We start from the raw sequence: 263,234 nt of genomic DNA, 5'->3' as shown, positions 1-263,234 counted from the left end.
TTAAACGTTGCCTTGTACTCAGAAATGTGCCTTTATTGTACCTTCAAAAGGTAAAATTTATCTGATAAAGAGAAAGAACACTACTAAAGAAAATTATTAAAAAAGTAGTCAAGCAAACAGACAAATATCAAAGGCAAAAGAATTATACGTTAACTATATTTACATTTTATTGCAACGAATTTATTTTCCATTCGAATATACCTTACCACAAAACTTTCAATGAATTAAACACTAAAAAAAACTGTAAATTCCATCAAATTTCGAAACATGTTGAAATTATTGTAATTTGAATGTTCACTTGCGTACAATCGCGAAGAAAATATTTTATGTTAACTAAAACAGACCTACTATCTTATTATTACTTAATGTGGACGTCAAAATGCTGTATAATTTACAACATATGTAATCATTTTAGTTGAACTGAATGTATGAATTTTGGCACAATTCTTTTATGAAACGTAATGTCTATTACCGATTCTAAAGGTGAGTTTTCACTGACAAGATTGTATTACATATTTTTATCAACAGTTCGCTATTGTATACTTACTAATACGAAACATATACAAAGAGTATATAAAATATGCTAATAAAAGTCACAACTCATTGCTTCATCACACATATTATGATTTTAAAACTAACTCTTTTTAATTTTCAAATGTATAAAATATTAGGCACCATATACACTAAAAATACCTTCAGAATGAAATAATGTTTGATAGAAAAAATACTTTATAATATGCAGGAACATTCAATACATATATATTTACTGAGATAAATCTTGTAGTTAAATCATTGCATTAAATAGTTCATATTATTTTGAGAGGCAATTTTAGTGTGATTTGGCCTTAATGTAAAAAAATTGCATTTTAAATTCTACAAAAATATATCTGTAGATTTATTTTCCTGATAGTTATCTATTTGTAGTCTAAAATAGTCTGTTTTAAAAAAATATTTTATTATCCAAAAATTCTATAAATCATGATGAGAATTAAAAAAGTAATACTTCTGCGAAAAATTTCATTGTTTAGTTAAAATTGTTAAATATATACTACTGTATATAATACAGATTGCGTTAGTAAACATATAATGATTTTATATGAAATATCAACACAAAAATTAGTAGAAAACATCTTTACAAATAAAAATAAAATTAAAAATGTCTTCGGAAATGGAATTAATAGAATATTGGAATATAGGAATCAGTCATTACAGAATAATTCTAAAATAGGAAAATAGTATATTCTATAGTATTAGTTTACATTTGGTATTTTAAATGAAATCAAATACTTATTTAGTAACTGACATGAGCAAAACTCATAAGTACAAAAATCACAAAAACACATTGAAAATTAAACTCATTTGACCAACGCCATCTAGTGATACTGAACTAAAATAAAATATTTTAAAGTCTATAATATTACAACATCTTTTGCATTGAAAAGGACCTTCTATAAATATCGATGTTTTAAAATACGAATCGAATTCACATGAAATTTAATATTTTCATGTCAAATTTTTGTTTTCACTTAAAATCATATAAACTCATCAGAAAACTGGTATCTAATAATAATTAATTTAAAAATAACTCAGACAAATCTTATGTTTCTTACAAAGAATTAGGCAAAGGTCACGCAGACATACAACTATTATAGTTTACAAAAAGTATAAAAGACTCGAATCTCGAATCGATGTATCAATATCGATAAAAACGGGCAAAGGTTCTAAAACCATACAGCCAAAAAATTCGTGATTTTTTTTATAAAAATTCAAAAAAAAAATCAAAAAAACTTTTTTTTAAATATGCACTGCATATGTAATTTATAAAAAAATCATTCAATTACAAAATGTAAATGTTAAAAAAAATATTCCCAAATGGGATGTACTTTGTATATAAATTAAATAAAAAAAACATAATAAATGCTTTAAAATGTATCGGATCGTACTGAGCTAAGGATTTCTAATTATTAAATAATAAACTATACAAATGCTATGAATACAACTTTCGTTACAAATTTGGCCGAATAATACTAATAAAAAAAATTAATTTATATTTCATGTGAAAATGATCAGAATTTTCGTTACAAATAACAAATTATTTCTCATTCACCTCAATCATTGACTTAGAATGAAGTAGAAACGTAAAATTATTCCAGCACGAATTAAAACATAACCTATCATATTTCATGTAAACAAAAACGGTTATTGCAACGAAAATTCCAAACGCATAACAAAAAATGCCCTGACTTTTAAATATTTCAAGATCTTGATAAAAAAAAAACAACCTAAAACAAAAACAAAAAATGGCTCAATATTACCGCGCAATCAGCCATTTTATTGACGTAAACAAGATGGCTGACAAGCTAAGCGACAGTTTGATTGCTGCATTCGTTTTGGTGACGGACGGTAGCCTCACACTTTTATAATTGCAGGACTTTTCCGATGTATCGTTGTTCGTTAATTCAGTAAAATTCGGATAAGTCTGTATTTGCACGGGCTGTGGAAAAAAAGAATCATGTAAACAACTTTCCCTTTTATCTCTACGAAAGCAAGCTTGCAAAGAATAAAAATTAATTCCAGATAAACACTACAAGTACTCGTAACAAGAACAACAAATAAAGATGTATTTTATTAGCGGTTAGGATTTCTTTTTTGTCTTTCTTATCTTCTACATTCTTATAAATACAATTGAACCAAAATGAGCGAGAGTCCAATGGACCGCGATTTTTTCTACCTTCTAAGGTTTCTTTCTAACCCAAGTTTCTCGCTTCTAGAAGTATGAGTCTCTCTTATAGAAGGTTTTCGCTTATCCAGCTTTAACTGTACTCACAATTGTTTGTCAGTTAAGAAAATAATCACATATAAACTAATTACACATAAAACACTGTCATTTATTTTCTTAACACAGATTAATAACCTTTTTAAAACATTTCACCATCGTCAATTTCGTGAAACGAAGATTTTCGCCTCAGAAACGTATGTTTAGAAACTTGATATATTTTTATAAATACTCACCGCTCCCCAGGAGTCATCATTCTTCTTGCAGAAGGTCATGTGCATTCCTCTGTAGAGCGTCTTCTCTATCTGCTCGGTGAGCAGTGGCTCCGACCAGGGCATCTCGTTCAAGTGCGCCATGAACGTCTTGTTACCGAACTCGAGTGGCTCCTTTATCACTAATTCCTCTAAAAGAGGAAGACAAATTAAGAAGAGTTAAAACTACTGATGACTTTACGATCACTGCAGAAACAGAAACTCATGTTCAGGGATAACGAAGACAGATTTTTTTAAGTACAACTTTTCTTCCAACTTTTCCAAAAATCTTTGTGACACTTAAACTTAGTTACACTTAAGAGGTTTGTTTCCTATCTTACAAAAAGAGAGTAATATTAGTAAAAACAGGATCTTATGGCTATTTGCTGTTGAATTTTGAAGAATAGTAGAATGTTCTTATCCAACTGTAAAGATAGAGGGCGCTAGTAGCGTGACGCCATTTTGAATTGTGATACACTTACTCATGAATCCAACACCTTGATCGTCACCTTGCATACCGCCTTCTTCTGAATCCTTTCCCTGATCTGAAGGTAGGTTCGGATATTCCACATATCTGAAATTAATATTTTACGTGATTCAATCATAACATAGAACTAACAAAGCCTTCTAGAACAAAGTAAAAAAAAAAAGTAATAAAAAAGTTACAATGTGATCAAATAGTTTACGAGCTAAGAGGGCAGACATACAAAAACTAATATTTTATTAAATACGTATTTTATTTATATAGGTAAGAAATCGTCTTACGATGATGACAGGAAGGTGTTCTCAACTTGTGTCATATCAACGCCGTAGAACTCTCTGACACCGAAGGTTTCAAAGAACTCCTTAGCCGGTGTCATGGAGTAGCAGCCGGCGAGCGGCGTGCGAGGGTAGTACAGCACAAATGATAGGCACATCTCCTGGAATTACAAGAAGAATAATTTTAAAAAAAAAAAGTAGTGGTCATGGTAGTAGTAGGTTAGGTTAGTAGTAGGCCTAGGAAGAGATGGATGCAATCCATGCAATCCACTGAGAAAGGTGACATGATCAAGAAGGGGGTGGCAATGGAGATGACGGCAGACAGATTGATTTGGGCGGCGGAAACCTGGTGCACCGACCCTACGTGGGACAAGGCCAAGGAGATGATGAGTACTGGTCAGGGTAAGAATATGAATCAATAAAGAAAATCTCACTGTTCAAAATCGATCGAACTGTTTGCACAATTGATTAATCAAACACACAAACAGACCTGCGATAAATATTACTAGTATATAATCTGTGATATTAACAACGAATTTTATAAGTTTACAACAGATGGCAGCACAATTTGAACAGTTCATGGTATTTAAGTTATTGTAACTTATCTGCGAAGTGGAGGAAGGTCTCTAGTAACATATAACATGATAACAAACCTGTGTTGCAGAATAACCTCCTAGTATAGGTTTATCTCTTCCGGTGCTGTCGTAAGTACACTCAGTAATCAATGTATCTCCCTTCAAAAACTTCCTGCCGCCGGGAACAATACGAGACTGTTGATAGCGAACGTCATACGAATTTTCCTGTAAAGATTACATCAAATTATTTTATAGACAAAAAATTGTAAATATTGAGCCAGTGTCTGAAAAGAAAACCATTCTTTTTAATTTTTCTCTGTATAAAGCTTTTAGCGTCATCTATCGTACATCAAGTATACATCAATGTTTCTAAAGAGATTCGTTTCTTTAACCTTAACAAGATGGCGGTTCTCACAACATAATAATGAATTATAGCGCCATCTATTTACAGTTATTAATTTTAGATAGTTATATTGCCATATAAAAATAATCTTTACCTCAGACACTTTAGGTAACTCATTGTTGCCTCTGATATGTTTCAATGATATCTTCTTCGCTGTGCCATGCGCGTGCAAGAGAACAGAGACTATGGTTATACCATCATCAGGAATCATCTGAAATTATGTAAAAAAAGAATTTAAAAAAAAATCTGATATTAAATGGGTTCTTGGATTAAATTCCGCAAATAGGTCATTGGTATTTGTTTATGTAAGTCAAGTAAATCTACTGAAGAAGTTAAACGTTGGATATTTTATCCCCTAATTTTAAATCCTTTCTTAGTTATTTAAAAACAGAAATGCTAACTTTCAATGTCTTTAGAGCCAATAGTTTAGACTATTACATGATTAACCAGTTAGTATATAAGTCTGTCAGTTTGTAACTCTGTAATTAAGCCAGTCAGTTCTAATACAGATCTAGTTTACCGTCTTAGTGCATTCAGAGCCGCAGATACCGACGGTGCGGTAGTGGCGTTGCTTGGGCGGTATGACATGCAGCGCGGATACGCCGATACCCGCACCCAGTAGCGCCGCGTCGTGCGCGCGCAGCCGCGGTGTGTAGTGGATACGTATTCCTGAACTGTCTAGAACTGGAATAGAGATATGCTCTAAGAAATCACGCTTTTTTTAGAGTAAATTGTTTGCAGAGGCAAAACTTTATTACAAGAAATACAGAAGTGGAGATGTCTCCCATTTCATATCGATTCCGTTCATTCTTTTGCCGCTATCCATGATTTTAATCTAAATCTTTGATTCATTTTTCTAAAGCATAAATCAAATGAGAAACTAAAGATGCAAAATCTTGACTACAAAGAAAGCCCACCTTATAACATTTACATGCACGTCAGATTATAAAAAATTAACAGTTGCTTCGTCCGAGTGGAATTAAAAAATGCAGTAATAAATATAGCCTATACCACTCGGGGATAGTGTAGCTTCCCAACAGTGAAAGAATTTTATAAATCGGTTCAGTAGTTTCGTAGCCTATTCAGTACGAAAAAACAAAAAATTCCTCTTTAAAATATTTATATAATAGTTTAGACAAACATTTTTAGTAATACATAATTTCATTCAAGCAGCGACATCTACCGATGAGACTAAATTATTCTAACGGTGTCTAAATTAAGTTTATTTGCGTGAATATATATTAAATAACTGAACACGTACCTTCGTGCAGTGCTTGATTATCATAGTGAACTTCAAGCATGTAGAAACTGGCACCTCCGCGCTTGCCAATCGGAATGCCTACGTTTTCGGGAAGGAATTCACCTGGGAATACAAAGTCTAATTTAGATACATGCAAATTTAAACTTTAACATAACTGAATAAAGTTTCAAATTGAGTAATGTGAAGTTTGCGTATAATATTTAATTTGTTAACGCATTTCAACTTCGCGTTAACGTAATTTATTATAGAGTTTGCATTTAGAGTTAATAGATAAATGAATATGAATAAATGAATATAGGATTAGTTAAAGATGTTTAGCGTCTCCCTGGAGATTTGTGTTTATTATTTGAGATATTTCCCACAATTCCAAAACAAATTAAGAGAAGATAGAACCATTATTTTGATTTTAAAATACTTTCAAGAAATAAAAAAAAAACACTCTCAAATGGAGGTTACTTTTATTAAATTAAATAGTCTTAAATTCCATCAGATTGTGTTTAAAACGCAAAAGGTGTTTGCATCACTCGGAGACCAAAACGAAACTTCATAACGATTTTTTTTTAATACTATGGAAAAAGACCTTTACCATTAGATCCCATAGCCCAAGCTGCGACTGGGGTAGCACAGATCGCCCATTCTGACGGTTTGTTAGGTCCATAGTATCCATCACCTTTGGACCATTCGTTCCATGCGTAATCATCCGGGTCTTCTGCACATTCGTAAAGCACCATATGATGTACTGGTGATAGACTGTTCTTCTCTAATACTGGTCTACCGTTCTTTATCGGTCGACTATCTATGATAGGTTCGTAACCAACCATGTGATGTTTCCTAGGTAATTCGGGCGCTTTGAATATTTTACACCAGAACAATGTTGCCATTACGTGAGGTATTTTTAGCTGGAAGAAGAAATACATAATATAAACACTCAAATATTTAACACAATTGTTTGGACAATTTTTTTTAGTATATTTTTACTCGAAATGTAAGCCTTAATTATTAACAAATAAAAAAAAAACCTGTAGGATGTGCAAAAGTTAATTGGCAAATAATTTTCCGTTATTTTAATTATGTACATTTAAACATTGTTTCCATTTCATACTTTACAATATTATTTCTGTTATGTACATTGAAGTTTAAACGTAGGCATCAGATTCAATAAGCATAATTGTTAATTAAAGACAATTTATATGCAGACGTTACAAACTGGACGTGTATTGCTTGAAGATATTTTAACGTACATTATTAATTAGTTATTTATTTTTAACAATACAACTGAATTGAATTGAATAATAATTAAAAGAAACTTTTTAAAAACAAGCTTTTATTATGTTTTTGTTAATTAAAAGAACTAAAAATTTAAATCAAGACAAACTATTCGTTAAGATTCCGCGCAGACGGTTTCGCGGGCGACAGCTACTCTAATTTATAATTTTGAGTTATTATAAAAATTGCCGTTAAAATTTATTTACCGACAAACATCTGACCTGGTCATAAGTGAACATGAATTACAGCGTCAAATTTTCATAACGACCTTATAGGACCACAGCTGTCTTGTCATTTTTGTATGTGTCAGCGTCTACGCCTAAGTAGATTTTAAATATATTGTAACAAAAATAACCGTGATAACGGAGTCTCTCAGGCTTGATAAGATTATCGCATAACACACCGACTTTCCCAAAATGATCAAACTGGTATTGGAATGAGATCTAATAGTCCGATAAAGACAACGTCCCTTCAAGCAATGCTATTAATACTGCCAAAATTAGAAATGACCAGGTTCCTAAACAAACGGTGGCAGCTATATGCGCTTTTGTTTGCGTAAGTTAAGCAATACAAGCGATATCTTAGTCCAAACCAAGATACCGATTAACAGGTATTGCATTTTCTAAGTCACATTTCATATAAGCAACTGCTGCAATTTAAAGAAATATGTAATTTTGAAATTTATATCCATTCTTCTTAGAACTTATTTAGATTTTAATAATCTTGTAACCTAATTTTGGATCTTTAGTCTAGACAGAGAAGCTATCCGAGAACACAATTCAGAAGATAGCACCCCATTTATTAAGGTTTTTTGTTTCATAATAAAGATTTTTTTAACTTTTTGGCATATAAATGTTGTGAAACTTACATCGCGTAATCTAACATCCCACTGCATCAATGAAGCATCATCAGGCTTGGACAATGGTTGCAGGAGTCGCAATGGTCTAGTTCCACTCTGCACATGTTTAGGCAATTGCCCATCTGAGCCGGACGGACCTAACGCCCATAGGATTTGCGTAGTATCCTCCTGTAATGTAATTAATTATTAAGCAATTGTGCGAGAATTGGCGCAAATATTAGGACAAACATTTGAATAGATAATGTCTGAAATGATAAATCGATCTGCAGGTCGAAAAATTGATGCGCCGAACCGACAGTGGGACAAAGAAATGGTGATTTGATTTTCACACGTACGAATCATAAGTTTGTTCAAATATTTGTGATAAAATAGCCAATACTGACACCAATAACAAAGTCCTGTCGATCGCATGTGTCAAGCAGCCTTCGGAACTCGATGGTTGTGTGTGTGTCGTTCTGATAGCCAGATATCAGTTCGTAATTCTGAACGTCGTCAGCTACAGCTCGATCTTCAAACTCTAGCCCGTGGCAGTCCTGCGGATAAACCAATAATAATTAATAATGTAATAAGTACCTATAACTAGGATTATGAGAATCAAGGTCAATGGCATGGCGATACATTGGTGCTCATAGTACAAAAAAATAGTGTTTGTGTGACAGGACTTGTGAACATGTCAAACATCAACTTTAAATACGATAATAATGCTATATTTTCTTGTTAAAATTTGATACTATTTTTTAATATAATATCTTGAACGGAATACTAATGTAAATCGTAATTAACATAGTAAATAATTATTTAAATATATAATTTAGCGCAAAACCTAACATTTTAGATCCGCATGAAAAGTCCAAAGTTGAAATAAACTTGCTTTGTTTTTTTATGTGTGAGATCATTGTAATTAACAGGGTCCGTGACCTCTTGTACAGAATAAAATTAGTTTAAATTAATTTAAAAATGATAAAAATCCTGAATAATATTATTTCACTTGAGAACTCTATTCGTATAATGACCTCCTATATCCTATGTTTTGCAAAGAAGTATAACAAAATAGTCATGACATAAGAATAAGGAACTCTTTTCGAATAAATTGGCGGTTCTGGGTCATCTGCGCGCTGCGCAGTACCCTCCCTCCGCATCTCGCTAAACCTCGGTACTCCTAACATTGTGTTCTGCACAGGGACTCGCGCGAAGTTAAGAGCCGCCAAGATATCTGATAACAGTAGTAGGTACTGTGGGTTTGCTACTTCAATATTTTTTTTATCTACATGTTTTTACTTAGGTTTTAAGGTTTAACACTTTTAAATAAAAATAACTACTTTTTCTGCAATTCACACATATGTGTGAATTTTACACACGAGCTTACCCTTCAAAGAGCGTTCCAAGAAAGGTCCTTGTTCGAAAGCTATTTAATAGATCTTTGTTTACTTCCAAAGCTTGCGATCAAGCTAAAATCACCTTTATGATATTGTGTTAAAGCTCATCATAGACAAATGATAGAAATAATATTGGCATTTGAACCCTTGTACGGGCGGCAGATGATAGCATTACAAAATAAAACGGCAGCTGCTTTGAAGTGCGCAGTAAAGATAATAATAATACTAGTATTATTTCCCGGTTTTTTTTTCTTTTTCGCCAGCAGATGTCGTTTCCGAACGCACGTGCCGCCGTATGCTATAACACCTGGCATTTCGTAATACATGTGTGGTTACATTAACTGAATGCCGGGACAAAGATCGTTAAGACCTTTGTGTTTCTATGTAGGCGGTTGATCGAAAAGTAGAAGTATTTGTTCAACAAAATTTATTCCACTATAAACGTGAGTTTACACTGTCGAAAAAATGTGAAAAACTGTCATCATTCTCACTGTCAAAAAAATAATAGTTGCCAAAGAACGTGTTTGTAGAGGCGGGCGTTTAGATTCTATTCGCGGAGAATTATGTCTCTTCTGTCATTATTTTCTAGAGAGTAAATAGAGTAGTTCTCTATTTTATTGTTTAATTACTTATCCCTACTAATTCAGCTAACTATAAAGGCTTTGACTATACATATCCTAAAATCGAATAAATACAGAGTTCCAATGAACCATGGAGTCGTGAGTCATGCGCGCAACGATTGGGATCCACTGCACCGTGTCATTGCATTTGACACCAGTATGCATGGTCAAATGTACGATAACGTAAACTGACAAACATATATTTATTCCCTTGGCAGATAAATAAATAAAGATATACTGTATTACTATTAAAAATACTGTTAAGCACTGTTTAGTTAAACACGTGTTTTAACCCTTTGACCACCGCCGATATTATTGACGACAACGTGGTGATATGTTTCACAATATACAATGTAAACTCTAACTCAAGGGACTGAGCATTTTTGTCGTTATAGAGAGTTATCGTTATATGGAGTGAACAAAAAACAACCAAATTAACAAGATAACATAACATAAACAATAATACCGATAATAAATATTTACTGTCTACAAATATGGACACATTTCTTCGTAATAGAGAATGGCGTATCGCTATAAAGAGTGTTTCGATATGTGAGTTTTAACGCAAACCAACCAAGTTGGGCTCACTTCAACGTTACAGGGAGTTTATTGGTATAAAGGATAACGTTATAAAAAGTTTACACTGTATATGTATTAACACAGTGCTTTCGGTATAAGTACTTATTTCGCAAGCCTTCGCATAATAATGTTTCAAAGACCATGATTCGTCAAAAATCCACTCCGGACGCTAGTCAAGGTATAAAAGGAAGTGTTTAAGCTGAAATGTATTTGAAACACTGTCTAAGTTTATTATGGTAAGGCCCATATAGTCTGTTACTCTCGATTGAAGGCGTTTTTTCTGGTGCATGATTTTTAAAACATGTTATAGTAGTTTACTAGTTAATTAGAAAGAAATCATTTGTTTTTATAATATCTGTTTTAGGTGATCGTATTAGTGAGTACACAATGTTGCAACATTCACATAAAATATACTGTGACGTCACAGCCATTATCCATAATAATTCAGAATTCAAATTTCGAATTTTATAAAATGTAGAATTTATGAACAATTCGACGCAACTCGACTTTAATGAATGCATTAATAGTTAAACGGATTACTTTGAATTAAATTATTTATTTCTGTTTAACGCTCTAGAATAACTTTAATAACGTATTAAAATTACGGTTAACTAATGAAGTTTAAATACTGTAATATTACTCATATCCTATACATATATGTTATTATAAAATAGTTATAATTTTAAATAACAAATAAATGTTAATACATATACTTGTTTATTTTTGTGTTTAGATGGTCCACTCCTGCTAAAGAATACACCTTGCAACCGTCGCTTTAAATTCTAGTCATATTTCTAATCTACTAAAATTGAACTTCTTACAAGTTCATCTAGTATTATGAAATCATTCGATTTATTAACTATCGGTAAGAAAGCCACATGTCCATAACGACTATCTAGTTATTAAAACATGCTATATAAACAGTAATAACGACTAATTACGACACAATTGCTGTAACATTACGCCGCATGGTTTAGGTATTGATGAAAATTTTATGCATTTCCGTGATCATTAGCCTTGTATTTTACGATTGTGATCAAAAGCTTATGATAGTCGAAGAGATTTCGTATAATACTAGTTAAAAGACGGTACCTACTTTATGTTACCTTTAAGTAAAATTAACTTACAAAACAATGTGCCACATGACATTTAAAGTTTGCAAAATAATTTAACATTATTCATTAAACTCTTTTGACTTTGTATCGTCTTTTTATACCTCATCACTTTTAAAGTCACAACTAAGTAATAGCTTATTTTACAAATCAATAGATAAAAAAATCACAATCTGTCAGTAACATGAGATTGATACGCTTTACATTTCGGCTCAACGGAAGTTGACCAGAAGTGACGTCGGGTACTCGTCGGGTTCGAACCTACAACAATTAAGCTCAGGACGCAGTATAAAGAGGTTTATATAGCGTGGGAACGTTGCTGGCATGCCGTGCTTTAAATCCGCGAGCCGATCCTTGCTAAAGCCTGTTCCATCGAGGATGTTTTGTTGTGTGGCCTGAGTTGTGGGAATCTCGAAAACTTTGTATTCAATATCTATGCATTTTTTGTTGGTTAAAATTGGTCTTGTAGAGGATTAAAAGGTAACACTGTGAGAAAACTAAATTAAAATCGAAAAGAAACACAATTTTGAAAGCTTAGTACAGTGCATAAATTGAAATTTTAATTGACGTCTCATCTTCGTCTAACAGAAAGAAAGAACTGTTATAAAAACACTATAATTCCATAAGGTCCAATTTTAGTTCGACATTTTCATTGGAGTTGATAAGGAGTAAACAGACATAAGGCGACATCAATCAAGGGATTGTGTTGCGGTTTCCTTGCCACTGAGCCACTGAAACCCCTTGAGTGAGTCTTAACTTTAAAACTACTAAGCGACATAGATACATTGTACTATTGTAACATTTATTGAACGTACAACTATACAGTAATGGGTTAAAAAATGTAAAAACGCCGAAACATACAGATCTGCAACCTAGAAGGTTAAGCAGAGATTTAGGGTAACGTTAAAACAGAAAATTGAATGTCTATGTTTATTACAATTTTTAATCGAAATAATGGGTTGAGTACTCGATCGAGTAGTCGGTTGATTATGTTCGAGCAATTAATTGCATGTAAATAATCGTAGGGAGCAAGAGGCTCACTGATTAAGATTAGTTAAAGTTGAAAAATGTTACGCTAATACGATCCTCGAAGAGATGTGTAGAAAGGAAAGTCACTAGCGGTAATTTAGGATAATTTGTAAAAAAAAAAGGTAAATGAAAATGATTAAATAAAAGGCGGAAAGAAACAATTAGCACTCACTAGAAGGAGTATATATTTACAACTGATACGTTATAGAATAAAAAAGAAGAAAAAATTAAAGTGTTCTAAATTTAAAAATATAAAATTATGAGTAAAACGTATATAAAGAGGTCCGTTTGTATCGGCAACATGACAATTGGCACTTATCACTGATCACATATTTAAAATACACGGTAGAGAAATGCGGTGTGCGAAGTTCGCTTGCGTAACGGCGATCTATTGTACAGTCAGCTTCATAAATATAGTGGCAGTCAAGATATCCAAATATATAGGAACACCTAAAGTGATCAATTATATAAGTACAACCAAAGTCATCAAATTAATTGAAGCATCCACTCTGCTCAAAAAGATCGAAGCGTTCACATCGTCATATATATGAGTACATTCAAAGTGCCCATAATTATAGTAACAGACAGAGCGTCAATAGTAACGAAGCATCGAAAGTATGCAAAAATATCGTAACATTAGACAAAATTGAACTCTATCTCTATTCACTTAAGATACACTTTGAAATATACTACTTCTGTTAAATTCATTTGACGCTTTGTATTAACATAATAGGTTGTCTAATAAGTTCGTTCCGATTTTTAATAGGTAGCTTAGAATAGACCCGAATATATTACAATTATTGAAAACATATGACATGTTTAGATAACACATCTATATATATAAAAGAAAGTCGTGTTAGTTACACTATTTATAACTCAAGAACGGCTGAATCGATTTGACTGAAAATTGGTGGGCAGGTAGCTTAGAACGAGGAAACGGACATAGGATAATTTTTACCCCGTTTTCTATTTTTTATTCCGCGCGGACGGAGTCGCGGGTAAAAGCTAGTACATACTAAAAGAGGATAACTTCAGCCATATTTTGACAAATGATAGGACACGATTCGTTCTTTTCTATCAGTTTTATGAAAACTGATTCACTTAATTTTTGCCGAAATACATAAGACGTTTTGCAATAAAATCGAACAAATATAATTTAAAAGACGTATTCCAAAACTTAAGGGCCTTTAAAACTTCCCTTAAAAATGGGCACGAACTTATCGGACAACCCAACATTTTTCTTCTTATTATTATAAAGTTTAAAATTTATAAATTGACGATACATGACAGATACCTAATCTTATCTTATATATATAAAAGAAAGTTGTGTTAGTTACACTGTTTATAACTCAAGATCGGTCAAACTGATTTAGCTGAAAATTGATGGGGAGATAGCTTAGAACTAGGAGACGGACATAGGAACTTTTTATCTTGTGAGCATTTTTTTTATTCCGCGCGGACGAAGTCGCGGGTAAAAGCTAGTAAGTAATATCAAATTTTACTCTGTCACAATATGTGCTAGTTTCAGTGTTTTACTATTTTCGCCGCAGTACGTAAGTTTAATGGTTCGAATCCCAGGCTTACAAGGTTTTTATTTTTCAATATTATCAATCACATATAGAGCTTGTTTTTTTTAATGAAAAGGAAAAATCTGGTAATGTACTTAAAATATGTTTTTTACTAAACAAAAACAATTTTAAATTTTTATTTTTGGGGTATTAAATATTTATATAAAATTAATAACGATTAGGTTCGGCCATCTCGGAATAAAGCGAGTGGGCGGAGAGTGTTTTCACTTGTCATTGCGGTCATTGAAATTGAATTCTACTCGTATATCCATATCCTTGAAATACACTTTGAAAGTATACAAATTGTGTTAAATTAATTGACAATTTGTATCAAAATATTTTTCTCTTACTGTTAGGTATCTTCAGTCCGGTTGCAGTAGAATTTTCCAAGCATAGATTGATTACACGTATTCGATGTCGCCAGTGACATAATCCGCGCGGAATTAAATGACGAAACTTACAATAACAAACGTGAACAATAAAAAATATAATGACGAATCGGTTAAAAAAAGGGACAAGGAATATTGTGGTTCCTTAATTTTTAAAGATGTCGTATTCGACTACTATTGTAACCAATAATTGTTGCGATAAAGTTCAATTTTATATAACGCTTTGATAATAAAATTAAAAACCTTAAAAAATGTAAAAAAAAAGTTTGGGATTCGAATCGCCAAAACTGCGTATTACAGCGAACAGTTAAGCCGTAAGGCCAAACTGGCATATATGGTGACAAATTAAAATTTGATATTGCTTATCTATCTAGTATCTGTCATGCGGGACGTAAACTTGTAGTAAATAGCAAAAAAATGTTTTGATTATAAAATGTCAAATGAATTTAACAGAAGTAGTATATTTCAAAGTGTATCTTAAGTGAATAGAGATAGAGTTCAATTTTGTCTAATGTTACGATATTTTTGCATACTTTCGATGCTTCGTTACTATTGACGCTCTGTCTGTTACTATAATTATGGGCACTTTGAATGTACTCATATATATGACGATGTGAACGCTTCGATCTTTTTGAGCAGAGTGGATGCTTCAATTAATTTGATGACTTTGGTTGTACTTATATAATTGATCACTTTAGGTGTTCCTATATATTTGGATATCTTGACTGCCACTATATTTATGAAGCTGACTGTACAATTTTACAAGTTCAAGCGGAAGCATTAAAATTCCTTCTACGTTCACACAAAAGAATAAGTTTTGAGAAGCCGGCTGGTTCGCGCATGAGAATCGCGAACACAATGCGGCCGATGTACCCGGTCTACGTCAAACGCTTGCCGATTCAGACGCGCGCCTCTTTGTCAAGTGATATGCCTCACAATAAATTTCTTTGATTGTTCGTAGATAGGAATTTCTACACACGTCAACAATGCACACTATATACCTTCCGAGAAATTCTAAGCAATTTTTATGTCTCTGTAACAGTTTTTATGGGACCGAGATTTAGTACACTCCACAAGGAATTAATACTGGAGTTGAGGTTGGACACATTAAAACCACTGACATTAATTAAACATGCGAATTCTTTTGACGTCATTGTATTTTTCTGTTACCAATGAATGTACCAGACCTTATATATACATGTAGACCAGATGAAAAAATACTCTAGCCGATGTTCAGCCAACCTCATTATACCTCGCAATTTAGTATTAAACACACAACGGTCGATTTATTATGTGCTGTTAATCAATGTATTTACTACCATTGCGGGGATAAAACAAATTGTACCTTACCACTTAGAACGTAGAGTTATAGTTTTGTTTGTTATTATAAAAATATATTAATTCTACATGTGTTTTAAGAGATAAACATTAAAGTGCAGGTGTCGGCCCGCATGCACCTTGCGTCGTGAATTACTTACTAATGTTTTGGATTAAGTAACACACTGCGTCTGACATTGTAGGACAAGCTGTCTCGACTTCATATATGTCGACAAAGTCGTATGTCGCATGAAATATAAACGAGATATTCTAACAAAGGTTAAGCTACAAGGCGACTATTGTAGAACAAAATTACCGAATGCCCTTAAGATTACAGTTGAATCTTTATTGCAAATGAAGATTGCGAAGTACAATGGTGTAAAAAAAATGTAGATATTTGCGTATTTTTACTACACTTTTACAGTGAGTTAACTAAATAGAGAATTTAATCTATTCTTAAAGTATTCAGCATTCAGTTTTTAATTTAAATATACTATAGTTACGTATCTATCGAAAAACATATCTTGTCACAACAGACGTTCTATCTTGCATACCCAGCTGATTACTTACAGCAAAGCAATATAGCTTTTATGTGTGAATGCAAACGGTTGAAAATGCTATTGTATTAGGGTCAACCGTTCGAAGCATAGCTACTGATCTTAGATAAACCGAACCGTGGTATGCCAAACCGATCAGTGAAACAAGATAAGGAATGCATGTGTTTGCTTTTTACGATCTCTTCGTGTCAATATTGAAATATAGATGTATAAATATGGTGGTGCAACTTACGTATCATATATAAATATAAATAATACATTTATAGTTTTTCTATGTGTCCAAATTTCGTTGAAGAAAATTTTTCGTAATAATCACCAGCAACTTCGAAATAGCTTTAAGATTAGACAGTAGTTACTTGACAATTAACAAAACTTATTTATAATTGTTTAAAAACACAACACGTTGAAAAATAAATGTAAATTATTTTGACAGATTATTCATTGAAATCTGTGTTCAATATCAAAATTTAAATTTGTCCAAAATTCAATTAAAATTCGAAACGGATCGCACTCGCGTGAAAATTTATTCCAATCAAGCTGTACTACATGCCTAATAAATTGAATACATTATTATTGCTTTTTAAATGTAATTTAAACCTGAACCTACAATTTATTAGTTATTATTTTGTTAATTGCTGCAATGTCCATTGGAGTGAATTCCATGTTTTTGCTGCGAAACACTCTAAAAACGCGCGAAAAATCATAGAGTGCACTAGGCCTAAGTCACCGAATTGTTTTCCAAAATAACGGATGTTTCCAATTGGGCCGATTGATCGGTTGGCCCAACGAGAAATACCTCAATAACTAAGTTACTCCATTTTTCATTGTATAAATTTACGGTCTAAAAATTAATTGTATGTTTTTGTTAACCATGTTGGTTTCCATTCCAAAACCCAGTGTGAACTATATTAAGCGTCAGTATATTGGAGCGTTCAAAAATCTATTGGCTATTCTAGGAGCGCATTCAAATGTTGCTCGTATACCGTCCGCCTGAGACTTATGTCGAGTTCGTTTAAAATGCTGCATCGCTGGAATTTTAAGTGATCCGACCGAAAAAGACGTGACAGGGGTAATGAAGTTCAACCGATATGTCTAGTAGTGCATAAAATTTAAACAGCTTTCTGGAATAAATCCTGGAAATATTTTGTTTCTATACTGTATGAAATTTAATGAAACAAGATACTAACAAATCAAAGAATAAGTTTTAAGCCTACAATGTTTTTGATACTAATGCCCTTTACTACTTCGACCTTTAAATGTGCTACCGGGATTTAGGCTAGGCTCTGCACGTCCCACACTATCGCGGTAATACAGAAATACCAGGCCATTTAGTGTTACAAAACTTAAAGCTTTCGCTTTTAGACACTTTACCTTCTCTTGAATTTTATGGCATAATTATTCTAAAATAGGTATTCTATTAGTGCATATTTGACATCAATTTACAGGTACTGAGACAACTCGAAATATGAGCAAGGATTTTGGATTCAAAAAGAATATGTACTGATACACAGTGTTGCACAAACAACCACAATGAATTATATATACCACATAACAGCGGAATAATTTTAGTTCTTTGATAAAAGATCAAAGACACAATGAATCTTAAAAAAAATATTTTCACGTTACATTTTCGGTTGAGGCTATTAATTTAGAATGACGAATGTCGGCAAAGGAATTTTTCGGGTTATAATAAGCATGATAGGTTGCCGAAGGGTATGAACACAAATTACTCAAACCATCCATCGGTGGTTACAGAATCGATTAATGATTGGTTTTACTTCCTGTAACTAACACAAATTTTTGTTAAGAACTATCAATTTTTTTTATTGCGTATCAAAATTAAAATGATTCACATAATATTTTTATTTCATAATTATGATTGTACATACTAACTTACAAATTAGAACGGCAATAAATATGTTATTTCTTTTTTTGCATCGTTCAATATACGTATACGAGCGTCGGTGGCTCAGGGGCCAAGCACTTGACTTGCAATCTGCAGGTCCTGGGTTCGAATCCCGCCATGTACCAATGTGTTTTTCGATTTTCGATCTACATATTCTACATTTATCCGACGCTCTTACGGTGAAGGAAAACATCGTGATGCAACCTGCACATATCTGAGAAGAATTTCAATGATATGTGTGAAGTCAACCAACCCGCATTTGGCCAGCGTGGTTGACTATTGCCTAGTCACCCCCTAACTTGGGGAAGGCTCCGAGCCCTTCAGTGGGGACGTATAGTGAGCTGATGATGATGATGATGATGATGATGATGATGAATATACGTAGTGATTAATAAAATTTACACAACGATGGACAGTAAACGTTAATCAATAATTCAATAACCCAATGCTCTATATATCTAGATTCATCTATTATGTAACACTTATTTAATCAATAAGCTTACGTAAAATATCTAAGACTTGGTTTATGTTAGGAATTAGTTTACTATAATGAAGATTACTCCCAGACAATAGGTCGTCTTGTCTCCGACGTACACATGTAGCTATTGCCGGCTACTTAATTAAATGGTAGACTGTCGTTAATGATAAAATATAATATTGAAAACTTTCGCAAAACAACACTATACATAATATTAGTATAAGCTGATAAATTATTATAAAGGATTTATAAAGTTACACTTTTGCAAAATCATCTTGCTTATGACTCAAAAAACCATAGTACAATGTGTAAAGCGAACTAACAGGTAACAGAATTTTATAAGCACAATAAAAAAAAAGATTGTGGGTAAAAAATATCATCAGAATGAGTTTATTTTTATAGATTCCGAAGAATTTTCCATCTCCATAAAACAAAAGATAATAATATAAGTTGAATTACTTCTTCTAGACAGTAAATAGTCAAACGTATGTTTCTGAGTACTAATACGACTTGTAAATAGCGAGTGAGTCATTTTACGTGACTGCGAGCATATAATGCGTGCGAAGGGATTTAAAACGACACCGATTAGAATTTATTTGCATGGGAATTTCCAAAACTAATACCGTTTAGTATTCCACTGGCACTCTATGTCTTTAATTGGATCTCCTTTTCCATAGATGTACTTATATACGTTATGTTACGTTACATTTGGCTTTGCCATTTAAAGACTAGGATCAAAAGAAATGACATGTATTTTGTGACACCTACAACAAGCAATTCTCAAACTCAAACTTTTTTGACTACGGAACCCTTTTGTGAAGCGAAGTGTTTGACTTCGACTGGAACGTTAAATTTAATTATTCTAGGCCCAAGAATTTGTAATTGTTTTTTGCGTCCCTCGTCCAGGTTACGGATTTTTCCTCTGGAACGTAATATCCCTACAATATTTGTAATTATAATCAGTACCTATTTGCATGCATGGCTTCGAGAAGTCGCAGGGTTCCGCGGGGCAGACTTTGAGAACGCTTCTCAATTGTAAAGAAGCGTCTTAAACTCTAAGCCTATTTCACTATATTTATTTGATTTTTAATGCATCATCTGCAATAATTCCAAGAAACAATTTCATCAGTCTGAATATAACAAAAACTATAACGAGCAAAATTAAATAAACATACTTCAAAGGGAAAAATATTTTAACCGTGGTGCAATTTTATTAGTTTTACCAATGCTTTCGATGTTGACAAGTTTTTTGAGACATAAAAGAGGACCGCCGATGTAAGTATTTTCCGGTAAAAAGTTTCGCAGCTTTTGTTCGTTTTATTCATTCATTTTAAACTATTTTTGTTAAATACATTGTATACAGAGAAACGATGGAATTTCTCTGTATATATACTTGACCCATTCATGCGATATTAATATTGTTTTTTGTCAAAATATGAACTATGAAATGAAATAACCGAGAAACAGCAAAGTTTCAGCGTTAAGTTCGATGAAGGATTTTTTTTAATTTAAGCCAAAAAATATTACTACAAAATAATGTTTCCGATTCGAAACATGAACCACCAAGTAGTGTGTTGATGATGCTCTACTAGATGATCGCGGGTATGTCGTCCAGTTAGCCTAATTGTCAATAGTAGCACAGTGGCCGGGATCAATTGACCGGAAGTCATACATATGTGTGTATGTGCATAAGGCAATTATTAGTTTAAAGTGATGGACGTTGTCCAGTGGCGATGTGTGGTCCTTCACGCTTCCGTTTAACGCAAATATCCTGGGTAACGTAACGTAGCTATATTTGTATTTTATTATTTTACTAGCTGTCGCCCTTGACTCCGTCCGCGGGGAGTAAAAAAAACTTCATAAGTAGCCTAAGTCTTCTTCCTGACCATGTTCTACATCTGTACCAAAATGCATCAAGATCCGTTGAGCCGTTTTGGACAGACCTTCAAACAAACATCCATCCAGCCATCTAAACATTCGCTTTTACAATATTAGTATGAAGTAAGATAGAACAACCCTATGATTTGGATATAACACCATATTAATGTAGCAATGTAGATTATAATTCTATTAAAAATACGAATAATTGTAGGGTTAATAATAATAATATGACTCATAAATTATGTCAATAATATTTTTGAATCCAAGATAAACAAGAATACAAAGTAGTTTTGCTCCTGAAGTCTTTACATTTAAACAGCGTCTCAGATAAACCATACCAAACGAGTAATCGTATGAGTATGAATAAAGTAAGATGTTTTAGAAGTTTACACTATAGATGTCTATATTTTCGAATGTAAAAAATATACACCGACTTCGGCAGAAAAAAATAAGAATAGATTACTTGAGGGACCAACCGGGAGGTATTGGCCTACATGATCAAACCAACAGAGGATGTAGGCTGCGCCACTTCAAACATTTCTTGTTAATCGAAAAACTATCTCGAAAAACTTCGGTGTATTTCGAAGCCGGTCCAAATAAAAGTATTCTCCGAAATGTTATAAAACGGAATGAGAAAATAAGACGTAGTAATTCTAGTTTAGTTAAAAAATCACATACAACGAAAATCAATTCCGAGTAGAAAAGTCTAGTTTTTAGCAAAAAAAAAAAAACAATTAGAAAGTTGCAATGTTACAAACAAGGGACAAAACAAAGATCGTCTATTTGGACGTTGTCTGTTATAGGGGTTGTTTTCTGACCCCGTTGCTGAGCAATTCTAATGCCCTTCGTACACAAAGCAACGTAAAGCTTCGAAAGCCCTGCAATGTCATAGAGTTTCAGAAAGCGTAAAAGGATTATAGGTCTCCAGCACGCACACTCGTAAGAGGAAATGCTGAATTACTTCCACTTCACGCATTTCTTCCGTGTGGTCAGGGTACTGCATCGGGCGAGCCGGCCTATTCGTGCAAAAGATGTTATTGTGAACTCTACAATTGATAGATACTTAGATAGATATAACTTTAGTTATTTGACGAAGTTCCTTATCGCGCGTTGTGAAAGGGGGCTAGACGGAAAAAATTCTTACGAACAGTTGTCACGACACTTTTTGCTATAGTAAGTATGTTAACGACGAATGAGCGCTACTTCACCATGGCAACGACGTGACAATATATAACGAAAATTCATAGAAATAAAATGTACTTCTTGTGAAGACTTAAGTTTTTTATTCATAGAATAAACATTGGTTCCTTCACTAATTAATTGAAAAGAACTTCGTTCCATCCGGGTGTCCCTTGACACCTCTCAAGTTTTTTTTTTCAATACATTAAATAATCACAAGTAAGGTGTAATTCATGGAGGAATTCAAATTTCTCCTGCAACAAGAGCGAGTGTTATATTAATTTTTTTTAGCAAAATTTTTTGGTATAAATGAAATTGCATAAACACAAAGAAGGATATATAGCAGAAATCGTGAATACGTCGAAGGTATGACGCACGTCGGCAACGTTTAATCCTACGTCGCATTAACAAGGCGGAAATTAAAATGAGTGTCTGTGAATTTTGAAATGGCTCACAAAGGTCGGCACTCGGCACAATGCTTGACTGATAAATGTGTTTTGTAAACCGACAACGACCTGAATGCTAATGTCAAAGTAGAAAAGAATTCTACAAACATATGATAGACAATTTTGCATTTACTAAAAAAACAATTTTTGATTCTGTCTGTCTGTATGTCGGTACGCAAGGCAGCGTTTGTTTCGGGGAATCTCCGAATCGAAGGACCGATTTTAACTGGACTTTGACGGTTTTTTAAATTCTCTGCTGACAAAGTTGGCGACCAAAAGTAAATAGTAAAGTAATAATATAAGTAGTAATAGTAATAGTAATAGTTCATAGCAAAATCTCTGACCCTACAAATTTTTAGTAAATTTTCCTGGCTTAGTTTTCTTTAAGTTAACTCTAAAAAAACTCTACAAATTCCAACAAGCTTTGGTTCTAACAATATAACTACAAACAGTTCGTATATAACAGAGACTAAACTGAGAGAGATGTTGGCTACTATCAAGACAGCAAGACATACCGAACATAAAATAAATAGCTGTAGGAATAGATCAGTATGCAGGCGATGCTATAGAAGTTTAGAGAACGTGGTGCATTCGAAGTACAATACCTACACCGTAAAGCGTTCACACGATAAGCGGACTACATGATGCCTACTTGGTAGCTCGTATTACACTATAGAGCTACGGAAATTATCTAAGCAGTTACCAGAAATACCGCCTCAGCAATACCTTTCTGTTGTACGTTGTAATGTAAACAAGGATTGAAATGTAGACTCTATAATCGTACATTTTTCCAAGGATATTCGTGTCAATATTCTCTGGAAGTCATTCGACATATTCACTTTATAATGCTTATAATAATCTTTAAGTTAACTAATTTGAATTTAATTCATTTTCCGCTTTAATCACTTAACAAGTTATCTTAAAACTCGTAATCTTATGTACCATAATTTCTTTACTTTAATATTGGGTTGATATCAAAAACTTTTTATGTCAGAAAGGTTTTCGTGATAAGATTATACTTGGATGACTTTAGATATTTATAAAATGAACTTAGTACAAACTATAGCAGTCACATTCTAATTTATTTATTGAAAAATATTAGTACACATGTTGTGTTATGTAAATAGTACGAGTATTTATTTTATATTACTTTAATGTTGCTGTATTCTCGTAGGAGACTTAAAATTTCTTAGTTCACGTACACTTAAGAAAAAGACACGACATTGAGTAACCTTTGTGAGATAAAAGTGCTAGACCTAGGCTTTACTTTACACTTAGTTTACACTTAGATTTAAAATGGAAAAAAAAAACTATGCTATCAGGTAATTCCAAAACGGCTAAACATATCTGAGATGAAAAATTAGGAAAGAGATCGATTACTGTTACCGCTCGGACAAAAGTTAGTTATTAAAAAATTACAATAAAGTATAGTTTTTATTAATGTTATTTTTGAATACCTACTTATCAGTAAGTAAAGTATACAATTTGATTTCGTATCATAAAAATCGCATTACGTACATATTGGAGAAATATACCGACGATCGAAAATTTTGAAAGTATTCCGATATCTCGTTTAGATATCCCAAATAGAGTTTTCGAATTTCAAGCTTATCTCACTAATGTAACGTCCTAATATTGTTGCGTACTTTTTATATTTAAACTATGAAGTCTCTTTAACAATATCGGGGTAGACAGATAATGGATTTGATAAAACCCGTATTTAACCGTTTGACCGCCGCCACTTAATATTATGGATGTCAGCGTATCACCAAAACTGCTCCGGTATAAGTACTTTGTTATTTATAGGTATTTGTCAAGATTGCGTTGCGGAAGCATACGCCTAATCATATTTTTAGCCGACTTCAAAAAGAAGGAGGTTATCAATTCGACTGTATTTTTTTTATGTGTGTTACCGCGATGCTCCGCCCCTGGTTCTCCGATTTTGATAAAAATTATTTTTAAAAATCATGACTTCTGGTAATGTCTAATATCAGCGTGCTATAAGAGATGACATATCGACGCTGGAAAGCATAAACGCTGTAACCCTTGAAATCGCGAATATGTTTTTCACACGTTTATAATTTCAACCATTATCAAACGATAATGATTTTATTATAGGATAGCACAAACTACACAACGTTGTTAAATACCGCATGCTTGTAGGCGTATCAGCTCACGAGTTATGATTTTTTGGCTCTCATGTAAAGTTCATACTTTCGGGGTTACAGCGTTTATGCTTTCCAGCGTCGATATGTTAAAGCTAAAATTTAATTGAAACATTGTCTATATTTTTTTGGTTGGGACCTAGACATTTTGCTTAAAACATAGTCTAAGCTAAGAAGTTTTCACGTTCATTCTATTTTTCAATCTTATTAAATATTATAAATGCGAATGTTTAGATGGAAGGTAGATTGATGGATGTTTGTTTGAAGGTATCTCCTGAACGGCTCAACGGATCTTGATGAAATTTTTCATAGATGTAGAGCATAGTCTGGAAGAACACATAGGCTACTAATAAACTTTATTTTTAATTCGCGGGCGCCAGCTAGTATATCATAAATTACGATGTGCGGTCTCATGTCTTTAGACGGTGTTCCAAATCTTCATTTATCGACAAGGATTAATGATAGATTTTGTAATAACACCAGTTACTTAGACTATCATATAATAAAAACTATAAGACTTCGTAATTGCAGATGTCCATGGGCAGTGGTCGCTATTCAGCAAATTCAGGTGACCGCATGCTCGTTTGCCACCTTAAACTGGTTCATAGTTGGATCAGATAACTGCACAAAAAGCTATAGCAATTTTACGGTGTAATTTAAAAGGTATAAAAAAAGAATTATTTTACATTGTTATATTATAAAAAGCTTTTTCTACAGCCAAAACACCTGAATAAAAATACGAACACAGTTTTTTCTCCTTAGCGACAAAATGAGTAGTACATTCACCTCATGGTAAGAGCTCGTCCGCACTATATTGTGCTATTTAGCAAATTGAAATGAAAAATCTCGTACAGCACTTAGTGCATACCTTTGTTCCCCGGTTTCTTCAATTCAAACATTATTTATATTAATTTCTCGTCTCATATATAATTTGGTATCAGTTACGTTATCAAGAAAATATGGAACTCGCCTGTTTTGAAGAGAGAAAACGAGCAGCAGATCCGAAGAAGAGCTGCAGGTGCGTTGGCGGCCTTTTAGAGAAGGCCCTCTCTTATCTTAAAAGACCGTGTAGTACGCCTTATTAATGTGTTACATAAATCATTATTGATACTGCTCTCCTGATCACTCAAATCTCTAGTTCCTTTTAACTAATATTTTCAGGTCACGAGTAAGGTTACTTCAGATCTTTAAACAGGTTGATTGCAAAAACCAGAACAAAATTATATTCACAAGCGATTTTGTCTTTTTTTATTTTTAGAAAAATCCTATGTTGTAAAAAACGAGAATCTCTGCAACGAAGAAGCTGTTAGCGGCGGTCACGGTTCGATGCCTGGGACGTTGACATGCTCGTCGAAAACCGCAAGCCCATTGTTTATGGTGAAAACGTTTTTTCTAACAACAAAGACATTTGTTCCCAACACATAAGTACTAAATTCGTTTGCCTTCAATGCAAAGAAGATTTGCGAGTGACTCGCAAATAGGGACCTTACGTAAGAGTCGTTGTTTTTACACAACTACGTGTATAAAATTACACGTATTACAATAACAGTGACATAACTTGATACTTTTTGAACAAACATTAAACTATAATATCGCAACAGTATTTTAAATTTCTTTTTAGTAACTAATCGCTTATATTGCACTTTTTGCATTCGAAATTTTATTCGTAGGATTGTTAAATCAAAGGAGTTCACCTTACGTATTATACTAAAAAAACTTGCTAAAAAATGTCATTTCGTATAGTCGAGGATCTAAAAAAAATTACAGACTGAACTATTAACTTCCAGGCAATATTTATAAGCCACTTTGTATAAATTGGTGATCAACAACACGCTTACTTATTGAAATTAACATTACATTAAATTTTTAATAAGAAATTATTTACCTAACAAGGAATATTGATAAAAACAATACAAAATGATGCAAGAAAACAACCAAGACAACATAAATACGTTGAAGAAAGATAAAACAATGAACGGAATAACAAAGAAAATGAGTTGGCTGGGAATGGCTGGAAAAACAGCAATTTGAATTCCCAGCAAGTGCAGAAAATTTAAATGCATTTTACGGTGGAGCTTGCGAACTTAAGTTATTCTGAACCAGAAACTTGATCGAATATTTTCAAAGTATAAAATACAAATCTACAAATTTATCACGCCATTACCAAGTTGATACTGATAATCCAAAGCCATATTTAAGAAATAAATGTACTCATTAAACTTGGGTTTAATTATGCTCTTGTTTACAAGTTAAAAGACCTTGACAACTGCGCCACATTGAACCGTGCGATAAAAACAGCAGGTGCTATAAAAACTCACCAAAATTTGAGCGTTGCCATTCCTGTCGTCCACCCAAGCGACCACTAAATCCGCCCCTCTCATGTTACGTCCCGAGTTAAAGCCTAAGCCGACGTAACCACGGGTTCTCGCTTCTAGACGGAACGTGATACTCGAATCTGAATTCACCCATCGTAGTACCGCGTCTCCATTTTCATCGAGCCTCTCCGAATGTGCCCACGTCAAACTCGATTCGTACGATTTCGAATCGAAAACTTCTCGTCGTTGTCGCACTTTGTATTGATCTGTTATACGTCTCGTTTTCGCATTTTTTGTATCGAATTGAAGCAACCTTAGCGCTTGTGTGTTCTGTGTGGGGTTCGGCGGTAGCTCGTTGGACGGAATGATCTGCTTTAATCCGGCCAGTTTAGCATCGCACAGTAAAAAAGCGCTTAACGCTAATAGGAGTCGGAGTTTCATTTTATAAAGCTCTGTTTGTGATCATCACTTTGAAAATATCTGAAAGCAAAAAAAATATAGGTTAATAAAATGAACTTGATTGATTATTTATAGTCAAACATACAACGATAGATCGTTTGAACGTATTTTTTTTTAATGAATTGGTACGGTAAAATATATTTATTGAGGTCTGATAGAAACTTCTTTCATATCAAGTATTGAAAATATTTCTTGAGAATAATGTTTTTAACACAATAACAGAGAAGCTTTCACGTAACAGCTGTAGGTATTTAATCCGTTTTTAGGAAATAATTTAAAATGCATATTCTATTACATACTATATTCAAAAACCAAAAAGTTTAAATTAAAAAGCTTAAAGCTTCAATTATAAATGAAACGACTATATTTCTCGTATAATTATGTAATTAAATTAAAAGCAAAAATAAAATATGCAAAATACATTTTTACATTCGGCTTAACATTAATAAAAAGGCAATGTCAGCGAGACGATTCCGAAAACAGCGAAATATCAGGCGACAAAAAAGTTAAAGCTTTGAATATAAAATAATATAGTCCGTGGGATATAAAAGTGATGCCGTTTCCGGCTATAAAACCTGTATTCTCATAAAAAGGCGCTCAAGATAACGCATAACATGTTAATAACAAAATAATAATAGCTGAAAATTAAATAAAAATAACCACTAAACTTAATAATAATAACTTACGAATGTTGATACAATTTTATACCCAACATCATTAACTAGCAGTCGCCAACGATTCGGTTCGCGCGGAATTAAAAAAAAACTTAATTGGTAGCCTATGTGTTCTACCAAACTGTTCTACATTCATGCCAAATTTCATCGAAATCCCTTCCACCGTTCCGAAGGTACCTTCAAACATCCATCCATCCTAACATTAGTATTTATAATATAAGTAAGGTAACATGATTAAAATAAAAAAAAAAAAAACAGCTTTGCCTGCATCGTATAAAACAACATGATTTATGATTTAGATTTATTATTTAACAACTTATGCTGATATCATAGTTATTTTGCATTTAAATGTCTTGTTATTGTATTAAATTATCTTATTTGTATAACATATTAGCGTATGGCGCCTTGGCGACGAATACCATTTGGTGTAAAAAAAAAACATGCAATATGAGTACGCATAGATTATTTACAAAGAAGCGAAAAACTGCCGTAATCTTGGCAAGTTTATATTGTCACTTTATTATTTCTAGCCATTTGTGAATGTTTTTTATCTTTATTTTGTTTTAAAAAACTTGTGTGAGTAAACTAAATTGTTCATGCACTCTGTTTCCACTGGTATGACTGTGTGACTACTATACAAAATTATAGTCGCGCAGCTAGCTGCTAAGTGGAAATAGGTACGTTATAGTGCTACTAGAGGTTGAAAGGATTATCTAATATATAAAATTCTCGTGTCACAGTTTTCGTCACTGTACTCTTCCGAAACGGCTTGACCGATTCTCATGAAATTTTGTGAGCATATTCAGTAGGTCTGAGAATCGGCCAACATCTATTTTTCTTTCTTTTTATTTAACTGCGCGCGGACGGAGTCGCGGGCGACAGCTAGTAGCAAATAAAATCTGAAATAACTTTGGAGTAATATAAACAGCCAACAATACAGTGTGAAAATGGAGTATATTTCAATATTTTATTCACTAGATCCATTTGATATCCAGATCATACGAAAAAGCTTTGAAATATAAACATCAGAAACATCTTCATAAGCAAAAAGTTTAGAAGCGCCATCTGTTGCCGCGGGCACTTCGTATTGGTGAAAATTTATGACTTACTTTTGCGAATAAATCACTTGTAACGGACTTTACTAATGCAAGACGATAAGTAATACCGGGATTATTCCTAATAGAGTTGAATAAACATGTAGCTCAAAAGCATATGTGTTTAGGATCGACCAATAAAGCGAAGATTTCTAAAGTAAATATCAAGGAATGTATTTATAACCTCATCAATTTAAGATGAAATTAATGAATAAATTTTAAAGCTAATCTCACTTTTCTGATTTAATAAGAAAATTAATTCTCTAAGCAACTATTTAAATCTTAATTTCTTATTATTGATGGTCTGTAATCTGACATGACGTAATATTAAAAATTATACGCTACCCGAAAATGACGAAAACAACTTTATCACATAATAAAAAATAATGAAAATAAAGCATTTTACGTTTTTACCGCATGTGATAAAGTACAGAAACTCTTTGCTACGCGAGAAACATGTAATTTACTCGGTTGCATTACACTAAGTTACGTTAACTGGGAACGTGACTTACGACTACCTACATGTTAGTATGTAGCAGCTTTTCAAGTGCTAAGGACTAAGTTATTTAGTACCTACACTAAGTTACGGAGTTACTTTTCCTTAATTACATTACTTTACTTTTGATGCTCCTGTTAAGCAGTAATATAATTATGAAGATTAATATAAAGGTTCATTTTTTAGCCGACTTCAAAAAGAAGGAGGTTATCAATTCGACTGTATTTTTTTGTATGTGCGTTACCCTGATGCTCCACCCCTGGTGCTCCGATTTTGATAAAAAATATTTTAATCGAAAGGGGTCCCATTTTTTTTATATTAATATAGGTATTTTCGTATTTTTATACAATTCACGAGAAGCATTGCTTTCTTGAAACCTTGTCTTCAGTTGTCTTTCCCAATTTTCGTAAAAAATTGCAATTACTAATTTAGTTTAATTTCAACTTTTTTACTGTAGAAGTGAATTGCTTTTACAGAGGTGTCTTGTTATGAGACGCTAAAATTAGTTAATTCCGCTTCACCTTTAGAGTCACATGCGTTAGCTCTATATTACATTTTTTTCCGTCATTTTAAAACAAATCGTCTCTCGTGTGACCAAATACAGGTCTTGAATTATTGCTTCCGCTTTTAGCAAATTCGATCGGGTCATCGCACCATTGAAGCAGTACGTATTAAGGAATGTCTATTCACAGCGCCAGGATTTATAGAGTAAAAAAAAAGCGGCCAATTGCATTCTCGCCGAGCAAAACAAGATGGTCAGCTCATTATCCACTTATTGGGAGGAAGTCGAAACCACTCCGTCCGGTCTCGTTAAAAACAAACCAAAGAAATGTTTTCGACCTGTCATTGTCGCTTTCTTGTCTACTAATAAGGAAAGAATAAGGTGATAACAAACTGTCAAATTTAAAGTCTACCATGTCACTTCTCCAAGGCCGAGCGTCAAAAAGCCGAGCGTCAAAAAGCCGACACTATTTTCTTCATACCTCGTTTTTCATTAAATAATGAACTTTACCAAACAATTACAAGTGTGACACACACACACAGACACACACACACAACTCAAGCCTGTAAACCCAGAAGGGTAGGCAGAGATCGCGGACCTCCATTTGGTGTGGCCAAATGAACTTCCGCAATCCACTTTCCACCATTTCGGGAGACTGAACGTGACGGACGGAGAGCCGCGTCGCCGTCTTCTTCTCCCGGGAATTCACACATATGTGCGGGTTGCATCAAGATGTTTTCCTTCACCGTATGAACGTCGGATACACACTCACACACACACAATCGATAATAGAAAAGTGTGACAATTTTTAAATAATTGCATTTATTCCCTATGTCGCAATATTGAAATTAAAATCACACACATAAAAAGTTTTGGTGTGAAACCTACATTCGACAGACATCCAAGGTGCTAAATCATTAAAGAAATTACAAATCATTTTTTTTATAAACCAAGAAAAACGGAAACAGAGATGAGGTCTAATTCAACCACAAGACCGTTACGTCGTAAAGCCGACGACCTGTCGTTAAGTTATCACCGCTTCCGGAAACAATAACCATACGTAAGTGATTACTAATACGATAAACCTGATTTGTCATTTAGGTAGTCGTTCGGTTACATTGGAAAACACTATGATTCATTTTTGTGCAAGATAAACTTGTAATCACAGTTGTTCCACCATTTTATCATAACTAACTAAACGTATTTAAATATTTTTATGAAGCAGTTTTGCAGCATTTGTAGATGCAAAGGCTGTTTTAAACAAGGAGGAAAGGACTAAAATAAGTCCAAAATTCCAGATTCTCCGTTAAAAACTCCTTTCTTGTGTCCATCATATGTTGACAACTCCAATAAAATTGGTCAAGATTAGGCTCAAAATTAATTTAAAAATTTTTACCAGTTTGTGCAATCAGTGATGTTTATTATTCGTAACTCAAAACTCACTTCCTCAAAAACAAAACACAAATTGGTGTGCAATTTGCATTCATTTGTCGTTAACACTCCAGTGCGTATCGTCTCGATCGCGTATCGATAAATGCAACGGAACCGGATATAACTTTACGCTTGTATTCGTCACACAATTCATTTCAATTATGTTGCAGTAGCAAGTAACAATTTCTTTAACAAAAAAATAATGCAATATTCGCACTCGAAAGACTTCGTATTTTTTGAATATACAAATTTTTATGACGTTGGCAAAATGTCATAAACAATGATGGCAATAAAGATTATTTAAGGAACAATTTATTTTAAAAATGGACAATTTTTTTCAGTAGACCTGCTTTACAATTTTAAAATTTGTTACATTTTGTTACTTTAACAGTATATTTTGCCTGGAGAAGCTTCACAAAATTTAGAAGTCTACAATATGGATAAATAATTCGTGATAGTTTCTGTTATAGAATTCGTCTATTATATTTGTTAATTCGAAGTAATTCGAACTGGAAGATATTCTATAAGCAGAGCAAGTTTTTCAATAAACACATTACCACCGAGCGTTGGGGAAACTTTAAAGCATGTTTTTACCGAGCAGTCTAAAGCACTCGCCTCAAAACTAAATGAACGGTTGATGGGCTTTACTGCGGAAATGTTTTTGCGCATTTTCAAGTTTGTGTTTAAGTCTCTTCCGTTGTTTCAATAAACAATATCACTCTATGACAGTTTGGTTTCACATAACTACGCTATATTTTTAAAAGAAAAAGTTAAAAAAAAGACTTACACGGTAATATCTAATGCCCATATGATGAAATCAACAGTGCTGATATTTACAAGGAAAATAAAACAATAAGTCTCTATTTATACAGCAACATATTAGAACCCCTCAATATTTGAGTTGTACGGTATAAGGAAACAAAGAAGCTGTAGTAATACGTATAAAATCCATGGCTGGAAGGCATTTATGATATCCAAAAGGATCGTTGATTTAATGGATCGGATCCAGGGTCACAATTGAGTTTAGATCAGAAAAGATTTAGCGTGTTAAGGTCCAACGAAGGGATAAATGCTTTATTGCTGAAACGACCCAACAGTTTCCTTAAACTTATTATTTCGTATGGTTTTTTTATTTATTTATTAGAAGTATTTGTAAGGCAAGTTAAGGCATCATATCACGGTACTATACGGTATAGTACGGTAGGTCCTGCTTGTGTTCTTTCTTTTATATTATAAAAAGTATTTTGTAAAATGTTGATATCTATCAAGCTTTTGATAGCGTCTCAGATTTAAAAGCAATTATTAAAGATATAACCGAAAGAAATATTCTCACGGGGGCATGAACACGAGACTAAAATTTAATTGCTGCTGCAGATTTGATAATAGCCGATTGTAAATTCGTAACTGCGTTATAAATAACCATAACTAAATAAGGATGTAGCGAACGATTATTGACCGAAACGAATATTAAATATGTATTTAAAATAGGAACGTTATTTTATCTCTAAAATAATAAATAAAATGTGTATAAAACTTAATATGCCAAATTAGACTACTGGTATAATTTGATTTGTAAGTTATAATTTTGTTTTCTCGTACAGTGAATTTTGTAAATTCTTAGAGAAATAAAGATCTTAAACCACAACCACATAAATATGATACTGATATAGGTCAATTCTTCGATAAAGAAAAACATCGTGATGCAACCTGCACATATTTGAAAAGAAATACAAAGTTATGTGGGAAGTAAACCAATGCGCAATGCGCGTTGACTATGGCCTAGTCATCCCTGGCTTAGGGTAGGCTCCGAGCCCCTAGGTGGGGACGTATAGCTGATGATGGTTATGATAGGTCAATTTACATTTTATTAAATTCATAACTATCATCATCATCAGAGGTACTTCAGCCGCGGATGGTGAGCCTGGGCCTGGTCTTATTCCAGTACCTAAATTTCTCCATGTTTATCTACTTTCGGCTTTTTGTTTCGAACTCTTGATGAATTTATAACTATGCAGCTTTGTTTATCATTTTCAAATTTATTTAAAATCAGTTATGCAATAGCAAGAAAAATGATAGCACTAAGGGAGTCCCTTACCCTTATTGTAGGTTTCTCAGTTTTTCGGAATAACACTGGCAATTCAACCATTTTTTCCTTTTATTTATTTATCTGTTGATAATATTCAACTTACTATTGAAATATTTATAAGGATCTTAAGAGTTTTTGAATGTAAATTTCGGCGCCAAGGCAATAAAATATCCTAATTTATGACTCAATTCGCTTTAATTTAAGAATATTGTTAATGTCGTGAATTTTTTGAAACAAAATATAGAACTAGAAAAAACCGGCGCTTTAACGAGCGTCTATTCACAGAAGTTATGATAAAAACCATTTATTATAACACTGCTGTGTATATACATGAACATAAACTTAAATATAATAAGTAATATAAATACCTAATAGTATATAGTGATAGTATACCATATATAGTGAGCTGATGATGATGATGATAAAATACCTAATCTAAGAAATAAAAAAAAATTGGTATTGTATGCATATAATTTAACTCTATCAAAGGACATTACTCTTCACAATCGTTCGAGCCATTCAGGCTATCGACGGTTTTCTACTGCCATAAATCGCCCATCCTTCGTAAAGCGAGAGAGATAGATTAGATTTCTTTTTCGGGTATTTCGGTAGTGAAACTGCATGGTAAGGTATAACGCATCTAAAAAGCTCATAGAGCAATATAACTTGTTTGAGTTAATTTTGAACCATAGTTCTCTTGAATACTTAGCAGCTGACATGAGGTTGCAAAAATTCACATATCTTGGTTTGATTCTACTGACCAATGTACTCCAAAATATCCAATAAACTGCAACGTTTGCGTTCGTTGGAAACGGCAGTAACAGTGCGCAATATCGCAAAGTAATGTGCCTCACTTCTAGGAAAATTTATAAATTTACTTTGCAACTGTTAATATTTTTCTTTTAAGTCAGCAAGTTTTAAATTGCTCTGGTTTTAAAAGGATTATGATTTCAACTGATTCTAGATTATAGTGCTAAATAAAATAACTTTCATGGAATTTGTGTCTTTTCTATTCTTAAAAATTTGAAAATCTTAAAAGATTCCCACGTTAATAAAACGTTACATTAGATCAATTAATAAATATCGAGCAAGCAGTTATACATCTAATTGGAGATAATTTGATAAACAAGCATACACATGAACAGGATAGAATAGACAATCGTGATCCATTCGTTTTCGAGCGTACGACTCAAATAATTAACAGCGGCAAGAAAAAATATTTTTAACACCAACACCTGCTGATGCTCGGACAGATGTCGAACTAGTTCGTTGATTTAATCCAAGGTTCATGCGACTATCAATTAATTTAAAACAAGGGCTGTTAAAAAAATGTGCAAAAGCATCTTGAAACACACAAAAAGATAATAATTTGCTATTAAAAATAATAATTTAACCAACCAAAATATTTAAAAAACGGAAACTAAGAGGTCATAAGTCATAGTAACGATAGCTACTAAACATGTTTAATAGTAAAAACCTACTTTTTTATAGCAAAAGTTAGCAAACGATCAAACGGTCATTTGAATTCACCAAAATAGGGAAGTGACCGTTACCACTAGAAATCCGAATTTGCTGACGTGTTGCCTAACATTTAATCGATACTTATCGTAAACTCAGAGCTTTTTATTGTCATTAATTACGCAAGATGATTACCGTGAGAAATCTCCGCAAACAATCAAAGGACAATAAACAATGAGTATAAAATTAATAAAGCTGACAATATCTTGAGACAAAGGCGACCATTATCTGCCCACGCGGAAATAGATGACCCACATCGATCGCTCCCTAACAATGCAAGGCGTTTTATTTCCTAAGAGCTTTATTTATATCAAGGATGCTTCTCCTTTTAAAAAAATAAACTCAACTAGATAAGCAAATTAAACTAAAACATGATAGCTAAAAAAAATTTAAATATCAGCTAGATTTTAATAAGACTCGAAAGAAACAATTAAATTTTAATTTATTGTTTTAATATTGCTTTTCTACAGACTATCGCCAAATAGAAGCAATGGTAGTAAGTTGCAAGTTAAGCAAAGTCTATTGTTAAGATTCAATTATAGCTTACAATTTCCGTGTTATTGTCAACAAAATGCTTAATAACATTATAAAACATAATATTCTATTATCCAGTATTAATACCATAATAATAACATCGTAATTTCATCTAATAATGCAATCTGCAATATTCTCAGATGAAATTTTCTGACTCACGGATAATGACCTATTCAAGATTATTTCGTAAGCTGAGAACGACGGGCGCGGTACTAACACCAGAAATGCCAAACATTTAGAAGCAAGCGCAGAACACTAATGTGGGTATAGAACATTAGCGTATGTGTCGTTAAGGTCTGGTTTAAAATTTCAGAAACTTCGACACAATATAAAACAATAATCTTAATATACTAAAATTTTCTACAAGAATACTTCGACGTATCCTACACTAAGGTTGAAACTAACGATTATAAGAGTAGGAGCCATCAACTTATTAGAACTATATAAAGCACTAAATGGTCATATGAATGAATCTACAATTAACAAAAATCAACAATTTCATATTTTTAGATATCATTCCAACTTCAAATTCAGACGTTGGTCAAGCGATCTGGAAAATTAGAACTCGTTCAGAAACACAATGATAAAAACAAAACTGAAACGCCGCAAAGCCGTTTCGGAACTTTAATTACTTAGCGGAAAAAAATGTAAACGCTTCGAACTTGAAACAGCACGTGCTTTCACGTGAATCGTCGAGTTGTTGCTTTTTATCTCAATTTATTGAAGGCATTTTAAAACAGTTAAGGCTTTACAGCTTGATAATGTTGGATGAAGAAAGACAACGTTAAGGCAAACCGAACCTGAATTAATACTGAACAGAAAATCTCCGCGCTTAAAAAGGTTCTTCCATTGAGGAATCCAGGATAAAAATATTGAAATCTACGTTATAACTAAATAAGATAAACTAATAATAACTGAAGATGAACAACACACTACAGACTCAAAAGGTGTTGTAAAAAAAATTATTATACATCTTCTAGTTAAGTAATTCATAGGTACCTACTAAAAAAGGAGAAAAGGAAAAGTTATATGTATACCCTTTTCTATGTATAAATAAAATACTTCAGATAGATGGGAGATTCAATTTATTCCACTGGACACAATTCACACACAGTAATATTCTTAGCTTGCACAATTTTCGGAGTCAAAAAGCCCCGATTCGACTAAACATCATCTTTTATACTTTTTTCTCCCACCTCCTCAATCCTACCCTCAACATAATTTATTCAGTGTTGCTATTACAATGTCTTAATATTACATTGAAAATATTAGAATTCTTTTAGATTATTTTGTTTATATAATTTTAAATATTGAATTGCTTATCAATAATTACTTAAACCTAACATATGTAACAAAATATAACTTTATATGAATTGTAATTAGACTGTGTTTGGTATATTCAATAATTACTAACAAAATCAATACAATTTGTACTTATATATTTTGCTGTGTATTTTCGCGTGTCAGCTCGTCCACGGGATCATTGTCCTGCCACCTGCGCCGACGTCACATTCTGAATGCTTCTTGCAAATTCGTTATTTAGATCCATGAAGTTGATCGCTGACGGTTGTTTGTTGCTGTTTCCACAGAAATATCTATATGGTTTTAAAACCCATATTCTATATAATTGGCTGATGTTCCAATCAATGTTTTCAATATACTCGAAATGTTTAAATCTATCGGGTCTATCATGTACTTAAAATATTTATTAAATATCAATATATGCCTGAAAAAATGTTACATCTGTCAATAAGGGATCACGTAATAAAACCACGACCTTCAGATGCAGACTTATTTATTTTCACTTTACTTATAGCTACCCTAAGTATACATTTACAAATACCGACAACATCTAATTCCACAAGTGTACCTACTTGTAATGTACTTAATATATTGTTCAAGAGAAAAGAAAAAGATCATTTTAATTTATTTTTCAAATTATTCACAACACTTTTGCGAAACAAAATCACAAGATTATCTCATGAATTTCAATCGGCATGTTTATAAATTTCTAAATCGTACATTATAAATTCAAGTCGCGTTTATTTATCTCTTTTGAAAATTGCTTTTACGATTTTTGTATGAAAATTAAAGGAAACATCATCTTGTGACAACCCTACGTTTAAGGGAGCGTGAGGTTAAACTTTCAAAGTAAAATTTGCATATTTAAATGTATAAAATATGTAAAATCGTTTACACACGCTTGAAACTTCACTTCAAGTTCAGTGCTTGATTATAAATAAAATACACATATATATCAGAATCACAACATGTAAAGACCATACAAAAGTACACAATGTACGAAAAAGGCTCATTATACATTCAATAGTTATCGAAATAAAAAAGCCAAGTTTTTTATTACGTTTTAAACTCTAATCTTTAAAACGTGTAGAGTATACGAAGTTATACTTGTTAATTTTAATGAGAATCTAATTTTAAATTTATACAATTTTGGAACAATGACTAATCATTAATACAATATTGTATTGAAGTTATTTACATAATGAATATAGCTGATTCATAAGTAATTAATTTAGGACGACTTGTGCCTTTCATTCGCTCACAAACATCGACGTGCATTTGCATGAATTCCATTATGAAGCAATCATGTCTCAATTGTTGTAATTTGCCTGTGGATTTCTGCCGTGTCATTGCCTTTGTTCACTAATACATCTGTATTTGATTCATTATCATTTTATAATAAACATGTTGCGTTTAGTAACGATTAATAATAGCATGTGTGAATAACCAACTTTTACGAACCAAACTAACCAACCAATTAGAGTTTGTTCCTAATTAAATTTGGAAACAAACTCTAAATTGTTTCCAAAATTTAATGTAAATTCGTTAAAACAATCAGAGCAGATAAATTTTATTAGTATTAGGTTATAACTAATTATCTTATAATAGATTCATCAGACAAAGAAAAGGCACACACAATAACTATAGAGTTACGAATTAATGTTCCCTTGATAAATTTCTTAAATAAAATTATTCTTTATCAGTATAGATTAATAATAGACAAAAAACAAAATCAAGACAATAAACTTTAACAGCGACATAAAATTATTAAGGTGAGTCCACACAAAAACATTCGCAATAGCACGCTCAAGAGTAGTGTTACGAAAGGCGCCGCGGAGCGTGAACATTCCACCGGCCGCTGAGCATGAGCCACGGCACGGGCAACACAAAAACGTCAACAAAACGTCAACGTAAAACTTCCCCGGCACAGATAATACAGAACTCTCTTCAAACTGCGCACACAACCTTATAACTTTTTTATTAAAAAATGGCTAGAGCGCGAAAAGTTTCGTCACGTTCAACATTTCCAAAGACTAATTCTCTGAGGCACCTTTCATTTAATGTGTGCAAATTTTTTTCTTCAAAACTCATTGGATATTTAGTTTTATACCTTTTTAAATCTGATTGCATATTTTTACGGTTATTTTTTTTTCATAGCTCTTAGCGAAGAAGTCAATATTCAACAATTACGGTAATTCGTAAGAGTCACTTTCAGTGGATAATTAGTGTATTTAACCTTTCTTGGTTACTAATTCCATTTAAATTAACAAGAGAAGGTAATATTTAGTAGTAAGTACCACCGTGGCACAATTATTTGTCAATAAGAAAACATATTCAGCACTTCACAATAATGAAAATTGGAAAGTTATCATAAACATAAGGGAAATTGAAGTACAGTAGAGTTTGCAGCGATTTGAGTCAGTTCCTACATTTAGAGAACAGACGACTAGAACGGAAATGAAATCTTGATTGCCATTATCGTAGTACCGGCTTTTGTCGGCCTTGTGGAAGACATTCATCAATTACAGTTACAGTTTCTACACGCGTAAACTGCTTTAGTTTTAATTTCAACTTGTTTTAAATAGTTACTTCAAGTTAACTCGAATAGCAACTTGAACACAAGGTTTTTATATAGCAAGGGATTTTTCTAAAAGTAAAATTACTAAGACTTTCAGTCATATAGCAAGAGGATATCCTATAAATTATTCCTAACTAAGAAAAACACACAGAAAAACACGAAGATATGTCATCAAACTACCGTACCTACCTTAAACTACAAAGCGAACCGATAATCAAGTTTTTTGGTATAAAATAAAACTCCGAATTAAACAACAAAGGTATAACTGTACCCAAATGCTGACAGCTGTTATGACTGACAGATGTTCGGTCGCATGCCACCACTCCCATTCTTCACGGAGAACTCTAATGGCGGTACAGTCAGCGGTACTGTCAGCTGGTCACAATTATACCAACGCAGTCACTTGTTTCCGATTCGGTGTGCCTGCTATCGTAAATCGTTTATCACCGAGGCAAATAATTCAAAGGGTTAACGCACCGCCGATAGACGTACGCCAGATTCCTTGGAATACTTTCGGCTATAAGTTCGATGACTGAATATTGATTCGTGGTTTATTTCAAAACGACGCGTAAAAATAGAGTTTATGTGTTTTACTTACAATCTCAGTATATACTAGTAGAGATAAATACTATGGAAATAATTCTGAGAGATTTATCTTGTCTACTAACTACCACTAACTACTACTAATTAAAATGTACAGTTATTATATAATTAAATAAAGAAAGGCGACCTATGAAAGCTTTAATGGATGACCATATAATTAGTAATTGGACTTTAACACGACAGAGGTGCACCACTTAATTGTCAACACGAAATCCTTAATCTGCCCGATGGACGCAATTGCGTTTCTTATTTATTTACTTGTAATAAGATTAAATTACATTTTAAAAAGTATATCACAAAATACTTGGATAATAAAAAAAAGCTAAGGAATTTCTCAGGGAAAGTCATTTATAACGAAATACTTTCCAACACCCCGCGGAAAAAGAAATCTTTTAAGAGCTAATTTGTGAATGTACGATTTTTTTTTATTTTCTTTTGTTAAAAGTCGGATCAACTGAACCCAGAAGTCAAACATTTCGGAATGTGATTTCTTTACGAGACTTAATTAAGATTGATTCCTAGTGGTGGTTAAGAAAGAAAATATATTTTTACATATTTTATAATTGTTAAGTAACATAGCAGTATATTATCATAAAATGAAAACAATCTTGAGAGGTGTCAAGGGACACCCGGATGGAACGAAGTTCCTTTCTATTAATTAGTGAAGGAACCAATGTTTATTCTATGCATAAAAAACTTAAGTCTTCACAAGAAGTACATTTTATTTCTATGAATTTTAGTGATATAGCAAAAAGTGTCGTGACAACTTTTCGTAAGAATTTTTTCCGTCTAGCCCCCTTTCACAACGCGCGATAAGGAACTTCGTTCCAATATAAAATATACAATGAAATGAAATAATAATGTATATAAAGTAAAGATTTAGATATTACACAAGACTTGAACATACCCTTAAAAGCTATACAGAAGACAAAAGAAAGCTAAACCAAAAACCGATGAGATATTAGAACAAATATTGCTTGTTGAAAGAGTATTTTAATAGACTTAGTCTAAACTAAATTTATGCGACGATAAAACAAAACACATCTAAATTAAACAAACAAGTTAAACCCAGACAGACAGCAATATACTCGGCCCCGCTGCAAACATGAGTAATGTTACTCGCAAAATACAGCTAAAATATTTTATAAGCAATGCATCATCTTAAATCACAGTATCGAATATGTTTCATATATATGATCTGATGCTCTGTGGTTTATTTTTATAAATCGGCGACTAGTTTTTGTTCGACTCACGAGGTTCGATGTGGCCAGTGAGGTTTCACATCCTTTCTTTTTTTTGCTACACGCCGATCATTCGCTCCACATTATAAATGGATTCGTACATGAGATCTGAAGAATATGCTACTTCCTCTTTATATCTTAAAGATATATTGCCAATTAAATTTTTATACTTTGTGGGAACAAGGAGGCAAAGGAAAATTTATAAAATGCACAAAGACTACAGTTAACATTTTTATATACGTAACAAAAAGATACTGTTAGCTTATTATCTTTTATCCTAAAGGTAAGTAGGAAATGGAAAAAGATAAGAAGGAGTGGCTTTATTTAAGCCGTATTTACGAGATGAAACGCTAAGGTACTTTTAAATAATTCACATACCAATACACGTTAAGTACTATTGAGAGTTTCCACTTGCTAAACATATGTTTAAAAACATACGAATTCTCATTAAAACAAGATAATCAATCAAACCTAGTCATAGAATTAATTTTATATATGTTAGAGCTGATATCTTCTGATATAATTAATACAATTTTTATCTCCATAGAATTCAGAGCATAGAAACTTCCCAAATCGTTTTAGTGATTATTTGCACGCAATATAAGAATTGATTAAGAGAAAAAACCGGCCTTTCAGCTTTCTTAGCAACCTCTGAGGACTGCATTCTATCAGGCAAGACGTTCACTTCTTCAATAAAATGCAACATAAAAAGCGATTTATTTCTTAGAAGATATGTCGGACCGAAGCTATCTGTGTTGCTTCGAAAGTAAAGGAAATTACTTTCGTTTATTTATACACTTAGATAAATTATCTAATTGTTTTATAGAATTTCGTATGACCACTGTATAAAGATATGAATTACTTTTAGGAATGTCGAACGATAAAATTCAATTGGAGTGTTACAATGTTACAAATTATATTACTGGTGCATGATATATATTACACTATATATGAAGCATATATAATAATTCACTATAACTAACTAACAAAATTAGTACTTGATGCAAACTTATAACTAACATCGAACTTTCAAAGTTATATCATACTTTGAAAACTCAACCATATTATTATTTCTGTTATATTGTAGATACTAGCTGTAGCACGCGACTCCTTCCGCGCAAACTTAAAAAAAAACATACTAAGTAATCTATGTTTTCTTCTAGTTCTAGACTATGGACTACATTTACTAAATTTCATCGAGATCCGTTGAGCCGTTCTGGAGATACATTTATACAATCCATACATCTAAACATTCGCATTTATAATATTAGTAAGAAGTAAGATTATTAGGTAGACTTTTACGTTTAAGTTCTGCAAAGACCGCTTAGCTATGTAATACAACGATCAAATTTAAAATGAACATGCTTGCGTTTTGTTGGGTCTCTCAAAACGAAAGCAATATCTAAGCTGTTAATAATATTATAGAAATAACCTAATAAAAAATACTATGACCTTAAAAAGTAGGTTTCTTAGACAAAGTGGAACCTTCAGATTTTGGAACAAGAGAATTTCTTAAAGGTACGAATTTGCAATAATGAAACAAGTCCGTAATAATGACCAACTCACTAATCAATTAACAAAAGGCACTTTTACGATGAAAACGTGAGAAGAATTCAACATCGACCGAGATATAATTGAGGCGTGTGAAGCGTAGAAATTGATCGTAAGACCTCCACAAGTATACAATGATAATGTGTTTGTTCGGAAGATATCTAGCTCTAGTATCAACTGATAGTTTCTTTGTCGGGTTGATTTCTAAAGTGATGATAATGAATTCTCAAGCGAACTTTATGAGACATATAGCAAAATTCTATTTGCGAATCTCTGTTGATTTGAATGGTCGTGTATTTAGTACGTTACCAAGGTTCTCACAATAGCAGAGTACGATTTTGTGTCCCAAAATAAATTAAAACCAACATAACACAATTATAGTTGATACGCGATATTTATCGATATGTGAACTAATATCACACTTACGCTATGGTAATAAAGATTAATATTTATTGACCGTAGTCTTAAGCCGTTGTAACATATCGTAAGGGAAATGATCCATTCATTGTTAGTGCTCCCGTGATATTTATAATTTGTAACATTTGAAATTCTGTCTTATGTGAACGGTGTAAGATTCAAAATGAAGAAATGTAAATTTCGGCAGTTAAGGTTATTAACAGTTCGAAACGGGAACGGACGTTACAAAAAAGGGGCAAGACGGGAACACACCTGTCAGTAGTGTTGCCAGTTTTTGAAGAGGACGGGTGAATGGAGGTCGGAACAATGCCTTGTTTGAATTATAAATTTTTTATAGAGATTTTATTAAGTTATTTTTCGTAAATGCGAATGTTGCCATGATTCCAGTTACTTACGTCAACATTGAAAAAACGAATTCGAACAACAACGAAAAGCGGAAAAAAAATCACAGAAGTGTTAAATCACACGATTTTCTTTAATTGTATTAAGAAATTGATATTTTTTTTCTTAAAAAGATAGTTTGTTACAACTCAGAAAGCTGGAAAGAATATAAATGAAATTCATAAAACACCTGCAAATAATTCCGTCAAATTTTCACAATCTTTTTCTATCGCCACATCAGTGACAAAAAAACAAAAAAGGTAATCTACACACCCACTTAAGTGTATCAAAAATAAACGATAGCAAATAAATAATAATACTAAAAAAGATCGTAAACTAGATTAGCGTCATCACATCACACCTCGTATATCGTTTGTATATAAAATCGGCTCGTTACGTTACATCATAACCAGTCGAGGCGGATCAGTCAACAAACTGCGCCATTCATGCGCCCACGGCGTCGCACGCGCATTCCGTACAAACACTGGACTTTGTTGTACTCTTCCTTGAATTTAGATTTTGTGTTGAACAAGATCCTAAAACACGAGTGCAAAGCTCTTTGGAAATCGTCTACATTTTATCCATAATTTTTTAAAATAATAAATTTTAATTGACGTTCTTTTATATTTATCGAAGAACTTCAAGCACATTCATTGCACAAACAATTAGTAACTAGCTGTTAAAAAATTAAAAAAAATAGTAAAAAAAATTACAACAAACAAACGAAACACTATGCTAATCTTAATTTTCTCACAGCCCTTAAATCTACTGCTACCGCATTTTGTATTCGTGTGTCACGTAGGATAAGCATGAAGCTTACCTAGCTAAAGTTGATAAGAGAATTCTTAATAATGCTGGTAATATCGAAACACATACTCGTATATCAGTATGGGATTGATAATTACCTATATACGGTTAGTACGTAAGGTGTCTGGTTTCATCTCAAAGGATGTTAATATCCAGTTATTCAAGACGGATGGTGGTATGAATTCATTGTCTCTTCATAAATTCTTAATAACTGTGTAGAGGAAAATTGTTTTGACTAAAATAAGATGAATGTGGTCCGTGTTGTTTGCTGAGTTTGTATACGTCAAGCAGGTCATAGCAATTGTATGTGGGTAAAAACTTATTTTTCTTAGATTTGGAAATGAGATGTTTTTTTTTTATTTTTAGCTAAATAGGTCCAGGTATAAAATAATATGTAGATAGCAACGTAACTGTTTTAATTTTTTTAGACATCTTAGTCATGCAATCCTTTTTTAGTTCATACTTTGCTATGTAGGTGGGATTTTCATATGAACAACTTTTTGTTGGCAGCCAAAATATATTTTAACTATTCTAACGAACATTTCTCGAATTTCGAGTATGCACCAAATTAGAGAAATGCAATTATAAACTTTTTCTCTTTGTTTTAGAACATTTCATTGTTATTAATTAAATTGTTATAAAACAAAATCATGAAATATTTAACAAACGATTTGTATTTCAATTAATTTGATGACATAGTAATTTAGATGTTTCATGACATATGTCATACTTCAGCAAATGATACTGAACCTAGTTTAATTTCCAGAACCACCTAAAGTCTTTGACAAAGATTTATGTCAAGTTTTTATTTGGATTTTGGACGTAATAAATAAATTTCTGTCCTGATATCGCTAAAGAATAACTAAAGGACACTGCGCTTTGTTTATATTTCACCATATCATTATACGAGACGAATGAAACAAAACTCAATCCCGTCGAGCCGTCTCGTCAGTGGTAGCGGGGGCTGTCATTAGACGAAATCCCAGCAATCATTCATCATCAAGATCCGAGGAGAGCTTAGACCGCCGCAGGGCACATCGCTCACTGAAGTTTAAAGTATATTTTATGCCAAAACCATTGAACTATCTATACAAAGACGATATTATTCATATTGAGCAAGCGTAATACATTTGTTAATGTTGCCAGCAATTAGTAGAAAATAACCAACATTTGTTTGGAAGCATAATTTCTCGGAAGGAATCCACAACGAAAATAGATGTACTATGATATGGTAGTGATTCTATGCATGGTATCTATGTATATCAATAGACATATGTATCTATAGATATGTATATGTATGATTATAAATACATGCTCATAGTATTTATAATATACTAGCTGTCGCCCGCGTCTCCGTTCGCACGGGATTAAAACTTAATTTGTAGTCTATGTGTTCTTCCAGACTATTTTCTACGTCTATGCCAAATTTCAACGGGATCCGTTCAGTGATTCTGGAGATACCTTCCAACAATATCCATATTTCCATCTATTCATCCATCCATCATTTACCAACGTTCACATTTATAATATTAATAAGATAAGATAGAATATGCCAATTAATTTTAGAACAAAGATAAATTTAATTCAAGTCAGTCTGAATATACAAAAGTGACGTATGACTATTTATTTTACTAGATTCGTAAACATAAAACCCTCTTTATTAATATGTATTGATATTGTAACAGCTTTCAGAAAAGACCGAATACTTAATCTTCACAACAGAATATCATACCTTCATCATTTATTAAACATTATACAGTATGTTGTATATTTCGTAAACCATTTCCCCAGTAATATGAGTAATTTCCAACACGCGAATACATTTCGGCAAAAACCGGTGAACGGTAGCGTTTTGATAAAAAATGGTCTTCTTTTTGTTTGCTCCAAAACATATGTGAAGGATATCCGCTCTTGAGCCACAAGGGGTCATTATATGAGTAGCTAAAAGTAAACGCGACTCGTACAAATTTATAAATAATCAAGTTCAAGTTTTCCCAACGTTTATCTATGGTATTTTGTAGAAAACTTAACTCCAATAAAAAGTATTTTACTTATATGTAACTAGCTTTTACCCGCGACTCCGTCCGCGCGGAATAAAAAATAGAAAACGGGGTAAAAATTATCCTATGTCCGTTTCCTGGTTCAAAGCTACCTGCCCACCAATTTTCAGTCAAATCGATTCAGCCGTTCTTGAGTTATAAATAGTGTAACTAACACGACTTTCTTTTATATATAGATTTTGAATAATTATTACGCTAAACTATTATAAATAGAAAGCCAGATCCTCTACCTCTGATGCTAATATAACAAATAAAATGATCATTTCAAAACATATAAAAATTAGTTCTACTTAAACGTTTTTATTTGAATTGGTAGCCGGTCATAGAGATACGGTCGACCTGTTAATAAGATACTTCCTCCGAAAAAGATTAAAACCCGCACGAGAGAATGAATCGCTCGGATAATTTGAAACTGGATACACAATGGAACAAGTTCCGACGCTCGTAAACTTAATGCTTTCGACTTATATTAACTTTTTAAAACGAAAAGAAATTACGCTCCTAACCAGAATTCGGTCGGACGCCGAATTATGTTACGATAGCCCTTTTTAATTTTCTTTCTCGAGACGGTTAACTATTAAATTAATCCGAGAGTCTGTAACATTTCTGGCTCAAGAATATTTTCTACCTCCTTACATACTACCAGCAAAAAATACTAATTCCTTTTCCATACACAACGACCACAATTAGTATTTTTTAAGATCAACAAGCCGGGAACCCAATTAAATAAGAAAACTTTTTGATAACTTTTAATAAGTACCTACACTTGGTTTTTTTTTCTATTATCGTCAACCCTTGTCGACGCGGCGCCGAAGCCTAATCATCCCCAATGAAAAGGACACAAGAAATGGAAAACGACGTATCTGTCTGTAAAAATGTCATTGCTCATCACCAGTCCATCGGAAGCCTAATTTTAGTCCACATTCCTTTCTCACCCTGTTCAAGGAAACAATGCGAAGGGGAAGTGGATTTGACGGAGGAGGAGACGCACAGGAAGAAGATATATCTTCGGTTTGCAATTGCGGATGTCGATGGGCAGCGGTCGCTTCGCTATTTAGGTGGATTCAGGTGACCGCTTGCTCGTTTGCCACCTTATATAAAAAAAAAAGTTTCACCTGTCGTCAAATTTAATACAATGATATACTTGAGACAAGTCTAAACGAAAGAAATTCGTTATTCATTGTTACCAAATCCAATAACTGACACGATGTCTGTGATCTTTTGTCAACGGGTAATGTAACTAATTAAACAATGCATATGGCTTAATTGACGGGACAAACAAACGATATGGGATCAGTCAAGTTCACGACACGTATGAACCGGTCACGACATGTCTCCGTTTGAAATCAGATGTTAATAAATATACACATGAATCATGCACATGTTCTTTTTCAGAGCAATGTTTAATTGTCAGAATAGGGTTGACACAACATTAACTTTAATCTGAGAACCCCCGAAACTAATTATTATTAAATAGTACGTTTCAAATATTGGGACATAATATAAACATAAAATGAGATATAAAACTTAAATTTTGTTTAAAAAATTTTTTTAAAGTGGCAACCCTAGTAGCAATACATACGATCTAATTACAACATGTTTATACCACGATAGATATATTAATGTCGGAAAAAAAAAACAAATGTCGACTCCAACCGAGCGTAGTGGTCAAGCTTCAAAGGTTTCAGATAGCGTTGTTTTTAGGTTTCCATCCTTCCGTTGAACTAATATATTTATGTATTATAGCTGTATTTGTGTAGTTAAATAATAAAATATTAATTAAAAGAGAATTTTAAAAATTTGCCACATAATTTGTCAAGCAATTTCGTGACAGTTATCGTTCAAGGTCTAGGGCGACTGTTTATATTTTCAAACTCATTTCCAATTCAACCAAGCAGCCATTTAAAAAAACAATTTATTTAATGGCAGTTTCAAAATTCATTCTTATTTATAATAGATTTAGAATCGTAAAATCATTATCGAATTTAAATTAAAACAGTACAATAACACACAAATACTGTTTGTTGTTATAATTTAACTTTCATAGAACTCAGATTAAAACGCTAACAATAATAAAACAAAGTTAATTTATTCCGGGTAGTTAATTCAGCAAAACAAATCTCCACAATGTTCTCGAAATCGGTAACGTTCCTTTTGTTAAGATTGTTGTATAAAATAAAATTAGCGGTTCAATTTTATACCGACGGTTGGGGAAATGTTACAGTCTCATCCTATATCACGTTGGATCGCGTACGATTTCAAAAGGCGGATGGTAAAACTGCGAGACATTCATTATTCTATATAGCTGCAAATTTACCGCAAACGTTTTAATTTCGTGAGAAACACGGCAAAAAAAAAATCATGAATATATTCGAGTTTTAATGGTCGACATACATACATATCAAGCTTGTCTTAACGTTTAAAATTAAAGTGGTTCTCATGATTTAACCATTAGCAAAATGTATTAAATAATAATTAAATTTCTAAATAAAACACTAGAACATTACAAAAAGTGTATGCACCACATTAATTTCATGATAAAATTTTAGTAACTGTCCCCACTTACGAAGTAAGTTTGGACATTTGGATGTTTGTTAAAAGGTATCTCCAAAACGGCTCAACGAATCTCCGTAAAATTTGGCATAGATGTAGAACATAGTCTCTAAAAGTTTCAGAAATATGCTCTATATTTTATATATGTAGGTAACAACACATCCGAGGCCTGTAAAGCTTTTGAAAAGAATGGTAGCAGTCTTTTTCGTGAAACAATTCCCCTTAAGAATTCTAAACTCCCAACCACTCATAAACAATGCAGAGACCTAGTTAACCTCTCGTTCCGATTCCTTTTAAACCGTCATATCCTTGTTACTTAGCACCTCGGCCTCTCCCACGGCGTTTAAAAATATTCATCCATCTAGGAAACGAGCTGTTTGAGCCTTTTTGTTTAAAGAAACAAACTAAAATAAAGTGAAGCAATTAAAGTTCAATGACCGTATTCAATTTTCCAATAATCATTAAAAGACTTTATTAAAGTAATAATTGAATTTACAACTTTTCTACTATTCTTCGTTTTATATCTTGCAACAGGAAACTAATTCATAAAACGTCCGTTTCTAACGTGCGAGATAAAATGACAGACGATGCAATTAAGTTCCTTTGATCATCGGAAGCTCAAGCCTTTGTACGCAATCGAGATATTCATAACCGTCCACTTCTCATCGTGATTATTTATAATTAAGGTCGTTCGAACAAAGGCTGGTTAATTAATGAATAAAATTACAAAAAACAGATTTATATTTAAACGGAACGCAAAAAATGAACACTGTGCAAGTATATTAGAACGGTTTTTGTTATGTAGCAAGAACTTGTGTTTGTTGTTTTCTATTAAAAGAATGATCTTTTCAGTTAGGTTTATCTTAAAAATGTTAAAAAACATTCTACGCCTCTATCTCGTCAATTTTACACATTTACTACTGTGCTTTATAACTCTGCAAAACTTGACCTTTACAAAATGAAGATGTACCATATTACCGATCAATTTCAAAGTTAGTAATAAGCTAATTAATTTATGAAATAAATCTCATACGAGGTACAGTGCAGTGTAAATCATAAGCAACAAAGCAATTGCCGTGATTGATATAACCCGAGCTCGGAGTGAGGTCGGTCAGCTCTTGAACCCATCTCGTCAGCCGCGTCATCGGTCTGCATATGACGTAGTAATTTAATGGAATATTTTGCCTAATGCTAACTTTAGGTTTGCAACACAGACTGCGAAGGATCTGTCGTGGTTTCGAATACAATATACAACAGTTCTTAACCTATAAAAGTTTATTTAAAGAGTTAAAATATTAGAATAAAAAAATACCTTTTAAAAATTATTTTCCTATCTGATAACATAACATAAGGAATAAGCTTATTTCTTACTGCTTGCTATATTTTGGGTAAAAAAGGAATATTACCAATATGAACCCCAATACAGTTGCTCACATTCTAATCGTTAGGCAGACAAAATAACATCGCGATTGTTCATTTGATGGAAAAACTTTTGAGACGAGTCAATAAATCTTCAATCTCTTCAGACAAAACGTTTTTATGTTTGCTCTAATCACCAGAGCACTTTTATGCAAATAATTTCATTTGAATATTTTCTTCAAATTAAATATCGACATTCATTTGATCTTCAAAAAAATATAATCAAGTGTAAATCGTTATCATTTTCTTAATTCTTTTTTTTTTCCTTTAAATAACTAACAAGTACAACTAATCATCTAAATTGATGATTTGAACAAAACGTGTGATTATATTGTGTAAAGTTATGTTAATTAGTGAGAGCAGTTTATGCTCTTTAAAAATAAAAATCACAACAGAAAGTTGAACTAATCTCGGCACGGAAAAGAGGGTAATGTTTATCGCGTGTCTGTGTGTGAATCAATGAATTGGTTACACTCCACATACGGAGATTCTTCTTTTACGTTTAACGACTCGTGAATGGTAAAAAAAGTAAAATCTTTTGATACAATGTCTATCATATTAGTAAATTTAGCTGTCCTGCATAACTATCGACCGATATTCAAGTGTTTTTGCCCTTTGTACAGCACTAAGTTCTTGATAATGTCACCGTGAAACGAAATCGATATGAAACACTTTATTCTTCGTGCTTCGTAAACCGATCTGTTCTTCTAACTTTCCTTATTTGTCATAATCGAATACTTGCTCTGTTAGTAATCAATCATTGGTTAAGGACGAAAGAAAGTTTAAGACTCATTTATTATATCTACACTTGGTTGGTGGCCAGTAAAATTGCTTCCGTCTGATCATAATGGAGATGTTTCGTTTCTATATATGAAGGCAAAAGACGCCAGCAAAATCACGTAGTTTCAAAAACCTTTTTTAAGCTTCAAAGGTTAAATTGAAAGGAACATATAAGGAATCCATTGCTATATTAAGAAATATGTCAATAGTATCAAAATGTTCGCCATTCGACCCAGAAACATTTGAAGATGGATTTCTACACTCAGTAGATGAGGCTACAATGTGTATACGCGTAAATATAAGAAATTACTCACTTCGTAATTCTTGTTTCAACAATCGTAAATTTCACAGAACACACATAACTGCGTGAGTGTATAACTAGGCATCTGAGTCACTCGCTCTGCTATTTAGGTATGCGATGAAAACTAAAAATACAGCGTTTAGATCGACGGGGGTCGAGGCCGAGCCCGCAATGACGGAGTCAACGGCACTGCCGTTAGTGTGGCCATGTCTTTATAGATCTTTCACATGGATCATTGTAATTTTACTAACTAAGCTTCACCTTTTGTAAGAAGATGGTTAACGATAAAAGGCGAAAGAAGACGAATTCGCTGCAACGAATTGTAAGCAGTAAATAAATTACGTCACACTTTAGTGAAGTTAGGCTCTTGAATTAAACTCATCTTTTCCATTATTTTCGACTTATATTACAAAAAAGATAAAAGAATTTGTCACGGCAACGACCAGGTACTTGAAGTTCGCAGGTAGCCGAATTTTATGAATGAAATATTCTTTTACGTTTCTTTTAATGCATATTCTAGAGACAATAATTTATGGAGTTTCTGAGAGTACTCTTTTACAATGTTATTTATCACATCGTAAATACATACTTGAGTTAGCAATGAGGTTTGCGTAGAATCACGTGCTTCGAGTTCGATATCCGAAGGCAGCTTATTTTTACTCTCATTCTATATTCCAGAAAAAAACGTTTACATCTGAACAGGAAGAGTAAAACTAAACTTGCCCAATATGCTAATCAATAATTCTGTTACGTGAATAACCGTCTTTGACAACAAAGGGTCCAAAGAAGGATAACTAAATGAAAAAAAAAACAATATTTCATTTTGCATAAATCTAATCTAAGTTTAATATATTATCTATAATAATTAAAATAATTTATTTTGCCGGAATGTTCTCTTTCTTTTACGTAGTGCAATAAAATTTTTAATCTCGCAAAGAATTAATGTTTTGCGGACTTCGCAATTTGCTGCCAGACTATTTTTTTCCTTTACAGTACAATATATTCACTTCAAGCATCAAACAACTGACAAGCTCGTTAACTTGAGGTAATAGATTCACGTAGGTATGGTTTTTATAAGACAGTTCTATGACTCATGGATTAATAATTGTATGTAGGTATCTTTTAACCACGCTATGAACTGTAAAAAATTAAAAACTAACTTATCTGTTAGATAGATAAATTATTTCATCATTTAAAAGCTTACATTACAAAGCAATTTAGAGCATTCAATTAAACGCCATATTATAAGTCTTCAGGGCGATACCGGATAAGAGAATCACATCTCATATGGGATCTCTTGAGAGATATAACTTTTTTCATCGGATGGGCTGTAAAATAGAAACTCATGGTCACCATAGTCAGCAGGAAGTCAGTATTTAGCTTATCTGGAGGGCGCGACAAGTATCCGAGGCTTGTTTACCTGCTTATTATACTTTTGTTCGAACATAACCGCTATTATTTTCGACCTTCGCACCATTGTGAATTGCGCAAAACTTTTAGCAACTTTTCAAGATATGTTCAACAAACAGGTATGTGCAGCACACAGTATTAATAGTGACTAACTGTTGTTTGCGACTTTGTCTGGATAAATACATTGTCAGGCACACAGAATTAATGTTGTTCTATGTTCCATCTATAAATTAACATGTAGAACATTGTCTAGAAGAACACTAATAAAGTTTTTTTTTTAATTCCGCGCGGACGGGTTCTCGAGGGTTCAAATTACATTGTAATTTATAGCGATTGCTACATACTTACCCCTTTTAGGTATTCTCAGTAATGGCGTGGTAACATCGCGTTAAAGATTCATCTATTCTGTTTTAACTCTTAGATACTGTTACTTTAATTATGTTACCGAATGAAAAACACAGGTGCTGTTAGATTCGCAGGCGTAGCCGACTGAATAATTATTGGTGCTTGTGAGATCTTAGCTCTATAATACAATTAAAGTGCAGCTCATTCGACCATAATCTTCCGCAATAAAAAGTTGATATTGAATGCCTAATTAAATGAGAATAAGAAATTATTAATTAATTCGGAATGTTTATTTAAAGGTATACTACTAAGATGATGCTGTAGATTAACTGTTCTGAGCAAATTGATTGCTTGAATAAGCCTTTACCTCATCCGTTCATCTCTACCGAAAAGTCTCTCACCGTTAAAATAATGCAATTTTAATGTAACGATTATATATCACCTATCAGCATTGGGATTAGTAAAAACATCGATTGAATTCTAAAAATACACAATTGCATAAGTATATCTTTAATAATTATTATCAATAAAATAAAAATTTTGCAACAAAAATGAATAACACTGTTCAAAATTTAAATGGACACAGGATTTAAAGGTAATTCGATCTGTTACAACTGCAAAATTAATAATCTGATGTAGAAATAATAAAATACCTTTAATTCATAACCTAAATAAACCACTAATAAGGTCTAAATATTTGGTGCAATGCTTACCTGTTTTTAATCGTTTTACGATTTACTGAATAAAACACCTTTAATAAAAAGATGAGTAAGTTATAAAATGAGTATGTGTACCTACTGTATTACAAAGGTTTTGTAATTATATGTTCAAGAATAAATCAAAGCCAAAGTCTGACCGGTGGACGAAAAAAACAAACGAAATACTCACTCGCAATCGCAAATTCCTTGCACAAGTTTTTTCACTGAAATGTCACTAATCCTTAAGAATATTCATAAAACGTGTAATACAAAATACAGTACACTAACTTCTAATTGAGCCACTAAACAATTAATTCACTTGTTTATTTACGTGCGTAAATATGACAGTCCATTTGAGGTTATGTCGTACAGCGCATGCGCTAACGCGATCACTCCTTTGGCGGCCAGCGCTCAACTGAACTGACTCGTATCTCGTATTGACGGTGAACGAGTTTTGTAAGCTGGCGGTGAATGATTTTGAATACGGTGGAGGCAGGGGAAGGGACGAATGGAGCAGACCATCAGTGCATATGTGTAAGTGTATAGAGCATGGTAATGAATAATTATTCCAATGGGGTGGCTAAGGTGCAACAAAAAATCAATAGACTTTAAACATGATATTTTACTTGTGCTTTATGAAAGAATATTTGAAATAACTACATATGTACTTATTATTTTTAAATAAATAACAAATAAACCTATGCTTAGGTATGAAGCTACACATACTTCATACTACTTGCATGATTTCAAAATTTGTTTATGTAATGACCTTTAAAGAAATCTATATTCTTATAAGATTTGCTGGTTGTAAATTTATTTTTTGTTAACCTTACAGACCTCTCGTAAAAAAATGGTCGATGTCCAATATTTTATCATCTAAGTTTCCTGTTTGTTGATCTAGAGTTCTTCCTCTTAGTTCTTAAAGCCTAGATTCTAGAAATCAAATTGTGAAGTCGGCTCAACAAAATTATCTAAAGACAAATTTAACTTAACACAGCCAAATTCTATGGAATAAATAGTATTTTCCAGCGAAATAATGAAATTAACAACCCGTTTTACGTTATACAGAGCAGACATCGCTTTTTAAACGTGCAGCTAAATCTGAACACACGAATTCAAGCTTATTACTAAGATTTAAAGTTAAAAATCGCTTGTAGGTACTATAGGTTCGTGTCACTGGAAAGGTGTAGGGGTTGTCTTTTATTTTCAAACAGGATATCCTGGGCAGCAGGGCGCGCCGGTTTCCGAATGTACGCTTCATTACAGTGTCGGTGCTATAAAAAACTCAGCACGTGTGCAAGGCAAGTGGCGATGAAAAAACACCTAAAAGCTGATTCATCTCTAACAAGGCAATAAACATTGTAAGGTTTCTGTATCAATCACTTGAAAAAAGTTTTAGGAAGTGCTTAGACAGTCAGCTGTTTAGAAACAGCTGATAGTTTTTGTAATACAGATGCTGACGTTTAATGACACGCCTCGTGTATTTTCCATACAAATCTACTCTAAGGAGGATCCTATCCTTAGTGGCCATTTAACGTCTCTGAGTGTATAGCTAAAAATGTCTAAGATTTCATTGTTAATTTCCATTCACACAAAAACTGTCCACTAAGGTATAAAACATTGTAATTTAGTTCCGTAGCAAATGGCTCTCATCTCTCAAGAGGGTAAACAAAGCGTTTCTACACCGGTCGAAAAGGTAGTCTCAGAAAAAAGTGCTCAAGCCGTCCACTTGAAACGTAATTATTGCTGCCATAATAGGATTTACAAGTTGTTATCCTTTGTGTTGTCCAAGTATTGTCATAATTATACCATTGTTTTATTATTTGCCGAAAAATTTGGCCTAATATTGCGTTGAAGGAGTTATCGAGATAAAATTTATTATTATTTATTATTATTATATAATTAAATTTATTATATAAATTATTTATTATTATTATTGCTAGATACATTTTAATACAATTACATCTAAATGCATTTTGTTGCCTGTGTCCGTAGCAGTACTGATATATGTGAGAGCTTTCAATCTCTATGATCTCCGTTTAGTGAAGTGTGACGTATCCGACCACTTGGTAGCCACGGAGTTTCTATTCCACCAAAGAGGTTGGACTCTACTGGCCACAAATGTAGTTAAAAAAGACAATGATATTTTTTTTGCAAATTATCCAGACTCTACGTAGCATGTACTATAAAATTATTAAGTAGTGAAGGTTTTTACGCGTGGGATAAAAACCGCAGAATATAAAAACAAAACAATTAAAGTAATAAAAAAGATACATTGGTGGATTTCGTAGCCGCAAATTTTCTGTACATGAAGACAAATGGCCGCTTTTTATCAACATATCAACATTACCGGCACCTACCGGTGAGCAAATGAACTTTCCAAGGCCGGACAAAAGCGTGACGTCACCGTGAATTATGCGAATGGGTTATAATTATAGGAATTTTGAGCAATAAGTATAAATTATTTTAATAAAAACAACATCTTGACGAGGCAAAAGATCTTTTCTGTATACCTACAAACTCACCGATAGGCGATTTTTAAAACTTTTATATAATAACCCCTTTGATAATAATAAAAAATAACCCTCTTAAAGTAAATTAAAATACCAATATACTAAAGGGGTTATCAAGAAAATTTTCGAGACATCTAATCTCTTTTACCTTAATATTCCAAACGTAATAAACATTCTTCAACGTCTGTCATAGACTCAAATTAAGTGATAGAGCGAGTGCCTATTTCCTTTGAGCTATATGTTCAGCACTTCGACTAAGTGAAACTTAATTCAAAATCGATAAATGCAATCTAAGCCGGCCGACTGTGTGCTTTCAGCTAAGCTTCTGAAAGTCCGTTAAGTTTCAGGTACATGTATTTCAGTTAAGTAAGTTCAGGTAATACTGTATTTCAATATGGACTTTGTACTCAAGTCAGAATTAAATGTTGGTCTCATGTTGCATAAGACAATCCACACTGTTGGGTTACTTACGTATCCCCCCTTAATGTGTATTAAATAATTTACACTACCAGACTTTATGGAGCATTGAAGCAGTGACAAGATTTTTTTTCTAAATCAGACCCAGATTAGACGGTTAATGCTGTCTTAAATGAAAAAAAAAAAGTTTGTAGTTTTAGATGAGCGAATCTTTTCCAAGCGTCGATGCCTCTAGTAAATTTTTACCTGGGCTTTTGCCGTCAGCTTTCGGCATCTTACATTGAATGAATTCCTTTGGGGACGGGATGAACGAGATTCCTTGGAAATTGCACATCTATTACTCGAGGGACAATAATGGACAAAGGTTAAAGAGAACTCGTAAAAATGAAATATTTTCCTCTGTCTGTAATTTTATTTAATGTACTCAATGTTTCCTAATTCTGAATCTCATTAAAATTTAAAGGAAAGTATCTCGAAACACCCGGGAAATATCTTTATTTATTTATGTTCTTTGTGTTTCTTTTTCCTTTAAGTAGTTTTTAAAATATTGAACCATTATTAATTCATACAGCGAAATAGAATTAATTCTGCAGCTTTGACCGTGTGTGTCATTTATATATAAAATATGCATGATTTTGCGCAATGAAACTGTTTACTCGTATGATAAATAACCTTTTCATAGAGTTAACCCAAAATAGTATAGAGGCAGTTATAAAGTAATCATAATTTAAACATGTGTTTGTGCTAGCGTTATTTTAAGGCGTGTTGACCATTGTAAGCGAAGCGTAGATTTATATAAACAAACAGGTGTTGTGTATAAATGGACGTAAAGATTTTTAAGCGATGAGTTGTGTTATCATTTCTTAGTAGCGCAGAAGAAGAAAGCGGTTCAAAACTTATTGAAATTATCACAAACAAAAATCATAATTATTCCCTAATCTATTAAATATTTAAAAAAAATGTCACAGTATTACTAGCCGCTTCTGTGTTTTAATATAACGACATCCTTAGCAAACTCAGTGTTGGCACAGGTATTTTAATAATAAATAAGTATTGTACTGTGTTGGGCACTTTTAATAGAATTCATCAAACGAAAAACAAATACGAAAGTGAAGTGAGGGCAGTATGAGTGCTCTATAATTAATTATGAACTGATCCTTTTAGTTTAAGGAAAAATTATGGTCGTGTTCTAAAGAAGTAAGTATTACAATCGACAAAGAGTATTTCCGAGATACATGAGAAAGGAAACGTTGGTAGGCCTAAAAATGATGGCCAAAATGGATTGCCTGAAAGATAGAGAAGTGATTTATAAAGTAGACTACTTAGATGACGGTTGATATAAAGAAGTTTGATATGTACTGTGTCGACTCATGACTCTTATAGTAGGAATATGGGCTTGGACTACATACTTTGAAAATCTTTGCAACAACTTCTAAACTACCAACCATTATAACGGCAAGCTCGATTCCCTGCCATGGCCGAATGACAATCGACAGCAACGACCAATTATACGACGGTCAGAATCAAAACAACTTCTATTTATGAAAAATAAGTCAATCCACCAATTAGTCAAGCCAGTATCAAATTATTTGTATATAAAAGCTAACACTTGTCATATCAGAAACGTGAAGATGCTAGATCATATCTACATTATCTATGCTTACATGTAGCTTCTACAAAGGTAAATACATATTTCACAGTGATGGTATCAGATGTTTACTTGATTTATTAGTAAATAGCTCACTATTATTACTCATTGTGCTATAACATTCAAACTTTCGATTAAACAAATAGACATAGGGTATTAGTAACATTCTTTTTGAGCGTTATTAGCATATCGCTTTTTATTGTGTAAAAGGCATTCAACTCGAATGTCTTACCCGTTCTGACGAATTACTTAATAATATTGCATGAATTTTATATAAAAATCCTGGTAATTTTTAGACAGAGGATTTCATCGTCATTGACATTAATTATAAGAGAGTAGCGAACAACTTACTGTGTTATAAGATGACTAAATATGTTATTTGTAAATTTAATATGTCTGTTTTTAAGATATATAGACACAGCTTTTTTCATAGTTATTTTTTAAGCTCCGCATCCAAAAAAAACCCCAGTTGGCGAATTAAATCGTTGTATTAAAAGGGCCTTGACTATCCTTTAATTTATGAAATGTCTTCGTGAACGGAAGCCGCCCATTAGAAAGATTTAGGGCACGAGAGATGTGGCCCACATCATGGCACACCCGCATGCGTGGAATTTATTTCGGTTCCAAACTGCCATTCAAAATATCTACTTTATTCAACGTAAAACTTTACAATGTACGAACGTATTTGAGACTTATCCCTTGTGAATCTTATTCAGACTTAATATAAAGAGAATGGTAACATACTAATCACGAAATCAGAAGTATTCAAGTAATACATTTTCAAAACTGACTTAACGTCACATCTTTTTTTTGGCAAATTCTTGAGTTCATATATTGTTTAACTGCGACAAATAAGCTTACGAGTGATGGATATCTATGATGAAATGTTTGATCATTTCGCAATGAAATTACTCGCGAGTCCATTCAGTGCTTAGATCGTAAACAGTGCTTTGTTAAATTACATTTCTCACGACGCAAGACACAATGTCGCCACTGTCGGGTGTCCATTATGTTCAATTTACTATTCGGGACCAAGGCAGACACTTATTAATTAGACAGTAAATTTGCCAACATCGCGTATTTTTGCCCAGTTCCTCGTCTTATTAAATAAAATATTTTTATGATAGCACACTAAAACACAAAATCCTCTTTCTGTGCGTCTAATCCTCAGTTTATTAAAGGTAGACAATTCATCTGCAGTTGCAGTGGGCAGCATTCGCTTTGCTATTTCTGCGAATTCAGGTGGCCGTTTGCTAGTTTGCCAGCTCATAATAAACAAAAGAGACACGAACATCGTTAGTAAACTACACTCATACGTCATAAAAGTTTTCTTACATAAGGATATGGGATGTCCTGTAAAATATGTAGAGTGATAGTGACCCTAAGTAATCCACATCAGTCGACTGTGTGTAATCTGAGACGAGGACGGTGACAAATGTCTGAGCTGGCTCTCAGTTCGCTAAGAATAAATATTTTATTGTTTAAATTGGTTTCTCTGTTTAATAGTAAAATACATAAAATGTTTAGAAATGGCTTATTGCTTGGTCATGGATATTGATAAGCAATATTAGATGGTTCGAAAAATTTATGCTTCGGCTGTACTTTTGCCTGTACACAAACTAAACATTAAGGTGAATTTGTACTATTGTCACTTTTTCATCATTATCCTTGAGCTAAAAACTACAAAGATGTATAAATCAATACTCTTTTTTTCAAGTATAGAATTTTAAATATAGGTATTCAATGTATTATTTGCAGTTGTAATAAAACAAAAAAAATGTGTGTGTGTGAACAGTTCCAACATAAATAGAGCCCTACGAGACGGAATGAGTTCCGCGTTCCTTCCTATGCAACTTTTGTAGCGTCTATTTTAGACACAGATTTGAATAATACATTAAACATTTCTTGATTCCATTGCATTATAGAATTAAAAATGAAACGTTTTAAGTCATCTTTTTTGCTAGAAATAAAGTAGAAATGTGAACTTATATATCGCTAAACAAAATAAATGTTGGACATTCCTTTCTCGGAGTATTATAAATAACAAGAATTAAAGGAGACAGCTAACAATTGTGTTTCGTTACTTCGACTTCGTTTAACATCAACAGATAACGCTTTTTTTCCTAAAATTGTTGTTTTCGGAGGTTTTTTTGAACAAGTCCACTTCACTAGGGTCATATTTCATTGAGGTCTTTCCATTTTGTTCTGAAACTTCGCCCATTTTCCTTAGATTATGGGAAAATATATGTATTTTTAGAAGTTAAACCTTTTATAAGAGAATATTGAGAAAGTACTTAATATTGTTCAATATTGTCTAAATCATCATCAACCTACCCTTATCCCTATAAAGGGTCGGCACAGTATGTACTACTCTTCCAAACATCTCTCGTCATATATATCTGAATTCACCCCCTTCTTACGCATATCCTCTTTCACACAATCCATCCATACTTTCTTTGGTCTTCCTCTACCTTTATAGCCATCCACATTCACAATGTTGTCTAAATATTACATACTATTAATTGTACAAATGTGAAAGTTTGTACGGTTATTAGATGGTATCTTCAGACCGGTTCAAAGGATCTCACTGAAATTTGGTATAGATATAACACGTAGTATATAAAAACACGTAGGTAATTATTTTTTTTTTATTTTTGTACGGACGGAGCCGCGGGCGATAGCTAGTTTTTAATTAGTATAAAGTGTTCTTATTTGTGGTTTCTAAGTGACCATACGTAAGTTAGTTAAAAAATTAATACTATCAGGAATTATCTCATCATACTAAGCGCGAATGTAGTCTAAACAAGCCATTATTCAAAGTAACAATGCTCGGAGAATTCTAAAGGTATCACAATAATGATCTCCGCCAAAAGATACTGCTACAAAGACATCCGGTGTCACGCTGAGCAAAGATCCCCAAATTATACTAAAACTGGTCGTTTTATACTCGGTTCATGAAACCATATCCTAAGGCTTAGTGTTGTTAGGAATCATGTCTGAAAAAATGTTCATACATCACACATACATTTTATAAGTAATAAAAGTTATAAATTATAATGCATAGTAGCTATATTACTATTTAGTAAATTAAATTTATTTACGTATCGCCTGGTTCTTTATTCATAGCAATTATATTGTGACATATTTCTAAGGCGCTTTGATGCGCTAATCAGTGTAAGTACTTTGCACTGGTTATTCAGCGACCGAACTCCATTAATCTAATTTAAGAACAGAAATCATTTTCGTTAAGGAAATATTTATACTTTCACTTATTTTCAATTTACAAGAATTTATAAAAACATTGCTCATTTCCGGCAGGCGCTAATAGTAAATACTGGAAAAAATGTTTACTCGAAAGTTCAAAGTCAATTTCCGAATTGGTCTTGAAACTCCCAACTTTACTAATAAAGTCTGTAAAACTTTTATACCTCTGACAGCTGCCAAAGTTAGAGAAATAACAACGAAAGGAATGGATAGTTTATGTGTTTATCTGGGTTCTTGATGTTTGTTAACTGTAGATCTAGGTCAGTGAAGGGTAAAGTATGAAGTTATGTGGTTAATTTTTTTTTTATTATCTCAAAGCATTGTGATAATTATCTTCATTGAGCGAGCTAAACTTGTTAGCAAAATGTATACTTACTTAGTTTACAGTAAGCTATAAAAATACAAAGAGGTGTAACAATAAAGTGAAAGTGAAGATTGTAATAAAATCCTTGCTTTAGGAGCGTCTTGTGATGAATGAAGGATTTCTCCGGCTTCGGATGGCGACAACAAAGTTCGCTGCTTCAGATGCCTCTTGAATACGAAAGAAGCGAAACAAACGGAGAAATCAATAGTTTAGTGTTATGGAGTCGGACTATTTTTTCACATGTCTAGTAGTTTCAACTTTCCTTTAGCAAGCAAGCTAAAGCTAAAGCTTTGTATAATGTCTTGCTACATTATTCACAGGAGCGATACACATGTTGGTGTGCGAGTTTTTTTTAAATCATTTTTGAGTTTCCTTTGCACTTTTCTGATCACAATTACATCGTTGCTGTTAAATAAGCGAATTGATATTGCGGTTAAACTATTCAGAGTTTCGTGTTTCGAAATGCATCGGTGTATTTCATTTCAGCAAACATTTTTTGTGCTTTATAAATTGTGCGAAACGCTAGCTTTGGTTACGTACTGGTTCGTGGCTATTTTTCAAAGCGACTCTAGATGAATATTGCGGTGAATTTTATTGCAGGCGCTTTGTTCAGGAAATTGTTTCGTTTACAAAATTACACATTTTACTACTTTCTATTTAACTATATGTTTACTATTAGCTATACGACTACTTTCTAATTCTAAGGAACAATTTTCAGAAATATAAGAGAGTAGCTGTGTATCTTCAGCGTGTCTTGAAACACTTATACAACATTTTTCCTTTTCTAGTACCACATTAGTTCACATGTCACGAATGCATTATTTATTACCTCCCATATGTTGCAGGTTACGATGTGTGACGTCAACTTGTCTGCAGCGAAGTAGTTTTACCGGACTTTGTGGCCGCAGCAATTTGTTTCATTCCCTGCAGTTTCCTTTGCTTCTTCTTATTACCGTGGAAAATATTTCTTTGGTACTTGCTATTTTCTAGTACGTATACTATAACTTATAATTTATACATATAGATGTATAATATAATAATTATATTTGTTTGGTCTACAATGTCCTAATCATCTTTACAAGGGATAAGTAGATTACGTAGAAACTCTTTAACAAGGAATTTTCTCCTTGATTTTATAAATAGCAAATATTTTTTTTTACTTTTTCCCGAATTGTCAAAGAATGGCCCAGACACGAATCTATCATTTCTGTTGTTGCAGTTTGTAAAACTGCACGAACGTTTATGTTCAATTTATAGACAGTAAAAGGCTTCAATTACTAGCTTTTGTATTCTATGAAACAAGTCGAATAAACGAAGCTTGTCCCTGAACAAGGAGAACACCGGCACGGCATGCTCTTTGTCTCTATAAAAGCACTAATCGACTATTCCAATCATTGCTATTTACGGTAACTGTTTGCTTTCACTAATTCTCTTTGTTCTGAATTGACATAGTTTTAATTTTGTCCACATCTACTCGTATACACGAATTAATAAAGTTGGAGTGTCGACCACGGGTGACCACTAGTTTGTATTATAATTTTAGCATGCAAATGTTTTTAAAATAAAATCACTTTAGTAGACTCGTCAATATTGTGAGTTAAAATTCAGAACTTAATAATCGATGGGTGACAACTATCGAAAAATCGCAATATGAAACAAAAAATAAGAAATATGTCAATAATAACTAAATAAATAAATGCGAAATAAATAAAATAAAATAAAATGTAACGGAACGGAACGGAACGGAACAGAACAGAACAAAATAATAAATATGACACTACAAAACAACATTTCTAATTAATAATTATAAATAAGGTTTATCTTTATATCCTGACATCTTGCAAGTATTACATACAAATGCTAGGCAACTAAGTATTACATTCAGATTAATTTTTTTCTACATGAACCCGTCCTTTGCTTATAAGGGAAAATCAGGTGCTTTTTCGCTTAACCTAATTTCGTTTCGCTATTCTTATTTACATAACTAATCATCTATATATATAAAAGAAAGTCGTGTTAGTTACACCATTTATAACTCAAGAACGGCTGAATCGATTTGACTGAAAATTGGTGGGCAGGTAGCTTAGAACCAGGAAACGGAGATAGGATAATTTTTACCCCGTTTTCCATTTTTTATTCCGCGTGGACGGAGTCGCGGGTAAAAGCTAGTATATTATACAAAGCAAAACTGATTTTCATATCTACCAATTGCTTGAATATTTTATCAGAACTGAACTGAACTGTCAATAACTAAAAGGAATCTTCTCACTTCGAAGTCAATTAAGATTTCTGCGGAAGGTTAGCATTTAAAGTTATTCAAGTCTCACTATTGATCCATGCTACTACAATAAGAAGCTGCGAGCTTGATGGATGAATACACTTCAAAGGGTATTGTCTAAAGCCTTGCGACATTTATAGCTCTATGTTGACGCTTTAATTACTATTATTAAATACATAGAAACGAAGTAGTTTTGTGCTATAAACGTTATTAGATGTAAAAGACTTAAGTAATTATAGACAACGGAAGGAATTATAGGAGAAATGTTTGAGTTTTGAGTTACAAGTGGATTTCCTAAGCAGAAACGTTCAGATTTATATTTAACTAGCTTTTACCCGCGACTCCGTCCGCGCGGAATAAAAATAAATAGAAAACGGGGTAAAAATTATCCTATGTCCGTTTCCTAGTTCTAAGCTACCTGCCCACCAATTTTCAGTCAAATCGATTCAGCCGTTCTTGAGTTATAAATAGTGTAACTAACACGACTTTCTTTTATATATATAGATATCATTATATCTCAGTTTTGTTATCTGATGGTGAATATAAATCTATATGTATAAAAGAAAGTTGTGTTAGTTACACCATTTATAACTCAAGAACGGCTGAATCGATTTGACTGAAAATTGGTGGGCAGGTAGCTTAGAACCAGGAAACGGACATAGGATAATTTTTACCCCGTTTTCTATTTTTCAATTACGCACGGACGGAGTCGCGGGTAAAAGCTAGTTAGATATAAATTAAATGAAAACCTCAAAACTCTTTATCAAAGAAAACAAAAGAATCTAGAGATATATAGGGGTGGTTTCATGATGTACGAAATAAATTGAGTTAAAATGCACAATTGTTTTTATTTTGCAAGCAACTAAGACCCTTTGTACACAAGGTAACGAAAATCGTCGAAACTAATGTTGTATGGTTGGGTCGCGAAAATCGCATTGCGCGTGCTCCGTCACACAACGTTGAACAGGCATAGCGACAACGAGTACATGTTGAAATCGCAGTAACTTTTCTGACAACTATCTTCACAGACAGGTTGCGAGCGACTGTCTTTGGATCACAGATAGAAATGTGGAACATAGTATTGTGAAAATCGCTTAGCGACTTAAATCGCCATATTTCGAAGATTTATGTTGCCTTGTGTACGAAGGGCCTTACTTGCAGCCAAAACCACATTAATTTAATGTCAATCAGCGTCGTTGAGGTATGACAAGATTCAAACTTTATGGAGGCTCGCAATTTTGCACGAGACGCTGCACACAACACAGTGTTAAGTATGAGCGGGATCGTAAAAAAGCAGTAAGCGCTCATTCCTGCCAATGGAACGCTTTCCTACAATATCAGTAGACCCATTTGGCACCCATATAGAGTTCTAATAGATTAGTAGAACATAAAGTTCTAAAATCTTGTAATACCAAAACGCTCGTTAGCGGCGCGTCATTTCCAGGCTAAGTTGATTCAGTTTCTAGAATATTTTATAATACAACTAAATTGATCGTTCAACTTTTATTAAAATATTGACACAATATTTTTTTTAAATTTCGTAGTAGAAAAATAAATATACTAGTACTATTATTTTTTTAATGTATTAATGAGTTTAATAAATCTTCATTCTCCTATAGGTGACATTGTAACTCATTTATAAATAAACTAGCTGTCGCCCGCGACTCCGTTCGCGCGTCATTACAGAAAAAATCTTACTAAATAGCCTATGTGTTCTTCCAATCTATGTTCTATATCTTTGCCAAATTTCATCAAAATCCGTTTAGCCGTTCCTCTAACCTTCTAAGAAACATCCATCCATCCATCTAAACATTCGCATTTATATTATTAGTAAGAAGTAAGATTACAATTTATTTAAATTACGTCTTATCATCATCTCCCTCTCCTTATTCCACTCACATCGATCGTCCATATCGATTTATCTTCCATTATATCAGTCGTCCCTCATTTCTTGATGTTTCATTTTTCACACAATCCATCCATCTCTTCCTAGTCCTACCTCTATCGTTGTACCCCTCTATATTCATAATTAAAGTATACTTATATATACTTTACTATTAAAAAGTATATTATTAATAATTCAATGTATATGCGAGTCAATAAATAACCAGAGCAAGAGAAACATAGGTTAATTAGCTACCCAGTGAAGCGAAAATGTCTTTACCCGGTGAGCTCTTTGTTATTCTAACTAGACTAATGCACTTAATTCCGAGGTAGATTTGCTCGTTCGTTCTAACTTATATTGGCAATTAAAATTGTTTCAGTTTATTTAAGTAATTATTCTATGTTAATGCTTTTAAATTTATTTTTGTAGATAATGAAATGGACACGCACCTTCTGAAGACGTATGGTTTAGGCGAAGAGTTGTTTGGAACAATTCCTGCCGCCGAGTTCCGTCATCGGACGACCCGACAGACCGCCAAGTTCCATCCCCACCACCTCGATGGCTGGCAATCCACAACCGTGCGGTTTTCGCGTAGCTTTCTACCGCGTACCGCCGCGTTGTGGAATGGTCTGTCCTCGGCGGTATTTCCAAACCGCTACGACTTAGGGTCCTTCAAGAAGCGAGCGTATCACCTTCTCAAAGGCCGACAACGCATCTGCGATTCCTCTGGTATTGCAGATGTCCATGGGCGTCGATGAACACCTTGGTATTCCCGTTGCTCGTTTGCCCCCTTCTCTTATGAAAAAAAAAAAAAAAGTTATTTCCCCATGTTAGATTGTTCGTGTATTCGTTCTTTATTTATTTGTTTTCCTTGTTATCTATATCTTAATGACATCCTATCTTTTATCAGATCTTTGCTGAGAACAGGACAAATAACATTATTGTTGATGTTCAATTGTTTGCTTTTGTTTGTCGTTTTTAGTTTTCCGTCCTGAGTATATTTCTGATAGTTTTTGCCTAATGTTGTTACCGCTAAAATTCATTAAAAATGTTTTACTAGGAACCAAAATTAAATCCATACTAGTTACTTGTAGCTATAATCATCTTTGGAAATTTTTAATCGGTCTGTATTATTTTTACAAAAATTATCTTCTGTCAGAACACAGAGTAAAAACTCTAGCTGACATAATGATGTATGATTTAAAGAAACATCCTAGAACTTTACATTGAAGAAATCTAGTATGTACCAAATCGATCTATTCGTTCCGCGATGAAAACAAAGTGCTGAATAAGCGAGGGACTGTTCCCTACACTGCGATCATTTTTCATAACTTTGCGTCGAAGTTAAGAGATCGGTGCCGGAAGAAATTTTTCGAATCTAATCCAAACTTCACGTTATACAAAGGGAAAGTTTTTCATTGATAGATTTTCCTTTTTGTATATTTACATTCATATTTCTAATATCAAAGTTCAATATTAAAATTATCCGCAACATGATCATCATCAGCTCGCAAGAATCTAGTTTTTTGTATTATCTACGCCATACTTTACCTGGCAACACTATGCAGGGAGCTGTTCCGTTACTCCTGCGCCGGCGGCCATTTTACTTTTTCAAGATTACAATATTTGTCAAATAATACTTTATTTTCAACATTTCTACCAAGAGATATATTATCAATATCCTCAATATCTTGTGATCCCTTGCATTCTTAGTTATAAAAAGAAAAATCAAATACATATTTATATAAGAAGAATAAATTGCAGTTTTGCTTATTTACTCGATGAACTAAGTAGCCATTATCATTATGCAATCTACTCAGAAGCAACCACTTAAATATAATTTGTGTGATCAGAACTGCAGCAGGGTAACAGTTTGTTATTTTAATGGCATCTATCGTGTTCGTAATTCAAAGCAGTTTGGTCGTTAGAGCCTAATGGCTTCCGTAATGAACTAGTCACAAACTTAACCCAGGCCCTAATGACCCTGCATCAAATCACGAACTTGGGGGAATTGAGACTCAACTTGGGATTTGGTCCATAAGGAACTTGTAACTTCTAACAGTAAGAGCGTCACAAATCTATGAGTATCAGCAAGCAACTTCAGTGGAATAAAAATATTTCAGATGGTACTTTTTTCATATTAGTTAATTTACCATATTATCGAATGATGTAACACGGCTAATCAGTGAAGTTCATTAATTAGGTTCAGACCAAAAAAATATTCACAGCACACAATTACGCAATTAATTTGCTATTTTTGTTTTTGTTCATCGTAGAGAGGACGGGGCACATATTGCCCGGGAGCGTTGTCATGACGACGGGGGGCGCCAGCGGCGCGCGCCGCCTCCGAGCGCCAGACGTGACCCCGACTCGGCGGAGGACGCTGCGTCTCGTAGCATCATCTCCGACATTTGACGTGACAAAATAGACCTTGTGGCCAGTATGTGGATCTAATCTCAGGCTCCCATTGCGCGAAGTGTGATCGAAAGTGTCCTAGTGTTGTGTGTAGGAGTGCAATCGTGCAATGTTGCAAGGAGGGGGCGATCTGTGACCGGGACACACTGCAGAGTGGAGGGGGAGAGAGGGCGCTCGTACGCTTGATATTATGCCTTTCGAAAAGAGATCAGGTAAGCTTTTCAGCTCCAAATGACATCGCTTCAGGCGGCTTGTGGTTTGAAAGGAATCATGCCCTTACCCTACGTTTTTTCCACTATTCCATGCTGAAAGATGCTGGTAAACATTTTGTATAAGGAATAAAAATCGCGTTATAAAATTTAATTAAAACGTCTTGTTTTAGTGCTCGTAAAATTTTTGTTCCAGCCGTGACCTAGATTTTATTTAATACCTAAGTTAATTCATCAATAACTATGGATACTATGTACACTTAAGCAAGTTAATATTTATCGAATGTTCATAAGTTCTTACGTAATTCATAAGTTATCCGATATTTACCCTTGTGCTTAACGAAATATTTTCCAGAGGTCCCACGGGTCACTCGAGGGTTTTCAACTAACGAGTTACATTCATTTGTACTAAAAAATTCGAAGTCTCCAATTTATATAACTTGAATCGCACTTGTGCAAATGACCTCTGTTAATATGCTAAAGAGCAAAAGTAATGTCTTAGCAAATATCGGAATGAAGTCATACATCACCCTTGAACCGCATCATTTGGCCTCTTCAAAAATACTCTAAGAAAGACTAAATTCTTGGACATAATCAAAATCCTCAGTGAGAAGAAATCAAATTAAGTAAATGAGAATCTATTTACGAAGGTTCTAAAATGCGACGTATAGATCGCTATAGTTTTTGTAGGCTCACTAGACGGACTGAGGATTTGATCAAGGTTGAAGATAGCCAGTGAATGAGTGCTTCTACGGACCTTTGTGACTATTCATGCATAAGATCTGCGTCCAGTAAATATGCGAAAGATACCAAGAAATAAACTAATGAATCTAAATTTCGCAGTCCTGCAATAATTTCGAAGCAATAGTCGTTATGACTCGATACATATAATCTCTTTTACATAGTAGTCTACATATTCGTAGAACCGACTTTGATCAATGTTCCACGATCCCATACATCTCTTCACAGTCAATCCAATCTAATCTTTTACATTTAGCGAGGTTCAAACGTGATAAATTATAACAATGATTTGCGGTCTTTCCTTTTACGATGTACGGAATTTATTTCATAGCAGCATATTGTATACCTGCAAATTCATAAGGCTTTAGTTTGTCTTGTTAATAATTCAAACGTCTACTTGATCTGAAACTTGGTCCGTGCCGTTATGCCGTCAAGTCGACTCGTTACCTGTAAAAGGTGAGCGGTAAAGGGGACAGGATTTAATAATAATCATTTCTACTGATGGCCACTTTTCGTTTCAAATTGTAATTAAATTTTTCTTTTTTCTTTTATCAGTTAGTGGCAGGATTTTAGAACTTAATGGTTATTTAAAAGAGTTTTTATAACCTATTTATTTTTTCTTTAAAATGTTTGATTTTTATTAAATGTTTTATTAAAGGTGTATCAAAAAGATTAAATGTAAATGAAGTAAAAGGAACGATGTTCTGTTTTGAATGTTAACTCTTATCGAACCTCTTTTGTTTTCTAAGCTTAAGTTAATTAACAGTTATCTGATACTTTATTAAAACTAATTACAATAGAATTGAATTTCTATTAAAATTCTTTATCCCCCGGGTTTATCTATTAGGCCTTCATGAATATTTATAACGATTTTAGCATTTTACTTTGGAATCCTTTTAGCGATCCATTCAATTGTAGTTAACTATTTGTAGAACTTAATAATAAGAGAAAAGTATTGTACATACGAGTAGAACTTAACAATTGAGAGCATCGGTGGCTCAGGGGTTAAGCACTTGACTAGCAATCTGCAGGTCCTGGGTTCGAATCCCTCCATGTACCAATGTGTTTTTCGATTCTCGATTTACATATGTATATTTATCCGAAGTTCTTACCGTAAAGGATAAATATCTGAGAAGAAATTCAATGATATGTGTGAAGTCAACCAACCCGCAAAGGGCCAACGTGGTTGACTATGGCCTAGTTACCCCTAACTTGGGGTAGGCTCCGAGCCCCTCAGTGGGGACGTATAGTGAGCTGATGATGTATTGTAGCGAGATCGAGTCACGACAATAAATGACAAGTATGAGTATTGTAGTCATTTACTGTTTCATGGTGCTCTAAATGATGTGAGAGGGGTGTTTCCCGTTGTCCCGATTAAATCCATGGAATCAATTGATTTGGGATGATCATTCCGTCGGGAAACATCCTGAGCAGTGATTTTGACGCTAGAAATAGCAATGGTCAGTTCCAATAGTTCGACAAACTTATCTAACTCAGTAAGTATTTGAGTAAAACTAGAGTAGAATCGCATATTGGCTCGTTTTGTCAATGTAAAAAAATTGCCACCAAAATATTGTGTGACTGTCACTGTTCGATAGCTGTTTTATGTATTGTCTATCAAATAATTTTCTGAACTTTAGTAAATTTCCTATATTTTATGACAAAATTAACAGCTATAAAAGCGCCACATTCAGGGCCAGATAAATTTGTTGCACTATAATAATGACATCATACTAATATTATAAATGCAAATGTTTAGATGGATGGATTTTTGTTTGAAGGTATCTCTAGAACGGCTGTACGGATCTCGATGAAATTTAGCATAGATGTAGAACATAGTCTGGAAGAACACATAGGCTACTAATCGAGTTTTTTTTTATTTCCGCTCGGACGGTGGTAGATAAATAAGAATGTGAATGAAATACAAGGTTTGTTTATATTGCGAAAGTGGATATCAATGTTAGAAGGAACGCCCACGGCGCACATAGATATCGATTAGATTGGCGTCATAATGCAGAAGGGCCACATTAAAATTCCCTGTAGCCGTCAACGCGATTTATGGACATTGATGAAATTATACTAGTATGAAAATATTTTATCCTCCGAATCATTTATACTTTACTGAGTTTTTAAAAGAGTTGTTCTAGGCGTGGAAAAATAGTTAAAGTCCTAAGTGAGAAAGTTTAAATTAATTTACCTTAATTTCTATAGCTTTAGCAAATTACTTGTATTGAGTCTTAAAAGTTTGTTAGTGAAATTTGTTCAAGTGTGATGTTGAAATATTTTGCTTTTAATTTCATTATGAAGACTTTAAGTTACATGGCAGTATTTTATTTAGTAACTTTAGTAAGTTAACAGTGGTAGAAGCCAGCAACAACATCAGTTGCACGAATTGGCCGGCTCGCCCGGTGAAATACCACGACCACACAGAAGACAGGCGTGAAGTGGAAGTAATTCCGCGTTTCGTCTGATGAGTGTGGTGCAGGAGGAGAACTTTAGTCTTCTTTCCCTTCCTACCCTTTTCTTATAAGGAAAGGATGGAAAGGGGAGGTGGATTTGTTGGAGGAGGAGATAAATACTTTCTTTTTGTGCGTCCCCTCTATCGTCGATTGAGGGTAGGCAACGCATCTGCAATTGCGAATGTCTATGGGCAGCGGTCGCTTCACCATTTCGGCGAATTCATGTGACCGCTTGCTCGTTTTCCACCTTGTAATATAAAAAAAATAGTAATGGAAAAACAAAACTTGACGTAGAAACAATAAATAGATGTAAATATGTAAAACATGACATTGTAAATTATGTAAATGTTGATAAATAAAACTTTATGATCCAAGTCCTTGCAGTACAAACTTAAAATCTACGATGAAGGTCATTGACCTGAAATCCACCATTTTGGAACTTATCCAATTTTCCATTCTATTCAGTTGCAGTCTGCCTTGAGTATTATATTCTGTAACTAAGTAAAGGCAAAGTAATGCTACATGGTGAGTTTAATCTTTCGAACTTAGTTGTTCTCTGGCAAATGTTTTATTCCCAAAGTTAATTACTAAACATGTATGGAAAGAATAATTAACAATGTAAAAAAAAGTTATGACGAGTGAAATTCGAACTCGTTTTTCATTAATTAAAAATTTTATTTTTAACGTCAACTATATATTTTTTGTACCGATGTAATATGTTCCATGACACTCTGGAGAAGACGAAGAATCTAATGTCACCTCATTCATCATAATCGATTCAGTTTTTTAGGCTTTAAGGCCGTCACAATAAAATTTACATACATACAAACCCACACACATGAAAACAAGCTTACACAAGCGTGAAAAATATTAATAACTTTTATAAATTTGTAGGAAGAGGATCGGCCATAGTTAAAAAGAATGAAGCTACTTTTAACTTTATAATAGTTTTTAGCAAAATCACACGACTAATGACAGTTAATTAACCATTAAACTAAACTATGTTCCAAAGTAACAATTCAATAAATTAGCCTTAAATAATAACCGGGTATAATTAGTCTAGGGACCAAATTATAGCACCGGAATAATAATTAATTCGTTTCCACAAATTAACTATCCGAAGCGTCTAGGTTAAGCAAGCGAAGTACAACAAGTGCACCGAGCCACGCCAGAGCCAAGACTGCCTTTCAAATTTTTTTTTTTTTTTTTTTTTTTTTTTTTTTTTTTTTTTTTTTTTTTTTTGTGACTGAGTAGTCACTGTTTGCCTTGAGGAGGCATTTACAGTTTCACCGGGCTTGAGGTGGCCGGGCGCAGATGGCGCTTAGCCTAAACCTCGTTTAAGAGTAACTAGATTCGAGGGCTCCCTCAGGAGCCTCGGCTCGGGCTGTTACTTCGTTATTATTACCGGATTGGGAGGTCACCGAGCTCTTAGGTCGCTTCGGTGGACGCTCCATGGAGTGACTGGGCGCAAGGGCCCCCGAGAGGGGACCTCGGCTTGGGCTGTCACTCATTACGCGTTTAGCATTCCGATTCAAGGGTGCCCGAGAGGGCCGAACCTCGGCTTGATCGGTTGCTATTATCTGATTGCTATTATTAATACAGCTAACATTACTACCACTTCGGAAAGCGTTAGCGCTGGGAGAAGAAGTGGCGGAAGAAACTCCAGCAACGCTTCTACTATTAATAGGAGAAAACCTGCCTGCTATCAGGCCGTATCGCGAGAATGATTGCCGCAGCCGACATCGACTGCGGCGTGTGATCTGTTTGTGATGTTTGAGCTTAGCCTGGGCGATAGTAATTGCATCGTCTTGAAAGTCAAGAACGTGCCTAGGTCTACGATAATCCCGACGAAACTTACCGAGCGCGATTGGATTGTAGGTGGCGGCACCTACAACTAGTGGATTAGGATGACCGACGGCAGAGTCAAAATAACGACGCGACGCCAACTTCAGGTGTTGGGCAATGGTGGGCAAGTCCAAGTCTATATGGAGATCGCTGTTGCGCATGTACCACGGGGCTCCCGTGGCTCTACGCATGAATCTATTCTGAATCACCTGAAGTCGATGTATTTGTTTCGCGGCGATGTGCGCGAATACCGGACTAGCATATGTCATGACGGGACGAACTACTGATTTATAGAGTGTCACCTTGTTCCGAAGGGACATTTTACTCTTTCTATTAATCAACGCGGAAAGACGACCTAGGATGAAAGCCGCGCGGTTCCTGACCCGGGTCACATGAGCGGAGAAGTTAAGTTTAGAGTCTAATATGACACCTAAGTATTTAACTTGGTCTTCCCAAGGTATTGGGCTGTCCATGAGTTTAATGGACGGAAGAGCAGCCCCTTTCTGGCGTGAAAAGTAGAGCGCCGCGCTTTTGCTAGGATTAATTTCGATCCTCCATTTCCGAAACCAGGCACCTAACGTGTTGGCAGCGGTTTGGAGACGTCGACATATAGCTTCGGGTGAACGACCAGATGTGTATACGCAGGTGTCATCGGCGAATAGAGCAAGCTCTACACCGTGTACGCGAGGAATGTCGTTTGTGTATAAGGTAAATAGAACAGGCCCTAACACCGAACCTTGGGGCACCCCGGCTCGAACGGGGTGCAATTGTGAGCACACTCCCTCGACGCGGTAGCGGAACGTGCGATTACTTAGGAAGTCTCGTATTATGCATACGAGACGGTCGGGTACCCCGTACTCATATAGCTTGTATATAAGCCCGTTGTGCCATACTTTATCGAACGCTTTCGCTACGTCGAGGAAGATAGCTCCGGTGCTAAGGCCGCGTTGGCGTTTGACAAGTATGTGCTCCGTGATGCGGTGCACTTGATTGGTGCATGAATGTTTGGCGCGAAAGCCAAACTGTTCTGCAATAGGCATGCCCTTTGTGTCCATAAAGGTGCGAAGGCGTGCTAATATTAATCGTTCATAAATTTTCCCAAAGGTTTTGAGAAGGCTTATGGGGCGATAAGACGTGGGATTGGAAGGCGGCTTTGAGGGTTTGAGGAACCCTATGACTTCAGCGTCCTTCCACTCGCTGGGAAAGACGCCTTTGGTCATTGCCGCATTATAAATGGCTACGAGAAGTTGTATAATGGCAACTGGAAGTAGTTTCGCCACCCTATTGGTGATGCCGTCTGAGCCGGGAGCTTTGCGTGGACGTAGATTTTTAATTAGTTTCTCGACTTCGTCGCTAGTAACCGGAGGAATTGAGTCGAGAAGGGGTTCGTTTTTCCTTCGGTCGACCTCGCTGTCCACCCTCCGTAGGTGGTCAGGGTCGACCGGTAGGCTACTGGGGGAGCACTGGGCCTCGAGGCTGTCTGCAAGACATTCGGCTTTCTCTTCGTCCAGCATAGCTGGTGTTGTATTTGGACGCGACAATGGCGGCATCGTTGAGTACGTGTCGCCTTTAAGTGACTTGGGAAGCTTCCAGAATGCTAAATGTGATGGCTTTATATTTCGAAGCGTTGAATCCCATCGTTCGTTCCGGATGGCAGCTATGCGTGTTTTTACTTCACGCTGTAATTTACGTAGCTGTTTTCGGTTCGATTCAGTGGGATACAAATCGTGAGCTCGGGTAGCCGCGTTCTTGCATCTCAACAAGTCTCTGGCATCTGGTGGTAGTGCCCAGCGTTGATTGTCTGACTCTGGCATTTGCCTTGAGCAGTCCTTGATGGCGGTTTAGATATGACTTGTTAGAGAGCCGATCGCGACGCCCATATCGTTATCAGAATTAATTATGTCGGGGATGTCGTTTAGATGTGGGGAGTTAATGTCTTTGAGACTGGCACTAAGTTTGTGCCAGTCAACAACTGTCTTAATTGGGGGGTCAGCCGGTGCAGAGGGCCCTAGCTGTAGCAAAACTGGTCGGTGATCTGAGTGAAGCTCATGTATCACCTCAATATTACGTAAGGTTAGGTACTCAAATGTTAACGAACAGATGGAGCTTTTTTAAAAAAGACAACTAAAGTTTGAGATGTCATTTATTCGACTGCTCGCTTAAGACTAACTTAATAATACTAACTTATCTCTACCATGCACTATGCTAGAGACCACCCAGATTATGCCTGCAAGGCACATCGGATGTTTATAAATGTCTTATCTCTCCTGGAATAAGTATTGTGCGCGTAGGCATTTGTTGGGTGGTCCGGGAGTTGCGTCGCATGACTTCTCCCCCCTGAGATTCGAAATTATCAGAATCATCAGTATTCTGAGAATTTCGAAAGTTACAAGTGTAATCTAATTTCTTAAGTCTAATATACCAAATGACCACAATGAAAACAGCTATAATTAAATACAATATGATCGTCCAGACACTGACACTATAGACTCTAATTTTACCAATTTCCACTTCACTTTCACTGACACTTTTTACTGATTTTACTAATAACTGCATGTTCTTCAAGTTCATATCTTCCATCATTATTGGTTTTCGCTGTCGAGTCTTCACATTACTGATGTGGGGCAGACTTATAACCGGTAGCTTGAGATATTGCATGAGCTCTGTCATTTGGGGATGTACTTTTAAGGTAAATTTGTCAATCTTCACTTCACACGCTTGATCTTCTATAGTTATAACATGTGACCCTTGTACATAACGTTGGAAAATATCGTTGTTGCATTGTTGTTGCAGTAGGGTATTCTGTTTCACAAATATGATCCAACGGTTCGGCTGAATATGATGCAACAGGATGTTGTCGATGACCACAGGTATAAATTCACAGGAACTGAGATTGGTTGCGTACTTCATGATGTCCGTGATGCAACGGTCTTCCAAAATTTGGCTAGTAGAGTCAACATAGCATATGAAGTTGGAGGGTGTTGTAGCTGTACAGGGCTCGGCGAGTGGTTCGGAGTTGAGTCCATTCACTATCATGTAAGGATACTTGGGAAGGATGACGTAAGTATCGTGATCACGGGAAATAGGAGTAGGGTACAATTTATAGTATGTATAGGTCTCTTTCTCTATAAGTGGAATTTCTAATAAAAATGTTAACTGATTTTCTTTACAATATGCTTTTATAGTTATAGTTTGTTCTATTTTAACAAGATTATCTAAACTTACTGAAAATGCAAATCTTGCCGATTTTTCAATATCCTTTAGTACAATTAACAATTTCTCAGAATCGACAATTGATTGATGTAGTGTCTTAAGTTTGCTAAAGGCAATGGCTGTTTCTATTTCACCCAATTTGCTATAGAGGCTCTGAAAATTGTGTAAAATGAGTGAATACGTATGAACAATTATGTTAGTGTTAAAAGCTGTTCTTTCTTGTTCTTTAATATTTTCCAAGTTATTTTGGACGATATTAAAGTTATCATTTAACTGGTTTATATTATTATAAACAGATACAGACCAGTTGTTAAGATTTTCAATAAAATCAGTGACTAAGGTTATTTTGTAGTTAAGAGCGTTTTGTTTAGTTTTAATTTCTCCAATAATCCGATCGTAGCGCCTAGCATCCTCGTGATCTAAATTGCCAGTAATCGTTTTAATGATACTGCCTAATGGGTTAATAAGACCCCTCTTAACTCTAAAACTAGGAACTAACTGCTTATATTTATTTAACGTTACATTCTTAATATACTCTACTTGTATCCTAAAGTTTCTAAATACTACATTTATGTAAGTCTGATTGAAATTTGCTTCTATAAGCGTGTTTAATTCTTTTAGTTTGTTGATGTTTAATGTTAAATCGTCTTGAATGTTATTAAGGTCCAATATTCTTATGAGTGTCCATTTTTCTCTGCTTATTACCGCCTTTCCTTCCTTGACGGGAAATATTCCCGGCACGTTCTTAAGTGACTGCATTTGAAGGCCCTGCAGTAGACTCGCCGCCTTCAGCACGAGCAGGACGATCAGGATGCGCCTGTGGAGGACGTTTAACATCCTTTAATGGAGCTCGTAGGTCGCGATTGTTCTTGTTAAGCGTTACCACATTTCTTTCCACTTCTCCTGTAACTATCGCCTTGTCAAACCTAGGCTTATCCTTACTACGTCTAACATTAGTCCCCTTAAAGAAAACTACGTCATCTATGTCGATCTTGAAATCTGTTTCACCTCCCCTTTTCGCTATTGCTTTTTCTTTAGTTTGTATCATTTTATCTGTAAGATGTTTATATATAAATTTCGTTCGTTTAAGATGATCACGCATTAAAACTTGCATATATTCTTTATCGATGTTTGTTTCAAAGGTGCTTTTGGATTCGGTATGGCCAAATACTACCTCAAAAGGCGTGAATCCTGTTACTGAGTGTATGGAGTGGTTGTAAGCCATTACGGCATAGGTCATAACGGATGCTGCGTCTGTTAATTTTTGTTCGTACTTCGCTAATCGGTATATTTCGATCAATGTGGAGTGAAATCGTTCGACTAATCCCATGGAGTTAGGATTATTCGGTGTTCCTAAATGTAGTTGGATTTTATAAAAATCCAATAGTTCCTGTATTAGGCGATTGTTGAATTCCGATCCGGAATCTGAACTGATTTTGCGAGGAGTCCCGTAATATGAGAAATATTTGATAAGGGCCCTAACAACCTCAGGTGCTGACTGATTCGAAATCTCAATCGCCTGTCCTAGTTTACTAAATGCATCTATGATAGTTAAGAAACATCTGCCTTCAATTTTAAAAAGGTCTATGAATATTTCTTCGAATGGTTTATTTTGAGTTTGTGTTAGTTGCATCGCGGGTTTTAAAGGTTTACGATCATATTTCATTTTTTGACATGCTTCGCACGCATTAATAACCGCGGCTACTGTTATGTCCATGTTATGCCAGAAATATGTTCGCTTAAGGTGTGTTACCGTCTCTTTAATGCCGCGATGACAATTTTTACCCATATGATACTTTTGGATAATTTGTCTTTGTTCATCTTCGTTTTCAATGTACACTACTCTTTCCGTACATTCGAGGATGTTAACAGATTCCTTTTTAAACAGTTTGATGACTACGGCTGTGAATTCTACTCTATGTTGTACGTCTTCGAAGTAAATGAAATATTTTATTTTGTTCCGGATGTATCGTTTGAGAAAATCTGTTATTAGGTCAGGTCTTCCTTTGGGTAAGTGAATTTCTAAGATTTTTTGTTTCTTGTTTGAAATGTCCTTGACTGAAATGTCATTTCTAAGCCATGTGTATACTAAAATCTGATTAGGTTTCGTGTCGATAGCCTCTTTTAGTATCGGTATGCCTATAGAGTCAACGTCACGTGCGGAGTGTACAGTTTCGGAAAGTATGCTTTCCGTTTCCGGAGCACTAAGAGTATCGCTAGATGGTGTCGCGATCGAAAACGGGGAACGAGCTCTATTTTCTAAGATAGAGCTTGCAGAAGAAATCGTTATAGCTTTTTCCGAATCGGACGAAAGAGCTACAGGACTAATTGGTGTCTTCCTCCGCCTTCTCTTTTTGTCAGGTTTAGGTGCTTTCTTAGTGTCACGACGTTTTTGCATTTCCGTTTCGTCGACATTCACAGCGACAGATGAGTTTTCTTCACCGTTGCCTAACGCATTGATTTTAACCCTAGATAAGGCATCAGCATTAGTGTTTTGACGGCCGTTTTTATAAATGACTTCATAGTCATATTCCGCAAATCGGAGGCGCCAGCGAGTTATTTTGCTGTTAGATTCTTCGAATGAATTCAACCACGCCAGTGGCCGATGGTCCGTGTATATCGTGAATTTCTTCCCGTAAAGATACGGGCGGAAATATTTCACTGCCCATACTATAGCCAGTGCTTCCTTTTCTATAACGCTGTAACGCGTTTCAGCGTCGTTCAGCGTCCTAGATGCAAATGCTATTGGTCGATCGCTACCGACAGCTCCCTGCGATAGGACGGCGCCGATAGCGTAATCTGAAGCATCGGTGGTTAGAATAAACGGTTTTTCGAAATCGGGAAACTGTAGTAAGGGCGCATTTGTGAGCAGCTGCTTACATTTTTCAAACGCCTCTACAAACTCTTCTGTGATTGTTACCTTGCTGTTCTTTTTAAGGCAAACTGTCATTGGTCTTGTTAATTTTGCGAAATCTTTCACAAATTTCCTGTAATATCCAATCAGCCCCAGGAAACTCTTGATTTCTGTTTGAGTTTTAGGGAGTGGATACTTAAGGATAGCGTCAATTTTATCAGTATTCGGCTTCAACCCATCCTTTGTAATTGTATGTCCTAGATATAGAACCTCTTTACGGAGGAACTCCGACTTGTCAATTTGAACTTTGAGATTCGTTTCGCGTAACCTATCGAATATTTTTCGTAGTTTTCCCACGTGTTCTTGGAGGCTTGTAGAAAACACAATTATGTCGTCCAAATAAACAAGGCAATGAATTCCTTGAAGTCCGCGCAGAATACTGTCCATTGCCCGCTGGAACGTGGCCGGAGCTGTCTTAAGTCCGAACGGCATTCTTAAGAACTCGAAGTGTCCAGCCTGGGAACTGAACGCAGTTTTCTGGCGGTCCTTTTCATCGATCTCTATCTGATGGTACCCGCTTGCCAAATCTAATGTCGTAAAATAATTAGATTTACCCAATTTGTCAAACAAGTCGGTTATGTTTGGCAACGGATACTTGTCGTCAGTAGTTATCTCGTTCAGCCTTCTATAATCGACGACCATCCTGAATTTCTTCTCGCCCGAGGCGTCGATCTTTTTCGGTACGAGATGCACGGGAGCATTCCATGGTGATACGGATTCCTGAATGATGTTATCTGCGAGTAATTTTTCAACTTGTCTATTTATTTCGTCGTTTACAGGAGGGGGTTGACGATATGGTCGTACGTAAATGGGGTCGTCATTGGTAGTGCGAATTTTATGTTTGACCTTATTGGTAAAAGTCAAGGGCAATTTGTCACAGTAAAAGATATCCCTATATTCGAAACACAATTCACTAATGGCGCGCCTCTCTTCGTCATTCATGTGATCGAGACGTATCCTTTCTAAGTTCGCGATTAGGTGTTCGTCTTTGTCCAAGTCATTTTCGGTAATAACGTCCTTGTCTAAGTCATTAGTCAAATTAACGTCACACTGTACAGGTTCATACGGACTTACTTGTGTAATATTATTTATTTTAAGAGTGACCGGTGTCTCCAAGATATTCTGAATAACCGTGTACGTCTGTCCATTGACACAGTTGACAAGAGCAGCTGGCATTCGGATTCCGTCTGAAAACTCTCTATAATCTATAATGCCAGTGCCACTGTATAAATCTACGGGCAATTGCACGCGTGTTTCAGATCGCGGTTCGAGTCTAATGTTAATTAGTGGGTTAGATATAAATGGAATTTCCGTGTCGCGTGTTCTAAGAACTTGATGTTTCATATCTATATTTGCATCGAGTTGCGCTAGTAAGTCTGAACCAATTAAGCCGTCATAGTCCTTGTCCACGCTATACACGTAAAATGTGTGAGCATCCGCACTTTGAAATGTCGGTGGCAGGGGTATGTGTATGGCCTCGTCGTGAAGACTTTTACCATGAGTACTGATAACTTCGAATGGCATTGCGATTTTATTTTGTTCGTAGAATTCTTCGGCTTTATGTGGACTGATGAACGAACGCGAACTACCAGTGTCTATCATGAATCTCGCTTCTAATTCGGGTAAATAAATGTACGGCAATTTTGCAAAATTAGCACAATTTAAATTTATTATTTCATGGCTGTGTCCGAGGCTAACATTTGAAAATTTGACTCGTCCATTAGGGGTTGATCGTGGTGAAATTCAGTCACATTCATCGCGTTGACCTGAGTGGGGTCATAGTCATAGTTATCGTAGTCACAGTAGGTGTTATAAGCATTATAGTCATAACCGTTAGGGTCAGCTTCCGTATATACTTCGATCTCATTATTGAATGTTTTATTTGGTCGGGACGCTGGTAAAGCTGTGCGCATAGTTACATCGGAATCAAACGGTTTCGGTGGCGGCTGTACGCCGAATTTGAACTGATTTTGATATGATTGGTTAAAGGCCGGTCTTTGTTGCGGTGCCTGACTGAAATTCGGTCGGTAACCTTGGGGTGCCTGACTGAAATTCGGCCGGTAACCCTGAGGTCCTTGATTAGGTATACCGAAACGGAAGTTTTGGGTAGGCGGTCTAAATCCGCCTAGGGTCTGACCTTGAGGTGGATTCCCAAATTTAAATTGTTGTACTGAATTCAACCCTTGTGGATGACTGGGCATTCTAAATTGATTCGGGCTGCCGAATCTGAATCCTCCATTATTGTTTGATGGTAAAAATGGTTTGAGACCGAACTTTTCTACGTACGGATTTTGTGAAGATGTTAACTGTGGTTTGCTTACATTCGATCTAAACATTTTATTCCTAGCATTGTACTGGAACTGGAAGTTAACCTCCTCCAATACTGTAGACAGCGCATTTTCAAGTGTTGAACTGCCCTTGAATCTGACAATACGTATGAGGTCCTCGGGCAAATTATAGAGAAAAACGTTCAGCGCTAAATTGTCGTAGATCGTAATTTTACTTTTCTTAACATGCAGGTCTGAGATGGTATTGACTTTCGCAATTAAAGTACTTTTAACCTGTTGAATTCGGTTACAAAAATCGAGATACGATTCGTTATTGTTAATTTTTAATGTCTCGAGTTCAATTGCAATGCACTCTTCTGACCGTGGATCGCCAAAATATTGTATTAATACAGTTTTCAACTCGGCCCATGATTCTATATCCTGTCGTTCGCTCAGTAATTGAGCGGCTTTACCTACTAATTTACTTGACACTACATGAAACATATATAAATTTTGCGCCTGGCTGTTTTCCGATTTATAACAATTTAATACGTATTCGCACTTTTTAATGTACAAATTTAAGAGTTTTTCGTCCCCATCAAATTTTGGTATGACCTTAGACATCTCCATGGGAACGGCCACAATTCCCCTGCTTTCCCTGCTTTCAGTCATTTTACTTTATTTTCAAGGTTACACAATTCAATTAACAATCAACTAATTACACAATTCAAATTAAAAATTTAAATTACTAACCTTATTCTAATGTCTCTATAATACTTATTTTATAAATTACTTTACTATTGTCGTCGTATAAACGCCAATTTTTGTGCGTCTATATCGAAAATCAGTTAACAATTAGGTGAAGTTCGACCTAAAGTTATATTTATACACACAAAAAGAATGGAAAAGATGTGGAAAAAGGATATACGCAAAGCACGGCAGCAGGATGACGAGTATCCTATCGGCTGCGCCACTCAAATGTTAACGAACAGATGGAGCTTTTTTAAAAAAGACAACTAAAGTTTGAGATGTCATTTATTCGACTGCTCGCTTAAGACTAACTTAATAATACTAACTTATCTCTACCATGCACTATGCTAGAGACCACCCAGATTATGCCTGCAAGGCACATCGGATGTTTATAAATGTCTTATCTCTCCTGGAATAAGTATTGTGCGCGTAGGCATTTGTTGGGTGGTCCGGGAGTTGCGTCGCATGACTAGGTTAATATTCTTGATGATTGCAATATCAAGCACATCCGGAGTGTGTCCCAGTATGTGGGGGTAGTGAGTGGGCTCTAGTGGCGCTATGATTTCAAAATCAAGTAAGTCCGACAGTGAGTCAAGCTCACGGCCGCGTTTACTGATTCTGGTAGAGTTCCATCGAATGTGTTTGCTATTGAAATCACCAGCAAGGATGGTGGCTCCTCCTATAGATAGAAGTGATTCAAAGTCGGAGCGTATAATGGTTGCGCTTGATCTACAAGGAAGGTAGACCGAAGCTATCGTAATGGGGGCATGGCCAGTCATGGCTAGCTGACAGATCGAGGCCTCTAAGTCCGTTAACGCGGGCGTGTCAATCGGTACACAGTGCAGGGATTTTTTATAGTAAATGACAGTGCCACCGCCTGGGGCGCCGGTCCTATCATTTCTAACGATATTGTAATTAGAGACTTTCGGGTCCCTCATAGCCGGTTTGAGAAAGGTTTCCTGCACGAGTAACACGTCGACTTGATGATCGCGAAGGAAGTTATGAATTTCGTCGCGTTGTTTTCTAACACCGTTCGAGTTAAAAAAAGCTACGATAATTGAACGCGGTTTGACTCTGCCATTATTATGCGCGAGGGGCGGATGACTACAATTATTTAACGCGTTTGCAGCCATCGGAAAGCCTAATTGTGTTCGAGAGCACTGACGATGTGCTTGTACTTCTTAATCAAGTACAGTCGGGTGCCTATATTTCCTGACGCCTTTTCGTATTCGTCGGCGAACGTTAAGACTTCCTCCATGTTGAGGCCTGAAAGACGATTAAGGGATTCAAACGGATTCCCTGTCGTTTTAGGTGGCGTAGGCATTGCCACCGGCTTGACCGGTACCGGTTTAGCAATGGGCGCGGTAGATGTATTGTACGCGGGTGCGCTAGCGGTGGGCCTGTTACTGCCCCATGCGGGGGTGTTAGTTTTCCACGATGGTTGAAGAGGTGGAAATTCGTTGGCTGACGGTATCGGAAGCGTTAGACGTCGCGACGGTCGCTGGGGTTGCGATTGGATTCGCTTTGGTGCCTTCGGGCATCCGTGATAGTTAGCGGTATGATCACCGCGGCAAAGGACGCATGCAGGCTTCCCGAAAGCCTCTAATAATGATTTGTCTTTCGGCCTTGTACAATCCGACGTTCCATGATCGCCTAAGCACTTAACGCACCTAGGGCGGGCGAAGCAGTTGCGGGCAGAATGCCCGTACAACTGGCATTTGTGGCACTGTCCGGGTAGGCCATTCTTGCGTGGCGGTTCAACTATGAGCCCGCTAAGGCCACAGATTGACTTAACGTCAAAAATGGCCTTCCCTTCGGGCGACAGGTCTAGATGTACCTGTACCAAGTCCATAGGCGATTTTGTACGCCTATTTGTCATGCGGAAGACGCTTATTACTGGATACTTTTGATCCTTGAGGGACTGGACTATGTCTTCTACCGGGATTTCCTTAGGGATGCGTTTGACCACCACTCTAAGGATACGCTCGTCGGCGAGCGTGTACGTGTGATAATAAACCTCTTTTTCTTGGAGGAATCGGGTTACGTATCTGAAGGCCTCGGCGGTCTCCAGTTGCATTCTGATTCCTTGGGCTGTCGCTGAAGCGACGACCTTGAACTTGTTGGACATGGCCGATTGGATCATTGGCCACTTGTCCTGTGCTTGGATATATATGGGCGGAGGTTTTTTATCTAACAGCGCGCGGGCTGCGGGGGGGACTGGACGGACAGCCGACGGTGGCTGAGTAGCGGGCGTTACGGGAGCAGTTTTGGGCGGCGCGACTGGGATGGTCATGAGGGATGGGATGGGTACCGGTTGTAAGGGTCTGGATTCGACCTGGGAGTGTGGACGCGGTGCCTTCTGAGGCACCGGAGATGGGGAGGATGATGATGCCGACGAAGGTGTGGGGGAGGAGCGCTTCTTGCGCTTTTTCTTGTTTTTCACTTCCGTGAAAAGACCGCCTGCATCTTCGGGGTTTTCGGGCGATAGAGGAGAGTCAAGCTCCATGTCTTCGGCGTCACTATTCGATAGTGACGCATCGCTAGACGTCGAGTCTGAAGTGGATGGCCCTGCGCGGGCCTGGGATTCCGCGGCTGTTAACGAGGCATTAAGTGCCATAAATACATCAGGGAATTTTGTCCTGAGAAAGTCCAGGACAGCTACTAGACTGTGGTCCGCCATTTGGACTTATGGTGGACCGTACCTATTCTAAATGTAGTCTCCCGGTGGGATGCCGGGGTGTGTATCCCTAGCTCCCTCCCTGCTGGGTTAAGCAGGGAGGATGTGTGCCTACTACGTGTAGCCCTAGTGTGTCCGAGTGCCGATCTTATTGTGCACTCGGGTGTGTACTTAGGTCTAACTAAAGCTACCCGTGGGCTCTAAAGGGCCAAGCGTGGACCAACGTTGACTAGGGCACTACCCAAGGCCAATGATGGAGGTCCCTTCCGAATTACGCGGTTCCCTGAAGGGGAAACGCAGGCGAACGGGGCTGCCTGGCTAGCTTCGTTATCACCGTTAGGTATCCGCTAGTCTTTCTTAAAATTGCGGTTATTAAGATATTGCTCAGCGCAGTAAAAACTGCACTTCACAATTTCTTTCACGCAGTTCCCGAAGTCGGAAACAATGACGTCGCTATCCCAAGAAACCAGATGGCTTGCCAGATGGCAGAGCAATAATAGTTCCTTAGCGGAACAATAGACGTTACGACGTTCTACCTAGAAACTAGAATTAGCGCTTACCAGAAGGCGGGCGCAATAAAAATTGCGCCGACACAATCGGCTCGCGAACAAAGGACGGCGGCACCTTTTATGGCGCGCGCAGGTGCGGATTGCTCAACGTAATGTCGGGCGGAGCGACAGATGTGCGGCGAGCGAACACGTCCGTTCGCCTCAACAGTCTGTAGCGGAGTCTGCCTTTCAAATAATGTTGCACGTCTTTTATAGCGGCAGAGCTAGTAGTGGGGAGAGTGGGGGCATCGAATGACGCAATCGGTGACGTGATCAGTGCACGTGTTGTTTACAGTTTCGCTCAGGTGGCGCGCGGGCGCCGACACGGCCATGCTGACGTGCGTGCGTGCTCGCACGCGCCCCTTTTAATTTTTATACATCTGAAGTAAGAAAAACATCGTTCGATTATCCTGACAATATTATAGTGTCTGGTCCGGTCCAAACTGACCCTTCAGAGTTATGGTAGTTAGTTTTGGTCCGACCTGAGGTCCTGCAAAAAGATATATTTTTTTTTTTTTAGAGGGGCTAGACCGGAATGATTATTCCCTGTAGCCTTTGCTAGACCGGAATTAGTATTCCCTGTAGCCTTTGCTAGACCGGAATTAGTATTCCCTGTAGCCTTTGCTAGACCGGAATTAGTATTCCCTATAGCCTTTACTAGACCGGAATTGTCATTCCCTGTAGCATTCATGCTGGACCGGAATTAAGATTCCCTACAGCCATATTATTGGACCGGCGTAAGCCCTTCAATAAAAATTCAATTACATATTTAAAGGTACAGAATATACGGATGTTACATTAGAGCTAGCCGACATTGTATCAGATTGTGCCGATAAGGTATCAGAATTTGCAGTAAGGGTGTGATCACTACTAATCGAGATAGTATCTGATTAAATCCTATATTATCAAACGGATACTCGATTTCATGAACAATGTTATTAGAAGTCCTAGATGTAATAAGACATCACAAAGGGATTTTACATTTTATCACAAAATCAATAATTCAACACAAAATCAAATTACAATCATAGTTATCAACGGCTAGAGTTTAAACTGATTTGTAATTCTAACATCACGAATACAAAATGACAAAAAGGTAGAAATGACTCAGTAACCAGTACTTATCTATTAAGCAGGCAACCGGCAGCGTGGTTGGTTCTGAGTTTATAAGTTACTACTTTAGATATTCCTAGGAAATTTTCTTGTCCAAGGCGAAACTTAATGACCTGATCAAAACAGTCTTGCATCATTATTGGCTTTGAAAATTTTGAGATTTATATTTCCTTAATAGCATATCAGGACATGTTATCTGGCCGTATTTTTGTAAGGTAGGTCGCGGCGACCTTTAAGGGCGTGAGTGAGTGCAATAATGAGGTCAACACCCTCCAAGTTCTTTTTTTTTTGATGATCATTTCGCTTAAGATACACCAGTCTTTTATGTCGGAATCTGCGTCATCGGGATTGAATGACACCAATTTAAAGGGGGTAGGTTGATTGACGGGATGCTGATTTAAACTATTTGACAATTTTAATAAAATTGCTTTCATTCCGGAAGAAAAAAAAGACATTTGCTTTTCCATGCAGTTGGTTGAGTTGGTTTGATCGTGAGATGGACATGGATCCGATCCCACTTCTGATGTAGGAAGAGGATCGGCCATAGTTAAAAAGAATGAAGCTACTTTTAACTTTATAATAGTTTTTAGCAAAATCACACGACTAATGACAGTTAATTAACCATTAAACTAAACTATGTTCCAAAGTAACAATTCAATAAATTAGCCTTAAATAATAACCGGGTATAATTAGTCTAGGGACCAAATTATAGCACCGGAATAATAATTAATTCGTTTCCACAAATTAACTATCCGAAGCGTCTAGGTTAAGCAAGCGAAGTACAACAAGTGCACCGAGCCACGCCAGAGCCAAGACTGCCTTTCAAATAATGTTGCACGTCTTTTATAGCGGCAGAGCTAGTAGTGGGGAGAGTGGGGGCATCGAATGACGCAATCGGTGACGTGATCAGTGCACGTGTTGTTTACAGTTTCGCTCAGGTGGCGCGCGGGCGCCGACAAATTTTTATTATTAAATACACAACAACGGCATAAATATGTCGGCGCCCGCGCGCCACCTGAGCGAAACTGTAAACAACACGTGCACCGATTGCGTCATTCGATGCCCCCACTCTACCCACTACTAGCTCTGCCGCTATAAAAGACGTGCAACATTATTTGAAAGGCAGTCTTGGCTCTGGCGTGGCTAGGTGCACTAGTTGTACTTCGCTTGCTTAACCTAGACGCTTTGGATAGTTAATTTGTGGAAACGAATTAATTATTATTCCGGTGCTATAATTTGGTCCCTAGACTAATTATACCCGGTTATTATTTAAGGCTAATTTATTGAATTGTTACTTTGGAACATAGTTTAGTTTAATGGTTAATTAACTGTCATTAGTACTGTGATTTTGCTAAAAACTATTATACGGTTTAAAGTAGCTTCTTCTTTTTAACTATGGCCGATCTTCTTCCTACAAATACATGTCGGCGCCCGCGCGCCACCTGAGCGAAACTGTAAACAACACGTGCACCGATTGCGTCATTCGATGCCCCCACTCTCCCCACTACTAGCTCTGCCGCTATAAAAGACGTGCAACATTATTTGAAAGGCAGTCTTGGCTCTGGCGTGGCTCGGTGCACTAGTTGTACTTCGCTTACTTAACCTAGACGCTTTGGATAGTTAATTTGTGGAAACGAATTAATTATTATTCCGGTGTTATAATTTGGTCCCTAGACTAATTATACCCGGTTATTATTTAAGGCTAATTTATTGAATTGTTACTTTGGAACATAGTTTAGTTTAATGGTTAATTAACTGTCATTAGTCCCGTGATTTGCTAAAAACCATTATAAAGTTTAAAGTAGCTTCATTCTTTTTAACTATGGCCTATCCTCTTCCTACATACACAAAATTTATTTATTTGTGTTGTTGTGTTTATTGTAGCGCTATATTATATTATCTATTGTTAGGACTGTTGAGGGTAGTCACACAAAAGGTTTTATAAGGAAGCGTGCGCTGCTGCTCGAGGCAGTCTCTTTCCATCCGTCATTGCGGAACGTCTGACATTATTGTTTATTTACGTTCGGTTGTAGTTTATACTACAGCAAGGATTATTATTAAGTAGAGTTAAATTCATTATTTCGCTGTTAGTTTAATTCTTTTAAAATACTTTTGCATCAAATATCTTATCAGAAGTGGGATAGGATCCGCGTGATTCTATCCACTTTGCTCACTCTGTGTTTGTGTTTGCATTTTCGTGAAAATAAATGCAAAGAGAAAAATGTCGGATCGTTACCGTGATAATCGTTGTAGTCGCAGTAAGTTGAGTCGAAATCAGAATCGTACCAGTGTTCACGAAGCAAGGGTAGCGTGGACCAAGCCGTGTATTCTGTATGGGAATATGTGAGTAGTGAGGCTCACACGCTGTCTGTGTATTTCACAGCAGACAGGATTGTGGACACGATCTATTCAATTTGTACTGCGGTAAGATCGAACCAATATTTTTATATTTCAAGTTTTGATGCCAAATAAGTCAACATCAGACTTTTCAATTAATTTAAAGATGTGTTCTTTACTAAATACTGAAATTGAATACCTCGATCAGTTTATTAGTGAGGGTCAGGTAAAGCCGAGTCGTGGCAAGATTTAACACGTTACATGCCAACATGATTTTTTCATTTTAAAGTGAACTTGTAAGGCTAGTCGGTTGCGCTGAGCGTGTTAAGCCATTACCTGAGTCAGACGTATGTCATTATGTCGTAATAGTCATTGATGCCCTTTATTAGTTCAGTTTGCTTTGTCCATGTATTGTCGAGATGCTCTGCGTTGCGTAAACTGCGGGATACCCAACTGCTAAAGTGAGATTGTGAACGGAATGTGAGACGTTCTGTATCAGGAGATGCCTCTAGGGTATCTTCAAGACTGACAAACTGCCGTTTGCCATTAAATTCATGTAGAGGACGGACTGCGGGACGCTCCTATCGGCAACGGACTGCGGGACGCTTGCCCTACATGGTCTTGTGAATTAAGGCATTGAACGGACTGCGGGACGTTCATTATCTGGCATACTGCGGGCTTCCACTGATGTCATGGCTCGCATGGTCATTTGTCGAATGTTTTGAAACCATAAAGAGTTATGATCAACTAACCGAGGACACCATTATTGATATAGATGCGGATTTGGTCGGATCTTGTGTCCTACTGTGTAGCTGTGTTGTGCACTGCGCCTCAGCCGAGCGCCTGCCTACAAGAAGCGCGCCACAGCCGCGCCTGCCTACAAGCAGCGCGCCACAGCCGCGCCTGCCTACAAGAAGCGCGCCACAGCCGCGCCTGCCTACAAGCAGCGCGCCACAGCCGCGCCTGCCTACAAGCAGCGCGCCACAGCCGCGCCTGCCTACAAGCAGCGCGCCACAGCCGCGCCTGCCTACAAGCAGCGCGCCACAGCCGCGCCTGCCTACAAGCAGCGCGCCACAGCCGCGCTTGCCTACAAGCAGCGCGCCACAGCCGCGCCTGCCTACAAGCAGCGCGCCACAGCCGCGCCTGCCTACAAGCAGCGCGCCACAGCCGCGCCTGCCTACAAGCAGCGCGCCACAGCCGCGCCTGCCTACAATCAGCGCGCCTGAGCGGCGCCTGTCTACAATCAGCGCGCCTGAGCGGCGCCTGTCTACAATCAGCGCGCCTGAGCGGTGCCTGTCTACAATCAGCGCGCCTGAACGGTGCCTGTCTACGAACAGCGCGCCAGTGCAGCACCTGTCGCGAGCAGCGCGCCAATGCAGCACCTGTTGCCGAGCAGCGCGCCAGTGCAGCGCCTGACGACGAGCAGCGCGCCAGCATCGCGCCTGCCAACGAGCTGGTATCGAAAGACTCTATGCCATTGTTACAGACGAATTCCAGTGTTGAAGATGCTGGAAGAACTAGCCCGAGGACGGTCTCATGTCAGGAGAAGCCGTGTTAGGACTGTTGAGGGTAGTCACACAAAAAAAAGGTTTTGTAAGGAAGCGTGCGCTGCTGCTCGAGGCAGTCTCTTTCCATCCGTCATTGCAGAACGTCTGACATTTTTGTTTATTTACGTTCGGTTTGAGTTTATACTACAGCGAGGATTATTATGAAGTAGAGTTAAATTCATTATTTCGCTGTTAGTTTAATTCTTTTAAAATACTTTTGCATCAAATATCTTACACTATGATCTCAAATGAATGTTTAACTTACTGATATTGTTGTTACGTTGTATAGCTTGTAGCCTCACTGCGGGCATCATTAGGCGGCTCAAAGTCACTCAAAGGGCAATGGAGAGGGCAATGCTCGGAGTCTCTCTGCGAGATCGCGTCAGAAATGATGCGATCCGCAGCAGAACCAAAGTAACCGACATTGCCCGAAGAATTGCAAACCTTAAGTGGCGATGGGCTGGCCACATCGCCCGCAGAACGGACGGCCGATGGGGCAGAAAAGTCTTAGAGTGGCGGCCACGGACAGGTCGACGCAGCGTGGGTAGGCCTCCTGCAAGATGGACCGATGACCTGGTCAAGGTTGCGGGAGTGCACTGGATGCGGGCGGCTCAGGACCGGTCATTGTGGCAATCGATGGGGGAGGCCTACGTCCAGCAGTGGACAATTTCAGGCTGACAATGATGATGATGATGTATAGCTTATCTTAAAATGGAGGTTAATAGATGATTTTAAATTGCCTATGGTCAGAGTTCAGAGTTTAGAAAACATAATGACAGAAATATGTTATTTCTTAGTGTTAATGGATCCAGAAAAAGAACTTCGTTTTCGATTCTCATATTATTAGAGTTATTATTTAAACTAGCAATTGCTATCTGATAGCATTTCCTAATTAATGAAGTGATATTTGTAAAAATGTACTTCGAATGAAATTCCGTTAATTATAAAAAAAATACCTACATACTTTTAACGATGAAGAAGAAACTTTTGGTGATTTTTTTATTTCATTTAACTCATAATTGAATCATGTTTTAAAGTGACTAGAACAAAGCCAAGTGTCTAATTTAAAATTCTATTACAATGAAGTTGGTCGAGTGACGAAAATCTCAAACAGAAATTTTAATTGGGAGAAAGGTTTGTACTCAAGTTTAGCTTTTTAATTATTAATTGATTCACGTAACTCTGTCCTTTGGAATTGAATTTATTTTACTTTGATGAGGTAGATTTTGATAATGAAAAAGTTTAAAAAAAACGAGTTGTAAATTTTTACTTTTACTTTTTAATTGTTAATTAATAAGTTTTGTCGAGGTCTTATTCAATTAGAAGTTTAACTCTATGTCCTAGTATTTAAACGAAACATGATGTTTTGGTTTTAAAATTAAACGTCGTTCTAAAACGAATACATTTTCTTTATTTGCAACGAATATTTACATCGCATTTCACTGATTTTAATTAAGCAAACTGGTAGAAAATGGTGATAAAGGAGTTAGATGTGATCCAAAATTTCTTTAGTAGGCCACACTTGAAGCAATATTGTTGGCGGCCAGTGCGGCTTATCTCGTTATTTATTAAGGCCGGTCGGCTTTTAGGCTAGGACCCGTTCATCACACCTCTTAGTTACCCACTGAAAGGGGAAGGGAAATTGTAACATCAATTTACCTTTTATTTTCGAATCGTTTATGGCAATATAAATTGTTTACTGTGTATTATTTAGCCGAAATAAGGGCAATTTTTTAAGAGACTTAAGGAAAAAGAGGGAGGGACGCGAATAATGTTTATGGCACAAAACAGAGAGAAATGTTTCCGATATAATGCACAAATTTAAGAAGAAAAATAATGTGAACTATATTAAAAGTTAGAGTGATACAAAAATATTAGTTCTGCCTCTACAGTTTCTGTTTCTTAGGTCATACGCCATGCATTCATCTTTAGCGTCAATCTGATTCGCTTGATGTCAAATAGTATAACATCATCTTATTAATGTTATAAATGCGAATGTTTTGGATGTATGGATGGATGGATGGATGTTTATTAGAAAGTATCTGCAGAGTCGCGGGCTACATCTAGTTATCAATATTTGTGCTTAATATTGGTGAGAAAGTGAGATTATAGCGACTTACAAGTCTTCAGTTCATAGACAGCATTGGTAATTTTTAAAAGGATTTCAATGAAAATATGATCTCAAGTGCTACCGAGAAATTAATATCAATTGATTTGAAACTCGCACCAAATTGTACGTCATATTTCTGTGTTTGCGGACTCGAATAGCCCGGAATGTGTTTAATTAATTTATGTAAACACGTAACAATATGACATACGTATAGACGCTAGTAGCAGAGCAGTTAGCTGCAGAGTAGATAGCTGCAGTATCTAGTAAAACACAGTCTAGTGATATACTCCTAGTAGTTGCAATTTTTAACAAATGCCCTTGATATTAGTTATTATACTTCTACGCGTTATATGATAACCTTATTAATGGGACGAAAGGACGACGGGTAGATTAGTTGTCTGAAAAAAAAAAATACTTGACCATACAACTTATAATTTTCGGAGATAATATAAGGGATCGAATGACACTTATCACTTCAAAATTCGTCCTAACCTGACCTATAAATCAGGTCACAATCAGACAGACACATTCGTACCCGAAATAAACATTAAGTCCTATCAGTATGACTCAAAATTTACGTGATATTTGAACAGTATTATAAATTGTAAACTGATTAGAACCGATTGGTTTCGAAACGGGAGAGGTAATTTCAGTGACGTCATTTTCAATTTACACGACGGTGTATAATCTTGCGGATCCCAGATGTATCAAGATTGTTGTAAAGTGTCACTACTTACCCGCCTCAGTGACGTGAGATCGAATAAATGCTTCATCAATATTTTAAGGTAGCAGTATTGCTTGTCAAATTTTGCCTAATTTTGTGGAAAATAATGATAAAATTTTGATGGACTGAGATTTATTGTTCTAAATAGAAACTATTACTGCTAATATTTATGACATCAGCAAACATAATAAAATATTTTTCTAGTAAAAGAATTTTTCTGTACAACAAAGCATTTCTTTGTGGAAATGCAGCTTCAGTATAAGTAAATAATAAGATAAATTGAATACTAACAATTTCTTGATATTATGACGCTACTTTGAAGAAATGTTAAGTAAATATTGTGTAGTAGAAAGAGGCACGTAGAGATAAAAATGAATACGAATAGTTGTTCTTTATTGTTGCACTTCAGCGACGAAAAAAATAATTTCATGAAAACTATTACAGTAGTTTCCTTCAGCATTTTCAATAGTTACTTAGGCACAGATAGACTCGATGTTCATCATGTTTCATTGAAATTATAAATACTTTACTATTTTAAATACAAAATCATTGCAAATAATATAAATTATACGCATTGCAAAAAGGAATTTGCTGTATTTATTTAATATGAAAAACTTTAATCCATGCTGAGTATTTTAAATACTTGAAACAAAACTATTAATTCAAAGCTTTTGAATGGTATAAAGAGAATTATGTTAATACGTTTATAAAGTAAATGTGAACAATAAAGCGAAGCGAAGCGAACACAATGTGAGTGTCTTCAAGAAGATAGAAATTTACATTTCGTAATTGAACTGGTAGTAAAACGTCTGCAGATAATAAAATGGAATGTAGATGAAGGATACAAGCTTGAGATTTAGGTAGAAATTAAGGGTTTTCATAAGTCATGGTTCTGGCACATTTTTTTCCATTTTTTTGGATTTAAATTATTTATTAAGACAGATTCTTCTAGTCTATGGTATGGGCTAGGATAATGGCGGAATAAGGATTGGGAGAAATTACAGACAATGTTTAATCTTTCCGCTCGTGGTCAACGCTAGAGAATTCTACTGTTATCCATGGCTTCATATTTTGTTTTTTATTTTTACAATGAATAAATCATCGCTTAATTACGATCCCTCTTAATTGTAACTGATTAATAGAAAGTCCTTAGGAGAACGAAAAAAGTTTATGTTAAATTGCATAACTAAGCGATAACTCTCGAGAGTTAGAATTTTAAGACTACTAAAGGTTTTTTTTAATCTATGTCCCCTTAAATTATTGTTGAATATATTTGTCGCTTAAATGGATCAAAAAAAATGAAAATTTTAGAACATTTGATTTGACAATTCTTCATTTGATTCTCAATTCTGTTCAACAGCAAAAGCCTGAAATCAAATTGTCTTATTGAATTTGTTGTCGAACTGAGGGCTGTGATAACTGCGTTAGGAAGGAAGGCGCGACAATTTAATTTAACTGTTTACATCCCGCTACGTTACATCTACATATTTTAGATTCAAATTGATAGAAAAATATTACAATTCAAGATAAAATTATTCACAACGAAAGGACTACGTTAAGACTTAAGAAATTTCTAGAGAATAGAGAACAGCTTTTAAGGCACACATTTATAATTCTTCGGTCTTGAATTCGTTCATGCCTCTTCAATTTTAGATTTCTCGTTGCTTATTCATCCACTTCTAAAAAACAAAAGAGTTTTAGATGTGTTGCCAGCCTTAAAAAAGAAAAACATTATTATAATTTATATTCAAAGTTTTCAAATGCTGTTAGGATTGCCAGACATAAATTTACATGACGTTAATCGCTAAGTCCTTGAAGTTTGGATTCAGACATAAAATGTGGTGATACTGTTTCTCTATTGTGTGGCGTTACTTAATTGAATGTGTACACTCTAGACGGTAAACATCTCATACGAATTTAAGTACGAACTTCTTTTGTTTGTAATCGAATTAGGCACATTATAGTTTGCAAATTGTGAACTGAACGATTCCTTTACAATTTTGTGTTATAAACTGTCAAGTTGAATTGACAATACTTAGATTGCACTATTACATTAAAGTCTATGGAAGATAATTATAGTTTGATACTGCTTCATCATCATCATCATCAGCCTTGGTGATGGACATAGATATTCTCTAATGGCATCCATACATGACACTTTCTGATTATAGATTATTTAAAAAAAAAAACTCATCGAAGCAGCTCATTCCAATCGAATATTCTTTCATTAATTTATCTATAACTTCTGGAGAATATATAAATATCTAACTTGGTAAGGGCACTTAAATATACATTGCTACTTTAAACCCCTTTTCCTGTCTGACCTTTTCTAAGTCTATGGATAAAAGTGTATCGATTCAGTCCGTTTATAACATGAAAGGTGAAAGGACAAGTGCATTACTCACGGGTCAGTTGTATCCAAAAATATTTAAAGATTATTTTTTTACCTGTACGTTTATCCCTTCTGTTTGAAAATCGACATAGGTACAATGGTAAAGACGTTTATTCATTAACCATTCGGTTCTTTAGATTGAAAATTTTCATAAACCCTTTTACTTGACTACGACTGCTATACAAAATGACGTTCACACGTGGCCGGTTGTTGTGCGGATTATCGTTGAGTGGAAAAAGGGTCTTAAAGTAAACCCCATTCTAATTGATTTTGTATCAATGTAGCTATTTTTTGTACAAAAGAGCATGATTTTAAATTGTTTTCAGTAAAAAAAATCTTCAATAACATTGGATTCGTTGTAATTGTTATTCAAATTTCAAGTCTGAAAGAATTCGAGCTCCAAACAAATTGGATAAAACGTTTTTCTGTCAAACCAGTTTTACAATAAATGGTTATTTAATTTATTTCAACAAAATTGTATACACGTAAAAGTCCCAACATGCCTTTGCTTTATTCGTGTAGACAAATAATCTTAAGTAAGCTTTGATAGACTAGTGTCGCCTTGAAGTTTTGCCTACGTCAGTCAGAATAGGGTAGTTAAACGATCAAGGATGGCTTGTTTGTTTTTTTTTGTTTTATTAGTCTGATTAAAATTGACTTCAACGATCTAAGTGATTGCTCGTATGATTAGCTATATTGATCAACTTCTTAACAGTGATAGACGCCAGCAACAGCAACGTCTGTTCCACGAATGGGACGGCTCACCCGGTGCAATAACACGACCACACAGAAGACACGCGTGAAGTGGAAGTAATTCTGCGTTTCGTCTGATGAGTGTGGTGGCGAAACCCTAATTTTAGTCTTCTTTCCTTTCCCACCCTTTTCTTATAAGGATAGGATGGGAAGGGGAAGTGGATTTGATTCAGGCGGAGATGAATAGGTAGGGGAAATATTCTCTTTTTGGCCATCTTCTCATCCGTGGATTAAAGGTAGGCAACGCATCTGCAATTGCGGATGGCTATGGTCGCGGTCGCTTCGCCTTTTCGGCGAACTCAGGTGTCCGCTTGCTTATTTGCCACCTGTAATTTTAAAAAAAAACTTAAGTTCTCTTCCGTATACGAAGTTTTATTCTCCACAAGACTAGAACTAAAGTAGGAAGTGATTAATACCAATAGGAACAACCTTTGCGACTTCGTGTGAAATGTTAATTGAGCAATAAATTCCAACTTTAGTGTCGTCACTTTCTGCTCTTAATTAAAGCTCTAAAGGCGGAAGAGAAGATTATTTCTTTAAATAAAGCTGTAGCTCAACGTTTTTTTTGGAATATTTTTATACATTCGTCAAAGTGACAATGGGCAGAAAAACTGCCTTTTGCTAACAATAGATGTCAGCAAGATCAACAGTGACTATGATCACTTTATATGTGGATCGTGGTAAAGTCGTCACATACAAAGTACTCTATGGACTGTTGTCATAGCAACGACTTCCGTCAAATTTCACTCAAAGAAAATATAATAAATAAGTAAATTTTTTAAAGATAATTCATAAAGCATTTACGCAAAAAGATAGCTTGTTTCTAGCTATGAATGAATTCCGCTCTTTTTTTAATTCCGACACAGTTAATAAGGAATACATTTTTATTTTTATTAAATACACCGAGAAAGACGGATTGTACGGATCTGAATGTTGGGCCACCAAGGTTTCGGATGAAAGAAGATTGCATGTAGCTGAGATGCGTATGCTAAGATGGATGTGTGGTGTGACAAGAAAAGATAAAGTTAAGAATGTGCATATCAGAGGAAGTTTGAAAGTAGCGCCAGTTATCGAGAAATTGAGGAGCAGAAGGTTAGCGTGGTTTGGACATGTTATGCGGAGGGATGATAATCATATAAACAAAAAAGTAATGAGATTGAATGTGGATGGCTATAAAGGTAGAGGAAGACCAAAGAAAGTATGGATGGATTGTGTGAAAGAGGATATGCGTAAGAAGGGGGTAAATTCAGATATGACGGCTGATAGAGATGTATGGAGGAGTAGTACATACTGTGCCCCCCACTATAGGGATAAGGGCAGGTTGATGACACCGAGAAAGACGTGTAAAAAATATGACAGATAACAGTGGGTTCTTGGCGTTATCGTCACCTACTTAAGCTTTCAGTTTTTCTCTCAATTGCAATACCAACTCCTAGTTTCCGAAAAGTCAATCAATTTCTAAGTAAAATTTGATTAACATAATTTCTCGTAGATTGACACCACGTCTGCTTTTAACCGACTGCCACATCATGGTGACTTTATTTTTAATTACTGCGCAGTGATTTTAGGAGCCTTAATACATAGTAGTTGTAGTTAATTGAATAACAATTTGGAATATCTTTCAGAAATCGGTCTTAATTCTATTACACGTATGTCAGCCTATCGTCAACGACAAATTAGACCCATGAATAATGGCTTCTAACTTTCGTACGCTTCTAATTGGTGAGTGCGGCGAGTTGCTTCAAATTGGTACAATTTCCTACCCGTACCGAATTTCCGAAACGCATTAAACTAGATCGTGTCTTTTGCGACAGATGTGTAGATAACATAATTAATATAATCTTTTGATATAATTAAGGTTAAAGGTTGCATTAAGTAAAATATTAAGAATTTGAGTATCTGTTTCATGCCTTGTAAGGCGTTCCTTTATACTTGATTCGTATAAACTTTGTATTCTAGTCAATACTAAACCATTATAAATATTTTTATAGCTGCAGTTATTTTTAATCTTGAAACAAAAGAAATACAGTCTTGCAATATGATTTAATACAAAAAACTGTCTAGACTAGTTCTATTGTCTTCAATTGATTCTGAAAGGACAGGTCATTACCCGATACAAACCGTCACAAACATATTGAACTCTACCAGCATTAAGTAAATAATTTGATGGGAGTTTTTTTCATTTGACGGTTTTCCTCTAAGGAATTCCTATATTTTAAATATTTCTAAATTTCAGAATTATCCCTTTAAATTAATTAACCTTAATCTTATCCTAACCTAGATATTTTATTTAGAATTTAAGCATCTCTCTGCGTTGCATACTTTTGTTGACATTAAGTTGACTGTGAGAATGGCGCTTGCAGTCTTGTGCGCGTCCTAATTTTGGAACATGTTGCAGCGTTTCCTTTTTATTCTAATATCAAAAAAAAAAAAAAATCTGAAAATGCAGAGTATAAAATGAAAACCAGATAAAATATGGTAAAAGTGTTATAATTTAAAGTTTTTATTTGAAACAAACCTACAACGGACGAAAAGAACATTATTTATCAGCATGTAATTAATATTAAAAAAACTAAAAACGAAATGTTTTCTTCCTTTTATTTTCTCGGAAAATGCGCTTATTTTGATATTCAAGCTAAATAAATTCTTAAATTTATACTGAACTTTTTGCGATATGTTTTAAAAGGTGTCTAAAAATATACGCGAACAAACATAAACATGTCTGAAATTTCACAGAAAACAAAGTAAATATTCAAGTGAGCTGAAGTTCGGTTGAATTTATTTGTGAGCGAGTGGAAAATAGAATTTTTCTGAAATAGTAGAAGTTTGACATGATGTTTTACAAGAGATATACCTATATATACATAGAGCGAAAACGTGAGTTCCCACTGATGAAACACTTATTTCAATATTTATGTTTTTTTATAATATTATCGTTTTTATTATTGTATTATGTATTTTTATAGATTTTTTTTAAAATGAAGTTGTATTGTGCCAGTTTTTCATTTAAAATATAAGTTTACATAATTTACATAAATATTTAATCATTTGAGGAACAATTAACGTGAAAGGCAACGTAATGATCCTGAAAACGTTATACTCCATTTAACTTTCAAGGTTATTTTGCTAGTTAATAGCTTCGTTAACTTTTATGTCTACAAGGCATGTAAATTTTTATTTATTTTCATGCTATAAATATTATTTTTGACTCACTTTATTATTTTACACCAATGTACGTGAAGGATGTATTTATTTCAACTATCTATCAAGCTAGAGGCCTAGTAGTTGAGCGTAACATTCGATCAATTAGTTGTGTATTCGAATCCGCCATTCGACTATAATACAAACATAAACTGGCTCTAGATTTAAGCTCAAGAATACTGTTCAGTACTATCATAATAAGGCGTTTTCATTATTCTATGAAACTTTAAAGTCAGTTCATAGCTCAAGTTCAGACGTTGTAATTAGGCAGACGTCATTGGAACGCTTAGAACTTAACGGCCGTCAGACACAGTATGCAAAGTTTGTTATTAATTTTCTTAGCATTGGGTTTCTACTAACGAAACACCTATTGAAGACATTTAACTCCTGCTCATATAAACATGCTAAATTATAGCTAAAATCCATTCACGCGCAGATTAACCTCGGCTGTAATTTCTCTCTCCGAATCCTGTGGCGATGGAGTAGTGGTGGTGGGAAACCGGATCACGGTGAATGCGTTTCTTAGTCATTTCTCTACACATAGGCTGTCAGACGAGAGTGGTCACTCCCGGACTTGATTGATTTGTTGTGAAATCTTAAACAATTTAAAGACTTAATTAAGTCAATTGAAATAAAAGTCAGTTGTTAATAAAAAAAAATATCTTTCATTGAAATAAAAAACATAACTCTAAATATGTTGTACTTTTAATTTAAATCTTTTATAACTTCTCGTGCAGGAGTTAAAAGTGCGTACTATTTGACCTGGAAAATCTTGTACTCTATGCAAATGTTTTCTCTTTGTTTTGCGAGTATAAAAATTTGTAAAGTATAGTTGTACAATTTAAGTTGATATATAGGTATACCGATCGTTTATAATTATAATGATATGAAATATTGAATTTACGGAATCAGTTAAAAGGTTGTTGTTATTTAATTTTCTATGAGTTTTTTTTTAAGACTGGACAGATTTTGATGAAATTTTTGATACACCAAATGAGGTTGGTGCCTAAAAAGTAAAAGTGAAAACAAAAAAGTTTATAATATGTTTTTGGTTTTGCTCTTAACAGTGGTAGTTGCTAGAAACCACAAAATCTGTTGCACTACCACGACCACACAGAAGACAGGTGTGAATTGGAAGCAATTCCGCGTTTTGTCTGATAAGTCTACGTTCCGGAAGTCTAATTTTAGTCCTCTTACCCTTCCCACCCCCACCTCCTACTTATGAAGAAAAGATTGGAAGGGGACATGGATTTGATGGTGGAGGGCACGCATAGAAAGGGGAAATGTTCTCAATCTGTGTATCTCTTCCTCCGTCGATTAAAAATAGGCAAGGTGTCTACGATTACGGATGCCTATGGGAGCGGTCGTTTCACCATTTTGGTGAGTTCAGGCGAAAGCTTGCTCGTTTGTCATCTTATATTATCAAAAAAAAAAACATTGATTTGACTTTGTTATTGTTCTCAGTTAGTCTATCACTTAGTATAGTAATTAATATTTTGAATCCTTCGAAGTGGAATATAATTTGTTAAGTAATTTTGATTAAAGACCCTTTTTCCAATCGGATATCCTTTTTAACTATTTCAAAGAGAGCTACTGTACATTACAACAAATTAATTTACCCTTATTCTGGACCGAGTAATAAATGAAATTTTCCATTTATAAAACTTCAATATTCGTTTTATCTTTTGTTTTTAATTAATGCACAATAAACAACTGTTTAATTAAAATCGTAGTTTATTGAAAATTGATAAATCTTAGAATTTTAATTTTTTTTTTAATTTTTATTAACAATCATAAAAATGTTGGTTTTCACAACCGGTACACCTGTACAACATATTGTTATGTTTTTTGTGAAGGATAAAAAGGATGAAAATATATTTCACAGATGTCTTCAAAGAAAGATTACGGCATTGGTTACGTTTTACAAATCTAAACTGACTTGATTAGTTTTCATTACAAAACCTCAAGTCATCTGTAGGAATAGAAAACGTACGCCTATACCCAACCTTTTAAGACAATTGTGCAGTGAAGCGTGAGATTGCGTGAAACGTTTGCGATAGAAGAAAATAGGTCACGGCCTCATGAAATGCTTCCATCATAACTACATCTCATTTGAAAATTTTGCTTGAAACTTGTCTCTTAAATTCTCAGTTCCATTCATAATCTACCCCAGTATGTTTCAGGAGTCATGTTCCTTTTATATACCCAACTATCTATGGTTTTTCGTGAGTATATTTTCATGTATTCAGGTTTGACTGGATGTCATTTTCATTGTGGCTACACCGTTAGCCTAAATTTATAATAATAATTAATAATACTGAACTGATTTTGACGAGTTTTTTTTTTGTGATTTGAATTTGACAGGAAAGGTTCATTTCATCCTTATTTTTCTCCTGAGTGTCGTAGGAGTGGGTTTTCAATATACAAATAGTATTTTTTTAACATAACATATTGACTAAGACGATGCCAGACGCATCGGCTAGTGCCAAATAAATTCTAGAAAGTAATGACCCTTTGTTCTATAGTCTGGAGCTAACAATTACAGTTCAATAAAATAAAAACTATTTACAGTTTTGTACTTTAATAAAGTTTTAGGTATCTTTCGAAGAACGTAGATCTTGTGATTGTTTATTGCTTTTTCTTATTAAGATTTCATAAAAGAAGCAATTACGAATTAATAGTTTCTTTTTCAGTTGTTTACTAAATTTTATGTCAATTTCATTTGATTTTAGTAATACGAATTGACTCCAATTTTTAAGTTAAGTAAATAATCTTAACGCATTGATTGAAGGTATGTCAAATTAATGGCGTAAGAGAAACAAAGAGAAATGTTTAACAATACGAAAACTGGCACTATTTCCACATCATTTCGAAATAAATTGGGCCAGGGTTGAAAGAAACCATCCATATGACACCGTACCTTCCCTTTATTGCTCACGTGAAAAATGATATACAATTTATTTCATCTATGAAAACGCATAGGTAGAAACTTTTCCTCAAGTCATACAATGCTACTATGTACAAAATAATTTTATTTGTCTCTAGCACGAGTATATTAATACTGTCTTTAGAAATGTTACTGAAAACTACGAATTAAGAATACATGAATGTTTTGAGTATTCATGACCTTTTTGTATTTATGTTTTCTAAAATGTAAATTTTAAGAACACAGTCGTTGTATATTTAAGAACATTTTTTTTTGTTAATAAAAAAACAACGTTTCATTGCATTATCGTCTGTTCATCGTTATTGTCGGGGGAACAGGACTAAACAGTAATAATATTTGCATTATTCATGTTTGTATGTTCTATATATTCTCTCATATCTAAATAGTAGACAATCAAGCTAACTTTTTGGTCTTTTAAAAGAACCAAGTAAATAATTAACCTTTAAATTAAATTAATAATTTTTAATAAATTATTCATAATGCTAGGGACATCTCGTACAATTACGAGACGTATGCGCTTAATTTCCAGGACGTAAATTACAGCGGGCTAAATCACCGCAACGTGGAAATGTTCCGTGTTGTACAAGTTATAATATCCTAGCGGATTTTTTTGTATTTTTCACAGAATTTTTTTTACAATTTATAAACACTTATCCTTTATGTTTGTTTTTGACAAAAATTTTATTAGAGTGCAACGCATATTGGGCATAAAGTACAACGATCTCATACAAATTTTGACATATTTTGTCGATGACATTGCGGGAAGGCATGTCGAATATATTCGTGATAGATCTTTAGATCTAAAAACGAATTTTTATGAAAATTAAATCGTAATATTTAAATTCTTTAACCTTTTTGAATTTAAACCATTTAACTATAATCTTAACCTAATAAATCTATGTACTTAAATGCGTTCTTTCATTTTCGATTCCGCTAAAAATATTTCGCTTGAACCCACCTAAAAGCATTTCTCATTAACGGTGACCCATTGTATATTTGTACCCAGATTACCGCCCTACTTTTAGTCCACCTACATTATATTTACGTCCTTTTTATTAATTTACCTTTTTATCTAAAAGGATTATGTAAAACCAGCTCTACAGATAACGCATTCATATTATGTAAAAGTTTTTTATTTTATTTACTAAACAGGCTTGCAATAAAATCAAACCTTTAATTGTGCTTTTATATTTTATAACACAAATAAAAAAACAATTCTAACCCCCTTTCTATAGTAATGTCAGTACAATAAACAGTAAGTTGCTCGTAACAAAGGCACCTCTCCGCTCATATACCCTAATGTATAATACATTGCCACGGCAAAGTAACGAGTTCTCAGCCAAGTACAGTCGCGCACAAAATGAGGAAGTACATATTGTACTTTATACTTTACAATAACATCTTGTTGATAAAGTTACTATTTGCTAAAAAATGTACAAAATTTTCTTATACATGTATTCCAACGAGAAATAGATCTAACGATGAATGTCAAACGTCTTAACACTTATATTTCGACAATTTCGCCATCCTTTTTTTTGTCTTTAAAAAGAATAGAGATAGCTACAATGTTCGTGTACAATTGTCACATCATTTGTATTTCACAGCAACTAAGGTAAAACGGGGCACGCGCCTATAAATCTCATGTACCTGAGCCCCTATCGATGAGATACGTAGAAACAAATGAAGGGGCTCAGGTGACAAGATTCCAAATTACACCGCAGTCGATATTTCTAAGCTTTCGTAATGTACTGAAATATTGTAAACTGTCAGTTACGCGCTTCAGTGACCCGAGAGAGGTTTCGTAAGTACGTCATCGATATCACATGTTAATCGAATGAGTAATAGTGAAAAGTTATTTTGTTAGTCAACGGCCTAAAATGACATCAACGGACATCTTGTGAATGTTTGGTAGATAAATGATTTCCAATATGGTCCAGGTTCAGACCCATTCGAGTCAACTTACGAACGCTGCTTAGGTAAACAACAAGAGAACAAGTAGACAATAAGAACTTAGGTTAGGTACAACATAGGAAATAAAATTCAAGGTTCGCAAACAGCAGTGAAAAAGTGTCGTTTTTTGTTTGGTGTTGGAATTTATTTTCTTATTTACATAGACTTAGTTGTATACCATTAAATATATAACTAGTTTTTGCTTCAATTGTGACGGAAAAACGTCAAGTAACATGAACAATACATACAAATAACGGACAAACGGATGAACCGTTTCTAACTCCAACGCTTCCGTACCGGAAATGTTTACTGACGAATGTGTCCAGTTGTTGCCCGGACATTTTGGTTGCCACATCGAATTAAAGGCTTTTAAGCCGATAATTCTCAAACAGTTCTCAAGCCATACCAGAATAAATTTATTATCATTGAAAAAGTTATTTTTTTATTGTGCTCTGCGTTGTGTTCTTTTTATTATATACTAGCTTTTGCCCGCGACTCCGTCCGCGCGGAATATAAAATAGAAAACGGGGTAAAAATTATCCTATGTCCTTTTCCTGGTCCTAAGCTACCTGTCCACCAATTTTCAGTCAAATCGATTCAGCCGTTCTTGAGTTATAAATGGTGTAACTAACACAACTTTCTTTAATATATATAGATATAGATGTAAAAAAAACCCTATAAATACATATATAAATCCGGAGTTTGATAAACATAATATAAACATAATGAAGGTAGTTCCATTTCATACTATTAGCGGCCATATTTTAATAGCTGATAACGCATATCCCCGTGGTAAGTACGTCACATAATGGTGGCACTATTACGTAGAGAGTACACGGTAATATTGCAATATAAAGCTGAACTAAAACTTTTAAACACATACTAAGTCTATGTACTAAGTACTAAAACTGTTTAATGTTAGTATAGTGCATAAGATGTACAGGTCATGACTTTGGTTATCTCACGAATAACAACTATTACTTGTTGCAAATGTACTTAAATTATGAAATACTGGATTATTGACTACTATGTAAAGTTAACAAGTTATTACGATTATTTAGAAGCTTATTGACAATAAGAAAATAAAAGTACTGGATTTTTTTTTGGGTGCGGTCTCCGTTTAATGTCTTAAAATCATTTTTAGAACAATGTAACAACTCATATTTGCCCGATTTTAATAATTAGCTTGTTTTGTTAACAAGCTATCATTTAACTTTGAATACAATCTATTTGTCTTTTTAAAGTCCGTATTCAAATACGTTTGTCTATGGTAATAATGTAGATTTTTATAAAGAACACATAAAGCTATTGAAAGCGAAAACAATTACTCTGTATTTATTTTAAGAATATTATATTTGGACCAGCTTGGTATTTTTTTATACATCAGAAGGTGGTGAACGAGCAAACGGCCACATGAATTCCCAGAAACTGCGAGGTGACCGTTGCTAAAAAAACAGATACAAATGCGTTGCCTATCTTTATTCAACGGCGAAGGGGACGCACAGAAAGATGATATTTGCCTTTCCTATGTTCCCCTCTTTTGTCAATTCCACTTCCCCTTCCCATCCTTTCCTAATACGAAAAGAGTGGGAAGCGAAAGAGGACTAAAATTAAGCCTCAAGCGTCGGCTTTACCAAAAACAGTTAACGAGTTAAGGACAACCATTGTTACAGATTTAATGTCTACACTAAAGGAGTGCTTAGGATCAATTTAACGATTCTTGGTGAGGAATTGAGTCGTAAAAAGTGTAAAACATATTCAAAGTTCAACTGACTTCTAACTTGCATTATTATAAGTATATCCAGGAGCACAAAAAGCTTACAAAGAAATACTTCTAAGATTCGTGTGCTGTGAGGCCGGGGGCAATCAAAACAATTTTGTTTGAAGCAAAGAAAACTCTTGCGTATACGTAAATATTGACGGAACAAAAAAGTTTTCTTTCTTTGTAACGTTTTTTGTTTTAAATAAATGTATGTACAATACACGTATAACAATATACTACTAGATATAGTAAATATACTAGATTTACTCTATATAGTACTAGATTACTACTGTATTCTTATGACCCTTGTTATTAAAAATAGTTACAAATGATCAAAATCTTAAAGCAAATTTTGCTAATGGAAAAGTGAAGGATTACATTTTTATGGTTAAAAAGGCGTACTAGTTCTCTTATTCAAATGAATACAGAAAAGGTCAGACGATAAGCTTTATTGAGAAATTTACGCCTTGAGATGTTAGAAATTTTATATCACTATAAATAATTTTTGTTCTACGAAATAGATTGTTAAAAATAAACGTTTAAACATTTAACTTTTTCGTTTTATATATAAAGTTTTATTAATGTTACTTTTGTTCAATCTTATTTTGCTAAATAATTTACATGATAAATGTTTTTTTGTCAAGGTTGAAGCTGTGATTTTTTTAAACATGAGTATCAAAATACGATGATTCCTACGTAAGTAGTCGTATGTTTAAAATGAGGATAGAATTTGAAATCTTTATATGATTCATAAAGTCTCATGTAAACACATACGATAAACAATAATACAATTCGTATTATTTAATCATCATCATCATCAGCTCACTATACGTCCTCACCGTGGGGCTCGGAGCCTTCCATAAGTTAGGGGTGACTAGGCCATAGTCAACCATGCTGGCCAAGTGCGGGTTAGTTGACTTCACACATATCATTGAATTTCTTCTCAGATATGTGCAAGTTGCAACACGACGTTTTCCTTCACCGTAAGAACTAATTACTTAATACTAGCATTAAATTAAAACAATAATAGTATAAATCGAGTTAATTTGAAATAATATTTAATATAATTAATATTATAGAATTAAAATTATCTTAGATATAATTATTTACATATAGCTATTGGATATAAGATCCTACTAATATTATAAACTAGCTTTTTCCCGCGACTCCGTCCGCGCAGAATAAAAAAATAAAAAATAAAACGGGGTAAAAATTATCCTATGTCCTATTCCTGGTTCTAAGCTACCTGCCCACCAATTTTCAGTCAAATTGATTCATCCGTTCTTGAGTTATAAATGGTGTAACTAACACAACTTTCTTTTATATATATAGATGCGAAAGTTGATATGGATGGATGGATGGCTGTTAGAAGGTGAAGGTGAAGATAGAAATTTGGCACAGATGTTGAACATAGTCTGGAAGCACACATAGGCTACTTACTATGTTTTTTTTTTAATTCCGCGCGGACGGTGTTGCGGGCAAAAGCTAGTATAACTATAAATACAAATAACGAATGTTAGTTACATTTATTTCAACTTCATATATTAGGTCCTTACATATGAAATTGGCGTTTTTCGTACTGGCCACTTTAATCACGAATTTCTCCTCTTTGGTAAGGAATTCCAAATTCAAATTTGTACAGCTATAGACTCATGTATTTGTGGTTCGATGACCCTCATTCATTTGTTTTTTTTCTTCTGTTTTTTTCTGTTTGCGTCACTCATTTTACAAAATGGAAACCTTAAAATATCGCATTATTTACGATTACGAGTTCCGCCGTGGCACTAGTGCTGCGGAAACGACTCGAAGGGTGAATGATGTGTATGGCGGTCGTGTTGCAAAAGAAAACACAGTTCGTTTTTGGTTCCAACGTTTTCGTTCTGGAAATTTCGATCTGCAGAACAAGCCCCGTGGACGGCCTGAGACTCAAGTTGATAATGAAGAGTTGAAGGCTATTGTGGAAGCGGATCCATCGCAAACTACGTCCGAGTTAGCTGCAGGCTGCGATGTTAGTGATAAAACTGTTTTAATTCACTTGAAGCAAATTGGGAAGATTAAAAAGCTTGAAAGGTGGGTACCTCACGAATTGACTGAAGCAAACCGGCAAACGCGCGTCGACTGTTGCGTTACATTACTAAACCGGCACAATAATGAAGGTATTTTAAACCGAATCATTACCTGTGATGAAAAATGGGTTCTTTACGATAATCGGAAGCGCTCAGCGCAATGGTTGGATCCTGGCCAGCCAGCCAAATCCTGCCCCAAGCGAAAATTAACCCCAAAAAAGTTACTTGTAAGCGTTTGGTGGACTAGTGCCGGTATTGTTCATTACAGTTTTCTCAAATCTGGCCAGACTATTACGGCTGATGTCTATTGTCAGCAATTGCAAACCATGATGGAAAAGCTAGCGGCTAAACAACCTAGGCTGGTCAATCGCTCCACGCCACTGCTGCTTCACGACAACGCTAGACCACACACTGCGCAACAGACGGCTACTAAATTAGAAGAGCTTCAATTGGAAAGTCTAAGACATCCTCCGTACTCCCCGGACTTTGCTCCAACAGATTACCATTTTTTTCGAAATTTGGATAACTTCTTACAAAGGAAAAAATTCAACTCCGATGGGGCAGTCCAAATCGTCTTCAAAGATTTTATTGATTCCCGTCCGACTGGTTTTTTTAGTAAAGGGATCAATGAACTACCTATGAGATGGCAAAAGTGCATAGAAAATAATGGTTCATACTTTGATTAATTAAATATATTATATTAAAAAATATTCAATTTTTGTTCCTCCCATACAAAACGCCAATTTCATATGTAAGGACCTAATATTTTATTTCTCTCACAACGTTTCCTTCAATAGATTTCCTTCCAAGAACTTTTATTTCAAGCAACAAAAATAGAACACAAATGTATCGGATAAAGAACAGCCTTAGGACACAAACTCAGAGGCTTTGAGTCTTATATAGTTCTACAAATTCTTGTTTGATGTACTCGTACTTGCATGAATGGAAGACTTTTGTAACATAAGAAATTGAATGTATAAAGACGAGTTGTTGGAATATTTAACATTCGACTTCATCGTTTCTAGTTTATAATTGGACTAGGCATATTATTAAGTTTTACCCTAATTGTTGATACGACGAGGGACATAAATGGTTGGAACTATTTTGAAATATCTTGCTCTCGAATTACGATTCATATTATTCCTAAGAGAGCTACAAGGTTGAGGTGTGTCTAGCTTTTTATTTTTTATTTTATTAAATACTATTTTTATCAAGCAATGAGCTGAGTTAGTTTATTTTTAAACATTTTTATATAAACGTCTGCGAGCTAATTACGAAGTCTGACTTTCATAAAATACGAGAAAATCTTTTATAAAATATACCTTCGTTGAGTTACTTAGTTTATTTTAATCGAGTCCCTTTTATTAGTAAGAGCTTAAAAATTATAAATTTAATATTTAGTAGAAGAATATTCTTCTTAAGTTTTATGCACGTGTTAGAAGCGCTTTTTGAAGTAACTTAATACACCATTACTTACTATATTCAATTCTAAGCAGATAATAACATTTCAAAAACGTAAAAACGCAATCATTTAATATATTTTTATTATTTATAATTTTTTTGGTAATAATATTCTCAATAAAGTAATGTATCTTCAATTTTATTCTTTTTTAATAAAAAACGCTTTAATTTGGAATATAATATAACGTTAGTACATAATATTAATTATTTACCAGTACCAGTATATTTATTTAGAATGTTGTTCTGAAAATTACTAAGAAAAATGCTCAACTAAAAGATCGTGATGAAATATAAGAAGCATATCTTTTACAGTGAAAAGTTGTATTCAAAACTTTTGATATTAACGATGTTAAAAGCTCGCTCGGGTTGGAAGTTGGGTAGGTATGCTATGGAACTTTCTTCATACTTCAAGTATCAAGTTATGTCTTCATAGTTCATCGATCTTCGTCTAAAGGAATATATGTTTATGATGAAATACATAGAACTATGTTGATTTTGATATTGATTGTATCATCATGATTTCCCTGACCTTGCCTGGCCTTATCCCATTCATGATTTGGATCGGCGCACAAGGTTTTATATTTTATAAACTTTAATATTTTGGCTTAATGTTTTTTTTTTTATGGCCGGGCGCTTGCGTGTCTTAAACCCTACTTGGGACGAATAAATTAACATCAAATATTTGTTTTTTTAAATATTATTAAATTGATTTAATTATAACCTAAATAATTATAGCTGATAATCGCCTTGTGTTGGATATACAAAACTTTATTCATTCAGTCATTTCACATGTTGATATTGCTGTCTCTGGTTTATCACAACATATGAGAGGAATGATATGTTTCTGTACAGATGTTTCACGAGAGGAAACTTAGGGTAAAATTTTCTGACTAAATTTCGTCAGATACTTTTTTTTAAATTCGACGAATTCGTGAGCGACAGCTACAATTAATAATTATTTGCTATTATGCGCATTAATTGATGCCTACATGTTAAAGCATTTTCTTCAAGTTTGAAAAAAAAGGCTGATTTTTGAAAGAGATTTTTCCACAATCTTTTCGAGTCAAATATACCGTGTTAATTTTCACTTCAGAATCAACATAATGAACAGTGTAATAAATTACATGGAATGTTCGTAAAGAAATACAAACCTCTTTGTTTCTTCGCCCACTCAACTTGTAGACATAAAATCCTCCCTAATTACTCCTACCCTGGAGTGGGAGAATATTAATTCGTTGCAAAGTACAGCTTACTTTGGAAATAGTTAACAAAAGGGATGTTAACTAAGAAAGTAGTTCTTTAATTAAAATTGTTGAACAATGTTTTTTAAGTACTTTCTAGACTTTGTGGTCTCTGAATTTTGTTAAGATTATAAACTAGCCAACGATCCGACTTCACTCTAGTAAATAGACAAGATTCTTAGAAAAATACAGGCTTTAAATATTTTAAAAATCTAAAATAGTATGTCTTCGTTTTCTAAGTAATGATAGAATGCATTTTATTAAAATAAATAATCCTCAAACTAAGTTAATATAAAACAATAATGTACTAAAATTAAACCAATGGTTATTATCGAAAAGGGAAAATTACTAATATTGAGACTTTTCAGAGATAAACTAATTAAGACTACTTCAGTGCTTAAGATATCCACTGACCTCAATAAGGAATGAGGTCAACCAAATCCGCTAGAATACTATGAATTGCAATGTTAGTATCTGTACATTTGTAACAAATACTTGTCATGAATAAAAATAAATAAAATAAAATAGTTGTCATGAATTCACTTTCCTTTTGCTGAACAAAGTCACATCATTCAATTAAAGAGTAATTTTTACAAATTTACATTCTGCGATCTCCAATTAGAACGAGCTTTACGTTGTTAGACGGAATGTTGTTAGCCTGGATGAGATAAATGGTAAGGATTTGCAGCAACAAAAGCTCGCGATTGCAAGCTTTTCTTTATGTTCGTTGTTTTTTGGACTAGACACAAATATCGGTGTCGCTTGAACAGAAAGACAGATAAAATAAGCACAAATTTTATTTCTATAATGTAACTACTTTCTAAGCTTTAATTTCTAATTTGCTTTGTAAGCTGGTAAGAAGCGAATCTATAATAAGTATTTTGACACATCTGTTTTAAGACAAGTTAGTACGATGTTTTAAATGATATTGTAAGAAATTTTAACTTACTAAATAATTATTTTGGCAGATTGATGTTATTACGAAACAAGATTTAATTAAAATTTAATTGGAAACGTCAGGGGCAATGGGGACTTTACAATTTTGTATTTATCACGAACTGCTGGAGGTCTATTGATATTGTTGCGAGACTGTTGTTTTTGAACACTTGAAATCTGTCTTTATAGATAAACAGATACCTGAACATTAAAAATAAGTCTTTGTTTTTGTTCACGATGGTAAAAATAAAATTCTTTATAACTACACTGCTTTTTATTCTGGTCATAATAACAAAGATGCTTTGGCTAAATGCTATCCCGATATCTTAATCAATGTAGAATGAACAATTAGAAACGTACAAAAATTGAAACTGCTGAAAAAATAATTTAAATACACATCTGAAATTACAATTTTCGACATAAACTTAACGCATAGTTAGTTTAAATTAAACCTACCATTTCTTGATATAAGGTTTACACGACCCTTATTGTGGCCAATTTAACGGATACACCTCAACTGTCAAGATTAACTGAACTTAAGGCAGTTCTGAAAAGGAACCGTCTGTTAGCGATCCCTTCCTAAATTAACCTTCTCTTGACGATCGAAAATTACATATTGATGAATTTATAAAGGGATATAACCTTGATAACATTCATTTTAACAAGACTGAAATAATCTATACAAATTTATCCGACGTTCTTACGGTGACGGAAAACATCGTGATGCAACCTGCACATATCTGAACTGAATCAGAGGAATGAGTTTTTTGGTACATCTACATTGACTGTTTTAAGAATTATATATAGAAATAGTAGATAGTTTATTTTATTTATTGTTATTAAATTATTAACATACATTCAAATTAAAAAAACCGTAGTCAAAAAAAAGATTTTTTCTCAAACAAATTAAGTTGAAGGTTGCGTATTTAAGTTGTTTTCATTTCATTGACCCGCGAATCAAATAGAAAAACGCGTCTGTTCGAGAGATAAATCTTGTGCGAAAATGAGAATGGTCGGTCGTTCCAATAAATAGGTTTCTCCAAGTTATTTAATATTATACCATTTCAGGATCGAGTTAAAGTTATAGAAGACAATGTTTTATTTTTATTTTATTAGTAAAGAAAAGAAAAGAAAGTTTTTTGTTTCCTTTTCATTTTTTAAAATACATATATTGTTTTTTTGTGTATTTTTCAAGACATTTAGAAAATGTTTCATTGATGATAAATGCTCATTTACGTTAATTTATAAAAATAATTATTAAACAAGCATAAAAATCAAAAATTAAATTTAACGAAAGTCTTACAACAAGAGGAAACACTTGACTATTGGAAAATAAAACCGAATTGAACGCTACAGCACTTAAAGTGCCTTTCATAAATTTTCGAATTCATCGGGTGCTAGAAAATATTTACAGTTCAGTTTATTTAAAACATTACTAAAATATGTATTTCAATTTAGCTTTTAAATAAAATGTAATATGAATAAATAAATAAATAAAAATACAAAGTAGTTTTAAAATTTTATGTATGATTGTACTCTATGGTTCTACGAAGAAGAATAGAAATAAAATAATAATAATAATTATAAAAAACCCGATTTACTATGCTTCTAATTGACTAGCGCCATCTAGTGATTGAATTTTACAACAAATATTTAATTTTTATTTTTCAATTTAAACTAAATAATTAGCAATGTTTTGCAACACTTTGTTATTTAAGAATAATATACTAGATGAATCGAATGACAGCTCACTTCTCCATACAAATCCACACACATAAAAACAAAGTAACATGCGGGCGAAAAACTTTATCCTTTGTCAGTCGGTTAATTAAAACCTTACTTTGTAATCAGGGAAGTGGTGTAGATTATGGACGATAGGTAGTCACAATTTAATAAAAAAATAAAATAAAAATCATTTAATTCAGACCATTATAAGTCCATACATTGTTAGTAAAGTAATACTTATAACTATGTTAGTAAAGTTAAGATTAAAAATTAAATTAAGAGTAATTTTTTTTTTTTAATTTCTTTCACTGTTGGGAAGTTATACTCTCCTCAAGAGACATAGGCCATATTAAGTTTTATTTATTTTTTAAATTCCGCTCGAAGTCGCGGGCGACTGCTATTGTACATTTTACCTACTACTGTTTCCCACTTAATATTAACAGAGTCCGATATTATCCACTTTAGAAATTAGTTTAATAAAGATCATAGACATGTTAACCGTTAAATAATTATTTTAAAGATTAAGAATGTGGTATAATAGTCAATTAAAAAATTCAATTTAAAAAGTTATTGGAGCTCTTAAGCTTTGTTAACAAATTTGAACTTATAATCAATTTACAAACTCCCGCAAACACCGAACTCCTGTTAAATATAAACAATAACGTAGTTTGTTGCAGTTGGCGTATATGAGTTTGTAGTTTGGTTTCATTTTAACAAAGTTACCAAATTATACCGCAAAGTAACAAGTTAATTATAAAAGATAAGGATTACCTATTTCATAATTATGAAAAGGTAGGTTTAAAATTCATATTTAATTTAATGATTCTCATGATTATTGTATTATGATTATGCGTAAGTAGTTTTGGTGATATATATTTAAAGTTAACCGATACTTTTTAATAACCGTGTTAATTTCCATAACATTAACAACCAAAGGGTTAATTGTACAGTGTGTAATTGTATTTTTTGGAGTAATACAGTAAATTATCAACTCTAAAGCTTACGTATCATATCTTACGTTTTACTAATCCTATCTCAGTACAAATGAATAGAAGGTGGAATGTAGAGATTTTTGTTATCACGCAACTGAAAAACGGCTTATTGAATATGGATAAATTTTGGATCAGATAGATTACTCCTTGAAATAATACGTAGGCTACTAATTTAGTGTTTTTTTTAATTTCCACACGGTTGGTATCGTGAGAGATCAGAGAGGAAGGATGGCATAGAAGTCTCTTCTATGTTTTAATGCTTTTGATTATTTCACTTTAGTATTCACAAACAAATTAATCACCGCGTCGCCTTTTTTATTTTCATAAACCAGTCGGTGGTCACAGTTCGGTCAGCACTCATTATTTATAACTACACGCTCACTAAAAAGGTTTTATTCAGCTCAAATTGATGGAAAGAATATTTATAATTTACTTGTATAATATTTATGTACATGCATACGGTGCATTTAGTTTGCATTACGTATTCACGAATCAATATTCAATCGTGTTTCAACACATCTGAATAGAGTTAATTATACACAAACATTTGAGCAGCAAATTGGGTCCGAAGGGAAATATTGCAGAAAATGTATGCTTACACATGTTTTACTCTGTACAACTTTTATATCATAATTAATGTACTCGTTAAACTTATTGTTATCCTTGTTTTTTTAAGAATGAAAAGGTTGGCAATATTTACATATGCTTCGTACTATAACCATTGAACCTTAACATTCACTTAATTCACACAAAATTTATATTTAAACCAATTTAAAGTAACTTATGGAAATATATGGTTCTTATTCAATAAAGTAAGCGCATATATATTCAAACACATCATCACATATAGCAAACACAAACAGTACGTTACGTAGTTCTCACAATAGAAGCTCCTTGCATATTCCCTGATGTATAATGCATCACCCAGCCAGAGTAACGAGTTGAACAATGTGACATCACTACGGATTTCGTGAGAGTTCCCGGCACTTAGAGATACTTTTAGTATATTTAGTAAAATAACTGCTAATATGTGCAGATTACAAATTGGTGTTTGATTCGAATAAAAGGCTACTTAATCTGAGTATTCCAGGGAAATATGATATTAATTACTACACCTTTCGGTTCTACTTTATGTAGTAATTAGCTGTCGCCCGCGACTCCTTCCGCTCGGAATTAATTAAAAAAAACACTTAATTAGTAGCCTATGTGTTTGTACAGACTATATTCTACATCTGTGCCAAATTTCATCGAGATTCGTTGAGCCGTTCTTGAGATACCTTCAAATCAAAATCCATCCAAAGATTAGCATTTATAATATACTAGCTGTCGGTAGTGACTCCGTCCGCGTGGAATTAATTAAAAAACTTAATTAGTAGCCTATGTGTTCTTACAGACTGTGTTCTATATCTGTGGCAAATTTCATCAAGATCCGGTGAGCCGTTCCGGAGATACCTTCAAACAAACATCCATCCATTGATACATCTAAACATTCGCATTTATAATATTAGTAAGAATTAAGATAGACAGAACGTATGTACTTATTTGCACAACATATACAACATAGCTCAATTTACTTGTAAGTTGAGCTATGAAAGTCATTAAATTTTATATAAGAATTCCTTTGAAAAAAATGCGTACCATTTTATAAAGTCCAAAGCCAAGAAACTCATAAAGACTAAAGTCTAATTTGAATTATATAATATTTAAATTACTTTGTAATAATAATTGTGAATAAAGATAAGTAAAATCAACATTATTTTACTACAAATATTTTTAGATGATTAGTAGGCAATTTTCCAATAAAATTTCCTTCGCTAAGCTCCAAGGAAAATTATTATTCCGTAACAATATTACCAAAACAGAATTTTACCTTAATTGAAGTTTTAAGATTTAATTAATTTGTATCAAGAAAATTTTCCCTTGTAACTTATGTAAATTGAAGGATTTAGAAAATTCCTTACTAATTTTAAATTATAAATGCGAATGTTTGGATGGATGTTTGTTTGAAGGTATCTCTAGAAGGGATCAACGGATCTCGATGAAATTTGGTATATATGTAGATGATAGTGTGGAAGAACACATAGACTACTTATCATTTTATATGTGTATATTTTTAATTCCATGCGGACGGAGTCGCGGGTGATACCTAGTCTTATTATAAGTAGGCAGTTACTGTATTACTCCAAAAATACTGCTAGGCACTATTTAGTTAAACACGTGTTTTAACCTTTAGACCGGCCGATGAGATATTATTGATCGAAACATGTTTATATGTATCACTAAAATGGTATAGGTACTTCATTTTTTATTGGTAAAGATAGCATTTTGTAAGCCTAAGCATTATATTGTTTTAATAACCATCAATTGTTAAAAATCCGCGCCGGGAGCTAGAGTCACGGTATAAAAGAGTTGACGTATGTTTAAGCTAAGATGTATCGAAAGATTGTCTTAGTTTTTTTTAGGTTGAGGTTCTTAAAATATAATTTTAAATTAGTCATTTCGATAAACATAACGTGTAAAAATTACGTTCAATAACTTCTAAACGAAAACATATACGAAGACGGTTACGAGGGCCACACTGAAAGTTTTTAGAACTGGCCACTTTTTAAGAATATAATAAAAAAATAAGTTTATATTCTGAAAATAGAACTCTTTTCTAATGTTATTGAGTACTAATTTCATTCGTTTGTAATTTTTTTACGATTTGGCGGCAAATTGAAAGTTGTTGATGTCACGCCAGTATGAATTTAACGCGAGTAAATTTTCGTACCATGATTTTGTATGACTTTCGGTGTCATTTAAGTCAACAAGAATGTTGTGACAGACTTCAATTGGCCTTTCACGATGAAGACCCTTCTTGGGCCACTGTTTATAACTGGTTTAATGAGTTTAAACGTGGTCGCACCAATCTCAACGATGCTCTGCGTCAAGGACGGCCTTCTACGGCGACGACTGAAGATAACATCAGTGTAGTGCGGTGTATGATAGAGACAGATCTAAGAGTAACCTATCAACAGATTCGGACAAGCTTAGGCATCGATATGACTCAAGTGCAAGAAATCCTCCACAAACATTTAGCCATTAGGAAGCTTTGTACTCGATGGATACCCCATTATTTGACCGAGGCCCAAAAACTCCGTCGTGTAGATTGGTGCCGTGAAATGATACAAATATTTAACGGAGGTGACTCAAAAGCTGTGTTCGACATGCTTACGGGTGACGAAAGCTGGATTTATTGCTATGATCCGGAAACCAAAAGACAATCTGCTCAGTGGGTGTTTCCTTCCGGGGAGTTGCCAACTAAATTGAAGAGAGGTCGAAACGTAGGAAAAAAGATGGTGGCCTCATTCTTCGGAAGGACCGGTCATTATGCGACAATTGTTTTAGAAGATCAAAAATTACTTACTGCAGAGTGGTATACTAACAAATGTTTGCCACTTGTCTTGGAAAAAAACCGAGAGAAATGACCTTGAAGTAGGATCCTACTTCATCACGACAACGCCTCTTCGCACACCACCGGGCGAACGATCGACTATTTGACGTCGTCAGACGTGGAATTGCTGGGTCACCCGCCATTTAACCCCGACCTCGCACCTTACGATTTTTATTTATTCCCGAAAATAAAAGAAAAACTTCGAGGAAAAAATTTTATGGACGCCAAAGAATCAGTGGCTGCGTTCCAGAAGGCCATCGAAGAGACCCCTAAGGACGAGTGGGCAAAGTGGTTCTCTCGGTGGTTTTATCGAATGCAGCGATGTATTAATGTTATTAGTAATATTCTGAAAAGATATAATAAAAATTACAACTTGCTAGTTTGCTCAGTTTTTGATTTTCTAAGAACTTTCAGTGTGACCCTCGTATTGCCACAATCATTTCAAAAAGTTTTAAACGAACTGTTCGTTAATACAGTTAAAATTTACTTGTACAGATAAAATTGAGAACTGTAGCGTAGTCGATATTTACTATGTTGCTTATATGTTATGTTAAAACTGAAGGTGTGTAATCGGCTTTATATCATTTGGACTGTACTAAAATCTGCTTTAATAAATCTCCATTTATAGTGTAATCTATATGTATAGTGGAAACTCGATTAACCAGACTATTTGTTGCCGTTAGGCATCCGGATAATCAAATGTATGGATAAAATCGCGTTTTGTGCATATTATAGTATATAATTTAAAGCATTTGTTAATAATATATCTTATAAAAATTGGAGATATATTTTCCAAGGATTTGCTAACAGACTTAAACAATAAAGAAATGCGTGGGTCACCCAAGTAACAATTCGTAACTTTATGAAAGCTTACTTAATGTTATCAGCCACTTTTCTCAAGTTCTTATCGCGGATACTTAACGAAGATATTAGGAAACTTCGAATCTTTTTGGCGGCAAAAATATATTAATAATTTACGAGTAGAAGTAAACAAAATGTTACAAATAAACATTAAAATATAACAAGGTCATGTAACTTGATAATCTGTAACTTTCCAACTTTGTTTTATTCGTGATTAGAAATAGGAAAACTAACATTTATGGATTTTCTAAACGCTAGATAGCCCGGTTGCTTTCTCTCCTTATAAATATTGTTATCCAAACGAACAAACGGTTTAATTGATTGACATAAACCCATTGTAAAATCCATTAACATTAACATAGTTTTTCATCATTAAACATAGTCATAACGGCCGGATATACGATAACATTTTTATGATTTTTTTATCAAGATCATCAAACTTTTCAAATATAAATGTCAAACTTTTATCAAAAGCATCAAACAAAGTCCATACTGTTATTTACATAATTCGATAAACAAATGAAGTTTGACATACATTTTTAATCGTATACCAGTTGGTTTAGATATAGTATGTACCAAAAACTAACCTAACCTAACCTAACATTAGTATTAATATTATCATCATCATCAGCTCACTATACCACTGAGGGGCTCGGAGCCTACCGCAAGTTAGGGGTGGCTAGGCCATAGTGCAGGTTGACTTCACACATATCATTGAATTTCTTCTCAGATATGTGCACCGTAAGAACGTCGGATAAATGTACACATGTAAATCGAGAATCGAAAAACACATTATTACATGGCAGGATTCTGTTTACGGATATGTTTACACTATTATTCACCATGTACACCGCCACTAGATAAATCAGGATAGAGTATAAAGTTTCTTGCCAGTGGAGCTCTAATGCATCGTCAAAGTAAAACAACTCTGACATCGTCAAAAACAAAGCTTACCAGATAGTAAGGAGCGTTAATTATGTTAAATACTTAGTTATGTTTATGTAGTTTATTTTAATTAAAAGTGTAAGCATCAAATACCTTGGTACAAAATTATAAGGGTTTAAAGGATTTGTATTAGGTCTTATTAAGACGGCCCAGTTATCTAGTTCTTTAACTTCTTTACAAGCATACAAATTATAATTATGAATAGGTTTTAATACCACCAAGTACTTCCTCTCAACTTTTGAGCTTGTCTTTTACATTCATTGAAAGTATATCTATTGAATAACTTTAGTTACAAAGTTAAATTCTAAAATCTTTATCTAAATATGTAGCTATGTATGTCGTATTACTAACTACATATATATACTTACCCCTTTTAATGCTCTATCCTAGTTAGAATTTAAACATTTCATACATACATTTAAGAAAATAGTTTTAAAATTTTACTTATAACGTCTTTGGATATTTTTTTCATTGCGTCGTTTGATATACACCCTAGAATCCATAGACTCTATCGACCCAATAAGAAAACTATTCCCATTGGGACGATCGATCGGTAGGCAGATCCGTCCAATGGGAAACACCCTATATATAATTGTTAATGAACACAAAAAAATTCAGAACATTCAAAAACTAGAACATTCCATTCTTGATTATAAATTTAGTTAAAATTCAATATTTCTAAAGGAAATTCAAGGTAGCAAAAGCGTCCGACCAAAGAATGCTAGCACTATTATATCTGAAGTATTAATTCTGAGAAACAAACTGCCTTTGACATGTTTCACATAGTTATTGAATTCGACCGAAAACCAATAACGAAGTATGCGAAATTACTCCTAAAATAATTAAAGTGAAAGACCTACGCGGCGCTCGAGCAACGTTTAGCTTGTGATATGATACATCTTACTAATATTATAAATGCGAATGTTTGGATGGATGGATGGATGGATGTTTGTTTGAAGGTATCTACAGAACGGCTCAACAGATCTCGATGAAATTTGGCATAGATGTAGATCATAGTCTGGATGAACACACAGGCTACTTACTTTGTTTTTTTTTTTTAATTCCGAGCAGACGGAGTCGCGTTTGACAGCTAGTAGTAAATAAAATTGAGTCATATATTTGTAGAAACAGAAATAGAATACCACAATTTTTATAAGAAATAAACGTTTTATCTGTGAAAAGAATCTTCAGTAGTGTAATTTATTTGTGTGCAAACGAGTCGTAGTATCGTTCGGAAAAATTCTTTAAAACGTAACCTAGATTGTGGCTTGCACACTGAAAGCATCACAACATAACACGAGCTATTGTGCCTAGGTAAACGGTGACAGGGCCTGGCGGCAGTCGCGCGCCGTCGGACCTAACGAACTGACGTGTCGCCACGAAACTGTTATTGAATAAATTTTATGAATTGATTATAAATTTGTTATTATTAAAAATTATACTTTTGATTTTATAATGATTGATAAACAATTAATTTGAACATAATGTTTTCAGTGATATTTTAAATAGACTGATGAAAATATTTAAACTTTTGAAGTGAATTTTAGTTATAATTGTGATGTCTTGAAATGGGAACCATCATAAATTAAAGGTATTTAGATTTTACATAATTTATCTTTAAATGTAAAAAAAAAAAACTAATATTTTATTTTATTATATATTTATTCTACATTATTTTATACTACCGTTATGATTCATTACATTTAAGTTCATGCATTTATTTACCTTTTTTCTACTTGTTGTAGCCGATTAGTTCATTTTAATTGCTTAATTTTTTTATTATTTTACAATTGTCATATTTAACGGACTTATCAAACCAAACACAACAATAATCCTATCACCATTTTGTATTCGAGTTTAACGAAACACTCCGTTAATTGTATGATATGTCGCGCGATAGCTTTGGACTAAATTAATCTCCGGTGCGCTTAAGAGGAACGGTAAAGCCGTTAAGTCATTACTAAGTGTTGAGTTTCTCTTTGAAAAATATATAGAAGTCAAATAAAAAAACGACTAATGGGGATTAATCTTAGTAATATTATTAATGCGAATGTTTGGATGGATGTTTGTTTGAAAACGGCTCAACTGATATCGATGAAATTTAGCATAGATGTAGAGCATAGCATGGAAGAACGCATAGGCTACTTATTATGTCTTTTTTAATTCTACGCGTACGGAGTCGGTAGTATTTAATAACAACGAAATATTTCATCTTTGTCTCATGTGGTTGTGTTCTCATTCTTAAGGAACAAGCAACGAGTTAAATACAAAGAGTATGAAAACAACTGAAGGCGTATACCTATATATTTAAATTTTGATAATTATTGTTCTCAAATAAATTTTTAGGAACATAACATCTTAAACTTTGTTTCACTTTTGAAAAAAATAGCAGGCAATTTATTTAAAAGTCCTCACTTCGATAGGTTGATTTTATATCATTTTATTTCATACGATTATGTTTAACCGCAAACAAAGAAAATTACAATTACATCTCTACCATTGTTGAAATCTTATTAAATTTTCAAAGAACTGTCAACATCAGCATGATTGAGATAAATTGAGGCAAAGAGCTTAGCGGAGTACTCTGTATGTAGGAAAATGTCGAATCACTTCTATTAAGTCCCGCTGAGACGAGGCTAAGGCTTTTTTGTTTATCGAGGCGAGAAAAAACTTTCTTTACGGCTATTTCCCCACTAATGAAATCATCCAATTCGTAACAACCCTTACCATTTACTGTACATGTATACTTGATTTTATTTCTATTTCTTAGGAAGGAAAAATTAATGAAATTTTGACAGATCTGAAATTAAACATGATACTAACGAAGTCTCCTTAAATTTTCGTTACTCAAATACAATCTGTATATGAAAGTGTGTAAGAGGTAATTTAAACTAAGTGTTTCTGAAGATTTACATGCTATATATCGGTCTAACTTCTACACAATAGCTCTTTGAGTATATCATAGTCAAGGAGCAGCCTACTGATTTAATTGAATCTAATTTGTTCATGACTGGGGTGGTATCTTTCTAAAAATTCTCAGACACTCAGCTATTTAAGAAACATTCACCAACAAGCACATGATTTATTGCTACGAAAAAGGGTCCGAGGTTGTTACACTATTATAAATTGAAAATTGCACAGTCTGACACTAAGCTGACACGATGGGTTATTTATTACACTTTTTATGTGATCTCACTTTATCCTAATTTAATTTATATTATGTTAATATTATGAAAATATATTTTTTTTCAATGTTTGTAATGGTATACAATGCATTTCACTATAATATCGAAGCGACCACTGTCAAAGTACTAAACCGATTTTAATTTTCTTTTTACCATTACAAAATTCATGTATCAACGAGTGAACTAAACTAAGTATTTATTTTTATAATTAGATTTGTTAATCTTAGAAAGAGTAAAGTTTTGTCACGCTTTCAGGCGAATATTTGAAACGTGACTGAGGCCACGTTTCGTGACTTTACAGTTGCACGAATTGACTAGTCTGATTTAATTGACAAAGTACTAGCGGTAGACTGGATATCAAAGCTATTACTTAGGAAAAAACTCAATGAAGAATATTTGATTTCTCATAACTTATTTTATTTTTTACTCAAAGAGGAATTAAAATTAATTTAACAACTGATTCAGTGCTGATTGTTAAACATGCAATAGTTACCGGGAAAACCTAAACTTAAATCACAAAATTAAAACAGAATTTCCCAAATATAGTTTAACATCTACCAATAGGATCCTAAAAATGTGTTACCCCAGGAAGATGTCGCCCGGAATTCAATGTAATTTATCGAATGCTTCATATCATTATTTACCTTCGACTATGTACTTATCATCCATCGCATAGTTACGACTCTCATAAGTTTTTAACGAGTTGCAAAATGCCGATATTTTTCTAACCATACAAACGGGTTAAACGCGATGCAGTGGATGTTTACAACCGTATTTTTCTCTTTATTGTCATATGCGAGAACGTTGCAACCGTATAGTCAAATAAAAAATGGCTTTCAACAAATGCTTCGCACTCGCATACAATTCTCTATCTTTTTTATGTTCACGCAGTTTTGAACTAACTTTAGTATAACAGTTTGAAAATCAATGATCGTGTTTTATTTTTTCAATTTTTTAAATGTTTTTTAATTTTTTTTTTTTAATTTTTTTTTGAACATATTAAATATATGAATTTGATTTCAACGAACAAAGAATGCACTGATTCAATAAAATACAGAGATGTCAAAAACGAATCTAAGATATTCCGGATCCAAAAGAAATTGTACTACAAAATTATTCTAGTCCTTTTAAAGGATTGAGTTTCAAACATTAAATATTTATTTATTTAATCCCAGAAAAATTATAAATGTACCATGTATCTATATTTCATGAGTAAAGTAAACTAAGCGCCCAATATAATATTTCTAAACAAGTAATCAAACTTCAGACCGAAATAAAATAACAATATCCCAAAATAAATAGGGTTACAATAAGGTCAACTGATTAGAAGTTTGTATTTATTACTCTCTGAGCTGAGAAATTATTACAGTGGACAAAAATCGTGTATATAAAAATAATATTGACAGAAACCTCGGTATAAAAATTAAGAGTTTTAGGTCCCAGTTAAGGACCCTGTGGCATTCCATAAAGTATGTTAAAGTAATAAACACCCTTGATTTTGTAATAGAGATGCTGAATTATTTTAAGGCTTTAAATACTTGCGTATCTCTCGTATAATAATAAAATTGAAATAAAATGAGTTTTTCGTATACTTGTGATGATCGACCTTATAGAACGCAATACTGTTTACCAATCACTTTTGGAAAGATTTTATTTTCAATTAGTCTTTTATAATGGTTATGTAGTTGAATTATAAAAGCTTTTAATGATTAAAAATGATTCCTTTTTTAAGTTCTTTGTTAATAATAGAGTAAAATACACCTCTTGATATATCAATTATGATAAAAATATAGGTGTTTATTTTTAGAATATTCCTTAATGAAATTGTGTCAATCTTGTAACATCAGTGTATAAATTATTATTAAGAAAATGAAACAAAGCGTGACACGGGTTTCTCATAACACAGTGAAACGTAGGCAATATATTGTGACCTATATTCCATATTACGGGCAATATTCTGCACAGTTTATGACCACTTTGACATTTTTTTTTTTTAGAAATATACTTAAATAGATAATAAAATAAATTATTACATTTTTAGCTTATTATCGCATTACATGCAAGTTGAATTTTGAGAAATACAACCAAAAAGAAAATCAGTTATTCCTCAGTAAAATCATCTTGAAGGTTTATAATTTACAATTCAAATAAAATTCATTAAAAAAGCTCTGTACAGTGTTACAATCAGGACATTGTTCCTTTTTCCGAAAGTTGATGTTTGAGTTAGTGATTTCAGAAGTGATTTGTAATTGAATTAATATTTGTGTTAGGGAAACTATATTATAGGTTTATTGTTAAACTAGCTGTCCCGCGACTCCGTCCGCGCGGAATTAAAAAAAAAAAACTTAATTAATAGCCTATGTGTTTTTCCAGACTATGTTTTACATCTATATCAAATTTCATCGAGATCCATGCAGACGTTCTGGAGATACCTTGTAATGTAATCACTGATTACTAATAATAATAGTACTTTACGAGGTTACCGCCATGTGGCATATGAAATCGACTACCATTATTCCGATAGTCGTATCGGTTGTGCATAGTGAGAAGGTTCCTGTTTCTGTAACCGTCACCACTGGTTACTTGAGTCATGGGATTCCTCAGCCGGTGGTATACTATTTTTTATATAGCATATTTTGTTATTTTTTTTAAAAATTGAATTTTTTTTACATATATAAAAATTAATAAATGAATTATAGTACTTATAAATTCGTGTTCTTTGTTCCAGGTACTGGTTCTATCTTTTCGGGGTATAAGGTTTGGGTAACTGGGTAACTGAGTATTTGTTTACTTTCTGTAGTATATTAGTATAGTAAAATTGCTTAATTTTTTTAGCTGTAGCAAATCGATTCATACACATTTATAACAACATACTTAAGAAAAAGATATACAACATTATGTTTTAACAGATGGAAATTAAACATTATAAATGTATAATATGAGGTTAGTGCGTAAAGTACAAGAGCGTGATGTGCAAATATCCATTTTAATGTTAATTTGTAATTCAAAAAGGTAAGTCTTTAACAGCTTCAACATGAAACTAAATATAATTAATTAGTTCAAAATATATCATTGCTTATTTCCCTTTGTTCTCTGTACTTCATAAAATACAGTTAATTAACTGTTGAATTTCAAAAGGATAATGGGACGATAATATGCTAAGATAGCTATTTGAAATGTTCTCCATTGCTGACTTAATTTAAATTTGTACACTATTGAAGTCGGCTGGAGCTTAATTTACGTGATGTTTCGTACCAAAGGGCGAAATATAAATTACATTAGTCAATTTATTATAATTAAGCGTCGGTGGCTCAGGGGTTAAGCACTTGACTTGCAATCTGTAAGTCCTGGGTTCGAATCCCGCCATGTAGAAATGTGCTTTTCGATTCTCGATTTATATTATGTACATTTATCTTAAGTTCTTACGTTGAAGGAAAACATCGTGATGCAACCTGCTCATATCTGAGAAGAAATTCAATGATATTTTTTGACTATGGCCTAGTCACTCACTCAATGGGGACGTATAGTGAGCTGATGATGATGATGATGATGATGATAAATTTAATATACTAATAATATTATAAATGGATTGATGTTTGTTACAAGGTATCTACAGAACAGCTCAACGGATGTCTATGAAATTTGGCATAAATGTAGAACATAGTCTGGAAGAACGTATATGTTTTTAAATAAGTTTTTTAGTTAATAACAACTCTAAAAAAATCTGTTATTTATGTTCATCGAATTCACGATGGATGAATTGATATGGAAGTTAAAAGTTGATAAAGTAAACAAACATGAGGCATGAGGTGTTTTATATATTTTATACATTTCGCTTAGCCTCATAACTCGATAGAACCCCATCTTGTACTAATATGCTTGTTAGACAAACATTCTTCTTTTAGATAATGGAAAACAAACACATTACTTGAAAATTGATCCTTAAGGGAAGGAAAATTCTTACGTATAAGTTTTTCATTGGTAAATCTTGTTTTTTTATGATTAATATTTACTGTATTAAATTTCAGGCATACTTTTTATATTTTGTTATATATAGAACGCTGTAAGTATGAATTAAGTATGGCAATTTTTTTTGAAAAAATGGCACTTGAATATAAAATGTTCCAACGTGATTATGCAGTGTGGGTACGCTCCCGAGCTGAAGCTCATCCCAGCTGATGTTAGCCTTGTTAGTTCAAATTTATCGGAACCGACTTCAAACGTGGCTGCACGCCAGCGAGTTTCATAATCCGAGAGTAAGGCACTATGGGATTGTCATATCCTGCACGGACAAGACAAAAAAAAGAGTAGACTCGCCCACACGAGGAACCGACAAGAAACCTAAGTAATAGCTTCATTTGATCAACTTTGGTTCATAGGCAATAACATTACTTGTAGATAGAAAATAAAAATTGTTTCACTACACAAACTTTCAGTCAATACTTCACATGCATATGTCTAACTAGACTTAATACCTAGTAGTAACAAGCTATGGATTACGGTATTGTATTTTATTTAGCATGCAAAGATAAAGAAACGCTGCATTGATGGAGTTTTAACAAGTCGTCAAAACACAAAAGGTCCATTTTCATTTTTAATTGGTGCCGTCGCTCAGTGAAAGCGAAAATTGGACCAATTTAAACTCTTAAAAAAATTTGAACTCAGACACGGTAAGTTGGCGTGAAGTGCTTCAATTTAAGATGCTAGTATTTCTCGATTAATTCTTGTACCTTAATTTAATAAGGGTGTACCGAATTTGAGAAAAAGTAGATTTTAATCTATTTATCCATAAGAAAGTAATAAATAAAAATAAAAATAAAGAAACTAGTTCACACTAAATTTTCTTCATATATTAAAAAAATACTTTTCACATTGGTTTCGCATACTATTATACTATTATAGGTAACTATGTTTCTATCTATTCAAAATAATGTTTTCGTATTCTGTGAAATAACTAATTATAAAGCATTAAAGACAAATTAACTTTAATCATCGGCATTGAGGCGTCATAAATTTAGAATTATTAAACTGTTAAAATATCGCAAAATGTCAATTGTGAGCTTTCCGAAGATCATCCATAAACAAGCCGTTAAATATGTTCGCGTTATAAATGAAAGTAGGTAAAGGAAAAATACGTTACTGTATGGCCATTAAATTGGAAGTATGATTAAAAAATCTCATCTTTCCTATTTCAAAAATTAGAATACTTTGTTATCTAAATGTTAACGTGATTTAATATTGCGAGTTATTCATGTGAACTTTAAACTTACCATTGTTCCTTTTTTAAAATTTCAAATAAATAAAAATTATTGGATAATTACAACAGTTGTTTAAATATTAAATTTATTCAAACTCTTTGTGTATGTTGTTGTTTATATATGTTAGGTGAAATTAAAAAAAAAATAACGCTGTTTGTATGGCCACAATTTAATCGCTCCCGTTGTTGTTGGATAATGTTAGTATCTTTTCTTATTATTTTCTTTATTGCCAGCATATAAATACTTATCGTACTTCTTAAGCCGTTTTCAGCACATGGCTTATAAAATGTTTAGTAGTAACTTTTCTATTCATGTATTTAAATAATGTAAAATGTAAAAAAAAAAAATTACTTTCTACAAGTTCAATTACTACACTTATTTAGATTGGAACATTGCAATTCTCTGTGTGATTTTTACTGTGAATTAAAAAATAAATCAAGTAATAAATATGACCTATGTAACTCAGTATAATGTAGCTTTCTAATGGCAAAAGAATTGTTGAAATCGGTCCCAGTAGTTTTTGAATTTGTTACATACAAAAATACAAATCTTTCATCTTTAAAATATAACTTTTGAATGATTTTTATCATACATATTTTAGCCTCTGTTTCTTAAAAATAATAAAGTGGAAAACAATATGTACTAATACAAAAGACATGACAATGAACTTTTACGGTTAAGATGACCTAAAATACAATAGTAGAATCGAAGAATAAAATCAGTGAATCACAGAAATTCTAATATAACGATGGGTAGTTGGAATAATGTCGCAATGGATATTGCGACAGTCTTCGGGTTAAGTCAGATTCGGTATCTACGGACCTAAATACACCTTATATATTTTTTTTACTTAATTCTGATGAAAAATGACAAAAATAGAAAAATCACTTTGTACATTAATTGTTTGTTCCTGGTAAACGTTTAGAAAAATATTACTGGAACAATACGGTTATGTTGAAAGTGAAATTTTTGTTTCAATTTTAGACCAGCAATTGTAATTACGGCTTTCTTCCAGGGAATAAAACATGTAAACATTAAACGCACTATACATTACTGTCAATAAAAATAAGATATTCAAGCAAAGATAAAAGATTTAAAAAACATACAACAATGAATATACAGTAAAATATGTATACCGTCCACAAAACGCTCATCAAGTTCAAGGAATAAGAACACAAACTATGGTTACTGTATCCATCGTGTATCCTATAATACACTGAAAAAAGCTGTAACATATTATTACTGTATCAACATTCATTTTTTTTTTTCGTGGAACAAAGCTGTAAGTGACTATTATGGGAACAACCTTTCGACATAAATAGCAGCAATATGATCTTTACCGATTTTTTCCTATTTGGATAAAATATACAATCTTGTAACTGCAACAGTACTTTAGGCAAAAAATAACGAACAAGGTGACATATAATTTATTTTAAGATATTCAGTGGTTTTATAGTTATTCCATAATTTCATTAAATATTTTTTCCTGAACATTTTCATTTTTACGATTGCGGCTTTATTCCCGGTACCCATCGATAAGTTTTCTATTGTTAAGTTAAATCTTTGAAAGTTTCCTTCCAGTAAGTAATCCTTTTCAATAGAACTAATCAATTTGCAATCCGCTGCTGAACTTTTCCTTTACATCGTAGGAAATTGCTCAACTTGCGTGAAGGAACTAATTGGAAGTGAGCATTTAGTGCGCGTAGCAGTTGAATGAGTTTATATCAAACCAATGAGCTTTTCAATCGTATAAGCTTACCTGTAATCCAAAAGGGTAACTGGTCCTATTAATCTTTTTTGTCAAACCTAACATCAATAACCATACAATTTTCAATAGATCTTCGTTTGTCATCACCAATCTCTTTCAGTTTATTTTATTAATTCTATTTATTCACGTATTCACATATCACGCTTTAGCGACAGAGAGTGGCGGTGGCTTAGGGGTTAAGCACTTGACTTGTAATCTCCAGGTCCTGGGTTCGAATTCCGCACCAATGTGTTTTTCGATTTTTGATTTACATATATACATCTATCCGACGTTCTCACGGTGAAAGAAAACATCGTGATGCAACCTGCACATATCTGCGAAGAAATTCATTGATATGGGTGAAGTCAACCAACTAGCACTGGGCTAGAGTGGTTGACTATGGCCTAGTCACCCCTAACTTAGGATAGACTCCAAGATCCTCGGTGGGGTCGTATAGTAGGTTGATGAAGATCTAAAAATGCAACTGTCGTAACAAACCTCCTACTGTAAGAAAATTATGGATCACGTCTTCAAATGGACCATTATTCGCAGTCTCTAAACTTACAGCTTCAATTTATAGATTCCTATTGCAGCTATTATTGGACGATAGTTTCTCGACGTTCGAATCGAAGCTGTTACAGATATTTATACTTCTACTATGTTATTAAATATTGAATTCTGTTGTAACAGAATGTTACTTGGATTTATTACTAAGAAATGTATAGAAATTATTGATAATATGGTAGCTGATTCAATATTATGGCTTCATGAACGATTTTTTCCCTTTGTCCTAAAGTTGAATATTCATCGGCTTTCCTTTTTCCGTTTTCCTATCTTCTCTAGTTGAAGATATTCTTGTATATTTCTGTGCCACCGATGAGTGTCTCTGCACTGAAGCAGTGATTATATAGGTAATAGGAAACAAAAATTATCTTCGACAAATTCCGACCAGTTCTTGTTGGCAGATGGAAATAATGTTATTACGTATTAACATAATCGCCAGATACAAATCGATATTATTCATTCACATTTGCACTTCTTGCTTCGGTATTCTAGTATCGTCTAATACTATAAAATAGAATTTTCACCAAATAAGAAACAAACCATTGACTAGCTCCTATGTCTCCACAGAGGGACTCGGAGTCTATCCAAGTTAAGGGCTTAGTCAACCTCGATGGCCATCATTGAATTTCTTCGCATGTGCAGGTTGTATTACCAAGGTTTCCTTCACCAGTTCAAAAGCTCGATGATGCTAAATAAAAATCTGAACACCAAATACAACCGAAACAGGACTTATAATGCCAGCGTTCGAAAAAGTTTCTAAATGTTAAATAATTAAAATAATTGACAAAGAAGGTTACATATACTTTGGAGAGAAAAGAAGAACAGAACTGTACAGAAACAAGCTATTTCAGATATAAAAAAAATACAATAACCAACGTGGATATAAAATGCTAATCTAAAATCAATAACACGTTCCAAACAGTGTCAGTGATAGACGACTCACTAAGATGGATATTTCATTGGCGTTTCTAACATTTATCTTCTCAGTAGTTACTATGAATACTACGAAATTAAAAAAAAAATGTGTTTACATTAAAAACGTATTAAAATTGCAAATAAATTTATTGAAGGAGTTATATAGATACAAGGATTTTAATAAACTGCATAGTTCGATGTCTTGCCTTCTGCTTTATTCTTTGTGCAAGAATATTATAGGAAATGACTTCAGTGCCTTTATATTTTATCATAAAGTTATATAAAGAATTTTTAAATTAAAGTGAACTATTTTCCATTTAACTTCGCAATATGAGAGTAGAAAGTATTTGATGAAATTTAAAATCTAGTTTTACTAAAGGACTAAAATATTTACATTAATATAATTAATTTCAACTTTAAAACTTAAGTTTGTAAGCAAACTGTGTAAGTGTAAATGATTCGTTTATTTTGTAATATCTCTAGTCAAGACTAATAAATAATACATCTTACTAATATTATAAATGCGAATGTTAAGATGTATGGATGTTTGTTTGAAAGTATCTCCAAAACGACTCAATGGATCTCGATAAAATTTGGCATAGATTTAGAGCATAATTTAGAAGAATACATAGGCTACTAATTAAGTTTTTTTTTTAATCCGCACAAACGGAGTCGCCGGCGACAGCTAGTTATAATAATAAATTGACAAAACGTTACATTCGTTCGGTGACACTCGTATATTTTTAAGGGGCATTATGTTACAACATTTAACGTATTTTACAGCCAGAAATATCCGGCTACGATCCTAAAATAATATTACTTCATACCTTAATTTCACGTAGCTTTTAATTTCAATAAAGGAATTTAATTAAAAATTAATTTATTATTGTAAAATTCTACTTTCACTGTTAAAGAAAAAGTAAAAACAAATGAAGCGTAAAAAACATTATAGATCTTAAATGGTCACTCTTTTGTTATTTAACAGCGTACACTATGAACTCCGGCGAAGTTTTAAATTGCAAATTTTAAACATTGATTTTCTACGTAGCTTGGTGAAGTAGGTATAAAAAAATGTACCTTAGAAAAATTTTAATTATCAATTTCTTTACGAAGAGAGTGTATGCAATATTTTTCATAAAATAAGAACGTGCTTTAAACCACGAATTTACTGTGACGTCATATCTTTTAAATGAAATAAATACGAAATAAATAAAATTGTAATGTTTACACATTTTTTAGTTGTTAAAATTAACAATAAATAGCCTTAGTACTGTAATTTTATAGCGATTTTTGACAGTTCGAAGTCATTGACCCGCATATTCTTATTCTTATATGTGTGGTCTGCATTATAAAATGTAATATAACCTGTATATTTGGCTCTGTGCTTAATTGTTAGGAGAAAACCGTGTGCAAAACCTTGTTTGCGGCTATAAATGAACACGTTGGAATTTACGTTTAGAACTTTTTAATTTATAATGAAAGCACTATGTCCGGCGGGTAAAACATTTTGCAGCTTTATCCAAATGCACCGTCCATTCATAATTGAGTTTTAAAACTAAAATGTTCATACATTTCACTAAGGGAAACGAAAAAAGAAAATAAAAAGTATTAATAATTTTACTATTAAATTTAAAACCTTGCATACCAACTGACGAAATACATGCTCAAAAATAAACTGTTCAGTCTCATTTTTTTAAAAAAAAGGTGGGTGCATATTTTCTTGTGGTAAACCACGGCAATGGGAAATTTCTGAGGTATCTTTGGAAGCTTAGACAATCTTTCAGACTCTGATTAAATACTTATAAAGCTTATGAAATAGTGTCCAAAAGCGTCCAAAAGCTCCCGTTGCATTGTAGTCTAATCACAATACTTATGTTTAAGAATATATTATACAAAATTACTTTTTTGTCAATAAATAGTTAACATATTGTTGATGAGAATACCTTGACTTCTGGAACTTTCCTCTTCGGTTACAACGGACGGCCGTCCGCTGTAAGAACTTTTGGGCGAGTGACCCCGACACCCCGCACAGTGTGCAGGCGCATCCTCCCTCGCACTTCAGACCCCTTCGCCGCATTAGTCGCATAATAATATAATCCTACCAGATTAAATTGGCGGCTCGGAGTATGGCGCGTTTGCAACTACTATTATTACTATTACTACTATTTAATATTAACATTAACATACTCCCCCCATTGAAAGTTTAACTTTCAATAGTTTCTTGGGTTAATAATGGGCATATTTTCATTATAGCCCGTCGTAGAATTCCCTTTGTTGTTTGGACATCCACAACTCTGCAGACACCGTCAGCTCCAGGATGCAGTTGCTTAATGCGACCGACGATCCATTTCATAGGTGGCATGTTGTCTTCCTTGATAACGACGAGATCACCGACCTTATATTGCTTGTTGTGAGTTTGCCATTTGACTCTTCTTTGCAGCTCAGATAAGTATTCAGTACTCCAACGTTTCCAAAAATGTTGTCGCAATTGTTCTAGAAGCTGGTAGCGATTAAGAGTAATCCTCTCCGTCACAGGTGAGGGAAGCGACGTTAGCGATCGTCCAATCAGGAAGTGGCCTGGCGTAAGTGGATTTAGATCCGATGGATCAGCTGACAAAGGGGTCAAAGGACGCGAGTTTAAAATTGCCTCTATTTGGGAAAATAACGTAGATAATTCTTCAAATGTTAAATTGGTATTACCAGCAATTCTTTGTAAATGGAATTTTGCTGCCTTTACACCTGCCTCCCAAATACCACCAAAGTTCGGGGCATAAGGCGGGATGAACTTAAAGGTGATACCTTCTTCCCGCGCAAATTCGCTGACTGACTGGTTACAGGCTTGGGTCATTCTGTTCAGTTCACCTTTTGCGCCTACAAAATTTTTGCCATTGTCGCAACAAATCAATTTGGGTTTTCCACGGCGTGAAATAAACCGACGGAGACAAAGTATAAAAGCATTAGTTGTTAAATCACTAACGACCTCTAGGTGTATTGCCTTCGTTGAAAGACAAACGAATAAACATAAATAACATTTAGATGATTTAGCACCGCGACCTTTGCGATTTATGATTGAAAAGGGCCCTGCAAAGTCAGCACCACAGTTCTCAAATGGAGCAGCAGGAGTCACTCTAAATTGAGGTAAGTTACCCATTATTTGTTGCAATGGTTTTGCTTTTAATTTTGTACAAGTTATACATTTGTTTACAGTAGTTTTAGCTAATACACGGCCACCTGTGGGCCAAAATTGTTCACGCACTGAACTTAATAATTGTTGGGGACCACAATGAAGTAGTCGGTTATGTTCATGCATGAAAAGAAGTTTGGTAAAATGATGATTGGAATTGATCAAGATTGGATGAATCTGACTGTATGAACAATGAGATGCATTTTGAATACGTCCTCCAACACGGAGAACTCCTTCCTTATCTAAAAAAGGGTTAAGTGACACTATATTTGACTTATGATTTAATGAATTTGTATTTTTTAAAGTATGAATGTCGTTTGGAAAAGATTCTCTTTGGGACAATTTTGCTAAAATTATTAACGAATTTTGTACTTCATCGGTTGTAAGTTCACCAGTCTGACGTGCTGAGGGAATAACTTTACAATTTTTTATAAAACGAAACACATATGCAGTTACTCTTTGTAATTTAGACAATTTGGAATAATGTTGAAATGGTATTACACTTTGTTGAATTTGTACACTACATGCAACCTTTGTTTCAGGTAAATTTAATTCAAATTTAGTTGGAGGCCAATCAACTTCATCTTGGATTGTAGCTTGTATAACAGCGTGATGTGGTAAATAGTAACCGAATTTTGGACTTTGAATTTCTGTTAAATGACCTAACCTTTCATACTCATGAATAAAATCAGCATAGTCTTTTTTAACATTAGACAATTTGGTCAATTTTCTTTCTAAATTTGTAAAACGCCTTTTAGCAATGGCATATGAATCACCTAAAGCATCTTCAGGTTTTTCAGATAAAGGAATTGTTACAGAGAATCTACCATTTGGTAATCTTTTAGTAGTTTGTATAAAATGAGATTCACATAATTCCTCATCTTTGGATAAAACATTAGAGTGGGAGGATATTTCTTCCATTTCCCAAAATTTGGCAAGAGATTTTCTAATCTCTTGAGAAAAGTTACACTTAACATTAGCTGATAGTTGTGTTGAGCCGGTTGGACCAGCAACGAGCCAGCCCAACTTTGAACTTTGGAGAGTGGGTTTGTTTCGCCCCGTTTTAATTAAATTGGACTCAACGATATCCCAAAACACATCTGCACCTAACAGAATATGTATTTCAGAAGGACGGAAAAAGTTTGGATCAGCTAAAGTAATATTGGACGGTAAGTTAATTTTAGTTGTATCTACTTCTACACTAGGAAGAACACTAGTTATTTGTGGTATAATAAAACATGACACATCTATAGTAAATGGGCTAGATCTAGACTTTATTGTAATATTACACGATTCAGAAACTTTGCTTACAGTATCATTAATACCAGAAATTAATATTTGGTTTTTATTAGAACATGATAAATTCATTTTATTTTTGGCACTTTCAGTGAGAAAAGATGATTGACTACCACTGTCAAGAAGAGCCTTGCCAAGGTAAGTTTTATTTGTTTTAGAATCAATGATTTCTACTTCAGCGGTACAAAGTAACACTTGATTTGATATCCTGGTAGATAATGAAACTGGAGTTGAAACAGAACTAGAAGTATTAGGATACTCATTAGATGAATTTGAAGGTAAGTTACTATTATTAATATTCGGTAAATTATTTTTTGTATTCTTACTATTTGGATTATTATTTGGATTATATCTGTGTAACAATGAATTATGTTTTTTCTTACAAATTCTACAAGGCCCCAATTTACATTGAGAATGATGATGACCTTGACGGAAACAATTTAGACATAATTTAAACTTAGTAACTTCTTTAAATCTATCTTCTAGGGTCATCCCTTTGAATTTATCACATTCATAGAGAAGATGACTTTGTTTGCATAAAATACATGATTTATTATAAGCAACGCCAGAAGATGAACTTACAAACGACTTAGTATATTTATTTTCCTTTGGAATTTGTCTTTCAAGTTTGGTGACATCACCCTTAAATTGTACAGTTTCCAGAAAGTCTGCACGGTTCCTCAAGAATTGGAAAAAATCTTTGAGCGTGGGAGAAGTAGTTGACTCACCCCTACTTTCCTCCCATTTGCGAGCTGTGACACTATCTAATTTTGAAGTCATGATATAAATTACTAAAGTGTCCCAAGACTCAGTAGGCTCCTTTAAATTATTTAACGACTTTAAATTTTTTGAATATGTATCAATCATAAATCTTATAGCTTTGTAGGATTCTTTTGGTAAAGGTTCAAATTGAAATAAGGCCTTTAAATGATTGTTTACTAAAATTCTTTGGTTGTTGTACCGATCACAAAGAAGATCCCATGCTAACTTATAATTGTCTCCGGAAAACTCAATTGACTGTATTACAACAGCAGCGGCTCCCTTTAGAGAATTACGCAAGTAATGGAATTTATTTATTTGGGGAATCATATCTACTTGGTTAATAAGAGAATCAAAAGTGTCTCTAAATTCTAACCATTGTAAATAGTTTCCATCAAACACTGGTAAATTAATAGTCGGCAGTTTAATATTTAAATTGTTATGAACACAAGAACTCTGAACTGAGCCTTCATGGCTGCATGAACGATTAGCATTAGATGTACTATCTATAATCAACTGTGTTGTTGCAATTAGACTACAAAAGGAATTTTCTATTTTTTCTCTTTCTTTAATTTGAATTTCTAAATTATCATCGCTAAGTGTTTCTATTTTATTTTGAACATCATCAAACAAATCAAATAAATTTCTAAATCTTTCTAATCTTAATTGCAATTCCGAACACATAACAGGAGTAATTTTTTTGGGTTCTATAAGTTTCATTGGTTCCAAATAATTTTGATAAATAGTTATTCTTGCTCTTATTTTTGACCGACTTGAAATTAACGTTCTTAAATCTTCTGCCATTGTAATTTAAATATTTTGGAAACAATAATAAAAAAAAAGATAAAAGGTGAACAGAACGGAAATAAATAAAATTCCCAAACCGTGCTGGCCGCGCGTATATGTTACGCAGCGGCTCGACCTGCAACCAGCAGCAGCTCTGCAGCAGCTGCACCAGCGCAGCCCGAACTCCGGTGATTTCAAAAGGCGGTGCGCAAGCAGCGAAGCCTGGAATTGTCCGTCAAATAAAATTTAAATTGAGTTGACCTTTGTGGACTTTAAAGGAATAGAGATCGACTAGCAAAAAAAAAATAGTTTGGTTACGCTTTACGACGAAATAAACAGCAATACAAAGTGCAATTAGTACGAATTATTTAGTATTCAAATAAGTAATATAAACTTTTAAATGGACTAATTGTTATTTGCTTTTGGAAAATGTGACATTTCGGAAATCAACTTGCGAATTTGGAAATTAATTAATCGATTCGGCAATTTATGCACTTTAATTTATAAAAAAAGGAAGGTAGGAAAATGCGTCGTAACAATGGAAAGTCTAGAAACTTCTTCTAAAATAATTTTTAATACGACGGTAGGAAAAAAATTACGTCCGGTTAGAATATTCCAATACTACGATGTTACGATATTTTTTGCCTAAAGCAAGAAAATAAATTATTTGCACAAATAAAACATTTGTTAAAACGCGTGTTAAAATTTAGAAAAAAGACCACTTCCCTTTATGGCTCGCGTCGTCGATGTTCCTTTGGCTGTTTGAATCGTCGTTACCGTTTCGTCCCTTCACGATGTAAATTGATTTACTTTTGTTTGTCCATCGCGACGAAGGGGTCACTTTCTGCCGTCGATCACGTCGGGGTCACCATAAATGTTGATGAGAATACCTTGACTTCTGGAACTTTCCTCTTCGGTTACAACGGACGGCCGTCCGCTGTAAGAACTTTTGGGCGAGTGACCCCGACACCCCGCACAGTGTGCAGGCGCATCCTCCCTCGCACTTCAGACCCCTTCGCCGCATTAGTCGCATAATAATATAATCCTACCAGATTAAATTGGCGGCTCGGAGTATGGCGCGTTTGCAACTACTATTATTACTATTACTACTATTTAATATTAACATTAACACATATATTAATTTAGTATATTTAATAATAAGTAATTTGTTATAGTATTAAGAAATGATATGTAACAACGCCTGGAAAATGCATAAATGTACAAATAGATAAATAAATAAAAGAAGTAAGTAATTACTTATTTCGCAGCAGTGCTGACTCGCAGCATAGATTAACAAGACCTAAATTATTTCGCACCTCGTGCGCAAATCGGATTATCTAGGAGGCAGTGCGAATAATGTTTTACATTTCTACGTGAGATATTGCTATGAGTTTCCACTACCGAAACACTTGTACAGAAACATTATATCATTAAGATAACTGTTCGTTATTGTGTACAGTCAGCAAAACAAAGCTTCAAAAATATGTACACAACTTGAAGAGCATAAAACTTAAACTTATGTTGTTGATGATTTTTTGCTTATACCATACCATATTTTTACATATTTGGTCAAACTAAATTTGCACAAATTATTCTAAACTTCTATATATTACTTACTAGCTGTTGCCAGCGACTCCGTCCGTGCGAAATTAAAAAATACATAATAAATAGCTTATGTGTTCTTTCAGATTATGTTCTACATCTGTGGCAAACTTTATCAAGGTCCATTGAGCAGATCCGGATTTGTCTGCAAAACAGCATCCATCCATCCATCCATCCATCTAAATAAGGGATCCCAAACTATTTTGGACAAGTGACCCCTTTTTCCAAAATGAACCGTTACCACATACCCCCATGACCAAATTACCTACTTTTACGATTAATTATTATTCGCATTTATAATGTTAGTAAAGGTATGTGATATTTAATAAAAAAAACACCACACATACTGTAAGCAATACACTTACGTCAGTCGGGCAAAAATAAGTAAAAAACAAAGGAGTAATGAATCCATTTTATACTCTTATTCTTTCTTTTGTTACATCTGTACAATAAACATGTGATTTCTTTGTTCACTTTGTGTATAAGAATAAATGGAAGCCGATCGGGATTGAAACAAAGTTGATTGGTTAGAGTCTAATGATACATCTGAAATTCAAAGGGTACGTTTTGTAATCCTAACTGCAACGTATTGGGTTTGTGGAAAAAAAATCTGTAGAAAAAATAATAATAACATAACTTACAATAAAAAAGTTTAATAAAGTTTTATTACGAAAACGTGAACAAAGGAAAAGTACTTTTATATTTCTCAGTAAAAAGAATAAATAAAACTACTATGGCAGTATAAAAGCTATATCAAACTATTAACGTTTCAGATGTGTTCTACGAACCCGTTTTTTATTTACAATGTGCTTTCAACTTTTTACTTTATTGAAGAAAAATACACAATAAAAATGTCTTCGCCTTAATTTGCAACATAGAATATCATTAAAAAAAAACATGCCAGACAGTATTTTTTATTAAAGTGTAATTTTCACACACCATCTAAGCAGGGAAAATGAATGCCGTGACAAAAAAAAATATTAAAAGAGCACTAAGAAGATCTGTTTTAAAACAGTAAATTGAGTCCAACCGCGATATGTGCTAGTGTTTACTTGACGGTAGAGGGAAAGAGCAATTAACTTTTCCAGTTGAAGCGCAGGCGAAATGTTTAATCTGCGTTTGTTTAACTATCTTTAACAAGACACTTTACTGCTTATTCCTACTACAAATTGCTGGTATATTTATTGACGCAGAGATACTAACTTTTTATTTTACTTTTGAATCTATAATAATAGACAAAATAAATTAGCTACTATTCTTCTTAAATACATTTTTAATTATGCGATGGGATGCTTATCAAATTACTCAAAAAATATACTTGAAAAATTAGTAAAAACTGTTAAAAGCAGTGATTGCGTAATATTTTTATGTGCCTGATTATATTAAAAAAAAGTGAGATTATTTCATTTATTACAAAAACATGTCATGAGCGCTACTTGACCTGGAGTTGTATCATGAATTTTTTATTAAAATTTAACTCAAGCTCTTACGAAATGAATTGTACAGAATTTAAAATACGTTTATTTAGGCCTGAAAAAATTTAGTGCTTTGAAAATAAATGAAGTGAAAAAATAAACACCTATTTAAAGTATATATTAAAATAAAAAAGGCGGATTTTACATTTTTGTACTTTAGCACATACGTTACTATCGAAAGGATAATTGTTTTATTTTTTTAATATTGCGTAACATTCGTTCATCTGAAACATTTCAATAGTAATAAGAAATTATCAGTGAACTAAATTTAAACGCAATTTCGACGTTTGTAATTAGACCGGAAACATTAATACGCCGGCTGCATCGAAATTCATCAATTTTCCCGGATCTCTCGCTATAACTTAGTGAAATGGGATAAATTTCGATGCATCGGATATATTTACGAATTTATAGGTATTGCATTATAATGTAATAACATCAAACTGTTCGAAATTTATGTCGCAATTGTATCACGACTACTGTGTATGAATTCATTAAGTCGAGTTTAATATCAATTAATAGTTTTCTACTTAGTAACTATGTAGGATTGATTAATATTGTATCTATCTTTCTTTGTGTCAATCACTATGACCTCTAGTATACCGAAGCGAACCCCATATTGATATAAACCAAGCATGATCTGGTTTATATTAGCTACCCGTTAAGCGTGCTTATAAGCGTTAGCACAGAACTAAGTATTACGTGATGCAATCTCTTTATTCAATTTTCGCTTCGCATTAATGTCTTTCGCTGTTTTTTTCACTTTAGTTCCGATTCGTTTTCGCAGCTGTGTGCTATAAGCCTGAATAGACGCTTATGAATTATTAGGTCCTTACATATGAAATTGGCGTTTTGTATGGGATGAACAAAAAGTCGAATATTTTTTAATAAAATATATTTAATTAATCAAAGTATGAACCATTATTTTCTATGCACTTTTGCCATCTCATAGGTAGTTCATTGATCCCTTTACTAAAAAAACCAGTCGGACGGGAATCAATAAAATCTTTGAAGGCGATTTGGACTGCCCCATCGGAGTTGAATTTTTTCCCTTGCAAGAAGTTATCCAAATTTCGAAAAAAATGGTAATCTGTTGGAGCAAGGTCCGGGGAGTACGGAGGATGTCTTAGACTTTCCAATTGAAGCTCTTCTAATTTAGTAGCCGTCTGTTGCGCAGTGTGTGGTCTAGCGTTGTCGTGAAGCAGCAGTGGCGTGGAGCGATTGACCAGCCTAGGTTGTTTAGCCGCTAGCTTTTCCATCATGGTTTGCAATTGCTGACAATAGACATCAGCCGTAATAGTCTGGCCAGATTTGAGAAAACTGTAATGAACAATACCGGCACTAGTCCACCAAACGCTTACAAGTAACTTTTTTGGGGTTAATTTTCGCTTGGGGCAGGATTTGGCTGGCTGGCCAGGATCCAACCATTGCGCTGAGCGCTTCCGATTATCGTAAAGAACCTATTTTTCATCACAGGTAATGATTCGGTTTAAAATACCTTCATTATTGTGCCGGTTTAGTAATGTAACGCAACAGTCGACGCGCGTTTGCCGGTTTGCTTCAGTCAATTCGTGAGGTACCCACCTTTCAAGCTTTTTAATCTTCCCAATTTGCTTCAAGTAAATTAAAACAGTTTTATCACTAACATCGCAGCCTGCAGCTAACTCGGACGTGGTTTGCGATGGATCCGCTTCCACAATAGCCTTCAACTCTTCATTATCAACTTGAGTATCAGGCCGTCCACGGGGCTTGTTCTGCAGATCGAAATTTCCAGAACGAAAACGTTGGAACCAAAAACGAACTGTGTTTTCTTTTGCAACACGACCGCCATATACATCATTCACCCTTCGAGTCGTTTCCGCAGCACTAGTGCCACGGCAGAACTCGTACTCGTAAATAATGCGATATTTTAAGTTTTCCATTTTGTAAAATGAGTGACGCAAACAGAAAAAAACAGAAGAAAAAAAACAAATGAATGACGGTCATCGAACCACAAATACATGAGTCTATAGCTGTACAAATTTGAATTTGGAATTCCTTACCAAAGAGGAGAAATTCGTGATTAAAGTGGCCAGTACGAAAAACGCCAATTTCATATGTAAGGACCTAATATTTCAAAATCTATTCACAAGGTTATGTTAAATAAACAAATGTCACAGCCCAGTGGTTAAAAATCGATGGCAAACTGCGCAGTATTCGAGAGCACAATTCATATCAGCATTAAAATAGGTTCATCATAGTCAATTAATCCATAGACTGGATACCATAAACATGACTTTATAATTCAAATTGTCACCGCTGAAGCTTATCAGTTGCGTACAGATTATTAAGGTACAGTCAGTTGCATAAATATTGTATACATTTACAAACTTCTTAAAGATTTCCGTCCGTAGGTTTCCGGCTATGTTATTGGCTAATATTTATGCAGCTGACTGTACCTGTTAATTTGAGTGTTTTTTGTGTATATATAAACAACAACTATTTTCTTAAGTATGTTAAGCTAGCAAAGCCACTGATTCTTTTTACAGTTTCTTTATACTTTAAAAAAATATCCCATTAAATTGAATTTAAAATTTTCATAGAAAAAAAAAATTTAATAGTATATTTTGAATACATAGTGATGTATCTGCATGTATCGATATGTATGTACGTTTAGACATTGTGTACATAACAGCCGGTATATTCAAATCAATCATCTTGTATTCCACATAATATGTATATGTATGCTTTTAGATCTTTCATGCTACGCCCAGACCGTACGCTATTGTTCGAAATTGAACAATAGGATCCTATTTTGAATACAGTTTGGAAGCATCTTGGTAGTGTGCTATATATGTTATTTAGTAGCGGTGATGTATAACGAATATGTTATATGACATGCGTTTCGTAATATATATAAGAAAGTTATCTGTTAAATTACGTAGTGGTTAAATCCGCGTTATTTTTAGTGATGCACATCTAATCAGTCACTTTAATCTCATCGAAACCTCTTTATTTTATTTAAAAAAAAAAAAATTATATCAACATAAAAATATTATTTGTAATTAGATCTATAAAACAATTATAATATTAAAAAAAGGTACTGTCCACAAACACTTCTGTATATCTTAAAGAAAAGTGTAATATTTTTTTCTAACTGTACATTTGACCCGTTATATTTGTCCATTTAATTTATTCTTCTCTAAACTTAAATGTAAATTGAAGACATAAATTTTGGCTAAAGGAACTAAACAAGATGTTTGTTAAATTTAACATCAGCTTGTTTACGACTATTTTTACTATTCATTCTAAGACTTTAAGAAGATCAATTTTATATATTTACAGTTAGTTTCAACTGATGAAACATCTATCGAAACACAACCTATCTCTGTTTTTTTCTGCGAGTACGTAAGAGATGATATAATAATTTTGTAAAAGTGTGACGGTAGTGGATATCAACTGTTAGAATAGCAAGTTTGGAATTTGCATATATGTCATATATTGTAGATTAATTACTCCACTTTAATGGGAAAGTACCTTCATGAGTTAATGATTGTCTGATAAGTACGCCAAATTTTTTTTAAAACATAACGACACAGGTACATAGTGGTTACAAATACTAAATTATTTATGTGCCGACCGCGAAAATATATAAAAAAGAGAAGTATTCTTAAATTATAATCATAGTGCTATTTTTTTTGTGACTGAGTAGTCACTGTTTGCCTTGAGGAGGCATTTACAGTTGCACCGGGCTTGAGGTGGCGATTAGCCTAAACCTCGTTTAAGAGTAACTAGTCATAGTGATATATATTAATACATACATATGTAACTTGCAAAATGTATTTTCATTGAAATACATTTTCACCGGTATTGGTAACCATCAAAGGGAAACCATAAGCCGTAAATCCATTTCCATTTGAAAAGCTTACTGCTTCTACGAATTTGCTGTCAAAACAATTGAAACTACATTTTCTGATGTATCAATACATTTGAAAATGCTATTACAAATTTGCTACATTTGGACCGAATTTATCTAGAAAATGTAAAAGATTACACTGTACAAGTCATGAGTTTCAATATAGAATTTCTCTTTATTATATGTAAAGAAAAAAAAACTACGAGAAAATATAGTAGGTATTGTTAGAGACAAAAATCAACACTGTGCCGGTGTATCGGCGCAGCACTAGACATGTCAAATATCTAACAGACTGTTGAGGGTAGTCTCACAAAAGGTTTTATAAGGAAGCGTGCGCTGCTGCTCGAGGCAGTCTCTCTCCATCCGTCGATGCGGAACGTCTGACATTCTTGTTACATTTTTGTTTACTTACGTTCGGTTTGAATTTATACTATTGCGAGGATTATTTAGAAGTAGAGTTAAATTCACTATTTCGCTGTTAGTTTATTTCTTTTAAAATACTTTTGCATCAAATATCTAACATCAGAAGTGGGATAGGATCCGCGTGATTCTATCCACTTTGCTCACTCTGTGGTTGTGTTTGTATTTTCGTGAAAATAAAGGCTAAGAGAAAAATGTCAGAACGTTACCGTGATAATCGTTGTAGTCGCAGTAAGTTGAGTCGACATCAGAATCATACCAGTGTTCGCGAATCAAGGGTGCGCGGAATGCCAGACACATGATCGATAAAAGAAAATCAAAGATTGCCTATGGGGCGTATGATTGGTAATAATAATAAAACTTTTATTTCAGACACATGATCGATAAAAGAAAATCAAAGATTTCCTATGGGGCGTATGTCTAGCCTCCGGGCGTATATGTTGCCTCCGGGCGTATGTTTAGCCTCCGGGCGTATATGTTGCCTCCGGGCGTATGTTTAGCCTCCGGGCGTATATGTTGCCTCCGGGCGTATGTTTAGCCTCCGGGCGTATATGTTGCCTCCGGGCGTATGTTTAGCCTCCGGGCGTATATGTTGCCTCCGGGCGTATGTTTAGCCTCCGGGCGTATATGTTGCCTCCGGGCGTATGTTTAGCCTCCGGGCGTGTATGTTGCCTCCGGGCGTATGTTTAGCCTCCGGGCGTATGTTTTGCCTACGGGGCGTATGTTTAATAACAATTATTATTAGTTTTATTTCAGATACATGGTTGATACAAAATGTGCTATAAGTTGTGCCTACGGGGCTATATGTTTTGCCTACGGGGCTGATTTGCTTTTAGGTCCTTTTTCTTGGAGGTGTTCTGGCTCTTCATGGCGCTTGGGACAGCGTGTAAAACGATGCAGCAAGGATCAATACTCCTTCGAGGACGAAGGAAATGCAGGATGGCCGAACTGTTAGAGACAAAAATCAACACTGTGCCGGTGTATCGGCGCAGCACTAGACATGTCAAATATCTAACAGACTGTTGAGGGTAGTCTCACAAAAGGTTTTATAAGGAAGCGTGCGCTGCTGCTCGAGGCAGTCTCTCTCCATCCGTCGATGCGGAACGTCTGACATTCTTGTTACATTTTTGTTTACTTACGTTCGGTTTGAATTTATACTATTGCGAGGATTATTTAGAAGTAGAGTTAAATTCACTATTTCGCTGTTAGTTTATTTCTTTTAAAATACTTTTGCATCAAATATCTAACAGTATCAGGTAATGCGACCTATTTTTCCATACCCTACTTCTATTAAAACGCGATTCAACGTTGAATTTTATAACGAATTGTGGAAATATTATTCATATTGGTGACTTATTTTAACCACTTTACCTTTTTCAACAGCATTGATAATTGAAACGTAAAACTTAAAATACAGAAGAATAGAAATATTTTTATAGATAATGTTTTTAGTTTTAATTTTTTAAAAATATCAAAAACCTATACCAGTCACAATTTATAACGACCAATAAAATATTAAATAACTGCTACTACTATCAAATTTTATATTAAAATTAGCTGTCGGCCTTATTCTGACTGCGCGGAATTAAAAAAAAAACTCAATAGCCTACGTGTTCTTCCAGACTACGTTCTACACTATATGCAAAATTTCAGCGACATCCGTTGAGCCGTTCTGGAGGTACCTAATAACAAACATCCATCAATCCATCTATCCATACAAACATTCGCATTTATAATATTAAGTAACATTGTTATTATCTTAAAATCTTCAATTACATCTTTTTATATTCGTTGAAGAAATTTAAATTGCTTCGTGACTATGAAATTTTCCACTATTATTACAAATTTTCCATAAAACGCATTAAAAACTCTTCGCCTTTTAAATTTTTAAATCGCTTCACAAAGAAACTGACTCAAATCATATTTTGTGTCCCCTCAGTGCAGTTTGAAGCGTATATATCTATGCTAATATTTTATATACTGGGATATATCTTGTCTTGAAGTCTTCAAGAATGTGAAGACTTTAATATAGCAAAGCATATGAGATAATAAAATTTTCAATCTAGAAAATAGCTACTCTTTGCGACTTTACAAAATTATTTTGTATTTTATTAATCTTCCTTCCACATCTTGGGCACGGCAGAGTCCCCGCCAAGCTGTAATTTACGTAATGTACTGTTTTTAAAATAGAAGACTAATTTTTAATTACAAAAATTTCCCAAATAAAAGTTCTATACTATATCAACTGTAATCAGAATTGAATTAAAATATGCATATCAATTAATTAAGACTAGTTTCGGACCCGTCGGGGTTCCATTTTTAGGACGACACACGACGCAATCGCGAACTCCTCAAAATAAACGCTCGCCCTGAAGATGAACTCCCGACGGGTCCGAAACTAATCGGTGCCGTCACCGGAAGGTCACACATGAGTTAAGCCGTTCTTAATTATTTTATCATTATGTAGTTAAGTTATTTATAAAGTTTAAACAATTTAAAATATGCATATATCTAAATAAGGCAAAAGTAAAAAAAAATATTATTACATGTTTTACAAAGTTGGTAATATTATACAAGATCCTAAAATTTGTCATAGTTTCAAAGAAAAATTCCCGAAACGACTTGCTTCTTAATCGGGTTAAATTGAGCAATTCACACTTTAAACTTATTATTATTACATTTTAATTAATATTAACCGCTTACATAATCATAAACACTAAGCGACTGCTTAAATAGCAACTGAAAGTCTCTGAGTAAAAAAGTTACTGATTTATTTGAATCTCTGAGTGGTAACGTCTGAAGAATATTTACGTCAAGATGTATTCGCAAATCTTGACGTCTAACTGGCATTTCAAAGCCTGCGTCTATTGTTGAGAATGTTCCAGTCTAATGGTGTGTACATAAACATGAGAACGTCTTCAAAACTTGTGATTTACATTGCTGCAGTCAGAGGAACTAACGAGAAATGACATCATTTTACTATATGTACTAAAAATGAATAAGTAAGTTTACGAATATCTTTTAAGTGGATAAACTTTTTCTAATAAACGAACATTTGGTTTATTATAAGGTAAATTAGAAATTTAAACTTTGAAAGTTTCAATTTCAATTTTTTTTTGTTTTCCAAAATTCTGAAATTGTTTCCTTTATTTTCTATCTTTCCAATTCAATAAAATGTCCGCTAAGAAAGATCTTTTATCCGTAATAAATTATGCTGTGTATCACATAAAAGGTAACCGAATATCGAAGCGCTGTCATGTTTCAATATTAATCAAACAAAATGTATGTACAAACAGTAACTCCACATTATTTTTTGAAGCTATATATAAATCTATATTACGTACCTAACTAAAAATATTTACCGAAAAACCTAAAATGTACATAGAAATTAGATGTGATAAGATTACCACGTTATATGATATTTGTTTATTTCGTGCATTTCGTCCTCCATTCTTTGTAAAACTTTGTAAATGTTTACTTTAAATATACGGTACTTAAATATCAATAACTGCCGAATAATAGTATGTTTTCTAAGATATATTTACTTTTTCGTTGCTTTTATTTTTAATCTATTTGATTATGTATGCAAACCACTTTAATCATTCATGTTCCAGTTGAGAAAAATAAAAATACAATAATAAGTATCAAAATAATATTTTCTAATTAATCAAGTAGGTATATTCAATTCAGTTTTGTCTGAATCCTTTAAATTTTAAAAAAATATGTTATAAGGAATTCCTGAAAAACTGTACTGTTTTTCCTTTTTTTTACTTATCACATGTCGGCACTGTTTAAACGACACACAGATAACTTTTTTATGTAATTGAAAACAAACACTTTACCCTGTCGATTTTCACGAAGAGTCACGTTCTTTTGTACGTTTATAATAAACAGCAAATTTTGTAAACAAAAAGGACATCTGTCTTTTCGATCAAATTCCTAAATTCCAAAATATTTGCCAATATCAATATTTAAACTTGTAAAAGTAGCAATGTATTTTACAATATCACTTTATTTGATTTACAATATCCAAAATATTAGACGAAACTAAATCGTCTAATGAACAGCGGTCACGTGCCGTTTGTGTAGAAAATTTTGGTTTTTATTTGGAACATGACAATTCATGTCAAGTTAATTAAACCTTACATTAATCATGGAAAACTAATTTATTCCTTTTAATAAAAAAATTGATTATTAATTTAAATATTGAATACCGTCGAAATGGCCGTAATGCTATGGGTAACCGCAACACATATTGATATTGGCCGTTCATAATACTGATCATATTATGAGTGGTGACCACAAATCTGAATTAGGCATAAATGTTAGGTAATAATATTTAATTACACAATTATTAAATAATATAGAAGATATTTTACTTATATATAACATAGCTGTCGCCATCGACTCCGTCTGCGTAGAATTAAAAAATACGTAATAAGTAGCCTATGTTCTTCCAGATCATGTTCAACATCTGTACCAAATTTCATCAAGATCCGTTAAGCCATTCCGGAGATATATCCTCAAAAGATCAAAATATAATGTCTTCAAACGTAGTTGTTTGACTATAAAATCGAGTATGTTTACCTAGAAAAAAAAATAGAAAAAAATATCAGATTCCCTCTCAACAGGAAGTAATTTTCTCTTATGTATTATATGACGTAAGTTCAAAAGCTACAAATAATAAACGAGACGTAACAGTTAAAAACGTGTATAATTTTCCAAGTAATAGAATATTGGATACTTCTTTCCTTTTTCTTTTCTCCTATCAAAGCGTACTCTTGCTTGTTTTAAATTAAATTTTTCATCTTCACATAACAGAAAAATGAAAAATTGTTTGCATTCAATATAAGATTATTAAATTTAACTAGTTTTTTCCTGCGAATTCATCACCATTGTGTTCTATATCTATACCAAATTTCATCGAGATCTGTTGAACTGGAGATACCTTGTTGTATCCATCCATCTCAACATTCGCATTAATAATATCAGTAAGATCTTACTAAGATTACATTCAGAAAACAAAGACGTTTCTCTTGAACTTTCTACCAAAGATTTATATTCTTTTCTTTTAATTTTAGATTATGTCAAGATTAATTTAAAAACATCTTTTTGCCACCTGCATTTACACAAACATTTTAAGAAGTTAAAAAATTTACTATATTATAATACTAAAAAGACAGAATGATCAGGCAAAGAATAAGCAAAGACGAAATAATTACCGGGTAGGGACTAATAAGATGGCGCTATAATTATGTCAGTTTAGAAAATATTAATGGAAATATATATGAAATAACTTACACCAGTTGCAATGAAATTATAACGCAACCGTTTCAAACTTATGTAAACTCATTTATCTTAAAGTTCGGGCAGCAAACGAGGTAATTCTTTATCCAAGTTTGTCCGTAGTGCCAGTTTAAAATGTTTGTAGCACGAGGTCGCGCTCGTAAGCGGTGGGGACACTGAATTTTTATATTTATTTTATTATTCTGGCTACTCTTCTTTTGAAATTCAAATTCAATCAAAAAGGAATACATATTAAAAAATATAATAAAGCAATGTAAACACTGAAAATAGCAACATTTTTCTATTTTCACCAAATATTTCCTTTATACTTATCTTAGGAAGATCTTAGGAAAGAAGTACTCTCAATTCTTGTAGAAACCTCGTTTGTAATTTCTTTCCTTGTTATACATTTTCCAAAGCTAAAAGGTGGAAAAGACGTGCTTAATAATTTCCAATGCGGAATTTCAAATAGTATTATTTTCTTCTTTTCTACTTGAGACGTCGTAGCAAAGCGAGTGATATTTAATTTTCTCACTATACCTTGGCTTATTACAACTTGGGAGCCCTTCTAAGAAAGTTGAAGTAACCTTTTACTGCGTGCTACGTCGAGCTACGTCCTGCTACGTCACTTCGTTCTTAAGTGCGACTTGCAGGGATAAAATTTTACAGTTTGCTGTTACATTTCCGTGGTTGTTTACTTTATTTTTATGAAAAGTAAAAATGGAATATTTATGAAATATTAGGTTAATAAAGACTTAGCTATAAAATGTAAGAATAATTAAATCATTACTATGACAGAAAATATCGTACTCCAAATACCACATATAACGTTTTTTTGTTTATTTCTTCAATATAATGCTGCTCTCTTTTGTTATTAATAAGGGTCTAGTAAATAATAATATTAATGCGCTTAGATAACCACATTAATCTCACGAAACAAAGGGATTAACGCGTATGTGGGTATCAAATTCCCTGATTAACACACTATGTTCATAACAAAGGGGTTCAGTTGTCTAGTGCAAGTTAAGAACAATACCATTCACCTCTTTATATTGAATTTTAAATTATAGATACGAGATCGTTCAGATTCCTACAATTTCGATATCGTCAACCAAAATTATTTGTCGAACATAACTTCGTAAAAGTCATTAGCTTGGGTCAACCTTAATCAATCTACATTCTTGAAATTTTGAGGTCTATTTCAATCCGCTAGACTTATATACTTTGTGTTGTGTAGAACTTAAAAATATTTTTATCTTTAAATATTACTGTATTTATTATGTATTGTAAAAAATATCCTTTATAGTTTTATTTTGAATCATGTACCCGTATAGAGACTCAAATTCACTATGTTACAGGATACTTAAAACTTTTCAATTTTATAACTACGTATATTAAAGTAAAACTTAAAGTTAAGCATACATTACGTTACCTTTTTTACATAAAAAAGGTTATGTTAACTAACAAATGATAAAAAAGGTTAACGAGCAGGCAAGTGTCGCTGGCAGTGCCTAATGTGACCCACTTTCTACGCTCTACCTCTATTACATAGCTCTTAGTATATAGAATTATATAGAAATGAGCAGTTATTTTATTTAATTCCTATTGAATAATTTTACAAAATATTATATTAAATTATTAAATACTCCAGCAAAATATTGTTCTTTTTGTTTGCGATCTTTTAACAAATCCAAATCCTTCTATCGATTCTTAGAAGATATTTTTTATTATTATTTAATAGATCAATTACTATCGGAAAATAAAAATAAAACACATTCTAATCTAGTATTACACATATTATGTCATGTATACAGTCAGGAGATGTAGTTGTGACTTTAAATGTTATAGATGAAAGTTGCTTTTCGTGACCTCTGTTTGACTTAAATGTTCTGTTAAACTATGAAACGTGTCAATATTTACGGTTTTGTCACAATAATAACTTTTTGCTTTAGACAATCGTATCAGTAATTAGTCAATCAATTAAAAACCATATGCTGTTTGCGGTGCTATTTTTTCGGTTTTAATGTTAATCCTTATCAAAATAAATGTTATCAGGAAAATTGTATTTAGATTAAAATTGCCTTTATCTTACTAATGTTATAAATACTAAAGTTTAGGTGAATGGATGGATGTTTGTTTTAAGGTATCTCCGGAACGGCTCAACAGTTCTTGATGAAATTTGGCACAGATGTAGAACATGACATGGAAGAACACATAGGCTAAATATAAAGTTTTATACTTAATTCTGCGCAGACGGAGTCGCGGGAAACAGCCAGTAGTATAATTCTGACAAATAGTTTAGAAGTGATTACGATCACAAGCGCGTTTACAAGATTTTAACGGAACGTGACGTCACCAGAAGAGTACTACTGATATGGTAGAAAAGAGATCAGATGTATGTTAATTGCCACCAGGGCGTAGCTGGGCGAGTCGCTAGTGGATATAAAAAATGAAAATTTATGATGTGTGAAATGTTGTCTCGCCAAAATAAACAAGGTGCAAAATTAAATTTACTGAAAGTTAATGGAATGCAAAATCAACCCTCGCACTGCTGACCATAAATTTCAATGTGGGCGAGGTTTCCGGTTTGTGTAATAAATTATATTTCTGTTTACACACTTTACTTTTACTTATAGAAAGTTTTAATTGCTTTCCTATTGACAAACATAAATTGCTTTCCGTATTGTTCCGTTAACATTCTGTAAATTTCAATTAACCACTTTTTTGTCTGTATTTTTGGAGTACTTAATGACATTTTCCTTATTGATAAAATGGGTTATGTTTTCCAAGGGTACATTTTAATGTACACAGATTTTGACAAATTCACAATACAATCTTCCGTTCTTACTGATTTTGAAAATTAACAATTGGTGTTTGAAAATATTTATATTTTTGTAAAACTCTGGTGTGTTTCTTTCTATTGTAAATGATGGGTGCAAAAAATATAAACAAAAAACATCTTCAGGTGACGTAACTTAATTAAGACACAAGCCCATCTATTATCTGTCGGGTCGACTCAACTTATTAAGTTGCCGGAAATAATCTCACGAATAATTAAACTTAGTACTGACACCGGATGTCTGAAGATGTCTTATCTTTGTTAAGATAAAAGATAAAGATAAATATTATATGCATATAATCTTACTCAGACAAACAAATAACTGAAGGCAATGTTTCAAGAGTAAGGGAATATTTGTCACATTTGATAAAGAAATACAAAATAAACGTATTATTTCTTTCCGTTAATATTTTTGTACCAGATTCCCTATAAATTCTCTTTGGTTTAATTAAGAAATAAATTAATTAGTAAGAAAGTACACACCTGGCGTTAAATGAAACTTAATTAAATGAGAAAGCCTGATTGCAAAAATGAGAGTCTGAATATAAACATTATTTTCTGTTTTCTATCTTTTACTTAGCTAAAAATAAACTTTCCATAAGTTTTTTTTACATATAGACGACATCAGGAGGAAGGAAGATACTTGAACCATCAAATATTATAACAAAAACTTGTTTTTCTTCGATATATTTTTTGTTATTTCTTGAAAATATACATATCGTTAATACTTTAAGGATTTACGTTTCTTTGATTCGTGGGAATATGAAAAAATCTTCACCTGTATTCATAAGGTCCTTTTGTTGTTTCTTACAAAAGGATCAACGGCCTATCGGTAACGTGAGGGATATGAAAGCATATCGCAAAAGCTACTCAAAATGATTGACGGGAATATTATGTTGATGCAAAAAATTATGGAAACAGCGAATGTTAGTTTCGATCAAATGCTTTTGTATTGTATAAAATAATAAATTGTCAAATCAATTGGGTTAATATATACAGCACCTAAATGAGAACCGAACTTTAATTATGCTTCGAAAACGTTGAAAAACTGGCTGCATAAATATTATATTAAATATTAACTGGAAAGAGGGTAATGTGTATGTGGGTTTGTATGTATGTGAATTCCATTGTGAGGTCCTAGAGCCTAAACGAATGAATAGATTTTGACCTTTGAAGTGTCTTCTCCGCAGTGTCATAGTGTTACATCGTCGCAGAATGCATATTGGACGTGAGAAATATGATTTAAAAAAAATGAAAACAACGAGATCAATTCTCACTTGTTGTAACTTTTTTTTTCGATGTTATGCTGTATTAGAGCCAGAGTCAATCGAGTTTTTTTTTGGTTTTTTTTCATTTAAGGTTAGGTTATTATTAAAAGTACACTTTAAAAAGTATATATTACCATTGCGTAATGGATTGAAACATGTCGATTTATTCGTAACAATGAAGCGAAAGCCCAGGAGCTTTTTATATTTCATGTTCATTGAATTTTGTAGCCGTCGTTAAAGATTTACTGTTACGTAAACTTTTTCAATGCTTTTTTCGTCCACAACAAAGCTTTTTTTTTCAATTTGCATTTGGATTTATTTCTATTTTTATCACCGAAAAATTCAGACCGCAATTTTTTGATGAAAAAGCTTTTCAAACGAATACATTTGATAAGATAGAAATCCGTGGCCATCAATATTATTGAAAAAGTACATAGAAATATATTATGTATTTTGTCTTATATTTTATATATTTTTACTATGTAATTAAAATCACGTTTACTTTACTCTCATTCTTATTTCTGAAGTCTAATTATATTATAGTTCTATCATCATTAACATCTTACTAATATTATAAATGCGAATGTTTTGATGAATGAATGGATAGCTGTTTGTGATGATGGATGATGAAGATATCTCCAGAACGGCTAAACGGATCTTGATAAAATTTTGCACAGATGTAGAAAATATTCTACTTATTACGTTTTTTTTTAATTCCGAACAGACGGAGTCGCAGGCGACAACTAGAAAACAATAGACGCACCGTCGTTAACAGATTGCGCTTGCAATGATTGTAAACAAACGGTATACACCATTATGTCAAAAGTGCAGTTACGTAAATTTCATAGTTTTGAATCAGATTCAAAGCAAGGTTTAATGATTTTTTCGCTTATTAGCATGTGTCTTATTGATGCATTGTTTCAAAAAAGCGAGTCTGCTACACAATTATAGTCAGTCAAAGTAACAATTTTCACGGAATTACAACATTTCAACTGAAAATTATGAAAAATTAGTAATGGCTTCAAGTTTGTAAAGAATTAAGGCATTCGTTTGGAATAGTCATATAAAAATATATAAATTGAAAAATAACTGTTTGTGTGAATGTAACATATTTTACTTGTTATGAATCAAAAGATATTAAGAAGTAAAATTTCCACTACTCATCCAAACCGCAGTAAATATATCTAGACATTGTTTCATGAGTTTTCACTTAGCTCTATTCATAAGGAAGAACAATGAAACCTATTGTACTGACGTCACAAGTAAAATGTAAGTCATAAGAAAGATAAAGTAGAATTATTCAGTACTTTTGGTATACAATTTAATTATTTGCAGCATCTTACAGTATTAATAATAGCTGTTTAATTTTACATTTCGGCAATTTAACAGGTTGGAGTTGGGTTTTTACTGTTCTAAAAGTCTTGTACAAAAGCATATTTTTATATTATACATGTGTTTCATCAGTGGAAACCGACTGCAAGATTGTAAAAAAATACCACACTAAAGGCAAAATGTCAAAGATACAGAATTGTCTTTGCCAAATATTGATTTTTAGTGTACCTGTCTAGTCATTGAAGTTATATCACTTACCGATAGTTTCTGAGACCAAAACCCTTATATAAAACATATCATCATGCCTGTCATTATCTTAGATTTTACTCTTAGAAATCAACAATAAATAATTTATTAATACAAAAAGAAGCTCACATTAAAAAATATATTTGCATTGTCACGTACGAGTACTGTACATTGTAAACAGTTGGAACGTGCATTTTCCAAATTGTATTTGTACACGCGACATTTCGTAAATATATAAATGTGCAAATATGAAATACTCGCCCGTGTTCAAATAATATCGAATTTGACTTGAATGTTCATATCTATTTTATATTTTTAAAAATAGTGACGTTTGCCATTTCCATATTTTGTTGGAAATATATGAATGCTAAAATAGCTATAAAGTTTATAATTAAGTACCATACAAATTAATATATTTAGGTGATAATTCCCTTAACAAAATCTATTAAGTTAACGTAGAACAATCCCATATTTAAGTCTCATTAATTAAATAACTTGAATATTACCGTTTTTACAGTAAATTAAAAACAACGTTCAATCAAAGAGCATCCTCTTCTCAACAATTAAAATAGTGAAAGATTTTGAAAAAAATATTTTACAATGTTGAAAATGAAATATTTCAATGTGAAAATGTTTTTCCACTTTTAAATTATTAATTAACTTTTAACTCGAGACGCTCAGTCGTGAAAAATCATTCTTTCAGAAGTTAATTAAAAAATAATTGCAATTTTCCTGTTCGAATATTGTATTGAAAGTCATCAAATAAAATATGTCATCTATGATGACGTCAGCGCGAAGTATTTACTGTGACGCAATCAACTAAATTATACGTACTTCCGAAACATCTGAATAAATTTGTGCTTATACATGTTTTTATGTGAATACTTCGGCAGTGTGAACGCGCATTTAGATCTGCATGTTATATTAAATCAATATGATACCATACCGTTTACGTCATAGTGTCTTTTTCCACTTATCAGACAGACGCGTGCGACCGGCTGCGAAAATCCACAATTATTTTGAAGTACCGTGTTCCATGACCATTAGCGCTACCACGCTGCTATTCCAAATGACAGCGGCTCGCGGCCACAGCTTAACCGCTAAGTGGAATAGCCACTTAAAGTGTTGTGTTAATGCCATAGTTTTAACACTAAATTTATTATGAGCTTATCACATAAATGTGACAGGTCGCAAGTCTACTGATCATAACCAATGGTAATGAATTAGATACATTTTTTTTGGTAAATATCTTATCTGGAATAATACTGTGAAGATTATGAAATTTCAACTTTGAAGTTATATTACTTAACAGTTAGGAAGTTATTTAATTTAAAATTAAATAGAACTCAGTTTTAAACATTCTACGTTTGGAACGTTGTTTGCAAATCATGTCTTGTAATTATAAGTTTTTATAAACTTTATTGCGAACAGCGAATCCATTATAACTGAGTAATAAACAATAAATAAATATTTGCTTATGTAATATTTAATGATGTGTTAAGTTTTGATATTAACTTATTAGAGAATTTTTACTCGACTGCAAGAGTTTTGGGTTTGCGGGTTTTAGTTATAATTCAAGTATGACCGTCATCTGACGGTTCAACGTTTATATTGTAAACTAGCTGTCGCCCGCGACTCCGTCCGCGCGCAGTTAAAAAATGGGGGGGGGGGGTATGAAAAATATTCCGATTCTCAGACCTACTCAATATGCTCACAAAATTTCATGAGAATCGGTCAAGCCGTTTCGGAGGAGTATGGCAACGAAAACTGTGACATGAGAATTTTATATATTAGATTTATAATCCTACATGTTAAGGAACAACATATACTCTTAGAAATATAGAAACAAAATTTTGTATATGTAGCAAAATCGGTCATAATTTGTTTAAATAATAATGGATGCAGGCAAATTTCAGGAGAAAAGTTTTACGATCAAACAATTTCTCGTAACAAGGGACCGTAACAACGCGTTGTTCAAACAACTGAAATTCGGCTTGCAAATCACGCCCTGTAATTATCACGTTGTTAAGTTTGCCTAAACAAAATAACGCCGAATTCGCAATTCAAGCAAAACCTTTTACTACAAATAAAAATATTTGTAGGTCTGTTCCGTCACAGTACAGATTGTCATGAAACTTTGGTAGGCAGGTTTGGTTATATTGTTTTTGACATTGACAATAAATAAAATTGTGTGGCTCAGAGATTTATGACCGGTAAATAAATATACATAATGAATGAATAAATAAACAATGATCTACATTAAAAGACAGTGTACAAATTCCATTGCTTCTACTAACGGAACGGTATACGGATAATATTGGAAATTCAATTACTTGAGATGACTTTTTTCTTAATCCATTTTATTAGCTTCGGTAGCTGTCTCCCGATGTCTCGTCAAAAATTGATTTTATTACATCAAATGTACTCGAGTTTCTGCTAGTCTTTCGTTTCTTTCATTAAATTATTTTCTCGTAATCTTTTATCGCGCAAATAAAATTGACTAATTTATTTATACAATAAAAGACTAATGTAAGATAAACAATGTCACTTGATCATATTAAGTGGAGGACTGCATTCGTAAAATTAATATAGGAAAGGTATATAATCTTTGGTGTATTGTCAAAGAGTAAAACGTATACACAGTACAAAAAGGTATACATAGTTATCAGCTGAAAACCAAAGAACTTGTACCTTCCGTTAAATTTCGACTTATAGAATGATATAATTGAAAATAAATTTATCTAAAATCAATTAATTTTGGGCAAACTGTAATTATAAGCCTTGTAAAAAGAGAACAGGGTACACATTCCCTTGTCAACATTTAATTATTCGCCATAAATTCCTTTAGGCTTAAGTTCGCACACACTATATTTTACGATCGCTGCAACATTAGAGGTTGACGCGATATTAATTAAAATTTCCATCAAACGGAGCTTTGAAACATAACAAATATTTTACGATGGTACCAAAAGCTTCTCACAAATATTACAATACATAAATTGATACATTTTTATGTTTTTAATAACTTAAAATACGTAAATGTTACACTTAGCTGTTTAAAGAACATTTAGTGTGGGTTTCTCAGAGTAAATCCACACTAAACTACTTTAGTGGTCACTGAAGGGTGCGGCAGTTGATATTGATTTTCTCAAAATATAATCATGAAGTATTTATAATGTTTTAAAAACAAGGATCATTTTTTAAAGGACCAGCATTACCGTTGATTTATAATCCCTATTGAATAAAGAAATTGGCTAATATTTTGCGACATTATAAGTCATAAATTTCTTTTAGAATAAGAGGGATTAAGGTTTCATCGAATAATTTTCATGGACCGAGTACAGGCAAGAATTATTATATAGAAAATGGTATTTAAAAACTGTAATACTCAGCGTCATTTAAGTCACTAATGCCCGAATACTGAAACGTTACTTAAATATCTCCTTTCGTAAGCATTGCTTACAATTTAACAGACGTCAAAACTTAAGTGGAATACACAAACGCAAATCAAGACATGTAAGCGCGTGATTCCGTAAGTAGACGTATTATTTTTACGTCATGGCAACATCCTTTGTTTTCTGTCAAAGAGTGTATAAAAAATACTTGTTCTCGATTACGTTTTCTTAAAATTCACTTTACGTATCCGTTTCACGCAGCATGGCTTGGACAACCTATAGTTGTAAGACGTGTTCATTCCCAAATAGTAAAGAAAATTAAAATAAAAATACTAAATACTCAAAAATCAAAGAAGGTTGTTAAAAAATATCCTTTCTGTTTAAAGTATTTTTAAATAAAAAAAATTAAAAAATTTGACCTTACTTTTGTAGAATGGAAAGCATCTGACGTTATGTTTTGACAAGTTTAAATTAATAAAATTTTAATAAATCATAATATCATCAAGACACTTTTTAAGCAGTTTAAGCGGGCGCAGACAGATGTCGCTACAAACCTATTTGCGATTTCGATATATTCTCGTTCAGTCGGCATTTTTATATAAATACTAGCTGTCGCCCGCGACTCCGTTCGTGCGCAGTTAAAAAAAACTTTATAGGGGTATGAATAATAGATTTTGGCCGATTCTCAGACCTACTGAATATGCTCACAAAATTTCATGAGAATCGGTCAAGCCATTTCGGAGGAGTACGGGAACGAACATTGTGACATGAGAATTTTATTTGTCCGAAAGCGATGATAATGATGAAGCAGACATGTTAACACCTTAGATTTTTACTTTTAAGATAGCCCGCGACCACTCTTAAATTGTTGGCGTACTTAAGTCGACATGACAGTTCTTTTGACAGCAAAATGTCGTTGAGTGACGATCCAGTATAAGAAATGTGATATTGAGTGGCCTTTAAGCATGGTACGACTTGATTGGCATCAAAGTTGAGATGCGTCTTTAACTGACTTACGAAAATTGCATATTGGAGTTTAAGCGTGGTCTTATAATTTAAGACGCTCTTACATATTTAAGTGACGTTTCAGTATTCGGGCATAAGCCACTTAGTGTAGATGTATCTAAGGGATAATATTAATAAACACCAAACGAAAGATAATTGCAGTAAGAAATTTTTACACTAGTGCCTACCGACTGCTCATCTGTTATGTTTTGTATCAAAAAAAATCCTTGCAACTTTATTTCAACTTACGTGGTAACTATCTTTCTAGCAATGTTTGTGCGGAAAGTGAGTAAATAACATGAAAGTAAATTATGAAAAGCCGGCAACTAGCTTTTTCACTCGGAATAAACCTTTGAAATATTACTTTCCAGATAAGCTGAGAGCCTTGAAATAATAAATGTGGTGCTAGGTGCGAACACTTACATAGTTAAAACTGTAAATAATAGAATTTGGTTTACACTATAAAATATTAGAGCCTTTTATGTTATTTTTAAAATAAATAATGATATTACAATGCGTTCATGAAAAAATAAAATTATACATCTCACGCACCCGATCTGACTGCACCCTATGAAAAAAAATCTCTCCCTCGACATCAATCTAGCCTTTTAGGCTACGGGAGACCTCAATGGAATCCACGTACATAAAAAACAGCGAACATTGTAGATTCAAATATGCTAATTTAACCGCAAAAAACAGACAATAAATTAAAATGACAAAGGTTACATTTGTCTTTGGATTTAATGCTTTGTTTACATCATACTAGTACAGTAAGATATTAGCGCTGGATTGTATGGTTTCACTGGGGCGAGATGGTGTTTATATAACATTAGTTTATCCCAGCACTGATTTTGAGGCAAGTCCTACTGTACTGGATTAATGTAAATAAATATAAAGTTATTATTATTTTAATATAGGTACAAGTAATAATTATGTAGATAGGAAGCGTTGTGGTTGAAATGTGAATAAACAAAAGCATTGAGCCTCAGGCATTCATCTTCTTCTTCTTGAAGTGCCTCTTCGACTAGCGAAGGTTGGCGATCAGTTCAGTTGGGCGGCACTCGTAACCCCTGTCCACTCTCGGATGTTGCGCAACCAGGATTTTTTTCTGCGACCAACACTCCTTTTACCGGGAACTTTTCCCATCAAGATGAGTTGGAGAAGTTCGTATCTGTCGTGTCTGAACACGTGACCGAGGTAAGATACTTTTCTCATCTTGATGGTCTGCAAAAGTTCCCGTTTCTGATTAACCCGTCAGGCATTCATGGAAGCGCATAATTACATTATTCGAAGCGGTGTTTGCGTTGGCAAGTTGCCAGAAAGTAAGACTGTTTCGTATGCCATTACAAGAGCGCTATCTGGATACAAGTTATAGATAGAACATTAATATAGGGTACAGAAGGATGGAGATAGCTTCATTTTCTCCAGCTTTCAAGAAGATATTGTTCTTTGTGGTTTGTTTCTCAATAGAAAACGTACCAATGAACTTTGTGACCTCTTAAAGTTTTTACGTTTATCATTTGAAATTATTGTTTAAATTGTAAAATGTAGTAACTTTTTCCCTCAAAAAGTTTAATAATATTTAAAATCATCATGTTTAAAAAAACTTTTGTCTTGAAGATTTGAACAAAACAGTATAATAGCGAGCGTTTTTTCCACGACTTTTCAAGAAAAATACTTTAAATAAAAAAATTGTTGTTTTTAATTTTTTCTCAGCAATGTGTTCATAGACTTCATTCACATTATGCAATTTTTTCTTCAGCTAAATAAAAAAGTTATTGGTTTCTGTAGGCATTTAAAAAAAAAAACAATAAAAGCAAGGCAACTATTTATGCAACCTAATTTATCTTAAAGTTTAAGCAAACGAGGTAATTCGTTATCCGTGTTCACCCATTGCTGGAGTTTTAAAATGCTTAGGGATGCAGTCGTAAACGGGATTTAAATTTCATTTCTTCTGTGATTTATAGCGTTATGCAAATGTAAGACTGTCACAGCTGTTATTTAACTGTTTATCACTGCGATGAAAGTACTTCATTTCCCAGTAGTTTAACTAACAATTATGATAAGATTTAAAAGTTTATTACAAGCGAGATGTTAAATATTGTTTAACTATAGATAATTAGGTTGGCAGTTGTTATTTTTTTCAAACCATTTTTTTAAATAACGAGCTGTCGGCTCCCACTCTGTCGGCGCGGAATTAACAAAAAACTTAATACGTAACATATTTGTTCTTCCTGCAGATACCTTCTAACAAACATCCATCCATCCAATCATACATATATCCAAACATTCGCATTTATGATATTAGATGATTGTATGCAATGTTCTCTTGAGCTAGTTCTCACATTGTTTGGGATATAATTGATAAAATGCAGATTTTTCTGATTCTAATGACTTTAACGAGGCAGTAGATGGCATGAAGGCTTTGAAAAACACTATAATGGCGGTAAAAAAGCAAAGATAGGTTAAAAAATAAAAAAAACATGTTTTAGTTCCACACTGCACACGAACCAATTAACCGAAGAACGTACTCGAATTACACTTGCATTCAGAACACTCGTGCAAAAATTAATTTGTTTATGTTGCTAACTGAGTTCATGTTGAAAGAATAATTCTGTTAAATCTTTTACTTTGAAATCATAATAAATTAATCTTAATATCTTCTAAAAAGAGCACATATTTTTCTAATATTATAAATGCGAATGTTTAGATGAATGGATGAATGTTTGTTTGAAGGTATCTCCGGAACAGCTCAACCGATCTTGATGAAATTTGGCACAGATGTAGAACATAATCTGGAAGAACACTTATGTTACTAATAAAGTTTATTTTTTAATTCCGCGCGAGCGGAGTTTCAGGCGATAGCTAGTTAAGTCATATTTGCTTGGCTCAAAAAGTTTTTACATTATTAGAGAAAAGGTTGGGTTTTCAGTGCTGACATAGTAAAAATTCAGACTACCGTAATAGACTAGATTAACTGAACTAGTAAGGAGCGTCAGTAGCGCAGTGAGCAAAGTTCAATACTCATATCAAAATTGGAATATTTTAAGCTCACTATATGTGTATTGAGAAGCGAAAAGCTATTGATATTTCAGGACAAGATAATGCATTCAAGGATGCTCAGAGCAAGGACTCTTTCATCAAGGACTGTCAGCATAACTCTAGTGATCTTTATGAAAATTTAATATTGTAATTTTATCATCAAAGAAAACCATTACAGCGATTCAATTAAAAAAAAAAGAAAGTTATACTCGGGCTTATAAATATAAATTTGTTTACAAGTTGTGGTGTCAAGTTCAGGGCGAACGCCTTTGTTTTAATCAAATTGACCGTAATTGAAAAAGTTTGATAGACGAGGGAATGTCAAAAAGATTTACATCTTTCTAATTCATTAAGTTCGAAAACAAGTTCTATTTAAAACTATGCGAAGTTGTCCTTTATCATTTTATACAAATACTAACTTTTATCCGCGACTTCGTCCGCGCGGGATTAAAAGAAAAAACTCAGTAATTAACATATGCATTCTTCCAAGCTATGTTCTATATCTGTACTGAATTCGTCGAGATCCGTTAAGCCGTTTTAAAGATATATACGGCTTATAACAAACCTTTTTAATACTAGTGAGAAGTTTTTTATTTGTTGTTTATGCTCACAATTAAATATTTTTAAAAATACAAAATGGATACTTCAAAATAAATCCGTTTGTTCTTTTTGCGTCCGTTAATCAAATAAAGAAATTGTTATCTACCGTCATCGCGAATTTATGTACATAAGTAATCGATTGTGAACTTAGTTATTTTGTAATCAGCCTAAGTATTTTAATTAACATAACCTCCTTCTTTTTGAAGTCGGCTAAAAAGAGATCCTTTAGAACGATTCGTAAAACCTTAATTTGTAAAATATAAAATTATAAAATGTAATTGTAAAGTTATTTGAAAAATGAAAATAAAAGTTATATCTTATAATGTTTAGATTATTTATGGGGCAATTTACGTTTTTGGTTTTAAAATTTTCTAATAGATGGCGTTAGAAATAAAATACAATTCTAATGAAATAAAAACTTCTATTTTTTTATTATGAACTTTAACCATAGTTAACACGTCTGAATATAAATTGAAATTACTGCGTCAAAGTACAAATCTCAAAAAGTAATAGTTTCTTTGTAAAGTGTAACAAAACAAAACTATAAACATTGCGGTGTAGTAACTCTCTTCTCTCGCCCTAACTGTTTACCAAAGAAACTAACGAATTATTGACAACTTGTTATATCAAGTTGTACGAAACATTTTTTCCTTGATAAGTAACCACAATAAAAAAAAATCTTCATAGCTAAATTTCATAGCTAAAGCAGAATTTTATTTATTTAAGAAATTTAATCAGGTTTTTTCAAATTCGTTTTATTAAAAAAGCACTTAATTAAACTAAATTAGATTTCGGTATTTAATAAACTGTCGAGAAACAACATGATCTTGTAGTATACATAACTTTTAGATCATTTATTTGCTGTTCACTGACAGGTCCGTTAATAGACTGACAGACTTCACGATCTGTTGGTAACATTCATTATCTTTCCGTCTCTAAAACTACCCACGTATTTCTTCGTTTTCTTGTTATTGCATCACTTAGCCGAGAGAAGAGTGTCTCTGTACCGTGTTGAACGTGTGGCGAAAAAATTTATCATTCCATCTTTCAAGAAGCATCATCAGCCACAATTCGGATAAAGTAGTCTTCCGTTCAAGTGAAGTTCGATGTAATTCTGAATACTTTAAGAGTATTTAAAGTGTTTTTAGACAACCATACCCAGGTGAGTAACTTAGTGTACTACTTCATTATTAATTAATAGATATAAAATACAATTTGTTCAACCTTTTATAAAACCTTAACTATTTAACAATATGCTAAAAAATACCAGTACTTAAAAAAAAAAAACTTTTGAAAGATACAAATACCTTTCTCTGATAAATTGTAATCGAATAAAAAGTAAAATTATGAAAAACAAATTAGTTTAAATTTTGTAACTATTACACAAAAATCTTGAGCCATGTAGCATTCTTAGCGCATTCTAAAAATAGAATTAACATTTCATTTAATAAATTCTTTTTTTTTTTTACATTCCAGGACTAGGTTATATATATGAAAGCTTTGAACGAATGCCACTTGCATGTCATACAATAAAAGAAGCAAGAATACTGCTGTTTGTCCAGAACGGTTAGAACTGTAACATTGAAAAAACACATCAAGTGCAGTTTTTTTTTTTTACTATTGCGGTTAGTTTTATCTCTTTAAAATATTAGTTAACTATGTAGTAACAAACAGATGAAATCTGTCTCATAATATGAAAAACCAATAAATGTGCTTTAAATTTAAGTATTCAAATGAAAACCCAGTAAAATTTAGTGAGCTGTACGTGAGATTTAATCTTAACCTAACATTGAGCTCCCATAAATATTTACGATATGATAACGCGCCCGATATTGAGGAACATTATATAGGCTTTTTCATTTTCACGAAACGAGAATAAAGATTCGAACATCTAACGAAATGTAAGACGGAATCATCGCAAATAAAGCCCCAAGGCAATACTTAAGGTGAATGTAAAAAGGAAACCAGTTCACATTAAGTCAGCTATTTCACGAAGCTGGAAAAGTTAAAATTACGAACTATCAAATTAAAATTTTAATGTAATTTTTTTTTTGTATTGAGTCTCTTGACATAAAAAATAAGTTTAAAAAATTCAAGCATTAATTTTAAAATGTTGTATCTTTACTCAGTCTATTTTAATGGATATGCTAACAAAAATTATATTTGTATTTAGCGATCGAAACAATTAGCCTCTGATATTATGTGACCGTGTTCTAAAGTTGAAAATAACCCCTTTTCCTTATTTTTAGCCTGTATTATAGAAAGGTTCACGTCCTAGGGAGCACATTATGACCCTATAAGAACCATTTATAGGTTATCATATTCATAGTGCAGTGAAATGAATGCGCTAAGTCGAGTTTTATTATTAGAATGTCCGTTATAAAAAAGGGTGGCAATATATTATCTGCACGGAAAATAACTTGTTTCAGTTATAAGTTGTAAATGTTACCGAATTCTTATTTGCACAAAAGAATCTGCAGGCTACTAAAATTAGAATTTTTAACAATCATTGTGTTTGTTTCAGGTGTGTTTTCTTTAATAATACTGATTCCCGCGTAAGTTTTGTAATTCAATCAAATTATCAACGGTTTTGAGATTAGTGCAAGTCGTTGATTTGACCCAAGACATTACTTCACCACTTCTGTTTTGTTAATTAACATCATGGCTGCAACCGAAAGCACCCCGGAGCAACAACTTGATATAATAAAACAAGAGCAACAACAAAATGAGCGTGACCAACAAAAAAAAGAGTTGGAGCAATTTCAAGAAACAAAACATGAGGAGAAGCCATCTCGAGAACTAAATGAACAGCAGCAGTTAATTACAGAAATAAAACAAGAGCAGCAACAACCTCAAGAACAAAAACCAGATCAGCAAAAACCAGAAGAACGGAAACAAGATCAGCAGCACCAAGAAACAAAACAAGAAGACAAATCGCATTCTGTATACTATAAAGCTAGTAAACAGGTCGTTGCTGAGAAAGTTTCTGGCACCGTCAAATGGTTTAATGTAAAGAGTGGATATGGTTTTATCAATAGAGACGATACAAAGGAAGATGTGTTTGTACACCAAACAGCGATAGTTCGGAACAATCCGCGCAAGGCGGTACGCTCTGTGGGTGATGGGGAAACTGTGGAGTTTGCAATGGTAGTCGGCGAGAAAGGCTTTGAAGCTGCAGGAGTGACTGGACCAGGTGGTGGGCCGGTAAAAGGCTCTCCATATGCAGCTGACAAACGGCGCGGTTATCCTCGAAGAGGCGGACGCGGTGGCGAGAGTGTTCCACGTAGGGGCATGGGGCGTTACGGGCCACTTCTCTACAATGGTAACATGCATGAGCACGAAGTACATGCACCACAGCAACAAAGGAACTTTTTTCGTCGTAGCTTTCGTGCGAATAGGGGAGGTGGCAACAGTCCAACGAACCGAGGTAGATATCGACGCATGCCGCCGCGCGGATTTCGAACTGGCGTGCCTCGGCTAGATATCGCAGCTGAAAGCCAAGCCTAAATTTTTTATGATGAGAGACTTGCAGCTTTTTTAGCATTTTTAATTTATTGTTACTGGCTGTACTCGATTTGATTGTATTTTAAGTTTTGTTATTATATTTCCACAGAATATTTACGTTATTAAAACTAATAGAAAACATATTAGAAAACTAGATTCCAATTACAAATGGCATGGGCCTGCAGTTGTTTAAGATATAAATTAACCTAATTCTGGTAATTTGGTTTAGATTAGAGATTTTTTTAGTAAATCCTTCATTTCCATAATAGCTTGGATTGCTTTTTAAAAAAGAAATATACCTCCAACTTCACCTAGTTCCATGATGAGATATTATAAAAGTTTACGCGACTTACTTTCCATTAGCGAAGCTCGTTTAGAACGACTTCTCGACACTTTTCCTCGTCTCATTGTCGTTTCATTTAGGTTAGAGTTCATTTAAGCGAATAATACACAGCAGGGTTATTATTTTTTTACATTCCAAGCTAATTTTTAGATTATTAGGAGAAGAGACAATCTATAGACTTATTGTCAGGATCGTATAGTCAGGAATCTTCATTGGATTTTAGAATCTAAATCCTGAAATAAATCTACTTTTCCAATCATTGGAAATCTTAAGATTTTTATTTTAACTTCTATGTTTAATTTAAGTTAAAGATCGTTTAGAAAAACTTTTCACATATTTATAAAGTTTAAAGGGGGCATTTAAGATACATTTTTTTAAGTATCTGAAAAATGAACCTGATAGGGGTACTGAATCGTGTATAATTCACTGGTTGATTTTTGTATTTTTTAACATTTGTGTATTGTACATACTCCTGAAAACTGAAATAAATGCTTTGTATATTCCAAACCCATCTTTTATTTGTGGAAAAACATTTTCATTGTTCGTGAATTTGAATAGAAACAAATAGGAACTCGGTCCCAATCCCCCAATACTGGGGAACAAACAAAGTTGATTGATGACGGGCTTTGAAAAAGGATTCGACTTTAAGTTTTAATATTTACTTGCGGAGTATTATGTATGATATCACGGTGTAAGACCAAATAATACTTCTACAAATGAGTTCCTAATAAATTATAGAAATTCTTATTTCATTTTCACTTCCAAGAACATTATCAAAATCTGGTAGAAAATTTATTTCAGAGAACCTTGAATTTTAAGAAATCATTATTTTTACTTCACGCTTTTAGGATTATGTCATAGATGAAGGACCTTGTTAGTAAACTAATTGTTAAATGAGTTATTATATGAGGAGCATCGGAATAAAAACCGATAAATCTCTTTTTGACATTTTTTTATGATGGACAGTAAGGAGAAATATCCTATTTCTGTACGTCCCCTCCTCCGTTGATTAAAGGTCGCTTCGCTATTACGGCAAATTCAGGTGGCCGCACGTTCGTTTGCCACCTTGTAATATATATTTTAAAAAAAAGTTATATCTCTTTCTTTTTCAAAGAGCAAGAAAGGGATGACAATATGTTATTAAGAAATGGACTCGACAGGGAAAAATCACTGTCGATGCAGCAACATTTTAATTACAGCATTTCTAATATAAAATATATTGACAACAACTTCACTTATTTCAGATGTACTGAACTGTAACAAATCTCATGAATACTAAATAATTTGAATATTTTATCATATAAATGAACATATTTATGGTAATTTTTACAATGTCTCTTCAGCGAATGAATAACCAAACATGTTTTTTTTTTATGTTTTACGATCTTTATTTCTTGAAGGCGTATTTACTGTGCATTTGATAATAAAAAACATCACTAGTAACTCTTCCTAGATTTTAAGACTAAGGTACTGCAATAATATTTATTTTGTACTAGTGTATCGAGGATATTGGTAAATTAAAAACGTTTAGAAATTCCTTCTAATCGTCGCATTTATTCACAATAGATTTATGAATCTGTTTATATTTTGTACACAAAAAATAAAAAACAATAATCAGTTTTTGATGTCATAAAACTCTAGATGACACCTTAAACTCGCTTGAGTAATGTAGAAATTTACTTCTTTAACATTATTTACAGTCAAAATGTCGGTGATTTCTTTTTTATGGTGATTAAAGTGCTGCGACATTGCCTTTTAGTGTACTTACTCTGAAAAATGATTGCGTAATTACTCTAAATAATGATTGTTGACTAAAATTAACGACAATTTTACGTTAGTTTCATTAAAGTAATAATAATTAAAAAAAAAATAGATTTTTATTTCTTCACTGGCTGTTGTCAGCGAAGTCGACCACGTGCAATAAAGAAAAAACTGGGAAGATCGTGCGCTATTCATAACTATTATCTTCTTCTATCTTCTATCTTATCTTTTTAAAATTACATCCAGTTCTTTAAGGTGTTCTGTGGTAAGATCCATCAATCCATACTAACCGTTTATAAAATTGGTATGATTGAAGTACTTTAAAATGTTGGATAAATGTTCATGTCGTAAAATCTTACTAATACTATAAATGCGAATGTTTAGATGGATGGATGGATGGATGTTTGTTTGAAGGTATCTCCAAAACGGCTGAACGGATGTCAATGAAATTTGGCATAGATTGAGAGCTAAGTCTGGAAAAACACATAGGATACTAATAAGTTTTTTTTTAATTCTGTGCGGACAGAGTCGCGGGCGACAACTAGCATTTCATAATTAGTAAAAGTGAATATTAACGTATGATTTAGTTTATACTGAAGCTCGTTACGTTAATTTACTGGCTAATGATACCGTAAGTGTCGAGGAATGAGAAGTTCCGTCACAGGTTAATTAATTTAAATTATGTCATCAAATTGCTGTATTTATTTGCTATAAAATATATTAAGCGGTTACGATTCATGAACACGAAACTCTGTGCGATCTACCAAATACACTTTAAAATGAAACAGTACAGAAATATGTAGTATTTTTTATTTTATTAAAAAATCATGGAACTCGCAATTATTTTTAGTAATTACCTTTTTATATTACTATAAGCGTTATGTTTTACTTATTTTTATTTCCAATCACGATTAAACGATTGGCCACCCCTGATATAGTGATGCGGATGACAAAGGCGTTATTTGAAAAACCTCGGTTCATGTATGTTAATGAAATTAGACAAGGATTGCTCTTAACATTAACATTTTTATAATCTTTGGTTAAAGGCTATCTATTGATGAATATAATTACTAGCTGTTGCCCGCGATTTTGTCCACGCGGAATTAAAAACAAAACACAGTAAGTAGTCTATGTGTTCTTTCAGACAATATTCTGCGTCTTTACTTTTCATCCAGATACATGTAACCATTCTGGAGATACGTTGTAACAAACCTTCACCCGAAATTCGTTAGTTATAATGGTACATATAAGGTAAGCATCATTATTGTATTATAATACATTTTTAGATACGTATACGTATGTAGAATATTATAATGCAAGGTATATTAAACGAAGCATATGACGTAGTGTCGGTGTGGAGTATATTAAATTGCTAGAACGTTCTATGTCGACTTGTAATATCCGGAGTGAGGACTCATTTTGTGTATCTAGTGTCGATATCGACATTTGAAATGCTTTTGTGAAGCGCTTGTTCACAATTGTGTCGATGTTTATTGTTCGTGCATTATGTTTTCAAATGGGAATTAACTATTAATTTTACTGTATATTGGTTTACGGGTTAAACAATTAATTATTAAATTAAGAATTAATGGACTAACAAAACGTACTCAATAGTTGTGAGTTAAGTTAAAAAAATGTCTTTTTATATAAAACTAGCTGTCGCCCGCGACTCCGTCCGCACGCAGTTAAAAAAAACTTAATAGCGGTATGAAAAATAGATGTTGGCCGATTCTCAGACCTACTTAATATGCTCACAAAATTTCATGAGAATCGGTCAAGCCGTTTCGGAGGAGTACGGGAACGATCATTGTGACACGAGAATTTTATATTTAAGATAAGTACAGAATATAGTTTAATACTTAAATGAAATAAAAAGAATTAGCCATGAGACTTACGTAATGATTTGAATTGTATATTTCAAAGAAATAAATATAGTTCAATTCGTAATAATTTTTGAACTCACTGAATATGTAATGTAAAGCTCAGAAATACATCGAGTCGAATTTTATTGTGTTATTCATTAAATGGAACGTGATGTCTCAACAACGAAACTTTTCTATATTTTACAGTGATCAGATAAATTGAAAAGTTAAAAGAATTTATAACGTAAAATGTACTTTATTTTTCCTTGCAATGTAAGTTTTACAATACGTGAGCTTTGACCTACCTGAATTCGAATGTTTGTCAGTTTTCACTGGGGAAACACTGCTACATAAACATATTTCCATCCCTCTCATTTTCTTTGACAAACGAAACAACGATAATGTTTTTAAAAGGATATTTCATAGAATTTTACCAATGAATAATCAATAACATAAATTAATTCAGTTTTAAGCTTAAATTTCAAGATAATATATTAAAACTATTTGCGATACATACCATACGGTAACTTAGTTTATAAACTGTAGTCATAGACCGGATATTACATGTTAGAAGACATCTCTGAATCAACTAAATGTCACACCTACAGCCCGGTTTCCGTCATGTCTAAAGCAGGAAATGGAAGGGTTAACTTTTATCTCAATGTCTAAGTTACAATCTAACATAGAATTTAAATAATAGTTGACTTTTTAATTTGATTAGAGATCTTTGTTACAATGAAAAAAAAAACATCATGTCGCAACCTGCACATATTTGTGAAGAAATTCAGAGTAAGGTTACTAAGTACGTGTGAAGTTAAGCAATTCGCAATAATCCAAGCTTAAGGATAAGAGCCTCTACAATGATAAGAGCTGACAATGAGATTTATACGCCTCCTAAATATAAAATATGATCAAAAACTAAATCATTACAATGTTTTTAACAAATTTCATTGAATTAACCTTGGGTTTCTGAGACGAAAATCTGTGTATAAAATATTTTTTTCATTATTTTTAATAAAACAAGATAAAAATATGTCTTAAACGGAGATCTTGGTCTTAGAAACCCACGTTAAGTGTTTACTTTACATTTTAATATACTAGCTTTTGCACTAGACTTCGTCCGCGTGGATTTAAGAAAATTGTAACAAGTAGCCTATGTGTTCTACCACACTATGCCCTACATAAATGCTAAATTTCATCGAGATCCGTTAAGCCGTTTTGGAGATACCTTCTAACGAACATTGATAATCTAAACTTTCGCATTTATACTCATCATCTCCCTGACCTTATCCCACTTACGTAGGTTCGGCGCACAAGTTTTTATAACCTTAAAGATTTGTCTTTAATTTCTTACGGCCGCCGCCAGCCTGTCGCCAAACCTACCAGGGAGGAATATATTAAAATGAAATATTTGTTTTAAAAATAAATTAAAAAATAAATCTTACTAATCTTATAAATGCAAATGTTTAGATGGATGGATATTTTTTGAACGTATCTCCAGATTGTATCTTCAGAACGGCTCAACGTATCTTGAGGAAATATGGCACAGATATAGAACATAATCTGGAAGAACACATAGGCTACTTATTACGGCTTTTTTAATTCCGCGCGGACGGAGTCGCGGGCGACAACTAGAAAACAATAGACGCACCTTCCTTAACAGATTGAACAATCGCTTGCAATGATCACAAACAAACGGTATACATTTTAAGTTTTTTTTTAATACTTACCGTGCGCACGGAGTCTTAACAGCTAGTATTAAATAAATAAATATTATATTATATTTCGTATTTATAATATTAGTAAGTATGTAAATAAACATGATTTACGTATTGGTACGATTTATTCAAGCGTCATGTATGATAATGTACATAAAATTAGATATTCAGGTGAAGTTCAGCCATTTGTGCGTAATTCCACAAGATTTCCAAATTCATAGCGTAAATACAGATTTGTGACAGCTGCCGTGAAATAGAGTTATATTTTCATAGTGGTTGCTCAAAATGCCATTCGATTTGATACGCAAATTGAAAACTATAAGCGGTTTACGTCTAACCCCAATATCTATATATATAAAAGAAAGTCGTGTTAGTTACACTATTTATAACTCAAGAACGGCTGAATCGATTTGTCTGAAAATTGGTGGGCAGGTAGCTTAGAACCAGGAAAAGGACATAGGATAATTTTTACCCCGTTTTCTATTTTTTTTTATTCCGCGCGGACGGAGTCGCGGGTAAAAGCTAGTTTGAACTATATACCAGTTTTATCACATAAAGAAAACGATGGAAAACAAATTTATAAAAACTCATTTTTATTTTATCCTACCTAAAATTTTGGTGCCTGTTTACATGCCTTTGAGAAAAGGTTAACAAATTGTAATTAAAAGTTTCCTAAAGGAGTTAAGCAAGTTACTTGATTAAAACCGAAGTGGTAGTCACCATGTGTACTTATTAAGCTCGGGCTTACAACTTGCTCTAAGTTCTTTAACTTTGAAGCTTAGTACGATGACAAGAAGTTTAGTGGGTTATTAATTAAGATTTATAAAATATATCTGATATTTAATACAACACAAGCTGCCGCATACTTTATGTGTAAATAAAAGAAAACTCAATAACCTTTTTTCTTTTTTCCCGCTATTCCAGACTATAATTTTAATTTGTTACAACAAATTTCATACACATCCATCATCACAACATCCATCCATTCATCCCCTATATTTTGTCAAACTTCAATATTAAAATACTTATGATATAAAAATCAACGTGAGCTTTTGTTTTGATAATTCGAACCTTAAAATAAAGTTTTCATAATTAAACAACTGAATCTGACCTTTTTCTACTGACTAACCTAACCTAAACGATTCATATTCTAACTCAGAGAATGGTAGTCGTAGCACGTTTTAATGAATAACTAGAAAGTATTAAGATTTTAAACAAATAGAAAAATGTCTGGCTTACATTATGTACCCAAGCAAAGCTTATCATTACACAAAATACCTATAACTTCCACTGTCTATTCCTCTAAAATCGTCAATAACAACAATAGACGTAATCCAATCCATTGTTGAGATTTGATAATAAATGCTAGCTACCGATATGCTAAACTGAAGCCTTTGTTAAATCCTCAGGATTATTATAAACAATGTAATATTAATCAACCATACCTCTGCCATATAAACAAGGAGTAAGTGCCTGTTTCCACTTCACCGCGCAACTTTTGCTTTGATACCTGTCCTGTCCGCGCCAGTGATATTAGAACATGTGACTTGATTTCGTTGAAACAGTCATTTTTTTAATGTTATTACCACTGACGTTCGTAGTATGAAATAATCCTATTAGTAATACAATAATAGCAATCTATCTCCTTTATTTATTGATACTGAAGAAATAACAAAAAACTTATACTATATTATATCTATATACTTAAATATAGGCCTAATTTTAGTCCTCTTCCCCTTCACAATCGTTTCTTATTAGGAAAGGATGAGAAGGGGAAGTGGATTTAGAGGAAGAGGAGACGCAAAGGAAGGTGAAGTGTCTTCTTTCTGTGCATCCCCTTCTCCGTTGATTAAAGGTAGGCAATGCATCTACATTTGCGGATGCCCATGGGTAACGGTCGCCTCGCTAATTCGGTAACTTCAGGCGACCGTTTGCTCGTTTGCCACCTTTCATATAAAAAAAACTTACCCAGTGTTTTTCGGTGTGCTAAACAAGAGTACTAACGGAAATGTCCTTGTAGTCTTAATAAAGAAAATAACGTGCTCTTTGTTTATTTGTTCCAGGTGGAGCAAGCGGGTTAGGGGTGTCAGTTTCCACACAGGTGACTAACATTTTGTTTTAGATTATTCATTATAAGTCACAGTAATTACACTGGATATAAAGCCCAAATAAACGTAATATTTATCTACTAGTTTGGTAAATGGGGCGTAAATGTGTTGCTGATTCGATCAAATTAACAATACATCCGTAGGATTAAGATTGAATACCACATTAGTACTGATCACTTTGTTTTATGGATAGATTTGTTTCCATTCGGGTACAAATGGGGAAATAAATAGGTCGATATCGATTTTACTGCCTTTTATTTTAATGAATAGTCAAAAAATATTGGTTTGAATGAGGCCCCCCATAGGCAAAGCGCATTCGCGATAGCGATTTCATAACAAACTTCAAAAATGCATAGAACTGACTATAACTTTCGATAAGTCACTTGATTGTCACGTGTCAGTTCTATACATTTTTTAAATACGTTATGGTAACGCTGCGAATCGATTGCATTTTGTCTAGGCAGACATCTATCTATGTTTTTTTAATTACAATTTAGCTATGTACTTTCTATTAAGATTTTCTTACCAGTTAAGGCCTCGGTAATGGTCAACCCCAAATAAATTCACGTATTCAGAAAATTCGCTCTAAAAATTTTAGTTGACTTCGGCACTTTTGTAAAAATCTATAAAAATACCTTTTCTGAGAGAAAAAAAAAAACGCCTTAATAGAGGGCAAAGAAAAGATAAAAGCCTTTAAGTGGTTTAGTCAAATGGCAACAGTTGTGAATTCAAGCAGCGCCTGCCCGTTTAATAACACGATCCCATTTTAATGAAAGACCCTTCCAAATATAAAGAACTGAAAGTAAAATTCTAAGTCCCAGGTGTTGCCGTTTAAACACTTTTTACATTAAGCTACTAACCGCACGCGACTGGTCTCGTTCAACTACTACATCTACGAGTTTTGAGCAAGAATTTAGTCATTTCCAATACTGGGTGTAGCCACTGTAATAGACTTCGCGCGCAGCTAGTCGCTTAATTAAAAAAAAGGGGCTTTAATTGGTTTAAGTAATAAAAAAACAAAAAGCTATAATAATGTTAAAATAAATTGTCGTTATTTTCGATTAAATAAGGTTTTCAAACAATAAAATCTTACTGCTACACTCAGGGTGACTCAGGGTGATCATAAGTGACCTTCACAAGCCCCTTAATTAAATATAGTTTGAGAAATCTACACCGAGGCTTAGGTAATTAAGCGAGTCTGAGTGCGACACACGTACTGTTAAATAAGAGCCGTAATACCTTGTACCGATCTTAAAAGACAGGGTAATTTAAAATCTGTGGTCCTTTCGGTACGTTCATTTAGTCAAAGAAATAATTACTCGCCGTCGCGTCGTTTGAACAGCTCCGAGCATTTTGAATGACCGGAGCTTATTACGCATTTAAAACGGAGATAAAGTCGACTTGAAACATTTTATTCTATTGTTTGTTATTGTGAAGTATTTTCAAAATTACTAAGATTTTTTTGCAAGCGATTTTTCTTAAATTATAATTTTCCTGAACGTTTTTTGTGTACTGTACTTAATAATGTTTTTTTATACCATTAAATCTTTTTTTAAGAGATTAAAAAAAAATAGTACTATGAAAACTGGATGATACATTTAGTAGTCAGAAAAACAAACAGTCTTCGTAAACAATGTGGACCTAGTTCACTATTACAGATAAAAGCGTTGTCATGTTTACGTCTTAAATCTCAGGAGATCCAACATTGGGAAGACAATTTAAACTATCTCGAACAGTGGGCAAAGCCATTACTTTCACTTATATATGAGATATTATTTACGATTGTAACATTTGTCATAGTACTTTTAGACACTTCGTTATATAATAAAAACATAGTGTGTAAATCGCCTTGAGGTCTTCGTTGATCCAGAAAGTTGAAGTGAAAATAAGTCAAAGTAAAAATAATACTCGTAGAAGCTAATGATGCAAAATAAAAATAAATAGATTCAAATTCTAAAAAAAAAATCTTCATTTTTATATTTTAAGTCCAAAGTCCAAAGTCAGTCCAAAGATAGCTGCAACTTCATAAAAAAATGAAATATGTATTCTATAATGAGCCTTTGCTTGATCGAAAATCGAACCTCCAAAAAAAAAAAAAAAACAACGTGTCGAAATGAAAGATTTGACTTGAAGTTACGTTAGTGTAGAGGGTGTGTACAAGTATAGATTTGTGTACCAGGCGGACATAGCTCACTCAGCGAAGGGCTACGAGTCGGAGGATGAGAACGCGGGCAGGAAGCGGCAGCGGGCCAGCGACGACCGCCCGCCCAGCAAGACAAACATGTACTCCAAACAGGTATGGTGCCATCTTTTATTATCAGACAGGACTATGGTCAACCGGTAGTTTATTACCTAAAATTACTAACTACATTTTCTTACACAAAAACAGTTTTTTGATCGTTCGCTAAGTAACGGTGACTCCTCTTAATAACCTTAGAACTTAACCGTTTCCAATCTTTAGAATACACTGCTATAAAAATATTATAGAAGAAGCTGCTGATTTTGCATCATTATCATCTCTCTGTCCTGGTGCCACTTACGTATGGTTGACGCACCAGTCTTCAATCGATCCATCTCTTCAGAGGCCTACCTTTACCTGTGTACACTTCAACACTCATACTTAAAGTTCTCCTAGCCATATTCTTCTTACCTCATATCCATAGCATGCTAAACATTTACTTCTCAATTTTTCAACTACAACTATCCATCAGTACCAGCAAAGAACAAGACATAAATATTAATATAGTCCATTTACTAACCAACAGTTTGACAATATTATTTAAATTAGGCATAAGCTATTAAAACGAACCCAATAAAAACAGAATAAATCAAAAGTGCTCAATCATTATTGTAGGGAGATTTTTTTTTTCAATTTCGTTAACTGTACTCGATAGCAGCGCTTGATGGATGATGCCGACTGAATCCTGTTACAGCCTCTTCGAATGAGGTGAGAATCGGATGTCGAATCTAATTTGATAAAGTGTATAGAAATTGAGTTCTATTTATTTTCCCTTACAATGGATTATACAACGTTTTGCATAAATTTGAAAATAAAGAGGCACCAATGAGTTTTGGTGTCGTCAGGTAAAAGAAAGATTAAAACATTGTGTATCAAAAATTACTTCTATTAATGGACCAAATACTAGTGTGTGTGAAAACAAATAAATACATTTTTAACGGCAACAAAAACATATTGCAATCTCTGTTTTACAAAGAGCACTATAGCATATTATGGAAAAGGCAATCCCTTTTTGGTGGTATTACCTTTGTAACCAAATTATGTTATTCTTTACAAAGTTATCGTATTATTATATTTTGCTGGTCTACAGGAGTTCCGGGAGCAGTACTGCATCAACAACAAACAACTGGATCTGCTGGAACTGGAGAAATCAAAGAAGGACAGATTCCTCGGCTGCCTCTCGCAATACCACATCGAGAGTCCATGCTCACGAGCCAATAGGTTTGTAGCAACTATTATTTTAAAACTACCTTAATTAATAGTTAATAATCTACTTGTATAGCGACGAAATAAGACTACAAGGTTAATTACTTTTGTGAAGGAGTTCAAATTGAATCGATTGCCTTTTAAACGATTAATCAGGTTCTTCCATTATCTATAGTATCATTAAATCTGTTAAATTTGTAAAGTTTTGACTAATTAAAAATGGTTCGAAATTGATGACTGGGTTCAAGCATTATTAAAGTAATTTGGGTACATTAAATAAAGTAAAGGTTCACTTAATATAATATTGTTTCGTGTTATTCTTTGCTTTTTTTCAATGCAAAATCTACACAAAAAGAACGTTACTATAATCATTGAGTGTCGCTAAGTGCAGTTGTTAATGATCGTAACACGTAGTTTGATTCTACAGTAAAAAAAAATCTGTTAAAAATACCAGCGTTAAAATACAAAATAAAAAGAAGGGAGTTATTTTTTCACCCTATAAGATCATTATAAGCATCTGTGGCTACGTTTATATAAAGTGTATATAAACCTGTATGTACTTAAGTTAAACAAGGTAAGTCCCTGAGCACATATCAATGTTCTATTCATGCATAATATACAAGTAACGGAGTCAGGCCTCGACAATGTTTATACGAACGACTCAGAAATTGTTGCTCCCAAAGGATATCTACGAGTAGCAATCCCTTTTTGACGTTCCAACAATATTTAATTATAGGAAATATATCACACAAAATGTGTTAGTCTCTGGAGGATTTTACGTAAAATACCCGTAAATTTTATTATATCTTTACGATACTCGTTTTTAATTTACAGCTTCAATTTTAAAGCACTTTATCCTTATTTATTACGTATAATGTCCACCTAGTGAAGCAATTTATTATGTAAATACAAAATAATGGAATGAAAATAAAAATCTCTGTGTTAATCTCAGGTCTAATATTTATTTATTTTTAACTATTCATTTTTTAATGCTTCAGAACAAAAAAAATGTCTGAAGAATGCATCGTGTACCAAATCCATAACATCTTACTTACCTTGGTAAACATCATTACTTATGCAGTATCTGAGTACTGTTTTCTCGTAATAGATCAACAGTGAGGATTTAATGACTTACCAAAATTGACAATAGACAAAAATATTATAGAATATTGCCGACTGAAATTTTTAATGTTATAAGTAAGATCAATACCGACAATGAAATATATTCAAGTGGCATCTTCTTTCTTCCATTCTTTTATACTAACTCAATAATATTCTAAAGACGAAGGATATAAAATGCTCCATTTTTTACTCCCACCATCCCTGAAAGGTTCACGTTTTATTGGTTAACTTGAGACAATGTTTGAATACAAAATTATATTTAATTCAAAGTTTAGTCTTATTTTCATAAAATCACTCGAATACATCAGAAAGTTACACTAAACAACTAATTATTGGATAAACATTAAATTAAATTAAAAATACGAAGAAAAAAAACTGTTAGGTGTGTATTAAAACTGAATTTACGTGAAGAAACCGTTCTGATTCCTTAAAGCTTTCTTCCGATAACTGGACGACCAAGTCCTCTTACTGGCTCACCACAAATTAACGGACATCTTAACTTCAAAAGCCTTTTGTTCATGTGCCACTTGTATCATTATCTAATATGATCTGTATTTCCAGAGCATCATTTCTATCCGTCTGTGTCCGTCGTCGAGTGCCCTCGGATGAGAATCTCAACACCGATTATGCACCCATACAGCGGTATCCCAGGTAAAATCTTCATAAACATTTTTGATACTTAAAATAATAAGTGAAACTTGAGTAGCATACATCCTATATTCACTGATGCAACCGCTAAATATCCACACAACCTAAAAAAGAACGACCGACAAGTCGGACAGTAACACCGTTTGTAAACGTAGTTTCGGAAATCGTGAGCTTATGTGTAAATAATATGTATTTATACATGCATTTCATCAATGGAAACTTACAATAACTTTTATACGATGTAGATTTGGCCAGCCATCTCCCGCACCGGCCGAGCTGTGCGCACACGACTCCGAACTGGAGTGCTCGTACTTCCGTCGGCGGCCGCGCTCCGTGTGCAGCCAGCCTGACCCCAAACGCTACACCTGGATGCCAGAGGATGAAGACTTCACCCGGATGGAGTGGCCACAGTAAGTAGATTATATTATTATATTTATAGGGTTATTCGAGTATTGGCTGATCCGATCAGGTACATTTCAATCAATGTTCTGACTACATTTGACAGTCTTAGTAAGCGCTTAAGACCAAATAAATCGAAAAAGGAAGATAAAAAAAACCAGACTTACAATATTAATAGTAACTGGCTTATAAAAACATTCGATAGAAAATATTCCAACGTAAGGAATCCATAAGAAAATACAACCTTATTTGTGACACGCGTCGCATATGCAAATATTCCCTCGGGCGTCTTCAAAATTATTTGGTTATCGTGCCAAGAATACTCATTATATTGATTTATTTTCAATTATCCTCTTATAACGATACACTGATAGAAAAAAGCGGGAAGTAAGAAAGGCGTAGTTGTAAGATAAATTGTATTATGTCTAATTTGAATGAAATCGATAGATGTTAGTGATTTACGTGTATATCAAGTAGTGACGTAACAAATTTAATGTTTTGTTGGTTTCTAGGTTATCTAAATAATTAATTAAAAGACTTAAAGTAAAACCTTATTATTTATCGTGAAGATTTTTTTGTACTTTTTGTAAGAATTCTTAAGTTATGAATAAAATAAAATCTTCTATCTTAAGTTATTCAAGGTAAATACAACTTGACTGCTTTGAATTTCGCATGCTTGCGAAGTAATAAATATTAAAGGAGATGCCAGTCAAATACCAAATAATAAGTAAATTCAAAGTAAAAATGTTACCAAGTATGTTCCATTTCGTTGACTCGTCTTTTGAAAAAAAATATGTTTCTCATAAGATATTCTGCTTACGAGTATATGCATCGCCTACTCGGTCGATTAGAGGTAGGCAAAGCATCTGAAATTGGATGTCGGATGTCTATGGATAGCGGTCGCTTCGCTATTTCGGCGAATTAAGGTGGCCGCACGCTCGTTTGTCACCCTATGATATATATAAAAACTAGCTTTTACCCGCGACTTCGTCCACGCGGAATAAAAAAATGCACACAAGATAAAAAGTTCCTATGTCCGTCTCCTAGTTCTAAGCTACCTCCCCATCAATTTTCAGCTAAATCAGTTCGATCGATCTTGAGTTATAAATAGTGTAACTAACACGACTTTCTTTTATATATATAAAAATTAGGTTACTAAAACTACACTAAGGATCTTTCTTTGTGATCACTTAATGACTCTGTGTTAGTCAGTTTGTTTGCAATAATTTTACTATTTTACTTCTTACTATTATTATAAATGAGAATGTTTAGATGGATGGATGGATGAATGTTTGTTTGAATCTCCGGAACAGCTCAATCAATCTTGATGAAGTCTGAAAGAGCACAGAGGCTGCTAATTAAGTTTTTTTTTTTTTTAATTCCGCGCGGACAGACTCGCAGACGACAGATAGTAATTCATATTAGTGACTTGGTTACAAAATAATTTAATTGGACATAATCTTCATAATCTTTATAAATACTTTAATTACAGTGGATTTTGATATTAATGATAAATGAATATTTGTATTTCTGTGGTAATACTAAATTGTAATTATATTTTCCAGATCGGTAATAGAAGATAACGCGGGTTGGCCGCAAAATTATAATGTCGACCAAATCGCGTCAGTAAGCCGAGGGGGTTCTTTACCTAGACCCCCTACAATTATACCGTAAGTCAATTTTAATGTAATGAAAAAACACAAAAAGAAACATTAAAAATAACCCTTTTAGTGTTAAAGCTAACTATCCAAACACAAACCCTCATTATGATTGATTCATGTCAATTGATCATTAAGTTTATAAATAACAACATTACGATCAGTTGTCACTGCCGAAACATTCACATTGGTCTCAATTTAAAAAGAGTCTAAATAAAAAAAGAAAGCGAGAATACCAGTATATTTTATGTGAATGTTTCCGAAGTGTAAACACAACCTACGTCATTGTAAATACCTAACAACATGTTGTGGTTCGCAGTTGCCCCGCGCACACCCCTATACCGCCTCCGCCTCCACCGCCACCCCTCACTATACCTCCGCACAGGTAAGAACAAACTTAATCTGTAAAGACCGAATTTACAACTAGCTGTGTGAATGTTATTTGATTGGTTGGCACCAGTGATTATGTTACATACACACATTTAAAAAATTGAAGTCATATAGCTAATCACGGTAGTGAAAATTTAAAGGTTTATCCACTATTTGTTTAATTTCATCAAAGCAAAGGAAGAATTTGTATTAACAAAATATAATAAAAACATAAATGCGTATACTAACATATACTACATATAATTACATGTAATTACATTTTTTAGAACTAAACATGTATCCTTCGCCCGATCTCACACTCTGACTACCTTCGATGACTCCGTGATGCCTGCAGCTGTAAGTGGGGGGCGCTACAGACGCGACTGCGAGCGCCTTATTGATGGCAGAACTGTAAAGGTAAAGGTTATTAATTTGTTAAGTCAAAATTACAAATTATTTTATTTATTATTAATCGCAATTGTATTTTACAGCCGGAATCAAAGCCGTACGCAGCTTTGCCTGTCATATTCCAACCGTTCGCACCGTATCCGCAATATATAGCTGCTCAGAACGCACCCGCAATGCACTACCCGCCTCCTATGGGTCCCATGCCAACACATCCGATAGTACCACCGCAACGACCACAACAGGAGCAACCTAAAGTTGTTGTTTTAGGTAAGTATACAATCCTTAAATGTTGATTAAAAAAAGGCCTATTAAAGGCAAACGAGATTGTTATTATTTTTAACATTAAGGCAAAGAGTAGTGTTAATAAAAGGTTAAAGATCTACTAATTTGCTAGCACACTGAATTATTACCCTAGCTAGGTTGGTAAGCTAAGGTAAGGGACCTAGGTAAGGATCTATTTAATTTACTGACACAAAACACAAAATTGTTATGATTACATTGTAACTAATTTAGTATATCCATATTGATTATGTTTTTTTGTTATAGATTCCATAAAAAAGGGAGTTATGCGAACGCAAGCTACTCAAACTGAAGTCTGCCTAGGAAGAAAACCACTGCCTCCAAATTATCTATCATTAAGTCCCAGAACTATCAAAAGAGTACGTTTTTTTTCGTTTAGTAGCATTATAGTACTTTGCACAGTAACGTTAATCTTACATTGTATACTGTTGATATTTTGGAATCCTATATTTTTACTTAGCAAGCAACATCACCTTATTTATTATTTCATTTTCATATATACTTATTATTTCAGGTTAAGATGGTGGCAGCTGGCGTTCAAACTAATGGCTACACGGTTGGTGTAAGAAGACTAACGAAATCTTTTTCTGAAGTTGGTGGTGATCGCTTATTAGGTCGTGAAACACAAAATGAGATCAATGCCACGCTTGAAAGGTATTCATCACTTTAAAATATTAAAAAAGCTTAAATGTATAGGTTATTAGCTGGCTTATTAGATTTATTACCAATACCTGTAATTCTTTTCAGCTTTATAAATCACGATCATGAAAAACTCCATAGAACTCAGTCTGAAGAGCCACCTAGATCACCAAGATCGCCTACTTCAGTCACGCCATCTTCACCACTTTTGCAAAGAGGAGATTCTGACGACGTGACTTCCGCATCCATTAAATCTGTAGCTTCTTCACAAGTAGATAAATCTTCAGAGTTGAGCGCTCTTCAACGACAAGCTCAAGAGTATTTCCAACAAAACTTCCAATTTATTCATGAAAGTGATCGTGACGATACGATCGATGACGATATTGATAATATAGAGAAGAGCATGGCTCTTAATCGTCGTAATTTAGAATATTTGCAACAAGAAATAGCTAAACAAACAAAAGCGGAACGTTCTTTAAAATCAATTTTGTCTAAAAGTACGAGTGATGCATCACAAAAGACAATGACTACATCTCATCCACTGTCAAAAACTTCAACGTTTCAATCGGAACCTTCTACTGAAACGTCCGCTACAACGACAGATGACAGCGAAAAGAACGAAAAGGAAATAATAATAGACTTCGAACCACGACCTGATGATGAAGCGATACCATTTACAACTTTACGAAGGAAAAACAAAAGGATGTTACAAAAAACAATGTCTGAAGGAGAAATCTTGCTGGACGTGTAAGTTATTACTTATGCATAAATTGATTTATTGATTAAAATTAAAATTACTCCATCTTATTTTAAATTTTATTATAGAAGGAAAAATGAAATTAATTCCAGTAGTGAAGGCATCAAGGACGCTCCGATAATCATGTCTACTAGCCAAGAAAATATGACCAGGGAGGATCGTGAAAGGGATGCTATGTATAAACAATACATTGGACAAAACTATAATCAAACACCAATCAAAGATGAGGGTATTTTCGCTTTTGAACCTGATGGTTCCTTCAGGTAAAGGTTGCGGTGCACACTCTATCTTTAATATTGTAATATTTAATTAGCCAAGTTGAAGCATGTAGTACTGAGAAAATGCACTTTCACGAACTTTGCCGCAGACCGACTCACAGCGATTTGCAAGATTTTCATTTATTTCTATTACTTTTAACATTATATTTCCTAGTAGCAATAAAATAATTAAGAATGCAAACGCTTCACTTCATCCATTCTCATGCATTAATTCTCTTCATAGTTCTTCTGACGGGAATGCACCTTATGAAGATTTTCATGAAAAATATATTAGTTACAAGCATGAACCATTTAGAATTCGAAGCGTTAGTTTTGAGGAGCAAACAGACACAATCATCAGAGATGAAATGCCTTCACCCAGGTATGCACGGCTAATGAACATTTCAACATATAAGTAAATTTCATTTAAAAAATAACAAGGACCACTTATTATAAGGGATATTTAAAATTTCTGTCGCTGTTATTTACATTTCTGCATTATTTTAGCACCGCTAAATCGAGTCCCGGATCTCCAGATCCAGTTCATATTGACAATGAGTTAGAACAAAAAACCAAACGCGCAGTTATTACAAACAAGGTTACAACAATCCTCGCGCCGTTAGAATCAACATCACCGTGCGCTTCGAATGAGTCACTTACTATTGACCATAGCAGGTAAAACAAAAATATTTCCTGAAAATTATTTTGTTAATTTATTTGTTTCTAGTCTTTTTGACTGACGTATTGAAATTCAGTGAGAATTATTAGTTCTGATAAATCATTTTTAAAACACTAAAACGTCTTACATGTCGTCAATTAATTGCAGGGACCACTCAGATGGCTTGTGGAATGAATCACAAACGACCGTATTGCAAGTGGACTCCGGAACAGATAATGGGACCGTGATAAGGTAATTCTCGATAACGAAATTATCTAATAGTAAAATTAATAGGAATTATTTCAAACATTTTTCATTTTCAGCTCATCAGACCTTAGTTCTTTAGCTGCATCGCCCGGTGCTCTGGCATTATTAACTCCAACATCAAGAAGAAAACAACTGTTACTATTACAGCACCAACAACGATCGTCGTTGGATACGGATGCTTTAGACGAAGAATTCGATGCTTCACAGGTACAATTAATGGCACTTCTAGTATACACACTGTTGTTGTTGTCTATATACACTGTTGAAATCATTCATGTTCATGTTCAAATAATTTAATTCCTCAGAGCCAGTCACCTACATCCCCGCGAACGAAGTTAGATGCAAGCAGTATTAACTCTACACAACAAATGAGGGTATCATTATCGCCGCCAGCGGTAGTTCCCAATGTTATGTTACCAATTACAAAACAGCCAATGCTATCTAAAACACCATCACCAACGGGACTGCCTAAACCAAGTCATACTCCAGCAATTGCTATTACACATCCTAGTCTCGATCTATCTGATGTACCGTTTAAAAGGACACCTAGCTTTATTAACAAAAAGAGAGAAAGAGCTTTAAGCCCATCACGACGAAGGGATCTTCAAAAAAAAGCTCAGCAAAAAGAACCAAATGGATCAATACCAAAACAAATTATGGAGTCACCGTCAGAACCTATATTAACGAAAACTGGAAGTAGTGAAACAAGTTTAGCTAGAACAGATTCAGGTAGACTAAATACAACTGATTTATCTGAAAGCACGACGACAACAGAAGATTACGTTACCGCGAATTCTGATAGTTCAAAGAAAAGCAACAGCAAAAACCAAAACAGCCGTAAGTATTTACTCAAACAAGGAACTTTTTTATTAATTTCCGGAAGATTACCTTTTATTGTTTTTTGTAGATCCTGAAAATAACAAAACGCAAGAAGGCTCCTCTTTTGAAAGTGCTTCTAGTCTGTATTCATCTACAAAAACTGATAACGTTGCCGAAGATTTAATTGTTCCTAGTTTTTCACCACCACTACAAATAAGTGATGACTTTATAGTTCCCGATCTATCATCTCCTCCGTTGACTCTGACTGATAAGATATCTAAACCTAGCGTAGAAAGATTTGAAGTTAAAGCTGATATCAATCATACGGCTCCACCTATTAGGAGAGAAAAGACTGAAATAATTAAATCTAAAGAAGAATTATCAAAAGCTGTGAGTACAAATTATATTATACAAATAAAATTAGATGATATTTACTTTTTAACATACATTGGTAATCTTAGGAATAGTTATTACATAGTTTTCAATAAGTGAAGGTGATTTTCTTTCTTCGTTTTTAGAGCACAACTACTCGTGGTACTGTTAGTGGTAAAAGTAGTTCTAGCGGTAGCTATAGCATAGGAGGGTCAAATCCAAATGTTACTGAAAGTGTTGAAAATAAAATTGCAAATGAAAAAACTAAGAAACTTCATGACGTGACCGAAACAAAGGAAGTACTAAAACCGAAGGAAGATCAGAAAAACAAACAGGATCAAAGAGAACAACTTGTACCGAAAATGACGGTAACATATTGATAAATTATAAATGTTTCATCAATTTTTGAATTTAATTCATTTACGAAATTATTTTTTCAGGGTTCTTTATCCGATGATGAACGTAGTGCACATTATTCTTCGTCGGGTTATTATGAGAGTCCAGTGGAAGATGAAGACGATGGAGGATTAAGTACGTATCATTTTATTTTAACTAGACTTTGCTTGGCAAAATTGAGTTATGAATTATTTAAATTTGTACTTACTTTTAGCATACAAGCATTCGCAAAAATATAGGTCAAATAATCGCCAGAAGTCTTGGTTAACCGATGACAAAAAAAGAAAAAAGAGAGCATTCACTTTGGAATTTTCCAAATCCTGCGATGACTCCATATCAACTTCTCAGGATGATTGGGGCAGAAAGGATAAAGACATTGAGTTTAATTCTCGCTCTGAAAGAAACGCACATAAACCGCCTATTAGTAAATCGCCTTTAGAAGAAAAAGGTTTAGAATTCAGAAAGAAAAAAACTCAGTTCTTAGAAAAAAATAAAACCTTGCAGTCATCTCCCAAGGAACCTATTGATATTGATAAAGGACTCAAAGAAAAAACAATGAAAGACAAAGAAACCGAAAGTAGGCGTCCTGTGGAAAGGGAGAGATATGTTAAAAGGACGAAACTTAAAGCTAAAAGTCCAACTCAAAACAAAAATATTGATGGAATTCACGGACACAGACCACAACATTATGATAGAAGAGAAGTACTAGGGTCTAATATGAAGCTTCATCTTAACATTCCAACTTCTGACGACTCTAGTGAGCAGTACAGGAAAGATGGAATTGGCAACGGAAATATATCTCCTCGCAAACACAGACGATTACGCGATAGTCCAAGAAGAAAGAATGGACCTAATTCGATTTTAGCAAAATCGCCTACATCTGGAAATAGTCATGTTTACAGGTGAAATTCATTTATATTTTTGTAGTTTTGCATAATAACTTCTTCGTCTTCAAAATGTGTTCTATAACTAGTTCTATTTAACACAGGCCCAGGAGGAAAAGTGGCTCAAATGAAAGCATATCTCTGCCCGGTAGTTTACCCAGAAGAAAACAGTCCATCCCAACAATACCTTGCGTGAGTTCACTGGAAGCTGAGGATATAGAAACTACTCGGACTCTTGCGAATGCTGGGTCAAGACTGACGCCATTGCGTTATGTCAAAAGCCCAACAACATCGCCTCGTCATCACCGTAAACAAGACAAAGGTATTCATTTTGCAAATAATTGATTAGTTTGTTAGAAAATATAATGGTAATAGCGTACTGGAATTGAGATAACTTCGCTCTGCATTAAGAAAATATCAATAAGTCTAAAATCAAACATTATTTCTCTGCCAATTGTTGAAATTCGTAAATTATGCAAAATTCAACCGTCGTTCAAATTACGTTTTTTTTTTGTCTAATTCGTCTTATTGTTTTTCAAAATTAAAGTATCTATTACAGAAGGTAAATTTGCGAAAGCGGCTTCTGCAGAATCACTCCGATCCGTTTCTCCAGGGTCAGATTCAGTTTTTTATTCAGAACAGACGGAGCACAGTGTTGTGGCTGCTGATGGTGAAGCTAAAGCGCATTGCTTACATTGTGGCAAGGAAGTCCATATTGTAACTGCCACACATGATCACGACAGTCGAGCTTCCAGAACTTCTCATACTGACGTAAGTTATGATGTAACTATAGTATTTGAAGAGCCAACAACATAATGAATGAGAGTAAGACAAAATGTTAGAGGTGGTAACGTTTATAAAAGTCCATAACCGCTTCCCTTCTCGGTTATAATTAGATATCATTTACTTGAAACCTTTCAATATTTACTTTTACGAATTTTAGGAATCATATGCCGATGCCACTCCTGATATAGTACCAGCACCTGCTGGTTTCGCTGACTCTCCTTCGTGCGTGCCATCCAAAAAACCTGCAAGTGGAGCAAGGCTGTACAAAAAGCTCGACAAGAGATATCGGTCTGAAGACAAATCCAGACATCATTATCGACACAGACAAGACGTGCGCGCAAAGGTATGTTTTTATATGATCATATATCTTTAATAAACAGTCATTGTTTTTTTCACTTAATTCTTATAATTAATTATTACATACAGTCTGAAGAACGTGGTAAAGAAGAATACGCGTCTACTGAAAAACCTCAAGATTCACGTATAGCACGCTCAGCTGGGAACAGCCTCGACAAGCTCGGCGGATCCAATGCCAGTGTAGATCCAGATGGTAAGTGGTTTATATAACTTGAACTATGATATTAATATATACTCGTACTTCCATTCATTATAACGAAAATGATATTTATTCTGCTTTAATTTTTATCCTTAAGTCTTAATTACTTCCGTCCATTGCTTATGATCATTCGTGATTTGGACATGGTGAAAATTAAAATAGTACTATTATCGAGTACATCTTCGATATGCCACTTCTCATTAAAATGTTGTTTTTAAAAGTAATGATCGCTTTTCTGAAATTGAAAGAGGATTTTAAATAACTAAACTTGGAACTCAACAACAGAGCACGAAGAATGTTCAGGCAGCTCGGAGGGTGCCGAGAATAGTCGTGAGGAGAAGGGTGTCTACGCAGCGCCATGGTGGTGCGGCAACTGGATTATGCTGTCGGAAAATGATGATCACTGGACTAGGATACCGCCAGGTATGATATGAAATAGTTTATGCATCCCTTTTTCAAGTGTAAGTGTAACAAAAAAAGATAAAAGCCATCACGAGTAAAATTGGAAACAAAAAGTGAAAATGGAAAGTATGATGAAAATTATAGTTAAGAGAGGGGAAATAACCAAGTATAGACACATCACCATTATTTATCATTAAATAAGACACGTCGTGATCCTATTCTTAAGAATATAGAATTTACTTACGACACGTTTCAGACTTAATAGACACAACGGATTCATGTCATGAAGACCCCACGGAGTCAGAAGTGGAGTTCAACAAGAGATATGTGGCGCTGACGCACAGGCTCGTCCACAGAAGAGCATGCATTGAACTCAACAGAAGGCAGGCGGACAATTCATTCGGTAAGAACATCATTTTGTTTTGTACATTTGACATTTCCCAAATGCTATTTATAAAAGAAGGGGCGACAAGTGATGGACCTTACGTGAGTTGATTACTGATGTCAATAAACGTCCACAATACCAGAAGAACAGCAGATGTGTTCCGGTATTTGAACGAGATTGAAGGACTTTCCGCTTTCTATATTCTACTTTTGAGGTTGCTCTGGATTGTCATCGTCAATATCCTTCGAATTTCGTGATTGCATTGTAGGAAAGGGTACTCTAGCTTTACGATGAGGTTAAACCAGATGAGATAAATATAGGTGTTGCAAAAATATTTTGCCAATATGTATTTAGTTAAGAGTTGTGTCACAATTAGCGTAACGCACAAACTGTAGATGTTACATCGGAACTGTGACGTTCGCCGCTATTTTCGGCACTCTCGCCGCTTAAATAGTAACATCTATTATTTTAGATGTGTCCCCTAAATTCTTTCGATTTATAAGTATTCGGATTTTTTTAACGTTTACTCATCTATTATGTAAGACAAATTGACTAGTTACTGACAATTCTTACTGAAAATATAATAAGAAAATATATATATAAGAAAATATAATATTAATCGTGGCATTGAATTTTTTCAAATGTTCAACGATAAACATGAATCACCTTTATCAAATTTAGATACGGTTAAAAATTTAATTATAGGTGAGTAAATCTGGTCTACCGTTACTGACCGAACTCAAGCGAACTAAATTTAATTCCATAAGCTCTTGAACGTCAGCACTCAGTCGAAGCTAACTCGCGACTGCGGCCAGACGGTGTTCGTTCATTACGCAGCTGTAATTCCTCTATTTTCTATTGATTTGACATCGGGAAATTGTGGCATGACGTCATCCTGGTAATAGTGCATGCGCGTAAAGAACTAGTGACGAATCAGGGTCAAGATCCTTCAAATTTTTGATAACTTTACAAGAGCATGGGGCACAGATGTAAGTACAGATATACCATTCTTATCAATGTACAGCGGAATTTGTTTTTCTTTTAACCTTGTTAGATCTTTTTAGTTAGAGACATGTTGGCTAGTTCAAGTGGCAGTTTACGGCAGAAATTGGAAGAGATTTTTAAGCTGATGCTAGTATTGTGGTGTCGGCAGACTCAGATCAACAAACTCGTCGCAGCGGAAACTTGTGGTAAAGCTTGTAACGTCTTTTTAGAGAATTAATACTACTAAACAACTAACGTTACTTCTTTAAGTTATACGAATAACATTACGTGAGAATTTGCTCGTGTTTATGAAAAGTTTTCTTATCTAATGTCAGTTTGATGACGTTCCTTTTTCTATGTTTTTTTTTCAGTGCAATGCAAGTAGTACTAAAATATCTATTAAAAGCTAATTTAATTTGAGTAATTTATATTCATCAGACCATTAAGTTCCAAGTGAAACTGGAGCCCACCTTAACTAAGGGATGATTACGTTTTACTCAAACCACACAGTCCCAGGGCGGATTGGCTGACTTCACACACATCTTTGAATTGCTTTACAATTATATGCAGATTTACTAACGGTATTTTCCTTCAAAAAACTTACGTGACACGATCAAATGATAATTGGCTTATTTGTACGATATCATACCATGAATGAAGACAATGTTTATATCGACGATTCAGGCATAGGGCCAAAACATCTGGCGAAAGTCATTATGACAGAAATTCTGTTATATCCGTTCGGCATTTGTTATCCGTTGTATTCGTGTCATGGTCGTTGTATTTTTGAAATCCACTACCGGTTGTATTGGATCAAATAAAAAATATTAGGTCATCTGAATCATTAGGTAAGTCTGTATTACAAAAATACACGCTTCTCAGATAGGATGATTGAATTGTCTATTTTTGAAGTGTTTACTTTTCCTAGATTTTTATACTATTCTATTTTTTTGGCTGTGTGCAGTTTTTAAAGACTATTGATTTTAATCAGATCGATTTGAATTGACTTCGTTTTGATACCCTGATGTCGTAAGTAATTTATACTCGTATGTATAGAGATGTGATGTAACTGCATATAACAAAGTTTAACTAAATAGCAACTAAAACTGTTTATAATGTGTATCAATACTCGTTGTTTTATTTACTGACCCTTTCCTGCTTTTTGTTATGAACAATACAATTTCAATTTCTATGCTTTTAATGCAATATAAATGACGATTTGATATCATTTATGAACTTGAACCTATTAATGTTAATTTAACTGCTGATTATTTATTAATGATTTATGGATAGAGAGCGACAAAACGGTGGTGGTGAGACGTGGAAATGAAGAGTTTGGTTTCCGGATCCATGGCAGCAAACCCGTGGTGGTGTCGGCAATCGAGCCTGACACACCTGCCGAGACCTCAGGGTTGGAAGTCGGAGATATTGTCATCGCAGTTAATGGTAAATTACTTTCTATAGTTTATACTATAATCTAGTATTTGAAAACATTTTTCGTGATGTTAAGATGTGATGTGAAGTTAAGAAGACTAATTCATGGATTTTCCTTGTTTACAGGAATTAACGTTTTGGACAAGACACATTCAGAAGTAGTGAAAATTGCCCACTCCGGTTCAGAAATTTTGGAGCTAGAAGTGAGTATTTTATCGGTCGATTTTTAATAACATTAAGAAAATGTAAATTCTCACTTCCCTATTCTTCCATTTCTGAGCCTATTTCTTATTAGACCACTTTCTGCCCTATAATAAGTTTACTGTAGTACTACTGAGTAAACGATATCTACTATATTGGTGCATTCAGTGGTGAAAAGTTTGGTATATCTTTCCAGGTGGCAAGAACTTGCGATGTGGTGGCTTCACTGGCACATGAGGGCGGCGCGGCACTGTACTCGGGCTACCTTTGGCGTGCAGCGCCACGGCCGCACCAACCACACCAACCCGCACCGCCGCCACGGTGGACCCGCCGCTGGTTCGTGCTGAAGAGAGACAACTGCTTGTATTATTATAAAACTGATTCGGTGAGTAAGAGGTATCGTAATATCAAATAAAATGTCCTCAATGTCATAGAATAGATAAGCAATTGATTAAGGCACGGTGAGTGACTAACTGCCGCTCTCATAGTCTTTAAATTTTTCACTAAAGGCATACCTTAGTGTAGTTTTTTTGGTGTCGCTTAGTGATCTATACTAAAAGACTTAGTTACAATTACGAAATCGGCGTGGCAGTAAGTATCCCGAATTTTTTATCCCCCTTTTTGTATGCTATTGTTTTTTCCAAATGTTTATTTTTAATTTTTTAAAACAAACCAATTTTACACTTTTCAGAGCATCCATCCAGTGGGAGCGTTGATGTTGGTGAACTATCAACTAACAGAGGAAGACGCAGGTCGGCCGTTTGGTTTTCGCTTGCAGCGTGGCGGTGGCGCGCGATTGCAACTAGCTGCCGACACTGCTGAGGCGTCCGCTAGATGGCGCGCGGTGCTGGCACACGCTATCGACGCTAGCAATCAGGTAACCACTGCCAGGTGTAATAAATCTAATCACCACTAGATGGCGTGATTCTTAAAATATTATAAGAAATTTTTTGACGTTGCATAGCAAAAACATATCAATATGTTTTTTAATTATAGTATTTTAATTTTAGATTTAGCATGATTAAGTCGAAATATATGTTTGTACAAAATTGAACATATTTATAAACCACATTCACCTTCCTTCATTCAATTAATTTAATTCAACTTAAATTTGAATACAATTACAATTACATAAATTATCGCAGTGTTTATGCATTCAAATTAATTTAAAATACAATCCTGTCATTTAGGTTGAATTTAATTTATTTAAAGGTGAATGACTTTTCACAAAAAGTTGTATGCAACAATTTTAAACTGATGTATTTCAACATTTTCAGCGGGATGGTTGGCTAGAAGTTACTATGAGGAACATGAAACTTCCTCCATCATCAATTCTACGTCCAGATTGCTTCGGATACTTGATGAAACTCGGCTCCAAATGGAAATCGTGGGCAAAACGATACTGCGTGTTGAAGGACGCTTGTCTATACTTCTATAATGACGGCAATAGTAAAAGTGCTTTCGGTTAGTGTTTATCAGTTTTATTTTACTGAACAGTTTTTTATCGCAATTTACATCACCAAATGATTCAGATATAATAAATAACTACAATAGAAAATAACTGAAATAATTATTTTTAATGATCTTATTAGAGTACTTACTTGAGATACTTAGAATACTTACTTATCGTGGGTTTCCGAAACCGAAATACTCGTTTAAACCATATTGTTTTATCTGTTTTGTCGAAGATAATGACAGGGATGACGATATATTTTATACAACCAACGGTTGGTGCTTTCTTTCTCTTCTTTTTATTTTATAAAATAAATAAAACAAGTTTTTTATTAACCATACACATATTATACAGTTCATTGTTTAATAAATCCTCCTTTCTACATAAAATAACGTGCTCTGTTTATGAGAAAATGGATTACCTTCCCTATGCATGTTCTGTACTGTAGAAATAAGAGCTTATCCTTTGTTACACACAAAGTTAACTTACCTACGTTCGAAGTCAACTAATCCGTTTAACACCTTTTGCTTTGCAATTATAAATATCTACCTGTATTTTTGGAATTTGATATAATTTTGTTTAAAGTGAAGTATTTTAATACCTTGATCTTAATGAAATTAATAAAACATAATACATAAATACTTCACAAAGGAAGACTTCTTAAAGATTTAAAGTGCAACATTGAATAGCTTATAAAAATCTGCCTTATTTCTAGGTATGGCATGTCTACACGGGTATAGGGTTCAGAGCTGCGCTACGGGCGGTAAGAAGTATGCCTTCGAAGTGATGCCAACGGAGACGAAGCAGCGGCACTTCTACTTCCACACCGAGTCGGAGATGGATAGGAAACGGTGAGTTGCATGCAGCATAGGTCTTCTGTAATAAGGAACAAAAAAAAATCACATAATGTTATGTTCTCTTTAATGACGAATGATACCGTATTTTTTGGTTTGATTGTTCCGGCAGTGGTAGTCCACAGTGCAAATAATTTAGTAAATAGTTTGTTGTGTCCTATCTCCACGGTACAAGATTCATTCAAGTCAACTTAAAAACTATTGAACCGTTTCTTTTAGTTGTAAAATATTTTTTCCATCTATCTAATATAAGAGAGGGATAGGTTTTTTAATGAAATTAATATTTTTGTTTTATTTTTACAGATGGATGGCAGCTTTGGAGTATTCAATAGATAGATGGATGAAAGCCGGTTGACGACGCACTATAATTTCCGAAGACTCATTCGATATTGTATAATTTATTTTATAAATATAGTAGTTATTAAGTAGTTATTATTTTGTAATTCTATTTTTTTTTCCTTACGCAACCGACCAAAATTACAAACCGCATTGTATCATTAAAAAAAAAAAATAGTAAACGAAATTAAAATCAGAAATATTTAGAAACATAAAATGTATCTTTCAAATCAATGATGTATTTATTTTATATTGTTAATAAGATTTATGAAATTATATCAGAAGTGTTATATTTATTAAAATAATTGCTTAATTTTTTAATCTTGTTTAAGGTGTACACACTATACATTAAACACTAAACTAAATGAATGTAAACTCTAGTACCCGTCCCAATTTTAAACTAAACCCTGCCTGATATGTCAAAGAAAACATAAATTCGAGATTTCAAAATATTAAATTCCATAAAAAGTATTAAATATAGGTAAAAATAAAATGGAGTTGACTTCGGATGGATTATTACAAGTATGGCCATGAGTCCACATTGCCCAAACATAATCTTAAAAACATAATAACGTCTATGAATAGAAATTCAGAATGTCAGAAGGAGAGATAACATGTTTTTAACAAGAATACTGGAGTGCGAACTGCTGCAATAAGGCTATAGTTCACTCATACCAAATTGATAGCCTTCGCGACGTCCACGTGTACGCCACCCGTTGTTACCGGGGCGCGTGGGTCCTTTAAAATACTCAGTACGAAATCGTGCTGTTTTAACCAGAAGTTAAACTAAGATTAGATAATTTGTAACGGTGCATCGAAAAGGAACATTATTTTTAAAAGCATAGCTTTATGAGGTTATTCTGAAGTAATGTTATAAATAAAAGTGTTAAAAAAATTTAAATGACTTAATTATAGAAGTGACTGAAAGCAATGAGACTTTATCATGTTTTAAATATTGAAGAATAAACACTTAATGACTAACGGATGTAATTGACTGACTATGACTGTCAGTATATACCTATAATAGAACCAGGCATATAATGAACTGGTGAATCATACAATATTAAAATGATTTGACTATATAACGAAGTGACTCCGTAGTCCCTGTCATATATACCGTTGTATACATATTTATGTATCGGTCAAAGTCAAATAATGAAATGAAACTTATAATATGAATTCACTAAGAAAATAGATTCATATAGTTTACAACTTGATTCATAATTTGTCAAATTAAAGATTGACGAAAAAGACAACAGTTGGTAACGGATGAAAATTAATAAGAGAATTAAAACATTTTCTTTTCCTTAAACATATTTCGGGTAAAGTCTCATTATGAATAACAAGGTTCAAGGAAATGAAATGTGTAATCTTCTATCAAAGTAATATAATATAGATTGTAGTTAAGATTCTAACGAATATAGATAACGATATCATATTGTGACGTTTTTGGAAAAAATATTATTCAAAAATATATAATATAAATGAAAATTATCCTATAAAAAGTAGTTCAGAATTACATTAGAGACGGTAAAACAGGTACAGTCGCGTACACTGAACTTTTATTAATTTGATTATTTCTTTGTAATTAGCTAGTGTAATCGACTGTACTATATTGGTGTGCCAAAGCTTATTATGGTATTAGTGTAGTAACTACATCTTAGATGTAAATCTTTATGAAGAGATAACCAAAAAGAACAATTCAAATTGATTATCATTAGAATAAAATATTTTTTTTTAAATACATGTTAATTTAATGTATAATATTAATATTTTATCGATGTTGTAAAATTATTTCTATTCAAAAATTTTATCTCACACAGCGTAAATTAATTTCTTAAATAATTCTATTTTGAAATATGTTTCGAATATTATTGATATATTAAAATTAATATCAGATTATTAAGTAGATATATAAGAAGAAAAATCTTTATAAAACCTTTAGATTGTGGTCCATATTAGGTGACTTAAAATTGTGCATTAAAATATTAAATAATAGATGAAATAAATCAAAAAATAAATGTATAGATAATCGTGTAAAAGCTCAAATACATTTAAAAGAAATGAATAAAGACTTGAACTAAAACAGACTCGGTTTTGTGCTTTTAGAAATTATGTATTAGTGTCTTTTAATATTGATATATTATACTTAATAATTTTTGTTTAAATTGTTGTCAAATAATAGTGCACGCTAACATATAATTCATTCTATCATATGTTATATATTAATCATAAAATATATATTGTGATGTGTTCAGTAAATAAGGATTCAGAAAATTTAATTGCGGAATTTTAATCACATATTTGAAAAATATATTTACGCGATTTATTTTCCTGGTTGTTCCATTGTTGAAATATTAGAAATGGTTTATTGTAAATAATTGAAAATATCACTTCTGATACCAAAGGATATATTTCTATTTCTTTGTGCAAATGTTCGTAGACGAAAGCTTTTTATGTTAGATTCAATTAATCATTGTCAGTTTTAGAATCGTAGTTGTATTGTATACATATGTATGTGTTTATGTTCCTAATGGGACTTTTTTTAAATATAATTTATGTGACTGTAATAATAGACTTCGTTGTAATAAAGTATAAATTAAACTGATAATCGTATTTTTACCACTACACTACAACTATTACCATCCATGCCATGAAGAAATATATTTACTTTATCAGTAAAGCTTGAAAATTGACTAATACATTTATCGAAACAAATAATAAATGTGTAAATACTCGCGGTTACCAGCTAGTTCATATAGGAAAGAATAAACAACCGACAGATGATTTTGTGGACTTCATTCAGGATTAGTACAAAAAATATTAGGGCACAGTAAACATTTGAACAAACATTTTTGATCAATTAGCGACTCTGGACGAAATTCATGATGGCCAATCTAAACAGTCGAAGGCGGCGTCAATTTACAAGACTTATAAGCTACTAACATGAAAAATAAACAATCCAACGATATCTTTCCCTTTTTTATTGCTTCCAAAGTAAAAACAGTGTGGAATCGAAGGCTTCGGCGGCGCAGCGGCTGTCGGCGGGGCGGCGCGGGGCGGGGGCCGCTGGGGCGCTACTGCCTCCGACGACGTAGGCGCAGTAGTACGCGCGCTTCTCTCCCACCAAGCGCTCGCCGCATGCGCATGCGCAGCTTCAAGCGCAAAGTACTATTACAGTGATAAAAAACATTTGGTATCAGTGGATTTCAGTGTGTACTCGAACATAGTGATATGTGCCTAGTGCCACGGTGTACAAAAAAGAGTACAGAAAAGAACTTTTTTTACTTTTTAACCGCAGTGTCTATTAACTGTTTATGGCCTGTACAGTGCGTCTATTGTTGTGTGCGCCTCCACTAATCTCCTATTCACCTGTTCGTGCCACTAGCTGCGGTTGGACTGTGAAATGTGACAAAAAATTGCAAAGAGCCTAGCATTTTACGGTTCGGACCCTCGGTTTGTAAACTCTGTGGATTAACTACCTGACTACTGGAGTGCGGACGCGACCTACGATCGATCGGACAACCCGTCGCCTTGTGAGTCCCGTTTTTATATGGAATACGTAATATAATACAACGGATGTGGAATAAATTGGGTAGACAGGGTGCGCTTGACTTCGCTACCTGTTTTATAACATAGTCATATGTCTGATGGATGCGTGTGACTATCATGAATATGGTGATTGTTTTGTTTTTATCTGTTTTTTTTAATGGTAATACCACCGGAGTTGAGAATAATAGCCCCAAGTAACGGTCCGTGGTTTGCGCGATTGTTGTTTTACAATTGTATTTAAAACGTTTTGTGCCACTGGATTTCGCTTAGATTATAATTATCGTTCCATTGTCTGTGTGTGGAAAATTATTTCTGCTTTGTGTTTATTGCAATATAAGCTTTATTTGTATACCAAAAGGTATTATTACTTAAATGTCGACTAGATAATAAAGATAATGCGATACAAACGTCGCCAAGACTCTTGCTTATTAGCTACTTAACTGAGATGAAATTTCATACATCTGTTTGGTATATGTACTGTTCTAACTTAACTGGTCACTTAAGATTTAAATATTCATATTTTATCATTTAAATTAACATTTAAAAGCAAATTAGACTACTGAATAGAAATTGTAATAGTTTAGATAATTTTAACAGCGTTATTTAATAACGTTTCTTATTTATGGATTCAAGATTAACATTAATTATTGAAATGGTTTTGTATTCCTTTATCCTTAGGTAACCAGTACGACCAATTGTAAGTTTGTTTCCAATAAAATTTCACTTGAATCTTCTTTGAAAGTTAGCATTGAAAGAAGATAGGTGATTTTTGTTTCAAAGGATATCACCATTTTCAACCTAGTCTTTGAAAAATAATGGCTCTCAAAAAAAGCCTCGCCTATAAGTAGCAACATGTGTGACATCGCATTTGCTGAAAACTTTGCTGCCACTCACGATAATGAAAGATTTAAAAGAAAATATAGTTAACTTACTACCTAACTGATTTATTTGAAACTCTTTTGACTTGCTCTACCTTTCAATCTTTGCTTCTGAACTTTCGAAGCATACTTTACAGCAATATACAAAAGCAACATTCGATTTATTCTTTCTATCATTTTTCGAGTTACAAATAGTCATTTAAACTGACTGAACTTCGGTAAAAGGTAAATTGTTATATAATCTTATCTTGGAAATAATCTCTACATGTATTAAGGTAAAGCTATATTTTATATAACGTAATATATAAACCTATTCATGTATAACGGTTTTATAATAACTTCTTTATCGAATAGTACATGGGAATTTAATTATTCTGATAAACACTTATTGACGTTTGCAAGTACAGATGTACTAATACCAGTTTAATTAAGTCACAATTACGTCAATACGATAAGAAATTTGGGTTTCCACTACCGCAACTTACAAACTACAAGACCTTGTAGTGATCCTTCTAAGTTTTAAATAAACAGAGACAGCAATATGTTTCACATGTGCTACTGCAGTGAAACTTACGGATATATTTTCCGGTGACCTTTTTATAAGTTTAAAATAATTTGTAAAACAAAAGGTAAAGTGTAGTCTTTATTGACAAAGGTTAGGTCGTACCAAAGTAGTGTCAAAACACAGGGTAGGTAGATACTTCGACTCCTGTAATCTTCATACGGTGATGGGATCAGCTTTTCTAATTAGTTTTTCCACTTATCTCTGTCCTCGACTTCATCTCAAACTTGACTCCTATGTATTCCATACAAGTAGATTACCTTGTTTAATTTTAATTAATTGAATCGACGAATTAAAATATTGTTCGTATATAATAGTACACAGATATGTTCGCTTTCGTCTATCGCAACATATTTATGATACATTATCCGCGCGTGTCATAGCGGCGGTCACATCAAATAAAAAAATATAGGTAATCATTATCAAAAACCTCGTGCCTTTGATTATCGTATTTTATCAAGTATCTTATTACATTTTTATAAAGAAAAAAATTTACACGAACATAATATCGCAGACATAATTACGTCTATGAATATTTCTAATAATGCCGCGGTATTTACTACACACGTTCAGTTTTATCTGCACAGTTTTAACTGTACGTTTGGTTAAGTGAAATGGTACGAGAATAGGTAAATTTTGAACTTTCAGTTTAATTATATGATTCTCAGTTTTGAATATACAGAACTGTACAGTTAAAACTTAAGGACTTAAGACTACTTACTCACTCACACACTCAGAATAATTTAAAGGTCATTTAATCTATACTAAGCAGCTTCCTAAACATCTTTAGTTTCGGCAGTTAGACTACAAGTCAATTTTTTTTTTTCAAAAAAATACAATTTAAAATTCGACAAGTAGCCTGCATAGTAGAAGCCTTTCCATCTAGCGCATGGTAGTTAATCAACCATCAACAGATAAGATGCAATCTAATCAAACAACAAATAACACTTATCGGGACAATTGCAACCTTCCAAGACGCCGAAAACAAGTTCCAGGTAAAATGGCGTTCAAAAACGTTATTGCGCAATTATAAATTAATTTAGCATTTGTACATTTGGTATCTAAACTTGTATTTACAGTTATTATAACGATAAACTGTAATTACTTAATTGCCAGTCAAGAAAACATTGATACTCGTAGATTGACACTTTATATCATTCAATGAAAAAAAAAGAAAAAAAAAAACTGAATGTCAATTTACCATTTAATTATATCGATTTAGTAAAAATAGACGAAACACGAGCTATAGAATAGAGCAATATTAAAATAGTGGGGAAGGAAAGAGAGCTGGTTAATTTGATTTATCATAAAACCTCTGAAAAAAGGAACTCACGATTGTAAATTCACATAAGGAATATATGCAAAGAAGAGTACGAACCAAGTGTCTGTAGATGTCATTAGTTCCATAAAAAAATATTTACATAAAGTAATACATCTATATATATAAAAGAAAGTCGTGTTAGTTACACTATTTATAACTCAAGAACGGCTGAATCGATTTGACTGAAAATTGGTGGGCAGGTAGCTTAGAACCAGGAAAAGGACATAGGATATTTTTTATTCCGCGCGGACGGAGTCGCGAGTAAAAGCTAGTTTACTATAAAGTGGAGGTAAACTTAAAAGACAGTATATAAATATTGATCATCATGTTAATATTTAAACCTTATTGAAATATTCAGTGCGAGTTATTCGAGCAATGAAATAATTCATAGTTTGTTCTAACATGGATCTCGATCCATAAATTATAATAAATTTTCATTTAGTTACATTTAATCAAGGAATAGAAATTTACCGACAATGTTGACGCCATATTGTTAAGTTCATTGTATTGTTTTTTTTTAATATAAACGTAATTTCTGTAAAAAATGTAATGTTAATGTTTGTTACAAGATATCTCTGGAACGGCTCAAGGGATCTTGATGAAATTTGGCACTGATGTAGAACATAGCCTGAAAAAACACATAGGCTACTTAATATGTTTTTTGTTAATTCCGCGCGAACAGATTCGCGGGCGACAGCTAGTAACTTTTTTTATTATTTTTAATTAATTAATTATTTTAGCGTCACATATTCAAATTGTTTCTATCTTCAACAGTTAATTCAAGTGACGTTATCTCATCTACATCTGAGCGGAACTATAAGACAAAGTGGAGTCGTTTGAAACGTTCGCTTGTTGTAAGATCTACATACGAAATACATTTCTTTTTAAACATTTACGTTATTGAAATGACCGGGTATTACAATCCGGGGTCCATTACTAACTACACCGCCCGCATACATATTCATATCTCTAAGTTACTAAACCAAAAAGTACAGATAAAGTAGTCGTACAACTTCAGAGCAAGAAAGATGGTAGAAACTCGATCAGGCGCGACATTAGTCCGAGAGAGACGGACGAAGAAAGGTGAAGTGCGACCGAGACGGACGATCGGGAGGCTTTTACGGTAGAGCTGGCAGCTTGTAGTGAAATGTGGGGCCGACGCTCGCCTTCTTTTTCGATCTCGCTTCAATAAATTGATTTCGAGATTAATCTTTTTATATCGACTTTGTAACCAACAGTCAAAGTTTTTCGCTCTTTTTTTAATGATCAATAAAAATTAAATATTTACGTATAAAATTTAATATTTTTTTTTGCATCTAGTTGAAATTCATCGTGATTTCATAAATTTATTGCAAATTGCTTTTCGTAAATTTTAATTGATGGTAGAAAAATATTCTATCTCAATTATAATATTCGAAATTAATTTTCGATACAAATAATTTATTCTTAAAATAAGATTTGCTAATGAATGGCCTTTGAGAACTGTAATAACGTCTGACCACCCCATAATGGACTGTATAAGCTTTCAACTGTAAATATTCCTAGTCTTATTCTTGTATCTTCAAAGATATAAAAACGACACACAGGAAACCTTGTGAAAATACTCTGTGAGTACTATCGAGGAATCTGTCGGTATTCCACTTAAAAGAAACAGTCGTATGAAAGTTTCTTAAGCTTTGAAACAGTCACGTGAAAACAATAGCCAATAAGACGCAGATTTTAAATGTGTCTGTATGAAGATAAGATAGGTAATGACTTATTGTTTTTATACTTTAATGTTTGTGCAACGCACTGCAACCTTGGTTATTATGTAAAAAGTTGGGTCGTTACAAGGAACAAGGCGTTCTGAATGTGGAACACCGCGAAGAGCTCTGACTGTACAAACAAGACAGTAAAAGCGTCGCACGTTTTTATTGCTGGTACCCTTTCAGATGGAAACGGTCAGAGCAATCGTAAAACCCTTAATGTTTTCACTGACGTATAACTGTTAAATAAACAGAAGCATAGTTGTTCCAGACAAAATATAGCAGTGGCAACTGCATGACAGAATTAACAATCGTGCGGAACGTAAAATAATGAATCAGTACATTACTTGAAAACAACATAACGCGGAGGATTTCTACAACATAATGCACCTTAAACCTAACCAACTATAGTCCGACAAACTCATACGAGTACATAAAGCTATAAAAGCGCCACCCTCACTCGGCCAGATGAATGTGTAAGACTATAAACCATGATAATTCTGGACCAACTTATAAATGTCTAGACCATTCATACTGTGTCAAATTTGAATTTTCAACTATGACTTACAAATAATGGTATGTAAAAGCATTTATTTTAAATTTAATTAATATTCAAAAGTATGTTAATTAAAGTAATCGGTAATAGATATACATATCACTGGTTCATAATTAATAATCAGCAAAGGAATCGAGACTTAAAAAAGAATAAATAACAGTCGTATACTAAGCAGTGTATAGCAACATATCAAATATGGACATTAATATCGTTTTCGAATTCGAATCCGGTAATTAATTAACATTTTCTGATATCACCAGAAGCTAAGAGCCACACACCATTCGGTATAAACTGTTGAATGATGCATAAGATAAATGTATAATAATAAAATAGAAATCCTGCGCTTTTAATAATGCAGATTAAAGGAAAATACATATTTTAACCATTAATTCAAATTTTCGATGAAGATGCTATAATTGTAAGTTGAAAGTACACATTAATATCAGCCATAGATATAGAAGTATTTTATGCCATCTGAGAACCTAAAGTTTTAGAAACATTTTGTGTAGGAGATAATCTTAATGGAAATAACATGGTACAGCATTATCGTTCCTACTTCTTCTTACTTTACTAAATTTAATTATTCTATCAATCTATCGCAATAAAAATACGGAGGTCAATAAAGCGTTCTCGTCCATTCGAAATGTCAATGCGCTCTGTGAGAACTAAATGGCTGTTTTATGGTAATGAGCGACTTGTGACGGTAACAATGTAGAGCTACCTAATTAACTATGTCTCTCGTTCCATAAATTAGTATGCGCACCACACCTGCCTACATTATCCTCTAAAATAATCAAGCAAATAATATTTGTAATCCGATATGCAGCTTAACTATTGTTATTGCTATGGTCTGTGAACTGGACATTACTTCTTTAATTCTTGAATGTCCTGTCTAATTCTTTGTCTAGGTTTTTGCTTTATACATGTCTATGGAAATACTTCTACAAATAATAATATTTTTAATTGACTATTTTTAAAGTTTGATATGGCAACGAAATTTCAGTGTCCAATAGTGAAAGCTTTAATGATAATAATCAACAATTAGCTTAAGTAAACCGCTTTTTCTTTTCGCGATGAATTATTTAAGTATAACGAGATGCAAGCGAAGATATAAATGCCTTTAAAATAACGTCAATATTTTCATGCTCTGCAGATTTACCGATTTTTATTAAAGATTTTAGTATTCAATTATTTTTTTCTTTTTCAGATGATTTATCGAGCGCAATGTCGGACAACGGTGGACCGGTTGTATCGCGGGCGTCCACTCCGCGTCCCGCTGGTGACAGTCCAGTCACTGCCCCACTTCGTTCTAGACATGATCAGTTTATCGCAAGTTCAGCTGAAAGGACTCAACAACGAACGCCGTCCAGCGGTAGAAGTCAAAGCAGTAGCTACGATGCTTCCATACCTTACCACCGCCAGATAACGACTGGCTCGCTCCTCGCGTCATCTCACCGTGAATCCTCGGCATTCGTTCCTGTTGTACCCACCAGAGCGATGCACCCTGTAATCTATCCCAACGAAATGCATCCAGCGTTAATGCCCTCTGAAATAATCGAACGCGAAAGAATACTCGATAGAGACAGATCGGAGCCTGCAAAAAGTTCACCTGATCGAAATTCTGCGACCTTCACAAAACGGAACTCTTTTGACCTAATGGCTATGATGGTAGAGAAACGGAAAGAGGTAGCTTTACGTGAGGCGGCCGCAGCAATGCTGTTACCCCATCACAGAACGCCGTCGATAGACGGAATGATATCAGACAGTTCGTCTCAACCGCCTATATACGGACCACCCGGTGCTTTCCTTGGAGCGCCGGGACCTTCACCGACAGCCGCGAACACTTTCACATTCCCCGGCGCGGGGCTGTTCCCGCCCGGGGCGGGGCCGCACCAGATGCATCCGCACATCGACAGGCGGCTGCTGAGAGCGCCGGGCAGAGCATCCAGACCGAAGAAACAATTCATTTGCAAATTCTGTAACCGACAATTCACTAAATCCTACAATCTTCTGATCCACGAGAGAACTCATACGGACGAGCGACCCTATTCGTGTGACATCTGTGGCAAGGCATTCCGAAGACAGGACCACCTACGAGACCACAGGTAAGACAATTAACAACATATTTAGTTTTAGTTAATATTTTGAGCGTGAAGAAAATTTTCTTTTTAAAATAAATTGAAAATTAGCAATTACCTATGTACGTGCCTTAACAGAATTTAGCATTCAAAAGTACTTGTGCAGTTCATTTAACTTTATATTCTGAATTATCAGGATAAATATTTTTTCACAAGAACAGCGACATCTACTTAAAAATAAAAGAAACTCAAGTGTACACACGAGCGTCTCACAAATTTCTGAACATTAAAAAATGTATATGTATCTTTAATCCCAACCCTTCATCCTTCATCATCAGAGCGTGACTCATGTTTGTGTTTTATAATTCTGTTAAGTCTGGATGCGATAAGTAGTGTCTTTATATGCAAGCGGCAGTCGGTGTAACTCAAGTTGCAGATGTGCAGCCGACCGTGGCTACATCCGGCCTCTACTCGGAAACAGAATATTTATAAAGTTTCTTGATCGTAGTACAAACTTCTTGGAAATTACATAATTTGATAGACAATTACAACTACAAATTACAACAGACAATATATTAACGAGCATTGGAACGTAAGCGTCTACCGATAATTAGATAGAATGTAATCGAGAAATATTTACGACACAATTTACTTAGAATAGATTATTTTATGACGCAAAAGTTAATCAACAATTTGAAATCGAGTTTTGAACTTTAAAAAATATTTACTCTTTCATAGTTTTTTCATCTATATATATAAAAGGAAGTCGTGTTAGTTACACTATTTATAACTCAAAATCGGTCGAACTGATTTAACTGAAAATTTATGGGGCTTAGAACTAGGAGACGGACATAGGAACATTTTTTATTTTGTGTGCATTTTTTATATTCCGCGCGGACGGAGTCGCGGGTAAAAGCTAATTATAAATAAAGATTTTATAGTAGTTATGTTTTGCATGTATTACTTGGCAACGTATCTAATATTTTTTTTATATTAAATTATAAGCTGGTCTTCAAACAGCAATGTATTTAATCCGATTTAAGGAATGATAATATGGTCGAATTGTAAATGTAACGAAGGCTTGCGTACCGCGATCCGGGTCGATGGCATTCCGAGAGATTCAGATCATTTTATTGCACAATATAAAAAAGTCAACAACTCTACGCTTTAAGAGGCTTCTGTTAATATGATGTTACAACGAATGTTAAAATATGTGACGTCATTAATAACGTAGAATTTTACAGCTGCACACTCAACATACATATTTATTTTTAATTCATATATGATTTAGAAATTCGAAAACTAAAGCAACGCCTACTTCACATTAAAATCAATTTATTTAATATGCAATTGATTTTTGGACTTTATCAGATCATAACAAAAATTGTTATTCATCAGATCGATTTTTAGAAACGCAAAAACAATTATGCATACTTTTTTACATATAGAGAGAGAATCGTGAGAACCGCCTTGTCATAAAATATAAAAATAGCTTTTTGAAATTTTTATAACTGGCCATTTACTTGCTATCTAAAATGAAAGTAAATTTAAACACTACCTGTTTGTGAAAATTCAAAATACACAGACAAGTCTGCATTTTTGATAGGTACCTAAAAAGTGTCTATAAAAGTCTAGAATAACGAACACATTTTTATTTATTTATCGCAATAAAACAGGCGCAATTTTATATCACCAGTCATTTGTCATCTCAGACGTCACATTTTTGGTCATAATAAAAATTATCTATCAAAAAATTCACACGATAATTTACATATGTACCTTTGTAATACATTTGCTTCGTAAATGTTTTTGTTGTTCATCTAATTATATCGACGGCATCACCCATGGAACGCAGCGTCAGTGATTTTTGATGAGTCTCGAAATTCGACTGAGTTATTCGTCTCGCATTAAGTTGCGTTGCGTTTTTTATAACACGGTCCGTAATTAGTTTAGAATCCGATGACTCATCTGTTTCTATTGGTCCCGGTAATGGAAGAAATCAGAACGTACGGATAGAAGAGATATTTATTTTAACGTTTGACTTTTACAAAACTGACTTTAAACTAATTTTCAGTCTCATTCACGTCGGAAAGGATTGTTTAAAATTATAATTTTTTTTCAAATTACACTCTTTAAATGCTTATTGTGATTATATATAAAAATATGTTACACTTTGGTTTTAATATGAATAAAAATGACCTAATAAAATAATTATAAAATAAAAAAAATGTAGATACTCTTACTGCGTGAACGAGTTAACTTTATTGTCTGACGCTACCAGAGTTTAGTATAGAACCTTTTAAGTAGGGTTTGACTTGGTTTTTTACAAAATCACCATCATTTCATCATCTTTTTCAGATATAAAACTTTCCAGACTCCAAAATCTCATTGGCATTTTTTAAATGAATATATTTATTATGTTATCTTCAAAAAACCGTACGCATGCTCATATGACATGAACAAATAATCACAAAATTATAATGCGCAGTCGCAATGTTTTCGTCGCTGCCATCATTATGTTATGATTGCTTTAATAATCGAGATGCAAAGCATAATGCCAGGTTATTATATTCCCTGCTATAATTAATATCCTCCGCAAAGAACTGACGCCTTTGACCCGCCAAGGACAAGCAAACTGCACGGTGATTTCACGATTCGTCGAAAAATTTGATATTCCATCACGACTGGATTATATCCGTAGCAACATTAATATTTAAGTAATTTATATAACTAGAATACGCCATGTGTTTTTTCATATTACTACGTTTTATAAACAACCAAAGCTTTAAGTGGAAACAAAACATTTAAAATAGGCTGTAAAAGTTTTAACAAACTTTCCGTTTTATCTCTGTTCCAATATTCAACGCGTTAGACTCAAACCAATCTGATTAAAGTTGCTTCAAAATTATGCTATTGTAAAATCTAGAGAAACATATTAAGGTAACTAAAGTTTTTTTTTAATTTCAAGTAACAATACGTTTGGATTAACGTTTTAATTTAATAATACTCGCTGTCGCCCGCGACTCCGTCCGCGCGGAATTAAAAAAAACATTTCACTAGTAGCCTATGTGTTCTTCCAGACTGTGTTCTACATCCGTGCCAAATTTCAGATATATCCATGCAGCCGTTCTGGAGATAACTTCTAACAAACATCCATCCATCCAACATTGGCATTTATAAAATGTTATGATAGAATAATTATTAATACACGAGAAAAATTTAATTAATTTGCGCAAAATGTATACGTTAAAAAATACATAACTAGAGATTATTTTCATAAAAGATGGGAAACTAGTAAATATCTTACGAACAACGTTCTCACCATAAACCTGTACTGGACTTGCGAGGTATAAAAATATGACGCCATAAGCGTGAGGCAAATTGATATAGGCAATAACGATACAAAAAATGCTGTGAACTATACATACATGTAATTGCAATATATTTAAAGATTTAAATATTTTGATGATTACGTTACTTTTTTTACGTAGTATTGAAATAAATTGTACAATTCAGAATCCTTTAAATACGAATAAAAAATTATGAGAAATATCTCTTGCATTCTAATTTGTAAAACTTGTTAGAATAAATCTTTTTGTTTGTCAAATGTTTCTAAAATTATAAAGCTTAATTATAAAACCGACAACTTAAATTCTTTGGACATTAATTTAATTTGATCTTTTCTTTCTTTATTAGTCTGTCCATAAGTTATTATCGTATCGAAGTTTGCATTATCTCGAGGCTCATGTGCAATTATGATTGGTCCGAGACCACATATAATGGGGACTGGGCAAACCTCCATGCGATCGCTCAAGGGGCTGCAGCAAAAAGGGATATCAAATTAATACTGAATCCATAATAAATCAAAGGGGCAGGTGGACGCGAAGTGAATTTCGCCTACGGATATCTTTAGAATTGATCGCGTTTGAATCGATCTTTGCGTGATTCTATGTTCATTTCGATTGAATATTTAAATTCCAGATACAAATTTGGAATTTAAAAAATTTCAATCTTTTTTTAAAAAACCTGTAAAAAGATCTGATATCATTATTTTGACATATATACATATATAAATATGATTCTTTATCAACAATCAATTCTATTATATCATTTTCTATTGAATGTCTATTTTTTAAACTCCTACAGCTATTTAATAACTGGTTATTACTTCAACAAAACGATAATTGTTACTTCCTCTATCATCACAAGTGCTTCAACTATTTAGAACTATCGCAGCTGTTCGTTAAAAAAGAAACATCAATCCAACTGCTATAGAACTGGTTTTAACATATATACGTTTATATGATAGTCCATTTGAAATAATCGTGACCGTGGTTGAAGAATAATTAGACAGAAACGTTGTGCGCGCTCCGATCGCTGATTTCACAGTTTCTTATTGGATTTTGAAAGTCCTGTCTGATAGAGTTGGAGCTCATGTTGCAGCAATTTTAATATCTTATACAGAAAATGTTTTTATATAAATACTCAGTTCACTTGTATCGCAGAAATGAGGACTGTCGTTTATTTATTAAGAAATAAGTCAGTAAATTGCCGGAGGGGAACTCGATATCGGAACAACAATCTTCGGTGGCGGAATCTGTTTTTACAGAGAAACTCGAACGGACCAGATATGTATGCATAAATCGCAAACTCGAATGTTAATCTTACTAAATATAAAATGCATAAATGTAATCGAGAACACCATTTAGAGTAGACATTAATTGGTCTATACTTGAATAATTCAGATGCCATTATTTAAAAATCGATAAGAACGAGGTGGAATTATTTAAATTATACTTTTGAATTTGGCATGTCTGGCTGCAGCTAATTTTTTGTCTCTGAATTCCAACCAATTATGATTGCGTGATTTGAATCTTTGGATATTCTGATTCCAAATTCATTCGGTCAAAATAAAGGACTGTTATGGTAATTTTACATTAAAATTCAAAATGTGAACTAAAATAAACATGAAATTTTCCAAATAACTGGTTAATATAGTTTGAAATGAACAGAAGATTTCGTGTTTAAGAAATTCAAGACAAGTATTTTGATAATTTCCTCGTAATGCGTTCAGTAAACTATAAAACAATCAACTTTTCTTTCCAAAATTAGATGCGGAATAGTAGTAAACGGACAAAACTATTGCAAACCATTGCTGGATCAATTTGATACCTAACATTAAATTCCTTCCTTATGACATTCCTCAAATTCCTAAAAATAAATTAAACATATTAATCAAATCATTAAATGAAATCCACTTAACTATCAATTTGTCTATACATGAAAAATATTTTCTCCTAACTTCTCATAAAAATAATCATTTTAGTTGTTGCTAACAAATTGTCCCTTATTATAGAACGTTAAATATCAGTATAAGGTTTTTAATTTTCAATTAACATTCTACCGATACAATCGCGTCCATTAATCATGCTTTAGTAATGGCAACAGAGAGAGCAGCGTTGGAACGTAAGACCTGTCTCATATCTTCACTACTTATACCTGAGGTCGATAACGTCACATCAATGTGAGACCTTTTATTCAATTTAATTTTAATCCCTATACCTTATAGATATATTGATTATTTTAAATTAAATACTTTTTATTCCATATCATTGAATTTAATTATTTTACTTAAGCAGCGCTTAGGAAGATAATTACATTTCATATAAGCTTTAACTTTTCAAAGAGATTAATGCAGAAAAGTTTTGTTTTATCATTATTTTCTTAATCATTATCATTGTAGAATATGGATTAGTTGTTTCTATTTGGAAATTCATGGATATTTATCCGTGAACTGCACTTATTAAATTTTGTGATTCTTCGCTAATAGTTGGAAAAGAAGAGACAACAAAAAATCCACTAAGTTACAAGGTGTTCCTTCGATACAAGCTGAATGTATAAATACATTGTACCTTCAAACATTGGTATTTTATGTTGCCCTGGTACTTTGATTAAAATCTAAAGTAACTTCAACTTTATGCCAATGAGATAAAATGTAAAATAAAACGGCCACATAAATCTCTTAACGCAAGCGTGGGTTGACAAGACATAAGCTTATCGGCGCTTTAGTTATATTCTGCTACTTAGCATAGTTTTTTAAAAGCCATTAAGCTTGTAGTAGCAGTATGCATGCTGAGACATTTTATGATTCAAAGAAGGCTGGTAAATATATTATAGAGTTAATTGCCGACTCTTAACGTGCACATCATCTTTATGTCTATTTGATTTGATGAAACCCTAAGTTTAGCCTTTGTCTATATATATTTGATATTTATTTCTAAAAAATAATTGAACTATACGACTTGAATCACTCATTACTTACTATTCATGGGAGCTTACTAACTAATAATTTCTCACATCTTATTCATAAAAGAATTTAGTTATGTACAATACTTCAAAATAATTTTAAGCATTCAACTTGTGAGCGAGCACTGGCGAGAGCTTCGATCAAACATTTCCGAGTAGTTTTGAGGAGTCTCTGAGCAAACAGTGACCGGTATTATACAAACACGTGGTCGCCAGTACCTACTCGACGGCCTCTAAACCTCCAGCCCGTAACCAAGAGTTTATTTACATTGAATCCCCCACTTAAATACGAATAAAATAATCTTCAAACACTTTTTTAAAATTTTAAAATCTTTTTTGTCTATGCTTTATCAAACAATGGACTGTGAAAAAAAAAATGAAAAACGAGTTTCTAAATCCCAAAACTTTAGATACCATTGTCATTTCTAAATGTGAGTTGAAAAGGCATCCCGGCGGAGACACCGTTCATCATTAATCATATATGTCTACGTGAGTAGTTAGATAAAATCCATGGAAGGTTGAGACTGTTATACGGGGATACGTGCGCGCGCGCAGCTTCCTTATCTTTTATGAATCCAGTATTTTGTTTACTTGTGAAAATATAAACGAATAACTGTTAATATTATTTTTATAATACTATAACTCGATACAAAACTGTAGGTGATATTAAATAGTAGAGTTTATAATAACAACTCTGTTGTTTTTGAGATAGAAAATTGTATAATGTGTTCGGTTAACTTGAATTTTAAATACCAAGCATATTTCTTAAGTAACAAATGGCAGATCACATAATACACAGTACCAACGTAAACACGACGAATCAGTCTTCTTTCTCAGTTCTTTCTAATGAGATCAGTATTGATAGATCTTATTGGTGCTATATCATTTCTTTATTTGGACTAAGGTGTCCTTATATGATTCCTAGGTTACTTGTAAAAGACTTCAACGAACTACTATATATGTTCATGTAATTAAAAACGTTGTAAATGTAAACCTGAATAAATAGATATTATCAAAGGTATTGGATGGCCGTCTACGTTTAAGTGAGATACTATATTTAACCGGTTATCCTTGAGTTCAACCTCTGGCCCGTAATTTCTTTCCCATATCGAAGTAACCACGTGTGACGGTTATAAATGTTTCGTATTTTAATCTTGATTTTTATTTTTTAAATACCCAAAATATAAAATATACGATTAAGAAATTCCGTTGAAATTAAAAACATACTTATCTCAGACACTATTGTCACTGTAATCCCTTTGATTTTTTTGTAGTAATATCAGGGGGAAAAAGGTAAGCTCGTAGACGAAAGCCAGTTTTAAATGAGTATAATCGTGTTATTTATTACGGATGCTCCAAAGATATCGAATATCTAATCTTCTCTAAGCACGTTTAGGCTTATTTTATAGGAAATTAAAAAGTAATCGACTTTTAAAACATTTCGCTTTAAAGTGACAAAAAAGTGAATTTAAATTTAATTAAAGAATTAAGAGCAAATGTATGTTTTTATATTTACTCAAAATTTTGCCATCAATAATTTTAATCACACAGGGTTAAAATTAAAATTATTCGTAGTTGAAACTTGTTATAGGAGTCTAGTAACTACATAGTACGTATTCAAGTTAATCTATAGAACCTAACTGTAAATAAAAAAAAACATTAAGTTAATTTTAATATACTTGCTAGATTTTATATCAAGTTTAAAAATAAACTTGATTAATAAATAATACATTTTATTTTCATTATTTCCAATGATGTCATTGAACCGATATTTATATACATTAGTCAATTAAGATGTGTATCAGCATTCGAAATATGTTAATTAAAATCGGACCAGGATTCATAAATGTTCGTTTAATTATACAAAAAACGAAACGAATAAAGCGTTGCGAGCCACATAAAAGCCAAATGAAAACATATCTGAGTAGTAAAATTACTCTCAATTACCAGCGATACTTAAAGTCGATTTACGATGAAACTGAAATTAACAAACGCCTTTTACCCCGTTGGCCTAATTGTTAGTATGGTGCCTCATAAATCATATGCGGTCTGATCGGAGCATAACAAAATTGTAGCAAGGATTCTGAGTCTAATTGGATCTGTACATAACTTGGACCTATCGATGTATATTGATTAATAGCATCTGGGGACCTCGATATAATTGCCAGCTGAGATCGTCATGAATCAACTGCCAGAGTTATAAATCTGATAAGTGGAACTCGTTTCAAACAAGTTGAATAACACCACTTCCTAAACTACTTCGGCCTGTTGCTTTTCTTCTGTTTTATTTCTCGGTATCTAAGTCGTTTATTTTTATATCGCTTCGAATATACTCTTATTAGTTTGTTTCTTTTTAATGCATAATAAGTGTTCTTTCTATCATATATATCAAATCGTAAAATAGCTATTTATTTTAAAAAACCTTATCATTTCAAACGTATTAAAAATGCGTACAATAAAACAACAACTTTAGCCAATATTTTTTGGAACAACATTATTAACAATTTGTACATTTTTTTTATTAGATCAATTTTTTCAAACAGTCTTCGATGTTGTCTACTATCAAATGAATCGATTAATAAAATGTAATCAATAATATTTAGCAACAAAAACAGTACTCGTATTAAATTACGAAAAACTGAACGAATTGAAAAACGATATCAGATTGTATTTCAAAACTATCCAACCATGTTCATGTTCGGTATCAACTATCTGTTTTTTTATTCACCGAAGAGGCGCCATCATTAAAATTTTTTGCGGTAAATTTTCTTAAATACACAAGACATTTTAAATTAAAAAATTAAAAAATTAAACAGTTTTATAGCTACATTATGTCACAACAATTAATACCAGTTTCTGTGTTATGAAGCAATAAAAAATATAGCAGGAAATGTATTTAACGAGCTTCTAGATTTAAATTACGAAAGGTGTAATAAAGATGGTAGATTGTCGCAGCTGCTTTATTTTAAAGGCAACTTTGTTTTTTTTTGTGTTTAAGTTAATGAAATTGATAATGTTCTTTGGAAGATCGAAAAGGTCTCATAAATAAATAAACAAGACATTCATTAAATAGACAAGTTTTTGCATTCCATAAAAGTACGCATCTCACTTTACGTAGAAGTTGATAGATGTAGAAGAAATTTGATATACAGAATATAAGAAGTTAAAAAAAGGAGATATAGTAAAAATGTTGGTCCTGAAAAACAGTAGACTTAAAGCATTGAAAACATTGTAGACGATGATAGATGTCGTTCGAGTTCTGTATGTTTAGTTGAAGCTTGGCATGACTCAAGGTATAGCACCTGATGTGTCTGGTTCAGGCCACAGCTGAGTCAAGTCTGCAGCGCGATGAATGTTTGCGTCAGTCAGAGGTGAAATTGAGTGTGAAGCGGCAGCGGCCAGCCGTCGCTCCCATTACGTCGCCCGCGCTGCGCCCCGCACCAAACCGGCTGCGGACGCGCTTTTGTATGTAGCTGCCAAGACATGACTTGGTAAAAAATGAATAAATAACCTTTTATTTACTTTAAAGTGATTTTATAAGTTGCACATTCATCCAACTTGCTTTCTGTATATAGCAAATGTAGTAGCCAAGAAGCAGCACGTCTGGCCTAATCTAAAAATTGCCTCTTTACAAATATATGCTTTAGATTCAATAGAGAATATGTCTGTTTGTAAATGCTCGTTTGAACATTAAAAATTAAAACTTCGTATTCTTAAATAAATTATTTTGACTGTAGACACTACTTTTAAATATATTATGATATTTTACTAAGTAACATACATGCTAGATACATTTTTCAATCAGAACGGGTTAAAGTAGCTACATACCACAGCGCGTCACGGACCAACCTCCTCGCTCCGCTCCATTAGTATTTTCCATTTATTTTTTGTCCACGTACCTGTCCGAGTTTGGGGATTCGACTTTTTTTTTCAACCGCACGACGAATTCAAAATTTCTTTGATATACAAAGAAAAATAAATCATGCTACGTTGAACTATGCTAAGGAGCATTTGTTATTACTCGATAAACTGTTGATAGAAATTCTAGTTAAGAAAGTACATATAAGTAAAAGTGTATAAAATTTACGCGTAGCTATTAAAATTGAGAAGTATAAGGTGGTAAGTTATTTACAACTTGAAGTTAAGCAACGCAACAAGATTGTAAGCTCTTCTTGCGCTGCTCCGAACAATAAAAAGCCATTGTAAAGCTATCAATTTACTACCTAACAGTCTATTAAAGTACGTGTACGCTTCAATGTTCATTTATTGGCTCAAGGATTAGAATTTTATTAATTTATATTTAAATTAAGAGTCGTTTCTATGAGGCCAACTTTTTTTAAAGCTGAAAAAAAAAATATGTTTAAAATTCGAACTTCTTAAATATATATTTTAACAAGAATGTTTTTAGTGTTTTAATTCTAGGAGGTTTGAACATATTATTATTTTTAAAATTGTTAACTGATACATCTAAGTGGCCAGTTTCATTTTAAACAAAAATGTTTTGAATAAAACTATCCATTTGACATTTTACACAAAGCTGCAGGAAAAAAAACAGCAAAAATTAATTATTCATAACATGTCAGAACAAAAATGAAAAAATATCTACCACTTAAACTTCCCACGATAAACCGCTACTACCTTATGTCATTACAATTCTAAAAATAAAAAAGTAACTCCACTGACAAGTCATTCTGTTAAAAGCCGGTGAGCAAAAAAATAGTGTTATAAAAATGCTAATACCGCTCGAGTCGTTGCGAAAATGTTCGCGCGAAATGCGCTATGCCTCATTTACATTATGTCATATACAGCCATATAATCGTTCAGCTACTATCCATACAACAAAGTTTCTGAGTTGTATTTTGCATTTCTGTTACTGTTATCGTGTATTTACTATTACTTTTAGTTATAACCTTTCGTATTTACATTATTATATTATATTATATTATATTATATTATATTATATTATATTATATTATATTATATTATATTATATTATATTATATTATATTATATTATATTATATTATATTATATTATATTATATTATATTATATTATTTAAAATAGTAAATATTTTCCGTATTATAACGTTATGTGATAGTCTCGTCGAATTCACTTTGATGAGAGAAGTCAACGACAAATGGGGTGGTGTTGTGTTGTTGGAAATCGTGGTTACGCAGCATCCGAGAGTGGACAGGAATAGCGAGTGCCACTCATTTGTTTCGCCTCGCATGAGACAGAGTTAAAAGTGGAGAACTCACCGCCAACCTTCGCTAGTCGGAAAGGCTTCTCAAGAAGAAAACATTATTACATGATGAGATGTTTTCTTTTTTTTAAACTAAAATTATTTACGGAACATACGTATAAAACAGCAAACTTAAAATGCAAAGTTCCAACTTATTTCAATAACTTTGTTGCTTATTTCTTTTAAACCCACACGTTTATTAGATACTCGTATTTCAAGTAGGCTAGCCGGTACTGTTAATGATCGTTAACTTTCCATAAAGATAAAGTTATCTGATAAACTTTTACATTTCAAGTCTTATTTTAATCAGAGTTGACATTGCAATAGACAAGAAAAGTTTTTTTTTTTATATTCCATATTAACCACTTTTATTTAAAATAAGTAAGAGTATATTTTAAGAAACGATATCTTTAAAGACAGAAACTTGAATTTCTAATTTAATCGCTAAATATCTAGTAATAGGCTTAAAAGATTTATTTTGTGTAGCGTTTGGGCTTATACTAAGGGAGCAATTTCATTAGTCAACAATTCGGTTGTTATGCATGCGTGGGTCTAAAGATTTCTTGTCCACGCATGCCATATACTCGCTAGCGAGAACCATTTTCATTGGTCGTTAGCGCCCGCATGCATTTAACATTAGTCCTAGTTTTCCGTACGGTCCGTTACCGACGCTTGCTTTACATAGATCGATCATTTTCATTTGTCGTTAGCCTTTATGCGGGGTTTCCCCGCATGGTACCGAACGACCGAGTTATTTAAAAATGAAACTACTTCCTAATCATGAAAAATATATTGTCTTTAACTAGTGTCTTGTTTATGAGAATTTCTTAAAATTAGTTAAGACAATTAGGATTGAGATAATATTCGTATACTCTTAAATAATTTAGGAAACACATAACAAATAAACACTTTGAATTATTTTACAATCAGGGAAGCCGAAAATTCCTATACTTCCGTAGAAAAGCGCGATAAAAAATCGTGTTTAAGGTAAGGTATAGTTGCTTGTGAAATTAAAAAAGGTGCGTTAGATCTACGGCATTTTGCAGCAGCTGTAGCGTAAGCACAAACTTTATGTGTCATAATCCGGATGCCGTATATACCTCATATAAGATCGATAGAAGCAAGATCATTTTATTCTTATCTCATTAGCCGTTTTACGATCAATTTATTTCTAACCTGTTTATATGTTGCACTATAAATTTTATAATTAAATATTTATTACAAATGAGTTTTGTTGAGTGCTGTGTTGATGTTCTCAACTTTGATATGTCTCTGAAGGTTTCTATCAAAATCTAAATATAGATTAATCCATTTGTGGGTTTGCCACTTTCCTAAACTGGACAAATATTACTAATATTATAAATGCGAATGTTTAGATGGATGGATGGATGGATGTTTGTTAGTTACAAGGTATCTCCAGAACGACTGTATGGATCTCGATGAAATTTGGCGTAGATGTTCAACCGTCTGGAAGAACTTTTTTTTTTATTCCTACGCAGAAGGAGTCGCAGACAACATTTAGTTTTAAATAAACTTTAGTATAATGTTTTAAGTTATCCAGATTTTGTGCCCTAAAAATTTATCTTTTGTTTCTTGCACTACTATTTTGTTTTTGCCTTATTTTGACTTCGGTATTGTAACGTATTCCGGGAATAGATGGTACAAAATAAATATACAATATGATCTGTTTCTTCCGTATGATATATTGAGAGCTCTATCGTACTTTTACAAACAGAAGTAAAATAATAAAATAGCTTTTAAGATAAAAATTGTAATATATGCGTTATGCCCTAAAATAGTAAGAGTAAGCCAGTTAATTATACAAATCGCAGGTTTATGTTAATAAATAAGATTTATAAGTGGCTTGATTTACTCGAGTGTCGCCGTGCGTCGTGTAACCGTTTTACAAAATTTATGTATTATCTTCGACTACCGTTTTACATTTGTGTGGGTTTTTCAAACGATACCTGTTTCCTTATGTGTGAGTCTGGCATAATTTGTGTATCAACTAAATATAAGGTTTTAAATTTATTAATTTACTAATTAATTATCAATTAATTTAATTATGGAGTAGTGTTGAAAAACTTTAAATTTTATTGTATCCTAAAATAACACTGAGAATATTAAAATCTACAACATGTATCATTTATCTTTCTGTGAAAATTTAAGTTGTTATAAAAAACTGCGAAAACATTTGTATACGTCGCTTTACTATCATGGCAATAACTAAAGTTCGGTATCATTAATCTAGGCGATAGAAGGCTTAGATGTAGAGATGAGTTGGACAGTGCGGGCTGCGGGATGCGGCGCGCGGCGGGGATCGGCCACTGACCCGCCGCAGCATTCCGACGCGCAGCGGACCTGCTCTCTTTACTTTTAAATAGAAAAATATATAAAACCTCCATCGATGGATTGCTTATAGTACATCCAATAAATTTCAAAAAAATCTGATGTTCTTTTTTCGAATAATCAATGTTTTGAAAACATTGGAATGAACTAAGGGAATGCATTAGAATTTGAATAGATAGAAAAGCAGCCTTTCAATATTAATGAAAATAATCCCTGAAAAATCTAAGTTAGGCAGTATCAAAAAATTACATTACGAGAATTTGTATTACGTAGGTATCTACTTCGAAACAGCGAAGTCACATAAATTTACAACACATTAAATTATCTATGTTCTAAAATTAAATAGTCTATTAAAATAAGATAAAAACAGTCGTATTTATAGTGGCATGAATTTATCCATTTAACATTTGTGTATTTTATCACTGTCTGACAGTTCTGAAAAGTTATTAGGTACATCTGTGTCGGTAACGAAAACCAGTCGATAGGCAATCTAGAACCCACGATTCAATTGAAAAAAGAAACGATATCTCGCTCGCATCGACTGCATATCTTCGTATACTTTCATTTTGATACATCCACTTTATACCTCGTTTTATTTATTTTTTAATATTACAAATACATAAAAAAATGTTTAACATTATAGTTAAGCGAAATAAGCAGCTGTTTGTGTTTTTTATATCAAAAGGTGGCAATCGAGCAAACGGACACCTGAATTCGCCGAAATAGCGAAACGACCTCTGCCCATAGATATTCGCAATTACAGATGCATTGCATACCTTTAATCAACGTAGAAGGGGACGCAGAAAAGGAGGATATTTCCCCTTCCTATGCATCCCTTATTCCAAACTTGGTAACTTAAGCTCGTTGTTTTCACCTTCTTTAGTTCCATATTTTGACAAAAATCACATACTGGGATTGTTTATGTAGTCTTTAAAACTCCTCTGACATGACACTTTTTGCTTTATTACTGGTCTCTGTAAATAGGAGATTACGAAAATGACAGCTTTACTTCGTTCCGATTTAAACAAGCCTGTCTATGTTACGTAACAGTTATTTCTATCTATATTATAATTACTAGTTCGAATCCACAACACTGCTACCATCAGCTCCAAAATAGCGAAAATCAAATAGGGCGAAAATTATGCGTCTTATAGCCAGTCCATTTATGAGGTCAATGAAAATTACATATTGTCGTCCCTTTCATTCTTTTTAACAAAACAGAGACTGCAATATGTATATTAATACAAGTGGAAATCTACTGTAATACCAACGAACGATGCGTTAATTTTAGAGACGCAATATTGACTAAAAGTAAAAAAAAAACAGCCAAAAAACATCAAGAAGGAATTTGACTTCATTTTTTGAACACTGTCGTAACAATCTGTTTGCAAAAAGAATCGAGGACGGTCCACGGGAACCTGTTCTCTCGCAGACTATGTTCGGTGCGTTTTCTCAATGAATTCGCGTTCGTAAAAATAATACCGACAACTTTTTTAAACCGCTTAGTTGACTGACCGAAAGTTTTTGTTCAATCACACCGGCCAAATCCGCAAGACGGTGATTACAGATTGAAATACACGGGTTTTTTATGTTCGCACTGTCAAATATCATGAGTCACTTCCACGTTTTCTTAGTCGGCGCCATCTCGAATTCGAAGGTTAATTTCCACTTATTATGCGACCGGTATACGTAATTGAAAATATTTTTAATGTAAGCCATTAACGCCCGACCGGAGTCCTCTCGGTAATTTTGGGGTCCACTTTTTTATCTCCGTTCTTTACCTTGATGGCATTCTAAGCGTCTGTCCATCGCGATGCCTATCTCGAAGCGTAATATGAAAGGACAGACGTTACTTATATTTTATTTAACGTCAGAATTGATCGAACCGGCGCGATAACATGTCTGGCGGGGAAAGATTTGTTTATGTCATTAATTATGAATATTCTTTACGATTATCTCGAATTTTAATGTAGGAGAATTAAAAAAACGTCTCTTGTATCTTGAGAAAATTCTATCATTATTAATAAACTAGATACAAAAACGTGGACACCTTTCCTTTTGACGTTGACAGTTGAGATTACTATTGAATACTTTAATCGTAATTCGTGGCTTATTTTTATCATCAGAGCAATGTCATTTTAATCTCAAATCGAAACCTAAGTAGCAAATAGACACATTCAGAAGCTAAGGGTTGAAGGCTTTAATGCGACAAAGGTATGCGGATCTGGAAGTAATTTGTAGTGTGGGGAAAATTGCCGTGCCGTAATTTTTTAAATAATGAATAAATTTTTCATTATTAATTTTATAACAAATTTAAATATTTGTAGTGAAGATGTCCAATTATATTAACAGTGAACAACAGTGCATATACTGGTTAAATTTCGAGAGGATGTTATGTTTAGTCAGAATTTTTATTGTCTAGGCCGGTTCGGTGTGAGCGGTTTCAAAGTAAGTTGGTAATTGCCTTGTTAATTTGAATACGTTACCGGTCTCTTTGATCTCTATAGAGTCGTCGGACCGGTGATGCGGAATCCGACTTTAATCGTGCATAGCCACGGGACCTATAGATTCAATTCAAAATTGAGATATCGTCTTCATTATATATTTCTAATTTATTAGAAGTAATTTGATGATGTCTGTCTTTTTTTAATTGGGTCGATGTTTCTACATCTGTTAATTGAACGAAACAGGATTCAAGTCTTGAGAACAGGTGATTTAGTCACGGTGGATTTGCAAGTAACGGTTTCATTATATAAAAATATCTGTATATAATATCTTAGAATCTATCGAAAACGATTAATTTTAGATATCTAAACAATATTTTACAATAAGCTGTATTTTATTCAAAGTTACGACATGAGTTTAATTGACACCATAAAAATGTCATTGGTTACTAGACAAAGTACAAAGCAATCTAATTTTGACAATAAGTAAATTGCTAACAATTGTTGGAAAAGCATTAAAAAAGGAAACATACAACAAACTTGATAGTAACTAAGTAAAGTAATGAAGTAGAAATAGGTAGTGATGTAGTTGAAACTGTGGTATAATAAACTGATTACAACAAATTAAGTTCGAGTGATAATTCATAGAGCTATGTTCTCCGCGTTGCTATTGGTGAAACGAAGTGACACCAAGAGAATATCTATGCTTGCGCCACGAGTTAACAAGTCTGTTGGTTTGTCAACACGTAACCGGTCCTCGGCTGATTCAATATTTGCACTGCCCGCTGACCGTGTCCCTGTCGTGGACACCATTCATGGATTCAATCCGACTTTCCATTTACCTCACTGTGTATTAACACGGTATCAGTATGTAAACCTATTCCATTTAACTATAATTTACTACACAAATAAACTAGGAACAATTCAGCGCTACAGCTTATTGCGAAGTAGACAAAATTAAAGTTTTCAAGAATTTTAAATTAAAATTGTCGCTTCAAAATCTCATCTTTTCCCTCACCCTGCCACATTAAACTTGTTAACAAATTTAAAGTTTTCTTGAAGTCCAAAGGACAATCTTACGTCATTTCACTTAATAACAGCTTGTGTCGATCGTGATAATAAAATATTTCGGAATCCGCGCCGCTACAAAGGAATTTTGTGAGAACTTGATACGAGATTACATCAAAATCTTGATGAAACTTAAAACCAACGACTAGTGTGAGCTGTTAAGATGCATTTACACCAGTTAAAATACCAAGCGAATACACAACCGGTCCGATGAATATATTGTAAAAAGTTAGGGTTTTTTACTTTCAAATACACAAAATCCCAAATGTACTTTTGGCTCTGCTTAACAAAAGAAACATGACTTCCAAGATCAAAGAAATAGGTGACTATCTCTTCAATTTCATTAACTTGACATATGTCACTATGAAATTACACCGTTACTTTACAATCTTGCTAGTGATATTAAGTGACAAAATTGAGACCTTTATAATTTCGTGTAATTATTATAATCGCCATTAATTGTCAATTACTTCAGCAGATATCGCAATTTTTTTTACAAAGGGTAAAAAATGTGTCGTTTAAATAATGATCCAAGTATAGTCTATGACTTTTGTTTCCTTACAACTGGAGCGTATCCTAGCTTAAATGTAAACTTGTCTTTAGAAAGGGGTCATTACACTTTTTTGTTTATCTTGCCATAGAGTAATGATATATTATTTACGCGTCGCATTCTCTGCATGACAACGAGGTAGTCTGTAGTCATTATCATTAAATATGCGTCGACGCTACGCCGCTGCTGTCCGATGGTCAATCTGGTTTTTTCATACACTTCTAAGAAATGTTCGCGATTAATTTTAAATATTTATCTTTTTCCAATCGACTTCATCGTACACAAATTGTGTCTATAATTCCTAATCGAGTGTGCTAAGCTACGCGGAAAAACGGTAGCGATGCGAAGTTGTTTCATTGTGTGACTACAATTAATTATTATTAGACTAGCTTTCGACCGCGACTCCTTCTCCGAATAAATATAAAAATAAAAAACTTAATCAGCAGCATATGTGTTCTTCCAAAGAGATTTCTACATCTAAACCAAATTTCGTCCAGATCCTTGCTGCTATTATAGAGATATCGTCTAACAAAGATTCTTCCATTCACTCTAACATTCGCATTTATAATATTAGTAAGATAATAATTTTAACTGTGGTAGACGCCAGCAACACTACATCAATTAATATAATATTCTCTTTTTGTGCGTTTCCTCCTTCGTCGATTGAGGGTATCCATCGCATCCGCAGCGGTCGCTTCGCCATTTCGGCGAATTTATGTGGCCGCTTGCTCGTTTGCCACCTTGTAATATAAAAAAAACATTGTCAGGCATATCGTTCTTGTTGAACGAACTTTACTGATGATATATTCATGTACGGGTTTTTCGACATAAACTTATGGGAACTATGCAATTATCCATTTCTTCAATATAATTATTTTAGTAATCTCTAACTTCCGCTAGTATTCTTAATTGTCTACGTGTTTGAGATGAATTCCGCCTTCAGTTATTCGCATATTTGTAATTAAATCGTGATAAGTAACTACAATACAAATAATTTATGATGAAATAATTTGATAATTACTTCCGATTTTTTCTGCGGATCCTTGTATATTTCCTATATTGTAATTATCGAAACTATTCAATACCAGTTCAATTTGTGTGATGATAATTATATAAATACAAGAATGTGTATAAATTCTCATATCGTGATAAACTTGGAAACTACTGAAACGATTTCGAAATTCTGCGTACATTTTTGATTAATGACCTTGAAGTTTTAAATTAATTTGAAATATTCTGTAACAACAGATGGCGTTGTAAAATTGATAATAATAACTTCAACAACTTTCGTCAACTATGCTCTCGAACTCTCTATAGATCCATTTTCAACCTCAATATTATCAATCAATACAAAATCCAAGATACGTGAAATGGAAACGTAATTGTTTTAGAAAAAGTAATTTAAAAAAGAGTCAGGATAGAGCATCGGAACAATGATTAAAGTTTATCTCGCAACTAAAGCTATTTTAATATGTCGGCCTGGCCAATCGAATACCGCCGTTAATAATATTAATCGAAGCGATTGCCCACAAAATGCTTTTAAGTTGATTCGATTCGGCCGCGCTGGCAACACTATACAAAAACCAATTTATCCAGACCTCCATTACTGGCTAACGTGTATAATTTTTACGCTTAATGGAAAGAAAAATAGTATGTTTTAACGGCCCAAAAGAACTGGTTGTTAAGACGCGTGGCGTCAATATCGCCTTGAGACTAGAGTCTCGAATTACCCGGATCACGTTCAAGGTGCGCTCGGCTAAAGTGGTGGTTAGTGACGCTTAAAAGTATCGTATGATATCTTAGTATTGATACATTGCCAATATTTTATAAATGTTCGTGTCTCGGGAAGACCACCAAGTATTTTATGCAAGAAATTGTACATACTTTGTATATAGGACTTGACAATGTATCAAGTAATATCAATTATAATACATAATAATTAAAGATACTTTACATTAATGTAAATTTACGTAACTAACCGTGGGTTTCTGAGACCAAATATCTATATAAAACATATCATTATCTCTGTCATTATCTTTGACAAATTGAGATAACAATATGTTTTAAACGGAGATTTTGATCTAAGAAATTCAAGATAATTAAATAACTGTATGCATTCAATATAAACCTTATCCAAAAACATATTCATCTAATCATATTTTTATTTCACAGAATTTTAATTAAATAATAAAAAATGTACTTAATTTTAATTAAAGTGTTAATCGAAAGATATTTTTATAATCAAAAAAGCATCTATAAATTCAATTTGAATAAATATTGAGTTAAAATTTTTCTTTATGCTCGAACACCGTCGCTCGATGAATATAGAGATCTCTTCAATTTGTATTGGACTCCGCCCCTAAGACATTAATTATTGACTACATGCAATAGAACAAATAATATAAAAAACACAGAATAAATTACAGCGCATATTTTATAAGATTATGTTTCTTTGTTGCAGGTACATTCACTCAAAAGAAAAACCATTTAAATGTACAGAATGCGGAAAAGGTTTTTGCCAATCCCGTACTTTGGCCGTCCACAAGATACTTCATATGGAAGAATCTCCGCATAAATGTCCAGTATGCAGCCGGAGTTTTAATCAACGATCAAATCTAAAAACACATTTACTCACTCACACAGATCACAAGCCGTATGAATGTAATTCTTGCGGAAAAGTATTCAGAAGAAATTGTGACTTACGGCGGCACGCTTTGACTCACGCCGTTGGTGATGTGCCTCCTGGAGACGTGCTAGATGTTGGCGAGGAAGACATAGGACGACCGGGATCACCGATAGAACCAGGATACGACGACGATGATCCTGAATTATCGTCACCAGAACACTCACCAGTTAGAAGGGCACGATCATCATCAATTGAGAGTGTTGGAAGAGAGCAAAGTGAAGAGAGACCGAGGCGACCATCACCATCGCCTGTAGAACGTACCCATTGTCATCATAATGAACCTAGAGACAGGGCCAGCCCATATACGATGCGCCCACAATATATGGAGAAGCACAAACTTTCCACATCAGACTTATATGAAAAGCGAAGGTACACTTCTGAAGAAATAATAGAAAAAGAGATGCGTTACACAGATATACCCGATCAGCAAGTGAGACATCCCCAATTACAGATTCGAAGAGATTTACATCAAGTGCAGCCGCCGGATCCTTCGAAAATTGGGCACATTACAAATCCGCCATTGGATCCAGGGCCTTCTGGAATATATTTGAGTTCCTTCAGAAAAAGAACGCATCCTCCTGATATCGTAGATAACATAAGAACCTGTGCATCCGTTTATCGAAGTCGATCTCCTGAACCTACAAATCTCACAATGCCCCGGCCACCAATTGGTAATGGCGACGTCGTAGTGGCAATGCCTCCAACAATTATGGGAATACAAGCGTACCATAAATTTGGTCTTCCAATGCCTCCTCCTCACCCTCAAATACCTTATGGATCTGTGCCGCATACAGTATTAGGGCCCCAGCAAACTGTCGCTCAAGATTTGATTGTAAAACATGCTCCGCCAAAAGACTCTGTACCTAGCACATCGACAAGTGTTACTAATTGCAAAGAACTGCTGCCTTCGCAAACGAAAGAGTCAGAAGAAACGTGCTCAAGTGCCATTGCTAATGGTATCAAGAATATTGTGGGAATACAACCACCGACAAATCCGAAGCCAGGAACAAGTAACTCGAGTGGTCCGAAAAAAGGTTTTAGTATAGAAGATATAATGAGACGTTAATTTTGTGAAAGTTATCTTTTCAACTATTTTACTAGAAGATTTTGTAAATAAATTATTATTTTGTATTATTTGTTTTAAGCTATTTTAAGTTTGAAAGTATTATTAGGTCAAGTTTATGATACGTAAAATATTATTAGAGGTACGTTTGTCCGTAAGAGCTATAAGAATTTGGTTTTCGTGAAGATCTCATAAGGTTTGTTTGTGCAGTGTTTTGTTTACCTCCAAATTTTAAAAGTTAGTTATCAAAATTTTAGGCCATACCTAATTTTATTGTGTGTGTTTATTTTTAATGTCAAATTTATGTAGAAAGTGTAATAGTTTTGTTTCGGACGCGTCAGGTTGTTCTGAAAAAAATTATATGCAAATAAAAAGTATGTCTATGACTGGTTCAAATGTGTTATTTATTGTTTAGTTAATTTGTAAGTAATGTATTACTAAGTTTAATTGTAATCCTATAAGTGCTAAGTGTAATGTTCTTTTGTTAAAAGTACTTTTATTTAAGTACATACTACGACTGGTGTAAGTATGTAATGGAATTTTATATCTCCATGATTAAAAGCTTTCATAAATGTGTTGCAAATTTGAATAAGGAATTTAATATCAGATGTAACTTTTTTAAATTCATTGAATGAAGAGTATTAGCCAAGAGAGTAGCCAAATTGGATTAAATCAATTGAAATTGCAGATTTGTTGACTACATTGTCAACGTTAGACATAATTTAGTAATTGTTGCTCAGATTTATCATGTTTAAGATACAATTTAGATTATAATTTACTATGTATAAATTAGTATTTTTATACGAATAAATTATATCAATTAATATTTGTTTGCTTTTATTACCTTATAACAATGATGACAAATCATTTTATCCTCATCCTATCTTTAAAAAAAAAAACTAGTTTAGCAATATGCTAAGCGCAGGTGATTTGGCAGTGGAACCAATTACTAAATTAATTACTAATAAACTTCAACATTAACTATTTTGCAACACTTCATCTAGAAAATACGATATCTAAGATATCCAAATAAAGTTAAATATTCTTCAAAATAAGTCAATTTATCAAATAGTATTTTTAAAAGGCTAAATTTGAACTTAACAAAATAACAACAGAATGCTTAGCTATCTATTTGAATAGGTCACAGGGGAAAGAGGTCTTCAAAACTTCAAAATAATACATTGGCTCCAGCAACAAATTTTGTCTGATTTGCATTAATTCTTACAAACAAAATTATTTAAAACCTTTATTATAGTGAAAAAAAGCAAATGGTAGACATAAATATAGTAGATCTTTTTTTTAGCATGCTATTTTAATTAAAAATGAAACTGTCTTTTTTGTTTATTTACAAGTAGCTGTTGCCTGCGACTTCGTCCGCCCGGAATAAAAAAAACATAACGAAATTAAAATCGAAAAAAAAAAAGATATATAGGCTATAGCTACCGAGGATAGCGTAGTTTCTAACAGTGAAATATTTTTTAAATCAGTTCAATAGTTTCGAAACCTATTTAATCCAAATAATCAAATCTTTCCTCTTTACAACAAACTAGCTGTCGCCTGCGACCGTGTCCGCGCAAAATTGAAAAAAACTTAATTTGTAGTCTATGTGTTCTTCTAGGCTTTATTCTACATCTATGCCAAATGTCAGCGAGATCCAGGTAGCTGTTCTGGAGATACCTTCTAACAAATATCATCAATCCAAACATACTGGATTTATAATATTAGTAAGATAGTAAGATAGATTAAGGATTTGTTAGGGACTTACTATAATCCTTTTTGCATGTCTACTCATGAGGTCATCGACGCTTTCAAACACTACAGAGATAATTTAATTTAACATAAATCAGTAGAATACATTATTAAATTTAACTATTCGTTATTTTATGATTCTTGTTTGCCTACATACTTATACTTTGAAGACATGTCTCATTTTAAATAATGCTTCAAAGGAATACTTACACGGAATATAAAAGATTAACCAGCCACGATCCTTCTCACGTAGGTATTTCAACTAAAGGAGCAACCGTGTTTATAAGCAAAAAGGTGTTTTAACGACCGAAATTTTATGAGGGGACGCACGAAGTCCCTCTGAGTTCGTACCGACTGCTACTTGGGAGTTTATGCAAATCGACCGCCGCCCAATGAGAAATAACAATAAAAACGTTTTTACGATGGAATGTCGTACCTTCTCCGATATTATAATTCGTACTGTGCGAGGTGAAAGCTCGGAATGTACGGCGACTGATCATACCGCACGGGCTCTATGTCCGTGGTTAATTGTTGGAGCATCCGATCGATAGCCGATCACTAATAATTGCACGCTGCTTCATGCGAATTAAAAACTGAAATAGACGATCTGGATAATCACTATGTATTATAAGAGTGTGAATAAGTAAAAAATAAAAGTTGTACTAATTCAAATCTTTGTCTTCGTAAGTAAGACATGAAGTCTGCGATTGCAATTGAGAGAATAATGTCGACGGTATTGGGGTATACCTAGTCTTAGACAAGATTGATTCATATACAGTGATAGGTTATAGTTTTTATTACTTAACTGGCTGTCGCCCGCGACTCCGTCCGCGCGGAATTAAGAAAACTTAATAATTAGACAGACTATGTTGTACATCTATGCCAAATTTCATCAAAATCTGTTGAGTTCTTCCGAAGATACCTTCAAAAAAACATCCATCCATCCATCCATCTAAACATTCGCATCTATATATATATATAAAAGAAAGTCGTGTTAGTTACAATATTTATAACTCAAGAACGGCTGAATCGATTTGACTGAAAATTGGTGGGCAGGTAGCTTAGAACCAGGAAACGGACATAGGATAATTTTTACCCCGTTTTCTATTTTTATTCCGCGCGGACGGAGTCGCGGGTAAAAGCTAGTTTATAATATTAATAAGATAATTTCAATTTGAATCTTCAGTCAGAATATTTGTGTTGTGCAATGAAATAGAAATGATTATCCTTGGTTTTCTGAGACCAAAATCCCTGTATAAAACACATCATCATCCCTGTTATTATAACAATATATTTTAAACAAAGATTATTGTCTCAGAAACCCACGGTTAGTCATATTGAGCAACCAATACCACTGTGGTTTCTGTAACGTTACTTCAAAGGAATCATTGCCAGTTCTTGCAGTAAGTAGACATGTCATCACCTAACCCGTACCCGGATCCGAGCAGTTCAATATAATCATAAATCTGGCCCACGTGCGCCGAATTCGAAACATAACGAGCACTCATAGCTTTGCATAAAGCAATTCTATATGCGGGAAATCCGTACGGGTAATCTAAACCACTGCGTTATACGTGATGAGAAAGCTTAGTTATACAGTAACTCTTGGTATATACGAATATATTGTTATCTATCAAACACAATTGCTTGTTTTATTCACCTCACTGTCCTTTTCCCTGCGGTGGGTCGGTATATATACTCTTCCATACATTCCTATCAGTCGTCATATTTTAATTTAATACCTTCTTACGCATATTCTCTTACACATAATCTATCTATCTTTATACATATCCACATTCATTAAGGTTTAGTTTAATATAAATTAGTAATTTTGACTAGGACCTAGATGAAAAAGTAAGTTGAATATCTATATATATAAAAGAAAGTCGTGTTAGTTACACTATTTATAACTCAAGATCGGTTTTGATTTAGCTGAAAATTGATGGGGAGGTAGCTTAGAACTAGGAGACGGACATAGGAACTTTTTTATCTTGTGTGCATTTTTTTTTATTCCGCGCGGACGAAGTCGCGGGTAAAAGCTAGTTTATATATAAAAAATAATAAATATAGTAAAATGTACAAAAGCTTCATGTCACAATCTACGCTTTTGTTGTCACGTATAAACAGTTGGCTTCAATTGAAATTGTGTCCTGAATACACGCAAACACTATTTACTTATGACAAATAATTCAAAGAAATAAACCTTTTAACATTGAGTAATGTATGACATTTAGGTAAAACCTACATTTGACTATAGAAAGCTTCTATAGGGTAACATCGTTGACGAGTAATTCTTGCAATTATTTTATACTAGCCTTTGCCCGCGACTTCAGTCTTTGTGGAGTTAAAAAAAAAAACTTAATTGGCATCATATATGTTCTTCCACATTATGGTCTACGTCTATGGTAAATTTAACCGAGATCCGTTAATCCGTTTTGGAGATACCTCGATCTATAAACATCCACGCATCCATCTAAACATACGCATTTATAATCTTAGTAAGATTTAAAAAGAAAGAAAACAATATGTAGCATATACTAAAGGAAGTTTTAAGGTGCATTTCAATAAAATTGCCTTAAAATACTTTCTCAATCAACATTAAAAGCTGACCAAAAATGAAACAAGAAAAACTTGATAATAATGGTAATTGTCTCCACGCTTTATTTTACGACCTCCATATATGTTACATACATTATCTTTTTTCCAGATCTTTGTTTCACGAACGTGTCGTCTTCCGCAAAAAAAAAATACATTTCGCGCCAAACGTCTGAAGCAAGCGGTGTGATCATCAATCGACCGCTCCAATGCCACCGGATCGTCTGTAATTAGTTTTTTTTTTTTACATCTATCAACTTTTTGTCCAGAGACAGGTTTACGTTCGTTATAAAGTTGATCGACGATCGATATTCAAAACAAATTAAAATTGTTGTTTTAAATTTAAAACTTCTGCGTAGGATGGTTTTTTATTGTAATTAATACTTTTTACGATGAAACAGTCAGATTTTAGGTTTGTTGCATAATGCTTAGCTGATGTTGAAATTCAATTATAACCAAACATTTATATGACTAAATCTATGGTACATTGTTGCTTTTAAATCTTAGAAATTAATACTTAGGAACATCTCAATGATTAGTTTATTTTTGTCAAGACTACTTTTATATAAATGAAACATGTATCAAACTTATAAAGAACCTACAAAAAGTACCATCAAGTGTAATAGATTTTTTTTAAAATCACAAGGTGGCTAACGAGCAAGCGGTCACCTTACTTACTTACTTACTCCGCTGGCGCAGCGACCCAAAGTGGGTCTTGGCCTCCGACACAAGAGATCGCCAGAGTTGTCTGTCCTGTGCCTTCTCCTGCCAGTCCATCGCTTGTAGCTCCAGCAGGTCTAGCTATAAGCGGTCACCTGAGTCCGTCTAAATAGCGAAGTCACCGCTCCCCATAGACATCGAGGAGGAGACGCACAGAAAGAGACATATCCCCTTCCTATGCGACCCGTCCTCCGTCAAATCCACATCCCCTTCATATCCTTTCCTTATAAAAAAGGGTGGGAAGGGAACGTGGACTAAAATTAGGCCTCCGGCCTAATTTTAGTCCACGTCCACGTTAATTTTCCTCCTCTATTCTTCGTTTTACTTCCTTGATTGACACATAAAACAGTTCCGTCAGTAGATCCAACATTTCAATCGATATACGTTTAACGATCGATGATGTATTAAATTTTACAAGTAGATATTGTTGAAAATGTAAGCAATTTTAAACTATAAATCAAAGGTATAGTGATTATTTTGCAATAGCGTTTGTTAAGAATGTCCGCACACAGTCTACTATGCTTGTAAAGTTAATGAACGTAGGCTTTAGAAATACAATTGCGAAGTGATTAAGATCTCAAGCGTCGGTCAGTGCACAAATAGCTATTTCTGAAATACTAAATAACTGTTTTATGCACGCCTATGAACAAGGAAACTGAATATGTTATCTTTAATCCAAAGGTTGAATAAATTACTGGGAACTCAATTAAGTAGTCGTTCGTAATAACATAACTTCATTACTGCTCTAAATTGCATACTGTTATTTATGTGCATTAAATCATTATCTAGACTACAATTATTTATTTCATTTAGAAAGAGCTCTTAATAGTACACCACAGGAAAATATCCCGAGAAACTTTTAGCGCTTGAAACAAATGAAGAAAGTAGAAGCCACGCAGAATCACTTTCAAGCGAACTAAGTAATCATAAAAGGACCTATAGTGTTAATTAACTATGAGACATCAACATTAAGCGACCGTTTGGTTACCATTAAACAATAAATAGGTTTACAATGGTATCAACTAATTTATTGTTAAACGCAGTTATTCGAATTACGATTACGTATGAGAGCGCAGAGCGAAATTCCTTTCACGTCCAATGGTCGTCCTGGAGTATTAACTGTCTTCAACAGTAGGTAACAGATGAATCATAAAATCGATACGAAAATAACTTTGTTTATCTGTAACATAGCTATAAAGTCGATGGTAACCGCTATTATAGCTGCGAGAAGTATCGATGTTCCGATATCGGCCGATCTCAAACTGGTCGCATGGCGCGGCCGTTTGCAACTGGACTAGATCGCCTCTCGCGGTATAGAGTTACTCGGTTATAACTACGAAACTGAGACCTACCACGATACACCACCCACTTAGGATTTTACTCCTATATTCTAAGTCTAGATGCTCTCTCGTTACACTACGGTAACTACGGACTTCGGAAAAAGAAGATGACAAAAAGTAAGAGATCGGACAATAGACTACAGCAACATTTTCGTGTCTCTTTCCTTTTTTATGTATTTACAACATACAGAAATGTTTTTTAAATTCGTAGAAAAATCTGTAGATAAAGATTGAGTTGGCTTTTCATTCTAATCAAATGAGAAAACAATTCTCTCTATATATATAAATGTCTCTCCAACGTATGTATTAATTCTAAAATAACATATAAAATGCAGATATAATTAACCAAATCCAAAGTTAATGTGGTGGAATTGCCCTGTAGGTACACATTGCCCGAACAGCGCTGGTCAGTGGATCGCTTATATATGTACAACTTATACATGTTTTGCAAATTTTAGGGGTGTCAGCTGAATAATTTTTATTTGATTTAAAAATGAATTTAATACTAAAAATATACGACCTCGTTAGTGTCAATTTTAACAATATTCGTTTTTGTTCTGTTTTTTTATTTCGTCTAAATCGTTTTATTCGTAACTATCCGTCATTTAATAAAGATTTTGACTTACATTATATAAAAAATGGAATTAATTTATACCCAAATTAACAACTCAAAGGTAACACTTATCTGTAAAAATATTTCTAACAAGTTAGTAAAACGAAAAAAAATCAATATAAACTTACACCGTCTTTACATAATCACTCTTCGTACAATCACGTAACTCAAGTCGTTAGCAACATTATCTCTCAAGATTCCTTCCTTATATCTTTAACCTCATTAACTTGAACATAGTTTTTTAAACAACATAATGGAATCCACAGAGTTTCCCAATCTTCTGCATTAATATCACATTTCTCAAACACATGTACATCAAAACCTTTGATTAATATCGTCCAAAGATTATGCGGACACATGATTAAATTACTTAGTGTCAATATTTGAACTTTAACGTTTTTGATATCAATCAATGGCACTTTGCGAATTGAATATATAGTCATTTTAGAGATAAGAGTACCATGAACTAAGGAATAGTTACCACATATCTTCTAGCAACACATCCACGCCTTTATCAAAATAAATTATCTTACTTCTTAACCATGATTTCAACTGTTATCGCACCTGTATAAGAACATATTCCTATCTTTGTTTTTTCATAGAAAACTAGAAAGATGGCAATATCGGTACAAGAGAAAACTTACTTTTAAATATTTCTTAATATAGTCTGACCAGGAAAATAGAAAACCTGTCTCCAACCGCCTTCTTTAGTATGCAAAAAAGTAGTTCTATATTTTTCCGCAAAATGTTAATGTGATTTATATTTCTGGTCAAGCAATAAAATACCTTATACTTAATGCAATAAATTACGCCTATTTTAGTAATGTTTATTTCATTGTTCCACACGTGGTTACAATTTATCTGTTAATGTAAATGCTTCAATATACAGAAACGCTACAATTATGATTTTGCTAGATTACACTTCGATCCATTTTCTCAAAGTAGGAAGATATAAATCGTATAATACTAAGGTATTATAAATTTAGCTTAACTTTATATGAAATAAACTACAACAGCTGCATTGTTAACGCAATTAAAGCATCTAGTAATGACTAAGGTTAATGGAGTATAATATAGAAAAAGTAACAAAAATAAATTTAGTCGATAATGGTTTTGTCATATTCACATTGTATATATAAAAATGTATAAAACAAGCTATCAGCAGTTAATCTTCGCCATACACGGATCTTATTTTACAACATGTTAAAATAATGCTAGCAACACCCCGACTGCTTCCGAGAGTAACAGAAAGGTACAGTTTAAAACAATCGACAATTGCAACGAATAAAGGAACACAAAGACAAAATAACCAAGGAATATGCTCCACGTTGTTGTATTTAATTTGCGCAAAAATAAAATAAATCACGTATTTGCCAACCCTATCTGCAGCATCAGCCATCCGATACATTCAGCCGCCTAATTAAAACGGTGCAGGGGACCCTTTTATCGGTTCCGAAGATACGGTTAGTGGTCTGCGACACGCGAACTCTCGGTCATTTTCGGCTTCGTACGGCGCCGCCCGATACAATTCGATCCAATGGAACGTGAAAGGCCGATTGATGCAATTTTTAAATTTGGAAGCGGATTTCGCCAAGAGCTAGTAGACGCCGTCTTGTGAGATAACCCGAGCTGGTTGCGAAAGTTATACCGACTAATTTAATTCTTCTAAATTTTATTACGAGATTGCGAGTAATTCCCATAAGGAAGCGTTAAGCCAACATACCTAATGCATACGTAACAGGAAAAAGTACACTATTAATATTTGTATCGCTGGTAGAAGCTTGATATTTTTGTAAGCGTCGGTTAAGACAGGATTAATTCTCCTAACTACTTCTACAACGTATCTATCCAATGAAGATAACTAAAATGTAAAAACCGTACAACTATTAACACGATTGTGATCCTACCGAATAGTTCATCACCTAACAGATAATTAAATAAATTTAATAGCGGCCAGTGCGTGTCATTACGTTCAATAAAACATTAAATTGCATTTACTGTCTGAAATTTTAATAAAGTTTTACGATTTCTACAGAATACATCACTAATCGAATTTCTGAGACCAAAATCCACGTTTAAATTATGTTTTTAATATAACATTATTTTGTTATCTCTGTTTTTTTTTTTTCAAAAATACTTACAAGGATACTACGATATGTTTTTTTACAGAGATTTTGATCTCAGAAACCAACGATAAACCATATAGAACAGGCGTTGGAGCGTGAAGAATAATATTATATCGTATTATAAGTATACTATTGCTAAGTTTCAATCGCAGCTTTAATACAAAAAAAAAATCTTTTGTCTCTTGAAAGACCACTATTGAAAATGTATAGTGGAATTTATTTTGTCTTAATTATTTTTAATTTAATATATAAATAAAAAATACTGACATCACGATCTTGAAACTGTAAAATTTTAATTAAACAAACATCTTCACATTCAGTACAAACTTAAAGTTATCTAGCACTTACGCTTAATCTTACATCGCGTATAAAACATTGATTAATTCGCTAAAAATTCAAACGGCCGTGTCTCTTCGGATTTATCGTTAAAATTAATGAAAAATCGCCATACTGCGGCGGCGAGGCACGCACGAAACTGTTGTAGGTAGTTTAAAATAATTGATCGAAACAGCTCTGCGTTGGTAGATAAGTTGGATATGTGATAAAGATTTAGCTACACAAGTAACGTTAGCGATTTGCAGAAAATGTTACATTAATATCATCTTAATTTCTTTTACTAGCTATCTAGTAGATACTTTTATGTTAGAAGGCGACATATTTAATCGGTTTTGCTTGTTATTCCCATTTTTGAGTATACAAATACAAATTTTGGAGCTTATTTTTTGCTGTAATTTTAATTTGAGAAATAAACAAAATATCAAAATACATTTCGTTAACAAAAGAAAATTGACATAAGCCCAAAAATCTGTGCAAAATCTTACTAATATTTTAAATGCGAACGTTTAGATGGATGGATGAATGTTTGAAGGTATCTCCGAAACGGCTCAACGGATCTTGATGAAATTTGGCACTGATGTAGAACTTAGTCTGGTAGAAAATAGTCTGGAAGAAAACATAGGCTACTTATTTTGTTTTTTTTTTTTATTCCCCGCAAACAGAGTCTCGGGCGACAGCTAGTATTCAATTAATAGCAGACTTCTATGTTGACACTTCAAATCCTCTTAAATCTAGAATATTAGTTTAATAGTGCAGTGATAAAAATATGTCAATCATAGAGTAGCGAGGACCATTTCCTTACAAGCCCACTGCGGTGAGCGTGGTCTAAATGTCCATTTCCACTAAAGGGACAGCCGTTACAGCACGCGTTTGTTAAAACTAGACAAGGAATTCCATATAAAAGCAGCCTAAAGCGGCGAGAGTCGCGCCACCATGCGATAAGTAGAAATTGGGCTTAAATTCTGATGGTAGGCTCCGGTTGGGAACCAGTTTCGTTCCCTTTATAGTGCAGACCGCCTGCGCTGCAGCTTGCACAGGGTGACCACAAATTTTCCAATACATTTTGACAATCTGACAGAAAGTGTTAATTTCTTTGTTGTGTACTTTGTCCGTTCCATTGACCCATGTGAAGAGTTAATTCGCGTTTTACTCAATAGTGGCTCGATAAAAAAAAACAGTAGTAAATGGTATTTCCGTGTAAATTTTACACTTTACTAACACACTTTTTGGCAATTTTAATACAATTTTTCTGATTTTATTCCAAATAATATTTCATAACTTAACTGACCGTTTACCTTCGGTCATGTATGTCGACGCAATGATGACGTATTGAACGGTTAGTAGTACAGGGAAATGTGGATGGCACCAGGGCACGAGGTAGATCCCCCATGAGGTAGATAGACCAGTTCAGAACGGCAGTAGACGTCCCCATGCATGCATGTGTGAAATGCAGTAGTCCAGGAAGGATGGAGGCATCTAGTGTAACGGATCACGGCACCTACTTGATGACTACGACCAGTCTGTAAAGACTGAAGGGACTGAGAAGAAGAAGACCGTTTACGGTGTCAAAAACTATATTTCCGGACTTCGTGAATAGTTGTTACCCTAACTCCATTATATACACGTACTGCCTGTTGTAATGAAACGAAACAGGCTATTTTCTCGGGCTAGGTTTAATAGCGTATCTTGGAGGCCTTAATTATAAAAGAAATATATATGAACGCAATATGAAAACGCATAAACTCTCTTTTAACCCGTCTTAAAATATATATATATGCTTATATACTTTGTTTAAAAATATACAAGTAGTACAACGAAATAATAAGATAAAAACCAAAGTCAGACCAATAATAAATCTAAATGACTTTTAGTGTAACATAATACAATCATTAGTTTCAGTCAACATTATCGATAAAGTAATTTTTACTACAAATCCACTTACCGTTTTATAAAAAAGGAACCCACTATCTTTTAGAAAAAGGGCCGTTTACAAAACCACGAATTGAATAAAATAAATATTCGAACATTTAAAAAACCGTATGTATAAAGCTAGAAAAAATTAAACAGTTCAAAAGTTCTTTAATAAAAGTAATAGAACAAATTGTGTTTTTTTTTTAATTGAAACCGGATATTATTAGGAAAGGGAGGAGAGAGTTGAGGAAAATCTTACGATATCTCCAAGGGAGGATGGGGTGAGGAAAAATTCTCAAAAATGCTTCACGTAATTAATGGACGCTCACTTACGAGTATTTTCTTATTCTAATATTTTAACTACAATTAAACTCTAATTAGTTGTATACTAGTTATGGTCTAATATCTTAAACAGTCTTAAGGGTTTCGTAGGATGTTTTTTTAATTCACTAAGAAAAAATTGTGAGGTTAACAGTCGTAACTAGTAATCATTAAAGTACATAAATGACTGTACTATATAGGACGCAAATACTAGTAATGGACAGGTCATCGTACATCAAAATTATCTTCATAAAGTAAGTGATTGTGAAGCGTTCTCATTAAAATTAAAATGGAATAGTATATTTATATGATAAATCGCATCATAATTCGTAGGATTTGTATGTCTAAATAGCCTTAGCATCAGAAACCTCCTGTTATTCTGTCTCTTTTACACTTCACTATCGAGACCTATAGCTGTCCTTATTCACAAACAATGCCGTATCGCCTACCATAAAAAGAATAAGTTATGATAGTGCGTGCGTTATATTATCATTAAATTTTATCGATAACCGCAATAAATAAGTTTTCCTATTAATAATTTTATTCAAAAATACCTATACAATATTTAAAAAAAACTATCAACTTAATCAACGTGCAATTTTAATGTTTGAAATTTTTTGGATCAACAAACAACTCCGTAAATTCCTAGAATTACATAGATAGTTCCATTTTGGCAACTCATCATATAACCTTCCAGGTATGTTGTTACTTACTTACTTACTCCGCTGGCGCAGCGACCCAAAGTGGGTCTTGGCCTCCGACACAAGAGATCAGGTATGTTGTTAAGTCCTTGAAAAGAAAAGATTGCTGCTAAACCGATCAGTGGGTCGCGACTTCCTTATAAAAAATAATCATAATTTTAAAATCATTTTAAATGTTTCGTTTTAAAAATCACTCTCTCGGTATCGATAAAATATCAGGAACAACACTGGCCCGCTACCGCCACAAAAAATATTTTATGGTGCACGGGGCAGCCTAAAAAAACAAATGCACGGTAAGTCACTCGCGTCGCGTGACGGCCAGAGAGAGGAAAGTTATTATTTTTTTTTTGTCACAGCCACGGGTATAGTCTACATTGTACAACTGATGGCTTCAAAACTTATTAATTACATTCTAGCTTTTGTTTTCGTCTTCATTAGTGTTTTAGGTACATATAGCCTCAATAAATTCAAAGACTGACCGTGGTATAGGTGTTACAATGAACAAACCTGGTTCACGCTTCGTGACTTCTACTAACATTATTTTTTGTAGTGATACAGTACTAGTCTATAAATTAATAGTCGATAAAAACATTTGTATAAACATTTATTTGTATAATCTTACTAATATTATAAATCCGAAAGTATAAATGGATCGATGGATGGATGTTTGAAGGTATCTCCAGAACGGCTCAACGGATGTAGGTGAATTTTGGCATAGATGTAGAACATAGACTGGCAGAACACATATTCTACTAATTATTTATTTTTTTATTCCGCGCGGATGGAGTCGCATGTGACAGCTATACAATAGATAAATGTATTTTCAAAATAGCTTACTTCAACTTTGACGAAAGTAAATTAATCGACAATATGTATGTATGAGAGACTAATACCAATGTAAATCAATGTCATGTTTTATATCTTATCCTTATCTCATGTTATATTTATTTTGAATAAAGTAACAAGTATGCGCAAAGTAGCACAACTACAGGATTCTTTTTAAATATTTGCAATTTCCTCAACATGAAAAATAATAGAAAATAATAAGAAAAATTCGCATTTAAATCCACCATCACATCAATATAAAAATTTCCAAGTAGGTATTTGTAATGTAATAGGGCCTCCGTTGCCCAAAAATACTATGAACTTCAATAAATTTAAAAAAGTCTGCTAGTATGTATACTTCTGATTTTCGTCTTAGGTCATCATAAACAACCACTTTGATAAAGAGTTAACTTGGATATATTTTTTGTTATTCAAATATTCTTATCTTAAATTTATCTAACTCTATAAATAGTATCATAAACAATCAAATCACTCCATCTAGTCGTATCTTCTGCCATCTTGAACGGGTCAAAGATTACAGAGCATGCGCGACCGCCCCCCGTGAAGAGCCACGCCTTATCACCCTTGGGGGTGGCATCAGAGGGCTGACAACAAGGGTACACTCTGCCAGGGGTGAGTGGGAGCGTATTTATAGCGAGGGATGAGATATAAATATACAATGAAAAATTATTAATTACATAAAATGTATGGAGCAATTTTCATTTCTGTTCTCATAGGGCATGATACTGTCATAAGTCTCCTCTGACGTAACAACCGTATAAAATATTGTTATCTCTATTTGTTCAAAACGAATGATAAGGATAGTAACATATTTGTGCACCAGAGTTTCGGCAGGATACTCGCAATCAGAGGTGTCAATGTAACAATGCTTTGGCATTTAACTACTTTTAATTAGTTATCTCACGAAACTTCATGTCTCTCTTTCCTTTAACGATCATCATCTCCCTGCATTTTCCCTGCTTATGTTGACTGTACTTATTTTTCGAAAACCTCTATAAGCCAATAAATATATATGCAAAAGAAATCTTACCAATATTATAAATGCGAATGTTTAAATGGATGGATAGCTGCTTGAAGGTATCTCCAGAACGGCTCAACGGATTTTGATGAAATTTGGCATGTATATAGAACACATAGGTTACTAATTAAGCTTATTTTTTCGAGTCGCGGGCGACAGCTAGTATAACATAAAATAAATGTATATTTTGAAATTACTGGATGTGCAATAATCTAATCTAGTCTCTAAACAATAATGTAACATCTGGATGATAATAAAATTTTATCAAATTGCCGAACTCACAACACGTATTTGTATGAAATGAATAAGCTAACACTGGGTAGGCAATATAATAGGGAGAATGGTTTGCACCGACAGTGATTTGCGAGGCAACGCTACTTAATCAGATTCATTAGCGAACGGCCCTCGTTCCGCAAACAAACGATATATCTATTTACACAATCACTACAAACAAGCCAAAATTCACGTCGAATCGATACAATGTTGATTGGATATCTCACTGAGTTTTCACTGTTGAAATACATGGATCTACGCTACTGTACTTTTAAAAATATATAGTTGAATTTGAATCCTTACTCTATAATGCAAAAAAAAAAACAACAAAGAAAAAATTATTTCACATTTCGTTCTGGCTGTACATTTGTTATAATTCCATAATATTCCAGAAATAATTAATGGAAACCCGAACCAAGGCTAACAAGCCTCTTCTTAGACATCTCATTTGTAAACACTTAAATTGAATTATTTATCTGGTGCGGAATGAATTCTAATCTTTTAATTATTAAAATCGGCAATAATAATAAAAAATAATTATTATTGTTATAGTCCTTATAGTAATAATCATTAAAATAATAATTAACATTTGAGAGCAAAAGTGGAATGCTCTATTTCGTATACATTATATGGACATCTTTTGAAACTTATTAAAATGTATTATTCCTGTATAATTATAAAACAAATTCCTGTCGCCACGTTTGCTACGAACTTATAACAACACTAGCTGTCGCCCGCGACTCCGTCCGCGCGCAGTTAAAAAAAACTTAATTGGGGTATGAAAAATAGATAAAAATAAATGTAGCTTATATGACACGTTCGTAGATTTACCATAGCAGCGCCATCTATTGATTACTTACTCAACCCAGTCGAAAGGTATCGACATCTGTTAGAATCATTTGGAGTTAACAGATAATTGTGTCTGTCAAATAATAACAGACAAATAATTAGCAATAAATTAAAATTGCGACTATAATTTGAGATTTAAACTATCCTATCTCTCAAGTTGGATCGAACTGCACATGGTGTGCGAATTTTATTATAATCGGTTAAGTGGTTTAGGAGTCCATTGAGGACAAACATTGTGACACGAGATTTATATATATTAAGATTATACAACGGATATTGATACATTTGAAGTGGTATAGAAAGAGAATTTAAGGAATAAAACTGATATAAATTTGTACAAATCCGCTGAAATTTTAACAAAATTATTTAAAACTCAATTTAAGGTTTAGTCAGAATTAAATAATTTTAAGTTTTATATTATACTAGCTTTTACCCGCGACTCCGTCCGCGCGGAATAAAAAATAGAAAACGGGGTAAAAATTATCCTATGTCCTTTTCCTGGTTCTAAGCTACCTGCCCACCAATTTTCAGTCAAATCGATTCAGCCGTTCTTGAGTTATAAATGGTGTAACTAACACGACTTTCTTTTATATATATAGATTGTACTAACAAAATACACAGTTTTAAATAAACTAGAAGAAGTATAAAAACTTTGTTTAAAGGTGAAAATCCTCATTAAAGTGATATCTGTGTAGCCGTCGGTCGGTGAGCGGCAACGGTTAAAACAAGTACAAGATGTCGCATTACGTTACTGACCAACGTCGTTGTCATGTTGGACAAGAATTGTGCCACTTTTGTGACTTAGCGCTCTTTATTCCGAGTTATGTTCACAATTGGTCAGTAAGATTCATGTTGTTTTTAGCCGACTTCAAAAATAAGGAGGTTATCAATTCGACTGTTTTTTTTTATGTGTGTTATGTTTTCTAACTAGATATACTACTAGATGAGAAAAAGAAAGGAAAGGGTTAAAATACAAATCAATAAAATTCTGTCTTCGATATTGAATGGTTAAAATTAAATTGTAAACACTTCTATGCTTTATTTTAAGACGACCTTTTTTATATACATAATTGTAAAATTAAATGACTTCACATTTATGGTTAATGTCTTGAGATTCGACAATTTAAAAGATTTTAATATAAATTATATTACTTTTGCCACTACTTCGTAGGTTAGAACTCAAGCATTGTAATAAAATACAAAATGTAACTTAACACTTTGCATGCACACATGCAATCTCAATATAGTGGTCAGTGATAGGTATAATAGTTTATCATATAAGAAACCAAACATTGACGTAATAAAGTCCCTTTTTATAAGGTTAGTGTGATTATAAACTGACGGATATAAAAATCCAACAGTATTTATGTAAGTATAAACTGTACAACGATATAACATCAGTAGGGAGGGTGCGCCTGTCGAAATGTGTCCGCAATTTACGGCGTAGCACCCTTAATGAAAGCCGGACGCCGCCGGGGCGCAAACACATAAACCCCGACGTCAAATTAGACGGATAATTCGGGCAACACTGACGATCTATTGGCAACTAACGATCCGTTTCACGCGTGCCCAATAAAGCATCCATTATGATTAACTTGTTTGAGAGCTGTCGGACGTAGTTTCGCTCGATTTATTTGATTAACTTGTAAACTTTGTTACTTGCGCTATTAGTTTAGTAATATAAATTAATAAAGACACTTACAATGTGATGCAATTTCATTTCAAGGTACCATTTACGATGAAAATGTGAAATTGCAATTGGAATTTAAAGAATTAAGAACTTTCATTTCTTCGTTCCAATAAACGTGATATTTTTCATTATAAATGTACCTTGTGGAGAATATTTGAATGAGATTGAGAATGAGGATTAAAAGAATATTTCAAATTTATCAGAAGTTTTTTTGATCCCTCTACTGAAGGATTTTTAGGTAAGCGACATCTGTTGTAAAACTTGAAAAATGTGAGTAAAGTGATGATGATCGACGATCGATTTTGGTGAAATAATAATTCCAGTCGCTAGATGTCGCTTTACCTAAAAAGCAAAACAGAACAATTATTATTTTTTATTTCATTATAGTATAGTGAAAATTTGTAAGATTTATTTGTAATACATTTGTAACGATACATGAAAAGTAAAATACAACATTCATTTGAATTTACTTGATCAAGATTTGACACATTAAAAATCGATGATGTAATGTATCTTACAGGCAGAAGATGGCGCTATTTCTATTTTCTAATAAAATAATTTAAACGTTTTTATACAACCTGCGATAAAAACAGAGATATAAGAAGTTAATAATAACTATGTTGGGATATTTATAAATATTTTTAAATTACACAATACAAATTTAAATAGTAAACGTAGGCTTAAATAAGATGAAAGGTTTTCATAATTCACCGAATTTAGTAAACGTCCCAATTGTAAATAGGATTAACCGTAGGTTTCCGAGACCAAAAACTCCGTTTGAAACATTGTTTTCTCTGTTTTGTCAAAGATGTTTTATATAGAGACTTTGGACTCAGAAATTTACGTTAAGTCTATGACACTACAGAACGATTATATTTGAAATACACAAGAAGTCTGGGCCTAACAAGAAATCGAATTCAACAATAAGTTTGCGGTTTGCATATGAGTAAACGAACTCGATTTTCAAACTATAATTATTTGACTGTTTGCGCAATACATGTATGTACTTAGCATGTTTTTTGTACTTCTGTAAGTATATTTTCGACGTGTATTACTTTTAACTATATATATATGTTGATAGGTGAAATTTCAATCTCGTCGTTCCTGTGCAAAAGTTTGTAAATTTGCATGCAGAAGCGCCACTTCAAAGGTAATTGGTAAAATATTATTTTAAGGGTACTAGAGACAACAACTAACACTCAATATTTAACTTTAAGCCAACGTAATAAGGTATAAAATTATATAGTAACATCGAAAGCGTAAAGGCATCTTAGTTGACATGCAATAATAAGTTTTATTACTATTACTTTTAAAGTATACTTTTCTATAAATGTAGATGTTACCTATTGGTTCTGAGGAAGCAACAGATCAGTTTATCTCAAAAGCGGGTGTGCTGGAGGGTGGTTTAACTTGATTTTGTACCGGTGAATGAGTTTTTGGTAGCCGCCAGCAATGCTTTGACAATATGCAGAGCTTTCTATTTACTTGCTATATACCTTTATATATTCTGTATTTAATTTTTGAAATTTCATACTTGTTAACATAAAACTGTTTTAGTCTTCGTAAAAATATGAAGGAATCAATCAAACTTCAACATTGGGGACATTAAGGATTTTCCAAAAAAAATCCATTGTAAATTAATGAAAACCAATGCTAAATGAATCAATAAATTCTTCTTAATTATGCAGAATTTTCATAAAAATACACACATAACAAACTATAGTAATTGTGGATGCTTTTCTCTTACTCAATGTCCAGTTAATAATAATTATTAGGTGTGAATTTAACTAATTAACTGGTTCTTTATACTTGACAAATGAAGCTCGTCGGGTGGCGATACACTTGCGATAGTGTACGGCGATAAGTCAGCAGCGTGTCGTGCATCTGATCAGCGACGTGACACCGGCACATGTCGCCGATCTATATCACGCTATCCCGCTGATTACATTTTAAATAGATTTTTTAACATTTCATTTATTAAAATAATAAATAGCAAATGATAAAAAAGGTACTAGTAATTTACAAATCGCTTCCCTTCTAAATTTAAAATTATTTTAATTTGCTAACTCAAAAATGTAAAATATCAAACCTATTTAAGAGATTTTTTTTCTTACAAAGTGAAAATGCAACGCGAAATTTTAGTACCAGGAGAGCATAAACAGTACTCAGTAATGAGAACTGTGATAACGTCATACGAAATATCCATCTGCAAACAGAGAGACGGCAGTTCAATCAACTCAGAGAAACTTCAAGTGTCCAGTCGTCACCGCTGCCAGTGTACTGATATTAGACCGCTCAAGTAGTCGTTGTCAAAATAGTCCAATAACTATGTAAATATTGATATGAGATTGTTAATTCCCACGCGTGATGTTGCACGAGACAGCTCAATCACACTTTAATAAAATAATCTTTAATCTTAAAACACGATATAGCTTTTTCGAAATCAATGCCTAAACTTATTAAATAAGTACTATAGGAGTCATTGTCGTAGTCATACTAGTAGAGTCATATCCGCCGTACATTACGTACGGCTAGCTGTTTCCAAAAACAGGGCCGTTTTGAAATGCGGCGGTCCAAGGAGTAGCCGGATTGAATGCGGCTGAAAAAGAGCCGGAATGTATTCGGTGCCACGCGACATTCAACACTAGGCTTAGCTACAATCTAATAAATGTTAAGAAGGCTGAATATGGAAATTCGTAGATTTTTAGTTATTGAATAAATAAAATTCGTGTTTAAGGTTAGATTTTCCAATACTTTTGATGTAACTTTGCCAGTTTTTTTTTTTAATAAGTGGCCTACTTATTTTAAACAATCATATGAAATGGGCAGAATTTGGTTCAGCAGCTACGGTTCCGGCGCTCCGTATCCACGTGGTACTTTCTTCCCTACCCCTAGAGTGTTTATAAAAAGCCGGAGGCGTGGAGAGTGAGCAGCCCTCGCTTGCTGTAACAAGGCGCGAGCCGTAGCGGCTGAGGCTGGTCGACCAAAAAGCTGCGGCTGCGGAGGCGAGTATCTTACAAAGTACTTCTCAGAACAACAAGAAAAGTATTCGTTATTTACAAGTGCATTTAATTACCAAATAAAAATATAAACTATCTTACTAATTTTATAAATGCTAATGTTAAGATGGATGAATGGATGGATGGATGTTTGCTTGAATTTATCTATAGAACGGTTGCATGGATCTTGATGAAATTTGGCACAGATGTATAACATATTCTTGAAGATCACATAGGCTACTTTTTACTTTTTTTTAATTTCACGCAGACGGAGTCGCGAGTTTCAGCTAGTATACAAATATATACTTGTTATATTAATATTATTTATTTGTACCTATGATTTATTAACCTTTGTTTTCTGAGACCAAAATCCCTGTATACAACATATCGCCATCCCTCTCATTATCCAAATCCTTGTGCAATTTCGTACCTCTACATGGGCATTTATTGAATTTAAATACGTAAATAAATTATCAATAGAAATCAGACAAATATTTTACGTGCGAAAGTTTGTTTACGTACTACCTTGTTAAAGAATCGCAGTGACATTTGGCACAGATGTAGAACATAGACTAGGAGGACTCGAATAGTTAGTTAATAACTACATGTAATACATGTATATAATGGTGATTGGTAGGAGACTCCTATAGGATCGTCCTCATGAGGACGAAGACTCTCATGTTAAATGGTGGATGGTGAGCGACTATTATAGGATTGTCCTAAGTAGGACGAAGAGTCACATATACATAATGGTGATTGTCGGGCGTTTCTTACAGGATCGTCCTAAGGAGGACGAAGTGTCACATGTCAAATGGTGGTTAGAACTACAGAATTTACTCTACTATTATTAAATTCTTTAGTCTATGCCTTAAGAATAATAATTTAAATAACGTTAAACGGATAGACCAGACATCAGTGTCAGTCCACTTGACTGATAACGATAAAGTCATGATTCGGTTCCCAGGATGTGGGAAGTCGACGGTAGCTAAAGCATATTTACATCTCCGTCACGATATGGAACGGAAAAAAATATTCACATACATTACAAATAAAAACAGAGGGTCTATCGCGAGTCTATGCGATACGTGCTTTTCTTCGTCATCGGCAAATTATGACAAGTGAAAGGCCCTCAAATGAAACGTTATTAAGACTACGAAATTTTGAAATACGCAAATACTTTTAAATACAGTTTCATCTCTTTTCTTCTCACTGATACGACGGAGATAATTATTATATATTTTATGAGAATTTTTCGTCATTATGATCTCACTTTCGTTGGAAGCTTTTACAATCATAGTTTGTTATGCGTATAGTGAAGAAAATTGCAAAATGCAAAATTGTAAATAGGCTAATGCCAAAATAATTTGAAATAAACGATAAACTTAGACCAAATCGCAATTTCATTAGTTTTATTTATGATGGAAGTTGGCATAAAAGAAATGGCCACCTAATATGGCAAAAATAGCGAAATGACCTCGAAAACATTGCAGATGTCTTCCTTTCCTTGTCCACTTCACCTACCCTTTCCCATCCTTTATATTCATAACGAATTAATGAAACTTTACTGTTATCTTTTTTCTAATCGCAAATTCGGAAAGGAACATTCCCCAGAAATATTTTCTCACAGAGCTTGTAAGTGAATAAACATCGCAGATATATCTTTCTGAAGTTAAACAACCTCTTATCGGGGCTGGGAGATTGTTCGCTACGCGATTATTTGTCATGGGAGGCGCGAACTAGTAAATATTAATTTCAAAGCGTATCATAAGCTACCACCAAACTGGAGTATAAGAAAATTTGGTACTCAGGTATTTAGTTGTAAAATTTTGCAAAAAATGAATCCTATACCACTTTTGATAAAATTTACAAAACTTCTGTTCCTAATTGCTGGATTTTTTACTAATAAATACTAAAAGTAGGAAGTCACAACTTCTTTTTCTTTGCTTTAGATATTTAGATTTAGATAGATTATTTAATATGTTTAGTAAAATATATATTCTACCTGTTTACATGACTAATAATATCCTTGGCTTTAACGGTACAATAAAAAGACAACATTGTCAAAGCATACATTAGAGGACAATTGTTCCAGAATTTTTTCTCCCAATCCATCGTGGCGCGCTCCGTCCACGCGCCGGTGTCGTAAAACAGTTTAAATTAAACAATAGAATAATAAATAATACAAAAATATTGTTAATTCTTTACGGATCGTAACAGTGAGATGTTTTCGGAAGGTCTAAAAACTAATGGTCCGTTCAAGGCAAGAAATGTTCAGTATTTCGGTGTTTATTGCGACTACACTTTTTTGTCTTTGCGCAATAAATTCTAAGGAAGGTCTTACTGGCGGGCCTTATAATATAAGTCTACAAGGACAAATGTTAATTCTAGGTAAAATAATACGAATTGAACTTAATTTAATTTGCACATCCACATTTATATTATTAGTATAACTTATGTTGCAACCTCTGTGGTGGTAACTTAATAACGTAAGCTTCTAGCAAGTTTAGACAATGACTACAAGGTGTTGTGCTTTTAAAATAATAGGTAATACTAGGATGAGAGTGAAACGACTATATAACTAATATATTTAACTAGGTGTCATCCGCGCGGCATTAACAAAAAATATAAAAGGTAGGCTATGTGTTCTTCCAGACTATGTTTTATATCTGTACTAAATTTTATCAAGACCCGTTCAGCTGTTCTTGAGAAACCTTCTAACAAACATCCATCTATCCATCCGTCCAACCATCCATATAAACTTTCGCATTTATAATATTAATAAGATTTAGTAACAATAACGTTATAAGTGATACATTTTCTTTTAACCTAGAAACTAAGTTCGACCTAAGTCATAAGAGAGTTCCTCAAAAGTCAGGTAAAAATTGGTTTCACTTTTAAAAATTAGCCACAGTCTATTTAAAAGTGTAATGAATCTTAAATACATTGTTAACATTTAGCAAACAACAAATGAAATTCGCAAAATAGCACTAAACAACTGAGAGTTGTTAAAAAATGGCAACACCTTACAATCAACGCTTCTTGGTACGACAACATAAAAAAAATTGTTCAATTTGTGGCACGTGGGCTCGGTTATTGAGGAAAGATAATACAGGTCGTATGTATATATAATAGTATAATTTTTTTTACATATTAGTTTACATAGTAGTAACATAATTAGTTGTAAACCTAGCCGTCAGCTCATATAAATCATTATGCCATAGTCAACCACACTGGGCCAGTGTGAGTTCGTTTACTTCACACATATCTTTGAATTTCTTCGCAGATATGTCCAGGTTGCATCACGATGATTTCCTTCACCGCAGGAATGTCAGATAAATGTACTTAAGAAATTTCGAAAAATAAAAATCACACAGATCCGGTCCAATCAACTGCGCCACCGAAAAATTATTGTAATGTGTTGAAGTTAACATTTTCAGTTTGCTTAATAATTTTATAACTTTAATCTAGAGGAATTTTTATCTAAAACAAAGATAATTTAATGGACCAAAGCTCACAGGGACTTGTGCTTTGATACGATTCTGTAAGAAGATTTTAATGCGTGAAAATAGTGTGTTAAAGTAAAAAAGAAAACAACGGTACAACCATGAAATAAATAAATCAGTACGTAGAATTACTTTGTAAACGACCGAATATCAGCAGGACATGCAAACAACAATACGTTACTTATAAACAAAGTTAACACGCGTTAAATGCACGAAATCAGTGTTTGTGTGATGCAGACAGACGGTGAGACCATTAACCGTGATCTTAAAATGGCGTGACACTTTTATACGGACACTATTGCTATCCCTATTTTTTTCGAAGAGAGTGAGAGGGATGGAAATGTTGCCGATGGGGACCCATTAAGTTTGAACAATATCAACAGAGAGACACAAAGACTCGCTCATGTCCATCTCATTGTTTGCTAAGGAAAACCATTAAAAATTATTGACCGTCAAATAGCAACATTGACTTTTTTACGTCTCTTACTCGGAATCAGAGTGTACTGCAAAAAATATTAACGAATACTACAAACTAGCGTTAGCCCGCCACTCCGTCCGTGCGGAATTAAAAAAAACAAAAATGATAAAAATCATCTTATGTCTGTCTCCTGGTTTTCACCACACCCACCCATAAATTTTCAAACAAATCAGTTGAGTCGTTCTTGAGTTATAAATAATATAACTAACACGACTTTTATATATGTTTCTAAGAACTCTAGAAATTACTTTTAATATAGTTTTTAAATATCTTGGCGGCTCTTAACTTATAGGTTTAGCGGGGAGGAGCGGGATGCGGAGGGAGGGCACTGCGCAGCACGTCGATGGCCTTGGGCCGCCAAGGTAAATAAAAGAAAGTAATAGGTACAATATGTTAAATTGCTAATAACATCACCTGCTATTAAGGATGATGAACCATTTTATTGAAAAAGTCACCGAAGCATTGAAAAATTGTCGTCAAACCTGTAACATAAATATGTCAATCATAAATAAAATGGTTCAACTTGAGATCCTACTGTTTTTATTACAGCAACCCAAAAAATACAGAAGTATCGCGACTCGAATCGATTCCAAATCGATATTACTACGAAGTTCATCCAAAATAATAATCGTTAAAGTTTTTGCTTGGAAAGATCCAAAAAATTTACAGCTCGATTTACTTTAAACACGTTTTGTCACAACCTACCCTTAAATTTTTTCAGCGACTGTAATAAAATTTTATCATACACACGTGCTTCGAACTATTAAACCTTATGACAAAAGAAATAAGAACTAAATTGTATTTTTTGAACAGTAATAACAATTTAGTAAACAGTATAAAGTGTTCTCATGATTGACATTTTACGACCTTTAGTGTACTAAAATCTAAATTTATAACACCGATAATTCGCGGAACGTTGGTTTCCTACGTAAACCCTTTTCCGTCCACATACAACTGGTTATTTCGTTAATTTGTTATAGAAAAGCCAGGTGAACGATGACAAAGATGTTATTCTAATTTGAAGTATTTTCAAACACTCATTATGAAAACAAAAATATCTCTAAACTCCAATGCCAAATATCCGTCTAATTGATCAGTAGGGTGAAAAAATAATTTTGGTATCGATTAAGTAGGGACGTTATGTTACAAGTGTAATCTACTTGAGATACTCGTACAGCGAAGAAATGATACCACAGTAAAATATTAATTTTCAAACAAAAAAAACTAAGCAAATTATACATCAATAATTCTATTAAGATAAAGGAATTTTACGACTGCAAATCGTTAACATCTAAGAATCATGAACCTCAATATTCCGGTTGTAGAGTCGCCATTTTGCGATATAAGGTCGTGAATAGCGTTAAAAATAATTTTAAATTGATTACGTACATAGATTGTAGGAAGCGACAAAAAAATAAACCCTAATAAAAAATAACGCGACTACTAGGAATAAAAACGTACTTATAGACTTCACGTCTGAACAAAAAATACATTTTGAAGTAGCTCGACAAGCTAATGACGTTGTAAGGACTACTTAAAATATTTGAAAAACGCGAACCACATGGCAAGAGGCATCTTAGAGCATCTGTCTTATCGTACACAACTTACAGCAAGAGATAACGTCGCGGATACTTACATGTTACAAGAGGCTTACCCCTATTTATTTAATAATTCTCATCCTTAAGCAATTGAAGCGCTTTAGGTTTAACTCTACTATTAAATGAAAGTACCAAATGTTTATTAAAATTTACTGAAATTAAAAATTACTTTAAATTCAGAATAATATTTAGCTTTTGTCATAATTGCATCAAATACTGGAACCTAAAATGTATATCAATACTTTATTATTAATATGCTATTGAATCGCAAGTTCTTGAGATTAAAACAAAAGATGGTAGATTTTTTTCTTGTAAAAAATGAGCTGCTGTAGAGAGCAACTATTCTCACTTTAAAGCTTTGCGCTTAATTATAGTAAGAGGATGTAGGGTAAATGTACAATTTACCATACTCTATCGTCTAATATACGCTTCAGAAAAGCGCTGTTTTTGCTTTACGTATGACGGAGAGCCACTTCATAGTGTCAGAGTACTCTAACTTCGATAAGGGAGTGAAAATGTTCACAGGGAAGGTGTTCAGTTTTTAGTGTAAACGGTTATTTTTGACGCTGAAGCGCTTAGAGGGTTCTTAATCTTTGTGTTGAAAACTTGAGAATCCTACAAACGTTTCGCAGAAGACCTTTATAATGTAGTGTGTATTTTAACGAGTATAGACAAAAAATTGCGCCCTAAAATATGGAGAGTGAAAAAAAAATAATCTCAGCATCGCCAAAATAATAAAATGATAACATAATTGTTTTTATTTTGAAATTAGCTGTCGCACGCAACTCCGTCCGCGCGGAATTAAAAAAAAAGTTAAGTATCCTATGTGATCTTCCAAACTATGTTCTACATCTATGAAAAATTTCATCGACATACCTTGAGTTGTTCTGAAGATCCCTACAAACATCCATCCATCCATCCATCCATCTATACATTCACATTTATAATATTTTTAATGATTAGTTTTCAAAAAGTTTTTGTTAAGATTAACGTAAGAAAAATCTCATTTAAATAAATATCATTCTGCGCATTACTCGCTTTCGAACTGGAAAATATTAATCCTAAAGCAAATGTATATTACAGTTAGAATTTTCTAACATTTATTTATAAAAAATAGTTTTCTGTCAGTTTATTCTAGTTCGTACATCCACGCGATTTGAACGTATTCTGTCACCAAAGTGTTTACATAATTTTTATGATGGAAGCATTATAAATATATCCGCATACAGTATCTGATAACGTCATTCAAATAACACTGCGATAAATAGTAGTCCTTAACACTTTTATTTAACATATTCCTAACATTAATGCGTATATAAGTTTGCTTCTGGCTATCACTTTATCGATAAAGGAAAAGTATAGAATAATATAAACCGATAAATTTAACTGACCCAATGCACGGTAAGTAAAACAGAAACAAAATCAAAAAATCTCATTACCGTTTTGATTTGTCTATGTTTTTTTACACTTTGTTTAGTTGTGTATTTTCCCGTATGTAATTTTCTATGCCTAAGTTATTAGGTAGGTTTAAATATTTTCGGACAACAAACAAGTCTCACTATATTTAGGATTGAAATCTTGCATAGCAACTATGCTAAGCAGTAATTATGCGATGTAATCTGGTCGGCTATAATGTTCTAGCGTAAGCGTATTTCCCATATTAGATAGATGTGACGTAACAAACACATGCAGGCGGCAGCGACTGCTGATAAGGGAGCCAGATGCGAACTGGATCGACTGCCATCCACCCACTGATCGAGTTACAAGCATTAACCAAAATTACTTCATGTCAATTATAATTTTGATTTGTTTATCGATCAGTGGGCCTAGCATGAATATTTGTGATAATCGCCTTCGTAACGTTATCGTCAATTCTGTCTTAATTAGTATGATATTTTTGGTGTACTTTATACCCGATTGCATCGCTCTATTACGATACGATGGCGATTATTACAAACGTTCGTAATTGACCTACTGTTTAACCTAACAATACAATTAAATGAATTCAGATTATATTCATATACGAATGACTATTTATAATCCTCCCCTAAAATGAAAAAGATTAAAAGTATTATTATCACACATAATATGCGAGTTTAGAGTATAAAGTTGAGGCAAAATAAAGCCCATTAACAATAATTTAAGCTATCATTGTTTTTTTTTCATAATTTTAATTTTAATCATCATCATCAACCTGCCCTTATGGAGGGTCGGCACAGTATATTCTCCAGTATACTCCTCCATACATCTCTATCAGCCGTCATATCTGAATTTACCCACTTCTTACGCATATCCTCTTTTACAGAATCAATCCATACTTTCTTTGGTTTCTTCTAGCTTTAATTTAATTAAATAAAATTTTTGTTTTTCATAATTTTAATAGAAACTGACTATCAAAATTTAATTTTAAGTACAATTAATAAACCAGTTATTATTTCCTTTAATTATCTAAAAATTGTGTACTTGTTAACCGTTAAAGCTACCTATAATAATTAAGTAGGTACAATTTATAAATCATTAATTTCTATTTAAATGATTTTTAATGATATATACCGGTGTGTTTATATTATAATTATTTTATCATTGTATAATAATATTAAAATTATACAATTTGTGGTTAGTAAAATATTTAAACTCGGTTATACATTTAAAGACGTGAAATTGTTGTTCAAGTTCAATGAGTCTCAATCTACAACCATATTGAATATATTTTCAAAAACATAGAACTAACTAGTTGTATCGCTCTCCTTTTGCAGATTGACCCAGGATGGAGTTAAGTAAAGATACAGTAAAGAAGGAAGAATTCTTATAAAAAGAGGATTTTAACAATTTACAATTTATAACAAACAACAACAAATAGCGCTTTCTAGCAGGTTTGTTGTTACAAACTTCTACTTTATCACATGAATACAGTTAAACTTGATTGATGTCAGTGATTTCGCGTATTCCGCTCGAAAGTTTTTGTGCATCTCCTATGCTCGAATTCTGATCGTCTCCTAATCCTACGGCCAATTTTACGAACGATTTGTGTTACGGATGATCCCTTCGTATGCTTCGGTGAATTCTGTCGGCATTTTACGTTGATAGTGGTCGATAGTGACAAATGCGATATCAACTCCCGTTTGTCCCGCTTGTAGCTGGGTTTCCAATTTCAAACTGTCACATGTGTTTGTCATCTTTTTTGTTTTAATGACATGCGTTCGATTTTTGAATTTGACATTTTCGACATTAAACTAATATATTAAAGGCTACTGTATATTTATATAGGCTTCAATAAATTATTTCTTTCTCTTTGATTGAGTTAAACACAATTTGTTATTAAGTTAAATTTAAAAATTAATAACGATATGTAATAACTTTGTATTTTATTTAAATCAAATGATTCTTTGTTCCACATTCACATTAAAAAACAAAGTATACGATGAACAATGCTGGCACCGTTTCAAATCGCCACCAACGAAAGTAAACAATAATTACCATTGCTAGTACTGTTTGCGGCCATTATAAACATGTCATTGGTATAAGAATTGTAAATAGGACCGTTCACGCATATCAGTCACCATATTGTCGCATGCCAATATCCCGCTAGGCAACAGTTAGAGACCCATTGGGACGATAATTACATTGGTGAACAATCTTTTTCTATACACTCATTGTAAGTGTCAAAATAACGAAGGCACGCTTACATCCACGCGCCATTGTTTGCACGTCTCTATGTTCTGTTTGACACCGCATTATGTCAAAATTTCGGTTTCGTTATTCTCAGAAAATAGGTCCGTTCGTAACATTTGTAACTTGTCTCGAAAACGACCCGTTACCGCGTTTCGTCTCGCGTTGTCGACAGTTACACGGCTTTTTTTTATTCATAATTTATGAGGACTAATAAATATTTTGAAATTGGACCACTTTATTGGATCTGACTTCCTTGGTAGTGAATAACTGTTGTTACTTTCAACAAAAAAAAAAGAATTGTTTCGTTTTGTTAATTTTATTTGTGCTTTAAAATATTTTCGCTTTCGTAGGTCATATTTTTTTAAACGTCGCATTTTTTAGACATCATTTGTTTTACTTTCAATAAGCCTCGAGGTTATTTTTCACAGTATTCCGAGGCAATAGCAATCTTTTGCTGATAATTACAACAGAATAGTATAGGTAGTTTTATGACTATTAGTTATCTGTTTGTACTATTATAAAAAGAAAAGATGTGATGGTTTGTCTGTTTGTATTAAATAGTCTCCGAAACTTCTGTACCGATGTGACAAATTCTTTCACTGTTGGCAAGTTACACTATCCCCGGGTGACGTAGGCTATTTTTTAATTCATTATTAAATTTTTCATATTATTTTATTAACTTATTATCCACATAACAAAATAGATGATGTAATAAATAGTATACCACCGGCTGCGGAATCCCATGATTCGAGCAGCAACCAGTAGTGAGGGCTACAGAGAAAGGATACTTGTTCAATATGCACGCGGTTTCTATAATAACTCTCTTTTGTATCTGGCCCTTAATCCAACTGCTTAGCGAGAGCTTCTTAAGATGTTGGTCGAAGCTTTTCGCTATCAGTCCATTCACCGATATGAATGTCGGAATAATATTAGTAATTTCATACGCCACATGGCGGTAACCTCGTGAGCCAAATCTAAGTATTCATTATTAAATATTATTACAATAAAGAATAAGCATAAACTTCATAAAATATACGGTGCCCGTACAGTATTGGTGAGTGTACCAGAGCTCTGTTTATTTTTTATCAAAATTTCAATTAAAAATCGTTAAACGGAAGGTAATTTATTACTATGTAATTTTTTACATTAAAGTAAACTAAATCAATTATTTGTTATACTATTATTTGCCATTGGTAAAGAATAAAACTTTTTTTAGTAAGTTTAGTATCAAGAGAAAGTAAGATATTGGAAATTTCACGTATAAAAGCATTAAATCAATACAAAGTGTTCTATTTAACTGGAAAGAGTCCAGTGAAAGTAAACAAACTCTTTGCTTGATACAATAACCGTTGCTAATGTAATATAATACACAACGGGATTTCACTTTTACATCCTAATTACCCTTTCTCGGACAATTCTTTGACTGTTAGAATAGAATTTATGGTCACACCATTTCGCGCAAAGGACACAATGTTTTCAATAGAGATTGTACGGTTCGTTCCAAATAAATGCAATCCTTTCTTCACTGCGTCATTTAGCGGTCCTTTTAAACCGTTGTCCGAAGACCGTTCGATGGCCAGTTACGCTCAGCTAAAGGGTAAATAAAAGGGTTTGGAGACGACTCTTTTGAAACACTTAAAAGCTATTTTGTACCTTATCATACAATGTTAAAGTTTGAAATAGCTCGATAAAGTTTCTAGAGGTGTTTATAGTTAAGATAACCTTGGATATTTTAATTACTCAATATAAAATTGCAAACAGTTACACGACTCTATGCGAAATAAGACGTCGTAATATTTATTGCATGGTTTTTTTATCTTCGCAGTTTTTAGCGAGTCCTTTGCCGAATGTGTTATGAACCGTTATTTTATTCCCTTCATTGGTTTGTTTCGTCTTTTTAAATTATAAATAAAAGCCTTCATAATGTGTTCTGTCAGCAAAAGGATTGCGAAAAGGGTTGCAAGACAATTGTAATTTTCTATTGCTTTCGCAAATTGTTATTTACGACTTCAGTTACAACGTACAGAAATAAAATAAGTAATTTAACGAGAATTCTATGAAAGAGACCATCACCAGTTTTATTTTAATGTTGAATAATAGTCAATATTAATTTACTAGACCAAAAGGACATAACATTATATCCTTAACAACAATATAAGTACCTACAAAAGGTGGATCTCTCTCTCTCACATTTTGTAGACTAGATAAAGAAAATCTTTCTATAATTTGTGGTTGAAAAATTACAGATTATAAAATAGGCTGGTATAAATTCAGTTTCTAACCTTTGCAACTAAGAACAGATTGCTCAGTCAGCTTAGTAGTTTCAGAAATTATAGCGAAATGGTACCTACTGCTTAGAAATGAATTAAGCAGGGTCTTGTTGTCATCTTCCAAAATGCTCTAATATCTTACCATAATTATTTTCTCTTACCAACTAATTTTTATTAGCCAAACATTTCACATAGTTGCCAGAAACGGTATTTCTTGTATGTAACAAAAAAAAAATAGCAAAATCGACCTTTCCTTATTTTACTACACCGTTATAACAATTAAGGCTTTCTCTATTGAATTGTAACATGAAACTGTAACTTTGTCGGTGCTTGAAAGCAATTTAACTGGAGTAACGGAAAGAAAGTAGCTGGTTATAAAACTTTTGAAACGGTTGCGCCATAAAGCTTCTTAATATTGCCCTAATAGTCCCCTCTGTAAATATAACGGGTGTTCTTAGACTTGAACACAACATTTGTAAACGGATGGCCTACAGAATGTTAGAAGTGAAACAATCAAACGGGAGTTTCTACTAAATTTTATTATTCTTCCAAAATTAGTAATAATCCACAAAATACATCAAGTGTAGTACCTACTGTTTGTTAAAATTTATTGAATAGAAACCAAATATTAAAAAGATATATAAAAATGTAAGAAATTACAATCGTAAAACTACACAGTTTTTTTTTGGATTTAACAATTAACATGTTTAATTGTAAACAAGGGACGAGACATGGACTATTATTCATAGTATGAGTAATATAATATTCATACATCTAGCATATATTTATAAATGCAATAGAATTGAAGCTTATACCCAATACAGAACACACATTATCGCTTTTTAGAATTTTTTTTTTCGATTTTATTAAAAATGTTCTAAACCTAACCTTACCTATGTTGTTTACTTTTGATTCAATCATTTTATGATTAATAATTTCAGATAAATATTTTTCTTGTCTTTCTTATGTGTAACAACACTTAAAAATATTGCAACACAATGTAAGTAATTTAATAGAAAGCAAATAATAAAAATTGAATTTTGTAAGTACAAAATACAATTTAAAACAATGCAAAATTTAGGTAGGCTTTTTTTATAAGAAATTTCTATTCCTGTTATAAAAAAGCAAACCTTTTGCACAATAAAAATTTCACCAACGGCTAAGTTTTGGCATGTTGTAAAAAGTTTACATATATACCTACGCAATTTTAACTTTGCAAACGAGCCAAAAAAGATATTTCTCGGTGCATTTTAAACCTTTGAGTTTGCCGCTAATAGCAACTAGTAACATTACATTAACAATGCTTTACAATTCGGAAGTTTACAATTCATTACAATGCAATGCAACAGTAGGAAACGAATTACTTTATTGCAGGGAAAAATGGATGTTTACGATAGTCCATTGTTTCCCGTCGTTCAGTATTCCGTCTTTGAAATTGTTCCAAGGATGCCGAGAGACCGATTTTTTTATGTTCAGTTGCACGTACTATAAAATTTTTGTTTTAGTTTGGAACAACATACAGAGCCTGGCAATTTATAAAAAAAACACGATTTCGTATTTTAAAAACCAAAAAAATCTGACTGTCCTATGACACTTCAAGGAAGAATAAAAATCGAATGCCACCTCAATCATCAAAATCGATCCAATTACTAGACTTCAGGAGGTATCAATGGAATTGACATATAGAGGTAGAAGATTACATAGGCGCTAAAACATAACCCTCCTGAGTCATTCGTGTAATAAAACATCGTGCCCTCAATAATGTGAATTTATTACAAGATACATATAGCAGAACAAACCACGATAAGTAAAGTATTAGTGTCGAGTATAG

The 263,234-nt window shown here is 33.5% G+C and overlaps 3 protein-coding genes across 3 annotated transcripts; 2 read left to right on the top strand and 1 right to left on the bottom strand.

The window, feature by feature from the left end:
• Window positions 1-2,022: 2,022 nt before the first annotated feature.
• On the bottom strand, window positions 2,023-54,711 carry LOC106710226 (MOXD1 homolog 1). Its single transcript, XM_045681179.1, has 13 exons — window positions 54,498-54,711; window positions 27,071-27,547; window positions 8,534-8,683; window positions 8,160-8,318; window positions 6,612-6,924; window positions 6,026-6,127; window positions 5,285-5,448; window positions 4,859-4,975; window positions 4,440-4,586; window positions 3,793-3,947; window positions 3,510-3,601; window positions 3,013-3,179; window positions 2,023-2,494 (listed from the first exon to the last, which is right to left on the bottom strand). Exons 2-13 carry the CDS (start codon window positions 27,506-27,508, stop codon window positions 2,312-2,314), a joined length of 2,187 nt encoding a protein of 728 aa, XP_045537135.1. The 5' UTR covers window positions 27,509-27,547; window positions 54,498-54,711; the 3' UTR covers window positions 2,023-2,311.
• A 14,552-nt stretch (window positions 54,712-69,263) lies between these two features.
• Window positions 69,264-197,457, top strand: LOC106709768. The gene is made up of 36 exons (XM_045681167.1): window positions 69,264-69,303; window positions 176,561-176,598; window positions 178,785-178,901; window positions 179,935-180,065; window positions 181,734-181,823; window positions 182,066-182,230; window positions 183,785-183,889; window positions 184,197-184,262; window positions 184,534-184,663; window positions 184,738-184,921; window positions 185,201-185,313; window positions 185,469-185,608; window positions 185,702-186,340; window positions 186,419-186,613; window positions 186,852-186,989; window positions 187,115-187,282; window positions 187,434-187,517; window positions 187,589-187,739; window positions 187,838-188,369; window positions 188,440-188,741; window positions 188,870-189,091; window positions 189,164-189,254; window positions 189,334-190,021; window positions 190,108-190,325; window positions 190,563-190,774; window positions 190,947-191,132; window positions 191,216-191,339; window positions 191,631-191,768; window positions 192,004-192,150; window positions 194,410-194,562; window positions 194,677-194,753; window positions 194,948-195,136; window positions 195,443-195,628; window positions 196,029-196,215; window positions 196,920-197,055; window positions 197,362-197,457. The coding sequence occupies exons 1-36, from the start codon at window positions 69,282-69,284 to the stop codon at window positions 197,411-197,413; spliced, it is 6,516 nt and encodes a 2,171-aa protein (XP_045537123.1). The 5' UTR covers window positions 69,264-69,281; the 3' UTR covers window positions 197,414-197,457.
• A 3,053-nt stretch (window positions 197,458-200,510) lies between these two features.
• On the top strand, window positions 200,511-230,125 carry LOC106709785 (protein bowel). Its single transcript, XM_014501662.2, has 3 exons — window positions 200,511-200,930; window positions 207,216-208,113; window positions 228,508-230,125. Exons 2-3 carry the CDS (start codon window positions 207,233-207,235, stop codon window positions 229,796-229,798), a joined length of 2,172 nt encoding a protein of 723 aa, XP_014357148.2. The 5' UTR covers window positions 200,511-200,930; window positions 207,216-207,232; the 3' UTR covers window positions 229,799-230,125.
• The last annotated feature ends 33,109 nt before the right edge of the window (window positions 230,126-263,234 follow it).

This window comes from Papilio machaon, chromosome 15 (genome assembly GCF_912999745.1).
Source record: "Papilio machaon chromosome 15, ilPapMach1.1, whole genome shotgun sequence".
In the NCBI taxonomy this organism is placed as follows: domain Eukaryota; kingdom Metazoa; phylum Arthropoda; class Insecta; order Lepidoptera; family Papilionidae; genus Papilio; species Papilio machaon.
Note: the sequence above shows the minus strand (reverse complement) of the source record. Positions and strands in the feature narration are given on the sequence as shown.

Bases quoted from the DNA above. Each gene is read 5' to 3' on its own strand.
- LOC106710226 (XM_045681179.1), bottom strand. From the start codon at position 27,508: ATGAAACTCCGACTCCTATTAGCGTTAAGCGCTTTTTTACTGTGCGAT. The intron at 8,684-27,070 runs GTGAGTTTTTAT...GTTTATCCGCAG, and splicing joins ATGGCAACGCTCAAATTTTG to GACTGCCACGGGCTAGAGTT. The intron at 8,319-8,533 runs GTCAGTATTGGC...ATTACATTACAG, and splicing joins GACAGGACTTTGTTATTGGT to GAGGATACTACGCAAATCCT.
- LOC106709768 (XM_045681167.1), top strand. From the start codon at position 69,282: ATGCCTTTCGAAAAGAGATCAG. The intron at 189,092-189,163 runs GTAACATATTGA...TTATTTTTTCAG, and splicing joins AACTTGTACCGAAAATGACG to GGTTCTTTATCCGATGATGA. The intron at 190,326-190,562 runs GTATTCATTTTG...TATCTATTACAG, and splicing joins TCACCGTAAACAAGACAAAG to AAGGTAAATTTGCGAAAGCG.
- LOC106709785 (XM_014501662.2), top strand. From the start codon at position 207,233: ATGTCGGACAACGGTGGACCGGTTGTATCGCGGGCGTCCACTCCGCGT. The intron at 208,114-228,507 runs GTAAGACAATTA...TCTTTGTTGCAG, and splicing joins GACCACCTACGAGACCACAG to GTACATTCACTCAAAAGAAA.